The following is a 288,358-nucleotide window of genomic DNA, read 5'->3' on the forward strand; positions in this document are numbered from 1 at the left end:
GGAAGCCGCCTGGTAGAATTTTGCACACAGCATAACTTAATCATAGCTAACACTTGGTTCAAGAATCATGAAAGAAGGTTGTATACATGGAAGAATCATGGAGATACTAGAAGGTATCAGATAGATTATATAATGGTAAGACAGAGATTTAGGAACCAAGTTTTAAATTGTAAGACATTTCCAGGAGCAGATGTGGACTCTGACCACAATCTATTGGTTACGAACTGTAGATTAAAACTGAAGAAATTGAAAAAAGGTGGGAATTTAAGGAGATGGGACCTGGATAAACTAAAAGAACCAGAGGTTGTACAGAATTTGAGGGAGAACATAAGGGAACAATTGACAGGAATGGGGAAAAGAAATACACTAGAAGAAGAATGGGTAGCTTTGAGGGATGAAATAGTGAAGGCTGCAGAGGGACAAGTAGGTCAAAAGACGAGAGCTAATAGAAATCCTTGAGTAACATAAGATATATTGAATTTTATTGATGAAATGAGAAAATATAAGAACACAGTAAATGAAGTGGGCAAAAAGGAATACAAACGTCTCAAAAATGAGATCGACAGTAAGTGCAAACTGGCTAAGCAGGGATGGCTAGAGGACAAATGTAAGATTGTAGAAGCTTATCTCACTAGGGGTAAGATAGATATTGCCTACAGGAAAATTAAAGAGACCTTTGGAGAAAAGAGAGCCACTTGTATGAATATCAAGAGCTCAGATGCAAACCCAGTTCTAAGCACAGAAGGGAAAGCAGAAAGGTGGAAGGAGTATATAGAGGATCTATAGAAGGGCGATGTACTTGAGGACAATATAATGGAAAAGGAAGAGGATGTAGATGAAGATAAATGGGAGATATGATACTGTGTGAAGAGTTTGACAGAGCACTGAAAGACCTGAGTTGAAACAAGGCCCTGGGAGTAGACAACATTCCATTAGAACTACTGACAGCCTTGGTAGAGTCAGTCCTGACAAAACTCTACCATCTGGTGAGCAAGATGTATGAGACAGGTGAAATACCCTCAGACTTCAAGAAGAATGTAATAAATTCCAATCCCAAAGAAAGCAGGTGTTGACAGATGTGAAAATTACCGAACAATCAGTTTAATAAGTCACAGCTACAAAATACTAATGCGAATTCTTTACAAACAAATGGAAAAACTGGTAGAAGCCGACTTCAGGGAAGATCAGTTTGGATTCTGTAGAAATGTTGGAACACGTGAGGCAATACTGACCCTAAGACTTATCTTAGAAGAAAGATTAAGGAAAGGAAAACATACGTTTCTAGCATTTGTAGACTTAAAGAAAGCTTCTGACAATGTTGACTGGAATACTCTCTTTCAAATTCTGAAGGTGGCAGGAGTAAAATACAGGGAGCGAAAGCCTATTTACAATTTGTACAGAAACCAAATGGCAGTTATAAGTGTCGAAGGACATGAAAGGAAAGCAGTGGTTGGGAAGGGAGTGAGACAGGGTTGTAGCCTCTCCCTGATGTTATTCAATCTGTATATTGAGCAAGCAGTAAAGGAAACAAAAGAAAAGTTCGGAGTAGGTATTAAAATCCATGGAGAAGAAATAAAAACTTTGAGGTTCGCCAATGACATTGCAATTCTGTCAGAGAAAGCAAAGGACTTGGAAGTGCAGTTGAACGGAATGGACAGTGTTTTGAAAGGAGGGTATAAGATGAACATCAACAAAAGCAAAACGAGGATAATGGAATGTAGTCGAATTAAGTCAGGTGATGCTGAGGGAATAAGATTAGGAAATGAGACACTTAAAGTAGTAAAGGAGTTTTGCTATTTGGGGAACAAAATAACTGATGATGGTCGAAGTAGAGAGGATATAAAATTTTTTAACATCAAGTATAGATTTAAATGTCAGGAAGTCGTTTCTGAAAGTATTTGTATGGAGTGTAACTATGTATGGAAGTGAAACATGGACGATAAATAGTTTGGACAAGAAGAGACTAGAAGCTTTCGAAATGTGGTGCTACAGAAGAATACTGAAGATTAGATGGGTAGATCATATAACTAATGAGGAGGTATTGAATAGAATTGGGGAGAAGAGGAGTTTGTGGAACAACTTGACCAGAAGAAGGGATCGGTTGGTAGGACATGTTCTTAGGCATCAAGGGATCACCAATTTAGTATTGGAGGATGGCGTGGAGGGTAAAAATCGTAGAGGGAGACTAAGAGATGACTACACTAAGCAGATTCAGCAGGATGTAGGCTGCTGTAGGTACTGGGAGATGAAGTAGCTTGCACAGGATAGAGTAGCATGGAGAGCTCCATCAAACCAGTCTCAGAACTGAAGACCTCAACAACAACAACAACAGTGTAGCATAGCAATACACACTGCTAAGATTGTGCAAGTGGCCAGTGGCAAGTATGTGGGACTGTTGGAGCAATTTCCAGCCTTGAATCAGCCTAGCTCCTCTCTGCTTAGCCATTGCAAAGATAGAGTTAAATCATTGCTAAAGGAATGTTTTATTCGTTAATCCAGTAGAACATGGTTGACTTCTTTGCACCTTGTGCCAAAGAAGAGTGGCATATGGCGTCCATGTTGAGAATATTGTGCTCTTGGTGCTCGAACAATGGCAAACTGATACCCAGTGGTTCTGTCATGGGATTATAATTATGCTGTATGTGGTGCAATCTTATTTTGTATTCTCGATTGTCCTAAGTCATTTCCTCAGATCCCAGATGTGGAGGGAGATACACTGAAGACAACCATTTGGGTAATTTGAGAACCTTTTCACGATATTTGTCCTTCAGAATGCTGCACAGTCATGGCAAAGGTTCATAGGTCTGGTACTCCAAGATCTTCCTTTTTGTTTCGCACACTTGAATGCCACTCTTGTCTTTTTGTCGCTGTAGAGCACCACAAACAGCACTTAATTGCAGTCTTCAAGCGATTAGTACAATATGGCATGTTTCTGAACAGTACTAACTGCGATTTTGGTCAGTCACAAGTTAACTTCTTAGCGCAACAGATTTTACTATGGGCTCACTAAATTAAGTGAAAAAATGGAAGCCATTTCTCAAATTACTCATTCAGATACTGCTAGAGAATTCAATTGCTTCCTTGGCTTTCTTAATTTCAACTGTTGACACCTGTCACACTCAGTTGAATTACAAATATCATTGACCGAGGCCCTTGCTGCTCCTATAATCAAGGGCACGTCAAGGATTCAGTGGAAGGGTCCCATGAGCTTTGATTTCTAAGTGGCAAAAGAAGAGCATACGGATGCAACAGTTCTCACTCATCCTGAACTAGATACATCCATTGCACCAGTTGTAGACAGGAGCCAAATACAAGGGCAAGTCAATTATTATCCGCAATTTAGTTATATTGTTGTTTATTTTGGGAGTAATGGCGTTTTACGTTGATCAGGCATGCTTTGTTTATTTGTTGTTATATCTTTGCAATTTTCAAGCTGCTAGGTTAGTTTCGTTATCGCTGCCGTGCTGTTAATCATGGCTGCACCGCTATCTATTTGTACCAAAGAAGGGCATCGTTCATTGAACCGTTTTTTGTGGTCGGAAAGCGTACCAAGGGCCGAAGACTTTCGGTGCAGTATGGGAGCAGTGTTTTGACGCAACAGAGTGTTTGCGAATGGATTGAAAAATTCCGAAATGGTCGCACAAGTGATACGCACGATGAAAGAGCCAGACGACCGTTTACTGCCGCAAATGAAGAAAACATTGAGCGTTCACATGAAATGTTTCTCTTAGACAGACGATTAACTATTGACGAAGTGGTACATCGTCTGCAATTTAGTCACGGTTCTGCCTACGAAATCATTCACAACAGACCTGGGTTATGTATAGTTTGTGCACGATGTGTCCTAAGACAACTCACACACACAAAAAAAAGCGCTTGGACATCTGCAAAAAAGCGCTTGGACATCTGCAAAAAAACATTTGGATGGCCATGGAAACGAAAGGGACAACTTCTTAGATAGGATCATTACTGGTGACGAAACATGGATCCATCACTACGAGCCGGAGAGTAAACGGCGGAGTATGGAATAGAAACATCCAAATTCACTGTGCAAGTAAAAGTTCGAGACCAAACCGTCCACAGGAAAACATGCTTACGGTTTTTTGGGACGCACAAGGTTCAGTACTGGAATATTATGGGGAAAGGGGCACAACAATAAACAGTGTACATTACAGTGAGATGCTTACTGCCAGGCTAAAGCCTGCTATTCGAAGCAAACGCCGAAGATTCTTGACAACGCCCGTCCGCATACTGCTGCCCGTACTGCTGAAACGCTCCATAAACTCAAATTTGAAGTACTGTATCATCCTCCATATAGTCCCAATGTTGCCCATTCTAACACTTGTTTGGTCCACTCAAACAGACATTAAGTGGGCGTCGATTTGCCTCGGACGAAGCAGTGGAAGAAGCGGTGCATTCCTGGCTGCAGCTCAAGCGAGGTCCTTCTTTTATGAGGGCATCAGGAAGCTTGTAGAACGATGGACCAAGTGCATTGAAACGCAAGGAGACTATGTCAAAAAATTATGTTCTTTTAAGTTTCCTATTTGATTACAATAAAATTTTATAACTACTTTGCGGATAATAATTGACTTATCCTCATAGCTATGAGTGCAGGAATACAACAATTCCACAATGGCGTATCGCAGTCACTGACTTTTTCCTCTCATAAGTTGTCACCATCCAAGAAAAAGTGGGGTATATATTGTAGAGAAGTTCTCTTTATCGATGAGGCTATCAAACACTTTCGCCCACAACTGGAACTAGAAAATTTATTATTTTGACATACCATTAATAACTCGTTTATGTGTTCCAGCTAAACAATAACAACTGCTCGATTCGCCAACTTAACCAACTGGTATTCATCACTCAGAAAAAATTCGTCATTCAAAAACATATCTGAGAATGATATTGTACATGTACTAAGTGTCAAGTTTCCCTCTACATGTACACATCAGTGGGGGACTTCCTTGAACAACTTCGCATATTGCACTCATACATATCGGTGTTGCAGGCCTGTTACCTCTGAGAAATAGACAATATTATATTCTAACTATGATTGATATTTTACTTGCTGGCCGGATAAGCTATCCCTCAATTTGGTTGTCCATTACACTTCATATATATGTGTTTAGAGAACTTAACATTTATTATCATCTGAGAAATATAAATTACGTCACAAGGTGAAAGAAATTGCATTCAACTGTCCAGAAAAAGAAAATTAAGAAATTGAGTGCAGAAGGTGTCTTATACATTACCTTCTTCACACTAAATGGGCTAAGTTCAATGGAGATACCATACCGTAATGGTTGACAAAAATATCGAAATATAAATACCATAAAATGTTTAACAATAGAAACAAAAGTAATAAGTTGAAGCATCATTAAACAAATCAGTAAAAAACTGCTGATGATGATTTGTATAAATGGTACTATAACAAGCAAGTTTTCCTTTTCTCAGCAGACAGTCGTGAAATATTTTCCAATACTGTAGGTTGTATATGAATGAAATCGCCAACTGTTTTGCCTTTCTTTAAGATGTTTACACTTTTCCACAGTTCATTGTCACTGAATGTTCTTTTGATGTACATATTCAAGATGATGTGATTTTAATCGATACAGCAAAACTAATGCGTAGCTATATTGTGTTGATGACTTAATCAGCAGCAGTCTGGAAAGTTCTTTTCCTCCATTGTGTATATGTTGAACAGTAAAGGGGGGTGTCCTGAAGCCATCACTTCTTGTAAATCATCGGTTATATAATGCTTAAGAAATGTATTGCACTTTTTTATTAAGACAAAATTTCTATCACAAGATAGGAAACTGGTGTGAAACCAGATACTTATTTTATATGCAACCAAACTGGCCACAAGACACTACTAACATGTACATATATGTAAGTTCACGGTTTTTCTTTTGTCCACAGCAGGTATCACACCAAATCATAAGTTTCCTTTTGTTACCAGTTACATTGCGGTATTTTAGAGCAATTTCGAACATAGAATACACATGATGCTATGTTGTTAGCTCCGCAAGACCCTTCACCCTCATGACAGAATATTAATTACTGCCTCACTGTTGTCCTGTGCATGAACACAGAAGATGTGAAAGCTGGCATTAATAGAACATACCGAGTGTTTAAGAGTTGGAACAAACAATACTTGTTGGAAGTCGCTTGCTAATGTAGAATTGTTAATTCCACAACACAGCAAACATTGTTGCAAACTATTTCATCCATGCATTAAACCGATGTAATTCAGTGCTGATTGCCAAGCACATTTAGAATGAAAAAGGCCATGGAGCTAGCACCCCCAGCACCTTCTGTTTGTCACTGTTATGATACGTTACTTTCGGCGTGATGAAGCACGTTAGAATGAATAAAATAAATTAAAAAAAGGTATTTAGCATATTTCGAATGTTAGGTCTTCATATATCGATGAACAGTCATAGGGGACTATATAGCGAACTTTTTGACATACACAATCAATCTTAACGTTTACAGTTGTCGAATTATGACACCATCTATCTTTTTCTTAAATGAAACCATATACTTTATCCTGTGGCATTGGAAACAGCCTTCGAAAAGGACTTTAAATGAGATAAAATGCACTAACCTTGATCAAACAGTAAAAAGATAAGAACGCCACAAACCGCTGTCCAACTGTCAGATGATGAGGTCCCACAAACATCTGATCTACCGTACCAAATGTAAACAGAAACGTAGCTCAGGTGCTTTTGATGTCTATCAGTCCGCGCTTTTCGATTGTAACGATCGGACTACTTGTATAAAACAATGAAATGAACTGCTGAAAATGCGAATATGGTTTTCGTTTATGGTGAATATCTCATGACTGTTAGACCAGCAGTGCAGGGGAATGAAAAAAGTTTGGTGTCCTGATTATGGCGACCACTACGATCTGTCTTTGCATGAATTATAAAAAATTAAAGAAACTGGAAGTGTGATGAATAAAATATGAAAAAATCAACTGATGAGAGAAATGCAACTAACATTTTGACAGCAGTAACACATGATTCACATATCACAACAAGGCAGCTTAAATGTGCAAGTAGGATCAGCCAAAGGTGTGTACCAGAGATGATACATTCCATCCTTACCACATATCACTCTGACAACAGCTTCATGGCAATGGCTTTCAAAATAGGTTGCAGTTCCTATTTGGTGTTAACGAATACTGTGAAGTGATGCAGAAGATGCGAAGATTTTGTTTACTGATGAAGCATCACTTACAAACAACCAGCAAATCAGTCATCATAGTACACACTACTAGTCAGCTGAAAATACACGTTGGCTGAGAGAAGTGGATAAACAATGACCTTGATCTCTCAACATGTGGTGTGAGCATCACTTAGCCCTGCTTCATTTATAGGACTCTAAAACCACAAGTACCTACAGCTCCAAACAGATTGGAAAATACCCCACTAGACTCAAAGTAATCCATATGGTACCAATATCATTAATATTCACTAGACTTAATAGCTCTGAGCTTTTATCTGATACAAAAATCAGACAATAGGTCAGAACTCAAATCAGTACTAGGACCAGACTGCAGAAGCAGCTTCAAAAGAAGGCATCAGAAACAGAAATTAAGTCAGACAGTCATTGAAATGCAATCACTTTAAGTGCTCTATACATGCACCAACCTACTGACAGCACTTTTGGCCAGCTGACTGACTAGCTTTTCATGTTGGGTGCTTGGTCGGGTATCATCGTCTGATAGTTAGCCAACCCTTCCCCTCCCCCCACTTCAACCTACCACCTACTACGATGTCAGCCTACAAATTTCGCTGTATACAGTGCTGTAGTGCCAACTGCCTGACGTCAGACGTTGGTCAGCTGCAGCACTGACTACTGTACGATCTGGATCGTACACGAACAATAATTTAAGATGGTGCTTGAACGTATGATCAATCCTTCAGATAACATGTCTATTGTTTGATCTTTGAAACGCTTACTATTGTTAAGATTTTATCTTTTTTATAATTTTCATTTTATGGTTTATTTAATTTTTGACAGTTTATTTCACAAATACGATTTTGAACAGCCTACATGCCTGTCTTTCTAGCTTTGGGATTATCCAGATTCATTACGCTACAGCTGTATAAATTAACTAAGGTTATTCCCCAAGATGAGTCCCCTAGGGAATTTACTATATTGACTGCTTTGTAGCCTGCGCATTCTTCATACATAAGTGGAAACGATTGCAGATAACTTGTTGGCTCAGGTGAGGACAGTGAGCGACTTATAAGGTGTTAAGTGTGGCAAAATTACGTCAATGGAAACAGAAGAGAGTGATAGTGGTCCTAGCACTCCCAAGAAACTTAAAGCAGGCGTGTTTAAATGTAAGAAGTGAAAACAAAAATATAGAAAAGTGTGGGAAACTAATTCCTAATTTAAAGGTTGGTTGTGTGCTGATGAAGGAATTCTGAAAGGGCTAGATGTAGAATCTGTAACATGACTTTTGCATCTGAATACTGATTTGTTCTAAAAGTGAAAATCATGCCATAAAAGTGAAGGTGGTGTCACCTAAAAGCTAGACAATTTTGAGTACATTTGTGAAATCAGCTACAACTGATGCATCTTTAGATAATTAGACTCACATTGCTGAAATTAAATTGGCAAGATTCATGGATGTTGTAGATCGCCTGAATGGTGTAGTTAAGAGTTAGTTTTCTGATTTTAAAATCGATGACGCTATACAGTTGCATCGCTCTAAATGTAGCCAGATTGTAAAGAATGTGACAGGAGAGAGCTATAAGAATGAACATGCAGAACAACTGAGTCATAAAAAAATCACTGTTCTTACTGATGAGTCAACAGACATAGGGTCTGTTCAAACGCCATGTGTTGTGGATAGATACTTTGATAAAGACACAAATAAAACTGAAAGTAAATTTTGAAATCTTTGTGAAATTTTTAGACAGGCTGAGTAAGATAACGCAAACTTAGGTGCAACAAGTAAAATCCTTTACTCTAACCTAATACTTTCACTTTCTGAGTACAATGTTTCTTAAAACAATATTATAGAATTTGCTTCTGATGGTTGTAATTCTGTGAGGGGGTTAAGAAACTCTGTTGCTACTCAGTTAACTGAAAAATGTCCTGGACTAATTATTCCCAACTCTATATGTCATTTGCTTCACATATGTGCCAGTGGAGCTTGTAAATGTCTTCCCAGACGTTATGAAGACCTAGGTAGGAACATTCATAACCATTTTACAGCTAAGACTAAGAGACAGGCACAACAGCATGAATTTAAAAACCTTTTAGATATAAAAATTCATAAATTGTTGCACCCATCACAGACAAGGTGGTTATCTTTGTGGGCAGTTGCAGCTAGAATTTTAGAACACGGACTGCTTTGCACCTCTATTTTCATTCTAAATAGCTAGAAGAGTGGTTCGTTGCCACAGAAGAAATTCGCTGATACCTCAATGACAATTTTAAAAATTATTTATTTATTTTTGTCCTATATTTTACTTTCCAGAAAGGTAAAGTTGTAATTATTGACTTACATGAAAAGCTGGTAGAAAGGTACAAGGAAACGTTACTTTTCTACATGGACTAGCAGTGTGTCATAACCAATAAACTGACTGACATTGATCCCACAGGTCAAAGTTTCTTTCTGGCAACCAGTTGTAACTAGGAGTTGAAGTTCTGAAGGTAATTCAGAAATCAGAAATGTGTAATGAATAGGATTTACATGAAAGACTTTTACCACAGATGTAGGGATCTCATGCCGATAGGATGTTCATAACTGAAAAAGACATACAGCTTTACTGATCATTTATTGCTATTTCTTGCACTGTTGACACCAAAAATGGCCCTTTTAAACAACGAAAGAGAAAAACTCCCTCTCTTATATCTCTAAAGTCTAAATTGCTAAGAACAGCCTCTCTAGATGATGATAAGCATCTACAATAAATCGATGATGACGAAGAAAACTTCCTATCTTAAAAATAGACGAAAACACTAAGAACTGTTCAGAAGTGGGGGTATTTTGGGGAACATATTCAGTATAAAAACTTTATTTGGCAAGAGAGAATTCCCAGCGCAACCAGAGTTTGTGCTCTCATGTTTATCCCTTACATATTCAAATGCTGACTGTGAAAGAGTTTTTAGTAAGAAGAACCTTATAAAAGTGGAAAGTAGGAATAGGCTCACTACTTTCACAGTGAATGGATGTTTGCTTGCAGCCAATGTGTGAGGAACAGCAGCTCACGCAAAAATTTTGTTCCTACTGAAAATATGCTCAGTAGCATGAAGAAAACACAGTTATATTTGTGGCCATTCATATCTAGTTCTTCTGTTCCCGACCCTCCAGAGGAGGAAGAGGAAGAAGAAGAAAAAGAAGAAGAAGAAGAAGAAGAAGATGATGATGATGATGATGATGCTGATGATGATGCATTTCATTTTTAAGTCTTCTTCCAAGATAAGCAAATAAAAAAGTTATTTTTATATAATTTTGTGAACCATACTTAATTTTTATAAATTGTTTCCCGATAAAAAATAAAGATCAATAGCATTAAAATGAAGAGAAATTAATGTGAAATAATCAGACGAAACTATTTGTATGCAGTACCCAACTGTGGCTGGCCACAAGTTCTTCACAGTGCACTGCAACAATCATAACAGTGCTCTAATTCCGTTAATCTTGATGATAAGCATGTAAGTTAGAAAAGTTTAGAAAATGATTGAAACTATGCTTAAAGTTTGTTGGAATTCACTTAGTGTTTTTATTATGATATACTGAATGATTATAGGGTAGGTAATTTGCGCTCCATTTTAAGCAGAAGCGGGTTTTATGCGCATCTAATTTTTTCTCACGTCACATCTCCTGAACTATTTGCTGTACAGTGATATATCGCAAGCACACTCAGAGATATAAGTAGACACTATATGCAAAATGTGAAGTGAATGGCATTAGTAGTAAAGAAGTGATAAAAGTCAGGCCTGATGTTGAAGTTTTACTGCAAACTAATGTAAGCAGAAATTAGTTTTTGACATGTCTAAGTGCCTATCAAGTAATACCCTCTTGAACTATGTGGTGTACAGTGATATAATTTTGCAGGTGCATTCAGTGACTATAACAATAATAAAATAAAATAAATAATAATCAAAAAAATAATTAATTAATTAAGAGGAAATGTAGTAAATGAAAAGTAAAATTAATTTAAATATTGCAATCGCACACACAGATCACTTTCTTAATCTTTTTTACCGCTTTTGCTGTTTGAAGTGAAGGTCGGTGGACTCTTGGCATGCTGAAAAACGTTTAATTTGCTTTCCTATGATCTCGGGGATATGATTAGCTGTCTCCTCGCCTCTCGAGAAAATTCAGAACAGTTTAATTTAATTTCGTGGGTATCGCGTTGACAACATAAGAAAAAATGTAGTAAAGCAAAATCTGTAATATATTATAAACTGGGGATAGATGATCGTTACTATGAAATGAAAGCAGAAATACCAAATTAAACAATTATTATTTCACAAAGTAAGGTTTTTTATACAGATATCTGATGTCTTGAGCTCTAATCTCACAGTTTTGGACATAATAAAGAATGGTGCCGTCTTTCAGCGAAACACGTAGAAATTATAATAATCTTAGTTTGGCTGTGGAACAAAAGAAAAATGTATTCATAGTAAAATCATGTTGGTAATCACAATTGGCGATAGTAATGGCACAATTAAACAAATTCCTAACAGGAATACAATTTCAGTTCATTTGTACAAAAATGGAAGAAAATAGGAGTCCGATAGCATAAGATGCTGGCGGAAAGGCACTCTACTAAAGAGAGAGAGAGAAAAGATGGGCGTGCATTCTTAAATAGGATAAAATACAGATGATAATGCTACACCACTCTCATTATCCTGCGCATATATATTCGCTGACTTGCAGTGCAGTTAATTGGCACAAAGATTAAATTATATTTTTAACTTTTGACATTTCAATAGGAAATGAAAATAGTATGTTATTACGTCACAGACAGGGCACGATATTACATGACATATGTAGAAACTGTCTGCAAAGTGTGTTACGAATAACATTAGCAGTAAAGAAGTAAAAACATTGAACTTCATGGCAGATGCTGAAGTCTGACCATATGAACAGGCTGGGGGTTGTCAGCGACAAAAAGTTTGAAGTTATATATGTAGTTTGTTGGAAGTCGCTAAGTGTTTTCATTTTCCAATAATGGATGAAGAAAGTTAGAATATTTGTTCGCCATCAGCTTCAAGACAAATATTTATTTTCTAATTGTAATACTTACTTCATTAAACGCAACTTATTCTTAATCAGAAGATTATGATGCATGTTACATTTTTAAATTCGGCCAGTAATTATGCGAGATATTGAAAATGAACATTTTCTTGCCCCTGGAAACTGTCACACAAGCCACTTGCAACAAAAAGTACGGGGGCACACGCAGAAAGAGATTTTGTATTGTCGATTGTAGATATGTCCCATCCTCTTACGAGATGTACGATAATTTCGATACAATTTGCGATCCTGTAATACTAAAAGGTTGGCAACACTGGTCAGCTGTCTGTACACAATACGTATACTAGCAGGAAACATACAAGCATAGTAGGTGTGTACTTTCCTACAGTAGAAACATTTTAGTCCAATCTGATTACAATGAATATCCTACAATAGTGTCGTAGATGTTTGAACATATGACTTTTTCTAGAGATTGTGCGCTAACTTCACTATTGTATGGGATTTTAGGCGAGCGGTTCAATGCCCTCACGGGACACACATCAAACATTTTTACACCGCAGATGTGGTATTTTGGTGCTTTTTCAGTCCTAGATTAGAGACATACAAATGCAAGAGATGGCTCAGATACCACAAGGAGGATGAAGAGGTTACCAATAACATAAGAATTTTTTGTTTGCGTAATTTATTTCACTCATTTATATCATTTACAGTATTTTTCAATTTGCATTGGTTGACAGTTCGTGGCATTGCTTCTTGAAGTGGCACTTATCCTTTATTGTTGAAGTATTTTGTTTCTATCCTCATTTCGTTCCTTGTCGTGGTCTGTGCAAGGGTAACATTGGGCTGTAACTGACGCTGGTCACCTGGCATAAATGTGGAATACATGACATCCTCTCTGTCGAAACATCAGTCTGTTATATATGTTTTGCTTTTCTTAAGTAAATAACTATGGAACACACAGCATGTGAGAAGAATGTTACCCAGAGCTTCCAAATTCACTACCACTGTCTGATGTAGTACACTAAATCTTGAAGTAAGTATGCCAAAGGCGTTTTCCACCACTCTCCTCACTCGCGAAAGTGTGTAATTGAAAATTCGTTTCTCCTTGGTAATGTTTTTTCTGGGTAAACTGTTTCATTGAGTGTCTGCTTAGTGCAAATGCACTGTCCCCAACAAATACATGTGGAACATTTTTGTCACTGTGTGGAAACTGAAACGAAGTTGATAGGTTCAAAGATATAGTTGCCATTTTCCTATACAAAGTGGTTGTGAGTAATAGAGCACCATCAGAATCACAACGATTAGTCCTAGCATGGACATACACTAATTCGTATTCAGCATTAACATCTGCAAGTAAAATTATGCTTAAATATTTTTTATGACTGTAATATAAGGATCCACTCCAAAGTGGTTTCATAATAGCTACATGTTTGCCGTATATGGCACCCACACATTGACTAAAATTCCATTTATCTGCAAAACTTGCAGCAATAACTTCCTAATCAGCTGCAAATGATGGTGTACAAAAAAAGTTTACTTATATTAAAGCCTTTTGTATAAGATGTAGTTCTTTTTACTGCTTTATATTATTTGTTTTACTAAATATGGTTTCATTGTGTGTCTGATTAGCGCCAATTCACTGTCCTCTATAAATGGTTCTATATTTATTAATTATACTATCTTATTTTTATACTATTTTAATGATGTGCAGCACTCAAATATGGAACGACAGGATTTTAGTATACATTTAACTAAATGGAATGAGGGGGGAGTGAGCATAAGGAGAGACAAGAATTATTAACTTTAACTAAATAGTTGCTTACGTGAGAACCTGACCAATGGGATGGTATATCCATATCGTCCAGTTAGTAGTTGAGGGAGATGCAGACTTAACAAGATAACTATCCAATTCTGATATCCCTCTTTTGTTGTCCCAATCCCATCCGCACTCCTTTCTGTCACAACCTTTCCTCTTCCATCAACTCTGAACCTTCTCCCTGGCCCTTCTCCTCCACCACCCCCCAGTCCTGTTCAAATATGTGTTGAAGAGAGTGAAAATGGGGAAGGGTAGTGTCAGCGAATTTCTCATTTCCACAGGTGAAGTTCCTTCTTTTTATTTCGTGTAACTGTAAATTAAGGTGTGCAAAATAAATATGTTATTTCTTCCAATTTTCTATCTAAGTTTTTCATAAAATTTGATTGAATATCATTTTATTCTATTGTTTTGCTTACCTTGATGTAGTTCCTCAAGCATCTGTAAATCACTTTGTAGTTTTCAAGAATCAATTTCGATAATAGTTGTGGAGATACAATAGCACTAAATTTCAGATCCTCATAATTTCTGGCAGTGGCTAGAATCGTAATGTGTCTAAAAGCCATTCCTCATAGCTTACAGCGCCTCTCATGAAAATATTCTCTTTTGTTAAGCATGGTTTCGTTATATTCAGTGGCTCCAAAAAGCATGCTGCATCGATTCTAAGACGACTGCGAAATCATTCTTTCCCATCTCTTTCAGTAAAAGAGCATCGGTGAATTTCGTCCTTTGCATAAGCCACTTCTTTGCCCACAGCTTTTCTTCGTGTTGTAACCTCCTAAACAGTCAAGGAAATTTCCAGTTTTTGCTTCTGCGTAAGAACAGGCGGTATTTCATTGAACCTAACCTCAGTGATGATCCTGTGAACAGTTACCACCTCGCAAACCATGGAGGTAAGAATAAGGGGAGATGGCGCTACGTATCCCAGCCGTACTACGTTTTGAAGCCATGGGGGCGTGGCTCGCTGCCATGACACTCTGACCAAAACATTGCCAGTGTGCTATAGCGCTGCGTGTATTACAGTCGCTAATTGCACCATATACGCATGTAAGGTCATCAGATTGGTTGTTTCGAAGTTTTTGTTTAAAATAAGATCTCATAAAGGCAAAATTCCGCGTTTCTTTTGATTAAAAATAGTTTTTAATGTAATATTACGAATAGCTAGCCTTCAATGTAAATGATACAATTTTGTTAATTCAGTAATAAACGCGTATCACAAACTAAATAATAGAAACTGAAAACTAAGTTAGCTATACCCTCCCTCCAAAGCCCCATAAATACATCTTGTTTGTAATACATACTGGGACATTTCAGTTACGTTACACTACTGGGAAACACTGTTCATTGCCACCAATATATACTGAAATACGGTACATAGAATGGCAAATCTACACAGTGTCCTGTTTAGGCATATACTCTACACCAGTTAATGTAGTGTTAGCTTTTAATTTGGTACATGATGAAGACAAAGTGAGTTACTCAACACTTCGATTATCGACGATATGTACGTATTATACTGAAACGTGAACTTGGAAACTAAGAATTTAATTCTTTGAATTAACATACCTTTTGCAAATGTTTTGGGTGTGTAGGGAAAACTGATGGTACAGCATTTTCTCGGAGCCTTACTGTTGAAAGGGAAGTTCGGTCTATGTCCTCTTCTCGGAAATGCTGAGAACATATAGTGCTCCATTTAGGTGCACGCCAATTCTTCCTCCTCACGGCATTCTCCCACAGAGCTTTCTGACTTTCATTTTTAGGAAATCTAAAATCATACAGGAGAAAAACACGCTATAGTGCAAGTACCTCCATGTCGCAAACGACGGTAAGAACCATGGAGGTAAGAATAGAGGGAGACGCCGTGACGTCACAGCTGTGAAGCTATGTGAAGCCAAGGGTAGCCATCTCAATCCGACCAAAACATTGCTGCTGTAAGCTTGTGTGCATAGGCTTGTCGCTCGCTTTTGGAAGGATTTTGCGCTATTTTGGTGACTTGTGTGGAGTTCGGATGTACGAATCGTTCTGATTGTGATGCGAAGTCGAAGGGAATAACATTTCATGTGTAAGTTGTCTCGTTAAGTGTGATTTTACAACTTCATTGTGAATGAACGTGTGCTACATCGGTACTTGTACTATAGCGTGTTTTTCTCCTGTATGATTTTAGATTTCCTAAAAATGAAAGTCGGAAAGCTCTGTGGGAGAATGCCATGAAGAGGAAGAATTGGCGTGCGTCTAAATGGAGCACTAAATGTTCTCAGCATTTCCGAGAAGAGGACATAGACCGAACTTCCCTTTCAACAGTAAGGCTCCGAGAAAATGCTGTACCGTCAGTTTTTCCTACACAACCAAAACATTTGCAAAAGGTATGTTAATTCAAAGAATTAAATTCTTAGTTTTCAAGTTCACGTTTCATTATAATACGTACGTATCGTCGATAATCGAAGTGTTGAGTAACTCACTTTGTCTTCATCATGTACCAAATTAAAAGCTAACACTTCATTAACTGGCGTAGAGTATAGGCCTAAACAGGACACTGTGTAGATTTGCCATTCTATGTACCGTATTTCAGTAAATATTGGTGGTAATGAACGGTGTTTCCCAGTAGTGTAACATAACTGAAATGTCCCAGTACATATTACAAACAAGATGTATTTATGAGGCTTTGGAGGGAGGGTATAGCTAACTTAGTTTTCAGTTTCAATTATTTAGTTTGTGATACGCGTTTATTACTGAATTAACAAAATTGTATCGTTTACATTGAAGGCTAGCTATTCGTAATATTACATTAAAAATTATTTTTAATCAAAAGAAACGCGGAATTTCGCCTTTACGAGATTTTATTTTAAACAAAAACTTTGAAACAACCAATCTGATGACGTTACATGCGTCTGCAATTAACGACTGTAATACACGCAGCTCTGTAGCACACTGGCAATGTTTTGGTCAGAGTGTCATGGCAGCGAGCCACGCCCCCATGGCTTCAAATCGTAATACGGCTGGGATACGTAGCGCCATCTCCCCTTATTCTTACCTCCATGGTAAGAACAGGGAGGCGCTGCAAGCGCCAAGTGAACTCAGTGAACTCCATACTATAGAGATCACTGAGTGAAGTTCATTGGGGCATGTGTAGACTGCACATAAATTGGTCGTTCGTTCGTTTGGTTGGTTGGTACGTGTGTAGGACACTTTAGACAGCTTACACTACTAGATCTAAATGCTTCGTGAAATATTGGATACAGAGTGTATTTTTTGACATATACGTCGTTTCTCTTACAGCTGATGTATAATTCAACTATACCTGCACCAGCGAAACAATGCATCTGACAGTTCGCGCGGGGATTGGCTATCCTGCAATAGCGATGTTGCAACAGCAGCCTCTATACATATTTATTTTTTATTTATTTAGTCCTTCAAATCCTATATGTATAGAATATATACAAGGATATTGGACATGGTTAGGTATTTACAAGATAAAATAGAGTTTGTGTTGCAATCCTAAGGACTAGATATTGAAGTAATTTAGCACAGATTCATAAATACAACAAATATTACAGGCAACATACAAAGTAGAATATTAATAATGCATCTTTATTTTTGTTGTTTGGCTTTTATACATTCTGTCAGACTGTAAAAAGCAATGATCAATTAAATATGCATTTACTTCAGCCTTAAAACTACAGAGTTTACCTATTGATTTAATATGTTTAGGTAGATTATTGAAAATCTTTATCCCAATATGTAGTGTGCCTTTTTGGCACAATGATGTTCTCACCTGTTTCACATGAAGGTCAGATTTTTGACTTGTATTGTGTGCATGTATATCTTCATAGCAGGCGATACGGATTTCCGTTCCATCTCGTAAATGTAAGCTATTCACCAATAACAGTGCATATAAAAATTCGTTTTTGAGTTGTTAGTACAATGACGACAAATAAATAACTGCATAGTACTACAGATATAAGTAAAAGAAAGCACACGTTTTCGACAACAGAGTAAAGAAATACAGGAAATAAGTATTTGATGATGGCCGATATATTGATAACAACACGGTACATAATAAATAATATCAGATACAGTAACTTCTTGCTTTAGGTTTTATTATGACAGTGACGTAACACGACTTTTATTTTAGTGACGTAATAAATAAACGATGTTCGTAATTATTCATTCGCCAATTTACGGCGACAACGGCGCAATTCCATCCAGTTCCCCGCTGTCACTTGTCGGAATCAGCGTCAAAACAATCTTCATAGTCATCACTAAGACAAAACCATAGCATTGTGCATTACAATGCACAATGCTCCTGAAGCACACAACAAATTGTGTGTGGTCCACGTCTTCTGGTAATCAACTGTCTTTTTCAACTGAAAAACTGATGGTGCATCAGGAACAAAACCACTTGTTCCTCTTCCTGTCGACTGGTGACCATTGTCGCTCGAGGGTGTTACCTGTTCGCTATTTACTTACAGCTTCCGAGGCATTAACCCACGTTTTGTCTAGCCATGTTATGGAATGAATGTCCTCGCCTACAATTTTGTGCAAGACTATGCTTCGAAACATTACAATATGCACCTCTTTTCACTGGACTCGGGTCTAGCGCTTTGTATCTGAAACCAAAACTTTTCAGAACAACTTTTAGTGACTTTTCCCATACGAGAAAAAGTTCACTCCCTTTCAACGACGCTAGCAACGGTAGTATACTGTTTTCTACTGCAGTAAGCATAAATATGATTGCTAGTTGCATCAGCCTGGAAAGAACGTAAGTCAGTAACAGCGTGAGACTGCTTTTTCTTCTTTCCAGGAGTCGCTAAAAATACACTATCTGATCTGGACGCCTTGTAATCATTATGGCACACCTCTACATCTATCACCTTTAGCAGTGACACTCCCTTACTATTGTTCTTGTACCAAGTCCAAGTGTTTTTGATATGCGTTCCTCTGCTTTATTGGCTGTACATGAATACTTGGGTATTCTTTTTTCTGCTCGTAAAACTCACGATTTGTCTGTATTAATTTTAGTGCCTGGCTGTTTAGCGGCACACTACGACGCAAAGGACTGTCACTGGGTGAACGAACTCTTCTCTGTGGCATTTTCCATGTATCAGAACTTTCCTAAAGTACGGAAGAATCTAGTCACACAGTAGAAACCATTGTTCTCGTACTCACAAAAGAAAGCCGGTAATGCGGGAGCTTTGAAGTCACTAGCGGAAGCGAATACCGCGTTGGGATTAGTTCGTGCCGCACGTATGACAAGTGCAAAGTTTCGGTGGCCTCGATATTTGTTACGAGTTGAATCTAAATTCTTTCTGTATATTTCATATTTATTGTGTGTCGATTTCAGTTTTTATAACATATTATATTCCATTAATGACTGCCTATAAATAGAGGATACACATTGTTTCAATAGCTTTTGATTAAACTTTTAGGAACAGTAAGAGCACATTGTTGAAATCAAGTATGCAGAAATATGATATATAATACCTGTGAAATAATTAGTGCTAAATTTGCAGTGGATCTGTATTTAAATTATGAAAACGAAAACTAAATTCACAAACCTTACAATAATTCAGTAGTTATTTATGAGCAGTCACGAACAGTTACGCTTTCAAACTTTAAGATTGAAATTCAGTCACATAAAAATACTGCGAAAAGCCTGTAGTGAGGTGTGACATGACATTCGTAAGAAAAGACATGCCCCGCTTCCAAGCTTCCGTGACGACGAAAGATGTTAATGACGCTTAGTTATAAGTAAGTAAGTGTATGGTCATCCCACTGTGGGAAATATTGTTACGATGTGTGCAGATGGGAGACTTTTCAACCCAGCACGTCTACAAGGCAGGCTGGTGAGTGAGCGTATCCTTATGCTGCGTGGCGTCACTTGTTCCTTGGTGTCATAGTTTGAAGGTGTTTAGAAGCCAGGGATCAAAAGAAAAATGAGGGAAAAAAAAGGGGTTATGGCTACGATGGACGCCGCGACAAATGACTGTCGAACTAGCTCATGGAGAGAATACTTCATGTCTAGATGTTGTCCAAGCGACATCAGTTTTGAAAAGATCTGTGAACCTGGAATGTACAAGAGATTGTACGATAAAGAGTCAATATAGAAGGTTTGAAGTTCAGTCGTTCGCTTAGTTCAAGTAGCTTGGAAGACAATTACGTTCTATTTCAGCATTCAGTCACTCACAAGGAGATGAATTCCAATTGTAACATGGTTACATGGGACTGACTAGCAGGGCGACCTCGGCAAACATCAAGAAGGGCAACATTACTAAATAAATGTACAAACATCAAACACAAAAAGGGTTACAGGTCACACACAAGAGATATAACACTGATACCATTATGGTGGCTGTGCCAGGACTAGGATTAACCGTGCTAGAGAAGGGGAGAACAATATGTTACACAAATTTTGTCAAAATAACTTGCAAAAATACACCGATGTGAAGGACTACCGATATCAACAACAAAGAATAAAGAAGAACAGATGTACGTGGTGTATAAGAAGAAAGGTGACATCAAATATTATCTACAAAAATATTTTAAGAAGACTGACTGAAAAAAAGAAGTTCAAGATTTATACTTTGTTGACCATACCAACTTGGTCAATGACAGTAGATAATTACCATATTCAAGTCAAATTAGACACAAAAATACAAGAACATCTCATTAGACTAAAATGATTTCCTGCCGTTGGAAGCTACAATTGTCTCAGCAGTCCACGAAGCCACTATAGCAGCCAACAAGCATCACAACAGCAACTCATCTCCACACACTGTCCACAGCACAACGCTTCAATACGTCACATTGGCTCCGCATATGCTGTTTACCAGCATTGCAGCACAGCAGGCTGCTTCTATCATCAAGTGAGCTTTACCAGCACTGAGATACCAAATAAAAAGAATTATACACGCCAATGTAAAATTAGAGCTGCATGGGAATATAAATGTATAGTGACCATGAAGAGTCGAAATTTTAAGGAGCAACATCTTCATTTCTATGAATAAGATGCTTCACATATTGCTGAGTGTATTTGATGCAGCATACCCGATAGAAGGTGTGTGTTCGAGAGTAAAAGGTACGCAGATCTGCGGAAGGGAGGGCTACGCCTACGTCAGGTGAATCCATAGAAAGAATAACCTCAACCATAATAGAGGAGGTTGATTTGTAAAGGGACACTAGCATCTTAAATTGAAAGATAATTAAGAAGTGTCTGCCTATAGAAGAGGATATAGAAGCAATTATTTGTTCCTATTCACGAAGGGCTCTCCGAACTAGTGCATTGTGAGGAGACTTATGTCGAAGGAGGACAGCAGCGTTTCCATGGATGCTTGACTTCATAAATGTCTGGGATTTGCAATTAGCAATCATGGATTGAATTGATGTTTCAGCATGTAGATACCTGGGTGAATAAGATGTAACTATCCAATATGTAAGCATTTAATCAGTTAGAGTGAAGCAGCAATAGCTACCTGTTTTGCATAAAAGGGGACACAGTGTATGCTCATAAATATAAGTTGACAAGGCGAAAATAAGCTTGTACAATATATCACAAGTAAATCCTCCAGTTAGCACGATGGCATTATATATGATGTAGATATTATCTAAAAGTGAAATGAAAGTAATCCACAAATCTTGTATGGGAGTAAATTAATGTCATAAGAACAGGTTTCATACAGAATTTTGACACCTACAATGGAGCTGTACAGATGATTGAATAAACCAGCAGAAGACATAAAATTGCTAGTACATTAAGAATGTGATGACTTAACAAGAAAGACAGTCACTTGCCAGAGTGAAATATCATGCATATAAGCAGACGTAAAGATAAAGTAAACGGTAATATTAAGATATAATGGCTGAAGTGAAGAGCAGAGATCTTGTTGATTCTTGACAGGGAAGTTTGTGTATGCGGAAATGGTTACAATTGTGTACACAAAGAAGTGTTACCTGATATTGTGATAAATATGAAACTATGCACTCAAAGACAGTACACATGATAATTACAAAAAGGGTGTTATGTAGATCAGACTCTGATTAATAAAAACAGAAGTGAAAGTTCAAATGGCCTGAGCCCTACAGGACTTAACATTGGAGGTCATCAGTCCCCTAGGACTTAGGACTACTTAAACCTAACTAACATAAGGACATCACACATATCCATGTTCGAGGCCAGATTTGAACCTGTGACAGTAAGACGCTCGGTTCCGAACTGAAGTGCCTAGAACCGCTCTGCCACCACAGCCGGCAGAAGTGAAAGTTATGGAGAGTGGGAGTGAAAGAGTAGATCTAGGCCGTCATCTACTTTCTTAGTTATGTAATAAAAGGCTGGTTAGGTCCCAAGTGATACTAAATGTTAATGATGATCTGATAATTAAATGCACCATGTTCCAAACTGTTGTAATTAGTCATTACACCAGACCAGTTTACATGACACATTTCATCTCAGCAGGAAGGTATGACATGTGATGTTACGTTTTTTATTAAATGACATGCCCCCACTTCCAAGCTTCTGTGATGATGAAAGATGTTCATGACATTTAGTAGTATCAGGACACCACTCTGTGGGAAATATTGTTACAATGTGTGCAGATGAGAGGATGTCTTGAATCTGTCACATCTATGAGGTGGGATGGTGAGTAAACATCTCCACCTGCTGTGGAGGGCGGCTTGATCCTTGGCATCATGGTTTGAAGGTGTTTAGAAGACAAAGAGAAAAAGAAAAGAAAGTTTGTGGCTACAGTGGACGCTATGACAAATGACTGTAGGTATGGTTTATGTGGGGAACACTTCTTGTCTTGATATTATCCACGCAACATCAGTTTTAAAAAAGAACTGTCAACCCAATTTGTACCTGAGATTGTATACTGATTGATTATGTTTCACGAGGGTTGACTGAAAAGTAATGCCTCCACCTTTGTAACTCTTCAACAGTTGGTAGCATTGGCATGTGGCGGGCACTGGCTTGATTCGTAGCCTCTTCTCTGCAGCTCCAGTTGGCGGGAAGACTTAGCATTGAACAGTTGCTTGGTTACAGTGTAAAGTAAGGAACCCTGCACAGTCAGTCAGTCAGTCAATGTGATTTAAGCAATGTGCAGTCATTGAATTCTTGACAGTAGATGGTGTCACCCCAAAGGAGATTAATCAGAGAATGAAAGCAGTTTATGGTGATTGTGTGAATGTGAATATTGTGAGTTTTTGGGTGAGTAAGTTTAAAGATGTTGAGGCGGGAACATCTGACCTGCTTGACAGACAAAGAGTTGGACGTCCTGTGACAGCAACAACCAAGTTTCACAAGCAAAATGTTGACAGATTGATTCAGGACGATCATCGTATCACTCAGAGGGAAATTGCAAGCACAATCGGCACTTCACAAGAACGTGTGGGTTTCATCATTGCTTTGCTTGGCTATCGGAAAATCTGTGCACAATGGGTACCCCGTATGCTGACTCGTGAAAGTGCACAGACTTCAAATTTGCCAGGAACTCCCCTCACGTTACAAGAATGAAGGTGACGCCTTTCTCCACTCAGTCGTGACAGGAGACGAAATGTGGGAACACCATTAAGACCCAGAGACAAAATGTCAGTCTATGGAATATCAACACAAAGACACACCCCAGAAAAAGAAATTCAAGACACAGCCCTCAGCTGGAAAATTCATGGCCACAGTGTTCTGGGATGCAGATGGTGTTATCCATGTTGATTTCCTTGATCATGGAACAATAAATTCAGAGTGTTATATCACAACACTGCGAACTCTGAAATGACAGCTAACAAGGGACTGAAAGGAAAAGGGACATGTTTCCCTGCAGCATGACAATGCCAAATCACACACTTCACATGCCACCACAGCAGAACTTAAGAGACTAAACTCACCATCATAGGGCATCCTCCATACAATCCAGATTTAGCACCATATAACTGATAATGAAAGAGCATCAGCAGGGAAATCATTATGGTCCTGGTGAATATGTTGAGAGAACTGTGAGACTGTGGTTGTGAAAACAGAGTGTCGACTTCTTCTGTGACGGCTTCAGAAAACTTATTCGTCATTGGCAGAAATGTATCCAATTGGCTGGTGATTATGTGGAAATGTGATTATTGTTAATTAAAGGTCACCTTCTAAGGATTATTTCTGTGTTTGATTTATTAAAATATTCCCATCCAAACCAAATTAACGAAGGTGGAGGCATTACTTTTCATTCAACCCCCATATAAGATAAAGTCTCAATAAAGCAATGATGTTTTGTAAGACAAAGTGTCAATATTGAAAGTTTTATAGTTCAGTTGTCCATGTCCATGTAGCTTGCAAGACAATTACTGTTCTCTTTCAGTGCCTGCCTACACCCAAGGAGACGAGGTCCTGTGAAGAGTGCTGCAACATAAATAAAAGTGACCAACAGATATTTACTAAAAAGGGTTACACACTGCATGCACGGAACAACATTGATACCATACTGAAATCTATCCATGTTCCATTCCAGTAGCACACTGTAAATCAATGCTTTAATTGTAACTCGACAATTTTTTAAGTGGATGTAAGGGGTGTTTCAGTCATCGTTTTGCATCATTAGTTATGTACAAAGTTCTCACAATCCAAATAACTCCCCAACTAAGCTAAGTGTCATATGCTGTTTACGGTGTTTCTAAATTTGTTACTATGCAAATAAATTAAACCAATTTGTTGGCAGTTCTATTAATACAACTAAATAGTGCTAAGGTTCGAAATTAATAGTCTGGAAAACGCGTTAAGTAGTGGGCATGTTTTATCCTTATAATGGCATTACAATAGACTGTAAATCTATGCAGAATGGAAGAGACTTAATTAGCACAGGATTGCAATCGCATAAAGATCTCACTTTCTCTGAAGGGCTCTCCTCGGGCGCCAGGCTGGCAGCTCGTGCTATTTTTCTAACGCGCATACAAAAGTGACTGATCCTTAGTGTCGCAGATGGTTAAACATCTGCATGAAAGTAGCGTAGCACATCTGTTACATTTGTCAAGGAAGTGATGGCTTAGTGAAAAGATATGTTTTTCTAGCAAAGAAAGCCTGAGCTGTCCGTAGGTACTGTGATCATGAACTTGTCTGGACAGAGCCTCTCTCTTGTCATACTAAGCTGGTGTTACATAAGTTCTACCAACAACCAGCTTTTTATAGAAAAGTCTTTCCAGTGGGAAATAGTAGCCCGAGTAGTCGGTACATCCACCTTGTCCATCATTTACCTTCTGAGGAATGAGTCCTCAGCAAGAAATTACACTCTCCCTTCTCTATGTAACGCTGGTGCACTTCAGCTGCCTACTGTCTAAGATTCAGTACATTTTACAGGAAAATAGCTGAATCTATATATTGAGCTTCCTTTCCAGTATATCAAAACAATACATCTACAGAGAGACTACGCAAAAATAAGAAACATTGTATATAGTTAGCACCTGCCACCAATAGATAATACAGAAATGTTTCATGCTTGGTTCCATTAACTAAGAAATATGGTTTTGAAATACACAGTAATACAGGACATGGCATGATTCTTTCTCAGCCTCAGCACAGAGGCTATGGATGGTGCTTGTCCTGACTGCCCCACCCTGTCTCGATAAATTGCATCGAGTCTCTTCAGGACAGTGACTCAGCAAACTTTTACACTGATCACTACAAACAACTGAACAAAAGCTCTATAAAATTGGAGTACACATTTTCTGTCTACTTCCTAAGTCTTGTAGGAAACACATTTTAAAACAGGAAATGACAGTGACTTTGCCTAATTATGTGAACAAAACAGTCTAGACATTTTTTTATTTTACTGTGATATCTAGTTTCAGCCTTATTACCCCATTTAGATCCTAACAAAATCACAGGAAGATCCTTTCTACCGCCAGCATCAGCTCATGAGCGTCATTGTAACAATACTTACCAGTTGACGCTTACTGTAGCAATGGCCGTTCAGCTTTCAGTTTCTATCTGGAGATGGCCTAATTCAACTGAAACTACAATATGAATGGTTAAATAGAACATACATAAAGTTTAACTTTATTTAGGCAAAAATCAAACAATGAAAAATCCAGGACGGAATGTAACAATACCAGAGAAGGAAAGTTGCTACTCACCATATAGTGGAGATGCTGAGTCGCAATAGGCACAACAAAAAGATTCACACAAATACAGCTTTCGGCCATTAAGGCCTTTGTCGGCAACACACACACACACACACACACACACACACACACACACACACACACACACACACACACGTCTGCATTTCAGAGAGCTGAAACTACACTGAGAGCAGCAGCACCAGTACATGATGGGAGTGGCGATTGGGTGGGGGTAAGGAGGAGGCTGGGGCGGGGAGGGGGAGGGATAGTATGGTGGGAGTGGCGGGCAGTGAAGTGTTGCAGTTTAGACGGGAGGGCAGGAGAGAAGGTGCAGAGGGGGTAAGTAGCGGAAAGGAGAGAAATAAAAAGAAATTAAAAGATTGGGTGTGGTGGTGAAATGACGGCTGTGTAGTGCTGGAATGGGAACTGGGAGGGGGGCTGGATGGGTGAGGACAGTGACTAATGAAGGTTGAGGCCAGTAGGGTTACGGGAACATAGTATGTATTGCAGGGAAAGTTCCCACCTGTGCAATTCAGAAAAGCTGGTGTTGGCAGGAAGGATCCATATGGCACAGGCTGTGAAGCAGTCATTGAGATGAGGGATATCATGTTTGGCAACATGTTCAGCAACAGGGTGGTCCACTTGTTTTTGGCCACAGTTTGTCGGTGGCCGTTCATGCGGACAGACAGCTTATTGGTTGTCATACCTACATAGAATGCAGCACAGTGGTTGCAGCTCAGCTTGTAAATCACATGACTGGTTTCACAGGTAGCCCTGCCTTTGATGGGATAAGTGATGTTAGTGACTGGACTGGAGTAGGTGGTGGTAGGAGGATGTATGGGACAGGTCTTGCATCTAGGTCTATTACAGGGGTATGAGCCGTGAGGTAAGGGATTGGGAGCAGGGGTTGTGTAAGGATGGACGAGTATATTGTGTAGGTTCAGTGGACGGCGGAATACCACGATAGGAGGGGTGGGAAGGATAGAGGGCAGGACATTTCTCATTTCAGGGCACGACGAAAGGTAATCGAAATGCTGGCAGAGAATGTAATTCAGTTACTCCAGTCCCGGATGGTACTGAGTTATGAGGGGAATGCTCCTTTGTGGCCAGACTGTGGAACTTCGGGAGGTGGTGGGAGACTGAAAAGATAGGGCACGGGAGATTTGTTTTTGTACAAGGATGGGAGGATAATTACGATCAGTGAAGGCTTCAGTGAGACCCTCGGTATATTTTGAGAGGGACTGCTCGTCACTGCAGATGCGACAATCACAGATGGCTAAGCTGTACGGAAGGGACTTGGTATGGAATGGGTGGCAGCTGTCGAAGTGGAGGTATTACTGGTGGTTAGTAGGTTTGATATGGACGGAGGTACTGATGTAGCCATCTCTGAGGTGAAGGTCAACATCTAGGAAGGTGGCTTGTTCGGTTGAGTAGGACCAGGTGAAGCAAATGGGGGAGAAGTTGTTGAGGTTCTGGAGGAATGTGAATAAGGTGTCCTCACCTTCAATCCAGATAGCAAAGGTGTTGTCAATGAATCTGAACCAGGTGAGGGGTTTAGAATTCTGGGTTTTTAGGAAGGATTCCTCTAGATGGCCCATGAATAGGTTAGTGTAGGATGGTGCCATGCGGGTGTCCATAGCCATACTGCAGATTTGTTTGTAGGTAATGCCTTCAAAGGAGAAGTAATTGTGGGTGAGTAGCCCTTTCTTTGGGTCAATTTATGCAAATAAATGTCTTGTTCTATTCACTTCTGATGGTAATGGTAATACTTTGTACAGGTTAAATGCATCATTCTCTACTGGCTGGACATTTAACACATAACTTAAGATGTTTCCAGTAATGAAAACATCCAGGTCAATACTTCTGATTAATTGGTATCCTCTGTCTATCGTAAGGTCGACAGGGAACTGCTTATCTTTGATGTCATCTTTTATTAGTTCCATATACTTTACAATCTAAAATGGATTGATCGGCTGCGGCTCCACAATACCTTTCTGAGCTTTGACAGTTGCTGATATTAACATATTGTATTCCCATTCTAGCTCATTGAAAATGCTCTTCAGTTGTATCATCTGTTCGTTAACAGTGATCAAAATTATGGTTCTCTGTAACATTTATCAGTACTGTCTTCGATTGTACTATGTGCCAGCTTTATTTCTTCATTCCATGTGTGATAATTGCTTCATTTTTTTATGAGACTTATCATTTGACTAAAACTAGTCAAGGTTGCTTTAACTATTGTCATTTGGTCTTTCAAAAGTCAGAGCAGCTATTTCTCTTCCATTCTGACATCTACCTTTGCCTCGAAGTACCTGGGTCATCTTTGTCTAGTGTTCTGAACAGAATCATACTGCTGTCGCCCTTGAAGTTTAAGATTCCTCGTTTCTTTATACGGGATTCATGCCATGCCAATTGCTCAATCAGACCCTGTGCTTTTTCTGTTTTTACTATGTGCCAATTTAAATCAAGTTCCACGCTGTTGCACTCGTATTCAACAGCACCAACATGTCTTTACAATATTTGATAGCTCGGCTCTGAGTACCTCAGTGCACTCAGATTTCTCTCTCTGTTCCATTACATTAAAATAACTCACAATTTTCCATGTTAAAGTGTAAATTTTCCCTCGACACTTATTGGCATAATAATGTACATGTGATGGCTGGAACTACGTTACTTGCATGTATGGTTCTTGTCTGTTGTGCTCAACCACATTGAGCAGTAAAGTAACACTGATGAAGCAGTATGATGCCAACACCTGAAATTAGAAAAATTCCTTCAGTCTGTTTGCATGAGCTGCAAGATATTTATTTAGTTTCAGACAGATTACAACATGAATCCCCTTTGTTTATACCACCGTGTACAGACATTGCCACTGTGTATCTAACTTGGGTGATCTACTTCATCGTATGCTCTCATCAAACAACAGAAACTTATCCCCACAATGGAATTCCTTTGGATTCTTGGTCCTATCATAGTAGATCTTATTTTTTATCATACAGTGTGCACTCTATGTTCTTGCAGATCAGTGCATTTCTTGCATGTGCTATTTTAGAACTGCCAAACAAAAATCATACCTCACTCCAGCCTGATCTTTCTGTGGTATCCCTGGAACGTTACATGTTCTTCCAAAGAACAATTCATGTGGCACATTACCTGTCACATGATATAGTGTTGTATTATACACTACTGGCCATTAAAATTGCTACACCATGAAGATGACGTACTACAGACATGAAATTTAACCGACAGGAAGAAGATGCTGCGATATGCTAATGATTAGCTTTTCAGAGCAGTCACACAAGGTTGGCCCCGGTGGTGACACCTACAACGTGCTGACATGAGGAAAGTTTCCAACCGATTTCTCATACACAAGCAGCAGTTGACTGGTGTTGCCAGGTGAAATATTGTTGTGATGCCTCGTGTAAGGAGGAGAAATGCTTACCACCACGTTTCCGACTTTTATAAAGGTCGGATTGTAGCCTATTGCTATTGCGGTTTATCGTACTGCGACATTGCTGCTCGCGTTGTATGAGATCCAATGACTGTTAGCAGAATACGGAACAGGAATGCTGTGCTGGATCCCAACGGCCTCGTATCACTAGCAGTCGAGATAACAGGCACCTTATCCGGAAGGGGTAATGGATCGTGCAGCCACGCCTCGATCCCCGAGTCAACAGATGGCGACATTTGCAAGACAACAGCCATCTGCATGAACAGTTTGACAACGTTTGCAGCAGCATGGACTATCAGCTCGGAGACCACGGCTGCGGTTACCCTTGACGCTGCATCACAGACAGGAGTGCCTGCGATGGTGTACTCAATGATGAACCTGGGTGCACAAATGGCAAAACGTCATCTTTTCGGATGAATTCAGGTTCTGTTTACAGCATCATGATGGTCGCATCCGTGTTTGGCGACATCATGGTGAACGCCCTGCGGCGGCGCAGTTCTTTCCGTCCCTTTACGACAGACCTGCACCTACCCGTGAACATTGTCTCAGCAGATCATCAGTAGGAAAAGCCGAGGGAACCTACTGTACTTCGACGTGAACCAGGCTGCAATTTAAGTCACTAATCTACGTTTCGGGAGAAAGTTTTCACATAAATGAAAGGTTGGGAATTTTGTCCTCAATTAATATATTCTGAAACTTAGGTGAACAAGTGTCACTGCCAAGCCCGTGCTAGTATTAACACAAGCCACTCATATTCACTTTCACTCACGTTAGCAAGTTTATGGTGTTGCATTTCCCAAAAATGTAATAGCTACAAAAATACTGATTGTTTTTGATTGATAATGCTCGCCAAATATTAAGTCTGTCGGTGCCAAATGCGGTCACAGTTTTTAGCCACCGACCTGCTCAATACGCCACGCGCAATATATGTCTTTTCTTGTCACAAAATTTACTTAAAAATTCCAAAATTTCTACACACACATCGGAATAATTATGCCGTCACTTCCCAACACTTTTGATGTATGAAACACTGCTAGATCGGGCAACTTATCGTTTCCATCGGAACTACTATTACACATGTCCGAACTGTTTCATGGATAGGCTTCCACTCCTCTCTCGAATACTCGTAAACTCAACAGCCAATAACAAAACAACATTCTCCCGCATCAGTCCGCACTTTTCCTCAATAACCAATCGCAAAATAGTAAACCTAACAACTGCACTTTTTACTGACGCAATTATCTAATATACTAAAGTTTTGCTTATGCATAAAGTTATTTACTATTGTTATTTATACCTGAATTAACTTTCCCTTTACCATAAACTTACTTTACAAATCTATTCTAAAAAAATCCCCTTTGTCCACATTCATACTTCTTCGAAATGTTCCCACACTAATTCCCACAACATAACTTGTTAAACAATTATCTTCATATTAACCTTAAACCACACTCACGCATCATTCATGCTGCTAAAACACATTTATAACATTTTACATACACAAAAAGACAACAACACTTTATGAAAATACTAGAATAGTTTATGAAAAACATTCTATTACTTTAGTGCACTCTAGTGGGCACAATCGAAACTAAAATCACAGTCCCCCTATCCTATATTGTCCTCTATCGGCTGATACATAAACTACGTGCGTGCCCAGTCTCGTGTCACCATCTATCACTATCCAGCTCTGAGACAGATCTCCCACATAACCGCCTCCCAGGCAGGATCGTTATACGGCGCTACGCCTCAGCACATTGGAAGCGTGTATTCGTCATTGCCATACTGGCGTATCACCCGACGTGATGGTATGGGGTGCCATTGGTTACATGTCTCGGTCACCTCTTGTCCACATTGACGGCACTTTGAACAGTGGACGTTACATTTCAGATGTGTTACGACCCGTGGCTCTACCCTTCATTCGATCCCTGCGAAACCCTACATTTCAGCAGGATAATGCACTACCGCATATTACAGGTCCTGTACGGGCCTTTCTGGATACAGAAAATGTTCGACTGCTGCCCTGGCCAGCACATTCTCCAGATCTCTCACCAACTGAAAACGTCTGGTCAATGGTGGTCGAGCAACTGGCTCGTCACAATATGCCAGTCACTACTCTTGATGAACTGTGGTATCGTATTGAAGCTGCATGGGCAGCCGCACCTGTACACGCCATCCCAGCTCTGTGTGACGCAATGCCCAGGCATATCAAGGCCGTTATTACGGCCAGAGGTGGTTGTTCTGGATACTGATTTCTCAGGATCTATGCACCCAAATTGCATGAAAATGGAATAACAAGTCAGTTCTAGTGTAATATATTTGTCCAATGAATACCCGTTTATCATCTGCATTTCTTCTTGGTGTAGCAATTTTAATGGCCGGTAGTGTATATGAAAACTGAATGGAACCCAACTGTACCAATTTGTCTGTGCTCTATTTACATAGTATCGCAACATTTCATCTCCGTTAAAGTTCCATGTGACCTCTCTAACACACTGTTTGTTTGAGTGTGGTAACTTCTTGTCTGTACCTTCTTGATACGCAGTAGCTTACATACTCTCTTCATATTCTCACTCATGAAATTACTTACCATGTCTGACAGTATTCCATACCTCAGTACAATGTTCTCAATTAACAGCATCACAACTGTATCGGCATCTTGCCTTTCAATGAGTTCAGCTGCCATAAACTTCGTCAGTGCATCCTGTAACTTAAGGACGTGTGTGTTCCCTTTGTCCATCTGGTTTAATGGATCTACATATCAGTGTCACTCTTTCATAAACATCGTTAGGCATCTTTGTGATCTCTAGAGGTATCTCTGTGTGTTTCTCAGTGTGCGTATTCTTTTGAAAACTTCTGCTTTTTCCAATATATTCTTCTATTTTTCTTCACACCTTTCCATACTCAGTACTACTATATTCGCTCATAGTTTCTTCCTATACCCTGGTGTCCTCTAGTGGGAGAGTTGTGAAACTGTTTTAATATTGTGGCTTTTTCAGTCGCTTTCATTTTTTCCATCTTTCCCGACTCAGCTGTCTTGTTTCTAGATATACTTTTCTGTATACTTGATGCAGTTTTTCTGATTCCTTATACTGTTCTTGTCAGCCATGCAGGCTGCCTGCTCGCGTGCACCAACAGCCCCACTGTCGACGACTGATGGTTGATCCCTTACACGTGCCACAGCTTCCGTTTACGCCATGTCTCGACCTAAGTTGCTGTCACCTTCAGGTCGCACATCATCCATCATGATCTTGCCCCCCCCCCCCCTCTCTCTCTCTCTCTCTGCCCCTCTCCAGAGTGGGTTGGAGACTTGTACAGTATTACTACCCTTGTTAGAGGTTTATCTTCCAAACAAATACAGTAAAAAATATTTAACTGCCCAATAAATGGCCACCATTGCCCTCTCAATCGTACTATACCCTCTCTCTTCCTTGTTCAGCGTCCTCAAGGTGTATGCGACAGGTAAGTTGCTTCTGATTTTTCTGCAACATAAAACTGCTCAAATACTTGACTGGCTAGTGCTCGTGGTAATTATGAAGGACTTTACAAAGTCTGGCTACTGCAGTACAGGTGGACTGATCAACTTCTCTTTCAAATGCTGAAAAGCATTATCTTGCTCGGCACCCCAGGTGTAGGCACTTATTTCTTTAATAATTCAGGTAGTTGCTTTGCAATTTTGCAGAAGTTACTTATAAAATGTCAATAGTACCCCACAAGGCCTAAAGATGCCTTTAATTAGTTTGAGGTTTTGGGCTGTGGATACTCTTATCACCTTGACCTTCTGTGGATCTGGCCTCATGCCCTAGGCTGGTAAAACATGGCCCAAATAGCACGCGCCCTTTCGCAACAATCACACTTGTCCACTTCTAGCTTTAAACTGTGGAGTCTAATTTTACCACGTCATCCAAATTGATGAACAATTTGTCACCATGTAGCCCTGTCAAGTGGAGTTCATTAACATCTGAAATGTAAATAGCAGCTGTTTTAAGACCCACGGGTATTTGTTTGCATCTGTAATGCCCATATGGTATACTGAAAGCCGTCCTTTTTTTATCCTGTGCATCTAATAAGACTTGACAATAATCCTTTGCTAAGTCGAGAAGTACTTTGTCTTTCCTAGACCATCAAGATTTCTGTCTATTCTTGGCAATGGATACACTGAATTTAGGGAGATCTCATCAAGTCGCCTACAGTCCATGACTATTCGCCAATTTTGCTTACCACCAGCATCCATCTTTTTTTAAAATTAAAATCTAGGGAAAATTCCCACCTATTTTACTTGGTACTATAATGTCAGCCTCTAACAGCTTTTCAATTTATAGCTGAAGCACCTCATTTTGAGCTTGCGGTATTCATTAAGGTTGTGAACATATTTCCCTAGCTTTTGGTAGCAGTTTAATGTAGTGCACGATGTTTTGCGTATAAGATAATGTCTCCCAGCAAATGGAAAATGTCGCTGTACATGGTGCATAACTCTATAATTGCTGTCTTCTATTCCGCATTCAGATGACTTGTGCAGATATTCTCCTTCAGTACAGTTATTCTTGATTCCAGCTGTGGCTTATTTTTACCAACACAGTTCACGCTGAACAATTTCCATAACGATGTCCGCTCCAGAGCTGCTTCTGCTACAACCCGTGGGCAGTCTACTGACCCACTCTCATCTGTGGTGTTCAGCACACTTGTTAGGCATTCTCCAGATTCTAGTTTTACTAACGCCTCAGGAAAATTCATGCCCTTGGTGATTTCCTGTTTCAGGATGATAGCCCCTCTCATTCCATTCACTTCTATTTTTATTCAGCATACCAGTTCCTCCCGGGGTCCATTTGTTAACACTGAAACAATTTGTCTGTGCTTCTCTCCAGCATTACCTGTTGCCTGGCTCTGTTGTGTTCTGACAGTTAATGAATTTCTGTCACTATTTGCTCTCACCTTTCCACGTTTCTCACTCTGTGCTTAAGCGTCTCTCACAAGAACCTATTTTCTTTCAATGCATTATGCAGAGCTGTTACTGTCTTCATTTCCTTAAATGCCTTTCACTACGCATCTGAGGTTTCTCTGAAAGAGCTGTCTCTTTCTTGTACCTGCACAACCATAACAGTAAGTTTCCAACTTCTAATACCAATCTGCACACTTGCTCCATCTTCACTTCGATACGTTCCCTTTGGATCCAAAGGCTTCTGGTGGCATAATTGATTATGACTCCATGTGCTTTGAAACAATCTCAGCCCACCAAATGGAAGTTCCGCATCTTCCCCAATTATGTGGAAAAGATGCCTCACTTGCATTCTGTTTCTCGTTCATAATTCAGAGGTTACAGCTCCCCCCATCTTTGCAACCATATTAGTGATTTTCTGAATCCTAATACATTTGGCTGGATTATACTTTGTGATGTTTTTCAAGTTACTTCTCCGAAGTGGGATTGTCTGTGCACTGCTATCCACGAGAAATCTCAGGCAATTCATAATGCCATCCTGAGACTCCACTTGCATAAACTCATTTTTACTTTTGCAGTGCTTTCCAGGTAAGGTATAAGGTTACTGCTTTATTACACCATTACTTAGTTTTCCTGGCTTTCACTTCTTCTGTGTGCATGGCAAATGCTTTGTGGGCAGTCCTTCGCAAAATGACTGTTTGGTTTGCATTTAAAACACGTTACAGACTTGAGATGCACATATGGGCCTCTATGAGTTGGTAAGTTACATTATGAGCACCTCACTACTCATGATTGGTCAGTTTCCCTGCCTTTCCTTGACACAACTGGCCACACCTTTCTTTTTCTTTTACCTGCACGATACTCTCACACCATATGGCCTGGCTTCCCACACATGAAACATATGGTGGCTTTCTTCTCAGTCCGCGGCACCAGATCACCATCTCAGGTGATTATTTTTTCTCGGGCCGAGGCTAATGCACACTCCTCTGTCAGAGCTATCTCTATGGCCTCTGCTAACATTAGCTGATCCCCTTGTGCACATTAGCTGATCCCCTTGTGCACACGCTATTGTCTTTATCCTGTCATTGTAAATCCCTCTGATAAACTGCTTGGCTTGATTTCCAAATGAGAGCAAGGCTACCTTCTAGCTCCAATTTTCACGTGGTACCTCTGACTGCTTCTCTGGAATGGTGTTGTATGGTATCCAACCTCAAGCCCCCCTGAGCTATACTTCCCCCATGTTCTTGCCGACTCGCAAACATCAGACATGCATGTTCTTTTACTAGCATAGTTTTCGACTAATATGGCATGAACATCCTGCCATGTGATGCTTAGATCTGACTAAAGTTTTGTTACATGCTGAGCCCACTACTTTAAACAGATTTTAAAAAAGGGTATCATGCTGTTCTGGGTCTATAAGTTCAAATGCAAGATCACAATTGTTAAGGAACTCATTTAGTGTGTTCTTAGTACCACCAAACAGTTGCAGTATTAATCTTAGCACATCTGACAAACTAATGAATAGCCAAATTTGTGACTCAGACACACCAGAGCCTCCGCTGGAAACATTCTCTCTGTCTCGCGACATACCTGCTGGTCTTTTAACTCACTGTTGGGATTCTCAATGCTGTTACTGCTTCTGTGTACCATCTGCTGTGAAGCGTTGCTCTTGTGGCAGAGTCCTTCGTCACCGATGTCTGCCTTCCACTGCCCCATGACACCACCTGCGACCTGGGACATCTGTCTGTTCTGTGGCTGCCCTCACGACGTGTGTTACCCGTGCAGCTGTCTGTTGTTGCTAATGCCAGTGCACCGCCTCTGTAACCCTGCATTGCTACTGGGGAACCTTGTGCCATCTGCAGCCTGCACCACTACTGCAACTGTCGCCGCCACTGCACCACCTCTGCACACCTTCTGACGACCCCATGCTGCCCACTGTCGCTGCCGGCTGTTCTAGCACCATCATCCATATCCTCACACTGCCATTGGCCATCCCTGGCTACTCTTTGGGATGTCTTTCTTGCCTACGGTGAAGTTTGTCTGCAACTACTGAGGCTGCACTGTCCCTGGCCACCTTCTGGGGTGTTCTTGTCTCCAGGCAATGTCTGTTGCTGGGCTAGTCCTGGCCTCCTCTTCTCTCTTAAGGCACCTTCTTCTTTGTCTCCTCCTCTTCGAGCACCTTCTTCTTCTCCTCCTCCTCAAAAGAGAGAGAGGAAACCTTTTTCTTTTCTGTCCTGGCTCCTGGTTCTGCTGGTAGCCTGTGTATGAGTTACTCAATTAATGCAGAAGGGTTCTCAAAGCAATTCTGTCATTTTATGTGATTTTGGGCTGAGAAGGTTTGTTATTCCAAAGATAGGTGACCTATTCCTGTAACTAGAGGTGTGGTAACTGCACACTAATCAACGACCAAACCCCCTTCTGACACAAGAAAAAAGGTCTGTCACATCCAGGAAGCAGTCTAGACGCTCAGTGACAATGGAGACTAGAGAAGGTCCGCCCAGTCAGTGAACATGGAGATGGCTAACTGGAAGTTTGAAAGAGTTATAGAACTGTCAGGAAATAATTGAAGAAAGACAAGACTTGAACAACTGCAATCTTTGATTGCTCATTTGAGCAAGAACTGGATAATGACTTGAATGAGAGTACACCACTCCTGATGGCAACATCCCACAGAGGGAGGTATGCAGCTAAGCATCAGTGTGAGTAGAGCCAGAGCAAATACTACAAGTCCAGGCTCAAGGCCTGACTTACACAGACATCCCTCCTGAACTGTTGTCTGTGCTGAACTCTCCTTCAGACAACGATGCCTCAACCTTTATACTGTGCGGTAGGCCATACCACCCCTTCCACATTGGTGCTTCCAGTCTCCGCCTTGCACAGCTGCACGTCGTGGCTCTCCACATGAGCTCATGTGATACCTCTTGAGTCTAACATCTCTGGCACTGCCCTTCCTGTGACATCTGCTTTGTATTCCAACTACTTTCCAGGAAACTTATTAGTTCTGACTGTTGTTCTGTTGCCTTTCAGGCCTGAATTTCGTAAATATGTTACAGAATTTAAAAGACAAATAAGAACTTTAATATCCCTGTGATACAAGGCAAAAGTAACAGCTTTATATTCAGCCAGTACAGACATGAGATAATGAAACTTCCACTACAAACAGTGCTATCAAATTTACAATAGTATTGCACAAAAGGTAAAAATAATAACATCTTTCTCACATTTTGTAAACCCTACGGGCATTCTTCTGAATCACTGCTTCTCTTCAGCAGCAGAACTTTTAGAACATTTGAAATATGACACACTCGAAACAATACAGTGCAGTTACCACAAGTAGTGGAAGCTCTTTTATGGTTAAAACAAAAAATTCATCTATTTGCTGAAACAATACCATTTTCGCACTTCATGTACGCGTTTGTATGTGTGTGTGTTTTTACTGTATCCCACAAACTGGAAAGATTATTTGGATGCATGGATGAATGTAGTGTCAGGCAACCTACAATAAGCTAATTTCTTTCTGAACTCACATTGGAAGTGATGAAGCAGTAGTTTGTATAAACTTCATGTTACTCTCACAGCTCGTGAAGGCAGTATTATGGTAGCTACCTGGACATGTTTGATCCTGTTCGTGCTGTTGTCGGGTGTTCACTCACATGCATTTGTTTTCATAACACAATATTTTGACAGCGAATCTTGCTGTCATCTTCAGGTGATATCTAGTGAATGAGTGTCTTTGCTACATCCTACCTCCTTTATACTTTTATCGCCTCCCACCCCTCCCTCCACTGCCGGCCACACGCGGCAACGCATGGAGTGATGATGGGGGCAGGGGGACGTCACCAGAATTCGGATTCCTCAGTACACCTGTGGTCTGTTTCAGGCACGGAAGTCGTTTTCAGCTGACACTGGTTTTAGTTGGCTCAGTGGTGGGTCCCAAGCTTTGCTGAGAGCAACCCCAGTTTCTCTGTTGATCAGCCTGTCAGCACCTCATATTTCAAATGCCTCCTCCTCAACGCAGAGTCCAAAATGACAATGTTTGTCTTATTACTTCTGTTTCTTCGTACTTTATCGAGCCCCTGTAGCCACGCAGCTTCCTGCAACCTCCGATTTTGTTGGTTGCTCGAGTTTGGTGTGTCTTCTGTGTTCCTTGCATCTTTCTTCGATTGCCCAAACAGTCCCCCCCCCCCCCCCCCCCCAACCGATATTTGCCTTAACGCATTTATATGGAATACGGTGAACACCTGGTTTATGGAGCCCCATGTCATCCTTTGCCATACGTAATAGGGCACGCATTTTAGGAGACGGACGGAAAATGCATGTTACATCCAGCCAGAATTCTGCCAGTTTTGTTCGATATTTTGCCAGTGTATGGTAGATGTGCCATTGTCTTTGCCTCAATGTCATTTCCTGTCTGCTGGGCTTGTATTTTTGGCCTGAAAGCATGTTGGAGATGTCTCTTTTATCTGCACTTCTTAAAAATGTGCTTAAAGTTGTTAAGCTCCCTTGGTAGGCTTTCTTCATTTGATATTGTGTGGTTCCTGTGTACCAGTGTATGTAGCACACCGTCACGCTGTGGAGGATGATGGCAGCTGGCACTGTGAAGATCTGTATCAGTGTTTGTGGCTTTCGTGTATGCACTGTGTCCTGTAGTGCTGTTCATTCTGCACTTGACTAAGACGTCCGAAAAGGGAAGTTCGCGATTCTCTTCCATGTCCATGGTGAATTAGGTACTGGGGTGCCGAGAGCTCAGACGTTGGAGGAACTCCTGAAGTCTTTCACTCCCATGTGGCCACACCACAAACAAGTCATCAACATGTGTGAACAAGCATTTAGGTTCAATGCAGCTGTTTCCAAAGGCTTCCCTTCGAAGTTCGACATTAATAAGTTTGCCATAACTGATGACAGATCACACCACATGGCTACGCCATCCACTTGTTCGTAATAGTCGCCACTGAAGATAAAGAATGTTGACATGAGGACAAATTCAAAGAGGTTTATCAATTTCGAGTTGAATTTCTCTCTGACCAACCTAAGGGAATCAGTATGCGGCACTCTGGTGAAGAGGGATACCACATCCAAGCTCACCGCTATCTTCACTTACAGTGAAAATGTGCTTAATTCATTAGACAAAAAATTGCAGGCAACTGGTATATTTTGTGATCTGTCAAAGGCATTTGATTGTGTAAATCACAATATCCTTTTAAGTAAACTAGAATATTATAGTGTAACAGGAAATACTGCAAAATGGTTCAAATCTTATATCTCTGGCAGGAAACAAATGGTGTTATTAGGAAAGAGACATGTATCAAGCTATCAGGTATCATCCAACTGGGAACTAATTACATGTGGGGTCCCACAAGGTTCCATTTTGGGGCCCTTACTTTTCCTTGTGTATATCAATGACCTTTCATCAGTAACATTACCAGATGCCAAGTTTGTTTTGTTTGCCGATGATACAAACATTGCAATAAATAGCAAATCAAGTGTAGTCTTAGAAAGATCAGCCAATAAAATATTTGTGGACATTAATCACTGGTTCCTAGCCAATTCTTTGTCACTAAACTTTGAAAAAAACACACTACATGCAGTTCAGAACTTGTAAGGGGTGTCCCAAGAGTATATGTCTAACATACGATGACAAGAAGATAGAAGAAGTGGACAGTGTTAAATTCTTGGGATTACAGCTTGATAATAAATTCAATTGGGAGGAGCACACCACAGAACTGCTGAAGCGTCTTAACAAATCTCTGTTTGCAATGCGAATTTTGTCAGGCATAGGGGATATAAAAATGAAAAAGCTGGCATACTACGCTTACTTTCATTCCATAATGTCATATGGGATTATTTTTTAGGGTAATTCATCAAGCCAAGCTAAAGTTTTCCGGGCACAAAAACGTGCAGTAAGAATTATATGTGGTGTGAACTCAAGAACATCCTGCAGAAGCCTGTTTAGGGAACTAGGGATACTAACTACAGCTTCCCAATATATTTATTCCTTAATGAAATTTGTCATTAAAAATATATCACTTTTTCAAATGAACAGCTCAATTCATGGAATCAATACTAGAAATAAGAATAATCTTCACAAGGATTTAAAGTCACTTAGTCTTGTACAAAAAGGTGTGCATTATTCAGGAACACATTTTCAATAACTTGCCAGCAGCCATAAAAAGCTTAACAACCAATGAAATTCAGTTTAAGAGAAGCCTAAAGGATTTATTGGTGGCCAACTCCTACTCCATTGATGAATTTCTTAGTAAAACCAACTGATTTGTATATAAGTGCAACATAACTTCTGCACAATTTCAGTGCAGTAATGTGTTCACTGAAAATTTGTGTGTGTGTGTGTGTGTGTGTGTGTGTGTGTGTGTGTGTGTGTGTGGTTGTGTGTAAGTATAATCTAACTTCTGCACCATTTCAGTGCAGTAATGTGTTCATTGTAAATAAGTATTTCAGTAGTTGTATTACATGTTTATTACCTTATAAATAAATAAAAAACTTTTTTATTTTAAATTCAGTGCATTAGTATTTGTAAAATGACCCTTAGTGTTCATTAAAAAATGACGATCATTCCACTTGGGACCTGTGGAATGGTACATTAGCTTATTTGTTTTAGTTGTAAATATTTGTCATGTATTGTTGTTTTTCTGACATGTTCCACATTCTGGAGGACCTCCTGACTACGGATCAATTGGAATGAAAGTAAATCTAATCTAATCTAATCTAATCTAATCTAAAACCGCAACGTCGTGGACATGGAGACATAGTTCTTGCCCCTAGTGAATGAAATGCTTAGGTGTATGGACTTAATACTGCCGTTAGAGGCTTGGCCAGCTGGTACTTTGGTGTACCTATGTTGCTTACATAGGACCCAGGGGAACATCCCATTCATGAACCTTGGGTAAGCCATGAGCCATGACGGCAAGGTGGTTGTTGTTGTGGTCTTCAGTCCTGACACTGGTTTGATGCAGCTCTCCATGCTACTCTATCCTGTGCAAGCCTCTTCATCTCCCAGTACCTACTGCAACCTACATCCTTCTGAATCTGCTTAGTGTATTCATCTCTTGGTCTCCCTCTATGATTTTTACCCTCCATGCTGCCCTCCAATACTAAATAGGTGACCCCATGATGCCTCAGAACATGTCCTACTAACCGGTCCTTCTTTTTGTCAAGTTGTGCCACATACTCCTCTTCTCCCCAATTCTATTCAATATTTCATCATTAGTTATGTGATCTACCCATCTAATCTTCAGCATTCTTCTGTAGCACCACATTTCAAAAGCTTCTATTCTCTTCTTGTCCAAACTATTTATCATCCATGTTTCACTTCCATACATGGCTACGCTCCATACAAATACTTTCAGTAACGACTTCCTGACACTTAAATCTATACTCGATGTTAACAAATTTCTCTTCTTCAAAATGCTTTCCTTCCCATTGCCAGTCTACATTTTATATCCTCTCTACTTCGACCATCATCAGTTATTTTGCTCCCCAAATAGCAAAACTCCTTTACCATGTTAAGTGTCACATTTCCTAATCTAATTCCCTCAGCATCACCCGACTTTATTCGACTACATTCCATTATTCTTGTTTTGCTTTTGTTGATGTTCATCTTATATCCTCCTTTCAAAATATCTTGTTACAAAAATGAATGCCCCCGGCTGGACACCTGCCTGAAGTACAAACAGTTGATTCACAAGGAAAGCATAAAATTACACGCAAGTTTCCTCTACATGGAGGAGATGTATCAGACACTGAAGAAGCAGGATAAACTTCATGACAGGAAAGAGCGTCTACTCAGTTCTCTCACCTTCCTGATAAGGTGCCATGATCACAGCATACTATCAACATTCGTGAGGATTGCATATAAAAACTGCAGCCACCCATCGGTTACAAGAAGGCACTTGTGAGGGAAAGGATCTAGTTCATATGTTGGCAACTGGATACAACATCAAAGGAATTCCTCACACTCCACTTAGAGATGGCTTGTTTACTGTACACCTGATTCTTAGGAGTGGGTCAATGTCGTTTTGTAATGTCTCTTGCAGCGGTCTCTCCGCGATATTTTCAGAAATTTTATAAATTATATAACTCAGTACATATCTCGAAATATCTCTTCTTATCTTACCGATTATCAATGCAAAGTAGTTTCAAGCCCAATTATTCCTTGGAGCGTCCATATACTCCATGGAATAGCTTCTCTGCTATCTATGTTTTCTCTTATAAAAAGAATGAAGGACTTCTTGCCGATTAGTCGTGAAAGAAGGATGTATATGTATGTATTGTTGGGCTAGTCGCCATCTTGATGAGATTCTGTATGAGAAGGAATTTAATACACGAACTAAACTAAAGTAAGTGTGTTCGCGTATTATTTAACTGATTATTATTGACAGTGTCTGCTTACTATGCTGTGTTGCACGGGATCAGTGGGGAACGTTTGATTTACACTGGACGAACCTGCCGTTTTGTATGCTCAAGATATCCAGTTACTTCAAATAAATAGGCTAACACGGTCTTACCAGCAGATCTCCGGTCTTCCCCATGTGATCACCGAAAGTTAATAATTATTACAAATGTTTCCAGGAGATCGACTGACAATTTTTGTCGAACCGAGACTTCGAAATTGCTTCACTGCCTTATGGAATTTAAGTTAAGCTCAATTTAATCAGGATAGAACAGTATTGAACTGTGTGAATGTGATAAGCCTGCTTTGTCAATGAAAATTCCCTTAATATACGCATGTTTTTACTATCCTGATCAGTGAAGCTAAATCAGGCCAGTGTGAGAGAGGTTTATAAATTTTAGATCCCACACAAAATATATTAAAGTTTCTTGGCCTCATGTGAACTGATCTCAACACAGTGTTACTAACAAACAAGTCTCCAAGTCTGAACATCTGGCAGCCAGATAACAACAACCACAATAAGAAGAACAATGACTAACTGTAATCCACCTCACAGGGGAAAAGAGACTGACAATGTGTCAAAATCAGTTCTGGAAAAGGGACTCAACTTTGCAACACTGACTGCTATACCTGTTACAGATTTCATCTGTCGTACAAAACAAGTGGTTCCCTAGCGACGATGAGGAAAAGGTACATCGGTAAACATGCTGTGCACTCACTAGAGCCGTCCCACTGAAAACGAACATCATGAAAGTGGAAAGAGCTGCCATTCATTCAAGAACTATGGAACAGTCCTGAAATAGTCATTCCACTGGAGGACAAAGGAAATGCCGCTGTAGTACTACTACTGTCAGAGCACAATCGCAAAATGTATGAACTACTTGAGGATCCAGCAAAGAGAAAACTGAAGGGAGGCCAGCCCAACTGAGTGAAGAAAAACACTATTGAACTTCTGCACCAGTCCCTGCTGAAGGGAATCATCAAGAAGCTTCAACCACAACCTGCTGCACCACCAAGGCTGTATGGCTTACCAAAAGTTGGCGAGCGAGATGTTCCTCAATGTCCTATTGTAAGTAACATGGCATACCTGGCCAAACATCTAACAGCAGTATTATGCCCATACACTGGCAAATGTCAGAACCTTAGAATGAGCTATGACTTGGTATCCCTCTTCACCAGGGCGGCACTTGCTGATTCCCTCAGGTTGATCAGGGAAAAATTCAACCCGACAATGGCCAATATCTTCAAATTTGTCCTCGTATCAACATTCTCTCTGTTTAATGGTGACTATTCTGAACAAACGGATGGTGTCGCCATGCAGTGCCGTCTGTCATCAGACTTAGAAGAGAAATTTCTGGAAAGAGCTGCACTGAAGCCAATACGTTATTTCAAATACATCAATAGCATGTTTGTGGTGTGGCCACATGGGAATGAAAGACTTCAAAAGTTCCTCCAGCGTCTGTACCCCAGTATCAAAATCACCATGGAGATGGAAGAGAATGGCAAACTCCCCTTTTTGGACGTGTTAGTCAAGTGCAGAATGAATGGCACTATAGGACACAGTGTGTACAGGAAAGCCATCCACACTGATTTGTATCTTCACACTGCCAGCTGCCATCATCCTTCACAGTGTGAAGATGTGCTACATACAGCGGTACACTGGACCCGAATACTATCAGACAAAGAAAGTTGACCAAGGTAGCTTAACCAACTTCAGCACGTTTTCAAGAACAGATATGATAAAGAGACAAATCCAATTTGCTTTCAGGCAGATAGTACAAGCACAGCAGACAGAAAATGACAAGGAGGAAACAAAATCTGCAGAATCCTGGCTTGACGCAACATTAAAAGCATTTTTCGTCCACCTCTGAAAACATGAGCCCTATTAGATACGGTGAGAGATGACTTGGGGCTCCATAAACCAGGTGTTTACTATATTCCATGCAAATGCAGTAAGGCGCACAATGAGGAGACTGGGTCGCTTGTTCCGATACAGCTCACAGTGCAATACCAAATGGGGTGTAGATTATAATACAGTTTTATGACCAAAATTCAAGGACACTTACCTGAAGTGGGACATACATAACTCTGAATTAATTAATGCTAAAATCTGTCTACCAATTTGCTGTTTTCAGCTACTATCATTTTTCCTCATAGGCACTGTCCTCTGTTATACAACTCTGTCAACAAAGAATAAGAGCCAGTAAACACCTGAATCGACACCCCTGGGATAACAAGGCCGCCAGCAGTGTTTGTGACATCACACTAAGCGGCCCATTGCCAACGCAGCAGTCCACAGACAACTCCGTATAGACGCGCCTGATGCTAACGATCTTCTGTCCATCATACAGAAATGAGCGAACAAATCGATAATTCAAACCAAAGACCAAATTATATATATTCTAGTGAACAGCATAAAGGTTCGTAACAAAATACCGATTGCATATATGGGCAGGAATAAGTTTAATCGATTGAGGAACTTTGTCACTATTTTATAATTGTCAGAACACTATTTAGCTTTAAAACTCGCATACAGATGATGACAAATGCTAACTGACAGCAGGACTTAACATTTTCAAGCCATTACACTGCAAGTAAATTATCTTGAACACTGTCATACGTAGCAAAACCCTCAAAACTTTCGTTTACAATAAGGTAATAAGAGTTTGCTTTATCTCATAAAACAACTGACTATTGTGAATTTACTCATATGTTCATGGTGACAGCTCTTTTCAAGAATTTTTACAAGTGTATTCCCAGTAATAAAGAATGGAAACAAAGGATAGACATCAAATATTCTCCTTTTAACATACACATCACTAACACAAGATTCTGTCTTGCAATATGATACTAAGGGACTACTCTTTCCTTTAAGAAAAGCCTGACAATTTGAATTTCACTCTGCTATTGAAGATACACTTCTACAAATAATGTTAAAAATGTTATGAAATGTAAGATTAGTAGGAAACGAAAAACAACCAAGTGCATTACATGTAAGAATGTGAGCAAAAGGTTGAGGCTATCTTTACTTACCATTTTCAATCTTTCTACAGGTTACTTCCTTTGTCACATAGAAATTGCCAACTACAAGTCTCATCATTGCTGTCTGGTACTAACAAAGTGCTTTTCTATTTAGAAAACTTGACAATTTGATGTTCATTCTGGTACTGAAGATAAACACTTTTCAAAGGAGTTCTAGAAGTAGGCATATATCACATATAGTAAGAAATGTTGAACAACCAAGTGCCACCTGATGTGTTACTAAACTATTAAGTCTTTCTTTGCCTGACATAGCAATGTACTGAAGTAGCAAAACATTGGACGTCAGAATACGACATCTGTGCACTCTAAACAATGGAGTTTTCTTAGCAACCAGTGACAACAGAAACCAGCAATGTATCTTAAAACTGGTACGTCTGTTTCAATATTTTTTAAATCATCATCACTGACATATATCACAAAATGAACCACTATCAACATACACATTGCTGGATTCTCATCACCACCATTCATCTGTACAATTTTCAGTTTCCAATGTGGGTGCACATTTAGTTCTAAGATACTCATAAGTCTTAAATTCTTTTCTGATTTTAACAACTACCTACACGATATATATGATACTGACTTCCACAAAATCGCCAGTAAAGTTCAAATCAAGCTACCAGTATCTAGTGAGTCAGTTTGAAATTTACCTTGCAGGATATATGACATATTTAGTTCTCCACAGCAGTAATAATTTATCTTCACTAAGCCATATGTGGTAACCCTAAGTGCTGTATATATCTCTAGGGGCAATTTATCATTCTGCAATTTTAAACTTCTACATTTGTCCAACCAAGTAATGAACTTACCCAGGAAATTGTACCACATGTCACTTACTTTGTTAGTCCGAAGTTTCTGAATTTTTTTACTATGGGTTCAGATGCAGGCTAATGACAGGTAGCAATCAATTCATGCTAAGCAATAAAATAAGATGTTAAGGATGTGCCAAAAAGACTCAGTTTTGTTTCTTACAATTTTCAGGAAACTGTAGAGCACTTACATTTGGTTTAACACTTGACAGAGCGTAACATCATTCATTTAAAGGGTAAAGGCAGTTTACTTATCTGGAGGTTAGTGACAGGGAGCGAGCAATGTATTTTAAGCAATATTACAAAAATGTTGTGGAATTGTGGCCATTAAGAAGTAGATTTTTGATTCTTAGTACTTTGAAGACACTGCACAGCACTTGCATTTGATTTTACACAAAACACATTACCAATGAGTAAAACATTTTGTGTTGGGGACTTCAGGAGTTCAGTAGGAAGCAGCAATAATATACAGATTAAAAATATTAAATTAAAAAAAAGGGTATTTCAAATTGTGGCATAGTGTTAGAAGTTTCCTCTTCTTAGAACTTTGGAGAGACTGCACAGAAGTTTCATCATTTTTCTTTTTACGAAAATTATTTAGTACTATATTTACAGTGGTCCATATAATTTTCTTACACATTTCTGATACAGTGTGCTGAGGACAAGAACACAACAGATCAGCAGCCATAATTATTTTCCAAATTAGTTCAGCTGCTACTGCTCTTTGATTCAGCAGCTTCAGGAATGATGATGTTGCCAACAACTTTTGTAGAGTCAAGTAACTGCACATAACTACTGTCACAGGAAATTCATGTGGGAATTTCAAACTTCCTCTGTCCAATTGTCTAATTAAATTAAACTCTTTTCAGTTGTCATTGACCTATCCAGTATAAAAAAATCTGTGCAGTCACTGCACTGAAGTTTCCTAATCAATGAGTGGCAACAGAAACCAGCAATGTAAGTTAAAACTGGGAGTTCAGATTCAACATTTTTTAAATCATCTTCACTGATATTGACATTAAAGGTATATTCACTATCATTCACACTGCTCTCAGCACTTTCATCACAACTATGCATCTCTACAATTCTCAGCTTCTCTTGTGGGTGAACATTGAGTTCTAAAACAGTCACGAGTCTTAACTTCTTTTCAATTTCTAACAATTGCCTAAGTGAGATATGATACTGACATCCTGATAACTGTCTATATAGACCAAACCTTGCTTCCAGAGAATCAGTCTGGAACTTACCTGGCAGAATATATGACATGTTTAGTTCCTTGCAACAGTTTTCAGTTACTTGCATTAAGCCATATGTTGTGAGTCGAAGTGCTGTGTGTGTTTCCACAGACAATTTACCATTCCCTGACTCTAAACTTCTCCATTTATCTAACCAAGTAAGAAATTTATCAAGAAAACTGTAACATATGTCTCCTGCTTTATTGGTCAGAGGCTTCTGCATTTCTTCATTATGCTGAAGTCCCTTCAGAGGTGCTTTAACATTGACAATCCCCCACTAAGTCCTAATAAAATTTATAAATTTAGCAGTGCCTTCCCAGTTTTCTACATTATGAACTGGCTCCAACTCAACCTTGCTACTTTCTACATAATCACTGAATATTTGAGTCACCAGCTTAACATTTTGCCTTTCTAAAGATGAAGGCCACAGGGCTTTCACAGACAACCCATAACAATATTTTAACAGTTTTTGGCTTTCTAAGTCATGTACTTCTCTAACTGCAGCAAAAGATGCATACCTAACAATATCAGAATTATCAAAATCTAGATAACAAAATGTTTGCCTGTGGTTCTTCAGATTTATCCAGTTGTTCTTTATGCACTTAAAAATATGGACAGTGTCACGCAGAAAAATCATTGGTCTTTAAACATCTGTAGGAGGTGGGTATACAAAACTGGCTTGTGGTGGATTTGCGAAGTATGTAACACATTTTCTGTTAATGGCATTATCATCTGTAACAAATGAAACAACCTGAAAGCTAACTGCTTCTATACCTACCACTAAAGTCCTTACTACATTAAACAAGCTCTCTTCATTCAGTTTTTTCACAGGCAATACATGTACAACAGTTTTGAAAGGAGAAAGAATACTCTGATTCATGAATACGTGCGCACTGGTTGCTATTTCAGCAGTATCCAAAGTCATTCCAGTAATATTCCCCCCTTTATAATCTACATATGGTTTGATGTTTATCTCATCTAGCATACAGGTAACAAACAGTTCATGTGGTTCCAAACATGAAACTTCATCTTTCAAATGACTTAAAAAATTTGGATTACTTGGGTTCACGTTTATATTACAACTAAGCTTCCTTAACGTGTTTGGATGTGGTAGAATGACAAAATCAGATGATAGCAAAAACTTTTAAGCCTGTAGAGAAATTGTAAACAACACAGAACAAAGAATCAAAACCTCTGGATCAAATTCATGGTGGAACAACCTTCCTCTTACCTTCTTTCACTGGTAATGCTTCAAGAAGGGAGTGAATAACTGACATGTGTAAATCACTTTCCCTGCCACTAATATAGTCTGTACACACCTTAATCACATTTTCTACTTCAGTTACACTGCAAACTTTCTCTGGAAGTGTGCTAGCAACAATCTCAACACCATTTACATACAATTTTACACTGAGGTTTCTACAGACTGTTAAATACACAATATCATGTGGAGTTTTCTCAAAGTTAAGGTAGAGGAACAATATACAGTCTTCTTTCACACCTTTACTCCACTGTTGATTTAATGTAACAGTCTCCCTTTTTTCCAAAAAATTCACTATAATCTTGAAAACTGTCATTTTCCCTTTGTGCAGAAGCTGTTTCTGTACTTTCAATATAGCTTTACTTAGAGCATCTGCTTCTAGCCTTTGTCTTCTTTGACTTGGGGGCTCTCGTTGAACATCTTGTCTTGAGCTTAAAATACTGGGACAGTTTGGCAGGAAACATGGCACTGCATTTTCTTTCAGTCTTGGTTTTTCTAGAGGCAATGTCAAAGTTCTCCCTGTTTTCCAGTCAACTGCTGTGCTTTGAAGAATCAAGTCACTCTGACTGAAGTCTTCTTGACAAATCTGGGCAGGAAATGAAAAGAAAATTGTTCCATAATAATTTTGAAATTAATTGTACTTAAGATATAAAGATTTCACATTAGTAAAAGTATGCTGCACATCTTTGACACAATGTGAGATAAGTACTTAACACTAACTTAAAATGTTTTGTTTAGTAATGTAAAAATGCTACTCATCAAACGAAAAAACTTTAGGGCCAGGGCATTTGATAGCCTGACTTGCATTTGTAACTGCTAGCCTAAATCAAATATACTGCATACATTGTTATCTATAGTTTTACGTTAACTTACACACTTTACAGTTAATACATACTGAAACATTCTAAATTGGAACAATAAAAATCGTTTAAACAATACTTTCCACGAAAGTAAACAGTGGAGTCTTTGTAGTTGTAATTTATTCTTATGAAATTAGCTTTTTTTTGTTAATAATGTAATTTGTTACTACTTACCACTGAATGTTCAGAGGGAGTGAAGTTCTGCTGTCGAATAGCATGCATCCCCTTCTTCCTCAGTTCAGCATCCTTTGGAAATCTGAACGCAGATATCTTTTTCCCAGTCCAGTAGTTGCCAGTACAGCCCGGTACACAGCACTTATTCACCATAGTGTAACGGACAAGTACTTTGGGGTGGTGAAAGAGATGTATCAAAATAACAACAGTATCAGCAACTTACAGCTCGACACTCGAAAGCAATCCACTCTCAGCAATATACTATCGCCATATTGGGCCGCTTGTCGTGACGTCACGGTGACGTAGCAACCCCTGTTGGTTGGCCTTGTTTTCTTGGAGGTGTCGCCTGAATCATCTGAGGCTAGCCACTATCTTACAGCTTTGATGACAGCATCAGAGTGTGGAAAATGTTGGTCATATAGTCCTTATTTCATGTGTCCAATGAGATGGAAGTCCGATAGTTCTAAATCAGGAATGTAGAGGAACAAACCAGCGAAATCTGGCAATGAGTTCCATGGTCACACAACCATGGTGGGGCATGGCGTTATTGTGCTGCAAGTGGCAGTTTGTCTTCTTTGGCCTGACTGATTATGCTGAATACCCAAAATTTCCAATGTCACCTTGTAGAATTTTTAATTGATTATTGCTTTAGACTCAAAGGCATCCAAAAGAGCCCTGTCTATTCCTGAAGACTGCACACGTCCCTTTGCCTGCACATGGAATCTCAAACTACTACTCTGTTACAGAATTCATGTTACCACTCCATGGACTGACCCTTGGATTCCGGAGCATAGCGGTGACACCACATTTCATCTCCAGTATTGGTGGAGGTGCAGGTGGGGGTGGTGATCAGAAAATTGTGACATTCAGCCTTGAAATGGTCCAGATGGGTGCAACAGATTTCCATTTGATGATTTTTTTAGTCTTCTATCAGCATCCATGGAACTCATCTCTCAAACAATTTGCGTAACAACATTCAGCTATGTGAACGAGTAGCTGTTCATAATCTGCCAACCATCATGAATGAGATAAGATGCTATTGGTTCAAATGGCTCTGAGCACTATGGGACTTAACTTCTAAGGTCATCAGTCCCCTAGAACTTAGAACTACTTAAACCTAACTAACCTAAGGACATCACACACATTCATGCCCGAGGCAGGATTCGAACATGCGACCGTAGCAGTCGTGCGGTTCCAGACTGTAGCGCCTAGAACCGCTCGGCCACACCGGCCGGCTAAGATGCTATTCATTAGGAGGGATGGCTTATGAACAACATCAACCAGTAGGTGTCTTGTCGTGCACAGCTGTTTCACCACTACCGAGATGCAGTAACTGCACCCCACACTACTCACTCCTACTATATTGCCTCCACACACCTTTAACAAGTGTCGATGGATTTAAGTTGGCACAGTTCGTTGAAGAATAAAAAATTAAATATAAGTTTGCTTATACTGTTTTCCAGTACCATATCTTACATTAGACGTGGCGTATTTGTGTCCTTCACAAATGTCAAAATCTTTTTGTTGTGATTTTCAGTCTAGTCTTCTCTGTGCAAGCCTCTTCATCTTTGCATAACTGCTATTACCTACATACATTTCAACCAGCTTACAGTGGTCAAGCCTGGATCATTCTCTACCATTTTTAACAACCTCATTTTCCTCCATTACCAATGCTCCAGTAACTTGATGCTTTAGGATTTGTCCTACCAACCAGTCCCTTCTTTTAGTCAAATTGTGCCAAGAATTCTGTTTTTCCCTAATTTGATTCAGTACCTCTTCAATAATTATTCACTCTACCAACCTAATCTTGAGCAGTCTGTAGCTCCCATTTTCAAATGTATCTATTCTCTTTTTGTCTCAACTGTTTACCAATCATGTCACAGTTCCGTACAAGGCTACACCCCAGACAAATACCTTTAGGAAAGGAAGACGTTTATATTCAATGTCATCAAATTTCTCTCTCTTTTTTTTTTTAGAAATAATTTTCTTGCTATTATCCATCTGCATTTTACAACCTTTCTACTTCAACCATCATCAGTTACTTTGCTGCTCAGCATAAAAACTCTTCTACTACTTTTGGCACCTCATTTCCTCATATAATTCCCTCACAATTGCCCAATTTAATTTTTACCACATTCAATTACTCTTGTTGATGTTCATCCTATAGCTTCTCTTCAAGACACTATCCACTGTGTCCACCCATTCTTCCAAGTCCTTGGTGCCTTTGACCAAATTAAAATGTCATCGGCAAATCTAAAAGGTTTTATTTCTTCTCTTTAACTTCAATTTTCTTTCCAAATTTCTCCATGGCATCTTTTAACAGTTGTTCAATGTACATATTGAATGATATCAGGGCTAGGTTATGATCCTATCTTCTCCTTTCTCAGCTTACCTTTCAGGTCTTATGGCTCTTAACTTGTACGCGACCCATGATCACTTGCTCAACATTATTACTTGTTTACTAGCACAGGTCATGAGTGAGTTTTGATATCAAGGTTGAAGCCCTGAGCATACAGTGTCAGTGAAGTTAGCTTAGCAGCAGTTGTGGAGTATTCTTGTCCATCTGGCAACAACAGTAATACAAGCAGTCTACAATCTGTAAAATGAAAGCTACACCATACTCACCACTGACACCGCCACTTCTTTCTGGCACTAGATAGTAAAAAACTTCCACAATGAAGCAGGCATAATAAATACCCTAAACAATGTATTAAGTCCGATACACTGGACATTTAAGACATACAGAAAATGTCAGTTAACATGGTTTATGTTGAAAATAGTGACCACAGGGAAATCTGCAGACTTTCAACCAGTTTGCCACCTGACAGAAAGCTGTTTTACATAGAAATAAAGAATCAGATGCTGATCTGACACCCACTGAAGATGCCTTGCAACTAAGGTGAAAAACATCTCAGTGCACAAGATAAATAAAAACGCTTAATGTGCAGCGTGCAAATTTTTGTTCTGAACTACTGTAATTTAAGACATAAACTACTTATTGGTACTTTACCTGAATATGTTTCATTTCAACATGTTAACTTATACACTTTTACTACCAAATCCAATTTTACATTGAAATTCAGATATGTGTGAAAAATTAGTTCTTTCTTCACCTACCAAAAACTTCAATGAAAAAATATATCTCATCAGTTGTGTTGTGAACATTGTTCTTAATAGATTCCATTATCAATATTCTTGGATACGAAATTATAACTTTGCCACAGTGGTCTGTATTTGCACTTGGGAGTTTTGCAGATATAGTAATAAGCATATGATGATGATCAAGAGTTTAATCCAAAGATACTAATTCTTTACACATCAGACAAAGAATTGTGCAACAAAGAGAACACTGAGTGTGTTTACATCTCAAATGTTGGTTGGACAAAGCTTACAGTTGCCCCTAAATTTGAAGCATCAAACTTCAAGTCAATTGGACGAATTAAATATACATTACATCTTGTGATAAACATTCTGTGTACTGTGTATGGATATTCTGCATAAGAAAAAGAGAATACTCTTTTATGCAAAGAAAAATTTAATAAAAAGAAACATAGAAAAGTTCAGTCCATTCTTGCAAAAAAAAAAAAAAAAACAAATGATCTATCGTCAGTGCAAATAATGGAAAAAAAGATAAATTCTTACAAAATTATTTACAGCTGTTCAAACAAAATGCAGTCTCTTTAAGTATAAATAACGAAAAAAACTAATAAAAAAGACATACAGATTTTGGTAACTGATGTTATAAAAAGCTTTCCTAGTATTAAATAACTTCCATTTCTTCAGAATGATGTAGTACTTATTCAAGAATTTTACTGTGATTGTTCACAACACAAAAATTGTGAGAATAAAGACACTAAGAATTTGACATTGCTAAAAGACAATTCCAAAACATTCATATCACATTTCACCCTTTAGTGGAAGCTATAAGACTGTTCTTTGGCGTATAAGCAGTAGCATTCGGATCTAAATTAGAGACGTTGCAAGTGACACACGAGCTCTGAGTCTCTATTACACACAGTTTTGATGTTCCAGGGCAACTAGGCTGCTCTGGTCCAAATGAATCAGTGGGCATTATTGCTAAAACCTGTGCAATCTTGCATTTCAGCTGTTCGATTTCTTTTTCTTGAGCTCGAATGACATCTGGAAAAAATAAATAAATAAAAATAAAAAAATGACGGTATTATATGAGGCTTCATGATTAAGATACCAATTCTGTAAGCCTGACCACAAACTGCAAGTACATGTGCGCGCCCACACACACACACTCACACACACACACACACACACACACACACACACACACACACACACACACACACACACACACAGAGAGAGAGAGAGAGAGAGAGAGAGAGAGAGAGAGAGAGAGAGAGAGAGAGAGAGATTTATTGTTCTTATGACAGACAGAAAATCAATACAACCACTGACATACCTAGTAAGTTTATCTCACTGCAATGAATTTTCATACTTTCACCACCCTAATAAACGTGCATGGTGTCGGTAGCCGTGATAATTTTACTTCAGTTTAGTTTTGTAATGGGTATATGCAGTATTAATCATTATTCCCAGGTACTTCTAGAAAGCTTATCGACATCATTATATGTTTATTCTCTCAATGAACTGACCTTTGTTAGCATTTGTCTGATCTACCCATATGGTGAAAAAAGCATCACATGTCCTGTCTTTGTTCAAAAAAATTTCCAGTGAGATATAATTTATCAGACTGCTCCAGAACAATCGTGGATTGATTGCGATCTTAATTGGCTTCCTGACCCACACCGTTCCAGAGGTACTTTTGGATGCTTGGATTTCAGATGCCTGTTCTGGTTTGATGAGGAGCCAGAAGAACAGGAAGTTGCCTGCTGGCACCATCAACCTTCCGTCCCTAATTATACACATTTGATCGAATATCTAAAACTACCTGACAGAAGACTGATAGTGCATTACAACTATAAGGACAAACAAGATGAAAAGTGGGATGAAAAAAGTTCAGAACATAACAACATTCTTCTGTTTCATAAACAGAACTCCATCAAGTGATCAGATGAGAGGAAACGCAGATGCCAAACAAAAATGCGAAGAACTGTAAGTAATCACTTATTTAAAAAAAGAGACATAACTATACATATTGAAACAGAACTCTATCATTCTAGATACTACTGATGACGTCTTAAAGTGAAAAAGATGAAACACATCTGGGAGAAATAAAATACAGTGCAGCAAGAAAAGGCTTTTTCTTTTTTTTTTTACAAAACAAATATTTCTGTCCTTGCTGCGGAGGATGACCATGCAAACAGATTTGTTAAGTATGCTTGTCAGAATAGCTTCATCAAGCTGGAGATCTGTTCTTCCACAGTTTGACAGTTCGTGAAGCCTGCAAGAAATTTCACCCTAGACTAATATCACTGCATTCTGCTGAAATGGCGAATTTGAAGGCATGTTTGTTCTGTTGATTGATAGTTATTCTTGCAACACATGTTACTATCAGCTGGACGTATTTCCTGTTTGTAATCTTCAGCACAACTGCTTATCATGAAACATACAAGCAGTCTTCTTTTGGTGGCAACAATAAGAATTTGACATAAAAAAAAAACCGAGTCAACTAGACCCCAGAATGGTTGGCCACAGAGAGAGTTCCTGTCATCTTGGCAACTGCCATTCATGGAGGATTTTCATCTGTGACATCCTCATCTCCATATATGGTTGCCTCACATAGTTTTCCTGAATTCAGCAGCTAGGTGACCAGCTACTATCTCTGTTTGGCAATACGGAACAGCTGTATGAGTTCAGGAGTACGGCAATGAGGTTTGCCGCACAGATCGACTAGAATGGTATGCAGCTGATTGGCATGAAATGACTTTTGATGATGGTTATGACCTGTGGCATAGCAAATGTTGAACATACATCATCTCTCTTGCAGTACTGCACATTTCCAGGGCATGCACAAAACAGTGGAAACATATCAGTGTGAAGTTCTGCAACTGACTTTCCTGCCACAAGGCATTATACTTGGCAGAGGAGTTAGTTGTACATGTGTTAGTCAGATACTGGGTTACCGTTTGATGACTGTGGCCAAAATCCAAGTCGCCCCAGTCCATCCTTCTTAGCACATTCAAGTGGTGGCAGAGATTGGTGATAAAGATCAACACACTTCTTCTTCATCATTCTCTATTACTTCCTGACACAGGTGCTCACAATTCATGGCTCCTATCTCTTGTTTACTTGGTCAGGTTGCCGTAACCTCCTCTGCTGAAAGTACAACTTCGAATTTCTTCTGCAGAGGCAACAAGTTGTGGCTCAAATTCTAAAAACACTCACTTTGTTGCAGGTGCGAAGTGATGGACCCGTGCGTAGTTGTCCATAATGTTGTGGCCTAGGAAATCATTGTCTTCTATGGAGTAATGCTCAAGCAAGATCAGAGATTTCATAAACCTTGTGCCTTTGTGAGCAGGTGACAGACAGAACGCAGCATGAGCACAATTTACGATTCTGTAGACAAGCTCTGCCAATGGAATGAGTACTGCCTGTTGAGATGCAATTCGCAGCGCAATACCCATGATAACGTCACTCTGTGATTGCTGGGAATTAGTTCCTCCATCACCTAGACACTTATCTGTGGTCCATGTCATTCCTTCATAATCAGTATCACACTAATCTGTGCACCTTGGTCAAATGGTAGGAACCATTTCAGTACAGCTGGATGAAGCACTGCATTTGGTAAATACATCACTAGAATTTTGATGTGAATCTGTGTGCTGCTAAAAAGACTCCTACTGTCCTATATACTACAACTCTAAAGTAATTTCCAGTTGTCATACTATTTCGCTTGCAAAATGTGATGCATGTGTTATCTGAACTGCAGTAGAACTGTGTCTACATGCAACTCTGTCTCTTCTGACAATGCTCTTGTTGTGCAATGGTCTTAATGTAGGACAATGTGTGTAACTTACTTTCTGAATACCTTACGCATTATGACAATCATGGGATGCAATATAAGGTGAAACTAACATGTGACCATATAGTAATTGAAATATCATACTTTAAATCACTGGAACAATTCTAGAAGCATGCATCTAAGGACCAAGTAACTTACAAGGTAATCAGACTGACCGATTCTTGAGTATTATTCAGATGAGGTCTACACACAGTTCTCAGATGAACTCCTGATACACACATTGTTATTTTCTCTTCCATTACATCTGTTGCATTATCTCAGCAAAGATTTCTAAACAATTCCCTATTGTTTAAAAGCAGAGCTCAGGAAGGAATAATCTAAGACTTCTTGTGCTCAATACAGGACACAAGCATTGTTTCTAGTAGCAACAATTACTTCTACTGATAATTACTTAATTTTTCATTTTTATTTATGTTTCACACTTAAATCACAAAAGAAACCTGAAACTATGGCAGTATCAACTCTGCCTCCTTATAGAAACATACTGCATTTCTATAAATGCAAAGTATATCTGACATTTATATTTCATTCCCTCGAAATAGTTACTCTCGGTGTGAACTATGTTTCATCTCAAAGTACAAAAATATTTTAAGAACACAGTCAAATGCTTTTAACAACCAACAATATTATGTGGTATTCCCAAAATAGAACTTATCAAGAAAGCCTAATGGGATGAGAAGACACATACAGTAAAGTAGCAAAATGTTTTCACATTCTATACAAACCACTCTTTACTTACTTTCTCGAATTTCCAGCTGTCGTTTCGCTTCTCCTAATGCTGAAAAGAGATCTAACTTTATTCGGGTTTCTGCACTCAGGCTGTTTTCCAGATGCGCATTTTTATCTTGCATTGCAGAAAGGGCAGACATAAGTATTTCCGACTCATTGTGTGTCTCTTTGTACTGCCGCAATGTCTGCAACAAAAGAATAGTAAACCAACATATTACTCACAAGGAATCAATAAGAGTGAAAATCAGTTTGTATACCACTTTCTCTGCTGTGCAATAAGACCCTTGCTGTTCGTGTTATACATTAGTGACTTGACAGATTATAATAATAACAGTAACATCAAACATTTTCAGATGATGCATTTATCTATAATCAAGTGCTATCTGAAAAAAGCTGTACACATATTTAGCCATATTTTGACAGAATTTCAAAGTGGTGCAACAATTAGCAACTTGTTTCAAATATTCAGGAATGTAAAATTGTGCAAATCACAGCAGCACTATCAGCAGTACTGAACATATACACAGAAAAGAAGCACTTATGCTCACAGGTTGTTTGATTTGTTGGTGAGTGTCACAGAGATGCTGAAAAACCTGAACCTGAAGAGAGATGCAAAGCCTACTTATAAAGTTTCAAGAAGACTTGCTATCGAACACTTCAACTTTAGTTCTACGGTAATCTCTTTACATGTACTTTTCAGGACATGACAAACACAAATTATAATTGAAATGGCTAACAGTTTACAAAGAGAGACAATCAATCACACTCAAAGTGAAGTTCTGATGTGCTCATACCCAGTATTTTCGTGTATATTTTACACACAATAGCATTATCAGCAGGTACTGAACACATAGGACAGGGTAACCAAAAGAAACCAAACTGTTTATTTACATTTTAAGCACAACCTCCAATACCCTCCAAATTACTGTCCACTTGCACTAATACACTTGTCTGATCTTTTATTCCATTTTCAAAAAAATGTTTAAATTCATTTTTTGTGAATTTTTGGTCAAGAATGTCATGCAGATGGCGGTGTGTGTCAGAAAAGGTATTATCATGATGGAAAAGCCTGTCATCCAACTGCCACAAACCAGGCCACTTCCACTGCACAATCTTTTCAAAACTTCCAAGCAGAAAGCCTGTCCACTCCTGTAGAATACGCTCTGAATGGATGACTCCTCTCACATCAGAGGGGGGAGGGGGGGGGCATGTGTCAGTATTGTTTTAATGTTTGATTTCACCAGATGAGTTTCCTTGGGGAGAGGAAAACTTTAAGTCTTCTACTGGCTTGATTTTCACTTTGATTCAGGATCAAAAGTACAACACAAAGTTTTATCACCTGTGATAATTTTTGACAAAAAGCTTGGATCATTTCAGGGCTCTCCTTTCCAAGCACAGCATGCTTCCATGCGACCTTGTTTTTGTTCAGCAGTCAGCAGTCGTGGCATGAATTAGGGAGTCACCTTTTTTGTTTCCAAATCTTCTGTCGCAAATTGCTGCATTTAACTCCAGGTCACTATCGACAGCTCCACAATTTCTTCAATGGCATGTTGTCGAACTTTGTTGGAGATTGCATGAATGTTTTCATTTTCAAGCATTCAGGCCATAGAAGGGCAACCAGAATGACGTCTGCTATCAACTGACATTTCACCATTTTTGAAATGGGAAAATTACTCAAACACTTCAGCTTTCCCCATAGCATTGTACTTTTATTCTGTTTTCAACATTTCAAGGGTTTCTGTCCTACCTTTTTCTGAGCAAAAAGCATAATTTCATCACTCCAACTGTCCATTATTGCAAAAACAACTAACACACTAAGTAGTTATCACTATAAGTTCTGCCTAAACTGGTCCTGAATTCCTTCAGCTATGGCATTTGGCTTAATAACTCTGGAATGTACACTTTAAGTGCTACTAGTGGCAAAATGCAATACTACAAAAGCTCTGACCATAAAAAATTAGTTTGGTGCTTTTGGGTGCCTCTTGTACACAGAAAAGAAGCTTTAATGGCCACAGGTTGTTTGATTTGTCAATGAGTGTCACAGAGATGCTGAAAACCAGAAATGGCAGCTGCTTGAAGATGGACACAAAGCCTCCTCACAAAGCTTCAAGAAGACTTGCAGCCCAGCACTTCACCTTTAGTTCTACACTAATTTCACTACACATACTTTTCAGGACATGGCAAACACAAATTACAATTGAAATGACTAACAGTTTACAAAGAGAGACTATGAAGTGAAGTTCCGATAGGACTGTATCCACTACTTTCACGTATATTTTACTATTCGGCATTTCAGCCACAAGGTCAGTGTTGGTCTGCTCTTATAATAATCAAATTTCTGCACAGGAGTTTCATTTCATGTAATTATTTATGTCTTCTATCATACTTGTGTGATTAATTTCAAGAGAACTGTGAGTTGTGAGTTCTGCAGTAAGCTTCAAAATTATTTTAACTTTGATATCCAAACATATGTTTTCATTAAAATATCGAAAGTTTAACTACCTTATCCCAACATGTGTGACTAATAATTGTTCTCTGGCTGTCGAATTTGAACAAAACAACTATCTTGCATTGTATAACTGAGCACTGTGAGTGTTAGTTTTTACACTCAACAGTTTTTTCAAAATATTCCCAGTGTTTCACTGAACATAGGTGCTTAATGAAGTATTTTCTTGAATAATTAGCATTATATACTTTATCTTTTGTGGTAAAGGCAAATATTCAGACATCCTTAGAAGAACAATCTGGCCCAGAAAAACAACTACGTAAAGCTGCCTGGTGTGTTCCAGTCAATGTAATTTTGACAAACTGCCTATTGGCTTCTGTCTCGGGTTCTTCGGCCGACGTTCATCTAATGATTTTTCTGACGTTTCGCCAGCACGAGTGGCTGGCATTCTCGAAGCTTCACCCTCCATTGCCGGTGGTGAACTGGAGCCGAGGTCACGGCCGCAGACTATATGTACCTGGCGCACCAACGTCCGAGGGCTTCTCCGCGGTCATTTCCGGTGCGGTTCTCCTCTTGCTACCTGCGACGGTAGTTCGCTGCAGTACGGAAAGCCAGGATCCGTTTACCTTAAGGCTTTCCTCTTTCTTGTTCAAACTGTTCGCGTGTTTTTGTATTTCCACAGCTTCTCTGAACATGCGCATGTGATAGTGCTTCTCTACAGCCAGAACTTCCGCATCAGCGAATTTTATTACGTGGTCGGTCTCATTCAGTGCGTGCTCTGCCACTGCCGATTTCTCCACCTGCCCCAACCTGCAATGTTCCTTATGCTCTTTGATCCTGGTGTTAATGGATCGTCCAGTCATTTCGACATAAACTTTTCCGCATGTGCATGGTGTACGGTATATTCCCGACATTGCAAGTGGGTTTGAAAATCATCTTTACGTTATGTTTGCGCAATATACGGCCGATTCTGTCCGTCACTCTGGGAAAGGCCGTACCCGACATTTCTTTTTCTGGTTCCTTAATTCGCCAAGTGTTTGGCTCTGTTACACTTCTAATATAATTTGTGGAGTACCCATTGCTCCTCAGGACAGTTTCCAGGTGTTGCATTTCTCGTTTGAGGTGTTGCGGCTCACATATTCGTCCTGCTCTCGTTACGAGCGTACTGATCATGTCTCTTTTCTGGCTCGGGTGGTGGTTTGACAGGTTGTGCAGGTATCGGTCCGTGTGTGTCGGTTTTCGATACACGCTGTGTCCCAGGTTTTTGCCGCCCTTTGTGACCGGCACATCTAGAAATGGCAGTTTCTTGTCCTTTTCTACTTCCATGGTAAATGTTATGTTGGCATGGAAGCTGTTCAAGTGTCTTAGGAAGTCACCGAGCTGTTCTTCACCATGGCTCCACACCACGAAAGTATCATCGACGTACCTGTACTACACCTTAGGTTTGCAAGTCGCCGAGTCCAGTGCCTGTGCTTCGAATTGTTCCATGAAGAAGTTGGCCACCACTGGACTGAGAGGACTATCCATGGCGATGCCTTCCAGCTGTTTGTAGAAATCGCCATTCCACGTGAAATAGATCGTGGTGAGACATGCATGGAAGAGCTTTCTGATGTCTTGCGGGAAAATGGAACCGATGTGCTCCAGAGCGTCACTGAGTGGCACTTTCATAAATAACGAAACAACATCAAAGCTGACCAGGATGTCGTTTGGTGCAAGTTTCAGTTTCTGCAGTTTCTCAATGAAATGTCCTGAGTCCTTAATGTATGTGTTGGTCTTCCCCATGTGTGGCTGGAGCAGAGAGGCCAAGTGTTTTGCCAGTTTATATGTCGGTGAGCCAGGAGCACTAACGATCGGTCTCAGTGGAACATTGTTCTTATGGATCTTGGGTAATCCATACAGCCGAGGTGGTAGGGTTTCTGCGTTATGCACGTTTCTCTGTATGTCCACCGGCAGAGAAGACGCCTTGATTAATCGATTCGTATTCCGAGTGATACGCTGCGTCGGATCTGCGCTTAGTTTTCGGTACGTTGTCGGATCTAACAGGTCTCGGATCTTTTGCTCATAATCTTCGGTCTTCATTACGACGGTCGCGTTCCCCTTATCGGCAGGCAGTACCAATATACTCCTGTCGGTGTTGAGATTCTTAATGGCTTGTACCTCATCTTTCTTCAGGTTGCAAGCTGGTGGTTTTGCTCGGAGCAGTATCCTGGCTGTTTCAGTGCGTATTTCCTCTGCCCTTTCACAAGGAAGGGTCCGAATGGCTGCTTCGGTGTTGGCAATGATGTCCTTCATAGGTATCATCCCGAGAACTATACCTATGGAGGACATCATTGCCAACACCGAAGCAGCCATTCGGACCCTTCCTTGTGAAAGGGCAGAGGAAATACGCACTGAAACAGCCAGGATACTGCTCCGAGCAAAACCACCAGCTTGCAACCTGAAGAAAGATGAGGTACAAGCCATTAAGAATCTCAACGCCGACAGGAGTATATTGGTACTGCCTGCCGATAAGGGGAACGCGACCGTCGTAATGAAGACCGAAGATTATGAGCAAAAGATCCGAGACCTGTTAGATCCGACAACGTACCGAAAACTAAGCGCAGATCCGACGCAGCGTATCACTCGGAATACGAATCGATTAATCAAGGCGTCTTCTCTGCCGGTGGACATACAGAGAAACCTGCATAACACAAAAACCCTACCACCTCGGCTGTATGGATTACCCAAGATCCATAAGAACAATGTTCCACTGAGACCGATCGTTAGTGCTCCTGGCTCACCGACATATTAACTGGCAAAACACTTGGCCTCTCTGCTCCAGCCACACATGGGGAAGACCAACACATACATTAAGGACTCAGGACATTTCATTGAGAAGCTGCAGAAACTGAAACTTGCACCAAACGACATCCTGGTCAGATTTGATGTTGTTTCGTTATTTATGAAAGTGCCACTCAGTGACGCTCTGGAGCACATCGGTTCCATTTTCCCGCAAGACATCAGAAAGCTCTTCCGTGCATGTCTCACCACGATCTATTTCACGTGGAATGGCGATTTCTACAAACAGCTGGAAGGCGTCGCCATGGATAGTCCTCTCAGTCCAGTGGTGGCCAACTTCTTCATGGAACAATTCGAAGCACAGGCACTGGACTCGGCGACTTGCAAACCTAAGGTGTAGTACAGGTACGTCGATGATACTTTCGTGGTGTGGAGCCATGGTGAAGAACAGCTCCGTGACTTCCTAAGACACTTGAACAGCCTCCATGCCAACATAACATTTACCATGGAAGTAGAAAAGGACAAGAAACTGCCATTTCTAGATGTGCTGGTCACAAGGGGCGGCAAAAACCTGGGACACAGCGTGTATCGAAAACCGACACACACGGACCGATACCTGCACAAACTGTCAAACCACCACCCAAGCCAGAAAAGAGGCATGATCAGTACGCTCATAACGAGAGCAGGACGAATATGTGGGCCGCAACACCTCAAACGAGAAATGCAACACCTGGAAACTGTCCTGAGGAGCAATAGGTACTCCACAAATTATATTAGAAGTGTAACAGAGCCAAACACTCGGCGAATTAAGGAACCAGAAAAAGAAATGTCGGGTACGGCCTTTCTGCCATACATTCCAAGAGTGACAAACAGAATCGGCCGTATATTGCGCAAACATGGCGTAAAGACGATTTTCAAACCGACAAGGAAGATCAAAGAGTGTCTTAGATCGGCGAAGGAGAAAAGAGACCCACTTGCAATGTCAGGAACATACCATATACCATGCACATGCGGAAAAGTTTATGTCTGAATGACTGGACGATCCATTAACACCAGGATCATAGAGCATAAGCGACATTGCAGGTTGGGGCACGTGGAGAAATCGGCCGTGGCAGAGCACGCACTGAATGAGACCGACCACGTAATAAAATTCACCGATACGAAGTTCTGGCTGTAGAGAAGCACTATCACACGCGCATGTTCAGAGAAGCTGTGGAAATACAAAAACACGCGAACAGTTTGAACAAGAAAGAGGAAAGCCTTAAGGTAAACGGATCCTGGCTTCCTGCACTGCAGCGAACAACCGTCGCAGGTAGCAAGAGGAGAACCGCACCGGAAATGACCGCAGAGAAGCCCTTGGACGTTGGCGCGCCAGGTACATATAGTCTGCAGCCGCGAGCTCAGCTCCAGTTCACCACCGGCAATGGAGGGTGAAACTTTGACAAGCTTTGACAATGCCAGCCACTCGTGCTGGTGAAACGTCAGAAAAATCATTAGATGAACGTCGGCCGAAGAACCCAAGACAGAAGCCAATAGGCAGTTTGTCAACAAGTGGCCACGAAAGCCTTAACAATTTTGCAAAGTAATTGTCTGTCAAAAAGCTGGTCAGGGTTACAGAAATTTATTTTCAGTGAAGTGAATGACGCAACACTGTATGGTCTAGAGGTTAAAATATGTTCTCCCACACAACTAGGCAGGGGAACATTCTGCAACAGTGTCAGAAATGTGTTTTGAATGTCACCTCTTTCTGGCATATTGTTTCCCACACATATTCACAAACTGTCCTTCATCCATATCTCCTCTTTCTCTTGCATGCACGCGCGTCACACAAAAGAGAGAGAGAGAGAGAGAGAGAGAGAGAGAGAGAGAGAGAGAGAGAGAGAGAGAGAGAGAGAGAGACTCATTCTCAGTCAAGATTTTAATTTTGAAACCACTATCTCTTCTTATCTTTTCCTTTGTTTCGCTGGAAGTTTGATGCTCCATAACAATTTTGTTCCAAAAAATCAAACTAAAAGTGAATACTTTTCTGTGATTGACCTGCTTCCTTATTACAAGATGGTTATAATTAACTTTCACTACTTGAAAAAGCTCACATGAACAGTGGAAGAAAAATAATGACTAAACCACTGAAAGCAACACGTTTCAATTTCCGCAAGAGAAGACAATATTTGTTGATTGTGTGCCATAGTTATGTTCCAGGTTATGAACATCGCCCAGTGTGATGACCATCTGCATCCATAACAGCCTGGAACCACACTAAAGATTGCTCACCTGCAGCCTGAAACATTTCAGGTGGGATGCTGGCTACCTACCTTGCTATGCTCACCCTCAACCTTCAACATCTGTTGGTGTCCTGTGGATTAACCCTGACCATCAGGCAAAACCACAGCCAAAATTCACAAGGGCTCAAATCAGGTATCTTGGTGGCCACACAATCTGGAGGTATCAGCCAATGATTCAGTTTTCTCCAAATGCATTAATGAGTGAGCAAGTGCCCTCAGGAGCAATGCTTCAATATTCCTGAAGAGCAGCAGCACTATTACTGTTGTTTCGGTAAAACAGCTCTATGAGTAAAGCCTTGTTCACCTTGTCTAGACTCATGTTTACTGCAACTGTAATGCATATTGATTCTTGTGATTGAACCCTATGTCAGCATACCAGCACCAGCACCTAACAGCAAATCGGACACTAACGCTACTAACAACGCAAATCCTGCAGCGCACAGTGTGAACATCATTGCTATAAAGTTGGGTGCAGTAAGTAGTTTTCCATATACACTGGCTCAAGTAATGAAAGTTTTATTATAACCACTATGTACGCCAAATAATTAAGCATATTTTTGGACATCTACAGATAACTTCTCTTAAAAAGCCAATTTCAGTAACTATAAAGTTAAATACACTCCACTGAAAAGGAAGAATAGCAGTAGAAATGCTAAACACCTAAGAAGAATAATGTCTCCCAGTTTTCCTAAAACATGTCACTAGCGGCACAGTACACAAGGCAATTATGAGAATCTCTTCCGAGGCAGTAGGAAATGACGGAGTGAGCATTGGCATGATTTAGAACATCGTAGACACTATTATTCCAGTTATCACAGACATCTTCAACCTGTCTCTTGTCATCAGTACATATCCTACTGAGTGAAAGCATAGTTTAATTCAACCTATACCCAAGACTGACAACCCTAAGTCACCAGGTGACTACAGGCCGATCAGCATACTACCTGCAATATCTAAAGCCCTAGAATACATCGTCCATGAACAGCTGACGGATTACCTCAAAACTCATAACATCTATGACAAATATCAGTCAGGCTTTCGAAAGCACCATAGTACAGCAACTGCATTAATCAAAGTAACTGATGACATTAAACATGCTATGGACAGACGTGAAGCTACCCTCCTAACACTGCTTGACTTTAGCAAGGCTTTTGATACAGTTGACTTTGATATACTACTAATTAAAATGAAACAGCTGAATTTCTCAAACAGCGCAATACACTGGTTCGACAGCTACCTCAAAAACAGAAGTCAACAAGTCATTTGTGGGTCGGAAAAGTCATCATGGAAAAACGTGCGCTCTGGAGTTCCCCAAGGCTCCGTCCTTGGTCCATTACTCTTCTCACTGTACATTAATGATATTTCTTGAGTGATTCACTCCTGCAACTACCATCTATATGCCGACGACATCCAACTGTGCATAAGTGCAAGCCCCAAGAACATTGCTGACGCAGTAGCGAGTATGAACGCAGATCTTTGCTCTGTTTCTCGATGGGTACAGAACCCAGGTCTGAAACTAAACCCCAAGAAATCCCAGGTCATACTTATATCTCATCCAAAGTTAATCAGCCGGTACTTTCGCGAAACAGTCCCTCAAATACTCCTCAATGGTACTCAACTACCATACCAAAAAACAGTAAAAGACCTAGGAATAATCTTGGATGAACACCTAAACTGGGAAGAACAAACAGTCACAGCTTGCCGGAAATCGCTCTCCTCCCTACATGCAATTCAAAAATTTAGAAAAATATTTCCAACCCATGTTAAACAAAAATTAGTCCAAACACTAGTCTTGCCTAATCTTTACTACTGTGATGTAGTTCAACACGGCACAAATAGTGAAAATTCGAGATGCCTCGAGCTAGTGATGAATGCTTGCTTAGATACGTGTGCAATATACGTTTGTATGATCATATCAGTCCTTCATACTCCCAGCTAGGTTGGATACGCCCACATAAGGCACGCGATCTCCACACGATGTGCTTACTTCATCGATTTCTTAGCCACTGGTGCCCCCAATACTTATCTTCCCACATTAAACACCTATCATCATTCCACAACCGCAACACCAGATCGGATACGTCTAGCATCTTGGCTGTACCTTTACATAACACAAAATCTTTCTCCGTGTTATTCTCCATCTCAGCCATCTGACTATGGAACGCGCTCCCCTGTGATCTGCGTCTTATCCAGAACCAATCAACGTTCCAGAGAGAACTCAAAACTTACATATTAGGGACGGTATAGCCACCATTGTTATGCCCCTCTCATCTCTTTCTTTCTCCTCTTCATCATAGCTTCGAATTTTACCATTCTAATTCTCTTCCTCTAACCTATCTACCTCTTCTACATCTCTTTCACCCCATTCTATCGTCTTATGCCTCTGCTCGTTGAGAATAACTCACAAGCTGCAAGAACATAACGAGAAAATTCCCAACTAGCAATAGGACTGACATTCATAAAAGAAAAATATGTTTACTTTCATATACATAGTCATTACTACTATTATTATTATTCTTGATTGTTATAATTATTTTTTTTATTGTTATAATTATCATTGTACTACTGTTAGAATCTCTATTTTCTTTCTTTAACATTAATACTGTATAACACGTTATATGTCCTTAATGTTCTGTAGAAACTGAAATTTGTTCAATCTGAGTATGCCTGGTTAGGTGTAAGAGAGGGTAAAATAAATGCATAAATAAATAAATAAATTTCATATACAACTAGAATCACTGACAGCGTGTAGTCTAAGCCACATTGTGCAAATCCTTCTGTTTACTCTCTGTATGGCCCCTGCTGATAACTATCACTTGTACGGCATTGCTGAGATGTGCAGGTGATCTCTCTCGTAAACCATTTACTTTTACACAGTTACAAATAATTACCAATTGCATTCTGCATCACCAGTTTCATAGTCATTTTATGTTCACCAGTTCATTGATCAACATAAATTGTTTTACAGTGCTATGGTGCTCACAGCTGTGCTTTTCTGTGCTATATTGGAGCACAATTAACAAGTATTCATGAACATATATGCAAGAACAAAATTTATAACAACTTCGTAAAAGTTAAGCATACCAGTCGCTCTAGCTGGGCACGCTTAAAATTTTTCAGACTGGAGAAAATTAATTCAGAGCCAGCAGCACAAATCAGTGTCTCAGTTAATCAAAGTTGGAGCGGCCGGAGATAGAGGTCATGTGCGCATGAACTGTGCTTGCTTGCATGAATGTGTATGTGTTTTCCTTTCTGAATACAGCTTTGGGCGAAAGCTCAAATGTGTAACAGTCTTTTTGTTGTGCCTTTCTGCAACTCAACGTGTCATGTTTACAGTGAGTAGCAATCTATCCTTTTCATAACTTTGTTAATACAAGCTTGATTGCATTTGTGTAACCCATTTAAGAGTGCTTCAAGACAAAGATGACAGAGAGAACTGCAGTTTATACAAGAATTGTACCTGAACAATAATCTTTCAAAGTCGATTACAACAAAAAATGATTCTTTCAATTTGGATATGATCTTGCAGAACCCACAAAACAACTCTGATGTCATGGCTTGTGGTATTAATCAGTGCGTACAATAGCGTAAGTTCAGCAGAGATGTCGCAAGTTCAGCAAAGATGTACAGGGCTCTGGAACAATTTGCAATTTCAAGCTCATGACTAAAATGGTTATAACATGTATAATTATATTTCTGATGATGTTGTTGTATGCACTTTTAATAATACCCTGAAATGACTTCCGTACACTATTTTCTTCACACATGGATCCCCTCTCTTCCTCACTCCTGAACAAAATCTCACTACACTAATGTCACCATGTATCAAATCTCCAACTCTTAACTTCAGTACTACAATGTCTCTAAGAATATGTCACACAATGATACCATCTTTAATTATGACTGTTATACAGAGGATATTCATTTAAGGTGTTACATGTTATTAATAAACAGGCATTTATATTATTAATTTAAATTAAAGCTACAATGATTTTTTATTAGTTTTTCAGCCTTGAGTAACACAAATGGTATCGTAAACAGTTCCAGTTTTTATAGCAAGCCATCATCAGATGATGTGATTAAACAGAAAGAAGGGGCAGTAAAAGACTAGGAAACTAAATTACAAAATAAAACTAATGTCTCTGCACAACTACTATCAGCAACTTAGAAGAACGCGCATGACGGGAATGCAGCAGGGAGTCTGGTGTGCTATAAACAACAATACTCACAATTTTATAATAATTTTTCATTAATATAATTACATTAACATTGTAACTGTATCTGGCTTGAAAAGGTTTGAGCAACATAATGTATTTACTTCTCTCACTACTTCAATTCTTCCGAAATAAAATGGATCAAATTCTTTATCTGTGTGTACGTGGTATCAGCAATTGCTACATCAATAATTTATTAACACTAGTACTCACGTGTAACTATTTAAATGCTTTTTTGTCATTTTTGATTTACAGTTACAACATCATCTGTTTCTCACTTACAATGTGGACATAATGTCTGCATGTGTTTCACTAGAATTTTCCTCTTTCAGACTGATGCTGTGCATGAAAATTATATGAAACAGTAATGCCATGAACAGGGAACAATGAAACAAAATGACAATGACAATGAAGTCATATAGAACAGTAAAATTTTTCAATCAGTAACAGACCACAGGCAGCTGTGGGGCAGAAGAGAGTGGGGGGAAGACTGCTTGCCTACTCCCCACCTCACGCCTAACAGACATTCTTCTCAGCTGCCTACTGCAGAAGAACATTACTACATTGTTAAAGTAGAACTGAACAGGCCAACAGAGGCACTCAGAACATATCCATGCTTTGGTTGTAGAATTTTAGACTATATTACAGGGTGTATACAGGGACAAGGAAAAAAAAATCCCGGATTATTCCCGGATTTCTCCCGGATATCCCGTTTAAAAAATATGCTTTTTCCCGAGCGACCTACTGTCACTTAGCACAGAAAAAGTTCCCTCGGAACTGTAAAACTTATCAATCCTTTGAATGGTTAACGTTTTATATAATCGCGTAGAACTTCCCTGAAAAAAAAAAAAAAAAAAAAAAAAAAAAAAAAAAAAAAAAAAAAAAAAAAAAGCCGGAGCAGAGAAGTTTTGGAAAGACCTTTGATTTGCAGCAGCATATACGCTGCATATTTTCGTATTACGAAAGTATAAATTCGAATTGCACCAAACACAGCTTGTTAGTTTCCGGAGCGTTGCAACCGAGGTTGTGATGTCCTTTCGTAACCGAGTCATATCTCAAGCCACGAGATCTCGCCAGCCGATGACAGCAGCTATTCAGAGCATAGGACACGTGTTATAGTCAGCCACTAGCAAGATTACTGGTTACATAGCGCGAACACACAAGAGGAAAAGTTAACGGTTTACATTAATGTACACAGTACCGTATATCTACAAGAAAAGCTAAGCATTCCCGTGTAATATTGGTCTTTTTTTGGTGTGATATACTTTAAGATACATCACACAAATGTGCCAGTAAATTTAAAATTGTGACATAAATGCCTCGGCTCGAAATTCTTGAAGTGGCTGGTCCTCAAACTGTTCAGTTTCGAACGCTCTGTGACTTAGATATCCATCCCACTTTCACACACTTAACATAATTCATCTTGCGTAAAAAGAAATTTACTTTGAAAGTAACGCTTTTCTAACCACCGTTCGCAATACTGTTAGTTATAGGTTCGATTTACCAGTTGCCAGAGAGCGCCAAAAACGAATTATTGTGCGTGTGCAACTGCAGTGGTGTAGGAAGCCCGCATGTTCGTGTGTATAAAGCACTAAGAGAGCTTACACTACACCATAAAAGAAACAGGGCATCAGAGGATACTCCAAAAGGCATCAAAATTTCGTGAATCATACTAAAATGCATAATTCGGCTTGAAGTGCACATTGGTTTTTTCCAGATTCACAATGAAGTAGGTCCCATCTGATATTAAGCTTTTCAGTGTGGTTTTTGGGATGTAAATTTTCTTGGAGTACCAGTACTCTACGATCTCATGTTTGGTTCTTTATTATGGCATAATGCCATACATGGCAGAAGATGATAACGTGCACTTGAAATTCACCGAACAGTTGGAAGTACCCAAAACTGTTAAATGAAACACTTCGTTTCAAATAAAATGATTGCCTCTGCGGAATTTCTTTAGCAAACTTGCAAAAATAACTTCATTCTTCTGCAAGGCGATTAATGCTTGACTGCTACTAACTTGGAAAGAAAATAAAATCAGAAACTGAAATTAATAATATATTTTTGCCCTCTGTAATTATGTGAATGCATTTTAATTCACTTGATAGCTCCCGGCCACAGAAATCCGTTTTGTTTTCATTTGACGTGGGAGCTGTACACGAAGAGAAGCAGCGGAATCACTTAACGTAAACACGGGTCACGTGGAGACTAACCCCCTCCCGACTACAACTCAGACAACTCTGTGCAAGCGCGAATCTGGCAGCTAGTGCGCGCGAGAAAAATTTTTCTCGTTTGCATCAGGCTGCTTGCTGCTACTACCGATGCAGCTAACAGCCAAATTTCAAGAAGCGGGAAGCGAGAGAAGGTACTGCTTATACGCGAGTCAAATGCGCATGCGCAACAGACCGCTGGCAACTGGTCAAACGAACCTAATGTGAACAGTTGTGACGTCATGCTCATAGCAAGCAGTTTATTGTTACGAAGAATTACAGTCTGCGCCCTACGGCCTTTAACATATTTTTGCTATCTGTAGACGCTTGTGCGTGCACGGTGTTTTGTTGTCGTAAAATGCACATTTCCTTTGCCACTACAGTTTTATTTATTTCCCTCTCGTTTATATTTTATTGCTGCAGTATCATTCTCCAGTAGCAGGATACAATAACATTCTTTGCTAGAGAATCAATTCTGCAGTCAAAATTACAAAAATGTAACTGAAAGCTAAAACAATGAAAAATTCCCGGAATTCCGAAAAATTCCCGGGTTTTTCCCGGTTTTCTCCCGGATGAAAAAATTCCCGGGTTTTTCCCGGAATTCACGGTTGTCCCGGGTCGTATACACCCTGTATTACCTATGTAATATTATGTAACTGGTTAATTTTTTGCAAATGTATGATCACCTGACAAAAGCCTGAATACCCACCTTTTGCAGTCCAGGTGTACAGAGAGAGTGTCGATGAGGTTTTGGAAGTAGTGACAGGGATGTGGAGCCATGTTGACTCCAGTGCCATGGCCAACTACATTAGGTTTCTCAATTGAGGATCTGATCCCAAATGTTCACAGGTTCTTGATTGGGTTGAAATCCGGGGAGTTTAGTGGCCTGGGGAATGCAGTGAACTTATTATGAAGCTCTTTGAACCATGCATGCACACTGAAAACTGTGTGAAATGCAAACTGCATGTCGGGGTGGACATGGTCCTCAAGGCTAGATGCATACTTGTGTTGATGACTGCGCCTTCCAGAATTACGAGATCACCCAGGGAAGCATGGACCCTTTTGACGATTGTTGCAGGGCCGTACACACGCCAACAGCCATCTGATGGAGCATAAAACACGATTCATCTGAGAAGATCATCTCTCGCTACTCAGTGGACATTCAGTTTCAGTACAGGCATACAAATTCCAGCCTTTTTAGTCAATGAACAGCAGTCAGCACGAACCAGGAGCCTGCTGTGGAGGCCCATAAACACCAATGTTTGCTGAATGGTCATCGAGGAGACAGTTAATAGCTGCTTTTTAATTTGGGTGGTCATTTTCTCAACAGTTGCATGAGGATTTGCCTGTACACACTGCTGCCTCAGTGCCAATTTTGGATAGCACCATTTTTCCATGCATGGTATATTTTAATTACAGCAGCATGCAAACAGTTTACAGACTTTGCTATTTCAGAAATGCTTTCACCTTCAGCGCAAAAGCCAATGATCATACCCTTCTCCATGTCAAATGAATCTGCATTACGACAACGGCTGCACTATTTTATACATTCCCCTGACATGCTTTATATACCCTCCGCTGCTATTGCTGCCACCTGCTGTCTGTGAGCGGTTACTGCACATTTACATCAGACTTAGGCAGTGGTCACATTAATGTGACTGGGAAAAAATTATTCACAATATAAAATTGGGTATGAGATATACCCTTAACGAAAAATTACTGGCATAACTAAACAAACACAATTTAAAAAGCATTTATAAGATTGTCACTGTGTTGCTGTATGGCAGCATGCCTGTTCTGTGTAATGCTGTGACGGTCATTTTGAAATTAATGCCTTCAAATTTTGTGCATTGAATTTTAAGTGGCCGAACCGGATTATGTTGATGCAGTGTAATTTTTGGATATATGCGCTCTTTTCCTGTTGATTAATTATGTGGTCCCACGTTAAGTCGCTGATTCCATTTTTATGCTCAATATTTCAATGACCAATTCAATCTTCTTCAGGCACTGCCAGCAGGTGGTGGTGTGTGTACTTACTACCGGAACTCCAATGAGGCTGTAAAGTGGTGTTGGTGTTATGCCAATAGTTAAAACTAAGTTCAACTTCTCGTGCCCACTATGCTGTTTGATGTTCATTTCTTTTTCAGAGCGCACACTTCTACTTTCTGAAACACATATTCTCTCTCTGTTTTCCAGTTGTAGTAGATGAGCTGGCTAGCAATGTGTTAGTGAATGGAGTGTTGGACCCTAAGACTTGGTTAAACTGAAACCTCCACCAAAGTTTGTAGATTTTCCTGCATCTTCATTTCGGTAGACTCCTTAATTACACTGTCACAGAAACCTAATTACACTGTCACAGAAACCAGGCATTTGCGCCATGATACTCATCTTCTCAAAATTCATTTCATGGTTATATTCAAAAGGCAGTGCTTAGTGACAGCCGACTGTTTTAGTCCCCTGTGTCACTAATGTTCCTTGCACCACTCCTTGACTGTTCTCACAGTTTGTACCACATGCCATGTCACATTCATATAGAATGCTGGACTTAAACTATTTTTAAGATTACAAAAAAGGCTAACAGCAGCAAAATACAATTGTTTCACTGCACTTTTTAGGAATTTTCACATGTCAACTTATTTCCTGTTTGATATAAAATATTAGAAAATCGCCAATGGTGTGGTGTGGGGTAGTCCATTACCACCTGTTGTGGCCATCTTATACTCGTCACTTTTCGAACTACACACATTAAGCTTAGGGAAATGATACAGCAGACATGAGTAATGTGAGGCAGTGGTTCATGTGTTTCAATGGAGGTGAAACAGATGTTCATAACAAGCTGAATATTTGCTATAATGCCTCAGAGAAGTTCCACAACCTTCGCTATTGCGAAGAGTGTGTGAACACTAATCAATGGAAATTTTTCAGGACCTGCTGGACCAATGTGAGGCCGAAGATGTCAATTTTCTGATCACATACATAACCACCACCACCACTGGCGTTGAAAAGTGGTATTATCATTACGAGGTGGAATCCAAGTCCACAGAGTAGTGATGTAAACCTTGTAACAATGAAGTAGTTCATTGAGCTCTTCCTCCTCCTTTTTCTTTCTAAAGGAGACTTCTGCCGCTTGTTGTGCCTGTCTGCAAATTCTGTGGGTCATCTTTATGGTGAGTAGCCATTTATCCTTTTCATAATATTGTTGAAGTAGTTCAAGACATAGCCATACAGGCCAATTTATGTGCAGTCTCCTGGAATAAGCAAAATAAGGTTCTTTTGGATTTTTGGAGATTAAAGCAACTGGAAATTCTGAAAGCTACAAGACTAGAGGCGCACAGAAATCCTTCTCATCTGATGTGCACTTACGCGTGAGCAGGTAACTGTGATGGGCATCGATGCAGGGGCTGGTCTGCCATCTGCTTCCCCTATCCTCTACACTCTTCCCTACCATTTCTGCACTTTCTTCTTCTGTAACAAATCTGTTTCCTAGCCTGCATTACCAAATAAGTGAGCAGTATTTAATGGGACAGCTGAAAAGACGTCCTGGTTTTGAAGAGTATTACATAAGATCCATTTCCGAATTTACAATGAGGTTAATGCCTGGGACACAATTTCCACATAACGACAAACACTAATAGTTACATAAATTTCCATCACTGATGATTGCTTTTAATTGTGCCCTGACAAAACTCTACCGTCTGGTGAGCAAGATGTAAGGGACAGGCGAAATACCCTCAAACTTCAAGAAGACTATAATAATTCCAATTCCAAAGGAATAAGGTGTTGACAGGTGTGAAAATTACCGAACTATCAATTTAATAAGTCACGGCTGCAAAATACTAACACGAATTTTTTGCACATGAATGGAAAAACTGGTAGAAGCCGACCTCAGGGAAGATCAGTTTGGATTCCGTAGAAATGTTGGAACACGTGAGGCAATAATGACCCTACGACTTATCTTAGAAGGTAGGTTAAGGAAAGGCAAACCTACGTTTCTAGCATTTGTAGACTTCGAGAAAGCTTTTGACAATGTTGACTAGAATACTCTCTTTCAAATTCTGAAGGTGGCAGGGGTAAATACAGGGAGCAAGTAACTATTTACAATTTGACAGAAACCAGACAGCAGTTATAAGAGTTGAGGGGCATGAAAGGGAAGCAGTAGTTGGGAAGGGAGTGAGACAGGGTTGTAGCCTATCCCCGATGTTATTCAATCTGTATATTGAGCAAGCAGTAAAGGAAACAAAAGAAAAATTTGGAGTAGGAATTAAAATCCATAAAGGAGAGATAAAAACTTTGAGGTTCGCCGATGACATTGTAATTCTGTCAGGGACAGCAAGGGACCTGGAAGAGCAGTTGAACGGAATGGACAGTGTCTTGAAAGGAGGATATAAGATGAACATCAACAAAAGCAAAACAAGGATAATGGAATGTAGACAAATTAAGTCGGGTGATGGTGAGGGTATTAGATTAGGAAATGAGACACTTAAAGTAGTAAAGGAGTTTTGCTATTTGGGGAGCAAAATAACTGATGATGATGGTCAAAGTAGAGAGGATATAAAATGTAGACTGGCAATGGCAAGGAAAGCGTTTCTGAAGAAGAGAAATTTGTTAACATCGAGTATAGATTTAAGTGTCAGGAAGTCGTTTCTGAAAGTATTTGTATGGAGTGCAGCCATGTATGGAAGTGAAACATGGACGGTAAATAGTTTGGGCAAGAAGAGAATAGAAGCTTTTGAAATGTGGTGCTACAGAAGAATGCTGAAGATTAGATGGGTAGATCACATAACTAATGAGGAAGTATTGAATAGGATTGGGGAGAAGAGAAGTTTGTGGCACAACTTGACCAGAAGAAGGGATCGGTTGGTAGGACATGTTCTGAGGCATCAAGGGATCATCAATTTAGTACTGGAGGGAAGTGCAGAGGGGGAAAAAATTTTAGAGGGAGACCACGGCATGAATACACTAAACAGATTCAGAGGGTGTAGGTGGCAGTAGTTACTCGGAGATGAAGAAGCTTCACCAGGATAGAGTAGCATGGAGAGCTGCATCAAACCAGTCTCTGGACTGCAGACCACAACAACAACAACAACAACAACAACAACAACAATAATGCAGTAAATGCTGTTCAATGATTATTCTATGCACCGCAGGTTCTTTCTTAGAAATCCAACACATCCCATTTGCTATACTTTCATAGTAGGTGCTCCATCTGTTGTCACTGGCACCAAACATTCCCAGAGTAAATCAATTGAATCAACAGCTTCTTCAGGGGCTTTTAAGATATCCACATCAGTGGGAGGTCTCTCTGAGATGATATGTCAAAAATCATCAGCTGCTTGCAAATCAGCATAAACACAAAAAATCACTAACTGTGCAGTACCTGAAATGTCCGTGGATTCGTAAAATGCAATGAAGCCGTTAACTTTAATATTAAATGCCAGTAAAAGTACCAGTCATCGTAATTATTCAGCAGTGTACAGTCCACTGAGAACGACTGATTGCTTGAAACTGATTTGCATTCAAGGGGCACAGAAGATTTGCAGCATCACTGATGTACTCTTTTATGAACTCATTGTCAGCAAACAGTTTTCCTGTTCTTGTTATCTTAGGTGGATATAAATTGCAAGTACCATTGAGCTGTCATTGCTGTTGCCCTGACAGGGAAACAGTTCTGCATAAAATCCATCACTTACATGAGACAGGTGCTGAAAGAAAACTGTAGACCTCTTGTGACAAAAGCAGCTTACATCAGATTCATATGGAGTAATCTCACCTCTGTTTTTAAGTTCAGCTGTAATGATGCTTGTGAAATTGATTGCAATAGTTTGCTATACAAAACTTCATCTGACCTATCAATATATGTCCAAATATTAACAGTGGAGAATCCAGGGAGAAATGTAACAATATTATGAAAAAGATAGTTGCTACTCTCCATATAGCAGAGAAGCTGAGTTGCAGATATGCATAACAAAAAGACTGTCAGAAAATGAGCTTTTGGCCAACAAGGCCTTCATCGGAAATAGAACGTGCACACGCACTCCTGCACGCAACCAGTCTCAGACTGCTGAGGCCACACTATGAGCAGCAGCACATGATGGGAGATGCAAGCAGGTGGCAAGGTGGAGGCTGAGGCATGGAAGGGGGGGGGGGGGGGGCGGGGCGGGAGATAGCACGGTAAGGGTGGGGGATGGTGGAGTTCAGATTGTGGGAGCATACGGGGATGAGATGGAGAGAGGGTAGGACAACTAGGTGCAGTCGGTAGGTTAGACAGAGAGCAGTTGAGGGTTAGCAGAAAGGGAGAGAGGTATAAATATTGTGGGTGCATTGGTGGAATAGAGGTCTGTGTGGTGCTGGAATGAGAACAGGGAAGGGGTTAGAGGGTAAGGACAAAGAACCAAGGTTGACACCAGAAGGGTAATGGGAAAGTAGGAACCAACAACCTTCCTTGATACTGGCCTCCACCTCAAAGATGGATACATAAGCACCTCCGTCCATATCAAACCTACCAAGCACCAGTAATACCTCCACTTTGACAGCAGTCACTCATTCCATTCCAAGAAGACCCTTTCATAGAGCCTAGCCAACTGTGGCATCTGTAGTGATGAGCAGTCCCTCTTGAAATACACCAAGGTTGTCAATGAGGCCTTCACAGATTGTGATAACCCTTCCAACCTTGTCCAAAAACACATCTCCCATGTCTTATCTCTCCTGTCACCAACCATCTTCCGAAGTCTCACCGTCTGGCCACAGAGGAACATTCCCCTTATGACTCAGTACCACCGAGGACTGGAACAGCTGAATCATATTCTCCAGCAGTGTTTTGATTACCTATCGTTTGTGCCCTGAAATAAGGAATGTCCTACCCATTATCCTTCCTACTCCTCCTACAGTGGTATTCTGCCACCCACCGAACCTACACACTGTCCTCATCCATCTCTACACAACTCTTGCTCCCAAACCCATGCCTCATGGCTCATTTCCCTATAAAAGACATAGATAAGATACCTGTCTCATGCACCCTCCCACCACCACCTACTCCTGTCTGGTCACAAGCATCACCTATCCCTTTAAAGGCAGGGCTACCTGTGAAACCAGCCATCTGCTGCAACCACTATGCTGTATTCGATGTGGGCATGACGACCAACAAGCTGTCTATCTGCATGAACGGTCACCAACAAACTGTGGCCAAGGAACAGCTGGACCACACCATTGCTGAGCATACCACCCAACACAACATTCTTCAATTCAATTAGTTTCACAGCATGTGCCATCTGGATCCTTCACACCAACACCAGCTTTTCTGAAATGTGCGGGTGTAAACGCTCCCAGCAATATATCCTATGTTCCCCTCCTGATCTCGACCTTCATCAGTCTTTATCCTTACCTTCTAGTCCCTTCCCTGTTCCCATTCGAGCAATACACAGTTCTCTATTCTACCAACGCACCTGCAATCTTTTTAGTTCTCTTCTTTTCCACTAACCTTCTCTCGCTCTCTGTCTAACCCTCTGATTGCACCTAGCTGCCCTGCCCTCTCTCCACCCACAATGAGGCTGGAAAAGAATACAAACTTCTGTTGACACCATGATGCTGCTGGGTCACACAGCAGTTTAACAACCGTGGAATTCACTGCCTAATATGGCTGGGCTGTCCTACGACATCCGCCATACACTCCTCATTTAACACCTTCATACTTTCATCTATTTGGGAACATGAAATAAGGACTACGTGGTCAACTTATTTCAGACTCAAAACGTGGTCAACTTATTTCAGACTCAAATACTGTCATCAGATGCTTAAGACAGTGGCTAGCCTCAGTTGGTTCAGGCATTTATGGGTGCAGCATGCAGGTGCCTGTTCATCATTTGCAAAACTGCATAATGAATGGTGGTGGCTTAAGACAGAAAATTATAGAATGTAGCTGAAATCTTGCTCTATTTAACTGTGTTATAGTGTTATCTGTATCTCTTGTAGTTTCCATTAAAATAAATGGGGAGCATTAGTTTTGGAGTGATCCTCACACAATATTGAGAGCTTCCTTAACCTCTTTTTATCTTAATTTTATTATTAATAAACAAATGGGTAGGATTCATGACATAGGTAACCATGGAAAGAGTAATCTATGTACTGAGTATGGATTTTACAAGTGCCTGAAACACTCAAAAGAAACATCTCTCTGTCAGTCTGTAAGACATAACTTTTCTACCATTATCGAATAGAAACAGAAGATATGCAGCTGAAATTAAACTTAACCAAAGTTATTTACTTACAAAAGTAAAGAGTTACTTTTACAGTAATAAATCTAGTTAACTCAGAGACATTGAAAACACAGAATTTATGAGATGAAATGAAAAGATATGGACCTAACACCCTCACCTTGCTCAAAGAGTCAATATTATGAGATGAAATGAAAAGATATGGACCTAACACCCTCACCTTGCTCAAAGAGTCAACATTGGCTTCTTAAGCAAGCAAGGAGAGTTAATCCATTAAGACATAAAAAGCACACGCAGTGTCTGCCAGTGAGTCAAGAGGTGTCCAGTTAGCAAAACAGTATGAAAAAGTGCAATAACAAGCTTCGCTGTATTTAATCAGTTACATTCAGTATTACCCAATGAACCTCAGGTAATATGAGTACCTCAAGAAACCATGATATACACGGAGAAATGGCAATTTTATTCCTCTTTTTGTCAGGGACCTTAATCACCATCTCCATCAATAAACAACATTCTGGATAAAAAATTTTCTATGCAGCGGAACGTGTTCTCATATGAAACTTCCTAGCACATCAAAGCTATGTGCTGGATCGGGACTCGAAACCGGAACCTTTGCCTTTTGAGGGCAAATGCTCTACTGAGCTACCCAAACTCTTGAGTTGTGCTTGAGCAGCTCAATTGCTGGAGAACTTTCCCACCAAAGGCAAATGTCCCTAGTTCGAGCCCCAGTTTGGCATACAGTTTTCATCTGCCAGGCAGTTTCAATAAACAAATATTAATTGCAGAGCAACGAATGCTATTGGACCTCGGTACCATCTATCTCAAACTGAGATGAGGTCCTCTGAAATAGCTTGATCAGAAATATGGTAAATATTGTCTTAAAAATATTTCACAACTTTTTCAATGTAGTTTTGGTGATCTACAACAAACAGCTGGCTGAACAGCTTCGGTGTGTCTCATGTCACTTGAAGCCAATAGATGAGTGATGTGTCTTCCATCATACTGCTCTACAGTCCCAAGTGTGTTACAAAATGTTCTTAATTTGAGATCAAGGTAACTTAATCCTATGTGGTGTACATGCTGTTCCATTTTGTGTGAGAATTTTTTAAAAGTGCATTTATGTCTACCCTTCTTTTGTCCACTCAATAAAAAAAGAAGAAGAGGCAAACTGAAAGGGAAAAACAACAACAACCTTTTCACAACAATTCCATATTTACAAACCACACTCTTCTATACAGCATTCAAGGGCAATTTCACTTTATGAAAGAAACCATCAGTTCCAGTTTTTAACTACTCCCAGCCAAGATCTTTGGACAGTTTAAGGTTTATTAGGTACCTAATTCAATATGAAAAGTACCTGCATTTCCCTTTCTGCAGCAAGGAACCGCTCATCTTTCAGCTTCAGCTCCCGCCTCAATTGTTTCCCTTCAGCCTCGAGGTCTCTTCTCCTTGCACGACAGCTTTCTGTGCATTCATTTCTAGAACAAAGTTAAGACAACATTGAAATTTCAACGAAATTTTTTATGTAACACTTATGTTCACAGAGGAACAACTTTTTTAAAACACACTCCCTTAAATCTAACAATACAGCTAAAGCTATTATGTTGTGTACCATCAGCCACCACTAACTACCACTCAAGCACAAATTTACTGTAATGCTCAAGACCCTAACAATTTTCTAATGACAACATGACCCATTATGCAAATATTAAACCCCAATTTCTTTTTCCTACCTTATGGAAGGCAGGATTTTCATAGTGTGAACATTATTATTATTATTATTGACTTTTTTTTCTCAGACTTAAGTCTGGTTAAAAATGGAACGTGACGCGGACCTCGGTCAAGCGTGACTTCCTTGTAACTGTATGGTATATGTTATATTGCATTTAGGAACTTTCGGGTAATTGAACATGTATCAATAATTACAGATTTTTGTAGTTGTATATATATGTTTGGATGTAGCTGTATTGCATTGATGTACTGGTGAATATTGTGAGGTATGACTCCTGTAGTTGATAGTATAATTGGGATAATGTCGACTTTATCCTGATGCCACATGTCCTTGACTTCCTCAGCCAGTTGGATGTATTTTTCAATTTTTTCTCCTGTTTTCTTCTGTATATTTGTTGTGTTGGGTATGGATATATCAATTAGTTGTGTTAATTTCTTCTTTTTATTGGTGAGTATGATGTCAGGTTTGTTATGTGGTGTTGTTTTATCTGTTATAATCGTTCTGTTCCAGTATAATTTGTATTCATCATTCTCCAGTACATTTTGTGGTGTGTACTTGTATGTGGGAACATGTTTTATTAGTTTATGTTTTATGGCAAGTTGTTGATGTATTATTTTTGCTACATTGTCATGTCTTCTGGGGTATTCTGTATTTGCTAGTATTGTACATCCGCTTGTGATGTGAACTATTGTTTCTATTTGTTGTTTGCAAAGTCTGCATTTATCTGTTGTGGTATTGGGATCTTTAATAATATGCTTGCTGTAATATCTGGTGTTTATTGTTTGATCCTGTATTGCGATCATGAATCCTTCCGTCTCACTGTATATATTGCCGTTTATTATTATTATTATTATTATTATGTGTGTGTGTATGTGTGTTGTGTGTTTTTGTCTTCTAATTCTGACGAAGGCCTTACTTGCCGAATGCTATATTTGTGACAGTTTTTTTTTTTTGTGCCTACCTGCTATATCGTGAGTGACAACTTCCCTTTTCACAATATTGCTACTTTGTTATTATTATTACTGTTATTGTTATTTGTAGGTGGCTAAATACTAATGGCTGAAAGCAAAGATGTTTTACTAAGATCTGTGTAAAAACTCCAAAATATGAAAATTTTGGACAGCAAAGAAAAGGTAATGGCTGTGACTGAAATAAAAATGTTGACTATTTATATTTAGCTGGCCATATTTCACAGTCTACAAACCAAACATAGAGACAAATTTCACAAATTATAATAAATGGAATACTGAAAAGATATGTTTCTAAACAAATGAGGAAAGAAATCAGATTTCAAATTGTGATACCAAAACCTCCATGAATATTTAACTCTTCCCCAAAATTATAAAACCAAAATAAACAGGGCACAAATGAGATTCTTATACTCCTTGAGTGATGTAATAATGAGTGCCAGAGTGAGGAGTGAATACATAAGAAAACAGTAACATGTGGAAGGAATGATGGGTGAAATGGTGAGAGCATTCCCAAAGGGTGACCCTCAGAAACAGTGGATCAGCAGCCTGTCCTTCCACTCCCAAAGCGCCAACAAAATAATGAATTCAATAAAGTAATTATTTTTCGAAACTACTGTATGTATTATAACCATAAATACTGAAATCACTAAAAAGCCAAAGAACAACTGCTAAATAATTTCCTTCACAGTAACAAATCTGATATCTTGTGTAATTACGAAACACACAGAGATGCTGCCAAAGATGTCCAAAAATTACCAGATTGATGACAGAGGCTGAAACATCACATAAAGTTTCAGAACGTTGATGGTAGCTGGAAGATCACATATGCAATAAAGGAGTGTAATCTTTATAAAGTCACACCTGAAAGAATGCAGTGTCTATCACAAATAAAATTAAAAAAAAAATAAATAAATAAATAAAAAAAAAAAAAGGACATTATCTCTGCCGAGTTCAGTAGCATTATAGTCACGCCCATTTATAAATCGCCACATGGAAAGATCGGCTCCACACCTGTAAATCTATTGTGAAGGACAACTTTAAATACCACATAACTGTATGCGGCAACACTGTTGATGACATAAATGGAGACTGTTGACATGGTGTGAAACATAAAACACATCAACCATGCACAATAGCAAGCTCCCTCCTTTATGCGAGATAAGAAGGTAAAAGAGAGGTTATGATTCAAATGTACTCTTTGCAAGTGAAAGCACAGGGAACTAGAGATACTAACTATTGCTTCCCAATGTATTTGAAATTTTTCATTAAAAATAATTCTCTTCTTAAAACAACAGAAAGCTCATAATCGAGAATCACCATTTATGAAAAAGACACATTGCTTATCACATTAAGGACGACATATTGAGTTGCAGACAGGCACAACGAAAATACGATTACACACTAAGCTTTTGACCAAAGCCTTCTCCAAAAAACGGAAAACACACACACACACACACACACACACACACACACACAATCACAACACAACCGAAACTTGTTGAATGGGAACAAACATATGGAGGGGGGAGGGGGAAGGATAGCAGGGTACAGGTGAGAGAAGAGGAACCAGTACCACCTGATGGAGCATGCAGGAACTAGCAGTAGCAGGACAAGGCTGCCTGGTGCAGTGTTGGGCGACTGTGGCAAATGGAAGGGGAGGGGGTGAAAAAGGAGAGTGGAAAGAAGAGGACCAGAGAAAGGAAAGAAACCGGAGATTGCACTGGCAGAGAGCAGTGGACAATTAGAATGAGAGGCAGTGAACTGAGAGGAGGTAATAGGACAGAGGGGACGGAAACAGTTGGGGGGAATGTGTTGGGGCAGTGGGTTACTGTAGCTTGAGGCCGGGATGGTTTCAGAAGCAGAGAATGTTTTTTAAGGATAACTCCCATCTGTGCAGTTCATAAAAGCTAGTGGTGAGGGGAGGACCCAGATGATTTGAGTTGATATGCACCCACTGAAATCAAGCATGTTATTTTCATGCTGCACTTTGCCTCTGTTGGTCCAACTTGCTATTGGCGACAGTTTGTTGGCGGCCGTTCATCATGGTGGACAGCTGGTTGGTCGTCATACCAATATAAAAAGCTGAGCAACGATTACAGCAGAGCTGGTATATGATATGGCTGTTTCTTCCATAGGTGGCCTGGCCTCTGAAGGGGTAGGATAAGCCTGAGACAGGAATGGAATAGTTGGTGCAGTGTGGGTGCATTGGGCAGGTCTTGAGCTTGGTCTTCCACAAGGATAAGATTCCTGTTGCAAGGTGCTGGAATAGGTAGTTGCATTGGAATGGACTAGGATGCTGTGGAGGAGGTTGAATAGGCAACAGAACACCACTTTAGGAGGGATGGGAAGGATCCTAAGTAGAAGTCCCTCATTTCAAGGCATTATGATAGACAGTCAAAGCAAAGACAAAGGATGTCGATTAGTTGTTATGAGTTCCACCAACTTTTGTTGCTTATATCATACTAGAATAGCATTCCTGAGGCAGAGCTACAATTACAGCACGTTTTTCAATTCCAATCTCCTGCTTCCACCCCGTTAGGAGGTAATATGACATGAACCTGATGAGGTATACAAACACATTGCTAGAGACACACAGTTTACTGTAAACTAATGCAAACTGACTGATACACAGCTGAAGGAATGACGCCTATTTGAATGGAACTGTCTAAGGCAAAGGCACGTCATTGATGTCGTGGACACTCCTCTATGAGAACAATCAATCAAATACACAACAGAGGCATTAAGTATTTACAGGCTACACTTCTTTTATGATCAAAATAGGGATATGATAGGATATTCAGAAAAAACTTCCTGTTTTAACCATAAATCTACAATTGTGATGGGCAACTGAAAACTTTTGACCTACGAAAGGAACCATCTCAAAACCGAAGTCACTGAGAAACATGTTTCTCATCCAAGAAACAGAAAGACAAAAAGACGTTTAAATCTCTCCTGAGAAGATAACATGCTGGAAAATTGTGAAACTCCTAATCTCCTAGAGATTACATTGGCCCACACCTCGTTGTTTAAGCAGCAATGTCTGGATACCAAGCTGAATGTGGCTGCCAGAAATTATGGTACCCACAAACTGAAAAAAAAGTTGTAGAGCACAAACAGAAACAGTGATGACTTCTGCACTGCCTTTGTGCCCTGTATGGTATGGATCTCCTTATACCAGAGCAGTAGCTACGGCTACCATCAGTCACATTGTTACACACTGTATATGACACACTCCTCTGTGGAGGTTGTCTTCTCTCATTGTCTCACTGGGATCGCACTTGCTGACATTCGACAAAAAGTAGCACCCTTGAAAGCGAAGACCAAAGCAACAGAATTGGACACTCATCTTCTATTTAATTACAGCTAGCACTTCTACAATTGAAGGTGATGATATTGTTTTGTTTTATAACAGTAAGGTATTTACTGCCTGCAGCTGAGGAGAATGTGTGTGGCAGGAATGTGGTTGTGAACTGTGAATGAGGTAAAGTGGTATAGACAGGAGACTGTGCTATCCAAAAAGAAAGAGAGAGAGAGAGAGAGAGAGAGAGAGAGAGAGAGAGAGGGGGGGGGGGGGGGAATTCAATTATACAACTATGAGAGAACTGTTTCTGTGTCTGAGTTGAAGAGGTTCAAGCAACATAAATCGTCTCAAATCTCTTTCTGTGTACACTGTATTTTTTTTAAAATGCATGTTTTGTTTTACACAGTTAGAATGTCATAATAATAGCATTTTGTCATCTGTTTTCTGCCTTTTAATGTGGATTTGATGTGTGCACTCAAGTTTCACTTGAATTTTCTCGTTTGGCAATTACGGAGCGGTGAGGGGAGGAGGAGAAGGGATGGGGAGGGAGGGAGGGGTGGGGGGGGGCTGTGAACCGAACCTCTGAACAGTGACAAACAACAAGGCTGAAAATCAAGTCTCTGGTAAGTCAAAAAAAGGCTGAAAATCAAGTCTACTGGTAAGCCAATGTTGCTTGGATGGCTAGTAATGCAGTTCAGGGCTGGGGCGGAAGGAAGTGAGGAAAAGGACTACAGTTCAAGGGTGGGGCAGAAGGAAGTGAGAAGAAAGGTCTGTTTCCCCACCTCACCCCTCGCTGGCTTTCTTCTCAACTGCCTACTCTGGCATTATACAAAAATAGCTCGAGACTAGTGTCTTATAAAAGTGGCAGAATCAACTACAATTAAATTATAAAAATGACCTACTGACCTACACACACACACATAACAGATAGTTGTGGCTAGCTGATCGCTGGATTGAAAAGGATGAGCCAGCCATTCTGTAACACCATGAAATTTCCAGCCTAAAAGCTTTGGCTGGAGTCCAGACACTAAACATAATTTTAGAATCTTTATTACACTCGCCTCATCATTTGCTACAATAGAGGGTAGGTTGCAACCTAAGTTTCCTTCTGCCTCCTCATCACAATATAAAATGCACTCTGTTAAACAGTGGCATATAGTGATGCGTATGCCACAGGCATCACAGACTGGGCATTCCTCTTGCCAGAGTAAAAAGCCATGTATTAAGGAACAGTGTTTTATTCAGAGATAGGTCAGGGTTACTATATCCCATTGGAGTGAACTGTACAGGGCACATCATGGCTGGGTATTTGTCTTTACCACCGATAGCTTCTTGTCACTCATGGCCAACGACTCTTCCTCCCACAGCTGGTTGGCTCTGTAACACAACAGTGGCATGACAGCCAGCAGGTGACTGCCAAAGGAGTCCCCTTGCTATTTTAAAACTGTGATACTTATTTAAAATTTCATAAAACAATTCTGGTGTTCTTTACGAGTCAAGGCGAAAATTGCTCCAACCCATACAGCCTCACTTACTGTCAATTATTAAAAAATCTTCCTCTGCAGGTGAGCAACAGTATGGTACACAGGTGTCCATAGCATGGATATTAGTTTATTGACCTGTCACACAATGAGCAGTCAGTGCCAGATGTCAAATGGTGGTTTGACAGGGTACAGGACTGGTTTTAAAGGACCCAATGGCCAGCCTAATTTCTTCATGGCGTGTCACATCCAAAATTTTAAATAAACCTTGCAGACCTATACGCTGTGCACCCATAATTAGCCAATTTCACACAAAGACCCTGTAAAACTGTTCAGTCTGCTCGCCATAACAAATGGCTCATACATTTTAAAATATTTAGTGATTTCAGGGATCATGCTTTTAGGTTCCTGTAGTGTGGCAACCAGTTAAGCTTAAAATCAAACGTGAGGTCCCAAAAGCTCACTGTTTCCTTAAAACATTCCAGTCAGTGCCTATAGAAGTTATGGGTGCGTTGTGATTTCCTTCACACTCAGCGCTCATGAATCTGCATTTGCAGCTTTCCTGATTGTTATTTCAAGACGCCTCTGAACAGCGGTGGCTTGCAGTAAACTGTTCACTCTTTTAGTACTTCGGAGTTGTGCTACATGGATGTTCCTGCTTCCAAAAAGTGCAACGCGACTTGAAAAACATATTACAAGTGTGATCTGTTCCTCCACATTTGTTGTTGCAGTGTGCTTCTGTACCTTCTTGACTGCAAAACTCTGTCATAAAATGGGGGACATTTTGACTGATAAAGAAATATTGGGTCTGCTTGAAGAATCTGGTTCCAAGAGTGATGCTGGCAGTTTTGAAACCAATGACAATATTTCTGAAATGCATGGTAATCTGCTTTTCTCTTTCATCTTACAAGCAGGAACCATAGAAAGAAGTCGAAAAAGTTTACGACCTGTGGAGGACTAAAGTAGTCACGGTGGCCCGGGTGGAATGTATTAAAATTATTAACAATAGGCTCTCCCTCATCCTCAATTTTTCGAAGCTGGTTACTCACAGACTTTTTGGTTGACGACAACAAATTAAAACCTTTCTTCTCTGCCAATTTCTCCAACCTTTTAATAGTCAGCTGCAACTGACAGGCTGTTGTTGATAGGCTGGAGGAGGAAAAAAAGACAGGAGTTGGCCACAAAGAACACTGTACAGGACTATTACTAGTCAACATTGAGCTATTAACATTTACAGCAAAGACAGTCACACTAAAAACACAATCTTGAGGGACAACATTCTCTTGTTCAAAGTTGTTAGAGAGGTCATCACTGAGTTGATATTTAAAGTAGCATAGGGAGAGGAATGATTGTATAAAGATGGGAAGATGTTGTCTAAAGCTTGATTTATGACATTGTTTGGGGATATTACATGAGGTGCTACCCAAAAGTTTGCAGAATACATCAATACATAAAATTACACTTCATCTGGGTCTTATTAATCACCATCAGCTTCAAATAAATCACTTTGGGTTGTACACATCACTCCCAACTGTTTTTCCATGAAGTGAAAGCTCCTTGGAATGCATTTTTTATGAGTCTATTTAGTACCAAGATTCTGTCTGAATCTTGGCTGTGTGAAATCTTTGGCTTTTTAACTTGAGTTTCATACTGGGGAAGGGGGGGGGAGGGGGGGGGGGGACTCATTCGATGCCAGATTGGGTGAATATCACAGATGTGGAACAATTGTCATTTTGTTTTTTGTCAGAAACTCCTTGGTGATCAATGTAGGGTGTGACCTTGAACTGTCATGATGGAGGAACCAATAGCCTGTGCACAAGTTTCATAGGACAAAATCTGCTGACACATCCCACAAGACAGCCCCATGACGTTTCCATATGTCCAGGATGGTCCGCCTATGATCTCCCAGCTCCATATTCTAAACAGTAACAACATTTTCAGGAGTAATGCCAGTTGACTGAAGTAATTAATGGGGATCATCAAATGAAGTTCTGTCATTTTGAAACCATTTAAAACAGTCTTGAGTCTGACTGTGACCTAAGGTGTCTTTCTCAAATGCTTGCTTCAACATCAAGTGTTTATGTAGTGGTTTTTCAAAGTCTGAAACAAAAATTTGCGCGCACATGTTGTTCTCAGACACCCACTATCATCAATTTCGCATGACATGCTCGTCCTATTAGCTAGACTTCACCAGCTACACATACATTCCAGGAACTTTTGGGTAGCACCACATAACTCCAAGTAGTATTGTAAGCCTTCCCATTGTCAGAAAATATACCTATTAAGTGGTTACTAAAACTGAAAGACGGTTGTATAGCCACTTCCAAAGGGGGAAAGTTGTCAAAGGTGGAGCAATGTCTGCTGAACCCACAATGAAAGCAACCATGGAGCTACTTGGATTCTAAGATCCAGACAAGGCAACAGTTTACCATTTGCTGCAAGGTCTTCCTCACACAGCTGCCAAGGGGTAATACTACGATAACCAATGTGGCATGTTCAATCCTTCCGAGGTTATAAAACTGCAATCACATAGCTTCTCTCCGGGACTCTGGAAAAGTGTCCTGATGCCCAAATGAAGTTAAAAAGGCTAGGAGGATTTCTTTTCTCTGGCCTCTGACATGCCTTAATATGCTGTACTGGACTCTGTCATGACCAGTTGGTGTGTCATTAGCACATACAATGTAGAATCCCGCATCTACATGGAAATGGGGCAGATGTATTCTTCACCATTGGTAGAACTTAAGTCCTAACTGCCCATCTCTCAGCAGTCACTCTGCAGCACTAAAATTCTGCGTCCCACCTAGCAGTGGCAATAACACTCCAAAAATGTTCCTATCATTTTCTAGCAAATTGTTCTGGAGACATTCATCCCACATTAGAGGACCTACTGGGTATCTTTCACCTCTCCTGTAAATTCTCTTCGTGGTCTTTCATACAACTGTACCTTTAATCCACAGTTTTTGTTCAGGAACAGTTGCCATGATTTCTTCTCGCTCTCTAATAATTCAGTGACATTTTGCCCTCATTACCTGAAAGGCAATAGGCCTTACACAGAGCCACCCTACAGACCGATTGTGGAGCGGCAACCAGTCCACCAGGGGGCAAGCTGCATTTTTACTTGGCCTGAGGACTGTGGAAAGGATGCACAGTGGGCACTGCGGGTAAAATGAGCCACCTATTCCTCGATACTATCATGATGTTCAAACACAGCAGTTTCTAAACAGCCATTGTTGTGGTTTTTTTTTTTTTTTTTTCCCAGGCATCCCAATGGCATGTGAATCCAGATCAAAAAGCGATCATTTTGGTGCAAATCATCAACCATGTTTCACTGAGTGTGTGTGCACGAAATGGAGATTATGCAGATAGACTGATAGCAGTGAATAACATTGTTGCAGTGCTGCAAAGTATGCTCTCACTGACTAACCTTGGCGCAAGTGGTTGCTAAGACCCAAAGCATATTGTGAGTATTAAAAATCTCCACATAGGAGGAAGTGTTGGAGGAGTTTGGTAACAAATTCAGTGAAGGCCTCTTAATCTAGAAGTAAGGCAGGCCGAAGGAACATATTGTTTACGCCACTTGTCCAACACATATGAGTGGTGACAATAGGAGGTTTTCAGTGATTCTAAAACTTACTCATGGAGCAGGTGGTTGCACAGCCACCAAGCATATTGTGTGAATTAATCTCCAGACACGAGGAAGGATTGTGGGAGCTGTATAATGACTTCAGTGAGAGCCTCATTGTCTAGAACCTCATGTGGGGGCCAGGTAAATTGAGCAAACTGTCAATTGCACGGCAATTTGTAGGCTGGTGGTGAGGCGAAAAGACAAGGAGTGATATGCCCTGCTTACAAAAATAGTCTTTCTCCACAAAGATTGTCCTTACTCTAGAGGATGTAGCTACATAGCTCAGGGGAATCAGGTGGTTTAAAATGTGTCTCCTGGAGTCGTATAGACATTGGTCCTCCCTATGCTGTAACAGTCTTAAAGGCCTCCTCCACCTCCGAGTATGAGATATATTGTATAACATTTATCTCTTGAATTCTCTTCTCATATTGGAATATTGGACCTTATTTGCTCCAAGCTCGGTGGTTTTGGCAGCATTTTATATACACATGTGGAGCAGTGTTTTGAGTACCTGATGTACGAGCAGCTCAACTGCATCTTCCACAGCTGTCTTTGCAAACCACAGTGGTGTGACTAATCATTAACATTCGAAGCAGCACATGAGATTAGATACGAGTGGAAAGTCGTAAAAAGACATGTCATTTTCTTGAGCTCACCATGCACTCTTTTTGTCAATCAAATCTTTAATGACATCTTCGCATTCCCATGCTGTTGCAGTTCTCTGGCATCTACATCCATGATATTCCAATAGGTTACACTCCCTCACAACATTAACTGTCAAGGGAATGGTCTAATTTGACAGGTCAAAACCTATCCTGATTTTCTCTCTCTTTTTTTTCCCAGAGTGAAAACACTGAATGAAATTCACTGTCAAAATTTTAGCTTGCATTTTTTAAATGGTGAAATTACTACTCATTTTTGCCATATGAAGAACCTCTTGTAACAGTGGTTTGTACAGCCCTTCCTGCACAACACATGAATTAGTGATTAAGCAGAAGCAGCCATGACAAGAGAGTGTAGAACAAAAATCCAGGCTGCAGAAGTGCAAATTTTAAGCACCTGTACCAAACCGACCATGTCACATATAATTAATTTTTTGAATAACTTGGTTGCCATTAATTATTAAATCTGACCTTCAATCTTTCTGCTTCAATGTTCAGAATAACTGTATTTCGTCATCATTGCAGACTTCTTTACTTCTGCATCTTCTTCTGGCTCACAACTGAAATGTTTTCTTAGTTCTAGTGCTCTACTAAATGATCTAGAGTACTTCTCCAGAAACACTCATATAATGACTTTTGTTTACAATTAGGAAACACTTTGTAACACTCTGTGCTGATATCTCTGTACAGCATGACTCTGTACTCTGTATGGCATGACACAAATGACAGATCTCGCAAACTCTTATGGTATGCGTTGTTCTATGGCAGGGGGGGGTTATCTTTAAACTGGGACAAGACAGCACACAATAAACCGCCCAAATGAGCAAGTACTACAAAGCGTTATACAGCCGCTACTGCCATCCTGCCTTGCAGAAACACTGTGTTCGTCTGCACCAGATTTCACCCACAAACTAGATGAAAATTCCAAACAGTAGACTAGTCTAAACATACTATTTAAACTAAGAATATTTTCATTGTGACGATCCTTAATCATCGATGCTTCAGTGATATGTTACACCGCACAGTGTTCGATGTCACGTTACAGATGATTTCCATCAGTCGGGAAATTTTTAATTTAATTTATTGAAACGGAATATTTCTCACAAATACACCATTTTATTATTATATTATTATAATTATTTATTTCTTTTTTGCGTGCCTATGGCAACTGAATGCTTCTGCTTTTTGGTGAATGGTCTCCTTTACTTTTAAAGTACTTGCATTCTACAGGAACTGGTAACTCAGTTCTTATGATAATTTTTGAATGTTGCATGTTTTACCAACATTGAAATGGTTATTGAGAGTATTTTGATTCCATCTTTGCAACTATAAGAAGATGAGTGTTTTTGTCAGTGAATATATTTCGTTTTATTGAAATAAAACACTATCAGTGGTTGTATTTCATGTCTGATTTCTTACTCACGTCAGGAGATGCCATCTGCTTGCACTCTTTTGGGTTATTTCTCCATTTGGCACAGTTGACTGGCCTAATCCTACATTGCTGTGCATAACGACGCAGTTTTTTTTTTTTACATTAAACACCAGCAGCACTATCACAATTTTTATTTGTACAAATAGGTATACAACGTGGGATTAGGCCACAATCAACAGCACCAAAAGAAAAAACAACCCAAAACATGCAATGTTTCCTGATGTGAGTAAGACACCAGGCATGAAAAAGGACCAGTGATGATTTTTATTCCAACAAAATGAAACATGTTTGTTGACAAAAATATGCATTTTCTTGTAGTTGTAACAACAATCTTGTATTCGATGTATCAAAATCTGGGAACATGGGATAGAATAATTTTCAGCATTGTATTTGAAGCATCTTACCACTCACAGAAAGTACTTCATTGCTTTTGTTCGACTTTTGGCCAGGACATAACACCATATCTGTCTTTGAGAACAGTAACTTAAAAAACTGTTGATTTAATGCAGATTCTATCCAGAACAACAAATGTGATTCAACCTCTGAATAAAGAACTTTTTTGATAATGGAAAGCATTTTTCAGTAAGTTGGACAATATCATGTCTTACAGCTCTTTGTCGTTTCAGATTTATCATTTTTGCTTTATCAGTTTGCGCTGCCATGTTTTACGAATTTGGTCAAGTATGCCGGGTATGCTGCACAAAATGCAGAACAGCAGCCAGGACAATTTCTTACTCCATCCCAATTCTGTCTAAATGAATGTAATAATTGTTGTGAAGTGCCTAAATGTATTACTTTTCTCTGGTCTGATACGGCTGGTGTAAGTAAAATTGTTTTCTTCATTCAGTAGCTACTTTGCATTTTTATGAAGACTACAGGAAAGAAACAAGCAACAGTTTCATCAAATTCTCTATTTGTATGGCCATATTGTCATAGTTGCTGTACAACTATAGAGGGTATTTTAATTCTATCTTTACAACTACAACTACAAATTTCTCTATAGTATTGCCTACTACAGGTATCTCCTCTACACCTTTACTTGTAGAAAATTTCGTAATTTTACACATGCCTCTTCTGTATGAATCCTTGAGTCTGCTTAACCAGGTCACAGAAGTCTAGAAATCCGCAATGTCCATCTCATGTTTGATTCTGAGGGGCCAATTGAGAGATCACCATAGGTGCACACACTCTCACTGGCAGTTCTGAACTTTTCTAATAGTTTTTCTTTTGTATTTATGTGAGTTTCATTTTGGCCCATATTTTTTACTATGTGTAATTGTTTGTTCCATTTATACAATTCACCTTCAGATGTGTGAAACGAAACTGGTTTTACACACTGCAGTATGTTTTCTAAGGGTTTTGGAAGCGTTCTTGTTCCAGACACCTATTGGCACAACTGTCATTGTTGGAACCACAATCCACAGAATCACTGGAGTTATTTCTTATTATTTCTTCAAGTATTTCGATAGATTGTAACAAAATGTCGTCGACATTAGAATGAATATCAATGAATTGCACTAGTAAATAACAAATAAAGTAGCTCTTCCAGAGAAGTAGATGATTTTGATTCCATAATAAATCCTTTTTATTTCGTCTCTAACAATGTTATGAAAAGAATAGCTGCTACCCACCATATGCTGAGTTGCAGACTGACAAAATAAGCTTTTAGGCAACAAGGCCTTTTTCATACCGTATTTAATCTAAGCCGCACTTTTTTCCGGTTTTCCCAAAAAACCACCTGCGGCTTAGAATCGAGTGCAAAGCAAGCGGAAGTTCTGCCGTCGAATATATGTAGCGCTACACAGACATGCTTTGTAGGCACAAAGATAAATACGGGCGCCAAAACCTCTGCATCAAAAAAAAAAAAGAGAGGGGGTGGAAGACGAACTTTTTTTCTACGCCTCGAGTTTCGACCACTGCATTCTCATACGAAGTAAATATAAATTCCGTATTGTTCATCTTCGAATGTAGCAGAATTACAATGTACTACGAAAATCCGACTGGCAAAACTGTTTGGGATGCTTGTCAATATGGCCAACTCTACGTTCTGAATTTTTTCCTACCTGTGAGAAGTGATGGTTGCTAATAAGAACCTGATGAAAAGTGAATCACATACAGCATTCTCTTCACCATAAAAATAATACGAATATAAACATTTTGCCATGTATTCTTTCGTGTTTGCTGCTATGTCATTTAAATCCTGTCTGCCTAATAAACTACGAAACTAGAGTGAGACAACAGCAAACGCGGAAGAATATACGTATCGTGTCATGTTTATATTCGTATTATTCTTATGCCTAATAGTGATACAGTCAGAAATGAAGCACGGCAAGTGACTAGATTTTTAAATCTAAGATGACTTTAATTTCTGTGCAGAATCTAATGTACTAAAGAGGCGCCTGCAAAGATTTTCAAACGGAGAAAAATTTTCGCTAAACTATCATTCAGAACATCTTCTACCATACGCAGTCTATTATTTGGCTCTTGTTTATCATTATCAAAGAAAGCAGCAGAATAAGTAACAACACATATCAGTCTCTTGGCACTGTTTCGCTAATGAGACGATTCATCTCTCTTTTTTTTTTAATTGTAAGCAGCGGCAGCGCGCACTGAAGCAAGCCATGCCGTGATCGGCGACAGGTCTTAAACACTCATCATCAGAATGCGACAAACAATGGATGACACAGTACAATAAGGCATTTTCAGGTAGAGTGACGTAAACACCTATATCAAAGAGAACGGCACTTATCAGATCAAAGCAAAATAAGCAATTGACTCAAACCAGACGAAGCACGTGAAAAAGAAAGGGTACCCGTATAAATACGGACGGAGTGTCTGATGCATAGCAATGGCTACCTGGTAAGGCTTAACTGCTAAGCTTACGACTCGAACCAAACTACTGTAGGTGTATCGTCATTCATTCGACCTAAATTGTGTCTCATATTGCAATGGACCAACTTTGTTTTGATTTGGAGGTGCGGCGTAAAACTTTTCTCTCCCCTTGAATTTCGAGTCTCAAATTTCAGGTGCAGCTTAGATTCGGGAATTTTTTTTCCTTTATTTCGAGTCTCGTTTTTCACGTGCGGCTTAGATTCGAGTAAATACGGTAGATATGACAGACACAGGCGCGCGCGCGTGTGTGTGTGTGTGTGTGTGTGTGTGTGTGTGTGTGTGTGTGTGTGTGACAGAGAAAGAAAGAGAGAGAGAGAGAGAGAGAGAGAGAAATCTATTTTTGACAAAGGCCTTCTGGATTTTCCATTATTTTATTTTATTTCATCTCTGTAAGATTGAGAACATTGATTAGATTCCACATTAGTGTGAAACACTGTAACCTGCACAAAGACTGATGTTATCAGGAAGAATGTATGAAGATGACTCAAAGAATATTGTTTCAAAAATTGGAAAGTCCAGGATGGAATAACAGCAATATAAAAATGACAGATTGCTACTCACCACATAGAGAAGGCATTGAGTCACAGATAGGCACAATGAAAAAGAATACTAAAAATATTTTAAGGTTTCAAACAAAATCCTTCCTCAGAAGGATTCACACAACTCACATACCTGTGGCTACCATCGACAGGCACTAAGGCTCGACTTTGACTGTACCTGGCGTGAGCAGTAATCTACTGGTGTGGGTGGTGGGTGCGAGGAGGCAGCATGCAGCAGGGAGAGGGAGGGCAGCAGAGTAGGGGTAAGAGAAGATCATGATAATGCCTGTGGGAGTGTGCAGGGATGTGGTAGAGACAGGATAGGCCTGCTAGGTGCAACATCGGAGCTGCGTGGTGGCCGGGGAGGGGAAGGGTTCACGGAGAGGGGAAAAGGGAGGGAAGAGAAGTAGAGAAGAGGAAAGGACTTTTAGGTGCGTTGACAGGATAGAATGTGTGTGTTTACTGTAGTGGGAACAGGGAAGGGGGTAGGCAAATGGAGGACACGGACAAGTGAAGGTTGAGGCCAAAGGGGGTTAAAGGAAAGGAGGATATGTAGTAGGGAGAGTTCTTACTTACTAAATTCAGAAAACTGATTTCGGTGGTAAGAATCCAGATGACACAGGCTGTGTAACAGTCATTAAAAGTGAAACACGTTGTGTTTCATTACATGTTCAGCAACTAGGTGGTCAGTGATCTCTTGGCAACAGTTTAATGGAGGCTACCAACGCCCATGTAGAGTGATGCACAGTGGTTCCAGCTAAGTTTATAGATCACATGTCTTCAATCACACATTTTAACAGGGTAGGAGATACCAGTGACAGGGCTGGAGTAGGTGATGAAATGGGAGGATGTATAGGACAGGTCTTGCAACTAGGTCTATTGACAGATATGAGACATGAGGTAAGGTGTTGGTAGCAAGTATGAACTACTGACAAAATTTCTACATGCACAAAAGACCATCAAGAAACTGTAGCCATGGGACAGCTAGACTACCCAGTTACTGAACATGTCACCCAACACAATGTGCTTCACTTTAATGACTGCTTCGCAACCTGTGCCATCTGGATTCCTCCCTCCAATACTAGCTGTACTGAACTGTACACATGCGACATATCCTTTGCTCCTGCAACCCCATGCCCTCAAATTTTGCCATTACCTGTCTCCCACCTACCTATACCCTTCTCTTCTCCCACTCCAGCATTATACATCTTCTGTCCCACCAATGCATCTTCAAGTCCTTTCAAGTTTCTATCTCTCTCCTCTCCATCTCGCCGCCCCCCCCCCCCTCCCTTGCCACTCTCTCAAGCACGGCCTCCTGCTGACCCTGCCCACTCTGATCCTTCTATCACCCCACCCTGCCATCCCTCCCCTTCCCCACCACATGCCACCTACTTACCCCAACCTTCTATCCTAGCAGATTGCTGTTCAAGTCACACACAGCCGAAGTCACCTGCCTTAGAGCACGACAGTAGTCGTGTGAGTGAGTTGTTGTTTGTGTGTGTGTGTGTGTGTGTGTGTGTGTGTGTGTGTGTATGAGAGGTCTACTTCCGAGGAAAGACTTTGTCCAAAAGCTTAAATATTTCTAGTACTCTTTTCTGATATGCCTGTCTGCAACTCAATGGAATGTGAACAGCAATCTATCATTTTCAAATTGTTGTGAATATTATTTCAGTTTTATCTCCAATGTCAACACTTTCTGATACTGCAAAAGCTACTGCTAATGATTAAGAATATTAAATGAGTTGTACATTTCAGCAAGTAGTAATTAAGAATAACTGTCAGGAAATCCACAAACATAAACTGAAATTCACGATCATACTGTGTCGTGTTAAACAAGACACAAGGAAACAAAACTACTTCTATGAGCCCATACACAACACCGTGAAATACAAACATAAAGCATCATATGCAGGGGGGGGGGGGGGGGGGGGGGGACCAAACAGAACTGTCTCTCTTCAGGCTTCAGAGAGGTAAACAATAAAATATTTTCAGAAAAAATCCCTCAAAACTTTGTTGATACAAAGCTGTTACTACAGTGTGAATGATTTCATGTGCACTACAGTTCAAGACAAACAATTACTGCATCAAAAAGAGAGATAACTACATATAAAAGTACACAAATCATAAATGATGTAAGCAAAATTATAATTTAATGTAAAAATAGGTCCAGAAAATTATTGTACAAAATCATAATCTGCTAAATGCTTAGTAAAGAATTTCTACTTGCCAGCTCGTGTAACTAGTTTATCTCATCCATACAATTCATTTTGTCTATGGATCAAAAACGACAAACAAATAAATATATATGTTTACCAATGTACTGTCTACCAAGGCTACATGCTTGCCCTGTTGCACACGTGCAGTTTGCCACAGCTCTGGTAGTGGTATGAATTTCTCCAGCCCCCATGTGGACTAAAAATTTTGCAATTTTCAACACAAGAGACACACACACACACACACACACACACACACACACACGCAGTGTGTGTTAGCAGCTCAAATTCTGACAGCATACTTTTGCATATTCTTCCCGCATACAACTTTTGGGGAAGGTTTCAATTCATCAGATTTGACCATTCCATAGTCAGTGTGCAGTTCACTGTTTATGGCAAATCTCTAAGTGATTTGTCATTTGAAACATTGATTACATGTGAACCCTTGTCTCACTCAGGAGTACACTGCTACACAGCCTCTTAATAAGATTTAGGCTGTCCTGCTAGTCCCTCTTATGCTTTATGTATCAAATTTACCTACCTATACAAAAAGGTTTTCCTCAAATTCGTCATTCAAAAACTACAGGGTTATCTTACACTCACAAAGCCAACTACTTCTGTTGAAGTCAGCTTTTCCTGTCATGTAATACATTAACATTTATACTATATAATTTATATATTTAGACTATATAATTAATATTTACAATATGAGGATTTGGCAAATTAGGTCAGGGACATATTTAATTTGAAGAGTTCAGACTGGTCACATGAGGGAACAGTGGCAGCAACTTGGCTGAGCACTAGGACAAATATGGGGAGGGGAGTGGTGAGTGGGTAGTAAGTTTCCTCATGCTCCCAACCATGGGACCATATACCATGCACCTTGGCTATTTATGAACATCTACCACATTTAAACTGTGATTTGCCTGAATCTATTTGTAGTTGGAAGTGAACTGACTTTCAAATTGGACAAATACTCAACATTAGTCTATATTTCTGCAGGAGACAAATTAATGCTAACAAAAGCATGTTCATACAGAAAACTTGAAATGCAGCAAGAAAATGAAACATGAGCTCCAACAATCATGCTGAAGCTGATACTGCTGTACAGCACTGCTAATTTTCATGGTTGGCTACAGCGTCAATATGAGTCAAGGCGATTTAGCTGTAGGAAGCGAAGAGAACAACATACTGTCGTCATTCAATTTGCTTAATGTCAGTGCTGCAAGAACTGTAAATTGTAGTCAATGATAATGGATGCAGATACAGTGGTGACTCTGCAGAAAAGCATAGTCCTACCAGTTTGCAGTACACAACTGGACCATGCAGACAAAACTATGCTAATTTTAAGTTAATGGTGATTTATGAAGCAGATCACAAAAACTGTGCAACAGGAAGAAAATTTGGCGTCACGGAAGTGTAGCCTACTTTAGATAAGGAATAAATTAACGGAAGCTAGCTGTACGACACAAACTTTCGCAGGACCGAAGAAGAGGAAATTTCACGAATTGGAGCTGTTGGTTGTTCAGTACTTGCAGGCAATGAAAACTTTACCATTACTCGAGAAATTGTTCAATGAAGACACTGGAATGAACAGGAATTTTTCAACTGCATGCATCAGAGAATTCCAAGCAAGTACTGGCTGGTGTGGGAGGATTACAGTGAGGGTTGGACTTACATTACAACACACAACAATGCTAGCTCAATGACTTCTGTGGCATTTTATGAAAATGCTACTTGTGTACAAGCATTGTACAATGAATCTAACATAACAGCACAATTAATTTCTAGATCATATGGGCAATGTCAATCAGGCATTTTCTGAGGTCGAATAGGCAAAAGGCCTAATCCTCGAAGACAGCATTGCCATCAATAATAATGATGATGATCAAATAGCTAGGATCAAAAGCAGTATATTATTGCAGAGAACTCTAAATAATAGTTGAGATTAAATAAATCTTACTAACTACACAAAGGCCCATAATATTAACTACAACAAAAAATATTAATGGTATTATCCTCAAGTATATGACTACAGATGAGGACGTTAACTACATTCTGATATGTATCCATGTATGGATACTTATCTGCAGCGTGATACCTTGCACTGGAACTGGAATACCATAAAACATATAGTCATATTTTTAAAGAGGGTATTTCACCAAGGTCTCATATTCCCTTTGTCTGATAGTAATCTCATTTCCTTTGTCACTGATTAACACCAGATAATTTTATAATCTTAAAATTTGTGTGTTAAGCATATAGTACAATAAAAGCTGTGACTCACTTGTTAGATACTGCTGCCATAGCAACAGCCCGTGCTGCCACTGCCTCCTCAGCCTTCTTTGCTTTTCTTTCTGCTGTCAGCTGCGCTTCAAACGAGCCCCGTAATCGCCTTTCCTCTTGTAATCGACGTTCTAGTTGAGAAATTGTCTGCTTGTCAGACTGTCTAGCAGTGACTAAACCATGAAGCCTGCAAACTTTGTTCCATGAGTGTACATTTATTACATATTTAAAGCTAGTGAAAATGTTATGCAAAAGTCTATTAACTAAAATAACAGGCTGCAGCAAGAGAAACTACCCATTTCTAAAAGCTACTTCTTCTGCTCAACCTTCTGTGCATTGCTGCCTCTTTTCCATGTCATATTATTCTGCATATGTTGAGGTTTAACAAAGTAAATTAGGAGTCAGTTAAAGGGCCCAATTCCCTTTGTTAAAATACAGTAAGTTGCGAATTTATCCTATACATCCCGTAGGATATTCGTTTTTATGAGAAAGAGCCTTTTAGTTAACTGAAACTGTGTGTTATTTTCAGCAACTACTGCCGTAACAGTAATACCATTGTTTGCTGATTTCTGATACAGCTTTAATCACTTCCATTATTTTTTACCACGAGACCTGATATTACAGAGCTGAGAAAACAATTCTGGATAATGGTGCACAGTTTTCTACTTGGTTGTTTCAGGAATTATGCTGGGGAATGGAGTACAGCAGCACCTTACAGTACCAATCAGACCTTACCAGTGAATGAAGAAAGCCCAGTGGAGATCTTGCATGGCCAATAACCCTGCACCATCTGCATGTGTTGTTGTTGTTGTTGTTGTTGTTGTGGTCTTCAGTCCTGAGACTGGTTTGCTGCAGCTCTCCATGCTACTCTATCCTGTGCAAGCCTCTTCATCTCCCAGTATCTACTGCAACCTACATCCTTCTGAATCTGCTTAGTGTATTCGTCTCTTGGTCTCCCCCTACGATTTTTACCCTCCACACTGCCCTCCAATACTAAATTGGTGATCCCTTGATGCCTCAGAACATGTCCTACCAACCGATCCCTTCTTCTAGTCAAGCTGTGCCACAAACTTCTCTTCTCCCCAATCCTATACAACACTTCCTCATTAGTTATGTGATCTACCCATCTAATCTTCAGCATTCTTCTGTAGCACCACATTTCGAAAGATTCTATTCTCTTCTTGTCCAAAATATTTATCGTCCATGTTTCACTTCCATACAAGGCTACACTCAATATGAATACTTTCAGAAAAGACTTCCTGACACTTAAATCTATACTCGATGTTAACAAATTTCTCTTCTTGAGAAATGCTTTCCTTGCCATTGCCAGTCTACATTTTATATCCTCTCTACTTCGACCATCATCAGTTATTTTGCTCCCCAAATAGCAAAACTCCTTTACTACTTTAAGTGTCTCATTTCCTAATCTAATTCCCTCAGCATCACCCGACTTAATTCGACTACATTCCATTATCCTCGTTTCATGTTGTAGAAGTGCAGTATGCAAGATAGTATCAAGCAGCCAATTCATGCCACATGTAAAGCAATTTGGGCTCAAATGTTTGAAAAATACATGGTTCGGAGCAAGTAAAAGTAACAAATAAGAAACAGGCCTCCTTCCTCTCTAGTGGGTGTGACTACCAAGATACCATATCCACTGTTTTGTGAAAAATCAACTATTGGTGAGAATTCTCCTGAACAATTTTTGAAAGAATATAACAGACCAACATCTACACTTTCCCAATGAATTAACTTTATGGAATTACATATTTCATCTTCAGATGTGTGTACACCCACATGTAAGAAGTGTTGAATAATTTCATTCACGCAAACTATTCACGGTTCATGGTGCGGGTTCCTGTTATGTCCTAGCTCATGAACCACGGGCAACGTATGAGTGGCCAAGTAAGAGGTCCTGACAGTCGGGATACCAGTTACTTTGGAATAAGACTGGGCATCTCGGACATATTCTGAGTCGTGGTCACCTTTGTGCTCAGACGGCAAAGACTACCAAATCCACCTGTTAGTCCCTCAACCATTATGGGTAAAACTTAATGGGATCCGGGGCAAGCAACGCTAGCAACCTCCTTCCCTGGTACTGTAAATATGATGATGGCAACAATCAGAGCAAAATGCCTCGGACCTTTGGAGGTGACGGAGTCCCACCTCTAACTGAAAAACCAGGGACTCGTAAGACACGACTTGGCAAACAAATGGTAACGAGATGGGGAGCTATTAATATCAATGGGGGCTACTCTGGGAAGAAGGTAGAGCTGGCAGAGGCTGCAAGTAAGATGGGGTTGGACGTTTTAGCTGTTAGTGACATTCGGGTAAGGGGTGAGAAAGAAGAGGAAGTGGGATAATACAAGGTCTACTTGTCAGGAGTCAAAGCAGGAATAGCACAATGGGGTGTAGGGCTTTACATCAGGACAGAAATGGAACCCAGCGTAGTTGCAATAAGGTATGTAAATGAACGACTGATGTGGATAGATTTGACAGTGTCCAGCAAGAAAATTAGGATTGTGTCAGTATATTCGCACTGTGACGGGACAGACCAAGATAAGATGGATAGTTTTTTGATGCACTCAGTGATGTAGTTGTTAGAGTAAAGGACAAGGACAGTGTTCTGCTCATGGGTGATTTTAATGCCAGGATTGGAAATTGAACAGAAGGGTACGAAAAGCTTATGGGTAAATTTGGAGAGGATATGGAGGCCAACAGAAACAGGAAACAACTCTGATTTCTGTGCCAGTATGGACTTAGTAATCACAAACTCCTTTTTTAAACATAAGAACATTCACCGGTATACTAGGGAAAGGCGGGGAACCAGATCTGTCATTGACTATATATAGTAACAGATCAGGAATTCAGGAAGGCTCTGAGAGACATATGTGTATTCAGGGGATTCTTTGATGACACTGATCATCATTTAATCTGCAGTGAAATTGGTATTGTGAGGCCGAAAGTGCAGGAAGTCAGGTCCATATGTAGGAGGATAAGAGTGGAGAAACTTCAGGATAAGGAAATCAGGCACAAGTACATAAGTGATCTCAGAAAGGTACCAGTTAGTTGAATGTAGTCAATTGCAGTCACTGGAAAAGGAATGGACAAGGTACAGACACACAGTACTAGAAGTGGCAAAAGAATGTCTTGGAACAGTAGTGTGTAAAGGTAGGATGAAGCAAACAGTTTGGTGGAATGACACAGTCAAGGCAGCCTGTAAAAGGAAAAAGAAGGCGTATCAAAAATGGCTACGTACTAGAACTCAGGTAGACAGAGAAAGTTATGTTCAAGAAAAAAACAAAGCCAAATAGATAATTGCAGCATCCAAGAAGAAGTCTTGGGACGACTTTGGAAACAGGTTGGAGATTTTGGGTCAAGCTGCTGGAAAACCATTCTGGCATGTAATTAGCAGTCTCCAAAAGGAAGGTAAGAAGGAAATAACAAGTATTTTGGACAGGTCAGGAAATCTGCTGGTGAATCCTGTTGATGCCTTGGGCAGATGGAGGGAATATTTTGAAGAGTTGCTCAATGTAGGTGAAAATACGATCAGTAATGTTTCGGATTTCGATGTACAATGGGATAGGAATGATGATGGAAATAGGATCACATTTGAGGAAGTGGAGAAAATGGCCAATAGATAGCAGTGCAATAAAGCGGCTGGGGTGGATGAAATTAAGTCTGAACTCATCAAATACAGTGGAATGTCAGGTCTTAAGTGGCTACACAGGATAACTGAAATGGCGTGGGAGTCGGGACAGGTTCCATCAGACTGGACGAAAGCAGTAATCACACCAATCTTTAAACATGGAAACAGAAAAGTTTCTAACAACTACAGAGGTATCTCTTTAATCAGCGTTGTGGGTAAAATCTTCTCAGGTATTGTTGAAAGGAAAGTGCGAGTATTAGTTGAGAACAAATTGGATGAAAATCAGTGTGGGTTTAGGCCTCTTAGAGGTTGTCAGGACCAGATCTTTAGCTTACGGCAAATAATGGAGAAGTGTTACAAGTGGAACAGGGAATTGTATCTATGCTTTGTAGATCTAGAAAAGGCATATGACCGGGTTCCTAGGAGGAAGTTATTGTCTGTTCTACGAGATTATGGAATAGGAGGCAAATTTTTGCAAGCAATTGAAGGTCTTTACATAGATAGTCAGGCAGCAGTTAAAGTTGACGGTAAGTTGAGTTCATGGTTCAGAGCAGTTTCGGGGGTAAGACATGGCTGCAACCTATCTCCACTGTTGTTCATATTATTTATGGATCATATGTTGAAAACAATAGACTGGCTGGGTGAGATTAAGATATGTGAACACAAAATAAGCAGTCTCGCATATGCGGATGACTTAGTTGTGATGGCAGATTCAATTGAAATTTTGCAAAGTAATATTTCAGAGGTAGATCAGAAATGTAAGGACTATGGTATGAAGATTAGCATCTCCAAAATGAAAGTAATGTCAATGGGAAAGAGAGATAAACGGATTGAGTGCCAAATAGGAGGAACAAAGTTAGAACAGGTGGACAGTTTCAAGTACTTAGGATGCATATTCTCACAGTATGGCAACATAGTGAAAGAACTGGAAGCGAGGTGCAGCAAAGCTAATGCAGTGAGCACTTAGCTACGATCTACTCTCTTCTGCAAGAAGGAAGTCAGTACCAAGACTAAGTTATCTGTGCCCCGCTCAAATCTTTCGACCAACTTTGTTGTATGGGAGCAAAACCTGGGTGGATTCAGGTTACCTTATCAATAAGGTTGAGGTTACGGATATGAAAGTAGCTAGGATGATTACAGGTGCTGGTAGATGGGAACAATGGTAGGAGGGTGTCTACAACGAGGAAATCAAAGAAAAACTGGGAATGAACCCTATAGATGTAGCAGTCAGGGCGAAAAGGGTTAGATGGTGGGGTCATGTTACATGCATGGGAGAAGCAAGGTTACCCAAGAGACTCATGGGTTCAGCACTAGAGGGTAGGAGGAGAAGGGGTAGACCAAGGAGAAGGTACCTGGATTTGGTTAAGAATGATTTTGAAGTAGTAGGCTTAACATCAGAATAGGCACCAATGTTAGCACTGAATAGGGGAGCATGGAGGAATTTTATAAGGGGGACTATGCTCCAGACTGAACACTGAAAGGCATAATCAGTCTTAAATGATGATGATGACGCAAACTATTTGTGGCTGCGGACCCTTTCTTCTCGTCAGTCATACAAATGGAGAGGCTGATATCCTGAAAACTAATTTATTCTAGTAGTCTACACGAAGGAATATATTTTCTATGTCAGCCAACATGAATCTTAAGATAATATGGCACAGGTACTGAGATAACTGCTATAGGCATTAACGATGTGGCGTGTTACTGGTTGCTTCTACACCCCTGCACTTTATTGTTACTACAAAACAGCTGGTAGACAACATGGAAAGAACATCTACTGGTAACCTTAATCCAATTCAGAGTTTATCCTTCTTTCCACTGACAAGGGTTCAGTACTGTAATCAACAGCAATGACTATTTCTCTCTGTACATTTTTCAACACTTCTGCTTATGAATCTCTCACTACTATGACCCCATTCCAAAAAACCTAAGCAGCCTCAAGCAGTTTGTCAAAGCACTAAGTCCATACCCGAATCTGTCACTCTAACCCCCTCTCACCTCACACCAGTAATGTCACCCACCACCTTGTACACCAATCTTTTACATGCTTCCAAAAGACCATAAATCCTGCTCCACTGATCTTTTTATAGGTCACCCCACAGTACCTGATTACAAAGCTCTCACATAAGACTCTCTTTCCCAGTTTACTTTCTTCTCCACTGGGGAGATACCAGGACGAAGGACAAGAAGAAATGTAATGTGAAAGAAAGGGTAATGTGAAGACAAGATTTAGAGGGGCCATTACAACCACAACCAAGTTTGCAGTAAACATAATGAACACCTACTGTACTGTTCAAGCTAGTGATTTATGAATCCTACATCATCCATTGAAAAATGAAATAAATATGCAGAATATTTAAAATATAATTTTACATTTACAATAAAATTGTTGTTAAAACTTAAAATTTCACACTACATCATTTGTTCATCACTGGAAAATTGTAAAAACTAAGTTTCAAAACCTATGATACAAGGTAACACACTTACTTTGACTGAAGGTTATCATTATCCTGCTGAAGCTGAGAAAGCTCGTTTTTAACACTCTGCTCGCCAGATACAAGTGTGCTTATCTGGCTACGCAGTTCCTGTTCTACTTGTCTGCTCAGCTGCAGATCAACTTTGAACCTTCTTACATCAGCTTCTAACCTGTAAAATATGAAATAACTTTGTGCAGGTTGAATTATTTATGTCCAGCAACTGTTCTATGTGACAAAATTTGAAACAAAGTTGTACACTTAGCAGCACAGAAACTGGCTGTTGCCGGCCGGTGTGGCCGAGCGGTTCTAGGCGCTTCAGTCTGGAACCGCGCGACCGCTACGGTCATAGGTTCGAATCCTGCCTCGGGCATGGATGTGTGTAATGTCCTTAGGTTAGTTAGGCTTAAGTAGTTCTAAGTTCTAGGGGACTGATGACCTCAGAAGTTGTCCCATAGTGCTCAGAGCCAAACTGGCTGTTGACAATCATAAACAGAGATCAAATCCTATACACCACTGACTTAAATGAAATCCAACATGTCAGCTTTTTCATTCATATTGTGAATATGCAAAAGAGGATATACTACTTCAAAAGTTACACACAATTGATTCAATCTGTATCCTAAACCTATTCCAAAAAGATAGAAACTCTTTTCTTCAAATTTAATACACTGTTGTTTCTCACAACACAGAAATGAGGGAAATGACAAGAAGTGATATGAAATGTTTCTTCAGAGTAACTGTCATGAGAATGTTACTGTCTATGCAGTATTTCTATGTAACAGCTGTGTGAACAGAATGCAAAAAAAGGAAGCTAAGCCTGCATGGAGAAAACAAAAAAGAAACATAGATGTTACAGACCATGCTTTTTTAAAAAGAAAAAGAAAAAAAACCAGTAAGGAGCAACAAATAATTGTTGCAGACAGAAAGAGTTTTGGATTATAAGTGAAATATGTATTAAATATTTATTCTATGTCCAACAAGCAATGAAGACCTAAGAGGTAGTACCGTTGTTTCGAGTGACGATTTTGTACCATCGAAGAATTTCCCCAAGATTTCCAGGCTTTTCCTACTGGAAATCTTACTTTACTACTTTTAGTATTATACATGTGATGCATACATGCGACGGTATCGATCTCTGGCGTCAGCATGCCTTTACGCAAAGAAAAATTGTTCTGTGGTCAGAGATGTTAGGCATGGATAGCAGTTTTAAGCATGTGCAAGTGCGAGAAGTGCTATGGTGTCATCTGCATGATGGATCGCTGTTTAGTTGGTGGATAGAAAGGAGTGCATCACTTCGGAACTAGTGCCTTGCAATCCTACTGATTTTGGGAGCGTTGGCATCCCGTTTTGAATTTGAACTGGGCCATTCACCTTTGCTCGAACAGTATTCCTCTGGGATACTTCACACTGGATGTTGTGCTGAAGAGTGAGTTGAGCTTATTGTTGACTGCAGTGTCACGAAATTGTACCCTCGTAATGTTCTGCAAATTTCTATGTATATGTGGGTAATCGTATGCATTTCTGTTGTAGACCTTCGGGGGTTTGTAAATCGTGTTGAACTGTGTGCGTAACATTCAAGAGAAGGGATGTTATCTTCAGCACACTTCGTGATTGTGGGTACATGTTCTCATGTTCCACGGGCCAAAATCTGCATGTAAGAGAGTCCCATCAAGGTTTAACTGTATTGTTTCAAATTGCCTCATGTTCAAGAGGCAGGGTGAATGTAAGGTTGGGTAAGACAGAGCGATAAGTTGTCTTTTACAGACAATGTTTTTAGCCTGGGACTGTAGTAAAGTGAACCATACCCTGATGTACCTGACGCTGAAGAAAGATCGATTTGTGTGTGGTCACATTAGTGCATGTTACGCTTCAGTGAATTGTAATAAATTTTGTTAATGGTTCTTCTGTAACTGCTCCAATGCTGATTTTCTCACGGCTGGATTGGGTGAACTGGCGTTAAGTCATTCACATGTCAGCATTTCTATGGCCAGTTACAGTGCACTAACATTAAAGAGTTTCTGAACTTGAGCTTACTTGGTTTAGAAAGAATACCAAGGATGATTTTAAATTTAAGTTATTTGTTTTAATGTTTAAAGAAAAAGGAAACTTGGGAAATACAGAACTTCTTTGATTACTCTAAATACCTTGTTCCTAATGTTAAATAGAAAGGAAATTTTGGGTAATTTAGAATTTCAGTAACTACCTTTAAATATTTTGAAAGATTTTGTGTTAAAAACTGCATGATACTAATGTTTCAAGGATTATTGCTTTCAATGTTTTAAGAAAAAATATGAATTTTCTGTATACCTTACAGAGGACACATTGAGTACAGAAAAGCACGACAAAAAAAACTGTTACACACATAGCTTTCAGCCAAAGCTTCCTTCAGAGGAGAGAAAAAAAAAAGCTAAGCAAGCACACACTCACAAAAACAAGCACATCTTACACATAAATGACCACTCTCTCTGGCTGCAGCAGCCAGAGGGACAGTCATGTACACATGACGTGTGCTTGCTTGGTGTGTGTGTGTGTGTGTGTGTGTGTGTGTGTGTGTGTGTGTGTGTGTGTTTTTCTTCTGTGAAGAAGGCTTTGGCCAAAAGCTACTTGTGTAACAGTCTTTTCATTCTGTTGTCTGCAACTCAACATGTCATCTTTAAAGCAATTAGCATTTCTCCTTTCTAATATTGTCATCAATTACTTATTTGTTGTTCAGAAAGTCGTGTTCAATCATTCAGTAGTTGGTAACACAGTTACACAAGTGATGTAATCCTCTGAACTACAAACTAAGTACACTAGATTAGAAACATCTGTGTCCACGACCAGATTCCAAATGGCCCATTGTGGTGCTTTAAACAAAGCAGCCTGAAGACAATGGATTTTAAACTAGAACTGCCATTCACAGCAGTAAATAACATATTCTGAATACAATATGAACTTTTTCCCCAACAGCAAAAGAAACTAAGGTAAAACTGATGATAAATTTACCAGTGAATAACTCTGCTCAATATGCAGTAGAAGAAAATAAAAATCAATACTGACACTGACAGCAAACCAACCCTCCCCTTTTCTTTTTACAAATGCAGATGAAGTGCCATATGCAATTTGCAAAGAAAATACATGTTACACCTGAAATAATGGAGTAAGCTCTTGGAAAAATGCAGCAACTATGGAAAACACTAGATACATCTGTCAAGACAACATAGTGGCTGCTCCTAATTCTGCTGTAGGATTTTGGTAGTCTGGTTGATAAAACTAGTGACATCACAACAAAGAGCAGAATATCCTACAACTTCAATTTTCTGTGTATACTGATGGAGATGTTAGTGGTTAAACCAAAACAGTGAACACAAAACAACAGTTTATTTACAGTTTTATCAATAATTCTGCAAGTTATAAGCTCTGGCCACCTTTAGAATTTTCATCATTATCACTGCACATCACCATTCCACACCGTGGTGTCCCATCGTGAGGAATCCTAATGTATATAAAAAACCTTTGCAGAAACACGCTTCAAACCATTGTTACTGTAAAGTAATATCAATAGACCTTGATAGCAATGACATGGCACATAATGTTTCAAACCAGACATTTTTCATAGTAGTGCTGTTGTTTATGGCAAATGATCCAAAGGTATTTAGACAATAACTGGATAGGACTGTAAGTCATAGCTTACTGAGGAACTTGTCGGATTGAAGATAATTCATGCAACATCCACTAGTTAGAAATGGGATCATTTGGGGAACCAACAGAAACAGTTTCACAGTCGCAACATTGAAATACTAAATGACTTTAAGTAAACAACTTTAAACAAATATTATACTGAGCATACTATGATCGAATACTTAGGTATTCATCAAGAATGTGGGTAATGTATAAAAGGCAGTTCAGCAGGATACAAGCTTGTGAAATGAAACATCTAAGAAGCACGTTAGGACTGTAATAGTGAAAGAAAGACCTATGCAAGAGACCACAGTAAAGGAAGACTAAGAAGGTATGGACACATTAAAGGACTAGAAGAAGAAGAAGAAGAAGAAGAAGAAGAAGAAAATAAATACTAAAGAAGAACCGGTGCCTAAAAATTCAGTGCTGATCTACAAAATAATTGTGTACAAATATGGATCTGAGTACATAAATTATCTTTTAAAAAAGAAAACCACATTTGCTGTGTGTGAATGCTAAATTCAAGTTGCGTGATATATTCTCAAGTGTGAGTTACACACAGTTGCATTGACAATTATGTAATGGGAAATGCAGCTGGAGCCCAGGAGGCCACAGATAATAACAGAGGTTCCTGAGGCTGACAAGTGCACCACACATGGCTGTAATCAAGTAATAAATGTAAACAATTCAATGTACTACTTCACCTTTCCTTATATGACTATGACTCCCAGTTTATGAAGCAAACTCTGAGAGTGATTTGTAACAATATGACTTAGCATATTTCTTTTTGTCAACAAACAGTTAAACTCCCTTCAGATTATATCAGAATTCCCTAAGAAGATTTATCCAACTTCTCCCGTAAGTTCAATTTCCCTGAGATTTCCTGATTTTACAGGTTTTCCAGATAATTCACCACCTTGTTGTTTGTATTCTTCAAATGTTAACAGTTGTGATATAACATGTGAATATTCTCTGTATTTACTTGAAGGACCAAGTAAAACCATAAAATTAGGGTATATAACACGATAAATACGACAAATACCATCCTATGACACCAATACTTCTCTGCCTTTTGGAAGGCGGCCGAGGTTGTTTTATCAGGAAGCCAGGGAAACACCACTCCATCCCACAGAATTACTGGCCCATCAGTCTCTGAAGTTGCTCAATAAGACAGGTGAGAAGGTGATTCTAAACCAACTGCATCAATGATGACACCCTGAGACTGGAGAAATTTGGCTTCAGTTATTGCCATTCTACAATGCAACAACTCCTCCGCATAGTATACAAGACAACAGACTGCCACAATTCCGCAAAGCAACAATGGCCGTGTTCCCAGACATTGAAAAAGCCTTTGATTGTCTCTGGCAAAATGGCCTCATCACACAACATGGCATTCGAGCCAGAGTACACAAAGGCAGCATCCAGGGGGCCCTGCTGTTTAAGCTCTACATTAATGATGTTCCAGTAACACATAACATGATCTACATTGTGAACAAATTATTCTGTACACACATCCAATGTGTTTCCATGAGAAAGTCAGACCTCTGGCTGGTTGGATCTTACATTCACAGAAGAGAACCACATACAAAACCAATTAAGCACATGCGAGGCTTAAACAACTGTGCACTATGCTTAACAGATAAAGCACATTGAATACGAGGGTGCTGAGATCCGTGTATGTGACACTTACGAAACCACTGGTGACATAAACAGCTCTAGTCGGGAAGTATAGCTGTTCAAACATTTTTCCTTAGGGAAAATTAACCATCTTTGGTATGCCTAAACAAGCACACAAACAAAGCAATTCTGGAGAACCCCTAAACTACGTGCGAAATAAGTTATTTCAGAAAATTTTCGGATGTAGCATTAAGTATGTTCATACAGAAGCCATAGAGATTTATAAACATCACATAATTTTAACAGAAAATAAGGCTTAAAATTAGATAAGATATGGCGGTCGACTTTGTACCAACAATGTGACAATTGATTACCTTTGATAGAGAGTAATGACGTTAGTCAGAGATAGCTTTACTGTCGACAGCATGTGACGAGTGCTGGTGCCCTCTATACAAACAGGACCTCCACGGCCAAATAGCCAGTCGTTGACTCACCTTGGAAGATGTTGCTCGCAGTTGGCAACGAAATATCAGGAGGAAGAATTTCTATTGTTTGACCACGGCCTCTTAGCCTGGCACTTTTCATTAATGAAGCTGCTGGCTGTCAAAGCCTACACGTTATGGTCTATTAATCACTGGCAGCAAGGCACAGGAAAGAACACAAGATGCACCCAGTGTGTATGCCTGGGGGTCTTATTTAACATGCTGAAGCGGTTTTTCCGGCAGCCACTGGCCAGTGAATGGCTGAATGACAGTAGGTTGAGAAGACCGCCCTTGGGCATTGAGTTTCAACGAAGCTCACAATTTGCAGGTTTTTTGTATTCAAACTTTCATTGCTTCTTACATTGTTCTTTTAAAGAAAAACTAAGTTTTGTTGAAGACTTACCTTGCATAATACTCGTCTTTACATGATACACTGCCTTCTGCATTTTCACGATTAACATCACGGTTAACTTTATTTTTTCTTTCACGCTGAGCATTTTCACGGGATTGATTACTGCTCCATCTACTTGAAGAATTAGTCTTCAAGGACTGAACAGATATTTTTGCACTTTTGTCTTTTTCAACCTCATTTACATCAAAATCATTCACCGACCTGGAAATAAATGAACACTTAAGTTACAACAATAGACCTATTTTCTAGAAAAAAGTGTTTTTTTGCCACTATCAATGTTCAAATTCATAAAATACACATTGCATACATAAGCAGTTCTGAAAAATATTAACTCATGCAACCAGTAATTCTATACTGTTATAATCGAAGGAAAGAAGTACCGTTGCCACACATTTCATTTGTCAATGGTTCAAGCGAGTCAGGAAATATTTAAAACAAAGGTCCTGCAAACTCTCATCCTGTAGATCAATTGAAATATCAATATAATAGAACGGGTCCAGCAGAATAAAGTGCTAATTCTCAATTTTGTTAGTCTCAGGCCAGTCACTTTATCTGCTCCATTTTTGAAAGCATCATCTGCTGGTAACATAGAGTTTCATATGTATTGCTAAAAAGCGCTTCCTACTGCATAAACTGTTTTAACTTGTCTTGAACTTTAGCCAATGATATGACATGCAATACCTTGAAATATGCTCTCTTGTGTTAGCACTTTCTTCTGATGACCCCTTCAATTTTTTTTTTATGTAGTACACTTTTAGGTTGATGCAGTTAGTCCGATGTTTTTGTAGTTGGTTGATTCCAGTCCTGAGGAGCGAGTATATAAGATCTGCAAAATAACCACTGCAGATGGCAAACTTTTTTACTGGACGGTAATGTTTTCCAGTTACAAAGTTCTTTGTACTGTGTGTGGTAACTAGTGGAAATAAAATGTCGCAAAATACTGTGCAGAGTGATAGCTGTGTCCAACTACTGTTATTTTCCAACAGTTTTCTACCGCAAAAGTATCTTTGTGGTTGATAAAACATCCATACTTTTTATTTTTGCTCTTCAATAATGGCCACTTACTGCTAAACAATAATTCACAGATATTTTAAATCCATGGATGGCAAGAAGAAACATGAGGAATGGAATACTGCTACTATGCAGTTTCTGTGGAGGACATGGAAGCTCGCAACCAAAGCGTGTATCAAGAGCAATAACCAGTTCTTCTCTATCTTCAAACCTGGTATAGCATTCAGTATCATGCTGGAGGTCTTACGTGACATTTTTCAAATGCAATACACAGCAATATTGGGCCAACTGAGGAACTCCGTTCATGCCCTGCATTCCAGCGCCCAGTCACAAAAATTAGTGCCCTAATAGCGCGGAAAAATGCAAGGGGCAACATCAGAAAGTACTTACAAAGATGCAGATAAACAAAATAAAAGAGTTAAGATCTTTTCGGACAAGTCCGTCAGTAATAAAACTAAGGACACGAGCAGCTAGAAGTTCCTGTAAGGTAGACGGCAGACACAGGACAACACGAGAGTGAATAAAATGGGGACAGGACAATAAAACATGGCACACTGTCAATTGATGACCATAGGGGCACTGCGGGGCAGGTCACCGGACAACAGGTAGCGGTGGCTAAATCGGCAATGCCCAATCCGCAACCTGGCCAAAATTACCTCCTCTCGCCGAGAAGGGCGTGAGGAGGTCGTCCAAGCCATCGGGATCAGTTTGATGGCCCTAAGCTTATTTTCATGGAGAGAGGACCAAGCCTCATGCCACAATGATGAAACGCACCCACAAAGAACCCCACTAACATCAGTTGATGGGACACAAAAGGAAACTGTCCGAGGCAGGAGGACAGCAGCCTTGGCTGCAGCATCAGCAACTTCGTTCCCAGGCACACCAACATGGCCAGGAATCCACAAAAAAGGACACAAGCGCCAGTATCAGCTAGCGACTGAAGGGACCGTTGAATTCGTTGCACGAGAGGGTGGTCCGCATATGGGCCACGGATCCTCTGAATGGCGCTCAGAGAATCAGAGCACATGGCATAGGGAGAATGAAGATGACGGCGGATATACTGAACAGCCTGATAGAGAGCAAAAAGCTCAGCTGTAAAGCTTGAATACTGGTCAAGGAGCCGATATTGAAAGGTATCATCTCCAATGACAAAGGCACATCTGACTCCAGCAGTAGTCTTGGAGCCATGTGTGTAAATAAAGATGTTATTAGTGAGCCTCGAATGAAGTTCGACAAACCCCGAGCAGTAGATCGAATCCGCGGTCCTCTCCTTTGGGAACGAGCTGAGTTCAAAGTGAACACGAACCTGAGCCTGGAGCCAATGTGGTGTCGGGCTCTCACCCACTCGAAAAGTCGTAGGGAGGGTAAAATCAAGTTGCTGAAGCAGGCAACGAAAGCGAACTCCAGGAGGTAACAGGGCAGAGACATACAGCCCGTATTGACGGTCGAGAGAGTCATCAAAGAAGGAGAAATATGATGGGTGGTCGGGCATTGACATCAGGTGGCAGGAGTATTGACAAAGCAACATATCGCGCCAGTAGTTTAGCGGTAATTTGGCAGCTTCAGCTTACAGACTCTCAACAGGGCTGATGTAGAATGCTCCAGTCACCAGACGTAACCCCCGATGGTGGAAAGAGTTTAGATGGCGTAAGATAGACGGCCGGGCAGAAGAGTAGACAAAGCTCCCGTGATCAAGCTATGATCGGACCAATATAAGCGAAGCAGGACCATTCGATCTGCTCCCCATGACGTACCGCTGAGAACACGGAGGACATTTAGGGAACGGGTACAACGAGCAGCCAAGTAAGACACATGTGGAGACCAGAAAAGTTTCCTGTCAAATGTAAGACCTAAAAATTTTGTTGTCTCCACGAATGGGAGAGCAATGGGACTGAGATGTAAGGACGGTGGAAGAAACTGTCTGTAATGCCAGAAGTTCATACAGACCATTTTCTCTCCAGAATAACGGAAGCCGTTAGCGACACTCCAGGAATATAGACGGTCTAGACAATGCTATGCACAGAGCATAACTTAAGCATAGCTAACACTTGGTTCAAGAATTCTTGAGATACTAGAGATACTAGAATCCTCGAGATACTAGAATGTATCAGATAGATTATATAATGGTAAGACAAGAGATTTAGGAACCAGGTTTTAAATTGTAAGGCATTTCCAGGGGCAGATGTGGACTCTGACCACAATCTATTGCTTATGAACTGTAGATTAAAACAGAAGAAACTGCAAAAAGGTGGGAATTTAAGGAGATGGGACCTGGATAAACTGACTAAACAAGAGGTTGTATAGTGTTTCAAGGAGAGCATAAGGGAACAATTGACAGGAATGGGGGAAAGAACTACAGTAGAAGAAGAATGGGTAGCTCTGAGGGGTGAAGTAGTGAAGGCAGCAGAGGATCAAGTAGGTAAAAAGACAAGGGCTAGTAGAAATCCTTGGGTAACAGAAGAAATATTGAATTTAATTGATGAAAGGAGAAAATATAAAAATGCAGTAAATGAAGCAGGCAAAAAAGAATACAAACGCCTCAAAAATGAGATCAACAGGAAGTGCAAAATGGCTAAGCAGGGATGGCTAGAGGGCAAATGTAAAGATGTAGAGGCTTATCTCACTAGGGGTAAGATAGATAGTGCCTACAGGAAAATTAAAGAGACCTTTGGAGGAAAGAGAGCCACTTGTATGAATATCAAGAGCTCAGATGGAAACCCAGTTCTAAGCAAAGAAGGGTAAGCAGAAAGGTGGAAGGAGTATATAGATGGTCTATACGAGGGCGATGTACTTCAGGTCAATATTATGGAAATGGAAGAGGATGTAGATGAAGATGAAATGGTAGATACGATACTGCATGAAGAGTTTGACAGAGCACTGAAAGACCTGAGTCGACACAAGGCCCCGGGAGTAGACAACATTCCATTAGAACTACTGACAGCCTTGGGAGAGCCAGTCCTGACAAAACTCTACCATCTGGTGAGCAAGATGTATGAGACAGGCGGAATACCCTCAGACTTCAAGAAGAATATAATAATTCCAATCCCAAAGAAAGCAGATGTTGACAGATGTGAAAATTACCGATCTATCAGTTTAATAAGTCATGGCTGCAAAATACTAACGCGAATTCTTTACAGACGAATGGAAAAACTGTTAGAAGCCGAACTCGGGGAAGATCAGTTTGGATTCCGTAGAAATGTTGGAACACGTGAGGCGATACTGACCCTACGACTTATATTAGAAAATAGATTAACGAGAGGCAAACCTACGTTTCTAGCATTTGTAGACTTAGACAAATCTTTTGACAATGTTGACTGGAATACTCTCTTTCAAATTCTAAAGGTGGCAGGGGTAAAATACAGAGAGCGAAAGGCTATTTACAATTTGTACAGAAAGCAGATGGCAGTTATGAGAGTCGAGGGGCATGAAAAGGAAGCAGTGGTTGGGAAGGGAATGAGACAGGATTGTAGCCTATCCCCGATGTTATTCAATCTGTATATTGAGCAAGCAGTAAAGGGAACAAAAGAAAAATTTGGAGTAGGAATTAAAATCTATGGAGAAGAAATAAAAACTTTGAGGTTCGCCGATGACATTGCAATCCTGTCAGAGACAGCAAGTGACCTGGAACAGCAGCTGAATGGAATGGACAGTGTCTTGAAAGGAGGATATAAGATGAACGTCAACAAAAGCAAAACAAGGATAATGGAATGTAGTCGAATTAAATCAGGCGATGCTGGGGGAATTAGATTAGGAAATGAGACGCTTAAAAGTAGTATATGAGTTTTGCTATTTGGGGAGCAAAATAACTGATGATGGTCGAAGTAGAGAGGATATAAAATGTAGACTGGCAATGGCAAGGAAAGCGTTTCTGAAGAAGAGAAATTTGTTAACATCGAGTATAAATGTAAGTGTCAGGAAGTCGTTTCTGAAAGTTTTTGTATGGAGTGTAGCCATGTATGGAAGTGAATCGTGGATGATGAATAGTTTAGACAAGAAGAGAATAGAAGCTTTCAAAATGTGGTGCTACAGAAGAATGCTCAAGATTAGATGGGTAGATCACGTAACTACTGAGGAGGTATTGAATAGAATTGGAGAGAAGCAAAATTTGTGGCACAACTTGACTAGAAGAAGGGAGTGGTTAGTAGGGCATATTCTGAGCCATCAGTATTGGAGGGCAGTGTGGAGGGTAAAAATCACAGAGGGAGACCAAGAGATGAATACACTGAACAAATTCAGAAGGATGTAGGTTGCACTAGGTACTGGGAGATGAAGAAGCTTGCACAGGATAGAGTAGCTTGGAGAGCTCCATCAAACCAGTCTCTGAACTGAAGATCACAACAACAACAATTGTGAGTTGCAACACTGAGCCCCTTCTAGAAACGCCAAATACTTTACAGTTGCTTGTAATTCAGTTGTCACCACCACCACCACCACCACCACCACCACCACCACCTTCTTCTTCTTCTTCTTCTTCTAAAATGGCAATACCTTGATGTCTCAGAATGTGTCCAATCAACCAATTCCTTCTTCTAGTCAGGTTCTGCCACAAATCAATCTTCAATTCCGTTCCACATCACCCATTAGTTATGTGATCTACCCGTCTAATATTCAGCATTCTTCTGTAGCACCACTTTTCAAAAGCTTCTATTATCTTCCTGCTAAACTGTTTTTGTTCATGTTTCACTTCCAAACATGGCATACAAATACATTCAGAAAAAATGATGGTGAAGGTGATGATGATGATAATGGTATTTTGTTTGTGGGGCACTCCACTGCTTGGTTACACTAGTCAACAGCCATTTCGCATCTGGGATGTGATACATCAATTAGTAAGTATTTTGGTGTATAGAATCCAAATATACCTTTCAAAATGTTCTAGCATGTACCATTTTTGAGTTTTTAAAGTTTTTTGGGGGGTATTTTGCTTTTTGCTGTTCTTCTGTTTAGATGTTTAATTGTTTGTTTTTGATTTGCAGAGGATCTACAAATTGTCAATAAATGGTTGGTGTGGTAATCTAGTGGTGCAGAAGAGATCCTCAGTGAGTGTTCCCTGTGAAAGATAGTACGAACTTTGTGTGTTTAAAACTTACACTAAGAAAAATGGCAACTAGTAGATGTTGTTGCTGTCTAAACAACCCTGACAACTTTTGTTATGTGTGGGAAATTCACTCCAAAATCCCAAAGAAAACCAATCACTGATTTGGTTAAGAAGGCATATAAATTGTATTTTGGTTGTCCTGTTGGTGACCAAGATAAAAGTTTTGCAGCTCACACTGTCCGCATAACCTGTACTACAATCTTAACCAAGTCGATGAAAGGAAAATGTTGAGCCATGCCATCTGCTGTTCAGATGGTGTGGTGTGAGCCTTATGACCACTATTCAGACTGTTACTTCTGTCTTACCAATATTTCAGGACATTCAAGCAAAACTAGACATAAAATAAAGTATCTAAATGTACCTTCAGTCCATATGCCTGTGCCCCATGATGAGGGGTTGCCTGTTCCTGTCTGTAACTTGAAAGCCATGGAACCAGACACCATGTCAAGTGAATCAGAAAGTACTGAACATATAGAAGAGTACTGCTCTTAATATCATTACACTTCGCCTCAGCTCTTTAATCAAAAGGAACTGAATGATTTGGTTCGTGATCTAAAACTTCTAAATCAGCAAGCTGAACTCTTGGGGGTCAAGACTGCAACAACAGACCCTTCTAGCTAAAGGGACAAAAAATTCCTGTTTCAGATGAAGATGTGCTTCCTTTGTTCAATATTTCGATATGCAGAATTCAATGTGTGTATGTAGATATGTCAATGGTTTGATAATGCAGCTAGGTGTACAACATAATCCACAGGAGTGGCGACAATTTATTGACACCAGTAAAACCAGCTTGGAAGCAGTACTACTGCATAATGGCAATGCATTTTCATCAGTACCTTTGGCTTACGCAGTAGACATGAAAGAAACTTATGAAACCATGGCTTTGCTGCTAGGGGCAATCAAATATAAGGATCACGAATGGCAGTTTTGCTGTGATTTAAAAGTTGTTGCACTCCTTACAGAGCTTTGGTTGAGCCCGATAAAATCATTTTGCCCCCCCTTCCTATCAAGTTGGATCTTATCAAGAACTTGGTAAAAGCTCTGGATAAAGAAGGTGTGGCCTTCAATCATTTAAAAGAAAAGTTTCCCAAATTAAATGAAGCAAATACCGCTGTTTTTTGTGCCTTTGGGACAGCCGTGACACCAAGAACCACTATACAGTCAAGGAATGGCCTATAAGGAAGTCGTATGGTTCCTGGAAATGTAAATGTGAACAATACCCCATTGGTTGAGCCCAATAAAATCATTTTGCCTCCCCTTCATATCAATTTGGGCCTTATCAAGAACTTGGTAAAAGCTCTGGATAAAGAAGGTGTGGACTTCAATCATTTAAAAGAAAAGTTTCCCAAATTAAATGAAGCAAAGCTGAAAGCGGGTATATTTGTTGGACCACAAATAAAAAAATTGCTGAAAGATCCAACCTTTGATACCAAACTCATAGATATCCAATTAGCTGTTTGGTCTCCTTTTAAAGCAATTGTGAGGGCTTTTTGGGTAACGGAAAAGACAAAAACTAAGTTACCACAGTGAACGATCTTTTGGACAGTATGAGAACATGGGGTGTAGAATGTCGCTTACAATTCACTTTTTACATTCTCACCTTGATTTCTTCCCAGAAAATTTGGGAGCCGTAAGTGACGAGCATGGTGAATGCTTTCACCAAGACACTCTTACCATGGAACACTGTTATCAAGGCCATTGGAATCCTTTGATTATGGGTGACTACTGCTGGTGTCTTGTTATGAAGAGTGATCGAACAGCAAACGAAAGAGCTCCGTCATCGCATTTTTCAAAAACCAAAATAATACGATTAAAGGAGAAAATATCTTCTGAACTAATTCGGAGCTTTTATTGGCATCATGCCCATATATACATAAAAAATAGCATTGATTTCGAACGTTCTGAATGTATATTTTTTTTACTTGATTGTGTCAGCTTTTCCTATTACTCTTTTTTATTCTGTTGTGTATCTAGGAAATGTGACGTGATAGCAAAAACTGATTTTACCAGTGTATTCAGCACCCTAAAATTAGGTAAATCCACCCATTTACAAACCAGATGCAGAAAAATATCTAAATTTGTTGACTAGTGTTATCAGCACCCATACAAATTTCCAATCCTTTGTGCCCAGGTTCGCCACTTTAAGGAAAGACTTCCTGAAACTTAAATCTATGGTTCGCCACTTTAAGGAAAGACTTCCTGAAACTTAAATCTATACTCTATGTTAACAAACTTCTTTTTCAAAAATGCTTTTCTGCCACGCCAGGCTACATTTTACATCCTTCTTCTTCAGCTATCATCAGTTATTTTGCTACCCAAATATCAAAACACATCTCTTAATTTACGTGCCTCATTTCCTAACCTAATTCCCTCAGCATCACCTTATTTCATTTGACTACATTCTATTATCCTTGTTTTGCTTTTGTTGATGTTCATCTTATATCCTCCTTTCAATAAATTGTCCATTCTGTTCAACTGCTCTTCTGAGTCCTTTGCTGTCTCTAAGAAAATTATAAAGTAATTAGCATACCTCAAAGTTTTTATTTCTTCTCCCTGACCTTTCTGCTTGCTCAATGTAGAGATCGAGTAACATTGGCGATAAGCTTCAACTCTGTCTCATTCCCTTTGAACTGTTGCTTCCCTTTCATGCTCTCTGACCATTGTAACTGCCATCCGGTTTATGCACAAGTTGTAAATAGCCTTTCACCCCCTGTATTTTATCCCTGCTATCTTCAGAATTTAAAAGAGAGTATTCTAATCAACACTGTCGAAAGGTTTCACCAACTCTACCAATACTATAAACATACATTTGCTTCTCCTTAACATCTCTTCTAAGAGAAGTCATAGCCTCAATATTGCCTCGTGTGTTCCTTCATTTCTCTGGAACCCGAACTGATCTTCCTCGAGGTCAGCTTCTACCAGTTTTTTCATTCTTCTGTAAAGAATTCGTGTTAGTATTTTGCAATCACGACTTATTAAACTCATAGTTCAGTAATATTCACACCTGTCACCAGCTGCTTTCTTTGGAATTGGAATTATTACGGTATTCTTGAAGTTTGAAGGTATTTTGCCTTTCTCATACCTCTTGCACACCAGATGGAAGTTTTTTTGTCATGGCTGGCTCTCCCAAGGTCTGACGGAATGTTGTCTACTGGAAGGATCTTATTTCAAATAAGGTTTTTCAGCGCTCTGTCAAATTCTTCTCGCATTTTCGCATCTTCCATCTCATCTTCATCTACATCCTCTCCCATTTCTACTACATTGCTCTACATCTCCATTGTATGGACCCTCTATATACTCCTTCCACCTCTTGGCTTTCCCTTCTTTGCTTAGGACTGGTTTCGCATCTGAGTCCTTGATATTCATACAGCTGCTTCTCTTTTCTCCAACAGTCTCTTGAATTTTCTTGTAGGCAGTATCCATCTGCCCCCAGTGATAGATATGTGTTTCTGAATCCTTACATCTGTCCTCCAGCCATTTCTGCTCAACCATTTTGCACTTCCTGTCAATATCATTTTTTAGAAGTTCGTATATCCTTTTGCCTGCTTCTTACTGCATTTTTATATTTTCCCCTTTTATCAATTAAATTCAGTATCTTCTGTGCTATCCAAGGATTTCTACTAGGCCTTATCTTTTTATCTATTTGATCCTCTGCTGCTTTCGCTATTTCATTTCTCGAAGCTACCCATTTGTCATCTACTGTATTCCTTTCCCCCTTCTTGTCAATCGTTGCCTAATGCTCCCTCTGATACTCTCAGCAATCTCTTGTTCTTTCAGTTTATCCTGATCCCATCATCTTAATTTCCTGCCTTTCTGCAATTTCTTCAGTTTTAAGCTACAGTTCATAGCCAATAAACCATGGCCATAGTCCACATCTGCCCCTGGAAATCTCTTACAATTTAAAATGATTGCAAAATCCCTGTTTACATACATTACATAATCATTCTGAACCTTCCGGTGTCTTCAGGTCTTTTTCACATGTACAACCTTCTTACACAATTCTTAAACCTTGTGTAAACAATGATTAAATTATGTTCTGTGCAAACCTCAACCAGGTTCCCCCAGGCCATATTCACCTACTGTTTTTCCTTCTATTGCTTTTCTTATTGAATTCCAATTCCCCACCGCTATTACATTTTTATCTCCTTTAACTACCTGATGAATAATTTCCTTTATCTCAATTTAACAAAATAGGATTTGGAAATATACCTTTTAAATATAAAATTGGAGCCTCCAGACTTCCGAGTTGCTCCAGGGCTTCGATCAAGTGATTTAACCCTGCAATCAAATGAAAATTCATGTTTACCAGTATATCTGACACAAAAGTGTAACTGCATAAGTTAGAATAAAAGGTCAATTATGAAACACCACACAACAAAACATGCATAGCCTCCATACCAAAGCACTTAAATTTAAACATGCTTTTCTCTATCACCATAGCAAAGCAGTTGGCTTCAAAATTGGTACAAGTCACAAAAAAGAAAGTTATTACATGTATACATTCAGTTGAACAGTTGTTATGATTCTGTTAGTATAAGCTGCAGCAGTCATGCAAATTTCCATGCTATATATATCTTCACCTGTTATGGACAACAGAAATTAGACAAAAGGGACTACCTAATGTTTTCAGCTGTTTATAAAAGCACTGAAGCTACTTAACTGATCAACTAATTCAATCTGAAAACCAACACATATAAAAGAGGCATTTAGTTGGATCCATAGTTACATACCCTACTCTTTCTATGTAGTCCAGATCTGTTGGGATACCTCCATGACCGCATGAGTACTTATGACCTTTTTCTGCTGTAAGTTTGCTATCTTGTTCCATAGACTTATCTCTCTCCCCTTTGTCTAAAGACTTTCTGTGGTTATTTTTTGCAGAAGATGTGTGAGAGTGTGATGTACCATTGTGAACAATTCCATTAGACATTGCAGAATCATTCTGTGATGTATGACCTACAGAAGGATTGAAAAGAAATGTAGACCTTAAATAACCAGACTATAGACTGATATAAAAAGCATGACAGCTTCCCATGAAAATGATGAGAGGTGAATAAATGCACACATTATTTGGCCTGACACAGTACAATGCATATTCAGAAATACTGTTTATCCACAGACCCATTAAAAAGTAATACTACAGTTACACAGATATATTAACACTGAAATAGCTTCTCTAAGTGTTAAAACCCATTAGCTATATCCCAACGTAGGATGCTGTTACGGAACAGAATATGAAAGTATCCAGCTGAAATGACATAGCCACAATAACACAGAAATTTTAACACAGCATCTGACATAGAAGTAAGCCAACAGTACAATTTAAATTTATAATATTTAAATAACTATTACACTCATGAACAGTTTGTGGTCAAAATAGCAGCAAACCACCCTGAGAACCATTTGATTAAAACATGAAATTAAAGCCCAAATAATAGGCCATCAATCACCATAACATCTTGGATGTAGATGCTACAAAATTACATCACATCACACACAAACGTATGAATAGAAAGCATTCCAGAGACTTCTCAGTGAAATAGGGAAGTTTGTGTAAAGTGTGTAATTAGTCTGGTGGTGGTACAGTTTCGTTGTTTACACCCACTTCCTTAACTTCTAAGCAAAGGTTTCTATTATTATGTACTCATTAGCCTGCCTTCTGTGTGTTGATTAAGTGAATCAAAGTACAAACTTATTTTCAAACAAATAACCTCATATCACATTAAAAAGTATATTCCCTTTGGTGTGTGTGTGTGTGTGTGTGTGTGTGTGTGTGTGTGTGTGTGTGTGTGTGTGTGCGCGCAGGCTGGTGGACTGAGTACACCTAAATGGATAATTACTTGTTTTTCTCACAGGGATTAATTCACTTTTGTTTGTGTAATTCATTCGTCTTTGAATATGCAGTGTCAAAGCTATAGCCAGTGTATAACATTCCAAAGCATCTGGGTAAGCAGTGTGTGCCATAATGCACAACTACTTGCTACATGCACGAAAATGCACAACGGGTACCAATGGCCTTCCTTTTGCTGAACACCATACACTGCACCTCCAATGCCTTGCTGTTACAGCTTGAGAGATTTTTGCATTCCCAGTTTTATTCTCATGCAACACTTCTATTATTTTTCATTTTATATTCATCTGGCTAAAAGGTATTTTAGGATGTTTCACTTCTCTATAACATTTCCTTACACATTACATAAAGGAAAGGAAACACAAAATAGTAAACAGTATTTATACTAGCTTTCAAGCTCTTGCTCTTTCTATACTAGAAGTACACACGTTCACTCACACACAACCACACAGAGACCTAAAGTCATCTAACCATGGTACTATGGTGTTTGTAATAATATTATGAAAATATTTCATAATATTGTTACATTCTGTCCTGGATTTTCCATTGTACTACAGTGTTTGGGTGTCTATGTGGTTGTGTGTCAAGATGTGTACTTCTACTAAAGCAATAGTGAGAGCAATAGCAAGATCTTGACAGCTAGCATAACTCCTGTTTACTGTTGTGTGTTTCTATGCGGCACAAATCAGTCAGCTATAGTTAAGTGGTTGACTTGACTTTACTTTACTTTACATATTATTCCACCCAGGAATTTCCCTTGGTGTTATACATTTCCTAATGGTAACAAACCACTGCTATCAGCAGTTAAAGATAAATTTCAATTTATGCTGTCTTAGTCATGAATTTTGCTACAACCATTATACTGGCATACTGCTTCACTGGAACATACAAACTCATTGCATCTCTAATAAACAAGATTTGAAACTTCAATAAGTTCTACAATTCAGTTTTCTTCCCCAGTGATGTTCAAGTGGCAATAGTGTGGATTTTATTTCCACCATCTGTAAATAAGAAAACAACCTACTGGTTTTTAATTCATTCACAGGCAGAAACAGTAAAAGAATAGCAGTGACAAATACTTAAATCTTCCAATTTGACTGTTACATATGGCAAGCTCTACAATGATGACCACCCCCCCCCCCCCCTTTTTTTTTTGGTGTCCACTTGAGGTGAATTACATAGTGGCACACAGTTTCCTCCTTCACTGACAATAAAGTAACACATCGAGAGACTTCTGAGGATAGAAACCTTTGTTTATATGAAGATTGATGTCAAAAATCTACTGTGTGCAAGTATTGTTTCTAGCTGATACTGGAGAGGTAAGTGTAATTACATCCAAAACAACAGGTGTAAGCACAACAAAAATTCTCAAATGTAATAAAATGGGTAACAGTACACAAAACCCCATATGTCACATGAGTCTGAATAACAAAATGCGAATCCCCTGAAAGATTTGTAGATGAGCAATAATGTAAAACATATCAACAAAAAAACCAGTTCTTCAAAATATAACTGGACACACAAAAAATCAATTCACCAAGTGGTGGCAGGAGAGCACACACATAAATGGTATTACTTACACAAGCTTTTGGAGCCAGTAGCTCCTTCTGGCTGAAGGGTTGAAGGGGAAGGGAGAGCAGTGAATGAAAAGGACTAGTGGGGTTTAGGAAAAGGGGTAGAATCTGGAAAATTCATCCAGAATTCCAGCTCAGAGGAGACTTACCGGATGCAAAGCAAGGACTGTTTCGTTCTCATCCTGTTCAGTAATTCCCCCCTGACCTGGGGTTCTGGGTACGTAATAAGTTTTTTGTGTGTGTTCTCTCGCCGTTGCTTGGCGAGTAGACTTTTTATACATCCAATAATTTAAAACAGTTTTAGTAGTAAGAAATAATCACTATAATATATACTTGCACACATTAGCAGAGAAAAAAAAAATGAAACAGATAAAAAAAAATACCGGTCTTTTGAAGCCAGGGAAAGACAACACAAACAAGCAAATGTTGGGGGGGGGGGGGGGGGGGGGAGACAGAGAAAAAGCCAAAATACGAGTATATTAACTGTTTTAATGGTAAAGCGGTATCTCTGGTCTCTGTGATGTTTATTTTCTGTACAGCATCTGGTGAACTGAATGTCTTTAACAGTACATCTGATTCAGTTTTTGCTGAGCAGATATCAAAACAAGACTGAAGAAGTATAGTGCCAGAATTAATAATATAACCTAGCTCAAAACTGAAATGAGCGTCTGATAAATATCTGAGACAGAAATCAGTCACCATTTGATGGCTGATGAGCACTTATGTTAAGACCCATTGACTTTTAACCACCACTATTTAACAACAAAAATAATCAAGTTTTGACTATAGAATCCACACAAAATGGTTTTACTCACGCAAGCTTTCGGAGTCAGTGGCTGCTCCTCCTAGCAGAAGTGTTGAAGGGGAAATAAGAAGGGTGAAGATAAAAGGAGCTTAAGAGGTTTAGGAAAAGAGGTAGCATTTGGATTACTAGAGCCCCAGGTGAGGGGGGCCTTACCACAGGGGATAAGAAGGAAAGACAGACTGTTGGGGGCTACACCAGACAAGATTTGAAAATCTGAGAGCTTAAAGGTGGAAGACAGCGTAATGCGCAAGACAGAGTTTACTGCTAAAAAATGGTGCACGAGTTAATAAGAGTGAAAAGTTGATTGTATTGTTTGTAACAGAGGTAGCAGGGGGACGGTAAAAAATAGGCAGGTCAGAAAATGAAAGATGTAGAAAACTGAAACAGTGTGAAGAAAGGAGTTGTTACTGTGAAGAAATGCCAATACAGAAGAAATTATCAGAAATTAAGGCCAGGTGGTTAGCATGAACCAATGAAATGTTATAATGCTAGTTCCCACCTGTGGAGTTGTATAGTTGGGTGTCTGTGGGAAGAATCCATGTGGTGTGTGTGGTGAAACAGGAATTGAGGTCATGACTGTAATTTGTAGAGCATGGTCTGCAACAGGATATTGTGTGTTGTCAGTATACATCCTCTACCTGTGCCCATTTACCCTAACTGATAACTTGGTGATACTCAAGGCAATGTAAAACATTGACAGCAATTATCAGAACCCCTGCTAAGGGGAGACTTACAGGATGGGATGAGAACTCTGGGTCACTCTAACCCTTTTCTCTTCACTCTTCTTCCTTCCCCTTCACCCCTTTTCCTGGTAAAAGGAGCCACTGGCTCTGAAAGATTGCGTAAGTAAAACCTTCTTTTATACGTGTTTTCTCCTGCTGCTGCTTGGTGAGTGGATTTTTTATCCATCCAATTACATTATGTTATAAAAAACAATGTGTGACAGTAGAAATCATGTTGGCATTATCATCATACTACTTTCTGGTGAAAAAGGAACAACTGGTTTCAGCAGCTGGATAAAAAATTTTCATTATCCACTGTACATAAGTATTTGGCACTAGTGAGAAAAGTCGATGTGTGCACTCAAGACATTTTTCACTGCCATACATCACAAACATTAAGTGGATAATCAAGTGCTTATCAATTATTTCTTTCACTAGTTCAAAATATTCATAAAACTATAGTTTTTTTCAGAAACTACACCAAAACTCCTCAACACATACTCAACTACAATCACACTTCAGTCCTTAAAAATGCACTTTTGTCTCCACAATAAATATTTTGTACATTATAATGGGAGGAAATAATACTGTCACACCAGTGTTCTCACAGTGGTAAAAACTAATAAAAGTTTTACAAGCTTCCAGCTCTGTCAAGTGCATAAATGACTACAAAATTTTGAATGAGTGCTCCTTGACCACTGTCAAGTGGTGAGGTTGCTGCTGCTTTCATCCTTGTGTAGCAATGCTACTTGCCAGTGATGACACTGGTGTCCAGTCCAATGAAACATAATTTAATGTTTTCATTGTGTGCCTGCCATGCACTCTTTAGAATGTGTAAGTAAGTAGGTGTAAAATGAAACAGAGATGAAGTCACAGGTGATAGCGTTCAATAGCAGCAGCAACCAACTGGCAGTCAGCAACAACTTGATGGCCCTGAGCACTTATCTGAGAGCTCAATGATATTTAACAATTTGGCACACCAGAAGCTCTAGCAAATTTTATAAGAAACAAGTGCGAACGTAGAAGCCATGTTGGCATTAACATCTTTATGCAACAAGCACATGTCACTTAAATGAGGAATATCCTCCCTCAAATGCTTCCAACTTTCCTAAAGTGGTATTCTGGGGCCCATGCCACTCCTGCTGCAAATCACTAGCCATATATGTCATATTATTGTTAAAGATTCATGGCCAAAACATACAACATGAATTCACTCTACTTATCCTATCCTACATCTGCATTTACATACAAATATATAGTCCACAAGCCACTGAAAAGAGTTAACTGACATGTATTTCACATCAATATTGGCAACCTTCTACCCTCCTCTCATCATACATTGAGTGTGAGAAGAATTATGCCTCCATGCCTTAGTACAAGCAATATTTGTTTTTATTTTCTAGATGCCCAAAAGGTAAAGCTGTCCTTGACCCAAATATTGGCTTGACCACCACAGTGCTTAACAGGTGTGACGTCGTTGGACCCAGTATGCCCTTGACATTGTCCGACCTTTGAAGTTATGTACCCAGCAAATTATAAGGGAGACCTACAAACTGACATGTAATTCGCATTTTCCAAATTAAAAAAAAATTATTGCCAGAGGTGAAAGCAGCAATAGGAAGATGAGGGTTTAACATCCAAGATTAAGGTTTAACATCCAAGATTAGGATTTAACATCCTACCAACAATAAGGCCATCGGAACTAAGCTTGTGAAGGGGGAACAGTGGGGAAGGAATCTGGCCATGTGTTTTCAAAGGAACCAGATTGGCATTTGTCTTGAGTGATCTTGAGAAAGCAAGGGAAACATTACTCTGGGTTGCTGGACCATGATTTGAACTGCCATCTTCTGAATATGAGTCCAGTGCCTTAATCAGTGCACCAAATCGCTCAGCAAAGGAAGCAACAAATGACAGGAAAAAATGTAGCACCAACTGACGATTGAACCACAGATCCACTAACACACATCAAGACCCCTATTTGATATGTACAATGGTAGCAACATAATTTCTGTGCACTCTTCCCTGCGTACAAGTGTTCTACATTTACGTAACACAAGAACAATGTGGCTTTTCGTGCAGAGATTCCATTTTAAGTTCCATGAGCATCCCAGTTATATTTTTGTATAATTTATAACGAAATTATTATAATCCTGCATTTGTTCAATGTCTGCTACCATGTCTACTTCATAAGGAATCAAACACTAGAGCAGTACTCTAGAATGAGTTGCACCAGTGTCTTATCAGTTTACTTTACAAACGCACTGCACTTTATCTGGACCCTGCCGCCGCGCAGTTACACCCGTCCTCTACATGCGGCGCGCTGTCTGCCAGCCAGTGGCCGCTAGACTTGGACTCAGTTATGATTTGACTGTTAAAGTGTACACACGTCTTACTCTGTTTACCTGATCTGTGACTTTCATGTATTGCGTCTTCCTTGAAATATATTTGTTCAACTTGGAGTTATTACAATTGGCGATGAGTATGGGACTTTTCTTTTCCATCGTTGATCCACATGTTTCCATGGCTACTTTAGAGCAACTATTGCAAGGTCTCATAGAACAGCAAACGCTTCTCACAAATGCAATTCGTGATTTCGTCGCGGCATCAAATGCGGGGCGCCTCTCATCGTTGTCTCTACCTACTTTTTCTCCTTACAAAGAGACGGTGGAAGACTGGTATGATTACGAAAAACGTCTTCGACAGCACTTCTTGGCATTTCGTGTCGCGGACGAACAAACGTGTAAGTCTCTGTTCCTTTCATGGATTTCACCTCAAATGTATCGGTTGTTGTCGCAATTGGCTCCTTTGAAAGATCCTGCATCTTTGTCCTTTGCTGAAATGTGCTCACTTCTGTCTGTCTATTTTCAAAAGCAAACGCATGTGGTAGCCTCTCGTGTTGCCTTTTATTGTCGTCAAAAACAACCGAATCAATCCTATCACGCTTGGGCTGCTGAACTCCATGCCCTCAGTAGAAAGTGTCAATTTGTTACTGAAGTTCACAAAGAATCCTACGCCAATTCCATGGTACAGGATGCTATTATCCGATCGACCCCCGACAGAGATGTTAGGCAATGTGCCCTTCAGTTGGCAAATCCGACTCTAGATGAAGTCCTATCCACCGCTCAGTCTTTTGAAATCTCTCGCGCCGCTGGAGTGCAAATAGAGGCATGGGGCGACGTTGGGGAAATACAACCTCTGTGCGATGTTGACGAAGCGTGTGGCGTGTCCCCGCCGGCCGACGTGGCTGCAGTATGCTCCCAAGCGCAGCCTCGGCCTAACCGTAAACAAACCTCTAAGAAACTGCAGCAAAACCCATGGCAACTTCCTTCATGTCCGCAGTGTTTTACGAAACATTCACGAGAAGATTGTCCACAATGTTGGACCGTGTGTCACAAATGCAAAAAAAAAAGGGTCATGTGTCATCCGTTTGCAAATCCGACTGCATACATGATGTTCATGAACATGACGCTGATTCTGATTCTGTGTTGTCTGTCAATTGTACTTCTTCCCTTTCAGGGAGGTTATTCCTCACTGTCCAAATACTTGGTCGAGATGTTCGCATGCAGGTGGATACTGATTCTGCTGCCACTATCATCAATTCTCAGATGTATCTTCAGTTGGGTTCTCCAATCCTGTCACCTGTCACTGGGCAATTACGGACTTACAATAAACAGAAGATTTCTCTCTTGGGACAATTTGATGCTGAGGTATCTTACAAATCTGTTGTTCGCACTGTTCCCATATTTGTGGTCGACCGTAGTAACGCGGAGAATCTTTTTGGTTTCAATGCCTTTCACGTTTTTGGGTTCTCCATAGATGACTCTGTCAATATTGTCTCTGATGCTATTCCTTATGCTCATTTGGATTCCTTGTCGACGACATTTTCGTCCCTTTTTTTCTCCTGGGTTAGGCCGTGCAAATGACTTTGAAGCTCACACCACACTCGAACCCACTACTCGGCCCAAATTTTTTCAGGCTCGGCCAATTCCTGTGGCCCTTTGTGATCAGGTCAAACGGGAGCTGGATTGTCTCACTGCTTCAGGGGTCTTGCTTCCTGTCACTTCCAGCGAGTGGTCCTCTCCTGTCATTGTCGTTGCTAAGCCAAATGGTGATATTCATCTCTGTGGCGATTTCAAAGCCACTGTAAATGCTCAATGCCTTATCGACACTTACCCTATGCCTCGACCTGAAGAATTGTTCACTAAACTTGCTGGAGGCCAGTATTTTTCTAAACTTGACCTGTCAGAAGCTTATCATCAACTTTCTCTCAACGCTGCTTATCCCACAGTTTCTGGTCCTTAACACGCCTTTCGGCCTCTATCAATACCAACAATTGCCATTTGGGGTTGCCAGCACCCCTGCTCTCTTTCAGCGATTCTTGGAACAATTATTGCTCACTGTTCCTGGGTGTATAAATTACCAGGACAACATTGTTGTCACTGGCTCCACCACTGACGAACATCTTCAAAATCTCCACACACTTTTTCTTGTCTTACAGACTGCCGGTCTTAAGTGTAATCTTCAGAAATCAAAATTTTTTCAGGCATCTATCACGTACTTGGGGTTTCAACTCTCTCAGGACGGTATTCGTCCGCTTCAGCAAACTGTCGCTGCAATCAATGCCCTTCCTCTCCCTACATCTGACTGCAGGCGTTCTTGGGGAAAATAGCATACTATCACAAGTTTTTACCGTCTGCTGCTTCGGTGGCTCAGCCGTTGCATCGCCTGTTGCATAAAAACGTGCCTTTTCACTGGTCTGCGTCATGCGATGCGGCTTTCCCGAAATTGAAGGCTATGCTGAAACAGGCCCCATGCCTGGCTACTTATTGACCTGGTCAACATCTTGTTCTTGCCACGGACACCTCTCAATTCGGGGTCAGTGCAGTCCTTGCGCACCGTTTTTTTTTTTTTGACGGTTCTGAACAATCAATTTCTTATGCCTCCAAACCGCTCACGGATGCCCAACAAAAGTATTCTCAAATTGAAAAAGAAGCTCTGGCCATTAATTATGCTCTTCATAAGTTTGGTGTTTTTCTCTATGGATCCAAATTTCATCTTGTTACGGATCACAAACAACTTGTTTCCTTGTTTCATCCATCAACGTCACTTCCCGACAAGGCTGCACACCGTCTCCAGCGTTGGGCTCTTTACTTGTCTCGTTTCAATTATGAGATTCATTTCCGGCCGACGGCTCAATATGCAAATGCTGATGCACTGTCTCGCCTTCCCATGGGTCCTGATCTGGCATTCGATAGGGACGAACTTTTGTGTTTCCACCCGGATGTTGCCGAGGAGCGGGTTGTGGACGGGTTCCCCATCACCGGGGGACCAGCTGGCGGCTGCTACGGGTTCTGACTCTACCCTCTCCTGGGTTTTACGCTGTATTCAGAAGGGTTGGCCAGATCGTCCGTCTGCTAAGACTTCTGATCCATTGCGGAACTACTACGCTTTGCGTTACCGCCTCATGGCTAGGGATGGTGTTATCCTCCTTTCTACCGAAAATGCTTTGCCACGTGTTGTGGTACCTGTGTCTTTGCGTGCTTCGGTCTTGCGCCTCCTTCACCAAGGGCACTGGGGTGTCTCTCGCACAAAATCTCTGGCGCACTGTCACGTGTACTGGCCCGGCATCGACTCTGAAATCGCACACATGGTAGCTGTTTGCGGCCCTTGTGCGTCACAGGCCGCCGCCCTGAAGTCATCTTCGTCCCCGTAGCCTTCGCCTGAGAAGCCCTGGGAGCATATTCATGCTGACTTCGCGGGACCTTTTTTACGTACTTATTGGCTGTTCATTATTGACGCCTACTCTAACTTTCCTTTCATTGTCCATTGCACATCGCCTACCACCGTGGCAACCACCAATGCTCTAGCTCGCATTTTCTCTTTGGAAGGCCTTCCCTCTAATCTTGTTACTGATAATGGTCCGCAATTTGCCTCTTCTGATTTTGCGGATTTTTGTGCCCGTCACGACGTCATGCATGTCACAGCCCTTCCGTTCCATCCACAGTCAAATGGTGAGGCTGACGACTGGTCCGCATATTTAAGGCTCAGATGAGGAAACTCCTGACTTCTTCTCCTGATGATGTGCTTCTCCAATTTCTGGCTTCTTACCGTTTCACCCCCATGGGCGACCACAGCCCGGCTCTGCTCTTACATGGCCAACAGCCCCGCATGCTACTTCATCTTCTGCGGCCTTCCACCTCACGGCCGCAGGTGCCTTCGCTTGGCCGGTTCACTGCCGACGACCTTGTATGGGTACGGGGATATGGCAGGTGGCCAAAATGGAGTCCTGGCCGCATCATACAACACCGTGGCCAACGCCTGTATGAAATCCAGACGGACACGGGTGTTGCAGTGCGTCATTCGGACCAGCTTCGGTCTCGTGTGCCGGCAACGCCTGTTCCGGATGGCGCTACACCACCTTCAGCTCTACCTGACGCTCGGGATAATGGAATCTCTCATCACTCACAACGCAGTCCTCTCACCATCATATCGGTGCCAGCACAAGAACTGATGCCACCAGGAGATGTGCCCATGCAGGAACCAGATGACCATTATCTGTCTGAGCAACTCTACTCACCGCCTCCTCCTACAGCCGCGGACACATCGCCCATGTCTCCTGTTATAACAACCGGACTTGCCGCAACAGGCAGATTGGTGCACGGGGCCCCAGCAGATTCGACCCCCATGTCTCCTGTCATCTCGACCCGTTATCATCGGGGACAATTCCGTCCCTATGGGAAGCCTCCTCCTCGAGACTTTACGGCCAGTCAAACACCACCTATGGACGTTAGCAATCTACAGGCCACATCCATCAAGACCTGTGCAAAAAATTCAAAAGGGGGGTGGGGGGGTGGGGGGGGAGTGTTGTGACTCGCCGATCTTTCAAAGTGGCGCCGTGCAGTTACGCGCGTCCTCTACATGCGGCGCTGTCTGCCAGCCATGTAGCAGCAGCACCACCTAAGCGGCGAGCCAGCCAGCGGCCACTAGACTTGGACTCAGTTATGATTTGACTGTTGAAGTGTACACACGTCTTACTCTGTTTACTTGATCTATGACTTTCATGTATTGCGTCTTCCTTGAAATATATTTGTTCAACTTGAAGTTATTACACAAATCTAATTCATTATCTTTGCTACTATTGATTTTATACATTCATCTCATTTCATATTGCTTTTTTGGTATTACCTTCACATATTTAACTGATATGATCAACACAAGAAGTTTACCACTAATCACTTGTCACTTGCACACACAGTCCTATCAGATACAGAACTACTTGTCAAAGTGGCCATACCAGATACCAACTCCACTGCAACAACTATACAACTTTTTGTTTGGGTATGACCACAAACCTGCTGTCAATGTGCATGAATGGTGACTGCTAAAGTGTGGCCAAGGACAAATTGGATCACCCATTAGCAGCATATAGGGCTTGTTCACTACCTGTATCATCTCAATTTCCCTCTTCCCTTCAGCCCCCAACACCACCATCTTTGGATTGAATAATTTGAAACTCACACTCTCCAGCATAGCCTTGGATTATGGAATCCCCCTTAAGGACAAATTGGATCACCCAGTAGCAGCATATAGGGCTGCTTCACTACCTGTATCGTTTCGATTTCCCTCTTCGCTTCAGCCCCCACCACCACCATCTTTAGACTGAATAATTTGCAACTTACTCTCTCCAGCATAGCCTTGGATTATGCAACCCCCCTTGACTTGCTGCTAGATCACAGCCTACAGCCACCCCAGACCCTCCACAGCTTTGCCCCTTCCCTCACTCTAGCTTCTTCATAGTTCATCTCATTCACTTCATCCACAATCTTCCACACCAATCGGATGGCAGTACATGACTATGGAGCTGTGTTCCCCCTGGATTTCCTGAAGAATAAGAGGTTATAACCTGAAGTAGTCCTTGTGTGTCCATCAATTGCCACTTCATTTCTCCAGCACACAATGACAGGTTCTCACAGTAATGCCATCTTCCACCCCCAAATTTCTGGTACATTGAAAACTAGGACAGAGCAGAGAGAGACCTCACAATCTTGCTTGTTTTGTTTCCTTCATTTGGGCTCCACATCTCTTACAACTTGTGCATTTTTCACTATGCAGGATTCTTTTCAAAAGCTAAACACTATTACCATTGTTAGAATATTTATTTTTTCTCTTAAAATATTTAGTGCCGCACAACATTAGCAACGATTATAACAGCAGCAAATCTTATCACTTTGTTGCAGTATTAATTTCATCTAGTCTGTGAATAAAACTTACTTACCAACAAAGACACAGTTCAAAGATTGGACAGCAGCTAATGCTGACATCTACTGAAGCATATTTTGATAGTTTCATAAAATTTATAACAACATGCAATTTCATAACATTTGCACACTAACATGAATGAGATATTTTGCCAGTATTTCAAAAGAATGACAGACATAATTCAGTTCCAATATCAATGTTGACTTAAAATCACAAGAACAGGTTGTAAGGAAAACAAAGCACAATCCCCCAAGCAAACATGCGACATACGCATCACTTATCATTAATGCCAAGTCAAGCAATGTTGATACACTTCAAATCCCTAACAGCAGGCATTCCTTTAGTTTCTTGGTGGACATGTCAGTGTAACTCAGAAATACAGGGCTATTACAAATGATTGAAGCGATTTCATAAATTCACAGTAGCTCCATTCATTGACATATGGTCACGACACACTACAGATACGTAGAAAAACTCATAAAGTTTTGTTCGGCTGAAGCCGCACTTCAGGTTTCTGCCGTCAGAGCGCTCGAGAGCGCAGTGAGACAAAATGGCGACAGGAGCCGAGAAAGCGTATGTCGTGCTTGAAATGCACTCACATCAGTCAGTCATAACAGTGCAACGACACTTCAGGACGAAGTTCAACAAAGATCCACCAACTGCAAACTCCATTCGGCGATGGTATGCGCAGTTTAAAGCTTCTGGATGCCTCTGTAAGGCGAAATCAACGGGTCGGCCTACAGTGAGCGAAGAAACGGTTGAACGCATGCGGGCAAGTTTCACACGTAGCCCGCGGAAAATTGGCTCACGCCACAACTGGAGACCGACAGCGCCAACTTCATCTTTCAACAGGATGGTGCTCCAACGCACTTCCATCATGATGTTCGGCATTTCTTAAACAGGAGATTGGAAAACCGATGGATTGGTCGTGGTGGAGATCATGATCAGCGATTCATGTCATGGCCTCCACGCTCTCCCGACTTAACCCCATGCGATTTCTTTCTGTGGGGTTATGTGAAAGATTCAGTGTTTAAACCTCCTCTACCAAGAAATGTGCCAGAACTGCGAAGTCGCATCAACGATGCTTTCGAACTCATTGATGGGGACATGCTGCGTCGACTGTGGCAGGAACTTGATTATCGGCTTGATGTCTGCCGAATCATAAAGGGGCACATATCGAACATTTGTGAATGCCTAAAAAAACTTTTTGAGTTTTTCTATGTAAGTGCAAACCATTTTGAAAATATCTCAAATAATAAAGTTATTGTAGAGCTGTGAAATCGCTTCAATCATTTGTAATAACCCTGTATATAGTTTCTTTTTACTACCTATAAAATAAAGAAATATGTTTTGTAACACTTGCACTTATCAGAACTCTTTCTGCTACACTGGAGTTGGATGTAGTTATAGCTTTTAAATTAATTCGCACATTCATGCGCCAAATATTCCATTATAAGTAAACTTATAACTACATACTTTACTACGATCAGTATCAACAATCAGATCGCTATTACTCGTTGTACCTCAGATACTACATTGTGTTCATGTATCAACGAGAGTAAAAGAAACAGTATCAGGCAGGCTCTGTCTTAGAGCAATCATCTGAGGTTTCATTCTGCAATAATTCTCTACAACTTAAACTTGAAAAACACATTGTCAGAATACGAACATGCTGGTTGTTATAGGTGCTCCAGGAGATAAGCACTAACCCATCAAGGGATTAACAAAATCAACAAAAAAGTAAACAAAAATTTAAAATAATCTCCAGTCTACTGAAGAAAATGAATAACTGTGATATATTTTTCTTCCTACTACTGTGGTACCAACTTTTTTGTTCTGCAGAGCACTACGGAAATTTCTTTGTTCTAAAACTGTGTGCTCTTTGCTTTTGGTTTATGCATTATCTATGTGTTTCTTATTGTTTTTTCCACGTTGTAACATAAAGTGCGCCATTCTTAAAAGTATAACGAAGCGTAAAGTTTATTTCTGTAGTACACAATATTGGGCTGTTTACACCTTGAGACCAACATATGAGGTTTATGAGGTGTAACTCCAAAATAAATCTCCACAGGATCAGATTCAGGAACACACTGTGAAAAGACCTTAATGTGGGTTGTTACAGGAATTCCACAGAATACACGTTATTCCACCACAGACTAGTCAAAATAAGAAATAGCAAATAAAAATTAGAAATAAAGTAAACCTGCAACACAACATACTATAAAGAGAGCAGAGGTGACCGATTTTGGTTGTGCGAGTTGTTTAGGTTACGCATGTAGTAGCACAGAAGCCAGCTGGCACTGCACTGATGGCATGCACATGGCGCGTGGTGGGTCCACTTGGTGAGGCTAGGAGCACACAAAATGTCAAACTCCACTCACTGTCAGGACATGAGGTCTTCACTGCAATGCAGCGCTCACAAAGAATTATGTAGCATCGAATATGTTTGGGTACATGCAGCACAAACCATAGTAACTTATAGTAAAGCACATTGCACATTCTTAAAGAGGAGAAAGAAGCAATTCAGCAGATATATAGATTTTCAGCACATAATAAATAACAATTGTAATTTTATACCGACAAGATAGATCAACTCACCAGTTTGTAGAACTCGTCAATACACATTCATTGAGTGTATACATGTTTGACTGCAGATGTAATTATCCAGCAAGAAGCAATTTATTTTGATACTTAGCTTAATTAGTAAACTAAAACAGTTTTACTGTATGTGTTGGCAAACAACCACATACATGTCACCTACAACGTTTAAATAATAACTGCATGTTTATTTGTCAATTTTAATTAATTAATCAATAATTTGTGTAGTTTTGTCCACAATTTAAGTATAGTTAGAGATGCATGAATTCCAACTGTAGCAGTGAAAAGAATTCCCTCTAAGAATGAGTTGTCATAAATGTGTATACGATGATTATTCAAGGCACAGTGAGCAAAAGCTGAAATTGACCACTACCATTAAAATAAGTGTTTATTCAACTACGATTTGTGGGCAAATTATGTAACACGAATATGTGGTTTTTTTTTTCATGTCTATTTTTAAGACTGAATTATTGGATAAACATGTTGCAAATGAGGCCGGTGACGGCATAGATTTGTTAAGGGAACTAAATGCTTGGGATTTCCATGACAGGGTGGATTGAACTGATAAAAAGGCGACATCCAACTTGCTCATTCACATATGTTATGGCTGTGAAGAGAGAGCTAAAAATCCATTTATGAACAAGTCTGCTGGTCCATTCCACAAGAGTAGTTGTTATCCTCAGAGCCAGCATTAGTGACATCACAAGCATATGTGTATTCCACAGTCTCATGAAACATGCTTTAAGAGAAATTTATTGAGAAGCTCTCAAGTGTCTTGAGACACGCACACTCTCTTTCCATACCTAGCTGGAATCTTCACACAACTTACTGCTCTAGCACTGGTGTTACAGTGGTCTTGTTGAACACAACATGTCTGACATTTACATGATTAAGGATGGCATATCACTGGCAACAGAGAACGACAACAGCCAATAGCAATGTGTTGTATGCGCCATCTAAAAATTAATTAACTGTTAGCATTCTGAACTGAAGTAATGCCATTATTCTTGAAATTTTGTAATGCTATCAGATGCCTAAGCATACATTTATTTATTTATTCATTTACTGACATTACTCCATTAATTTATCTTTCTCACCTCTCATATTTTCAATACATTCTACTGCAGCACTCTGGCTGACTTTTAATTTACTACTTCTCCCACATGACAATGCATTATTGTTGCATGTTTGTCATTATCACCAATAACCACTAAACCTCTCTAGAACTCCAAATACTTATTCCTGTTTACAAGTACTACTGGCTTTCCAAAGTTGGTGCAAGACATCACCTATATGCTGCACTCAAAATAAACAATTAATTACCCTATGTAAATAAAGGGACACCTTCGGGAATCTCTTACAAGGGGCCTTACAACGTGGCCCTCTTTCATTTCCTTCATACTTTAGAATTTGAAGGTCAATGCCCAGACATCGATTTCCTGAAGCAGTTTGATGCAATTATACATTTCAGAAAAATCTTTCAGGATTAGAAGTACAAAATACTTGAAGTTTGTGCTCATAATCTAATCTTGCTAGTCGCATAGTTTTTAAATGTCCATCTTCATTAACAAATGAAAGTGTTAGTTGGCTCACAATTATTTTAATAAACATAAATCTTTTTATTTTTAATTAGGTACTGGTCATATGAAAGTACATTGAAAGAAAAGAAAAATAATTAATTAATTAACTAAAAAGAAATTAAACTTTGATACAGATGTGTTAAATTTCTTATTGTTGAATGAAAAAGAGTTATACACAATAATACTGTACAATTTTTAAAAACAAAAACAAATTTGATTTTCTATTTGATGTTTCATATTTTAGTGTCAATTTTTAATTTTTTGTGAAGACACCCAGTTTCATGCAATAGTATTTAAAAACAAAAAGTTGTTATTTTTATTAAAACATTTGGATCCATATTTGTTAATTTACATCAACATTAGTTAATAAAGTCTTAATAAATACGAAATTCAAAATAAGCAAGGAAAGTGCGCTACTATGAGATTCAAAGGTCCCCCCCCCCCCCCCCCCCCCCCCCCCAAAGGTTTTCCGAGAAGTGCATTGTACTACTTCAGGAAATTGTCGTCCGACCAGTGACCAGTTTGTTCAGAATATATAGTATGTTGCATAACTGGAAGTGATCTTGTGAAACTATGCTTCCTCTGTTTGCCAGAGGCAGTATACCGGTATATATCAGTGCCCAGGATGATGCCATGTTCTCTGACTTAAGACTTGTTTGATACAGTTTTGTTTCACCTAGGATTAAATAAAGGTCTTTAGAATACTGGACCATCCTTGCAGTTAGAATTCAGCACCTTCAGCTAGACACCAAGGGAGTGTTACAGACTGACGATTTCACGTATGCATACACTGCACAATACCAAAAAGCAAGTCTATGATGAACATTAAAAATTAATTAAGTTCTCAGAAAGAGTGTAATGATCACTTGAACCATTAATGCTATTTTAAGCAATGCAATGAAGAGTGTCACATCACCACTACCTTCACTGAAACTCAAGAATTATAACTTGCCACATAAAATGACAAGAGAATTTGTTTATTTCATGTCCGAAAGAGTTTTGTGCAAAATGCTGGTACATTCTGTTCCTGTACAATTCTTTATAGTAACTGAGTAACAGAGTCCTAACATATAATTAAAGCATTTCCAGCTGCATGTTACATAACATTTTTCAGGGTGGAATGTAACAAAACCAGAGAAGGAAAGTTGATACTCACCACATAGTGGAGATGCTGAGTCGCGATAGGCACAACAAAAAGATTCACACAATTAAACCTTTCGGCCATTAAGGCCTTTGTCAGCAGCACACACACACACACACACACACACACACACACACACACACGAAAATGCAACTTGCACACACGTCTGCAGTCTCAGCATGTGTGTGCAAGTTGCGTTTACGTGTGTGTGTGTGTGTGTGTGTGTGTGTGTGTGTGTGTGTGTACTGCTGACAAAGGCCTTAATGGCCGAAAGATTTAATTGTGTGAATCTTTTTGTTGTGCTAATCGCGAGTCAGCATCTCCGCTATATGGTGAGTAGCAAATTTCCTTCTCTGGTATTACAACACATTTTTCTTTATATGTGTGTGAGGAACATTTTCTGAAAGTTTGACTTTACTTCTTTGCTACACGTGGTACAGTAACAATCCATGAGACAGTGTCAGAAACTCTTGAAGCAGGTTGCAGATCATGCTGTTGTAAACTGGAAGTTGTAAAACACACATTAAATTTTGGAGAATCCCTCTCATGTTGTACAACTTCATGTGGTTATTCCATACCCATACTCTCACATTATGATGGTTCATCTTTTCATTTAAATGGAATGTTGCTAAGTCACTAAACACTAAGCGTGGAAGAAAACTGCCATCTTCAAGTTGCCAAGAACGAAATTGCAGTACTCTGCTTGTTGTTGTTTGTCGACTTCACGAAGAGCTTGCAGTAGCTGAATTTTGTATGGTTTCATGGGTAAACATCAATGCAACACACACCAGATGGACATCGGGGGCATGTTGAGCTGCACGCCGAATGGATTTCTGCAGACTCATTGTGAAACTATGGTGGACGCGTTCAACGTCTGTATCAGACACTTGGGGAAGGCCTGGCGATGTGCCTTTGCACAAACAACCTGTTTCTCTGAATTGTCCAAGCCACTGTCTCATGCTGTGTTGTAGGAGGATCCACACTACACCTAGTAGGAAAGTCATGCTGAACGGTTATTACTGACCTGCACTGTGTGAAATGTAGAACAAAAAATGCTTTCTGTTGTTCCAACATCATTTTTATGAGAAATGAAGTGGGTGCACACTGCTGCTACCTAGTGGGAACCATGTAAAACTCTAGAGTTCGCTCTTTCCAGTGGTACACTGTTCACGCACATATCTCAAAGAACATAATAGTTATGATTTTTTGAGATCGGATGATTCATTTTGATAAACCCTGTATTACTACTTCCAATATACAGTGTGAGCCCCTGATGATGTTACAAACTTCCAGAGAGATGGTGTAATGGAATTACTCGAGACACCCCCTTTTTTTGTCAAGTACTGAAGAACCCGGTACATTATAATTCACAATAGGATCCAAAAAGATCAAAATTGCAAATTCTATATTTTCTAAAATTTTAAACTATGGAAAATCTATGATGGAATAATAATAATAATAATAATAATCATAATAATAACAATAATAATAATAACAATAATAATATTATAAAAAGGAGGGACTGCTACTCACCGTATAGAGGATATAATGGGTCACAGACAGGCATTTAAAAAAAAGAGACTGCTCCCCAGGTGAATTTTTGGCCAACAGGTCTCATTTTAAAATAGAGCTGGAAGGCTCGTGGAGTTTCTGAATAATAAACAAGCAGCAGTTTTGAATGTTAGGCTCGATAAGGTTCACTTTCTGTGCAGCGACCATGGAATATAAAATTATAAAGAATGTAGCAACCAATTGTGGAAACACAATTTATTTATACTGTTGCAAATTGATTTCGACTGATATCAGTCATCATCGGTGCTAAATCAAATACAAGCGACAGGGCATAAACAACAACTGCTTTAACAAATGAAAAAAAGCAGTTGTTTATACTAGAGATGGGCAAAACTGTTCTTTTCAGAGATCGGATCAGAACTGTTCACTCCCTGAAATGAATTAGCTCTTTTTCATGACTCACCACTCATTTACAATAGAAAATAAATGGAAGGCACATTGCCCTTTAAACTTGGTTTATTCCAGTACTATACCTGTATTTTGATCTTATTTGATCCTATTTTGAAGTAACACAGATAATGAGTAAGAATTTTGTATTGTTTATTAAAATTTCCACGATATGACAAAGTTTTTGATTACTGATTTATTTTGCACTATCGTGGTTTTTTGGGTGATCAGAAAATGTTGTAACTTGAGATTTACATTAACAATATATTTGGCTATAATGTATTAAAATTTCATTAACCTCATACAAATACATCGCAAGCCATATATTTTTAAAGTGAACGTTTCCTTCCGAAGACGCCTAAAATCGCAAAATCCGTACCAGAATAAGAAAAAAATATATAAATTGGACTGTAAAACGAAAGTGCTGCATATAGCCTTACGCAGAATAAAACAAGGAAAATATTGGTGTATCACATTTTGCGATACATTTATCGGTTCGCTCGTAATTAAAGCGTAAATTCGAGTGTCCATAATAAAAATCCTATAGTAAGAGGAGTCGTCAGGAACCTAATCTGATCAGTTTAAACAAATAAAAATAAAATAAAAACAAATGATGTATACATAACATAATAATGTAATATACATAGCGGTATTACTACGAAGAACAATATCCAGTAGAGACGAACTGCGATGCAGAAGCACTGAGTCGAGCAGGTCGAGCCGCGAGCTGTATTACTGCGTGAGCTAAGACCGCAGAGACCAGAGTGACACCTGAGTTGCTTTGCTCAACGCTCTGGCTAGAGTCGGGAACGGTGGGGTGAGCGTTGAGCGGGCGAGTTCCAAGGGTGGGGTGAGCGGTGAACGGCCACCACTCACCCGCTCCGAGACAAATCGTCCGTTCCCTTGCGAGCAGGTTGTTGGAAGTAGTTCCTATGTTATCCGCTAGGTGGCTCTCTGTCCTGTTGCTCGCATCAACTGCCCAGAGGGCAGGACGTGCGACTGAAACGATTGCCGACAGAGTGCGATGCGAAGTTAAGCTGCGCCAGACACTGCACGCGGCAGACGACGCACAGAGACGGCACGGCATATGTGAAACACAAAATCCAATGGGGCACTGCACAATGCAGGCAGCCAAGGTAGAAGCAGGGCAGAGGCCGGCTGCCGTGGGTAACGTTTGGAGCTACCGTTCTTTTTTTCTGAATCACTGATTGTTCATTCCTTTGAAAGATTCAACTCTATGAATCAGTTCAAGAGCGGATCCCCCATCTCTAGTTTATACCCTGTCTCTTGTATTTGTTTTAGCACCGATGATGACATATCAGTTGAAATTGATTTGCAACAAGATAAATAAATTATGTTTCCGCGACTGGTTGCTACATTCTTTATAATTTTAAGGAGCAGTTTGATTTTCAAACTGCCACTTGTATTGTCACTGAACTGCAGTGTGAAAAGGCCTTTATTGGCTTGTGACCAGGCAATGCATTCTCCTCTGCTGTTATGAAGGTACGCTTTGGCATCTTTTCCCAGAAGAGACCCGTCTTGTCACAATAAAAAACCTGTTGTGGCAGATAATCCTCAGAATCTACAAGCATCCCTAAAATGCTGATGAAGTTTTCTGCTGCCTTTGTGTTGGAGCTGGCTGCTTCACTGTGCCTCACAACACCGTGGATGCTGGTTCTTCTCTTAAACTTCTCGAAAGACCCACAGCTTCCCTTAAACACTTCTTCAGCCACTAATAATCCTACAGTCTTCTTAATGAGGTTGGCAAAAATCATTCTCGCCATCTCACAAATGATGTTCTTATTAATAGTTTTGCTTTGCAATTGCTTTTCATTTATCCATATAAGGAGCAACATTTCAACATTGTCCAGAATACAAAACTGTTGTTTCGATACTCTTGTCACTCCCTCTGAAGTATGTGTCTCGTTTATCTTGTCCTTGTTCTTGAGGATAGTGCAAATAGTTGATGTAGATTGTATGTGCGTGCTAAATCAGCAATGCCCACACCACGTTCGCATTTTGAATGATTTTACATTTCATTTTTAAGGTCTTTTTTTTCTCTTATGGTTGTCTTCTTGCAGCTTTACCTTTGGGGGCATTTTTATGAAGGTTATTAAAATTTTGAAAAAAAAAAATAAATAAATAAAACTGCGCTAAGATGGTAACAGAAGCCCAGGCTGCAGTACATCCTGATGACAGTTTGTATGCAGCTGCCAACAATGAAAGGTGTTTACATTGTTGAACGTTTCCCCCACCACATGCGAACAGCTGGTCACATCAGACTAAATTATTGTCACTTGTAATGCAAACATCGCTTGTTACGTGAATCATTTTTTACAATTTGTTTTGATCATTATGCAAATTCCAGAATGAGATTTTCACTCTGCAGCGGAGTGTGCGCTGATATGAAACTTCCTGGCAGATTAAAACTGTGTGCCCGACCGAGACTCGAACTCGGGACGTTTGCCTTTCGCGGGCAAGTGCTCTACCATCTGAGCTACCGAAGCACGACTCACGCCCGGTACTCACAGCTTTACTTCTGCCAGTACCTCGTCTCCTACCTTCCAAACTTTACAGAAGCTCTCCTGCGAAACTTGCAGAACTAGCACTGCTGAAAGAAAGGATATTGCGGAGACATGGCTTAGCCACAGCCTGGGGGATGTTTCCAGAATGAGATTTTCACTCTGCAGCGGAGTGTGCGCTGATATGAAACTTCCTGGCTGCAAGTTTCGCAGGAGAGCTTCTGTAAAGTTTGGAAGGTAGGAGACGAGGTACTGGCAGAAGTAAAGCTGTGAGTACCGGGCGTGAGTCGTGCTTCGGTAGCTCAGTTGGTAGAGCACTTGCCCGCGAAACGCAAAGGTCCCGAGTTCGAGTCTCGGTCGGGCACACAGTTTTAATCTGCCAGGAAGTTTCATATCAGCGCACACTCCGCTGCAGAGTGAAAATCTCATTCTGGAAACATCCCCCAGGCTGTGGCTAAGCCATGTCTCCGCAATATCCTTTCTTTCAGGAGTGCTAGTTCTGCAAGTTTCGCAGGAGAGCTTCTGTAAAGTTTGGAAGGTAGGAGACGAGGTACTGGCAGAAGTAAAGCTGTGAGTACCGGGCGTGAGTCGTGCTTCGGTAGCTCAGTTGGTAGAGCACTTGCCCGCGAAAGGCAAACGTCCCGAGTTCGAGTCTCGGTCGGGCACACAGTTTTAATCTGCCAGGAAGTTTCATTATGCAAATTGCGCATTATGGGAGGTGCTCCTTAAGCGAGGTCCCACTGTATTAGTTTTCTGTAGTAAATCAACATATTTTAAAAATCTATCAGTAACCTCTAGGGAGAAAAAAAACATCTTTTATCTACCTCAACAAGTTACAAAAATGCCCTTTTTTCAACAGTCCCAATCCACATTAAAATGTATTATATGCGATAAAAAGTATCCATCCAGACCCCCCCCCCCCCAAAAAAAAAACATACGTTTTTTGTGCTGCCATCTGGTGCCAGGTACTTCATATCAGTGACCTCAGTACTCATTAAATGTCGCGAGAGAGCAGAATGGGGCGCTCTGTGGAACTCACGGACTTCGAATGTGTTCAGGTGGTTAGGTGTCACTTGTGTCATACATCTGTAAGTGAGACTTGCACATTCCTAAACATCCCTAGGTCCACTTTTTCCGATGTGATAATGTAGTGCAAACATGAAGGGACACACACAGCACAAAAGCCGGCCTTGTCTGTTGACTGACAGATTGCCAAGAGGGTCGTGATGTGCACTACGCAGACATCTATCCAGACTATCACAAAGGAATCCCAAAATGCATCAGGATCCACTGCAAGTACTCTGACAGTTAGGCAGGAGGTGAGAAAACTTGGATTTTGTGGTCCAGCAGCTACTCATAAGCCACATATCACACCGGTAAATGCCAAACGATGCCTCACTTGGTGTAAGGAGCGTAAACACTGGACAACTGAACAGTGGAAAAACTGTTGTGTGGAGTGACAAATCACGGTACACAATGTGGCGATCCGCTGACAGGGTGCCAACGTGTATAGTGTCAACAGTAAAATTCGGAGGCGGTGATGTTATGGTGTGGTCATGTTTTTCATGGAGGGGGCTTGCACCCCTTGTTTTGCATGGCACTATCACAGCACAGGCCTACATTGATGTTTTAAGCACCTCCTCAATTCCTACTGTTGAAGAGCAATTCGGGGATGGGTATTGCATCTTTCAAGACGATTGAGCACCTGTTCGTAATGCACAGCCTGTGGTGGAGTGGTTACACGACAATAACGTCCCTGTAATGGACTGGCCTGCACAGAGTCCTGACCTGAATCCTATAGAACACCTTTGGGATGTTTTGGAATGCTGACTTCGTGCCAGGCCTCACAAACCAACATCGATACCTCTCCTCAGTGCAGCACTCCGTGATGAATGAGCTGGCATTCCCCAAGAAACTTTCCAGCACCTGATTTAATGTATGCCTGCAAGAGTGGAAGCTGTCATCAAGGCTTAAGGGTGGGCCAACACCATATTGAATTCCAACATTACCAATGGAGGGCAGCACGAACTTGTAAGTCATTTTCAGCCAGGTGTCTGGATACAAATTATTATGTTCTACTAAATCAAGCAAAAACTATTTTAAATTACCTGTATCAGTTTTCATTTTATGGCAGTCACAATAAACGAAAATTATCTTTTTGTATGAAAATGACAAAATAAGAGGATGGATGCTGGAATAGCGTTACATTCGAAACATGTATCTTGATCAGGACGGAAAAGTAGGATTTGATGTCCCGTCAACAATGTTGCCATTAGAGACTGGCACAAGCCTGGTTTAGGGAAGAACCGGGAAGGAATCAGCAATGCCCTTTTGATGAAACCATCCTGGCATTTATCTTAGGCAATTTACAGAAATAACATGAAATCTAAATCTGAGTGGCTGGAGGTGGTGCTGGACAAGCGATTAAATAAACTTTAAAAACATTCCAAGCATATTGCTTCCCTTTCCAGTTCCCTTTCCAGCCACCACATACACTGATCAGCCAAAACACTATGACCATCGACCTACTATCAATATAAACATATCCAGGCGATAGCAGTGTCTCCTGGCAAGGGATGCCTGCCAGTCACACACACTCGTGGTGCATGTAGTCAGTAAGCATACTGTCCATGTGTAGAATGAGGATGGCACACAACCTATCAGTGTTTGAATGAGGACAGATTGTGATGGCCCAGAGGCTCAGCATGAGCATTTTGGAAACTGGTCGACTAGTTGAGCGTTCAAGGAGTGCTGTGGCGAGTGTCTTCATCAAGTGGGAAAACCAAGGTGCAACCACTTACAGAAGCTGTAAGGTTGGGCAGCCCCCTCTCATTATAGATGTTGGAAGTTGTATGCTGGGCGGACTGGTAAAACAGGACTGGCAGCAGACTGTGACAGAACCAACATCAAACTTTAATGCTGGGCTGAGTGCAATTGGGTCTGAACACTTCATGTACTGATCACTTCAAACGAAGGGCCTCCACAGCCGATGACCCACGCTGTGTGCCAATGTTGCCATGACATCAGCAACTACGACTGAAGTGGGCATGTGACTATCGGCAATGAACGTTGGTGCAGTGGCAGAGCACTGCATTGCATGATGAATTCCTATAGCTATTTCATGATGCTGATGGGAGGGCACAAATCCGTGTCTTTCACGGAGCACCTCCTTGACTGACACCTGAACTGCAGGACAGAGGCAAGCTGGCGGTGGCTACATTATGCTCTGGGGAACATTCATGTGAGCATCTGCAGGTCCAGTAGACCTCATGCAAGGCACCATGATGGCCAAGTAATATCATACACTGGTTTAAGACCACATACACCCCTTCAGGACGATTTTGTTTCCCGACGGCAGTGGCATTTTTCAACAAGATAATGCACCATGTCACAGGTGAGGATTGTGATGGAGTGGTACGAGGAACACAGTGACGATTTCCAACTGATGTGCTGGCCAGATCTGAACCCAATCAAACACATCTTGGATGTGACTGAATTCCCTCCCAGGAATTTATGAGAATTAGGTGACTTGCATGTGCAATGTGGTGCCAACTCCCTCCAACCTGCCAAGGCCTCATTGCTTCCCTGCCACAATGCACTGCTGGTGTTATCCGTGCCAGAGGTGGACACACCAGCTATGGTTATAAAGTTCTGGCTGATCAGTGTAGATACCATGGAGAAAAAAGACCATTCTCATGAAACAAGCATCAGAAAACTCTTTGTTCACTAATTACTGCAGGTTACAATTTATAGTCATTTTATTTTGGATAAAGGCCTATTGGCGACTAGTATCCCAGCTAGTGAACTGTTGATTTCAACACAGTTCATTTAAAACAGTACTTCATTCGACAAGTCCAATTCACATGTTGTTATTGTACAGTTATCACTGACGTAGTAGCTTTACAATAAAGGCACAGCCGACAAAGTAAGTTTTATAAAAGTATTGGAACATCAGCAAATTTCACCACAGGAAGATAGGAACATGTGTGACATCACACTCATCATCATTCGTGCAGTATATAAAATAGTTATGTGATGGTGCACAGTTTGAAAAGTTTAAAACTTCGAAGTTATGCAGTAACTGCTTCACTCAATAACAAAAATCTCTTAAAGAAATATTCCCACTGAAGAAACTTTAGGTAGTGTCCTAAAAAAAGTTTGAAATTTGGAAAAAAGTTTGAAATTTGGAAAAAAGTTTGAAATTTGGAAAAAAGTTTGAAATTTGGAAAAATTGAGTATGCCGAAGCAATGGAAATGATTGAGCTTAACAGGGTCTCTCTCTCTCTCTCTCTCTCTCTCTCTCTCTCTCTCTCTCTCTCTCTCTCTCTCTCTCCCCTCTCCCTCCCCCCTCTTTCAACTACTTAATACTAAATCAAAAAAACATGTCACCAGAAAGATGAACTTGATATGGTCTAGCCTTTCTACATTCTTTCAGACATTTTTATTAACAAAGTAGAGAATAAATCTTTTGATACCCATAAAGACCTTTGTACAATAACTCCCCTTACCACAGGTATGTTATTGACATTTTGATTATCTGGGTAATTATGACGAAGTTAAAGAATTAGCATAAGCTTTTAATCACATGCACAAAAAAATCCAATTTACCACAGAATTTGAAAACGAGAGTTCATTAAATTTCCTAGATCTGCAAATTTCAAGGCTGATTACAGACATTTATCGTAAGCCACCTGCAACAGGTCTAATTATTGCGGCTGATTCCGGTCACCCAGCTGCAACTAAACATGCATTCTTTTCTTCAATGTTCTATTGGGCAGTGAAGTTGGGAGTAGAAAAGCACACATTTCTACATCATATTTTTGCCTCTCGTGCAATAAAATTGCAAATGCCTTCAGGAGGACTGAAGAGCACGTTGTATTCCATACAAAGAAAAAACTTCAATTATTTCTACACCATGGTTTGGACGAAAAAATAGATAAATTCTGTCATGCAGGTTTCTATAGAATCAGATATGTGTATTATGACAATACTTACACAGACCAATCAGAGAAGGATTTTAAAACAAGATTCAGGGAGTACAATTATGCAAGTAATAGCAGTGCGTTAAGCTGTTATTTGAGGGACAATGGCCATCAGTTACAATCTACTGAGAGTAGTTTAACTATTCTACAATTTGAACCCTAAGGCAGGGGGTTTGGATATTTTAGAAGGCATTGAAAGTTATGCTCATCATCATCATATTAACCCAGATAGTGCACTCAATGAACAAGTTACAACTAAAAGACAATAGTTTTTCCAAGATTCTTGGTGAGCTGCTAGCTCAATTTCTCTTTTGCAACTCTCACTAGTACAAAAGTAATATCTTCAGTTTTGTTTGCAACATACACAGAGTCAAATAAAATGAGTTACCTGATAATTAAGATTTTACATTTACGTTTAATCTTTTTTATTTTACTTTTTTTACCTTTTATTACTTGCCTCAAATATGTTTTAACATGCCTATATGTTGGCATGAAATATATACTATTTTAAATTTGTATAAATTTCTGTTCTTATTGTAAAACAAATTTTATTAAAAAGTAATGGTTCACTGTCCTGTATTTGAGGGCTGCAGCACGGCCTCTAACATGCCACACATCGTGAGTAAGTTTACATATTGAATAATGAGGGCTGTTACATTCAATCATCTGCTAGTTGTCTATAGGTCATATCAGTATTTCTTCTTTATGCGAATATAATAACTTTGTGGCCTTAAATGTAGAAACAGGGGCATTCCATACCAAGTGGTCTGATTTCGAATAAGGTCCCGCACGACCGTCATGGATTTTGCTGAAATTTTGTGTTCCCAGTGAACAATGGTCAAGTTTTACTCTAGACGCTAATACTTGCAGAGATGTAGTCATTTGTTTGAACCCATAGCACAGCTATCAATAGTGCACTCTTGAGTTTTTGGCAAATTTGGGACATAACACTCCAGCAATATTTTCTTGAAAGAAACAAAAGTAGGCCATATTGTAAAACTTTGTGTGTTCTTTTAAGTAAAATAATAATAAAAAAAAATTTGCTTATGGATCATTTGAAACAAAGTCGGCCACAGAAAATGGGACACTAAAATAAAAAAAAGTTATCTTTAGCTTCTTGTATTACCGGAATTAATTATGGGATACACCTGAAACTTCGCACTTAATTACTTGCCAATTAGAATATAAAATTTCATTCTCCTATTGCACTCCAATAGTTTAAAAATTGAGGGCAAACTTCACAATTTTTCCAAAAATGCCAATTTTTGGCATACTTTCACAAAGAAAAATCTTCTGCAAACTCTTTTGGACTGTTTTTATTATAAAGGTCTTGTTCTAAACCACCTAAAAACTATATTTGGTTCTGCAACTTAAGCATATAAGGCTTTTAACAGCAGAATTAAACTACCACATCAATAGTATTACAGAATAAAAAGACATACTAGCAATTCTACATACCATGAGTCCATTCCAAAAAACGTCAGTAAGACTGCTGTGAACTTCACCAAAATTTACGTTATGTGACTGCTACATGTATGAAGTGTGTTGCCCCTATTATGCAACAATTTTACATCATGATTTCCACTGCCTTGGTAATGCACAGTTAAACTGTGAAGTTTATAACCAGTTTGATTCCGCAGTTATAGAAGAAAAATGGACTTAAATATGTCATGATAATTTGTGACAAAAGACATCCCTTTTTTGAAGTTTTTCGAGTTGTTCAGGCTTTGTCACACTTCCTAGTCATCAAGAGTTTTGATACTACCTTCCCCAGAGAGTACTAAACAATTGCAGAACATAACAATATATGTCCGACTTAAGTAGAATATAAAATATTTTTATTTACCTTTCAGTATTTTTCATACAATTGGCTTCGTCAAAGTTTACAATGGAGTACAGTTAATCACAATAAACACTTACATATACAGAATTATTTAGCTTATTTTAGAATTGAAAACCATTTCTTTATCATTTATTAAAAGCATATTATAATGAGTATTTCCTAGGAATTCTTCAATTGTATAGAATTCACTGCATTTTAACTAATTTTGCAATACGCTCTTGAATTTATTAAATGGGGCTGTACGAGCTGAGTATGGTAACTTATTGAAAAATTTTATGCCCAAATGTTTATAGTTATTATGGACAACAGAAAGGAAAATCCAACAAGCGACTACTTCTGGTATTGTGTGGGTGTACATCACATCTCGTGCTGAATTTGTCTAGATTTTCTTTAGCATAGATTAAACAATTATATATGTACATGCTAGGTACTGTCACTACACTGAGATATTTAAAGTGGTTTCTGCAGGAATCTCTGGGTGCTAATCCTAGTATACATCTGATGGCCTTCTTTTGCCATCTGAAAATACATTTAGCACCTGAGGAATTACCCCAGAGCAAAATTCTATACTCCAGATGGGAATGGAAGAAAGCAAAATATGAGTGGAGTAACAGCTGTTTGCTCACACTGTTTTTCAATGTACAGTAAAAAAAGTACACGGGCTAGTTTGCTGCACAGGTGACAGTGTGTTCTTCCCAGGAGAGTTTTGGTCTGTGTGCAGTCCAAGTAGTTTCATTGCTTTATTTTTACTTTTTGTAGCTTTTAGGTTAAAAATTATTTCGGTTTTTGTACTGTTTATGCACAGTTGATTGGCCTGACACCAGTGACTAGCCATTTGCATTATTTCTCTGTTGTTATCCAGCACAGTTTGTAAATTGTTACCTGAGGTTATTAGTGTAATATCATCAGTATACAGTATATTCTTACATGGTATATAATTCAAGAAATTGTTAATATAGACAATGAACAGGAAAGGCCGAAGAACCGAGCCTTGGGGTATTCCTCTTTTTAGAGGGAGTATTGCTGATCTCTGTTTATTTGCAAATACAAGCTGTAACCTGAACCTTCCTGGCAGATTTTTTCCTTTTTTTTTTTGTTTTTTTTTTTTGTTTTTTTTTTTTTGTTTTAGGGCGCACAACTTCAATGGTCATTAGCGCCCTGACTACTCTAATAATGCACCGCGAGGCACAAGTTGACAACAACTACAAAAAAAGGGAAAACACGGCAAAAGACAGACTGACAGGCATAGGATTAAAAACAACATCATCAAATGTCCTTAGCGAGGTTTGTCAAATTGATAAAACGAAGAACACGAGCAACTGCTCGTGGGTCATCCGCTAAAATGGCATCGAAAGTACTTGGCAGGTTAAGATCGAGGCGCAGTGTGTTAAAATATGGACAGGACATTAAAATGTGTCTAACCGTCAACAAGTGCCCACATGGGCAGAACGGCGCCGGCGCAGCCGTCAGCAGATGGCGATGGCTGAACCGGCAGTGTCCAATTCTTAACCGGGCTAAAAAGACCTCCTCCCGCCGAGAAGGGCGTGAGGAGGACGTCCAAGCCACGGGAAGAGGTTTTAAGGCCCGAAGCTTGTTGTCGGTAAGTGCAGCCCAATCGGCATGCCACAGCGATAAGATGCGCCGACAAATGACCCTGCTAAAATCGGACGAAGGGACACAACAAGAAGCTGTCCGAGGCTGGAGGACCGCAGCCTTGGTCGCGGCATATGCAGCTTCGTTCCCAGGGATACCGACATGACCAGGAACCCACATAAAGCTAACCGGAGAACCGATGTCCACCAGCTGCTGAAGAGAGCGTTGGATCCGGTGTACGAAAGGGTGAACCGGGTACGGATCACTGAGGCTCTGAATGGCGCTCAGGGAATCTGAGCAGATGACATAAGCAGAATGTCGGTGGCGGCAGATGTAAAGAACAGCCTGGTAGAGGGCAAAGAGCTCAGCTGTGAAGACCGAACAATGGCCATGGAGCCGGTATTTGAAACTTTGTGCCCCGACAATAAAGGAACACCCGACCCCGTCATTGGTCTTAGAGCCATCTGTATAAATGAAAGTCATGTTGATGAACTTCAAACGAAGTTCCAAAAAACGGGAGTGGTAGACCGAACCGGAGGTGACCTCTTTTGGGAGCGAGCTGAGGTCAAGGTGAACGCGGACCTGAGCCTGGAGCCAAGGTGGCGTGCGGCTCTCGCCCACTCGAAAGGTTGCAGGGAGTGAAAAATTAAGGTGTTGAAGGAGGCGACGAAAGCGAACTCCAGGGGGTAGCAGGGCAGAGACATACAACCCGTACTGATGGTCAAGAGAGTCGTCAAAAAAGGAACGATAAGACGGATGGTCGGGCATTGACAGTAGCCAACAGGCATACCGACAAAGCAGTATATCGCGCCGGTAAGTGAGTGGCAATTCGCCAGCGTCAGCATGAAGACTCTCTACGGGACTGGTATAAAATGCTCCGATCGCAAGTCGTAAACCCCGATGTTGTATGGAGCTGAGGCGGCGTAAGATGGATGGCCGTGCAGAGGAGTATATGAAGCTCCCATAATCCAGCTTGGAGCGGACGATCAACCGATATAGACGAAGTAGGACGGTTCGATCCGCTCCCCACGACATACCACTGAGAACACGGAGGACATTTAAAGAACGGGTACAACGGGCGGCCAAATATGACACATGTGGAGACCAGCTAAGTTTCCTGTCAAAGGTAAGGCCTAAAAATTTGGTTGTCTCCACGAGTGGGAGAGCAACGGGACCGAGTCGTAAGGACGGTGGGAGAAACTCTTTGTAGCGCCAGAAGTTAATACAGACCGTCTTCTCGGCAGAAAAACGGAAGCCATTGGCGACACTCCAGGAGTAAAGACGGTCAAGAGAACGCTGAAGACAGCGCTCCAGGACACATGTACACTGCGCGCTGCAATAGATGGTAAAATCGTCCACAAAAAGGGAGCCTGATACATCAGCTGGGAGGCAATCCATTATTGGATTGATCGCGATGGCGAAGAGAGCGACGCTCAAAACTGAGCCCTGTCGCACCCCATTCTCCTGGCGAAAGGTGTCGGACAGGACAGAACCCACACGTACCCTGAACTGGCGATCCATTAAAAAGGAACGAATAAAAAGAGGGAGGCGACCGCGAAGGCCCCATGTATGCATGGTGCGGAGAATGCCCGCCCTCCAACAGGTGTCGTAAGCCTTCTCCAAATCAAAGAACACAGCCACGGTCGGGCGCTTCCGCAAGAAGTTATTCATAATAAAGGTCGACAAGGTAACCAGATGGTCAACAGCAGAGCGGCGCCTACGAAATCCACATTGTACATTGGTAAGTAGGCGTCGAGACTCGAGCAGCCAAACCAATCGAGAGTTAACCATTCGCTCCATCACTTTACAGACGCAGCTGGTAAGCGAGATAGGTCGATAACTGGAAGGCAAGTGCTTGTCCTTCCCCGGCTTAGGAATCGGGACAACAATAGACTCGCGCCAGCATGCGGGAACATGTCCCTCAATCCAGATGCGATTGTATGTACGAAGAAGAAAACCTTTACCCGCAGGAGAAAGGTTCTTCAGCATCTGAATATGAATAGAATCTGGCCCTGGAGCGGAGGACCGTGATCGGCCAAGTGCGTTTTCGAGTTCCCGCATGGTGAATGGGGCATTATAACTTTCACAATTCGAGGAGCGGAAGTTAGGTGGCCTAGCCTCCTCTGCCTGTTTGCGGGGGAGGAAGGCAGGGTGGTAATGAGCGGAGCTCGAAACCTCTGCGAAAAAGCGGCCGAAGGCATTGGAGACAGCCTCAGGGGCCACAAGGACGTCATTCGCGACCTTCAAGCCAGAAACTGGTGAGTGGACCTTAGTGCCAGATAGCCAGCGCAGGCTACCCCAGAGAACAGAAGAAGGAGTAAAACTGTTGAAGGTGCTTGTGAAAGCAGCCCAGCTGGCTTTCTTGCTGTCTTTGATAATACGACGACACTGAGCACGTAATCGTTTATAATTGATACAATTCGCCACTGTAGGGTGGCGTTTAAATGTGCGTAAAGCACGTCGACGAGCACGTAAAGCGTCTCTACATGCTGCGGTCCACCAGGGGACCGGTACGCGACGTGGAGAATGAGGGTGAGGGATGGAATATTCAGCAGCAGCGAGAATGACTTCCGTGAGGTGTGCGACCTGACGATCGCAGCTTGTGAAGGTTTGATCCTGAAAGGTCGCCCTGGAAGAGAAAAGCCCCCAGTCTGCCTTGGAGATGGTCCAATTAGAGAAGCACGGAGAGGGGGTATGCTGCAGGAGATGGATAACACACGGGAAGTGGTCGCTCGAATATGTATCAGAAAGTGCATACCACTCAAACCGGCGTGCAAGTTGGGGAGTACATAGAGAGAGGTGTAAATGGGAATAGGTGTGAGATGTGTCCGAAAGAAAAGTAGGGGCGCCAGTATTGAGGCAGACAAGATTGAGCTGGTTGAAAAGGTCTGCTAACAAGGAGCCCCTCGGGCAGGATGCTGGAGAGCCCCAAAGGGGATGGTGGGCATTGAAGTCTCCAGTTAACAAAAATGGTGCAGGTAGCTGAGCAATAAGTTGCATCATGTCTGCCCTGGTAACGGCAGATGACGATGGAGTGTAAACAGTACAAAAGGAAAACGTAAAAGTGGGGAGAGTAATGCGGATGGCAACTGCCTGCAGGCCGGTGTGCAACATGATGGGATCGTAGTAAATATCATCCCGGACCAGCAACATAACCCCTCCATGAGCTGGGATACCTACCACAGGGGGTAGGTCAAAACGCACAGAGGTGTAGTGTGCCAAGGCAATTTGATCGCATGGGCGTAGCTTCGTTTCCTGGAGGGCTACGACGAGCGGACGGTGCAAGCGGAGCAGCAACTTCAAGTCCTCTCGGTTGGAGCGAATGCTGCGAATATTCCAGTGAATAAGTGCCATCGTAAGAAAAGGAAGATGAGAGAAGGGGTCACCTCGAAGGCCGCTTAGGGCCTGGCTTCGAGCGAGCACTGCCGCCGCTATCAGTAGGCGGACAGTCATCGTCCATTGGGTCTATAGGGTCATCGGCCATCTCGGGAGGATGGCCGGGAGGGGGAGCTTCCTCCGCCGGTGAACGGCCAGATGTACGGCTACCAGCGGTGCGGCCAGGCGAAACGGATGACGGCCTGGGGCGGCAACCGCTGGGTGGCGCAGGAGAAGAAATGCGCCGTGGCGGAGAAGGAGAACTGTGCTTCCTATGCGCCTTTTTGGAAGGACGTTTGGTGGAAGTACCGGTCAAAGGCTGGGAGGTCGAGGTACGGAGGAAGTCTGCACGGGATGGTTCCTTCTTGAAGGCCCGTGCATCTGACTTCGGGGTCTTCGTCTTAGCAGAAGCTGAGGAAGGGGCTGGTGTCTGTGGGGTGATGGGAGGAAGAGGAGACGTCGACCGCGCGATCTTAGCACTGGCCGAACGGACGACCGTGGTGCTGAAGGTCAGATCGCATGTCTGGGTTGCTACCTCCCGGGTAGTCCGAGGAGAGGCGAGGACAGTACTGTATTTCCCCGCTGGGAGCAGCGTGGGCTTCCTACTAGCCAATAGCTTGCGAGCAGCCGAGGTGGACACTTTCTCTTTGACCCGAATTTCTTGGATACAGCGTTCTTCCTTATAGACAGGACAGTCGCGGGAGGATGCGGCATGGTCACCCTGACAGTTCACACAACGAGGAGACGGAGGTGGACACCCTCATGGGCATCCCTGCCACAAGTGACACATTTAGCCGCATTGGAACAAGACTGTCGAGTGTGATTGAAACGCTGACACTGGTAGCAGCGCGTAGGTGTCGGGACATAGGGGCGAACAGAAATAACCTCGTAGCCAGCCTTGATGCGCGATGGCAGCTTAACACTATCGAAGGTCAAGAAAAGTGTCCGAGTCGGTACAAGGTCATTGTTGACCTTTTTCATGACCCTATGGAGGCTGTCACGCCCTGCTCAGCGAGGAAAGATTTAAGCTCCTCGTCAGTCAAGCCGTCGAGGGAGCTAGTATAGACTACACCACGAGACGAATTCAAAGTTCGGTGGGCCTCCACCCGAACAGGGAACGTGTACAGGAGGGTGGCCCGAAGCAGTTTTTGTGCCTGAAAGGCACTCTCCGTTTCTAGTAATAAGGTGCCGTTACGCAACCTGGTACAAGATTTGACAGATCCGGCTATGGCATCTACACCCTTCTGAATAACGAAAGGGTTGACAGAGGAAAAATCCTTTCCGTCCTCAGATCGAGAAACTACGAGGAACTGTGGGGCAGGCAGTAGTACTTTTGTCACTGTTGGCTGGTCACGTTTCCGTTTTTGGGTCGAAGTCGAGAGAGATGGAGTAGAATCCATTGCGGAGGAATCCCCCATGATTGCCAGCGTCTCCGATGGCGCGCTCCTTCCTTGTGGGGACCCTCTCAGAGGGCACTCCCGCCTTAGGTGAATGTTTACACCTCAGGTCACACCTCCCGAGAAACAGACGGAGGGACCAATCGGCATGGTCAGAAGGTATCAGCTCAGGCAATCACCCCTCCCCGGGCCTGGCCTTTACCAGGGGGTACGCGCGTGCCTTACATGTCTACCCAGGGCGGGGACTTACGCGTTACCCCGTCACCGGCTACGCGTGCGAACGCGTGGGTCGGCCTTCAGGCACGCACAGGGAGGAAGGAAGAAGAGGAAAAAGAAGAGAGAGAGGGAGAAAGAGGACAGACTGTCTCAAACGCCAAGGCGGAGACCAGAGAAGGCAAGGAGAAGAAGGCAATGAGAAAGCAAGGAGAAGAAGGCAATGAGAAGAAGGCAATGAGAAGGCAAGGAGAAGAAGGCAATGAGAAGGCAAGGAGAAAAAGGCAATGAGAAGGCAAGGAGAAAAAGGCAATGAGAAGGCAAGGAGAAGTCAAGGGAAAGAGTAAGGAAGACAGTGAGGTGGAGAAGAGCAAAGAAAGGAACCAACAAAAGGAAGGAAGAAACGAGAAGTGAAAAACCAAAAAGACCACGATTCTAGGTCGTGGAACTGTCCGTCTCCGGACGCAGGCGCTAACTACCCCCGTGAGGGGGATGGACTCCTTTTAGTCGCCTCTTACGACAGGCAGGAATACCTCGGGCCTATTCTAATCCCCGGACCCGCAGGGGGTTCCTGGCAGATTAATACTGCGTGCCGGACCGAGACTCGAACTCGGGACCTTTGCCTCACCCAGGAAAGTGCTCTACCATCTGAGTTACCCAAGCACGACTCACGCCCCGTCCTCACAGCTTTACTTCTGCCAGTACCTCGTCTCCTACCTTCCAAACTTTAAAGAAGCTCTCCTACGAACCTTGCAGAACTAGCACTCCTGAAAGAAAGGATATTGCGAAGACATGGATAGGCCACAGCCTGGGGAATGTTTCCAGAATGAGAATTTCACTCTGCAGCGGAGTGTGGGCTGATGTGAAACTTTCTGGCAGATTAAAACTGTGTGCCGGACCAAGACTCGAACTCGGGACCTTTGCCTCGGTCTGGCACACAGTTTTAATCTACCAGGAAGTTTCATATCAGCACACACTCCACTGCAGAGTGAAAGTCTCATTCTGGAAAGCTGTAACCTATTGCTTAAATAAGATTTGAATAAAGTGAGTGGTATATCTTCAATTCCATAGTATTCTAACTTTTTAATGATTATGTCATAAGACAAAAAAGTGTTCCAGATTTATGCAGCCTCTTTTCATATGCTTCATATACATTGTTCACCAAAGCTTCAATTGCTTTTACAGTTGATAGGTGAGACCTGAATCCGAACTGACATTCATTTAATAGTTTTGTTGCTTTCAAAATACCTGTATAGCTCCCTATGCATGCAATTTTCTATTATTTTGGATATGATTGGTGCTACTGATATGTGTCTGTAGTTGTTTGGGAGGCTTTTATCACTTTTTTTATACTTAGGTAGTGTAACTGTGAGCTTAAGACATTTTGGAGAAATTCCTTCATCTAGTACCCTGTTTGACAGTGAGAGAAGTGGCAGTTTCATTTCCTTTGCTATACGCTTTATGATGAAATTACTGAGTCCATAATAGTCTTCTGTTTTGGAATTACTTACTTTGTTTATCGATTTGAAAATGTCATTTAAGGTGATAGGGGTCCAAGTAAATTTCTCACTAGTCTGTTTTGTATGGATGTGCATCTATGGTAGAATTATAGAGTGGCACTATTTACAAAATAATCATTGAGTGTGTCACAGTCTATAAGGGTTGTTGTTTTCTTTATGGATGTCATTAATTTCCTGTTTTATGACATTCCAGGCTGCTTTACATTTATTTTTGGAATTCAAAATGTATTGATCATTTGCATTGCACTTATCCCCTTTTATTTCTGATTTGTAAAGTTTTCTCATATTTATGTGATATGCCTTGTCTTTATCACTTTTAATAGACTTATCCCTCAGAATTAGAAGTAGTATCCTAGGTTTGTTAAGTTTTGGAGTGTACCACTTGTTAGTAGGACATTGCTTATGTGTATTATTAGGAATGTGTCTTTTGGTTACAGTGGGGCACGTCTTTTCTACAATGTGCTTAATTTCTGTGAGGAAAATAGTAAAGCATTTATCAGTTGCCTTATTATTATTATTATTATTATTATTATTATTATTAATTTTATGAGACCAATCAATTTTCTGTCACTCATTAATCATGTTGTTTACACTGGATTCTCCTAGAAGTCTGTGTGTCACTTGTCTTTCTTTAGTGTTGAATTTTGAATTTTCTATTCGAAGCCATAGTCCTGCATCATCTAATATTCCTAATTCTATTACGTCACAGTCAAGAGTATCTTTATATACATTACTAATTATGTTATCAAGACACGCATTTTGTCTGGCGGGCTTTTCATTAAGACAATAATAGTTCAAAGAATTAATCATATAGATAACATTTTTCTTCTTTGCCCTTATATCTTTGTTAATATCACCTACAATTATAATTTTATGTTGTTTATATTTGAACAACTGCAAAATTAGTGTGTTAATTTTTTCTATAAATATTATTTCATCAGATCTTGGAGTTCGATACACTGACATAATTATAATTTTTTGTGTGTGTATTACCATACCAGCTACTTCAAATATGCCTTCAAGGCACATTTTGCTAAGATCTACTACTGAATAATCTAAATCTAATTTGCTTTTAACGTAGATTGAGACTCCACCATGTGAAATGCTTCTTCTGCAACAGCTGGTAACTAGCAAATATCCCGGAGGAACACACAAGTCTATTTCAGACTCTTTCATCCAGTGTTCATTGATACACAGTATACTGCAGTTAATTTTATCAGGCCAGTAATGCAGATCATTGATTTTACCACAAAGTGATTGTATATTTATATGTACAAGGAGAACATTGTTATCTGCACAGAAATGTATTTTGATGTCACAAGGTCTTACATGGTCATTTATTTTCACCGATTGATCTAAAACAACACAGTTATCTGAACTGATTACTTTGCTGCAGTTTTCCCTTAATGTGGTTTCTACCCTTCCTTCCCTTGTAACGCTGTATTGCCTAAAAAAGGAGGTTCATAAGCGTCCCCAGAAATAGTGTCCTTTAAAACTAAGTTCTTGAATTTCATTTATAATTTTGCTTATCTCGTGCCAGAGAAATTTTTTACCCTGGTAATTCAGATGCTCACCGTGTTCAGTGTGCAGATTTTTCACCAGTCTGTTAATATCTACTACATTGCATTTTGCATATGTGAAGCATAATTGTTTTATTCTAGTGTTGGTTTTGCAGATTTCTTTATTCACACACGCATTATACATAAGATCATGTCTATGAGGTATCGTCACAACAGTGTTTTTCATCATATTTACGTTTTTAAAAAATCCCTCAAACCTGTTACGGACTTTCCGGCTTCGTTATGAGCTACGTCGTTGGCACCTGTCACACAAACAACGATGTCACTGTTCTTCAGTGTATTCTCATGTTCTGAGACACCTGCAATAATGTTTTTGGTCGTCGCGCCAGGTTTCACTATGCCAGTTGCACAAAACTCCGTATTCACTTCCTGTAAAATAGTAACTAGCTTTCTCCAATGATTGTCTGCTAGAAAAAGCATATTGCATTTTTTTGCCTGCTGCCTACGATTGTCAGTGATTTCGATTTTACCGTTTGCCATATTTTAATACCACAGGAATATGGTCCCATTTTCAATGCAACTTCACCTAGTTATATTTTAGGGCCTTATATGTTTGCATTGCACAACCAAACATAGTTTCTGAGATTATTTAGGACCTGGTCTTTCCAAGAAAAACAGCTTAACAGAATTTGCAGAAGATGCTTTTGCAAAAGTGGACCAAAACAGCATTTTTTACATTTTTTTGGAAAAACTGTCAAATTACCCTCAATTTGTACACTACTGGAAAGCAGTATGAGAATGAACGTGCACGTTTCAGATTTTTCCGCGATTATTCCAGATATATATCAAACTGAAGTTCACTTTTTACCCGGAGCAGATATTGTTTTGGACGACTTGCTTCAAATTATCCATATGCATATAGCTCAGAAGACTTATTTTGTATTATTTTGATTAACATAGTGCAAGGTGCTGTACAAGATGACCTAGTTTTGTATCTTTCAAGAAAATATTACTGGAGATATTATGTCTCAAATTTGCCAAAACTCATGGATGTATTGTCGATAGCTGTGCTTTAGGGTCAAACAAATTACTGCCAATATATGTATCAGGATCTACTGAATTAATGGTTGTGAAACTTTACTAATGTTCACTAGGAGCATGTGCGATTGTTCATACAAAATTTCATCAAAATCTGTTATGGTCATGCAGGAACCTCCAGACCACATGGCATGGAATGACCTGATACTTTTTTGTCACAACACTGTAATTATATTGTATGCAGTACATATTCTGTGAAAAAAAATTTGAATTTTGATTTTCAAACCTTTATTCCTGTATTAATACGTTTCTGTAAACATTCACACTGGTAATATAAAAATGTGTTAATAATTTAGCAGGTAATCTGCTGATGGACCACGCCCTAAACGGGTTATGAATATAAAGGAGTTCCATTAACTTCTCATGACTACTTTTTGTGACCCACCACCTTCTTTAGGATCACACTAAACTAAACAAATAAATAAATAAAAAGCAACCACAGTAGGGCTGACTGCAGTGGAAGTCATCAGATAATTACAAATATTTCAACTGTTTGGAGGTTCTTCACCAAACGAATCTTGTGAACAGCAACCTCTCCCAAGCGCTTTTCAACTTCTGAGCCATCTCCCTGTCATCTTAAACAGTTATTGCTGGTAAAGTGTTCCACGCATCCAATCAGTTAGAATTAATTGCAGCTATTCCTTCCATATCTAGAATTTTTTTTAACAACGATGTATGAAAGTTTTATGTGCCTCCACAGCACAATAAAATTTGTCATTTATAATGGAAAACATTGGTACCTTTTTGTCTCATCATGAGCCCCATTTTTTAGTTGTATCCTTCGTTGTACAATTTTTTTTTTTTTTTTTTTTTTTTTTTTTACAGCAGCAGGAGTATACAGAAAACTCAACATTTTTCCCTTTAAGTATAATGCACTTCTATATGTTAAGAAACAAAAATCTGTGCAATGCATAAATACGGTGTTTTGAGTGGGCTTTCTACAGGGTGTATACATAGACAATGAAAATAAATTCCCGGATTTTTCCCAGATTTCCTGGTTCAAAATACATTTCCTCCCGAGTGAAAATACGCTTTTTCCGTGTTAAGTGGCAGTATACTTTTCCTCGGCACTGTAAAACTTATCACTCCTTAGAATGTTTATGGTTTTCTACATCGACGTAGAATTTCCCGGCACTTTAGAAAACGAAACTCAGAGGTGAAAAAAAAAAAAAAAATGTTTTGGAAAGATCTTTGATGTGCAGCAACATGTACGCTGCATTTTTTTGTGTTACGAAGATATAAATTCGAATTCCACCAAACAGCGCATGTTACTTTCCAGAGCATTGAAATCAAGATTGTTTCGCGCTTTTGTAAGCCAGTCATAGCTCCTGTCACGTGATCTCGCCAGCTGATGACAGCACAGGACACGTGATGTAGTGAACCAATAGCAAGATCAGTCTTAAGTAGCGCGAACACACAAATAAGAAAAGTGAATGGTTTAATGGTTCTTGGTGTTTCTACAAGAAAAACAAAGCTTTCACATATAATGTTGATCTTTTTGCGTGTGTTACACTTTAAGATACATCATCACACAAATGTGCCAGTAAAATTTTTAATAACGACGTAAATGTCAGATCTTCTGGGCTCAGAATTCTTCTAGATGGTTGTCCTCAAAGAGCTGATTTTTAAATGAGAGTCAAACACTCTGTGATTTAAGAAATTCATAGAAATTCATCGTACATTCTCGCACATGTTTCAGCAGTTGCCAGAGAGTGCCAGATAACAGGCGTCACTGCGCTTAAGTAGCTACGATGACGCAGGAAGCCCGTATGTTCATACGTGTAAAACATTAAAAGATCTTGCACTATGTCACGAAAGAAACAAGACATCAGAGGATACTTCAAGAGCATCGGAATTTCGTGAACCATAGTACAATGCATAATCCGGCTTATTTAGTGCACATTCGTATGTCCAGATTCGGATGTAAATTTTCTTGAGTACCAGTACCGTATTATCTCATGTTTGGTTCTTTATTATGGCATAATTCCATACGAGCTAGAAGATGTAAAATGTGCACTTGAAATGCAGCGAACAGTTGAAACTAGCCAACAGTGTGAAATTAACACTTCGTTTCAAATAAATTGGCAGCCACTGCAGATAAGATTAAGACAAGCCAAATTTCTTCAGCAAACCAACAAAAATATCTTCATTGTTCTGCAAGGCGATTGATCCTTCACTGCCAGGAAGTGAGAAATAAAATTAAATCTGAAACTAATAACATATTTTAGCCTTCCGTAATTATGTGAATGTTTTTTAATTCACGATAGCTCCCAGCCACAGAAATCCATTTTGTTTTCATTTGATGTGAGCAATAAACAGAGAGGGAACAGCACAATCACTAAATGTAAACACAGGTCACGTGGAGACTACCCACCTCCCCACTATAACTCAGACTGCTCTGTGCGTCAGCCCCAGATCTACGATATTTCCGAACCGGGGCAATATTAGGCAGTGGCCTCCAATCACACATCTGTTAGCCAGAAGCGGGAGAAGGTACTGCTCATACGCGACTCAACTGCGCGTGCACAAGAGCCTGCCCGCAACTGCTCAAACGAATCTATTTACAACAGCTGTCACGTCACGCTCACCGGAGGCAATTTGTTGTTAGGAAGCATTGCATATTCTTCCTAAAGCCTTTGACACACTTTTCTGTTGGCAGACGCTTGTATGAGCACTGTGTTTTGTTGTTGTATATGGCTCATTTCCTTTGCGCCTTAAGGTTTATTTTTCTTTTTTTTTTTCTTTCTCGTTCATGTTTTGTTGCTGCAGTATTATTCTATTATTCTGCAGAAGCGGGATACAGTAATATCCTTTGTTAGAGTATTGGTTCTTACCAGCAAAAATCACAAAAATTTAACTGATAACTAAAACAATGAGAAATTCCTGAGTTTTTCCTGGTTTTCTCCCGGACGAAAAAATTCCTGGGTTTTCCCGGAATTCCCGGTTTGTATACACTCTGTTCTACATCGTAATAATTTTATCAGAGGCGTCAGAAAGTGTATTTTTTTAAATTTATTTGGCTATTTTTTTCAGGTTATGGGAGCTCATATGAACCAAGCTATTCATTCCTAGAACAAGTCATTTCATGTGATTTCGTCAAGTCATTATGTAATTAGCATTACATCCATTAAAAATATTTGTTTACTATTTTCTTTTCCAATTTAGCAATACAAAAACTAAACAAGTATGGTAATATATAAAAATAAATAACTACAGAGAAAGGCTCAAAACCTGCATAAACAAAGTAGCGTACCTCAAAGAAGAATCAGATTTAAAATATTGGTTCATCAATTTTACATCTCAATTCTGTCAGAAACACACTGAAAAAGCTACCAGCAGAATAGTGCACACCTTTCAATACAATGGTTAAAAAGGCGTTATCCATCTGCAAATTGTTTTCCTGTTCAAAGTTAATTTGGCAAATGCTACATTTGCATTTTTTTAATTAGTTCACATGATTAACTGCTAATCTCATGATGGAGTACATTTACAGAGATGGCGGAGTTAAAATTACAAGACAGTAGCAGAGTTGTCTCAAATATGGCAATGTAAGAAAAAATAATGATGTCATTATTCACATAGTGAAGAAAGCAGTACGACCTTTCTGCACAGTATCCTGAATGTGATACTTCACTGTAGCTTTTCATCTACTTTTCAATCCCATAATTTAAAAAGTTTCGATTTCTCTCATTATTTTAACAGCCTGCAATCATAAAATTTAACTTTTTGTAAAAGTTATGAATGATAAACTGTACATACTTTGTTTCAACACAGTCAGGCAATGATTTGCTCCTTGTAAGTCATGAACTGATGTCACTAAAGTCTGATTAAAAGTAAATTTTAGTTCACATGTCACTTTAATTTTTTTACAATTGTCAAAACCTTTTACCCAGACTGACAGAGATTCAGATTCATTTATTTTACGATTCCTAGTCCTCAGAACCAATGGCATCGACGACAAGTAATATGATTCACCCATATCTCTATTGTAGACATCTGCGATGTGAACTGTACGATATGTAATGACGTCACAGCTGTTAAAATTTTCAAGCCCTGCAACTTTATCGACTTTAGGTCCACGGATGAGGGCTACGGTTACCCAGCCATTACCATGCTGCAAGGTATCACTGTTGCTAAGGGTGAAGTTAAGAACTTCACCACAGAACACTGATGGACCATGAAGGATGACTTGTGCACCTACATCATTCTTGGTATTAATAGAAATATTGTCTATTGCTTTATAAACTGTAAGGCGGGAACGCCTTCTCCTCCTATAATATCGTGGCATCTTCTATGTGAGCGATCCAATGCTGTTGCTCGAGCAGATGAACGAAGACTGATGCCTTCTTACCAGATTCATTACTTATATAGACAAAACTCTTGCATCCTTGAGCCCCTGCTTCTCAATGTACATCTACATCGCTCTGTGTTTACAAACAGACGCCTGGACGCGCATGCTGCTAGAAAGACTACAGCACGCGTACAGGATAACACATCTCTGGACTTAGAAAATTTCTGATCCACAGCGTCAGCTGAGAACCTGTAGATGACACATTTTGTAGCCCTGAATTTAAACTCATTTCCTAACCTAACCTTAACCTCATGATGTGCAATGTACCTGAGAAAAGGGTACTCAATAACATGTGACAGAACTATTAACCATACTTGCTTTGGAAACTGGAAATTTGTGGCAAGTTCCTATAGGACCAAATAGCTGAGGTCATTGGTCCCTAGGCTTACACACTACTTAATCTAACTTAAACTAACTTACGCTAAGGACAACACACACACCCATGCCCAAAGGAGGACTCGAACCTCTGACAGGAGAAGACATGCAAACAATGGTAAGGCACCTCAGACCGCGCGGGTACCCCACGCTGCATACTTGCTTTGTTCATTGAGATCAAAGCTAAGCTCTACGAGCAAGTTCAAGACAAAAAATTTCAGTTTCAGAATTAAAATGAAACTGTAATTTCTCATTGTCATTTGTTACCTGAAATTATCCTCACACTGGCTACCCAAGCTAACGTTTTCGCAACCAATGAGCAGTTCTGCTCAGCACTTGGTTACAGGTTATAGGCAACAGAGGCATGGTTCTTAGAAATAAAAGTATTTCTTTTTACACATCTCCACTGATCGGTAGCTGCAGGTAACTGTGTTGTTCGAAAGATGGTAGATACCGCTCATTTCAGAGTCACTGGAACTTTCGAAATTGGATGAGCAACAGGAAACAATAATAAGTTCCGCAACACTTCAGGAAGACCTCCATTATTCCACACTTTGTCAATCACTCATTTCAGTATGCATCACAACTGCCCTCCATAGTCCATTTCAGTGATATTTTCTAGGTCCTGAATTGTTAGTTTCTCAACTTCACTTACAGCAAACTTTTTATTTTCATGAGCAACATATTGTTTCACTTGTACTCAAATAAGTTCAACTGCATTACTGTGGCAGTGATCAGGTGGCATTCTTATTGCTCTATGTCCATACTGAAGAGCTACCTTGTCAATAACGTATATCGTCAATTGTGGCTTATGGAGTGGCAAGCGTTTTAAGACTTCTACGTTTTTTCAGTGTATCATCCACAGTAACTTTGTGTTGTCGTAACCAATAAATAATGTTTTCCTTTGAACTGGACAGGGTTAGTGCCTTATTCTTTATAAATGAACAGTATGGAGCATTGTTGAGAATAATTAATGATGGAGTTTCTGAACTTGGTAGCAATATAGTTTCAAACCAATTTAAAAACGTTTCACTATTGATTTCTTTATGGTACTCTACCATTTCTCTAATTTGAAAAACAACTGATAGCTGGTCATAATGCCCTGGTAGGTACCAGGACACGAAAGAATAATTCTACCAAATTTTCCAGCAGGGAGCGCCATACCTTCTCCTTTGTTGTCAGTCCAACCTCTCTTAACAGTATGACCAACATTCACAAATGTTTTTTCAGTCCAAACAATGTCCTCAAAATTAACATTTTTTAACTTAACATAAAAATCTGCATTGCTACATGGCTATGTCTGTTGGTTCCACCAACATTTTATGGCATGAAATATTTTTGTCTTTAAAACTGAGGCTCTGCAGAATCATTTGCAACAATGATATGCTGCCTTTAAAAAGTCCAACCTCATGCAATGTTTTACGAAGCTTGTCTCATGGAGGCCGATTTTCAAGATGACGGTAACTGTGTATGTGACACCTGATCGTGTCTTGTGCGAAAGGATCCAGACTTGTTATGCATTTCTGAAAACTTCTCTTCTTGCCCACAAGAGGGTCGCACTGTTGTGGCAGTTTGGCAATGGCAAACAATTTGGGCATGGCAATGGGCACTCTGATTGGAGGAAATCAGGTCCAGTGCATGTAGTGTCAACCAACAAGTAATTTTAATCAGACAGTAACCACCTTACTTGGTAAATATTTAGACTACACTACATGCCTTTCACAATTACATTCGTCATGCGCAAATTTCTCAAGATTAATTTGGTAGACCATTATCCTGTTGGAAAAAGTAATCTCTATTCAGGTAGAATTTGTGAATATCTGGTACAAAGCTATCCTGCAATATGAATAACCTGTTACTGTACTGAAGAAGAGGAATACCTCCAAATTTCTCAAAGATGAAATGCACACAATACTGTTATTCATAATACATTTAACTGCTTATTCAAACCAGCACACAGTTTTTCATCTGCACAGTAGACATAGTTGTGGTATCCAATCATTCTGTTCTATACAAAAATAGCCTCGATGGACCAAAACTTAGATTCTTGACAAGGATTGCACATATTCAGTTACCACTCACAAAATTGGGCACAACTAGGCAGATCACCTTCAATCAGAACATGATTTAACAATAAAACGTAAAACCTCTAACTCACCTTAAAACTTGATAAATTCTCGATATACTGGTACAGTATAGATGAGCTAACCATAAGACAAACTTCTAAAAGGAATATATAATCCTGTAACCATGATAATTGGTATATTTCTGTTCTCTTCCTGCTGCACAACCCTTTCTTCACTTCACACAATTTTACACTCTACTTGCCAAATGTTTTATTTGTTACATGTGATAATGATACATAATCAACTCAGAGCCCCCGTTTTCAATGCACATCAATTATGATTTCATTTCATGTAACACTGTAAAATTCATTTGTTTTATTTGAATCAAATATCAGTTACCCACGATTGTTTATAATTACAATAATTCTACTACTAGTAGGTAAAACAACTTCATAATGGTTGCACACCTGCATACACAGTGTCCAGTAAGTATTAGGTCTTATTTTTTAGCCACTGAAGGAATACAGTGTGGTGGAATCATCAGTTAACGGTAAAGATGTCGCTTTAGCAGTGAGATCCAACTCAGCTGCCTCCCACCATTTGAACTGTGTTGATCAGATTACTAAGCAGAGGTCCCTAGTGGAGGAATGGACTTTTTGCAACCAGCTGTATGGTGGTGTAGTTTGGGATCACAGGTCTCACGCCCTGAAGCCATTCACCCTGGTGGGCCCTCCTTTACAAGTAATTGACAAGAAAGAATCTTGTCTGTTACTCTAGTTATGTGATGTTTAAAGCTTTCCCGGTGTACTGACTGTTCCATAAAAACACAGGAGAACTGCCGGATATCAGTAACGTCCTGCCACGATATTTCAGGACAGAGTCTTCTGGCCATCTTCAGGTGAGTGCCACTGTAGTAGTACTGGCAAGTACGCACTGAGCTCCGCTATTTAAAGCCATACTGAGGTGACATTGCGCATGCGCTGCTCAGCATGCACGTTCATAACGGCTCAGTGCGCTGCGCCTCACGCTCCCATGGTGAAAGCCTGGCATATCGGTATCAGGTCGATTTCCATCTTTATGCAGACAACTACGTCGACTACAAAGTTTCTCTATAACAGGATTCCAAGCAGAGTTTAGCTGATAACCATTATCTCGAGTGATGAGAGTCTTGTTGTCAGACAATCTTATTTCCACAGATTCATTGATAATCGAGCTCCAAAAGTTTGATGAATGGGCCAAAATTTTTGTGTCATCGTAATTCATGTTCGGCGACCACAGACTAGTCCAGGAATTACGACGACACAAAAATTTTGGCCCATACATCAAACTTTTGGAGCTCGATTATCAACGAATCTGTGAAAATAAGATTGTCTGACAACGAGACTCTCATCAATCGAGATAACGGTTATCAGCTAAACTCTGCTTGGAATCCTGTTACAGAAAAACTTCGTAGTCGACTTAGTTATCTGCATAAAGATGGAAATCGACCTGATACTGATACGCCAGGCTTTCACCGTGGAGGGCGCGAGGCGCAGCGCACGGAGCCGTTATGAACGCGCATGCTGAGCAGCGCATGCGCAATGTCACCTCAGTACGGCTGTAAATAGCGGAGCTCAGTGCGTACTCGCCAGTACTACTACAGTGGCACTCACCTGAAGATGCCCAGCAGACTCTGCACCGAAATATCGTGGCAGGATGTTACTGATATCCGGCAGTTCTCCTGTGTTTTTATGGAACTCTCATTATGTTTTACAGTTTCCTTTCGACTGGCACCTTAGTGTGATATTTAGTGTACAAGGCTGGTATGTTGAAGGTACAGGATTCACATCCTGTCAGAGCATTTTTAGATTTTTATTTTTAAATTTTTATCAAAATGACTTAAATCATTATTTTTTCTTCAATTATTTGGTTCATATGTAATTTTTTTTAAGTTTCCAATCCTTTGTCATGTCATTTTAACCATGGTATCAACCTTTTTATTTGTTCCCATTTTGTCTTCCCATCATTCTTTTTTCGTTTGGAATCTTTGTCCAGATGGTTTTAATTATTTCTACATAGTAACCTGAATTTAAATCCTTCCATTTTCATTGCCTTATATTTTCATCCATGTTAATGGTGTCACTCTTTCTATTCCTCGTTTTGCATGCATTTCATTGTATTTGTCATCCCTTCTTTTGTTTCAAACTTAATCTGTATTATTATAATCAAAATAAATATTCCAAAATTACCCTTGGCAGTAAGTTATTTTTTATCAGAGGGAGTATGAGCGAATTATAGCCAATGTTTGACTGCTCCAATGTGCTCAGAATATTGGCTAACTTGCATTTACCAATCACAAACCAGTTTGTTTTTTTGTTTCTAGTTTTGTATTTTCTTCTTGCTTTTTTTATGCATGTGGTCATGACAAAAGAGTGGACGAATATTATGAAGAAATGAAGAGTGTTTTCATGAATGCCTTTCACTATGCATAGTCTATTTATGAGGAGAGAGATCAATTTTCTGAAAAACCTCCTGATTTTATAAATGCAAATGCCACAGCAATGGGCGAACAAATCAGAGGGAATGATTCAACTCACGATGGATATTGTTATTGTTCACAATAAGGAACTCATTTTAAACAGCAAGACTGATGAAGAGGGATTGTATAATGAGGTAGGCCTGTTAATTTTCGGATTTTTTCATCCGATATTAACATGAAAAAATTGTTCTTTGTGGTGTAATCTCAATGATGAAGAAATTGAAATATGTTATAACCCATCCAATATTCTAGCACCTCCATCAACATACATTCCAGTAAAATACAAAGCAAAAACAGTTGCATTCACTGAAACCCATCCCAATTACTCACTGAAAAGTATCCAACAAAGTGGCTTCTCTCGTTTACACAGAAAAGAACACTTGAAGAAATTGAAATAAGATGGCAAACAAAGAGGTGCTAAATTCAAAAAGCTGTGTCTGATATCCAAACATCCAAAAAGTTAAGGATGCTAGAATGTACAACACACAAGTAACAATACGTACACTCGAATACTTGACAAAGACGTCGCCCTACCATATTTATCAGAAAAATTTTCATTCTTTGCAAGTGGGAAGTGGGTGAAGAATTTTGAAATATAAGACAGAATAAGACAGAGAAAAGTGACTAAATTCGTCAGTGTAAATGATGTTGCAACACTTGAAGAAACTGTGGAAGCAGCAGAACAATTCAGAAAACAAATAGCATTGATAATGAGCAGTTACAGTCCAAAACTTGTTATTAATACTAATCAAATGAGTCACAATTACAAATCAACATATCATTGATCACTGTCGTTATGGGGATCAAGTACAGTTCTGGTACAAAAGAGAAATTTTGCAAACTTGTACATTCATATATAGTCACCAAGCAGCATAGTACACACACATAAAGGAATGTTGTGTGTATCTGTGGTTTTTTTTTCTGCCACCGCTTGGTGAATAGATTATTTACATATACATTAAATTATTTTGTCAAAAATTGATTGTTTTCATTGTTATATTCATATGTAGTGCTATATGTTTTGATATTCTTCAGTGAATTGCTACCACACTTGTTCTTATGCATGCAGAAAGTCTGAAATAAATTCTGACCAAGAGTTGCTAAAGAAATTGAGCTTGGAGACAAATGCAGAAATGTGGTCACCACCTACTCGACATCAGTAAAATTAATGAAAGAAATGTATAGACAATATTTGAAATCTGTCGAGAAACCTTACGTCAAATAAAATGATTTTTTTCTTAGTCGTTGGTTCATGAAGTGGTTTGATGGACAAAAAATTACATGAGAAAATATTTGTGAATAATACTGGAAAAGCTATGTGCACTGTGAGAATTATTCCTCCAAAGTGTTCTCCACTGTGTCTGCTATGTGCCGTATATTTTTATCATCTGGTGAAAAATATGGTTAAAAAAACTTTCAAGTGCACCCGAGTTACTTCAAGTTCAATATGAAATTGATAAAAGTGAAGATGTAATTAAAATACATTCAATCATTTACTGAATTCTGTGTGCACCAGTGTTTAGAAACACAGTAAGATAAGCCAGGTAATGATTGAAGTTACGTAATGAAATGATGGTATTTCATAATATCAATTAAGTGTGCTTCTTGCCGAATCTGATGAAAAAACAATGTGAATGCAGAAAGGTAGCTTTTATATTTTGTCGATAGTGTGACAACAATTTATGTTTCAAATGGTTAGATGACGACTGCCAACACAAAGAAAGCACATCTCCCAATGAAAAATAAATTATTCTGACTACTGCATAATCAATATGAAGATTAATAATTATTTTGTTTTTGTTGTCCAACTCATTGATCAGCATTTTTAAACAATTACATGTTACAAAATATACACAGAAACAATTAAAACAAGATGGACACATATTCTAAATAAAAAGAGAATGACAGGAAGACAAAACGGGAACAAATAAAGTTAATACAATGGTTAAAATGATGTGGGAAAGGATTAGAAATTTTAAAGAAAATTACATTTGAACCAAATAATTGAAGAAAAATGATGGGTTACGTAATTTTGATAAACATTTAAAAATAAATACCTACAATGCTCTGACAAGATTTGAACCCTACATCTTCAGCATACCAATCTTATATGCTAACCATTCAACTATGCTGCCAGTCAAAAGAAAAGTGTCAAATATCACACTCTACAGTAGCAACTGAAATTCTTTTTCATGAATTACTTATAAACGAGGACCCACCAGGGAGAATATCTTCCGGGTGTGAGACTTGTTATCCCAACCTACAACACCACATAGGTGGTCGCAAAAAGCCAGTCAGTCAATATCTATCTCTCTCTCTCTCTCTCTCTCTCTCTCTCTCTCTCTCTCCTTTCTATCTCTATGCACAAACATTGTACATCCTACAGTGTCCTTATAACTTCAAATGTGCGAAGACCAATCCAAACATCCAAAGTTGTTAATCTTCTTCAGATAGACACAGAACATTACTCAAGGACAGCCCATGTAAGCACTGCCAAGTTATAACTAGCGCACAAAACTGTTTGTTCCTCACTTGCTACAGCTCCACTGAAGATATCTCTGGGAAAATTATATTGAGTTAACTTGCTATTACACATCCAAAGAAAATAATTCTCCTTTACCTTTGTTCTTCTCAAGACAAGTTGTGTGGCAAGTCTGGTGATGTTTCTGCTGTTGAAGGAGGTGCTGTTGTGGTAGTAAATGCTGGTGTGTCTCATGCTGCTCCAATGGGAGAGCTTGTCGAAGCAACTGCATGTAGAATTCGTTTTCTTTTGCTACTTCCTTCTGCTTCCTCTGAAAAATATATGCAGTAAATTAAAACACTTGTAAACGCTCCTCAAGCCAAGCTTATATGCCAAGATCGCAAACTCAATTTCAGCATGAGAAAAGGGATTTTTCAAAGGCATAAATGCTCCATTATCACACAGTAAATGTAAACACTAATATGATGAAAAACTATAGTCCAGCAAGTAATAGTCAGCAGTAGATCATATAAACAATCTATATGGATAACTAAGCCAACCATAAAGCAAAATCATGAACAAAACAGGACAGTTTTTCTACAAGGATGGACTGCTGAGTCTAGTAAATTTCTACAAAACAGTAGGAAGCTTTGAGACTTACTATTTGCAAATCTTCTAAAAATTTGGTTCTAATATCACATATGTGTTCTATACTGCTTGTTGAGTTGTCTTTAGTGATTTGCATCACATGTTTATTATAAAGACACATTTGTGCACTGATGAGACAACTGTACTAGACCACATGAGCAAACTGAACTGAGAAGTCTGTGGGAATACTATACCAATACTCTAAACCATACATACCTATTATTATTGGATAAGTGATTTTAAATGTGGTATAGATATTTCAAGGATTGCAGCGCGTTCCTAATTGAGGTTTTTCTGAAGAAAAAACTGATGAAATTGAAAGTGTTGTGAGATATCTGAGACACGAGCTGGCACACAATATCCTCAACATCTTTCTGCAAGTAATGGTGCTAAATTTTTAATGTGACTAGGTTAATTTCAATACATCAAAGCACCTTGAAACATAGCTGATGTCATAACAGTGACTTAATGAAAGTGAAAATGCACTGGAAAAAGGAAAAAATATTTTTCTGATGTGAGAAAACGTTGGTCGCTGTTAACTGGAACCATTAGGATATCGTCATGATACTATATATGAGAAAGTGTAAAACACTGTCTCTTAATATGCAGCAGTATTGTGCCATTTGTGTAGTGGGTTAAAGCAAAAGGAAGAAATAGCACTCGTGATGTAGTAGAGTCAGCAGAAGACGATCCCCGTCAGCTGGCAGTACTACTGCCAGCTCTCAACTGAAACGCAAACACCTTCACCCAAAAAGAATAGTCATCTTACGACGCTACAGCAACACTTGCCACAGAGATGTATACAAAATCACGTATGTGATCAGTCGATGTAGATACGCGAAACAGTCTGGCCGAGCCCATTGCAACTGTTAGGGATCTTCTATCACAGGTCCCACTGTAAGTCAATGTCTGCTCATTCACTGACTGTGGTGACACAAAAGCAACCTTTCAAATAGTTCCCTACCAACATATTCCTCACGTCTGGGCCTGACATGAACATCCTCTGTTCTCTGAGCTCAAAACTCTGCTAGCAAGGAAGAAATCTTCTAACAGAGACATTATTGGAGGCATAAATAAGTTGAAAATAATTGTTTTTAATTTCTCTGGGAAAAAAAGGTGGAATCTCAAGACCAAATGAGCTGATCTCAGATCAGATTAGTCCAAGGCATTTTTCATTCCATCCTCGTATATTGCACCTATTTCATACATGCTTTTGTGTTTGAGATGTCTGAGACAATATGACTAGGAAAGACTATTCAGATTATCCTGGTTAAATTAACAAATGAAAGTATTTTGAGAAGATTACAATAGTAGACACAAAAAGTGCATTAACTACAGTCAAATATTTATAAATTTCTATTACTTTTGTAAATAAATAACTGACAAATAAAAAAGGCATTGCTGTAACAAAAAAGAGAAAATGTGCTACTGATCAGATACACAAAACAAAAATGATTCCTAAATAGTGACTCAACATCTGTGCCTAACCCACATCTCGAAGCAAATGAGATGGTTACCTCTGAAATCAAACCTAGTCTTTCTCTCCAACCCTGCTCCCAATCCTGCACCACTGCGGCCATTTTCATGTGGATGAGCCAGGCACAAAGCATTTCCTGTATACCCTCCCACCACCTCCAATTACTTACTTCTATCAACAGATCGCTCCTTCACAACATGGTATCTGAAGTGACCTGCCATTCCTTTCCAACATTCCCCAACATAACTCTCTCTCCTTCCTAAGAAAGAAACTAAATTTCCTGAGCATGAGGTATAGTTTTTTCCCCCCTACTTTTATGTGTGTCTACAGCAGCACTTGAAAATTTTGCCTCTTTAAGGTTTGGTTACAGCCATTCTGACTCCAAGTAATTGAATGGTATTTTGCATCATATACTCCAAAAAGAGTCAAACACCACAATAAATCTCCTTACATATACCTCAATAATTCAGTAGGGCAATAACATTACAGAAATTTGGGCTTATGTCAAGGCTTATTATGTAATGCACCATTCATGAATAGAAAATCTGATGAGATGGGGGGGGGGGGGGGGGGAGGCAGGAGATAATTCAGGTACATAATGCATTCTGTACTCAGGAGGGAGGGGGGGGGGGGGGGGCAGGAGATAATTCGGGTACATAATGCACTCTGTACTCTCCATCATACCCCATGAGGTGGTTTGCAGAACACAAACGTTGATAAAGGCATCTTGAATGTTATTGTCACAAGTCACTGCTGTCATCAACACAAAAAGGATGTTGTATTCTGCTACAGAGATTTAGGAATTTCCACACTGTGTTGGAATTTGTTGGGTACTCAGCTGCAGTCTTTATTGCACAAGGAATTTATTTTATTTTTTGTCTATTAAGGAGTTCCCAAAATTAATTTATTTGCATCCTGGTTTTCAAATGCAAATAGATAGGTGCTTGGTACAAGAAGAAGATATTTCTTACACAATACTAGGCAGGTGTATGTACATCATCACCTTGTGAGTATCTTCTTCAGGAAAACAAACTTTAAACACATTTTTACATACTTAATATGCACCTTATGGTAAATATATAAATACCTGCCGCATTCGGTATCCAACGTAGCTCTTAAATCCAAATCCAAGAGTCACGACTGGGTAGCCAATGCTAAAAAATTTTAAAAAATTATGAATGTAGGTTTTCATACATATTGAGTGACACATGAGATGTCATTGTATTTGTTTTATAAACTGTGTGTGTATTCTGGCCAAGCACATTCATGTGAAAGTAACCACAACAGTACACAAATACCCTTAATGTCCAAAATTTTCCACATGTTCACAATTTTACCTCTTAGATCCTTCAAGTGTCATTTTTATATTGGTGATAGCTTTACAACACAACTAACAGAAATCATTCACACTAATGTAAGCTTCAGTAAATCACTAACTGTTACATAACACATCCTCTTCCTAGCTTGCACTATCTCCACTCTAAGTGAGCTTGATTTAAGTAGTAAGATTGAATGTACAATAAACTGGCAAGTTCACAATCCAAATGTTACAGTTGAAATTTTCAATATAGACTTCTCATATCTATCTAGTGTTTAGAATCCAATTTTATATTCTGGTGCAATAGTTTATAACAGATTGCACATATGCATCAGTCAGGATATTGGAAATCCCCCGATATTCAAAAACAAAGTAAAACAGACCCTATTAGCCACTCTTACATTTTATGAGAATATCTGCAAATTCTGATGAACATTAATGTTCATATTACACAAGCTTTTAGCCAGTATGTAGATAGCTAATGTCTTCTGTGCAGAGTCGCATAAATGCTTAAGAGAAAGTACGCACATCAAAAAAAGTTTTGCATTACCTCGGTTCCAAGAGTTCCGGAACCTGTACAGAAAATTGGAATAGAGATCAACATAAACATCATTTCTGCCCTTTTTATTGCTCATGAAAACCACACATTGCATGTTGTACCACCATACAGTGAGACCTTCAGAGGTGATGGTCCAGATTGCTGCACACACCAGTACCTTTAATACTCAGTACAACGTCCTCTTGCATTGATGCATACCTATATTCGTCGTGGCATACTATCCATAAGTTCATCAAGGCACTGTTGGTCCAGATTGTCCCACTTCTCAAAGGCGATTTGGCACAGATCCCTCAGAGTGGTTGGTGGGTCACGGTGTCTATAAACAGTCCTTTTCAATCTATCCCAGGCATGTTTGATAGAGTTAATGTCTGGAGAACTTGCTGGCAACTCTAGTCAGGAAATGTTGTTATCCTGAAGGAAGTCATTCATAAGATGAGCACATGGGGGTATGAATTGTCGTCCATAAAGACGAGTGCCTCGCCAATATGCTGCCGATATGGTTGCACTATCGGTCTGAGAATGGCATTCACGTATCATACAGCTATTACAGTGCCTTCCATGACCGCCAGTGGCGTATGTCAGCCCCGCATAATGCCATCCCAAAACATCAGGGATCCTCCACCTTGCTGCACTCGCTGGACCGTGTGTCTAAGACATTCAGCTTGACCGGGTTGCCTCCAAACATCTGCAATGATTGCCTTGTTGAAGGCATACACAACACTCATCAGTGAAGAGAACATGATGCCGATCCTGAGCGGTCCATTCGAGATGTAGTTGGACCCATCTGTACCATGCTGCATGGTATCGTGGTGGCAAAGATGGACCTTGCCATGGACATCGGGAGTGAAGTTGGGCATCATGCAGCCTATAGCACACAGTTTGTGTTGTAACACGACATCCTGTGGCTATATGAAAATCATTATTCAACATGGTGGCATTGCTCTCTGGATTACTCCGAGTCATAATCCGTAGGTAGTGGTCATCCACTGCAGTAGTAGGCCTTGGGCAGCCTGAGCGAGGAAAGTCATCGACAGTTCCTGTCTATTTGTATCTCTTCCATGTCTGAACAACACCGTTTTGGTTCACTCCGAGATGCCTGGACACTTCCCTTGTCAAGAGCCCTTCTTGGCACAAAGTAACAACGTGGACACAATCGAATCACGGTATTGACCATCTAGGCATGGTTGAACTACAGACAACATGAGTTGTATGCCTCCTTCTTGGTGAAATGACAAACTGATCAGCTGTCAGACCCCCTCCATCTAATAGTTGCTGCTCATGCATTGTTGTTTACATCTCTGGGCAGCTTTAGTTACATCTCTAAACAATCAAAAGGACTGTGTAAGTGATACAATATCCACAGTCAACGTCTATCTTCATGAGTTCTGGGAACCGGGGTAATGCCAAACTTTTTTTGATGTGTGTATTACATAAAACAGGATAAGATTACACTCAGAAGAGGAACTGTGGCTTCTTGCAAGTAGCTGTTTTTGTGTATATATATATATATATATATATATATATATATATATATATATATATATATAATAGAGGGAAACATTCCACGTGGGAAAAATATATTTAAAAAGAAAGATGATGAGACTTACCCAACAAAAGCGCTGGCAGGTCGATAGACACACAAATAAACACAAACATACACACAAAACTCTAGCTTTCGCAACCAACGGTTGCCTCGTCAGGAAAGAGGGAAGGAGAAGGAAAGACAAAAGGATTGGGTTTTAAGGGAGAGGGTAAGGAGTCATTCCAATCCCGGGAGCGGAAAGACTTACCTTAGGGGGAAAAAAGGACAGGTTTACACTCGCACACACACACATATCCATCCACACATACACAGACACAAGCAGACATTTGTAAAGCCTTTACAAATGTCTGCTTGTGTCTGTGTATGTGTGGATGGATATGTGTGTGTGTGCGAGTGTAAACCTGTCCTTTTTTCCCCCTAAGGTAAGTCTTTCCGCTCCCGGGATTGGAATGACTCCTTACCCTCTCCCTTAAAACCCAATCCTTTTGTCTTTCCTTCTCCTTCCCTCTTTCCTGACGAGGCAACCGTTGGTTGCGAAAGCTAGAGTTTTGTGTGTATGTTTGTGTTTATTTGTGTGTCTATCGACCTGCCAGCGCTTTTGTTGGGTAAGTCTCATCATCTTTCTTTTTAAATATATATATATATATATATATATATATATATATATTTAAAGATGATGAGACTTACCAAACAAAAGCGCTGGCAGGTCGATAGACACACAAACAAACACAAACATACACACAAAATCTAGCTTTCGCAACCAATGGTTGCCTCGTCAGGAAAGAGGGAAGGAGAGGGAAAGACAAAAGGATTCCCACGTGGAACGTTTCCCTCTATTATATATATATATATATATATATATATATATATATATATATATATATATATATATATATATATATATATATGGTTATAATAGAAGGAAACAATCCACGAAGGAAACATATATCTAAAAACAAAGATGATGTGACTTACCAAATGAAAGTGCTGGCAGGTCGACAGTCACACAAACAAACACAAACATACACACAAAATTCAAGCTTTCGCAACAAACTGTTGCCTCATCAGGAAAGAGGGAAGGAGAGGGAAAGACGAAAGGATGTGGGTTTTAAGGGAGAGGGTAAGGAGTCATTCCAGTCCCGGGAGCGGAAAGACTTACCTTAGGGGGAAAAAAGGACGGGTACACACTCGCACACACACACATATCCATCCACACATATACAGACACAAGCAGACATATTTAAAGACAAAGAGTTTGGGCAGAGATGTCAGTCGAGGCAGAAGTGCAGAGGCAAAGATGTTGTTGAATGACAGGTGAGGTATGAGTGGCGGCAACTTGAAATTAGCGGAGATTGAGGCCTGGTGGATAACGGGAAGAGAGGATATATTGAAGAGCAAGTTCCCATCTCCGGAGTTCGGATAGGTTGGTGTTAGTAGGAAGTATCCAGATAACCCGGACGGTGTAACACTGCGCCAAGATGTGCTGGTCGTGCACCAAGGCATGTTTAGCCACAGGGTGATCCTCATTACCAACAAACACTGTCTGCCTGTGTCCATTCATGCGAATGGACAGTTTGTTGCTGGTCATTCCCACATAGAATGCATCACAGTGTAGGCAGGTCAGTTGGTAGATCACGTGGGTGCTTTCACACGTGGCTCTGCCTTTGATTGTGTACACCTTCCGGGTTACAGGACTGGAGTAGGTGGTGGTGGGAGGGTGCATGGGACAGGTTTTACACCGGGGGCGGTTACAAGGGTAGGAGCCAGAGGGTAGGGAAGGTGGTTTGGGGATTTCATAGGGATGAACTAAGAGGTTACGAAGGTTAGGTGGACGGCGGAAAGACACTCTTGGTGGAGTGGGGAGGATTTCATGAAGGATGGATCTCATTTCAGGGCAGGATTTGAGGAAGTCGTATCCCTGCTGGAGAGCCACATTCAGAATCTGATCCAGTCCCGGAAAGTATCCTGTCACAAGTGGGGCACTTTTGTGGTTCTTCTGTGGGAGGTTCTGGGTTTGAGAGGATGAGGAAGTGGCTCTGGTTATCTGCTTCTGTACCAGGTCGGGAGGGTAGTTGCGGGATGCGAAAGCTGTTGTCAGGTTGTTGGTGTAATGCTTCAGGGATTCCGGACTGGAGCAGATTCGTTTGCCACGAAGACCTAGGCTGTAGGGAAGGGACCGTTTGATGTGGAATGGGTGGCAGCTGTCGTAATGGAGGTACTGTTGCTTGTTGGTGGGTTTGATGTGGACAGACGTGTGAAGCTGGCCATTGGACAGGTGAAGGTCAACATCAAGGAAAGTGACATGGGATTTGGAGTAGGACCAGGTGAATCTGATGGAACCAAAGGAGTTGAGGTTGGAGAGGAAATTCTGGAGTTCTTCTTCACTGTGAGTCCAGATCATGAAGATGTCATCAATAAATCTGTACCAAACTTTGGGTTGGCAGGCCTGGGTAACCAAGAAGGCTACCTCTAAGCGACCCATGAATAGGTTGGCGTACGAGGGGGCCATCCTGGTACCCATGGCTCTTCCCTTTAATTGTTGGTATGTCTGGTTTTCAAAAGTGAAGAAGTTGTGGGTCAGGATGAAGCTGGCTAAGGTAATGAGGAAAGAGGTTTTAGGTAGGGTGGCAGGTGATCGGCATGAAAGGAAGTGCTCCATCGCAGCGAGGCCCTGGACGTGCGGGATATTTGTGTATAAGGAAGTGGCATCAATGGTTACAAGGATGGTTTCTGGGGGTAACGGATTGGGTAAGGATTCCAGGCGTTCGAGAAAGTGGTTGGTGTCTTTGATGAAGGATGGGAGACTGCATGTAATGGGTTGAAGGTGTTGATCCACGTAGGCAGAGCTTCAAGGAATCCTCAGAACCTTAGGCCCCCTACAAAACCTTTCACCTGACTCCATCAACCTCCTGACCCCAATGACATCCCGCACCCCTACCTTCTACCCTCTTCCTAAAATTCACAAACCCAATCATCCCGGCCGCCCCATTGTAGCTGGTTACCAAGCCCCCACAGAACGTACCTCTGCCTATGTGGATCAACACCTTCAACCCATTACATGCAGTCTCCCATCCTTCATCAAAGACACCAACCACTTTCTCGAACGCCTGGAATCCTTACCCAATCCGTTACCCCCAGAAACCATCCTTGTAACCATTGATGCCACTTCCTTATACACAAATATCCCGCACGTCCAGGGCCTCGCTGCGATGGAGCACTTCCTTTCATGCCGATCACCTGCCACCCTACCTAAAACCTCTTTCCTCATTACCTTAGCCAGCTTCATCCTGACCCACAACTTCTTCACTTTTGAAAACCAGACATACCAACAATTAAAGGGAAGAGCCATGGGTACCAGGATGGCCCCCTCGTACGCCAACCTATTCATGGGTCGCTTAGAGGAAGCCTTCTTGGTTACCCAGGCCTGCCAACCCAAAGTTTGGTACAGATTTATTGATGACATTTTCATGATCTGGACTCACAGTGAAGAAGAACTCCAGAATTTCCTCTCCAACCTCAACTCCTTTGGTTCCATCAGATTCACCTGGTCCTACTCTAAATCCCATGCCACTTTCCTTGACGTTGACCTCCACCTGTCCAATGGCCAGCTTCACACGTCCGTCCACATCAAACCCACCAACAAGCAACAGTACCTCCATTATGACAGCTGCCACCCATTCCACATCAAACGGTCCCTTCCCTACAGCCTAGGTCTTCGTGGCAAACGAATCTGCTCCAGTCCGGAATCCTTGAATCATTACACCAACAACCTGAAAACAGCTTTTGCATCCCGTAACTACCCTCCCGACCTGGTACAGAAGCAAATAACCAGAGCCACTTCCTCATCTCCTCAAACCCGGAACCTTCCACAGAAGAACCCCAAAAGTGCCCCACTTGTGACAGGATACTTTCCGGGACTGGATCAGATTCTGAATGTGACTCTCCAGCAGGGATACGACTTCCTCAAATCCTGCCCTGAAATGAGATCCATCCTTCATGAAATCCTCCCCACTCCACCAAGAGTGTCTTTCCGCCGTCCACCTAACCTTCGTAACCTCTTAGTTCATCCCTATGAAATCCCCAAACCACCTTCCCTACCCTCTGGCTCCTACCCCTGTAACCGCCCCCGGTGTAAAACCTGTCCCATGCACCCTCCCACCACCACCTATTCCAGTCCTGTAACCCGGAAGGTGTACACGATCAAAGGCAGAGCCACGTGTGAAAGCACCCACGTGATTTACCAACTGACCTGCCTACACTGTGAAGCGTTCTATGTGGGAATGACCAGCAACAAACTGTCCATTCGCATGAATGGACACAGGCAGACAGTGTTTGTTGGTAATGAGGATCACCCTGTGGCTAAACATGCCTTGGTGCACGGCCAGCACATCTTGGCACAGTGTTACACCGTCCGGGTTATCTGGATACTTCCCACTAACACCAACCTGTCTGAACTCCGGAGATGGGAACTTGCCCTTCAGCATATCCTCTCTTCTCGCTATCCGCCAGGCCTCAATCTCCGCTAATTTCTAATTTCAATCTGCCGCCGCTCATACCTCACCTGTCTTTCAACATCATCTTTGCCTCTGTACTTCCGTCCCGACTGACATCTCTGCCCAAACTCTTTGCCTTTACAAATGTCTGCTTGTGTCTGTGTATATGCGGATGGATGTGTGTGTGTGTGTGTGTGTGTGTGTGTGTGTGTGTGTGTGTGTGTGTGCGCGACTGTATACCTGTCCTTTTTTCCCCCTAAGGTAAGTCTTTCCGCTCCCGGGATTGGAATGACTTCTTACCCTCTCCCTTAAAACCCATATCCTTTTGTCTTTCCTTCTCCTTCCCTCTTTCCTGACGAGGCAACCGTTGGTTGCGAAAGCTAGATTTTTGTGTGTATGTTTGTGTTTGTTTGTGTGTCTATCGACCTGCCAGCGCTTTTGTTTGGTAAGTCTCATCATCTTTATATATATATATATATATATATATATATATATATATATATATATATATATATATATATATATATATATATATATACACACACACACACATAATATATCTGTAAGCAATTCTAAGAATTATCAGTTTCAGTGTATCACCACTAGTGGTAATTTATTGTTAGCATCCTTTACTGAAGTAGCCTGCAGTGGTTGCTTCATGTATAATACATAACTCTCGTTCTTGATGATATTTGCACAACATAATGATTTAGTTAAGAGTGTTACTGTATTTTATAAGTAAACAAGTCACTCAAATATTAATACATTGCAAATATCAATGTTATTTCACCAACACAGTACTGGATATTCAAGCTTATTTATTCAGACGTCGAATTAAAGCCATTGGCACGGCTACAAAATAATCTGGTGTTTAAACCCCTCCAGGATATATATTGTTGCTTACTTTCCATAACAACCCCATTACATTCACACTGGATTTATAACCTGTGTGTTGTGTGTGAGCAGCGAGCCACTATGCAGTACAGTGAATGTGGAAACATTTCTGACAGTTTAACACTGTTGCCAAAAATAGCAGCAGAATTCTTCACTTTCTATCTGAGATTAAACCTTTCTTTACTGATCATAACAAACCAACATGGTTTACTGTTTTCAACATTACACACAGAAGTGGAAAGTTGATAACCTGTCAGTATAGCTTGAAGCATAAAATGTGATTATGTAACATTTCATGCCCAACTCAGTATTACACAAAGGTAAAAAATGTAAGTTCAACTATTAGCATTAATTCTACTTTCCTGCAATTACAATTAACAGTGAATAAGTTGAAGGAAAAACTCCTACATCCAATGTTTGTACAGGAAATCTGTTGACCTACATTAAACAATTTGCCTTTTTCATCGAGTTGCCAGTGGCTTTCCACAACTACATTCTAACCACTACACAATGCAAATGTAGGAGTTCTTCATGTATATAACTGCCTCCTGAATTTGGAAATCATACTCAAAACATCATATCATCCACAGTTTTGGCACTAATTGTATACATTGCCAATACTGTAGTCACATACTGAAGTATGTACATATATATGGCACATGAATCAAATTGCAGTAGAACACAAGTTTAAAAACAACAACATATTGAAACACACACACTGTGAACAGATGCACACAGAGAATGTGGTACGATACATGCATTAACCTCATTCATTCCCTGATTTCTTAGTTGTCATGGCGTATTCCCTACTTTTCCTCTTACGGGGCATTTCCACGTGCTCACAGTGAAGCATCCGCTGTAGCTGCCCATCATCCGAACATCCCATATCCCCTGATAATGGTTGTTCCATGTTCTTGGTATCTTGATGGAATCTTTTACTCTTTTCCTCTGTCATAGCACCTAGTTTCGGAGAAAAAAGTCAATATGTGAATTTAAAAAATGTAACTTCAACCTCTTTCAGCATTTTTAATTTTGTCAGCATGTTCTCAGATGAAATATGGGAACTTCGTATATGCTGATTGTTGTCCTAGAAGCATACCCAACACTTTCAAATCCACTACACACCATCCTATTGTGATCCCCACAATGAATGATAGTAAGAAGCACCTTCACATTATCGTATGTTTCCTTCAGGTGTACAGAACGGCTGACAGGTACAATGTTACCATTGTGCAGCAGAACTGCCTTCAGGCTTCTTTTAAACGAGTCAATAAACTGTCTCCAGTCATCTGGTGCATATGGAACGTTGAAATGGCCAGTCACAACTTGCACATTACTGCAGTACATTAACAAGTCACTTTGAGCCAGATATTGAGTGAATATCAAGTCCCTTTTTCTATAAAATTTAATGGACACACAAGCTGTTAACAATTGTGTTTCATGCAGTCTTGCCCCCTGAGAGCTGTGCTTTGTCCTCAATAGTCTTCTTGTTGAAACCATTAAGCAGGAGTGGAAGTAGCAGCCATCAGTATACAGTAATTCTGTTGCTCTTGCCAGACCATGGAGATGCCAAAACATAGTGATTTCTTCTTTCTTGCTGCCCACCGTCGTAAATCATCTACACACCACACACACAAGAAGTGGATCCCATGTCTTACTGATGTTGTCCACTTTTACTCTGAAATAGGCCTGGCAAACCTTTCTCACGAAAGCAATAATGTTTCTTTGGGCGTTTTTCTGTAACAAAAAGTGTTAGGAGAGTTTACACAGCCTCGGGTGAACATTGTACACTAACACAAACTTACTTCCACAAACACAACTCAGTGACAGACAGGCAGTGCCATTTACAATGAGACAGTTTCACTGTGTGCCATTAGTGGAGCACTGCTTCAGAGCTTCATATCATGTTTTTGTGTATATTATTATTGTCAATATATGTAATCTGGGCAAAAACTGTGGGTGATATGATGTTTTGAGTACATTTTCAAATTCAGGAGGTTGAAATACATAAAGAATATCCACATTAAAAAAAGTTTTTGTGACTTAGCAATTTTAATGATGCTCTGCTGAAAATGATGTTGTTGTGGTCTTCAGTCCTGAGACTGGTTTGATGCAGCTCTCCATGCTACTCTATCCTGTGCAAGCTGCTTCATCTCCCAGTACAAGTGTTTTGTAAGCCACCTCCTTTGTTGATGGACTACATTTTCTAAGGACTCTCCCAATGAATCTCAAACTGGTACCCGCCTTACCAACAATTAATTTTATATGATCATTCCACTTCAAATCGTTTCGCACGCATACTCCCAGATATTTTACAGAAGTAACTGCTACTAGTGTTTGTTCCGCTATCATATAATAATACAATAAAGGATCCTTCTTTCTATGTATTCGCAATACATTACATTTGTCTATGTTAAGGGTCAGTTGCCACTCCCTGCACCAAGTGCCTATCCGCTGCAGATCTTCCTGCATTTCACTGCAATTTTCTAATGCTGCAACTTCTCTGTATACTACAGCATCATCCGCGAAAATCCGCATGGAACTTCTGACACTATCTACTAGGTCATTTATATATATATTGTGAAAAGCAATGGTCCCATAACACTCCCCTGTGGCACGCCAGAGGTTACCTTAACGTCTGTAGATGTCTCTCCGTTGATAACAACATGCTGTGTTCTGTTTGCTAAAAACTCTTCAATCCAGCCACATAGCTAGTCTGATATTCCGTAGGCTCTTACTTTGTTTATCAGGCGACAGTGCGGAACTGTATCGAATGGTTTCTGGAAGTCAAGGAAAATGGCATCTACCTGGGAGCCTGTATCTAATATTTTCTGGGTCTCATGAACAACTAAAGCGAGCTGGGTCTCACACGATCGCTGTTTCCGGAATCCACATTGATTCCTATAGAGTAGATTCTGGGTTTCCAAAAACAACATGATACGCGAGCAAAAAACATGTTATAATATTCTACAACAGATCAACGTCAGAGATATAGGACTATAGTTTTGCGCATCTGCTCGACGACCCTTCTTGAAGACTGGGACTACCTGTGCTCTTTTCCAATCATTTGGAACCTTACGTTCCTCTAGAGACTTGAGGTACACGGCTGTTAGAAGGGAGGCAAGTTCTTTCGCATACTCTGTGTAGAATCGAACTGGTATCTCGTCAGGTCCAGTGGACTTTCCTCTGTTGAGTGATTTCAGTTGATTTTCTATTCCTTGGACACTTATTTCGGTGTCAGCCATTTTTTTGTTTGTGCGAGGATTTAGAGAAGGAACTGCAGTGCGGTCTTCCTCTGTGAAACACCTTTGGAAAAAGGAGTTTAGTATTTCAGCTTTACACGTGTCATCCTCTGTTTCAATGCCATCATCATCCCGGAGTGTCTGGATATGCTGTTTCGAGCCACTTACTGATTTAACATAAGACCAGAACTTCCTAGGATTTTCTGTCGAGTCGGTACATAGAATTTTACTTTCGAATTCACTGAACGCTTCACCCATAGCCCTCCTTACGCTAACCTTGACATCGTTTAGCTTCTGTTTGTCTGAGAGGTTTTGGCTGCGTGTAAACTTGGAGTGAAGCTCTCTTTGCTTTCGCAGTAGTTTCCTAACTTTGTTGTTGAACCACGGTGGGTTTCTCCCATCCCTCACAGTTTTACTTGGCACGTACCTGTCTAAAACGCATTTTACAATTGCCTTAAACTTTTTCCATAAACACTCAACATTGTCAGTGTTGGAACAGACATTTTCGTTTTGATCTGTTAGGTAGTCTGAAATCTGCCTTCTATTCCTCTTGCTAAACAGGTAAACTTTCCTCCCTTTTTTTATATTCCTATTAACTTACATATTCAGGGATGCTGCAACGGCCTTATGATCACTGATTCCCTGTTCTGCACTTACAGAGTCGAAAAGTTCGGGTCTGTTTGTTACCAGTAGGTCCAAGATGTTATCTCCACGAGTCGGTTCTCTGTTTAATTGCTCGAGGTAATTTTCGGATAGTGCACTCAGTATAATGTCACTCAATGCTCTGTCCCTACCACCCGTCCTAAACATCTGAGTGTCCCAGTCTATATCTGGTAAATTGAAATCTCCACCTAAGACTATAATATGCTGAGAAAATTTATGTGAAATGTATTCCAAATTTTCTCTCAGTTGTTCTGCCACTAATGCTGCTGAGTCGGGAGGTGGGTAAAAGGAGCCAATTATTAACCTAACTCGGTTGTTGAGTGTAACCTCCACCCATAATAATTCACAGGAACTATCCACTTCTACTTCACTACAGGATAAACTAATACTAACAGCGACAAACATGCCACCACCGGCTGCATGCACTCTATCCTTTCTAAACACCGTCTGTGCCTTTGTAAAAATTTCGGCTGAATTTATCTCTGGCTTCAGCCAGCTTTCTGTACCTATAACAATTTCAGCTTCGGTGCTTTCTATCAGCACTTGAAGTTCCGGTACTTTACCAATGCAGCTTCGACAGTTTACAATTACAATACCGATTGCTGCTTGGTCCCCACATGTCCTAACTTTGCCCCGCACCCTTTGAGTCTGTTGCCCTTTCTGTACTTGCCCAAGGCCATCTAACCTAAAAAACCGCCCAGTCCACACTACACAACCCCTGCTACCCCTGTAGCCGATTGTTGCATGTAGTCACACACAGGAGAATTTATTTTGACAATCTTAACTTGAAATTAAACACCAATTTAGTTCCTTTTTTCCCCAAAATAAATGACCATAGATATATGTTAACACACAAGAGTATATATTACCAATGGGCTGCAAATGGCCTGCACAAATCCAAGTGAAATGGAAGATGTTTGATATCTCGAAGTCGCACTGCTGCTTCAACATAGACAAACAGGAACCACAGAATGACAGTAGGCAAACAAATGCCCCTCTCTGAAAAGAAAAATTTAAGGTGTGTAAATCTACTTCTTTTTTCTTAATAATTTAATAGATTTCAGAATGGCTGAATCAGAAGACTTCAAACACACACACACACACACACACACACACACACACACACACACTTCATATGTATATTCAAAGACAAATCATTGCACCTAGTGATACTGTTAAATTTTTTAGTGCAGAGCAGCCATTAAAACAGTTAAAAATATCCAATTCATCTCTCCTTCGTTGAATACTTTTACTATTGCGCTACACTTATAACGTGAATAAAATAACTTTGACTGATAGATTATAGTGGTAAAGGGCAGTACTGTCGAATGTGGCCAGCCAGTCTTGACAAGGCTCCTGCACGTGCTTACAAAACAGGCACTCGATAAAGAACTTAGAATTGTCAGGTGACTGGATCTTACCATCTGACTTCCTGAAACATCTATCACAAAGTTATTTTAATCAGACTACACACGTCCCATGTCAAGGCAAATTCTAATGTAGGCACGAAACAACAATGTTTAAGATTATACACATAGGAGAAACAATATTCCAAGTTGCAATGAGCATGTACCATACAACATTATCGTGTAAACAGCACAGGAGCATTCCGAGTTATTAAAATTTAAATTTCACAGTACTGTTAAAACTATTCAAATAAAACATTTCAATATACAATACAAGCACATTGATACAATATGAAGACAGGCGAGGCAAAGAAATCTGTTACAAGCACAAATAACAATGACTGACCGCAAATGTTGACAGTTGCCATTAATAGGACATTGCAACATTAAATACCAACCACCAATTGTCCTACAATAAATTCAACTCGTAACATAAAATTTTCAGAAGTTAACTTCTAACCCTAACAATGTTATTTTATTTATTCGTAAGGCTCACAAGCAGTTTAAATTTAGAGGTATATGACATTAGTAATACTATACACAACAGCAGTAAGAAAATGGTGGAAAAAATGGCTGGTCCACTTCTCCTCCAACATCCTAGATAGTGGATCACTGTCCAACGAGCTAGAGAGAACAAAAATAGTGGCAATTTTGAAACAAGGTAAACAAGGTGACCACCCTGAATGTTTCACACCAATTTCCCTTTTGAACTGTACTTATAAACTCTTTGAGAGGCTCATCTATAATAGAATTAGCGGCTTCATTCTGGAACACATCCCAGCTGAGCAAGCGGGTTTCAGGCCACAGAGAAATTGCTGCGACAAGGTACCGGCCCTAACAACTTAGAGGCTGGTTTCCAAGAAAACATCAAGACATCTGTCACGTTCGTAGACCAAACCACGGCATATGCCACAGTCTGGAGAGAAGGGATGATACACAAATTACTGAAAACAATCCGATGGCGGAAAACTGTAACTCTCGTCAATACCATGTTAAACCCTAACAACAAACTAATATCTAATCAGAGATTGTTTCTGCATATTTCAGTTAATGATTCTTCCAGAAGCTAGCAAGTTCGCTTTCTTTTTTGTGTGTGCTTGTCAACGACTTAACACTTCTGCTTTTCCCTGAGTGGTTTCTTTTACTCTTAAAATATTCGGTTAATAATTTATTACAAAGACAAAAAATTATGATCACACTATCTGGGAATACAGTACAGTGGGACTAGCTTTATTTATGGAGAAACCAGGAAAGGTATCACTGTCACCAAACCATGCACAAGGTATTTAATTGACATCTATAACATAACATCTTTTGGATCCATGAAACTTCACCTATGGGTTTATTACAGTGAGTATCCAGCAACGCCTCATACAGTGCTTCGTGGAGAAATTTAACACACTGTCAAGGAGCTATGTGACTGAATATCCTTTGATGTTACTTCTGTCCTTTGCTGTATATTCCCAAGCTGTGACGGACATTCTGCTAGGTGGCAATCTATCAAGGTGGCCCTTAGACTTCCCTTACACTCACCAACCAATTTCAATACTTTTTTTAACATGTTTTGCAGAGCCTTAACATTTTACAATCTTTCACAAAGTGGATTTCTACTGCTACCATCAAAATTTCTTCCCTCCACCTAAGTAGCCATCACTTGCTCCAATACATGAAAAGAAGTAGATTTATGTTTTTTTAGGACATACGAGATTTGTTGCATGGCCTCAGTTATTCTGAAATAGTTTAATCATTCGAGCAAATGAAGTTCTCTTGGAGCGATCACAGTGGTAACTCACAAGTTAAGTGACAACAGCGTGGCATTTTAAATCAGAGCATATATCATCATTTGAAGTCACAATAATTGTAATATTGAATAGTTAGCTGATGTTTAATAGAAAAAGATAGACTTACAACATTTTAATCCTGCAAAACTTGGTGAACTCCTATACACGATTACTGTTTGGTCCTCGATAAAGGATGATTTTTGTTATTAAGTAATTGTATGCTGACTTTAATACAATAAACACAGCACTGTGTATTAATTTAGATAATAGGACGATCATTTACAAAGACTTGTCAGAAGCTTACCTGTGTGCCACACATATTGTACCCATACGTAAGTACTGGCGGCAAAAAAGAGCCAGTGAACTGGGATGAAGAAGAAGCAGAGCATATCTGACGTCACAGCAACACAAATAAAAAATATACAAAATGCCTGCAACAAAGAAAGTGGTTACAATTGAACTTTGGTAACTGGCAAAAGATAATTTTCACACTGATATAGTAATTGCAATGCTACCAAATGCTTTAAAAGTACATGACATAAAAAACTGCTCTTGAAATGAAAAACTGTATTTGTGTTAACCCTTAGCCATCATGACATTTTACACCTGCAAAACTCAGCACTCCACATTAGCTGGGGTTGACCATACATGCCTGCATGTTTCATGTTTTTAATGAAAGGAAATAACCATTTTGCCTTTTTTTTACATAACAAATTCAATTCCCCTTCTTTATTTGTTGTTTCCAATTTTTCCAGTGCTCTACCTTCTCCCTATGCCACCTGTTTTATCTTGACAGCCCTCTAAATTTATTACTTTATTCTTAAAATACAGTGAAACTTCGATTTTACATTTTTCACATTTCTACACCACAAATTCATAGCCCCTGTGAAAAACCTGTAACACCAATGCTAAAAATTCCTAGTAAAGTTTACCTCAATTTTAAGTTCTTACTCGACTTCTTGCTTGACTTCAGCCCATTTTCTTCCTATTGACATTTGATGTGACTGAACAAGTTACACGTGGCTCTTAAGACAGATGGTTTGTACCATGGGTGGTGGCAGAATTAATGGAATATTTTAGGCCCTTGTCGAGAGAGGAGAAGTGAGAGGGGAAATGCTGATGTAATCCACAATCGGTGTTGCCAACATAATTTGCAACATTTAGGTTCACTGTGCAATTATGATACGGTACACCTACTGCTAGACTGCAGCTGTAGTGGAGAAAGCAGACAGCCGACGCAAAGTGTCCCAGACTGAGCCAATACGTTGGTTGGTTGGTTGGTTTAAAGGCGGGAGAAGGGACCAAACTATGAGGTCATTGGTCCCTTGTTCCTTCTAAAACAATGCCACAAGTGTGAGAATAAAACAGATGAAACATATAACACAAAATGGAAAGAAAGGAAGAGCCACAAGAATGAATGGAAGGCAACAAACACTAACAGGAACAAAAGAGAACAAGAAAACAACAGAGGGACACTAGAAACAGAAGAGAGTAAAACATGAAAGCAGATTACAGTGGCTGGCAAACCACAAGAATAAAAAGGGAAAGCCAGCCACTCTGCAACACATTAAAACCTCCACCCTAAAACTAAAAGCCCTAGGGTGGATGACACAGAGGGACAAAGGACATGTGCTAAAACCTACATAGAAGTATAAAACCCACTCTCACGGATAAAACGTAAAAATAAAGCTGCTGTGGAGGCATTGTCGCCCAACACCGAAGTCAGGGTGCTGGGAAAGTTAAAAGTCTACCGCAGAGTGGCTAAAAGTGGGCATTCCAGCAAGAGGTGGAAGACTGTCATTTGGGAGCCACAGGTGGGTCCTCGCGGCGGAGTAGGTAACCATGCAGTAGCCACGTATGGCCAAAGTGGAGCCGGCAGAGGACAACTGATTACCTGCGAGAGGCCTGCATGGAAGACTTCCACACATCCATAGTCTCCTTAATGACACGCAGTTTGTTGTGTGTGCTGTTATGCTATTCCGTTTCCCAAAGCTGGAAAACCCTGCGGTGTAAGACAGAACGCAGGTCAGAAAACCCTGCGGTGTAAGACAGAACGCAGGTCAGCTTCTGAGATGCCTATCTCCAGAAGCAGTTTCCGCGTCACCTGTTTGGCCAGTCTGTCGGCAAGTTTGTTGCCAGTGATTCCGACATGTCCTGGGGTCCAAACAAACAGCATGGAACTGCGGGACTGTTCCAGGGCATAGATGGACTCCTGAATGGATGCTACCAGAGTGTGGCGAGGGTAGCACTGGTCGATAGCTTGTAGGCTGCTCAATGAGTAAGTACACAGGAGAAATGACTCGCCAGGGCATGAGTGGATGTACTCAAGAGCATGACATATGGCCACCAGCTCTACAGTGAAAACACTGCAGCCAACTGGCAAGGAGTGCTGCTCAATATGTCTTCCATGAACATATGCGAAGCCTACATGACCATCAGCCACTGAGCCGTTGGTGTAAACCACTTCAGAGCCCCGGAACACTTCAAGAATCGATAGGAAGTGACAGCGGAGAGTGGCGGGGTTAACAGAGTCCTCAGGGCCATGCAAAAGGTCCGGACGAAGCTGCGGCCGAGGCGTACACCATGGAGGCGTACATGAATGGACCACAAGTAGAGGTGGTAAAGGGAAAGATTCCAGTTCGGAGAGAAGGGAACGCAGGTGAACAGCAATTGTTAGCCCCGATGAGGGCCGCTGATGCGGGAGATGGACTGCCGCAGGCGGGAAAAGGAGATGGTAATTCGTATGCTCAGGGGAACTATGAATGTGTGCTGCGTAACTGGCGAGCAGTTGCGCACGTCTAATCTGCAGTGGAGGGACACCAGCCTCCACCAGTACGCTGGTCACCGGACTCATCCTAAAAGCTCCTGTTGCTAATCGAACCCCAGTGGTGCACAGGGTCGAGTAAATTCAATGCTGAAGGCACTGCCAAACCATAAACGACACTCCCATATTCAATTCGGGATTGGACAAGGGCTCTGTAGAACTGCAGCAGCGTAGAGCAATCTGCACCTCAATTGGTGTTGCTCAGGCAATGGAGGGCATTGAGATGCTGCCAATACTTCTGCTTAAGCTGATGAAGATGAGGGAGCCAATTCAACTGAGCATCGAAAACCTGTCCTAGGAATTGATATGTCTCCACTACAGGGAGTAGATCGTCATTAAGGTAAAGCGCATGTTCCGGATAACGGTACGACGCTGACAGAAGTGAATGACACACGACTTTGTGGCTGAAAATTGGAAGCCGTGCGCTAGAGCCCATGACTGCGTCTTGTGGATGGCTCCCTGGAGGCGCCACTCAGCAACAACAGTACTGGAGCAGCAGTACGAATTACAGAAGTAATCTGCATACAGAGAAGGTGAAACGGAGGGCCCGACAGCTGCTGCTAGACCGTTAATGGCCACTAAATTTGTGAAACACTCAATACAGAGCCCTGTGGGACTCCACTCTCCTGGATATGGACGGAACTATGGAAGTCACCAACTTGGACATGTAAAGTATGGAGCGACAGAAAGTTTTGGCTAAAAATCAGGAGCTGTCCCGGGAGACTGCACTCATACAAGGATATGATGTCTCCAAGTCGTGTCGTAGGCTTCACGTAAGTCAAAAAAGATGGCAATCAGGTGTTGCCGTCAGGAAAAGGCTGTTCAGATGTCAGACACTATGGACACAAGATTATCAGTGGTAGAGCAACCCTGGCGGAAGCTGCCCTGACATGGAACCAGCAAGCCACGTGACTCGAGGACCCAAACCAACCGCCGACATACCATACATTCCAGAAGCTTACACAGAATGTTGGTGAGGCTGATGGGCCGATAGCTATCCACATCAAGCGGGTTTTTACTGGGTTTGAGCACCGGAATGCTGGTGCTTTCTCGCCACTGCAATGGAAAGACGCCATCACAGCAGATCCGGTTGAAGATGACGAGAAGATGTCACTTTTAGTCAGACGAGACATGGTTAATCATCTGGCTGTGGGTGCGATGAGGCTGAGGAGCTGTGTCAGGGCAATGTGCAAGGGCACTGAGGAGCTCCCACTCTGTAAATGTGGTGTTATAGGGTTCACTGCAGCATGTAGTGAATGAGAGGGTGTTCCCTTCCTGCCGCCGTTTGAGTGTGCGAAAGGCTGGGGGGCTAGTTCTCCGAAGCAGGGGCTCGAGCAAAGTGCTCAGCAATCGCGTTTGCGTCGTTACATAACTCACCATTTATGGTAACACTGGGGACAGCTGTTGGGGTCTGGCATTTGATCTTTGCCCAGACTTGGGAAGGTAACGTGTGGCACCCAATGGTGGATACATATCTCTCCCAACACTCCTTCTTTCGTTGTTTGATAAGGTAGCGAACACAGGCACGGAGTCGTTTAAAGGCTATGAGGTGCTCCAGGGAAGGGTGCCACTTATGCCGCTGTAAAGCTCTGCGACACTCCTTAAATTGCTTTAGCGACTTCCAGCGACCACCAAGGGACTGCCTTACGCCTCGGGCACCCTAAGGAGCGAGGGATCGCGTTTTCTGCCACAGGAACAATTGTGCTAGTCACCTGCTCAATCATCACATCGATGTTACCGTGTGGGGGAGATTCAGCAGTGACAGCAGAGGTGAAAGTTCCCCAGTCCCCCTTATTCAAAGCCCACCTGGGCAGGCGTCTGTGCGTCTGACGCTAGGGCAGTGACAGGAATATGGGGAAGTGGTCACTACCAAACAGGTTGTTATGTGCTCTCCTGTGCATAGATGAGAGACGTCCTGGGCTGCAAATTGATAAATCAATGGCCGAGAAACCACCATGAGCCACACTGAAATGTGTGGCGGCCCCAGCATTTAAGAGGCAGAGGTCAAATTGCGACAGTAAAGTTTCGACATCTCTGCCTCGGCCTGTAAGAATGGTACCACCCCACAAGGAGTTATGGGCATTAAAATCTCCCAGAAGTAGGAAAGGTTTAGGGAGTTGATCAATCAGTGCAGCCAATACATTCAGGGGTACTGCACCATCTGAAGGAAGATATACATTGCAGACAGTTATTTCCTGCGTCATCCTTATTCTGACAGCCACAGCTTCAAGAGGGGTTTGAAGGGGCACATGTTCACTACAGACGTAACATAGGACATAAACACAAACTCCACCTGACACTCGATTACAGTTGCTACAGTTCCTGTAATATCCCTTATAGCCACAGAGGGAGGGGTCCGCATTGCTGGGAACCAGGTTTCCTGGAGGGCAATGCAGATAGCGGGTGTAAAGATTAACAGTTGCCGTAGTTCAGCCAGGCGATGGAAGAACTGCCACAATTCCACTGGAGAATGACATCGTGAGACTGGGAAGGCACGGAACATTCAATGAGGCAGTTTACGCCTCAGAGTCACCTGCTGCCATCGATTTATTGCCTGAGCAGTCTATATCCATTGTGTCTGAGGGTCTGGCGAGATCTAGGTCCTCAGCGGACGCCAAAATCTCCACCCCATCCTCAGCCGCAGAGCTTGTAGGTAACAGTGGTGACGGGTGCCACCGCAATTTCCTTGGTCTTAGGGGTTTTCTTTTTGGATTTCTCTTGCTGCTCCCTGGGTTTCCCTGGCTAGGAGGACTTCACTGGCTCAGTCTCAGGGACTGAGGATTAGCATGAAGCCCTATGATCAGCTGCTTTTGGGCTCTTCAGCCACTGGCGGGTGTCGTCTTTCCCACCAGAAGAAACCTGGGAAGGGAGTGATCCAAGGGACCCCCTTCCTAGCAACAGAAGACGAAGAAGACTTATGCTTCTCCGGCTTAGAATGGTTGGGGGGGGGGGGGGGAGTGGGGGGGGTTGCTCCCGAAGTAGGTGGTGCAGGAGCAGTAAGAAGGGAAATGCCTCCCACCATCAAGGGGGCAGGTGTAGTCTTCTGGCTCTGAGAGGTGATTGGGGCTGGCGGAGCTGATGGTGCCAGAACTGTTGTAGTGGTGGGGTAAGACGATGTCATACGCACAGGCTGCAGGTGTTCAAATTTTATCTTAGCCTCAGTGTAGGTCAGTCAGTCCAAGTTCTTGTATTCCACGATTTTCCTTTCTTTCTGGAGAATCCTGCAGTCAGGTTGACTCAGATGGGAGCCAGAGCACATGGAGTATTGGGATGTGATGGGCGTCTGCAATCTTGGCATGTGACGCTGGAAGTACAGCGGGAAGACATATGGCCGAACTTCCAGTGCTTAAAGCACCGCATCGAGGGAGGGATATAGGGCTTTACATCACACCGGTAGACCATCACCTTGACCTTCTCGGGCAATGTATTACGCTCAAAAACCAAGATGAAGGCACCAGTGGCAACCTGATTATCCTTCAGACCCCGGTCGGCACGCTGGATGAAATGTACACCTCACCGCTCTAAATTGGCGCACAGCTCATCGTTGGACTGCAAAAGAAGGTCCTTGTGAAATATGATACCCTGGACCATATTTCAGCTCTTATGGGACGTAATGGTTACAGAAACATCCCCCAGCTTGTCACAAGTGAGTAACTCCCGTGACTGGGCAGAGGATGCCGTTTTGATCAAGACTCACCCAGATCTCATTTTGGACAAGCCCTCCACCTCCCCAAACTTGTCCTCTAAATGCTCAAAAAAAACTGAGGCTTCATTGTCATGAAAGATTCCCCATCAACTCTCAAACATACAAGGTACCGGAGCGAATAAGATCTGCTGCCATCCTTAGCCTGACATTCCTCCCATGGTGTGGCCAGGGAGGGGAACGATTTGGGGTTGTACTTCTGTGCATTGAATTGAGCTCGTGATCACTTAGAGACTGCTGGTGCTTCACCACCAGCAAGAGATGATGGACTACGCTTCATCCCGTGTCATCCGCCCTGATGCCACCCACTCTGACCAGGGGCCCTCCCCACGGGCGCCAACTAGCTGCAGCAAAGGCCACCTAGCAGGATGGCCACTGCTGGGAGTCCCGATGCCCCAGGGGGATGGGCATCTACCCCTCGACATACGTGGGGAGTTAACGGCGAAGGCATCAGCAGAGCGATCCCTGTGTGGTCTTGGGGCTATAACCAACAGGGTACATGGTGGCCCCACCACAACAGACTGGCTACTGTGCTGGGTATCAGGTGCAAAGAAGTCCATGGTCATCGTCGACGCAGAAAACGACACTGCACAGTGCATGGTAGAAAATGCACCCAGGAAGGTGTCATCGTCCAAGAGATGGAGAATGAGCAGGACTGCATTGCGACGACGAGAAAGTGGGCTAAAGATCTCAATACACGATGGACATGATGCACCTTGTAAGGTGCCCTTCCACAATTGGCTCGCTCTTCGGGGAAAATTTTGAAGAATGGAGGTCAAACCCTACAGGGGCCATCACATAAAGGCCGAAACATGTGAAACTCCTTCTAATCGGCTCATACGACATGCAGGAATTCCTCGGGCCTATTCTAACCCAATACGTGATGAAGAGGCCCAGTCATCACTTTTTGCTGTGCCACATATACCCGAGTCTCATCTTTTTCCATGTATTTCCGATGTACTATAGCATCGAACTAAGTTTTCTGCAATGCCAAGGAATTTGTGGAAATGCCTTGTTCCTTTTACTGCTATACAGTTTTCAAATCTGGTTTGAAACATTGTTGTCATGTGCAGAACCACTTCTTTCTTAATCAGAAAATAGGTAATGCCTTTAATATTATCCTTGCAAAAGACATGCATGTCCTATACTGTGAGAATTTGGTCTGTGGTTGGTCCTTGTAGGCTGGCTTTACTTACTTCACGTTCTGTTGTACCTCCTACTCCATCACATGCATTTTTACCATGGCAACATGCAAAAGTGTGCCATTCAGCCTCCAACCCTAAGTCTACTTTGTGGTTGCACAGATTTGAAAAATGCTTTTTGTTCTTATACTGACTACTGCTTCCATCTGTAAAGTATATCAGCTTCTCAACCTTGGGAAAATTTTCTTTTATGTAATTTATTACATACTTTTGAAACACATGTACAGCCAAAGTGTTGTGCTCCAGAATGCAAATTGAAGAACTGCAAACTTCATCTTTCTCATTTTTAAAGTATAGAATAAATGCACCATGAGAACTTTCTTGTAAAAATTCCTGAAGGAAATGGGGAAGATGGCCTCGGAAGCTCCACATGTGGAGTGTACGGAGTGCTCCAGCAAGTGTCGTAGGCTTTGTCAAAAAAAAAAAAACCAGCCGTTGTCTGGTATTTCCACAAAAACTGTTCCATGACATGGCTTGACAAAGTGACCAGATGGTCAACTGCACAATGGTGTACTCAAAATCCACAATGCGCAGTGGTTAGTAAACTGCGAGACTAGAGCCACCATACCAGCCAGGCATGACTCATACGTTTCATCACCTTGCAAACAAAGCTGGTGAGAGAAATGGGGTGGTAGCTAGAACCAGCCTTAGGTATGGGTATGACAGTGGCTTCACACCAGCATATGGGAAATGTGCCATCCACCCAGATGCGGTTGTATGTATGAAGGAGAAAGTTCTCGCCCGCAACACAAATGTGCTGCAACATCTGAATGTTAACATTGTCCACCAGCCCTGGGGCAGAAGATCAGGATGTAAGAGCATGATCTAGCTCTCGCATGGTAAGGGTGGCATTGTAGCATTCACGATTCTGAGAGGAGAAGGTCATCACCCAACCCTCCTGCACTCTTTTCCAATGGAGGAAGGCATGGTGATAACGGGTGGAGTTCAAAAACCCCGCAAAATAGTGCTCAAGGTATTGGCGATAGCAATGGCGTCCACAATGACATCATCTGCTACAGTCAGGCCAGAAACTGGGGCATGGACATTGGTCCCAGAGAGTCATCGGAGGTTGGCCCACCCATTGGAAGAGGGAGTAAAACTGTTAAAAGAACTAGTAGGTTGGTTGGTTGGTTGGTTGGTTTGTGGGATTGAAGGGACCAGACTACTAGGGCCATTGGTCCCTTATTCCACGAACCTGAAACACCCACAAAGAATAAGAACAAACAATGGTGATGACAAGAGACAACACAGGACAAGAAAGACACAGACCAGAAAAAATGAATTGAAATCACACCGAGTGTGACAGTGGTTGGCCGACCATAGAAACAAAAAAGGAAAAGCCAACCACCAAGAAACACACTAAAAACTGCAGTCTAAAATTGTAGGCCAAAGGCCAGACTCAACACAAAAAAAGGACAAACACTTAGATCAAGCAATAAAAACCCCCTGCATGAATAAAACTCAAAACTAAATCTGCCATTGCAACGTCATCTGATAAAAGTGCAGGAAGCGTATCAGGCAGTGCAAATGTCTGCCTGAGCGGAGTTAAAAGCGGGCAGTCCAACAAGATGTGGACCACCGTCAAAGCTGACCCGCAGCGACATAAAGGTGGGTCCTCGTGGTGCAATAAATAGCTGTGTGTTATCCAGGTGTGGCCAATGCGCAAATCGGGAGCGGACCCCAAAGACCCCAACCATGAACCGTAGAGAGGATGTGATGTCGCCATGTCATATCGTATGCCTTCCGCATGTCAAAAAAGACGGCGACCAGATGATGACAGTGGGCAAAGGCCACACAGATGGCAGACTCCAGGCACACCAGATTATCGGTGGCAGAGCAGTGCTTATGGAACCCACCCTGAGACGGAGCCAGAAGGCCCCAAGAATCAAGTAGCCAACTCAACCTCCAGCTCACCATGTGTTCGAGCAACTTGCAAAGAACATTGGTGAGGCTAATGGGGTGGTAACTGTCCACCTCCACTGGGTTCTTGCCAGGTTTCAACACTGGGCTTACGATGCTTTCCCGCCATTGCGACGGGTACTCACCCTCAACCCAGAAATGGTTGTAAAGGTCTAGGAGGCGTCGCTGGCAGTCCACCGAGAGGTGTTTGAGCATCTGCCCGGGAGCCGTTTTAGGACAAGCGGCTAGGGCACTCTGGAATTCCCACTCACTCAACAGAGCATTGTACGATTCAGGGTGCTGCATGTGAAATGAAAGGCTCCAACGATCCAACCGCTCTTCCAGGGGGCGGAAGGCCAGTGGGTAATTCGCAGAAGCAGAACTCTGAGCAAAATGCTCCGATAAGCGGTTTGCAATTGTGTCGAAGTCAGTACAGACTGCTCCATTCAGTGACGCTGATGGGGGTCCGATAGCCATAAAGTCGCCCAATCTTGGCCCAAACTTGCGATGGAGAAGTACGGAAGCCAATGGTGGAGACATACCTTTCCCAGCACTCCTGCTTGTGTTGGCAAATGAGGTGGCGGGCTCGCGCACTGAGCCGTTTAAAGGCGATGAGGTGTTCCAATGAGGCATGCCGCTTGTGACGCTGATGTGCCCGCCTGTGATCTTTAATCGCCTCAGCAATCTCAGACAACCACCAAGGCACAGTCCTCTACTGAAGGGACCCAGAAGAACAGAGAATGGCAGATTCTGCGGCAGTAACAATGCCAGTGGTGACCGAGTGAACCACCGCATCAATGGCATCATTGGAAAGTGGCTCAATAGTGGCAATGGAGGTGAACAAGTCCCAGTCAGCCTTATTCATAGCCCATCTGCATGAGCGCCCAGAAGAGCGACGCTGTGGCAGTGACAGAAAGATCGGAAAGTGGTCACTACCACACACGTCGTCATGCACACTCCATTGGACAGATGGTAATAGGCTAGGGCTGCAGATCGAAAGGTCAATGGCTCAGTATGTGCCATGTGCCACACTGAAATGTGTGATGGCACCGTTATTTAAAAGGGAAAGGTCGAGCTGTGCCAATACTTGCTCAACAATACTGCCTCGGCCTGTTGCCACTGATCCACCCCACACAGGGTTATGTGCATTGAAGTCGCCCAGTAACAAAAAAGGTGGCGGCAATTGGGCTATCGGCGCAGCCAGGACACACTGCAGGACATCACTATCCAGTGGAAGATAGAGACAGCAGACAGTAACAGCCAGAGGCGTCCACACCCGAACAGCTACAGCCTCTAAAGGTGTTTGTAGAGGGAGAGACTCGCTGTAAAGCGAGTGAAGGACATATATGCAGATGCCACCAGATACCCTCTCATAAGCTGCCCGGTTCTTATAATAACCCCGACAGCCACGGAGGGCAGGGGTTCGCATTGCCGGAAACCAAGTTTCCTGAAGAGCAATGCAGAGGAAAGGGTGAAGGCTGAGAAGTTGTTGGAGCTCAGCAATATGGTGGAAAAACCACTACAGTTCCACTAGAGCATGACACTGTCCCTGGCCAAGAAAGGCGTGAAGGGACCGAGGAGGCAGATTACACTGCTGGGTCACCTGCTGCCACCAATTGAGTACCAATGGGAGCGACATCCATCATGTCTGAGGTACTGGTGAGATCTAGGTCCTCAGCGGACGCCAGAATCTCCACCGCATCCTCAGACGCAGAGCTCGTAGGTAGCGGTGGAGTGCATGCCACCGCAGTTTCCTTGGTCTTAGGGGTCTTCGATTTTGATTTCTCATGCTGTTCCTTTAGTTGCCGTTGCTGGGAGGGCTTCTTTGATCCAGTCTCTGGGACTGAAGAGGACCACAAAGCCCTACGACCAACTACCTGGGGCTTCTTCAGCCCTTGTCTGTTTTGCCACTGGTAGGAACCTGGGAAGGAAGTGACGCAAGGGATCCCTTCCTAGCGAGAGAAGCTGAGGAAGACTTACGCTTCTCCAGCTTAGAAGTGGGGATTGGTGTCGCTGATGGTTGAGGGGGGGTGTGGAGGAGGGAGGGGTGTTTGCTGCTGCTCCCAAGGTAGATGGTGCGGGAGCAACAGGGAGGGAAGTGCTCCCCACCATCAAGGGGGCAGGTGTGGTCCTTCAGCTCTGAGAGCTGACTGTATGTGGTGCAATGGATGGAGCTCTAACAGGAGTGACAGTGGCTGCATAAGATGCATCATGTGCACGGGATGAAGCCATTCAAATTTCTGTTGAGTCTCACTGTAGGTCAGTCAGTCCAGGGTCTTGTACTCCATTATTTTCCGTTCCTTCTGTAGAATCTTACTGTCCAGCGAGCAAGGGGGATGGTGCTCTCCGCAGTTGACACAGATGGGAGGCGGGGCACATGGAGTATCGGGATGGGGTGGACGAATACAATTGCAACATATGAGGCTGGAAGCACAGCGGGAAGACATATGGTGGAACTTTTAGCACTTAAAGGACCGCATTGGGGGAGGGTTATAGGGCTTGACATCACACCGGCAGACCATCACTTTGACCTTCTCTGGTAATATATCACCCTCGAAGGCCAAGATGAAGGCACCGGTAGCAATATGATTATGCTTTGGCCCCAATGAATGCGCCAGACGAAATGAACACCTCAACGCTCTAAATTGGCATGTAGCTCGTCATCAGACAGCAAAAAAAGGTCCCTATGGAAAATAATACCCTGGACCGTATTTAAACTCTTATGGGGTGTGATGGTAACGGAAACATCACTCAACTTGTCACAAGCAAGTAACCTTCGTGACTGGGCAGAAGATGCCGTTTTTATCAATACTGACCCAGCACATTTTGGACAAGCCCTCCATCTCCCCAAACTTGTCCTCTAAATGCTCTACGAAGAATTGAGGCTTTATGGACATGAGAGACTCCCCATCAGCTCTCGTACAAACTAGGAACCGGGGCGAATAAGTGTCACTGCCATCCTGAGCCTTACACTCCTCCCACAGTGTGACCAGGAAGGGAAACGATTTGGGATCGTATTTCTGAGTGTTGAACTGAGCCCGACAACGCTTAGAGACTGCTGGCGGCTGGCCACCAGCCAGAGATTATGTACCATGCTTCATTGCGGGTCATCCGCCCTGATGCCACCCACTCCGACCAAGGGCCCTCCCCATGGGTGCCACCCAGCCTCAGCAAGGGCCACCTGGCAGGATGGCCATTGCCGGGAGTAGGCATCTACCCCTTGGCATACGTGAGGAGTTAACGGTGCAGGCATCAGCAGAGCGATCCTTGTGTTGTCAGGGGGCTACAACCCACAGGGTACATGGTGGACCCACCACAACGGACTGGCTACCATGCTGGATATTAGGTGGAAGGAAGAAGTGCAAAGAATGGAATGTTCTTCGGAGGGAAGGATAACATTTGTAAGGTATTCTACCTCATCATCACACCTGGGGAAGTGTTTGTTGAAGGTCACCAGGCAGTAGAAAAGCCTCGTCGGACTTAGAAAGCTGCCAATTGGATTTACACATAAATGGTGTAGGAGTCAGCAAATGGACAGCACCTGAGAAATGGTCACTTGAATACGTTTCAAAGAGAACAGACCACTAAAGAAGATGGGCAAGATGGGCAGTGCAAGAAGAGAGGTCCAAATGGGAATAGGTGTGCATGGAGTCTGAAAGGAACATGAATGCTCCAGAGTTAAGGAAGATGGGGTTGAGTTAACTGAAAAGATCAGCCAAGAGAGCACCTCTCTCACACAGGCTCTGGATGAGCCCCAAAGGGGATAGTGGGCATTAAAGTCACCGAGCAGCAAAAAGGAGAGAGGGAGTTGCCCAATAAGCTGGAGAAAGTCTGTCCTAGTGACAGCCAAGTGGTGGAAGGGTGTAGACGGTACAAAGAGAGAAGGTGAAGTGAGGAAGGAAAATGCGGACCACAACATCCTGTAGCTGGGTGCTCAGTGATATGGTTTGACTATGAACATCATCCCAAATGAGCAGAACGACCCCCCCCCCCCCCCCAATAAGGTGGAATGCTGTCCTCTAGGTTCCAGGTTAATGCAAATAGGAAAGATATGCGAGAGGTCAAGACAATTGTGAGGATGCAATTTTGTTTCCTGGAGGTAGAAACCAAATGGCTGCTCGACTCCAAAAGCAGCCACAATTCCTCCTTGTTGGATCTAACACTGTGAATGTTCCATTGGAGAAGAGTCATGATGGGGAAAGGGAGCGGAGAAAAAATTAAGGATTGTCACCTCAGCAGCTGCGAGGGTCAGTCTTCAAAGACACACTGCTACAAGGTGCAGAGGCTCGAGGATCCTGCTCGATGAGGTCTACAGAGGTGTCTGCATTCTCTCTCAGTCGGTCTGCAGACTCCAGGACAGAAATATGGTTGGCGGTGTGCACCGGCGAAACAGAGGTCAGCCAGCTTAGGGTATCATGCGATGACACCGTTGCAGAGGATCTCGAAGTTGGCAAAGAAGACAATTTGTCTTTGATATCTTGGAGCCTTTGTGGTTGGAAGATGAAGATTCAGATGGTTGCTGGCTGGAGGGACATAAAAAAGTCTTCACAGAAGTATTCCTTCTGTCCTTTCCGGCCTGCCAGTTGTGTAGCAGGTGACTTTGCTGCACAAGGCAAAAATATGGTGATTCGTTGCACAACTGGAGCAGAAGGAGATGGGATGCTACTGTGACACTGGGCAATTTTACAAGCAAGGTAATGAATTTGAGGTCATGAGTTTGCATGGCCGTGATCTTTGTGGAGCGAGGTGTAGCAAGAATGGTACTTTAAATGCCAGATGGTAAAACGCAGCATTGTCGACCAGCCAACAACCTGTGAGTGACAGGGTAACGCACTTTTTCCTTCACTCAGATCTCCTGGATGGACTACTCATCAAGATACACGTGACATTCTTGGGATTAGGATGCATGGTCGCCATTGCAATTTGTAGAGTGGGGAGAAAGAGGTGGACAATCAACCTCATGAGCAACCCTACCACAAGTAACACATTTGGCCGAGTTTCAACAGGACTTTCGAGTAGGGTTGTAATGTTGACACTGGTAGCAGCACATTGTGTTCAGTAAGCTCTGATCTTTGATGGAAGCACTACTCTATCAAACACAAGAGAGGGGGAGGGGGGGGGGGGGGAAGAGTGTATATAGGCACTAAGGAGGCATAAATCTTTTTCATCACCCAATGGACTGCAGTGACGCCCTGATCAGAGAGATAAGTTTGGATTTCTCCTTAAGTCAGACCACCGAGCAGCCCAACATAAAAATAACACCACACGAAGAATTCAGGGTTCGATGGGCCTAGACACAAATAGGATAGCCATGGAGGACCAAATCTGCAAGAAGTTTTTGTGCTTGATAATCACAATTAGTCTCCAAAAGCAAAGTGCTATTAAGTAAATAAGAGCAGGATGTCACAGGGCCTGCAATTGCATCAACACCTTTCCGAATATTAACGGATTAACCGTAGCGAAAGACTGACCATCTTCAGTACATGAAACCACAAGGAACCAAGGTGCAGCTGGGTGAGTCTTTGAATCTTTAGACTCATTTCTTTTATGTTTAGCAGACATAGATTGAGAAGGTGACAGGCTCACTGCGAGAAAATCTCTCACGATTGCCTGCATCTCCAATGGCATGCTCCTTCCAACTGGGGGCCCCCTCAGAGGTGGGGGGAGGGGGGGGGGGCTCACCCACCTTAGGTGATTCTTCACACCACTTCTGACGGAGGGATCAATTGGCAATTTGGGAAGGTCACAGCTCAGACAATCACTCCTACCTGGCCTAGCCTGTACCAGGGGATGCGTGCAAACCCTACCTGTCGACACAGGGCTGAGAATTACGCATTACCCAGTCACCTTGTTACGAGCCAGACACGTGGACTGGCCTTTCTGTGCACATGCAGGGAGAAGAAATAGGAAGGAACCTCGAACACCAAGGCAGAGGAGGGATAGGAGATGTAAAATGAAGAAAAAAGATTTAAAAAACGTCTGTTTTGATGTCAGACTACTGAAAATTCAGAACACACTCCCAGAAATATTGCAGACATGTTCCCCAAGGGAGGAGAAAAAGAATAGCAGGAGGATAGACACGCAACACAGAAGGGACAATGTGCTGCAAAGCCTGGAGCCCTGTAGTAGCCAAGCATGAATTCACCAAAGAGTGGTGAGTCTCCCGGGGGACCACAAGAGAGTTAAAAAATTAATCAAACTTTATTTTGGTGCATGAAACATACTATTGATTTGAACACTTGGTGGATTCGGCGAGTAAGAAGATTCATCAAAGTGTTCTTTTGGTAATTTGGATGCTTTAGGTTGTCATTTATTGATGTACAATTCCATTATAAGGCTGCTATATGTTGGAGAAAATGAACTTTCATTGAGTCAGTCTGATCGGAGACTCAGTAATGAATGCACAATTGGTCTTCATCACAATGCCTATTTGCTGATAATGTTAGAATCTCTGCAAATATCATATTGTGAACCTTTTTCAAAGAAGATTCATAACAACCAGAAAAATTTTAGACAGATCAATGAAACTCTGGCAAATCACCTTAAAAATTTCAGCAAATATCATACAATTGGGCAAAATTTGTGTTTAAACAGTCAATATGGAAATCAGTTAAACTGGCAGGTGTTGTAGCTGCAGCTTCAGCTTCATCTGATGTGCAGATGATGAGCTTGATAGCAATTTTAGTCTTCTTGCAGCTTACCCTCTTAAAATCCAGAGGGTCAGTGCATGTGATTTAAAGAGCTATCTCAAACACAAAGTTAAACATGCACAAAGTTCAGTAAGTACCCACGCTGCATCAGCTAGAAGCTTCTATCCTGGAGAGCATGTCCAGGTAAATGGGAGTGCATGAATTATTAGTGCAATCAAAATAATTGCAATCAGCTGCTGTCAGATTTGAAAGAAAATGATGCACACTTCTACCCCTTCATATTCTCACATTGGTAACAACATAAAAAAAAATCTCAAGCAGCATTTTGTGGATCTGACAGAATGGATAAAACAGAACGCTGAAAAGTGATGGGAGTTTCAAGTAGCACCAGAAAGCAGGCTGCAGTTATTTTTGATAGAGCAGAGACTCGAGTGTTTAACTTTTTGAGTATGATGAGTTCCGTAGGCTCTACCCTGGCTGAAGGATTGTGTCTTACAGAACATACGTATGTCCAGGATTTTCATCCAAACCCTGGAGCGATTTCAACCAAATTGGTCATACAAATAGCAAAATTCCCATGTTATCAGCTCCAACGAGACTAGAGATATAGGCAAAAATGTGTTTTCTGAGCCCCTGCTGTAGAAGCTGCCCTGCATGGCATTTGTTTTCCATGGTAATAGTATCGGCTGGCCTTATTAACTTGCTTTACAGGGCAGCCTACGTGCCAGGGGGACGGAACAGTTTTCCAGCTCCCAATGTGTAGGTTGCCCTGCCCATCACATGTGTTGTGTTGTGTTGGTGTAGTGCATCTTAACAACCTGCTATGCAACGCAGCCTACGCGTCAATCAAAAAACTGTTTTGAAGCCCCTGATGTGTAAGCTACTATGCACAATACGTCCATTCCATTGCGAGAGTAGTTTCAACCTGCTTTATTAGCCTGTTTTGCAGGTGCTACATGTGTGGATGGCCATAGCGGACAGAGGAGGAGACTGATGAGGGGACAGCAGGGCATGAGCGGATGGACAGGGGGAGAGGAGTCGGAGGGGATGGATAGGTGAAGGGAGGGGTGGATAGGGGGAGAGCACATCGAGAGGGGACCAACAGGGAAAGAGTAGGGCAGGAGGGGACAGAATGAGACATGTAAGGAGAGAAGGGGCAGGAGGAGATGGTTGGTTGGTTGATTGGGATTGGGGACCAATCAGTGAGGTCATCAGCCCTATGATCTAAGGTGGCAGAAGCAAAGGGAGGAACAACATTGTCCAGTCAAGGTGAAGGGAACCAACAAGAGGACGAGAGCCCCTGAAAAGCTACGCACATTGAAGCACCAGCACTGACACATACCAACCCCCACACCATTCCACGATCATTACACAATGGGGAATACATCGGAAAGAAGACACAAGAAAAGGGAAACAAAATTGCACAACAGACCATACAAAACATATGGGAAAAGGCAAAAGGCAGGAAGAACCTGGCTGGTGTACAGGCCAGGCCAAAGCCTCAGTAGCCAACGCCAATGCTACCTGAGGGACTCCAATACCGGAGGGATATTCAAGGACTTATAAACATGGAAGGGCAAACCTCTTCCACAAAGAAAATGTAGGACAGACGTAACTATGCAAGTGTGATCCATTAACACCTGTGACAATAAAGAAGACAGATCATATCTAGTTTGAATGTCCAAAAAATGAAGCAATCCAGCAAATTATGGATCACAAGAGGGGACAGGAGAGAACTGACTGTGGAGTAAAAAACCATCAACCTAGAATGGCCAATATGAAGATGGCAGAGGGTGGCAGATTCCCACCAGGAGAGACAGGGGGAAGAATGCCACATGGTGAGAGTCTTTGTTTGCATGAAATTTATTAGGCAAAGGGGTAGCCTCCCAACAGCCGACCCATGACTGAGGAAATCGGTGTCATCAGTGTCAAAAAACAATGGCATCCTGAACTCCTGTAAGTGTGTTCTGAACAAACAACAGAATGCCAAAGGAATGATGTACGCTTCCACATCCCAGAAGAGATCCATCCAAATCTGCAGCCAAGAAAACAACCAAAGAGGGATGATGAGGAGAGAACATTGGAATGAGGACAAGGAGGAGAGATGGAAATTGCAGTGGAGAGAAGCGAGGCGGAACCCAACCTGTAGACCCTCCTGATGGCAGGTAGCAATCGGGAGACATCACGAAGCCACAACATGAATAAAATGTGACAGGTAAGCAGGTGAAAAGCAGATACTGATGGCTTAGGAAACCAGGAGCTTGGACCACCGAACTGAAAGGAGAGAGATCCCAGCATCAACCAGAAGACTACTGACAGGGCTAATGCGAAAGGCAGCAGTGGCTAAACAGATACGTCTGTGTACTGGGTCCAAGAGGGGCAGCATGGTGGGATAGCAGGGTCAAACTTGACAACCATTGTGCAGACGAGACAGAACAAACACCCAGTAAAGCCAGATAAGGGTCAAACAATCCAAGTCCCAAGAGGTGTGGGCAAGGAAGCAAAAACACTGAGTTTACGAAAACAGACAGCCATCGGATATAGGACAAACAAGTACAATTGTTGTCAAAAAGAAGACCCAAGGAACGGAACTGGGTGACCACGGTCAGGAGTTGGGCATTGAGGCAGAGCTCCAGATCAGGGTGGACATAGTACAACGACATAAATGCAACGCCCTCGACTTATGCAGAGAGTCTGAAAACGTTACGAGTGTGTCCACATGGAGGTGCATCGGATGGCACCCTGGAGCTGTCGTTCCACAGAGGCCACCAAGTGGGAGCTAACCCAAATACAGAAATCATCCACAGACAGAGCACAGCTGACCAACAGTCCGTGGCAGCTACAAGTCCATTAATAGCAACGAGTAAAACAAGGGCACACAATACAGTGCCCCATGGAACTCCATTCTCCTGGGTCTGCAGAGAGCTAAAACAGTGTCAACCCAGACTCTGAATGGCTGGTGGGACAGGAAATGGTAAATAAAAATCGGGAGGGGGCCCTGAAGACCCCACTAATAGAATGTAAGGAAAATATGACGGCGCCAAGACATGTCATAGGTCTTATGAAGATTGAAGGAAACTCCTATGTGACGGCAGCAGTGAGTAAAGGCCTGTTGAACTACGGTTTCCAATCGAAAACTGTCCCTCCCGAAAAGCACACTGGTAAGGGGACAAAAGGTCACGAGATTCGCTGACCCATTGAGCGGGGAAAATTTCTTGGAGTCAAATATGATTAAACACCTGGAGGATATATGGTCGTTGTGGATGACTGAGGTGTTGAAGCAATTGGTTATGGATAGAATTAGGGCCAGGGGATGAATCATGGGAAGAAGAAAGGGTCAGTAGAAGTTCCCATTCCGTAAAAGATTCATTATAGGATTCCACCTGACAAGCGGTAAAACATAAGTAGAAAGCTTCAGCCTGCTGTTTCTGGAGGAGGGAGGCAAAAGGATAGGAGGCTGTCGCCAATGCCATTGCAAGATGGATCGTGAGGTGTTCTACGAGATCACATGGAACAATCATTAAGAAGGCACGTTCTTGGTCTGCAAGAAATTGGTCAATGAAAAGCCCTAGACTAGATGAAGAAACACTACACCACAAAGGGTGATGGGCATTAAAATCCCAAAGGAGGAGAAAGGGAGGATTGGGTTGTTGAAGGGGGCAGCTAGGGCAGCAGGTGTAGGTGGCCTGTCAGAGGGGAGATAGAGATTGCAAACCATGACCACTGAGAGCAAGTGGATCGGATGGCAACTACTTCCAATGTGGTACGAAGAGGGATCCTTGTACTAACAACATCTGTATGGACCAACATGCAAACTGCACTGGAAGCCATCAAAGGGCTAACCTGGTTCTGACAGAAAGCTTGGAACCCATGAACAGTAAGTGAGTGAACATCAGTAAAATGAGATTCCTGGGGAATGACATAAGTTGCCGAGTAAAAGAAAGTGGCGGACTGCAACTCCAAGAAGTGACAGTAGTATCCACTACAGTCTCGTCGAATACGCACAAAATGGGAAGTGAACAAGCTGGAGCCAATCACACTGGCTGGACACCATCTGTTACCAACGCGGACCAGGTGCCATCCATAAGTAAAAGGTCAGGCTAAGGTTTTGAGGGAGGTGAGGTCGCGTGTTTCCCTTTCTACTCTTTCATAGGATGCAGAGGGCAGGACACAGACGAAGAGCAGACTTCTGCAAGATCCGGAACTTAGAGGGAACGAGCGACCTCGGAGTAAACAGACTGCGGGTCCAGCAGCCGAGGGGTGGCAGCAGGCCTTCGGCCTGGAAGAGGCCATGAAGGGAAGGACGGGTGGGGGGAGGGGCCGAAGAAGGGGGACTTTTCTCCAGCCAGGGAGAGGGAGCTGCACACAGAGAAAATGGATGCAAACCATAGGGGGAAGGGGAGTAGGGAGAGGAGAGGGCGGTGGGACAGGGATAAGGAGGTGGGAAAGGGGGTAAAGAACAGAGGCATGCCACTCACATGTGCTAGAGTCAGTCATATTTGTAACAAGCCTCAGTCTAAGATAAATGATTCAGGGACTTTTACTCCTTTACCTCATTTTGCTTCCTATAAACTGGACAAACTGGCAAGCATGGAGAGTGACGGTTGAGACAATCAAAACAAATGGGTTGTGAAACACAAGGGGGCCCCTCACTGACGCATTCATCACATAGAACATCTGCTGTATACTAGGAAGACATGAGCCCCAAATGCAAGCACTGAAAACACTTCACAGGTGGTGGGACGTACGACTTCATGTTACACCAATAACACATAACATGACCTTCTCTGGGAGAGTATCAAACTGCAAATACCACAATAAGGGTGCCAATATCAGTGTGACTGTCCTTATGACTTCTCTGAACACACCCAACAAAATGAACACCCAGTCATTCCAGACTGACCTGGAGTTACAGTTTGAAGAATGAGGTCCCTATGAAAAATGCCTCCCTGAACCATATTCAAAGGCTGATGGAGAGTAATGGACACCGATATGTCACCAAGATGGTCACAAGCACAAAGAGCTGCAGACTGGGCAGCAGAAGTAGTTTTGATCAACAGTGAACCCAACCGCATCTTACTGAGAGACTCCACTTCGCCAAACTTTGTCTTCAATACATACCACAAAACATAATGGCTTGGTGGCAGTGAAAGTGTCCCTGTCAGTCTTAGTGCAGACCAGGTAGCAGGGAAAGTGTTTCACTCCAAGCTGGCGAGCGTTGCCAACACCCAGGTGTAGTCTGGAAATGGAAAGCCACTAGGTCACACAAAGCAGCATTAAATGATCCCTTACTAACCAAAAAGATGGCCATAGAAGAATGGCCAACTTTTTTGAGCTTGATACATCTGATACGCAAAGCATCCGCCCCTTGCCAGGAGTTACAATGCTCCACATTGACAAGCAACCACTCGTGGGCATACATGGAGAGGTGATAGCTCAGGCATCGGAAGTGTGATCCCTGTGTTGACAGGGGGCTCAGCCAGGTGGGTACATAACAACCCTACCATACGGACTGGCTACAAGTGCTGGTTACCTAGTGGGGCAGGATAGGGTGACTATGACAGGGAAGGATGGGAAGTGTGGGGAAGAAATCCACACCAAATATGTTATACTCCATTCATCATAAGAATAAACCTGACGTAAACATTACACTATGTATTCTTCCACGTTTGCTGGAACCTCATTGGATTTCGTTTCACGTGGAGCAGAAGCCAATCTGTCTTGAGTACAATCAAGTACGATAATGAGGATATGTTTTATGCTGTGTGTTAGGCGTACATCAACTCGGCAATAACACGGAACAGTCTTACCGGTGCATTTAACTTGGAAAGCACTGGCCAGCCACCTGGTCCAACTAAACTGCAATGATGTGAAGAGTTGTAGTAAAGATGAGCAGAGAACAATATAGTCTTAAATGTCATTTAATTTTTGACCTGGAGGGGAAACATGCTCTCGATCTTAGATAACATAATACTATAACTCAAAACACGAGTGATGAAAATTCCTGACTTTAAAAAAGGTGTATAGTGTATTTTAATATGACACTATGCCATCTTAGGCAATTTGTAACACAAAACACTTGATAATGGCACTTTGAAGCCGAAATCATGATTGTGTAAGTGTAAATGTAAGATTGTAAATTAACAACAGTCTAACGGCAGTATTGACTTTAAAGAAATATATTATGACTGTGGCCCCACATTATGAAAAAATTATTTAACAAACGTATTTTTTCTGCATGAACTATGTGTGGTGTAAAAGCACACTGCTGGGATTTCACTATGTAGTTAAACGTTGAAGCCACTTAAGGTATTACAGTCAGTTGTCTGGTAATCTCTGAACTCCTTCCACATTGGACTCCAAGGAAAGTGGTACATTTCAATATTACTACGCTGATAACGAGGCGATCAACAACAGAATCCCAATCCATGAAAAAGTTCACATGTCCTCCTCCTCCTTATGATGTGCTGTTCTGCATTTCACCTTTGTTCAGCAGTGACATGTCACAAAGCTTCGTGCATTATTTCCAGTATGTTTGGCAGCTTGAATGTCTTGTTATTTTGCGCGACAAATCCCTTAATTTGGCTCCAGATCAATTCTATTGGGCACACATAACAGTGTGCAGTGACAACTGTAAAAATGCAGTATTTGTACAGTGTGTTCGACACCATGTTTCTACGATGCTTACCACTCTGGCTCGTGCAGGACCACATCTGTCCTATAAAGCAGTGGACATATTCAAACAAAGGCTTTTTGATTTTTCATATTTCTCCAAAAAATTTAATTGTGTAATGTTTTCTTAACTTAAAAATCTGTAACAATTGTTTGCAATATATCGATAATGAAGAATGTGCACTTCAATGAAAGCCAGAATTCTGTTTGTGATATGTAATTAGAAACCGGAATACTTTCATTTTTCTTGAGAAAATTATGGTTAAGTATGAGTTAATTACCATATACTGTTAAATTTCAAATTTAAAAGATTTAGGTATTCAAATGGGGAAAAAAATTTGTTGATCACAACAACCACTGGCCCACTCAATTATCTGATCATGTTTCTCAACAAACACCAAAGATCATTTTTCCCTGTAATGTTGTGAAAAACACTAAGAACAACTTGTTTCTAGCCATTAATGGTTCCCATGCATGTGTTTCATTACAAATCAGGAAGCAGTGTCAACAATTTTCACAGTACATATGAACAGTGAGACAATTAGCGCACAAGTAGCGCTTACAGAGACTGTGACTGTACACAATTTTTTAAAATAAAAATGACATGGCTAAAGTATGATTAAGAAATACCATTGATGGCTGTTAATACATCAGAATGTCTTAAAGTTTCACTTACAGTAACACAGTAATAAAATATCTAAAACATAAGGTGGACCTACTTCCAAGAGTGGAACAACACCAGTGTACAAGAGCTACAGCTGCTAAGCAATCATTGTGTCTTTTTGTTGAAATCAGGTTTATTCTTATGATGAACGGAGTATCAGAAGGGAGTTCTTCCCCAAATGGCTCACACTATGGGAGAAAATTTAGGAGTGGAGGTCCAACCCCAAAGTGGGGTCAACAATGCCAAAATGGAAGAACGAAAAGGAAAAAGCGAGGGTGACAATAAACAGAAGGAAACAAGAAACTAGGTGATTAGCCAGATCGACATAAGCAAGTACACCAAAAAGGGGAATGAGAATGGACAAAGAGGGATGAACACGGGGTAGGAAATGCAGCCAGGGACGGAAGAGTGGGCAGCAACAGCTCGGGGCCCTGTGTGCACCACGCACAAACTCACGAAAGAACAAAGCTCCCCGAGTTGACTTTTGTAGTCATCATCACAAATCTACCACTGCCTCTACACCAACAATAAGTTGGCAATACAATTTTCCAAAACCAGCCTTTCCGAAAGTTGATGATGAATTTAAATTACTGTAGCTCTAATGCTTTAAATGCCAGTATTTTGGCTTGCAAACCAAATAAAGATATCCACACATGAGGCTTGGGAAAAACTGTTAAATTCTTAAAAGGCTTCACAATGAACTTAACAAACCAACACGTCACTTGGGAAACTTTACTGAGCAATTCACTAGCAATCAGCTGGCTTGGGAATATGGGAAAAGCCACAACCTATTGTGGGACTTTCCTAGCTATTTGGTGCAGCCCCTTGCTGATGGGGACGCCCTGCTTTTTACTAACTGGCAAAAACCAAAGAGCAACACAAGCTCTTAGTTACGCTGTAACTGATAACTAATTTAAAAAACCTAGGTTTTCTGATGCTCTAGACAGCTAGAGTGTGATATTAAGTACTAATTAAAAGCCAACTGTGATGGCTGACAGATCCATAGCACAGTCCAAGGCCTAGGTTAGGCTGACAGTCGCAGCTCAGTTGCGAGCTGCCAAAATTAACAAATGTGGAAACCAGATAAAGACTGTGGCAACAGTTTCATCTGTAGTACAGCCTAAAGTTTACATTTGTACCATATTTAACAAACTTCTAGTCACAAAAAATTAGAACTGCAAAATTCAGAAATCTTATATTACAACAATAAGAGAGAAGGAAAGTTGCTACTCACCATATAGCGGAGATGATGAGCCGCGATAGGCACAATAAAAAGATTCTGTGTGTGAATCTTTTTATCGTGCCTATCGCGGGTCAGCATCTCTGCTATATGGTGAGTAGCAGCTTTCCTTCTCTCTTATTGTTACATTCCATCCTGGATTTTCCATTGTTTGAAATCTTATATTAGATTCTGGACAAGTACTTCACAAGTATTTTGACCCATGTATAGTACATAAAATACAAAATGCAAGGGGATGCATAAGTGATACCCTGAAGCCTATTGATTTGTACGAAAAATTAATTGTAGACCTTCAAAGAGAAGAGCATTCATGAAAATTTGATATTTTGTAGCGAAAATGATGCTTTTCAAACAATAGTTAAAGCAAGTGCATATCAGGTGTGTCCCCCGAGATACAAGAGTTACGTTAAAAAACTTTTTTTGCATCAAATTTTCTTTTGAGCAACTTCACTTGGTCTACCTCAAAAACTATGAACCCAGAAGTGATAAAACTTACAGGTTTTATGAACAAGTTACTAGACAATAAGGTCACAAAAGTAGAAGTCTGTAAAATAAATCAATAAAGAGATCAAGATACTTTGGTAACAGTGCACTTAATGATATAAAAAGGAATATTCAATACTAGTTGTCGGCTACAACATTGTAAGCAATATGGTGACTACATGGTTGTATCAGGGTAATTTTTTGAAATGGGCTTAACTACAGATCAATCTGTCACAACAAGCATGTTTTTTGATTTCACATTCACTACCTTTGCCAACTCTCAACGAAACTGCCATATCCCAAATTAAACTAGGGCTCAGGCAACCTTACTGGTCATTCTGTCAGCACATCTTTGTTTCTCCAACCACTAAATTAGTACTAAAATAAGTAAGTAACCTTAAAAAATCATAACAACAAAATCGGTAAAAGTTATTCTGATGCTCTACATACCAAAAACCAAATGTAATCAAATTGTACCCTCTGTCAAAAGAAATCATTAGATTTGGCAATTCTCATATGCTACTGTATATTAAAACACAACTGGTTACAGCCAATATCCAGAGATGCCAGGTTTGGAAATAAGCTACTGGTAATAGGGGCAAGAGAAATGGGGAGGGACCCTCCTTCAGATTTTTTTTTTTTAACTGACACTAAAACTCATGATTTGTAGCCTAATTATAATGTTTGAGGGGAAAAGTTTAGACCTTTAACATTTGATAAGAAATACAACACAGGGTGCTGGAAATTTAAAAATTACATCTCAGGGTTACATTTTTCAAAATATAAAATACAAGTGTTATTTTAAAGCGAAATGTTAGCAGAGTGTGAAATAAGATCAATCGGTAATCAGAGTGAAACGAATTTTCAAAGAAGAAAAAATATGCTTCGTACAAGATAAAAATGTAATGATCTGCAAACACAGAGCAGAGCAATTAGTACGTCGCTAGTCGCTTGGGAGCTGTAATTGCAGTTGCTAATGATGCGTTCAAAAACTTGTGACGCAGGCCTAACTGTGAAGACACGAGATAGACATCTAATAAAAAAATAATCTGGCAGTTGTTTTTTTTTTGTGGTTTTAGGGCGCAAAACTCAAAACTTCTATGGTCATTAGCGCCCAGCCCGTGACTTAAGACAGTAAAAAACCGAAATTGAAAACCAGCAGCAATGGGAACAAAGTCATAAAATTGGAGAAACTAAAAATAAAAGGAATGCTTAAAAATCCACTACAGAAAGGGGGTGGTTGTCCCCAAAAAAAGCTTCAAATGACTGACGTCATTTCGCTGTCACTAATAAACTGGAGAACGCGGTCGGCTGAGCGCGTGTCATCTGCTAAAATCGACGATAGATCAGGCGATAGCTGTAGACGGGAGCGTGACGGATTAAAATAGGGGCATTCAATTAAAAGGTGTCTTACAGTCCACAGCTGAAAGCAGTGGGGACAGAGTGGGGGAGGATCGCCGCTTAAAAGATGTCGATGGCTAAAAAGACAGTGCCCTATCCGGAGTCTAGCTAAAATTACCTCCTCCCGACGACGCGTTTGGGAGGAAGAGGTCCAAGCGCAAGGAAGGGCTTTCACTTCCCGCAATTTATTACGGGGAAGTGCCGACCAATGCGCATGCCATAAATGAGCAACTTTGCGACATAAACCGCTCCGTAGATCGGTGAAGGGAAGCGACTGAATAGCTGGCCGAGGAAGAGAGACTGCAGCCTTGGCCGCCACATCGGCCGCCTCATTCCCACAGATACCAGCGTGTCCCGGGAGCCAGAGGAACGCCACCGAGACGCCCCCCAGGTGGAGCAAGCGCAGACAGTCCTGAATCCGGTGGACCAGAGGGTGCACAGGGTAAAGAGCTTGGAGACTGAGGAGAGAGCTGAGAGAATCTGAGCAGATAAAATACTGTATCCCTTGATGGCGGCGGATGTAGTGGACAGCCTGGAGAACAGCGTAAAGCTCCGCAGTATAAACCGAACACTGGTCGGGAAGCCGAAAGCGATTTGGGGTGTCGCCAACAATATAGGCACTCCCTACACCTAAAGATCTTTTCGAGCCATCGGTGTAAATAAATGTGGCGTCCGTCATTTGTGCACATAGAGCAGCAAATGCCCGACGATAAACAAGTGAAGGGGTACCATCCTTGGGAAATTGACAAAGGTCACGGAGCAGGCAGATCCGGGGACGGAGCCATGGCGGTGCTGTACCCCAAGTTGTCAAGAAGGTTTTAGGAAAGCGGAAGGAAAGAGAATGGAGCAGTTGACGGAAGCGGACTCCCGGGGGTAGTAGGGAGGAGGAGCGGCCTGCATACCCTACATCAAAGGAGGCGTCGAAAAAAAGGTCATGGGCTGGATTAGCAGGCATGGAAGACAGATGGCTAGCATAACGACTTAGGAGGACTGCTCGCCGATTGGACAGCGGAGGTTCAGCAGTCTCAGCATAAAGGCTTTCCACAGGGCTAGTGTAAAAAGCTCCAGACACTAAACGTAATCCACGGTGGTGGATAGAGTCGAGACGCCGAAGAATAGATGGCCGAGCAGAGGAGTAGACTATGCTTCCATAATCCAATTTCGAGCGTACTAAGGCACGATAGAGGCGGAGAAGGACCATTCGGTCCGCTCCCCAGGAGGTACCATTCAGGACACGGAGGGTGTTAAGCGATCGCAGACAGCGAGCCGAAAGATAGGAAACGTGGGAGGACCAGCACAGTTTTCTGTCAAACATAAGACCCAAGAATTTAGCGACGTCTGAAAACGGAAGGTTGACAGGACCTAGATGTAAGGAGGGCGGAAGAAACTCCTTACGTTGCCAAAAATTGACACAAACGGTCTTACTGGGTGAGAAACGGAAGCCGGTTTCGATGCTCCACGAGTGGAGGCGATCGAGACATCCTTGAAGACGTCGTTCAAGAAGGCTGGTCCGTTGAGAGCTGTAGTAGATCGCAAAATCGTCCACAAAAAGGGAGCCCGAGACATCAGGAAGGAGACAATCCATAATTGGATTTATGGCGATGGCAAACAGTACAACACTCAGCACGGAACCCTGGGGTACCCCGTTTTCTTGGGAGAAAGTACGGGAGAGAGTAGTGTTCACCCGCACCCTAAAAGTGCACTCTGCCATAAATTCGCGAAGAAAAAGGGGCAGCCGGCCTCGAAAGCCCCAAGAGAACAGTGTGCGGAGGATGCCTGTCCTCCAACAGGTATCGTATGCTCTCTCCAGATCGAAAAATATTGCTACCGTTTGGCGTTTCCGGAGAAAATTGTTCATGATATAAGTGGAGAGAGCAACAAGATGGTCAACTGCAGAACGATGCTTCCGAAATCCGCATTGGGCTGGTGTTAAAAGACTGCGGGATTCCAGCCACCAAGCTAAACGGTAATTCACCATACGCTCCAAAACCTTACAGACATTACTCGTGAGAGAAATGGGGCGATAGCTAGAGGGGAGATGTTTGTCCTTTCCAGGTTTCGGAACGGGAACGACAACAGCTTCCCGCCACCGTCTGGGAAAGGTACTGTCGGTCCAAATTCGATTATAAAGGCGAAGGAGGTAGCGCAGACTATGGGTTGATAAATGCAGCAACATTTGGACATGGATACCATCCGGTCCTGGGGCGGAGGAGCGAGAAGAAGAGAGGGCATGTTGGAGTTCCCGCATGGAGAAAACAGTATTGTAGCTTTCGTGATTTTGAGAGGAGAAAGCAAGAGGTCGCACTTCCGCTGCACGTTTCTTCGGGAGAAACGCTGGCGGGTAATTTGAAGAGCTCGAAATCTCAGCAAAGTGCTGACCCAACGAGTTAGAAATTGCGACGGGGTCCACTAAGGTATCATGCGCGACAGTGAGCCCAGAGACGGGGGAGAAACTAGGCGCGCCTGAGAACCGTCGAAGCCGACTCCAAACTTCCGAGGAGGGAGTGAAAGTGTTAAATGAGCTAATAAAGAATTTCCAGCTTGCCTTCTTGCTATCGCGGATAACGCGACGGCATCGCGCACGGAGCTGCTTATAGCGGATACAGTTGGCCAAAGTAGGATGGTGACGGAAAATGCGAAGAGCACGTCGCCGCTCACGTATTGCGTCACGGCATGCCTCGTTCCACCAAGGAACTGGGGGGCGCCGGGGCAATTCGGAGGTGCGTGGTATTGAACGTTCCGCAGCTGTTAACGTCGGTAATATGTGTGACCTCATCGTCGACGATGGGAAAGCGACGGTCATCGAATGTCGCTAGAGACGAAAAAAGTGTCCAATCGGCTTGGGCAAACTTCCAGCATCGCGGGCGCATATATGGCAGTTGAGGCTGCAGTCTGAGGACACATGGAAAGTGGTCACTCGAGTGTGTATCATCAAGGGCGAACCATTCGAAGCGCCGAGCTAGCGGAACAGCACCGACCGCAAGGTCCAAATGAGATAAAGTTGTCGTGGAGGCAGACAAAAATGTGGGGACCCCAGTGTTGAGGCAAACTAGATCTGCTTGGTGGAAGACGTCTAGCAATATGGAGCCACGTGGACAAGGATGTGGAGATCCCCAAAGCGGGTGGTGGGCATTGAAGTCCCCAACCAGCAAATAGGGGGGTGGAAGCTGACCAAGAAGATGAAGGAGATCAGCTCGTGCCATTGGTGTGGACGATGGAATGTATACAGTACAAAGAGAGAACGTGTATCCGGAAAGGGAAAGACGGACGGCGACAGCTTGGAAGGAAGTGTTTAAGGGGATTGGGTGATAATGGAGAGTATCATGGAGAAGAATCATGAGTCCTCCATGGGCTGGAGAGCCTCCAACAGAGGGGAGGTCATATCGGATGGACTGAAAATGAGGGAGAACAAAGCGGTCATGGGGACGCAGCTTTGTTTCCTGAAGACAGAAGATGACCGGCGAGTAGGATCGTAAGAGGATCGACAATTCATCCCTATTGGCTCGAATGCCGCGGAGATTCCAGTGGATAATGGACATGGGGTGAACAGAAAATGGAGGAATGTGACCAAAGTTGCTGTCAACTCAAAGACTGCTCGGAGCTAGCGACCGACAGCATGGAATGGCAGTCAGCCGAAGGCAGAAGATCCTGATCCATAGGTTGGTCAGGAGCAGCTCCTGCCACCAGCGATCGGCCGGTTGACCGGCCACCAGCAGTGCGCCTCGGCGACACAAAAGACGGCCGAGGGCGATTTCCGCCAGGTGGTGCTGTAGATGGGACACGCCTTGGCGGAGAAGGAGAGGAACTGGGTTTCTTTGTAGCCTTCTTGGAAGAATGATGTTTAGATGAAGGAGGAACCGATGGTTGTGAAGTTGCGGTACGTAAAAACTCTTCACAAGTACGCTCTTTTTTCGAAGACTTGGCGTCTGACTTTTGGGCTCGAGATTTAGCAGAACCCGACGAAGGGTGAGCCATAGAGTTGGCAGGCGAAAGTGGTGAGGTTGAACGAGCGATCTTTGCGCTGGCCGATCTGACAACCGTGGCACTAAAGGTGAGGTCGCAAGTCTGCGTGGCCGCCTCCTTCGTTGGCCGAGGAGAAGCAAGGACAGTGCTGTATTTTCCTGTCTGAGGCACGGTGGGCTTGCGACTGGCGAATAATTTTCGAGCAGCAAAGGTCGACACCTTTTCCTTCACTCTTATTTCCTGGATGAGCTTTTCGTCCTTAAAAACGGGGCAATCTCGAGAGGAAGCAGGGTGGTCACCCATACAGTTGATGCAGCGAGGGGATGGAGGTGGACAAGCACCCTCATGGGCATCCTTGCCACACGTAACACATTTGGGCGGATTGGAACAGGACTGGCTGGTGTGATTGAACCGCTGACATCGATAGCAACGCGTAGGGTTTGGGACGTAAGGGCGAACGGAAATTATCTCACAGCCTACTTTGATTTTCGATGGGAGTTGAACTTTGTCAAATGTCAAGAAGACAGTGCGGGTTGGAATGATGTTCGTGTCAACCCGTTTCATAACTCTATGAACTGCCGTTACGCCCTGGTCAGACAGATAGTGCTGAATTTCTTCATCAGACAATCCATCGAGGGAGCGTGTATAAACGACTCCATGCGAGGAATTTAAGGTACGGTGCGGTTCCACCCGGACAGGGAAGGTGTGGAGGAGAGAAGTACGCAGCAATTTTTGTGCCTGGAGGGCACTGTGTGTTTCTAACAACAGGGTGCCATTCCGTAATCTGGAACAAGACTTTACAGGACCTGCAATTGCGTCGACACCTTTCTGAATAATGAAAGGGTTGACCGTGGAGAAGTCGTGACCTTCGTCAGACCGAGAAACAACAAGGAACTGTGGCAACGATGGAAGAATCGTCTGTGGCTGAGACTCAGTATACTTACGTTTGTGAGCAGACATAGTGGAAGGTGAGGAAACCATTGCGGAAGAATCCCCCATGATTACCGGCGTCTCCGATGGCGCGCTCCTCCCTTGTGGGGGCCCTCTCTGAGGGCACTCCCGCCTTAGGTGATTGTTCACACCTCAGGTCACACCTCCCGACAAACGGACGGAGGGATCAATCGGCACTTTCGGAAGGTATCAGCTCGGGTAATCACCCCTCCCTGGGCCTGGCCGTTACCAGGGGGTACGTACTTGTCCTACCTGTCTACCCGGGGCGGGGAATTACGTGTTACCCCGTCACCGGCTACGTACAAAAGGCGTGGGTCGGCCTTCAGACACGCACAGGGAGGAAGAAAGATCAAGGGAAAGGAAAGAAGAGAGGTCTCAAACGCCGCAGCGGAGAAAAGGGAAAGAGAAGAGGTAAGGAAAAGAGAAGGACAAAGGAAGGAAGAAGACATAAAAGCAAGGAGGCGAAGAATGCAGTACATTTACGAGCATCCGTCTCCGGACGTAGGCACAAACCATACTCCCAGATGGGGAGAAAGGGAAGGAAAGAGCCAGAGGTGAGGGGAGGAGGGGCGAAGATAGGGATGGGGAAGGATGCGGAAAGGGAAGGTATGCAGCCCGGAAAGGAAGGAAGGCCACATTAGCTCGGGGTCCCGTGCTCGCTACACACGTATCCACAAAAGAGTTGTGGACCCCCTGGGGGGGAATCTGGCAGTGTTTTGTGACTTCACAGGAATGATTATATGAATCTTTACATTTGTTTACCTATGCCTGAAAGAGATTAACAAAGCATGAGAATTAATATATAAATCATTGTTGTTTTATTCTTGACAGTGATGTTAAATCATGAATATCAGTATGTGAAATCACAAGACAACTATAAGTTTAAGCACCCATATTAGTGAATTTAGCAAGGCATCCCTGTAGCAGGGAGGGGATTACAAGAGAGTCAGATTACACCCATCTGCTTTGACCCATGACGTCACCAACATAGTGGAAACAACCATTCTCAACATCTCCAATATGGTGCCTATGACGTCATCACATAAACACAACAACAAACTCGAAAATACATAAAAAAACAACAAACACATCTCCCTCCAAAAATATAATCAAACTAACGGGATCAGTACCAGAAATTGGGGGTTTTTGGGTGGGGACGAACTAAGTATAAACATAAAAAACCACACACCATGATCCCAAACCACACAAAATGATGACAGAAAAACAACACAAAATTCCCACATTCCGCTACACTCACAATATTCACCAGAATCAGTCACTTCCCTTCACCTACATAGCTCCACCGCAATTGTTGATACCGCAAAATAAAAACCAATAACACCCAAAAATTATAGTCAGACCGCAACTATTGATACCACAAAACCAACAACAAAAATAGGAATCTGACACTTCCCTTGACCTATATAGGTCAATTACAACTGACAATACCAAAACACACCTACGATGACATACAATGGAATTGAACACTTCCCTTGACCTATATAGGTCAACTACAACTGACGATATCAAAACACACAAGAGCTACAATGACACATTGGACTCTGACAATTCCCTTGACCTATACAGGTCAACAACAGCTCATGATACCAAAACCCATCTACAACTACAAAAATTGGAATGGGATACTTCCCTCAAGTCAAGATTTTAAACATGGCTGAAACAGCAACTGTTGAAATTCTTCAAGGTAAATGATAACAGCCAAACCGTTGCAGGATAAAGATTTATTAAAAATCTTGACCACGGTTTCAGTATACCTAAATATACCTTCATCAGAAGTAAAATACACTAAAATCACATCCTGCAGTGGAGATACATAAAACAATTGTTTTAACTACTGACAACGCCTTTGGCACAATTGTTTCATGTATCTCCACTGCAAGATTTGATTTTAGTGTATTTTACTTCTGATTTAGATATACCGAAACTGGGGTCAAGAATTTTGATAAATCCAGTAAGTCACATAAAACAATCACAAGTGACAATACCAAAACATCAAACACCTACACCTGCAATAAATAAGACCGTACCAACAACACATGAAAAACCCCAAAAAACATCACAACTCACAAACAAAAAACTCAAGAAAATGCCTACTTACCACGAAAAATTCGGGCCCTACACATTAGGTCAGCAACCCCAATCAAACACAGCCACAGCCTCAAACACAGCCACAGCCTCAAACACAGCCACAGCCTCAAACACAGCCACAGCCTCAAACACAGCCACAGCCTCAAACACAGCCACTGCCTCTAACACAGCCACAGCCTCTAACACAGCCACAGCCTCTAACACAGCCACAGCCTCTAACACAGCCACAGCCTCTAACACAGCCACAGCCTCTAACACAGCCACAGCCTCTAACACAGCTCCACCCCCCGCCCCCTCGCGCGAGTGCAACCGCTCGCACACACACAAATTAAAAGAAAAAAGAAAAACCAACCCACCCACAACCTATCAGCCCCCCGTCCCACAAACTTCACCCACCACACAAAACAAAGATATGCTAACAAATAAAACCCAGAAAATAAACGAAACTCAATCACACACTACAACACAAAAACAGGCTGGAACAAAAGAGATCCTCCACAAAATAAAACAATCCCCCCACCCAACCCACCTAAATCCATAATCATTACCAACAACCCACTCCGCCTTCCACATACAAAACCCTTGTCCTATACATTTTACTACCAGTCCTCCAAAAATAAAAAATAAATGCAATATTCCCCAGGGACGCTCTTCCACCAGCAATATTTTTCTGAGATTGCAGGTTAGAAGAGCACCTCTTCCCCCTCCCTGTGACTGATTTAACCACCCCCCCCCCCCAAAAAAATCCCTCTATTGTATTAGTACACGGCCCAGTTTCATAATTCTTGAACCCTAAACTAAGATTTACAACTAAATGATCATAACCCCTCTTCTTCCACCCCCTATACGAAGAAAAAGCATCTGACAGCACCGTACTACTCCCCTCTATATACTCTTCAATTAACCCCACCCCCCCACACACACACACACACCTGAAATAACAGAAAAAAAAAAAAAAAAAAAAAAAAAAAAAAAAAAAAAAAAAGGCCAGCCTAGATGTCTCGAACCAGGTGCCGTGTCTAATGGAGTTCCATAGTTTATCCCTTTGGTACTGCCATATGTAATAGTCCCTGGTCTGAGATGCTGGAACTCTCGCCAATCGCATATTCTCTTTATAGAGACTGCACTTGACTACTTCAGCCAGCAGTCCAAACATTTGCAAAATTTTTATGAGGGATCATGTCTTCCCCCATCTCAGCATGCAACCACAAACTGTTAAATTACCCTGTCATATCCATACCTAACAAAAGAAGCAAAAATAAATAAATAAATAAATAAATAAATTGAACACCTTACCGCACAACAAACAGCAAATGAGTAACACCAATCGACACCGAAATCACATAAACAAATTGTTCAAATGTGTCTAAGCACTATGGGACTTAACATCTGAGGTCATCAGTCCCCTAGACTTAGTACTACTTAAACCTAACTAACCTAAGGACACCACACACATCCATGCCTGAGGCAGGATTCGAACTTGCAACCGTAGCAGCAGTGCGTTTCCGGACTGAAGCACCCAGAACCGCTTGGCCACAGTGGCTGGCTTACATAAACAAAAGACAAATTAATTGACAACTCACTTAAACCAATTTCCGTTCTTCAATCACAGTCAATGCAAATTACTTCACATTACAACCAACAATACTCAAATGATCCCAATACACCACATAACACTCGGACCATGGCCACATCACCAGAGGACACCACCAACTGCACCAAGACAACATCTACAACACAACCAACTCATAAACTAAACTCCACGCTGTCGTAACATCACACACCACAACACCCTTTCATCACAGGTCAAAGCCGACGGGTGGGATCAGATGTCTCCATTAATCCTAGAGAAGTGTTTGTGTGTATATTATATAGTCTACATTACTTCTGAAACAATCACAAAAAGATGCAAAGAAAAACTTTGTGCTGACAAACTACTAAAATAAATCAAATAGTGAATTCCATAATTTTAGCATGGGTTTCCGTAATACTGCAATTTGATCCAAGAAATCATGATAAATACAGACAAACCGTAAAACGTAGCATGTCTGCAAACATCACCAAACAGCCAATAATGACACACAATGCAAAAGCCGCAGACACCATTAAGTGCACTTTAGCCATTTACTTCTACTTGGGAGAAATTTTGTTGCGTCAAATTTTACCGACAAATTTGAATAGCATTTGGAGAAAAAATAGTGAACCAAATGACAAAACCAGAATGTTAACAGTGTAATTATCTCGGCAAATTTTGCAGTTTTATGACAATTATCCAATAACTAAATCAAACAATATGGTTCCAGGGACCTCAAACAATTATGTTTACATATACATACAAACGACAAATGAAAATTCATACCGGAATGCAAATCCCGGTGGTCTGCTCTCTAAGCAGATACGCTAACCACTATGCTACTCTGGCACAGTAGCGGAGGCATTAATGGGAATCTGGACTGTGGAAAGAGGCGTGCTAGGGTAGTCCATGCATTTGTGCAAAGCTACTGTGTCAGGGTGGCATGGTGGTTAGTGCATTTGCATAGTGAGCAAGTAACTCAGGTTGGAATACAGGTCTTGGTACAAATTTTCATTTGTTACTTCAGTCTGCATATATGTAATTAGCACTTCAAACATGGCAAAAATTTGTAAAATGCCGCCACAATATTTGAGTATCCGTAAGATCCCCACAAAAAGTGCTACAATTTAAATCTGATTGTGTTGAGTAGGGAACAACTACAAAAATAGACCACCTGACAGAAAACCATCCATACTTGACTGGTAGGATATGGATTTGAGCCTCATGCCTCTCAAATGAGAATCCAGCACCCTAACCACAGTCATCTCACAACACGTCAGAATGCTTTCAGTAATTCCGTTAACAATTAGCCATATCACACAATGTATCAATTGGCTGCAAGCTGAAAGGACAGTCCTCACATAGCCAGGAATAATGCATTAAGGCAGAATGCCAGAGAATGTGTTACGTCAGCACATTTCCAATCACAATATTTGATGAAATCCATAACCCCTTCATCATGCACCCTTAAAAACTGTAGTATATTTCTTTCCTAACAGTAGACTGGTAGTTAACCTTAATTTTGGCAGCACCACACAATTTATCATAAGTGAAGGTACTGGAAATAGAATGTGGAGTACTGCAGCATGTCACAGTGACATTTAATAGTACTGACATTACATTATCGTAAATGAGATTAATATTTACAGGGGACATTATAAAATGTGGTTTAATGATGGGATTCCCACTTAATAATACTTAGTTTCTTTGCTATCCATTCCCTAATGGTCTTCAATTACACTACGGAACAAGGCACCACAATGTTAAGTCACTGGCCTAATATACCAGAGGACAGCATTTCTAACTCCCACCCACTCATAAAAGTGTTTGGTTTGAGATTTAGACTTACCATAATTCACAGCAAATATACTCCCCCAATCTGGGAACATACTCTGTCTAATGACCTTCCTTCTTCAGTATCCATTAATCACATGGAGTACTACATAAATATTATGAAAGACACTAGATACCAATATTTGTTCCTTATCAGACACTACAAAAGATTAAATTATTTACTTTATGTAGGCTATTATCAGGAAATCCTTCGTACGATAGGTATACTTGAAAAAAAAAAAAAATAGCTTCTCCACAATTAAAAAAACAGACATGATACAGGTAATGTCCGCTTGTAGTTGCAGGCATTAAAGAGGTATTTTTGTCAGTGAAATTACTATCCTTTGACATTGTATCCCGTCGCCAATCACAAGACAGTAAACTACAATGATTTGCCCATGAACATCTCGCTAAATATCCACCATATCTATTAAAGCAACTTCATACAAAACATGGAACTTACCAAGCCTTGGAACTTGAACGAGTCGTAAACACTTCGAAGAAGTAGCCAAAACGGCAAGAGGAATTCAAATCTGAACTCCAAAATAAAATCAGCGAGCAGCACTACACCCCATACCACGAGGAACTTTAAATATAGCAACGTACTGAAAAGAAACAGATATTACGAAAGGTTAACTCCGATATCACCACTATATTACAAATACTCTGTCACAAGTACTATAATCAATTTCCTACCACTATTTAACTATCAAAACTGAAAGAAACAATTATATGGTAAACTCGACGTAAGTGTTATTCATCTCACAAGGCATTTCTAATTATGAAAAACAGGATTAAACACATGTCATAAATTGGTAAATTGTGTATCCACACGGGAAACATTAACATCTGTATCCACGAAATAACCCTACAGAATTTAAACACTAAAGATCGTGTAAACGGCAATAGTATGCACAATAAACAAATCAGATTCGATTTTCACACACAACGAATGTTTAATAACCAGTAAAAAAGAAACGCATTGTTGAATTATTTTAGCTGCTTCGTTGATATGACAAATATACTACAGTGCTCTCACCTTCCATAAATACCCTCCGTTATTTTGTTTCGTTTGACAGGTCTACGAAGTTTGCCACATTCGGCATTTCTTCTCTTCATATTCCTTACAACTAACACAAGCTTTTCGAAATTTCACACACGCAGCTGTCAAATTGTGGATAATAACGTTCGTGACACTTGAAAATAAACATAGAAGCTTTTTGTTATCAAGTACATAACCATATGTACTGTGGACTCGAAATTATGTACAGCAACATATACACTGAACAGTCAAACTCAACATTTACTAATCTACGTGATGGCTACTGACAACAAACTCCTCCACAGGTTTTCGCGTACTGGATAAACAAATGAAATACTGGCGCGTCCAATGATTCGACCCAGCCGTTCAGTGAAACACTCTGGAAATCTCCCAAGTTAGAAGCTACAACCCGACACATTTGGTGCATATGTTTATATTATCATTTCGGCCTGTATAAAAATCGTATGTTCGGTCTGTTAAAGGGACAATCTTGTAGTAGATTTTACTGTGCTTCATCCTGTTTGTTATTTCAAGATTTATGGACTTTTTAAAATACAGGGTGATTCAAAAAGAATACCACAACTTTAAAAATGTGTATTTAATGAAAGAAACATAATATAACCTTCTGTTATACATCATTACAAAGAGTATTTAAAAAAGTTTTTTTCCACTCGAAAACAAGTTCAGAGATGTTCAATATGGCCCCCTCCAGACACTCGAGCAATATCAACCCGATACTCCAACTCGTTCCACACTCTCTGTAGCATATCAGGCGTAACAATTTGGATAGCTGCTGTTATTTCTCGTTTCAAATCATCAATGGTGGCTGGGAGAGGTGGCCGAAACACCATATCCTTAACATTCCCCCATAAGAAAAAATCGCAGGGGGTAAGATCAGGGCTTCTTGGAGGCCAGTGATGAAGTGCTCTGTCACGGGCTGCCTGGCGGCCGATCCATCGCCTCGGGTAGTTGACGTTCAGGTAGTTACTGACAGATAAGTGCCAATGTGGTGGCGCTCCATCTTGCTGAAATATGAATTGTTGTGCTTCTTGTTCGAGCTGAGGGAACAGCCAATTCTCTAACATCTCCAGATACTGTAGTCCAGTTACAGTAGCACCTTCAAAGAAAAAGGGACCAAAAACTTTATTGGCTGAAATGGCACAGAAAACGTTCACCTTAGGCGAGTCACGTTCATACTGAGTTGTTTCCCGCGGATTCTCGTCGATTCACTTCTGCCGTACTCAATAACACAAAAAGCTTTCTGTTGAGCGGTCGCCATCTTAGCATCAACTGACGCTGACGCCTAGGCAACAGCGCCTCAAGCGAACAAATGTACAACTAAATGAAACTTTATAGCTCCCTTAATTCGCCGACAGATAGTGCTTAGCTCTGCCTTTTGTCGTTGCAGAGTTTTAAATTCCTAAAGTTGTGGTATTCTTTTTGAATCACCCTGTACTTATCGTCACGTCGCGTCAAAACGTCCCACAATGCATTTCAGATGGCTGCATCTGCATTCGTTGTCAACAGCCCGTCACCTCACGTCACGTCACCGTCAAGGGAACAAAGTTTTAATTGTGTCGTCGCCTGCTTACATTGAAAATTAACCTCTTTTCGCCGAGCTCACGTATTCATTTATAGCTGTTTTCGTGCTTTTGTTTCTCTTCAACGTTATTTTATTATTTTACTTTCTTTCCGTGGCAAATTGCACATGTTCCATAACAGCTTGGCTATTTTTCCATTGAATTTTATTCCATAAGGAAGATCAGATATCGCCAAAAGTTAATTAGGTTTTTACAATCACAGAATAAAGTTGACATCTACACAGTATACAGTTAAGAACAGAAGTCAATGAAACACCTTTCACTAAATAAAATTTTTAAGTGAAATGTCACCTCAATAAAGGAGAAAATTTCAGTAGTTTATCACGTTGTTAGCTACAAAAGCAAAAGAAATATAATTGATAAGGTAAGTAGGCTCTATTTATACCCTTACTATACTATATAATATACTATATAATATATATACTATATATATATACTATATAATATATATATACACACATTCATCGAACATTATTAATAAGGGTATAAATAGAGCCTACTTACCTTATCCCTTATATTTCTTTTGCTTTCGTAGCTAACAACGTGATAAACTACTGAAATTTTCTCCTTTATTGAGGTGTGTGTATATATATATATATATATATATATATATATATATATATATATATATATATATACACACACACATTCTGTATCTTCAAATGCCGGCATCCACACTAGCAATCCTAAGCAATCCTATCCTGTCTCGTCACAGTACCGTCAAGGTTTCTCGGCAAGAAAGTTTTGATGGTTAATGTCATCCTTCCATTGTTGATCACATGACCCCCAAGCTCATTTCCCCCTGATACACGCCCCTGTGCAGATCGCCATATTTCGTTTCGGTTTCAGTGGTTAGCATCAGTTGTTTTTTGTTTGTTATTTGCTACAGAATTGTTTCGTTTCGTTAGTTCTATTGTTAAAATTTATAACAATGATGAAAGATTAATTGAAGCAGTGCGGCAGGGGTCTGAACTTTATGACGGGAGTGTGATAAATTACTTGCTCTCTACTACATTTATAAAGTAGGGTGAGATAAAATAACATCAGCCTTCAGTTAGATGTGCACTATAAACACATTTTCATCCCAGATTTACAAAAAAAGATGATGATTGCATATTATAAAGTATGGCAACTTATTCTTCACGTATACTGTCAGTATATTAATAATCACAGAAACAGGATTTATATGTGTCCAAGAACTGCAAAAGTGGATGCACAAATTGTGTTCAGTAATTCAGCAAGGGTATTTTTTTGTAGAACATTCATTGCTGCTTTAACGAATTGATCATTCTAAGACATAAATAAATCAGCAAGCTAGCCAGTAACACCTCTGAGAATTTTCAGTCAAATCAAACTCCATAATGTCTGTGTTGTCAGTTTGTTAGAGAGACTGAAAAGATCAACTATTTCACAAAGCAGACCACATTTCACAATTTTTCTAGATTATTTGCCTACTTATAATGCATCATCTACCATACAGCTGCATTTGATGCAGTACTACCATGTCTAGAAATGTAGCATTTGAATCAAACTGACTGTGGTGGTGTTCTGTTCACAATTTTATTAAATCGCATATTTCATTGCATGCAATTTGTAACTTGGATGGCACCAGTCTGTAGCCTCTCCTGTCTTTTCTGGATGTAATACTTATGTATTTGTATCTATAAAAAAATAACCATATGTCTGTTGCAGCTGCCCTGTCAGTCTATGTGAAGTTGTTCTTGAATGGGGACTGTTGCACATTTTTTCCCATACTTTATTCGGAAATCTAGAAAGATCTATCACTGATCAAAGAACAAATATCTGATTGTTTAACTAATTTCAAGACTGATCATTATATGGTTATACACATAAGTATCCAACCAATTTATTAAAATTTTGTGCACTAATATTTTCACTGAATGAGACTGCAGCAGTTTTTGAGTTTTCTATTATGCTCTTGAACTCATTTTCCATATCTATCAGCCTCTAAGAGTAGTGGGGCAAGGCCAGCACCAACCAACTTTCCATTGTTGCCAAATTTATTTAATATGGCGGATCCAAGATGACGGCCATAGATGTGAAATGTCACACTGGCATCATGGCGGGAAGTTAAAATTTGGTGGAAAAATAGGTCAACTGGGCTATCTCCACTAAACTAACTCCGCCCACCTCCCCTCCCCCTCCCCTCCCCTCTTGTCCCCCACCGGAAAGTTGGTGGGAAAAGTACTGAGTCTGTGCTGGGCTGATAGTAGCTCCATCCAGTGTGTTCACCTTGAGGGTCGGCGTCCAACTTACCTAGTTAACAACACCACAACTAGATGGAGCCGTTAGCCCTCCCCTCCTGTGACATAATCCAAGATGGCAGTTCAGGGAAAAAAGGTGGAAAATTCGCTCAGTCTGTGCTGAAGTTCCCAAGAGGATGGACATAATTGTTTACTGTGTACTATGTGTTCAATGGATGAGATGTTAGTGCTGGAGAAGGAGGAGTTTAACGGGCATATTAGCTGTAATCATGCCGTCCATGGCCACCTGCACAGTACTTGGAAAGCTATGATATTTGTTGAATGTGTGAACAAGAGAAATATGCTTCATCAAATAAGGAAGATGCAGCAGCATGGGGCTAAGTTATAGTTCCTAATTCATGCTGATAAATGTGTGTGGTGTAACTGTAGATAATTCTATAGAAGTCTAGTCAGTCTTCTGAAGCCCAAGACACTGGACATTCACCCACATGGGTGCGAGTGCTCACGGAACTGGCACGTGGTGGTTGCAGGGCAGTCATGTGCTAAGCATTTCCTATAGTGGTGGGAATACCCTCAGTCTTCCTCCTTCTCATCCTTCATGCATGGATGACCCTTGTTGTTGAACACTAACTGCTTCAGGGTTATTAAATCTGTTGTTTATCAATGTGTGGCATATTGTCACATACATGTCTAGTAGATGTTACAGGAACTAAATGTAACACTGCACAAAGAGAGAGAGCGTGTTGCAGGTGACACAAGAATATTTAAGCAATTTTTGATGTAATTACACGTTTTATTCTGAGAAATACCACCACCGACACCACACTTGAACATGGACTCTAAAAACGACCGTGGTACATTTGTGAAACCATTCCTGAGACACTTCACTTTTGTGGTAAATACCACATCCATCCCCTGTCCTTTAGCACTAACTGTTTCAGGAGTTATTAAATCCAATTGAATAAGTCTCTAAATACACTTTTAAAAAGATCGCTGAACAATAATTTGATTCAATTTTACGATGAATATCGCCACACTTGAATATAGACTCTAAAAAGATTGTGTCACACTAGTGAAACCTCCTAGCCTTCCTCCATGAGGAACTTCATGCGCTTTTTTGGGGAATACCACGTCCTTACCTTGTCTTTGAAAATGAGCTGATTCAGGTGTTGTTAAACCCAATTGAATACGTCTGTAAACAAGCTTTGAAAAGGATCGCTGCACTGTATTTTGCTTGAGATGTGTCATAAATAAATTGTTATGCTATCTGCTGGAACGGTTTTCACAAATTGAATATACACTTGCTCAGTAGGAAATATTAATTAAAACTAGAGATCGACATTGTTCTGGAATATTGTGTGCTTTAATAAATTAAGCTAAGTGTTGAACGTCTCAATATAATTGAAAAGCTGCTTTGAGTAATTTGTTTCAAAGACACTCACACGCAAGACACTGTGCTGTCTTTCCAGGTTCACGTGGAACAGAAGTACATTATGTAAAAAAAAAAAAAAAAAAAAAAAAAACTTAATGCAAATACACTCGATAATACATTGTGCAGCAATGTTGTTTATAAACTGAAACTAAAATGAATGAGCGCAAATACACCAGGTCGCAGCTCTTTACATCAAGCAAGTTAGATACACTAACACAGTTGTTTGCTACACGAGGTTCGGTCGTAACTCGGGACCCGCGAAATGGCGCGTCGCTTAGCCGCCACAGCTCGACACAGAGTGAACTGGCGACCTGGTGGCTGGGAGCAATCTGGCACAAAGAACGGATCAACGGAACAAGTTGATATTTCCACAATCCCACAAGCAAAAGCGAGCGAAATCCGTGACCGGCAGACCAGCACCAACTTGTCCTGCACGCTCAGACCAGCGTTCATCATCACGTGGGGTGGAGTGCTGCATTCCTGTTTGATCCTGAAAATACTGTTCAGGACTTTCCACCAAACGCCCCTCCTGATTGGTTCCTGCCAAATCAGTGTGTCTATATAAACTCTATCCCCTCCAACCCCAGTCTCACCAGTCTCATTCCGCCAGCGTCAGTCTGCCAGTATGGTTGTTCTTTTACTTGTATGTGCTTCAATTTGTTATTGAAAATGAAGGGTTCAGCGACATCAAGCACAATCAGCGTTAGCACCAAACGACATAGACTTGTAGAAGAAGAATAATATGAGCTGATACGTAATTAAATAATTTGTTTTAATAAATATGTGGTTATGGTGTTGAAATGGGGAAAAAATTAGAGAGTTAAAAAAAATTCTCGTCGATAATTCAGTCTCTTTTCCTTGTTTTACGGTGTAGCTCCAGGATTTCATCATGTATCGCAAGGACAGATGGGAGGAGAAGGAGGCTGGAGGCTGGACCAAAGCAACCTCTCCCTGTCGAGGTCCAGCCTCCTGTGGAAAGCCTGCAACTAGAACCACCACGTGAGTATAAAAAATTTCCTGGTAGTAGTAGTGTAATTTGCTTTTGTACCATTAGTTTAGTTTTTATTTTATAATTGTTCTTGCTATAGTTTACATGGTTAAAATGCAACTTGAGCTGGAGGCAATTCTGGAGGCTGAAAAAATACAACAGCCATAAGCTGTGGAACAGCCTCCAGCAGCGAATACACTATGTCAACAGTCACGTAAGTATAGTAAAAAAGAAACATCTATGTAGTAAAAGCACTCCGTCTTCAGGCCACAAGTGACCTACCGGGACCATCCGAACGCCGTGTCATCCTCAGCTGAGGATGCGGTTTGAAGGGACCTGTGGTCAGCACACTGCTCTCCCAGTCGTTACGATGGTATTCTTGACTGAAGCCGCTACTAAGGGGATGGTCACCCATCCAAGTGCCGGCCAAGGCTGACAGCGCTTAACTTAGGTGATCATACGGGAATTGGTGTATCCACTGCGGCAAGGCCATTGCCATCTATGTAGCAGCAGCTATGTAATTCAAAAAATATTACATTTCGTCTTGTTACAGCAACAATTCTAGAGAGGTTGGACCTCCTAGACAGGCAGCTGGAGGATATTCACCAACTGCAGCAGCAGTCTCTGGCACCCAATAAGACAGCAGATAAGTCCTGTAAGTGTAAAAAAGAATTCTAATTTTTGTTGTTTGTTTGTTTGTTTGTGTCTTTAATACAGAATGTCTAACAAATTGGTGTATATATATATTTCTGTCGTTCTAGACGAGATGGTTCAGTGTCAGCATATCGATTCTGATGAGTATGAGACCCTAGATAAAAAGCTGCAAGGCAGTGTGAGCTGGCCCTTTTAGAGGATGAGTTTCTTGAAGGGCTGGTAGAGGTACCTGGCAATTTTGATGAAATATTCACGCCATGGACGCAGAATGTAAAATTTAATCACTTATATTACTTACAGAGAATCAGTGTTCTTCTTTTTTCTTGCAGCAGCAGCAGCAGGCGATATCTAGAACATTGTACTTAATTGTGTTCATTATTCTTTCCCTCTTCTACAGCAGCTACATATCCGCATCTGCAGCACACTGTGATGCAGGTACCAGGGGTGGCAAAGCCTGTAACATCGAAGCGGGGTCCAGTGCAGAACGCTTCACCAGCAAGGGCGTCGCTAGTCGCCATGCGAGAGACTGCAGCAGCACGCAGCCGCCACAGCCATCCCAGCGCCGCATCTCTGGATTGAACAAGGAACTACCCCCCTCAGGCTAGCAGGTCAGGCCTACTGCAGCAGAAGCAGCAGCATCAGGAGCTGTCGCCATGGTCAGCTGATTCCACTGGCCTGACCAGGCAGTGCCACCTCATCCTACTTCACAGCCTCATCAGAATCATTGCCGGCAACAAAAGGTATGTCTCATCACATACCCTCTGCACATCGCCGACTCCATCATCAACAACGTGGACGTCATTGCTCTCAGTAGTAGTAATTATTAGTAATAGAGATGATCCTGTGGCTAGTGACAGTCTCATCTCCCACCCTTTTAGTGAAGGATAGCTGATCAGTGACACCATGCTGCAGTTAGAATACTCGGTGACTGCCGATGGCTTTGAGGAGCGAATCTCATTCAAGAGGATCGAGAAATCAGCAGCAACCCTGTTGAGTTTCCAGGAGTGTGCATTCCAGTCGTGGAAACTGATCTCAAAGTAGTACATGATCCGCAGTATCCCGGCATTAAATACAATGCAGTGTTTTGTGTCGAACTATCACACCCCTCCCCTCTCAAGCTGCCTCTGCCATCTTTGTAGGGAAAATGGCGTGATAACGCAGAGCATGTCAATCACTGAGTGGTTTCATGAATCCACCTTGAGTGCCATAATGGATTGGTTTTCCGAGATGGAAGTGAGAGGGTCAGCTAAAGCACTCAGCTGAATACTACATAATTATGGACATTCATATGCATGTCTATAATCTGGAAAATGGAGGGTTCACCTAGATCAGCCTCTCTAAGGATACAGCTAATAAGAGAGCATGCATTAATGTCGAAAATATGAAGGATCGGGCTTGTTCTCATTGTCAGTCCTGGCTTGTGAGAGAAATAACGATCATAGAAATCATCATGAGAGTTCCGGTACATACAATGTAGGTGATAATATCCGTGGGTGTTATAACTTTGATGGTATCGAGTTACCTGTCAAGATCGAGGATGTACTTAAATTTGAGGCACAGAATATCGGAATATCAGTTTATGTTTATGGCCTGGAGAAGAAAAGTAAACCAGATGAGCAGATCAAGCATATAATCGTTGGCCTCCTCCATTTCTCGAAATTTGCCAGTGAGTGTAAGATGCAAGTAAACAGGCTACTCTTCTCTTAAGGTGATAATTATCATTATATTTGGATCAAAGACATGTGCCGCCTTCTTATCTCCCAGATGAGCAAACATGAACATAAACAGCTTATTTGCTTAAGGTGCCTCAGTTATTTTTCCTCAGACAAGCTATTAGCAGAGCATCTAGTAGACTGCACTTCCAAGGACCTGGTAAATGTCATTATGCCTACTGAGGAAAACAAATTCTTAAAGTTTAAATATGCTCACGACCAGGAATGATGCCTGTTTGTAGTGTACACCGACTGTGAATGCCTCCTCACTCCTGTGACCTACTGTGAATGTGACCATACCACCTTTACGGAAAAACACATACTATATGCGGCAGCATACCAAATTGTATCATCCTATATTTCGAGTCTTAATCACTATAAACGTTGTGCCAGGTATAATTCTGAGAGGGCGAGAATGAGTGAGAGAGAAAGAGAGAGAGAGAGAGTCTGCAGTGTAGCAGTATGACCCTTTCATCATGGTGTAAGTAAAAAGTTTAAAAATTAAAAAGTGTAAGCAGAAAAAATTCCTATTTATTTATTCTTATACAACGTATATATATATACATATCATGTGTGTCTTGTAAATAGAAGAGTTTTTAAGTTTTTCACCTGCTGCAAGCCATCCAAGTCAGTTTTTAAGTGTGCGTAGCTATACAGCTCATAGTCCATCAGAAATATTGTAAAAACCTTTTGCTACTGGGGCTGTGGAAATTAGTTTCTAAGTGCACACAGTCCATAAGAATTACTGTAAAACTATGCTACTTGAACTGTGGAATTTAGTTGTGGTAGTAAAAAAAGTATCTCTACATTACTTTTTAGTGTAGATTTATATATCTGGAAAAACTTTTTAAATCCTCATCCAGTGCTACTACAATAAAAATTGTAAATATTCTCAACCAGGTTTCTGTTGTAGCATGTAAGTTAAAAGTATTTCTGCATTGGAATAATAGAGTCAAATTGTACCTCATGAACTATATTGTATCTCAAGAACTATATATTGTACAGCAAGAACTAGACTGTATCTCAAGAACTATATTGCATTTTAATGCACTGAATAAACGAAAAATTATTTTCCATACGTCTTTGTTGTTATTATTTACAAAACAACTGTCCCCTGCTGCATTGTGTGTACATTAGATTAGATTAGATTTACTTTCATTCCAATTGATCCGTAGTGAGGAGGTCCTCCAGGATGTGGAACATGTCAGAAAAACAACAATACATGACAAATATTTACAACTAAAACAAATAAGCTAATGTACCATTCGACAGGTCCCAAGTGGAATGATCGTCATTTTTTAATGAACACTAAGAGTCATTTTACAAATACTAATGCACTGAATTTAAATTAAAAAAGTTTTTTATTTATTTATAAGGTAATAAACACGTAATACAACTACTGTAATACTTATTTACAATGAACACATTACTGCACTGAAATGGTGCAGAAGTTAGATTATACTTAACACAATCACACACACACACACACACACACACACAGACACAGACACACAAATTTTCAGTGAACACATTACTGCAGTGAAATTGGGCAGAAGTTATGTTGCACTTATATACAAATCAGTTGGTTTTACTAAGAAATTCATCAATGGAGTAGAAGGAGTTGGCCACCAATAAATCCTTTAGGCTTCTCTTAAACTGAATTTCATTGGTTGTTAAGCTTTTTATGGCTGCTGGCAAGTTATTGAAATTTGTGCTCCTGAATAATACACACCTTTTTGTACAAGACTAAGTGACTTTAAATCCTTGTGAAGATTATTCTTATTTCTAGTATTGATTCCATGAATTGAGCTGTTGGTTTGAAAAAGTGATATATTTTTAATGACAAATTTCATTAAGGAATAAATATATTGGGAAGCTGTAGTTAGTATCCCTAGTTCCTTAAACAGGCTTCTGCAGGATGTTCTTGAGTTCACACCACACATAATTCTTACTGCACGTTTTTGTGCCCGGAAAACTTTAGCTTGGCTTGATGAATTACCCCAAAAAATAATCCCATATAACATTATGGAATGAAAGTAAGCATAGTATGCCAGCTTTTTCATTTTTATATCCCCTATGTCTGAAAAAATTCGCATTGCAAACAGAGATTTGTTAAGACGCTTCAACAGTTCTGCGGTGTGCTCCTCCCAGTTGAATTTATTATCAGGCTGTAATCCCAAGAATTTAACACTGTCCACTTCTTCTATCTTCTTGTCATCGTATGTTAGGCATATACTCTTGGGACACCCCTTACAAGTTCTGAACTGCATGTAGTGTGTTTTTTCAAAGTTTAGTGACAAAGAATTGGCTAGGAACCAGTGATTAATGTCCACAAATATTTTATTGGCTGATCTTTCTAAGACTACACTTGATTTGCTATTTATTGCAATGTTTGTATCATCGGCAAACAAAACAAAACTGGCATCTGGCAATGTTACTGATGAAAGGTCATTGATATACACAAGGAAAAGTAAGGGCCCCAAAATGGAACCTTGTGGGACCCCACATGTAATTAGTTCCCAGTTGGATGATACCTGATAGCTTGATACATGTCTCTTTCCTAATAACACCATTTGTTTCCTGCCAGAGATATAAGATTTGAACCATTTTGCAGTATTTCCTGTTACACTATAATATTCTAGTTTACTTAAAAGGATATTGTGATTTACACAGTCAAATGCCTTTGACAGATCACAAAATATACCAGTTGCCTGCAATTTTTTGTCTAATGAATTAAGCACATTTTCACTGTAAGTGAAGATAGCCTTCTCAATATCAGAACTTTTTAGAAATCCAAATTGTGACTTTGACAGTATGTTTTTTGAGATAAGATGGTTATAAAGACGACTGTACATTACTTTCTAAGTATGTATAAAGGATGTGCATGATACAAATGACATTAGTTTTTCTGAAGGTGAGTGCTATCAGTGAGGTGAAGTTTAAGATGATAGATAACAAAATATGTAGAATTATGCTTATCATCCAGCACAAATCAGCTTATGGGAGCAGGAGGCAGTTGGCCACGTCCACTTCCAAAGACATATGGCAAACATGTCTAAAATTATATCTCTTGTGCTTGAAGAAAACTGCAGACATGGTATCTGGATGAAACTGTATACTATCAAAGTGGGAACAGACTGGAGAGAAATCATACACGTACTATGAGGTAAAAATTCATTTATTTCTCATCCATATGTAAAAGTAATTTTACATTTTCATAAGCAGAGTAAGCAAGACTATTTTCACACATCTTCTTCTTGAGCCAATAGAGAGCAGGAGACCCATAGAATTGCAGGTCTTGAATAGCAGCAGACTTGAAGGTACGACACATCCATAAGACATTGTCTTTTCCTTCATGTATATGATGGTATCTATGTGGTTGAATAATCGAAGCGACATCGCCCTTTCTTTATAGGGTATGCCAGGATCATCCCAGTGAATCCCATGGCAGAAACGTGTTAATCACCTCGCACTCTTCTCTGTTTCAGCTCACTTCACATCCTTGAGAGACCTCAGTGATGCAATGTTGTTGAGAATGTCTCTATTGTTGAGGCGTATTCTGTGTATGCTACAAATGCAACATCTTTAAATATGATCTATCTATACCCATTATCATTGACACTTTGAGCTTCTGCAGTGATGTTCACACCTTGAAGAGCCATTGTGGAATGCTCTAGGTATGGTGCAGCACCTGTTCATTTACTCAGCTTGTTGCTCAACAGTCGCTGAGAGGGCAGTAGATAAGCACATTGTTATGTAGAACTATAACATACACTGCAGTGTGTTCTGGGAAATTTGCCGAAGATTCAAATTTAATTCATACATCTATAGCTCCAGATTTAATTATCTCGTTCTGTTTTGAGCAGTCTATTACGATGATCGGTGATAGCTCCTTCAATTTCCGTGGAGTGAGTAGACACCCTTCTCCGCCTTCCTCAGCACTTTCATAGTAAGAAGCACAAAACCTTGCATACATGTCATATGCTATACGTCCCACTGCTGGTGTAAATTGTCATATGGGTAGAATTCTGAATTCAGGTAGACTCCGTCATTAGTTAACTTGCAGTTGTCGAATACAGTGGAATCATTTGATATATTTCCTCTTCAATAAGTCTGAAACTCAAGTATGATGAGTCTAGGTGTCTCTATTTGAGAAGAGGTTATAATAGCCCATGTTTCTCTGTTTGCAGTCGGTAGCATTAGGTACTCGGAAACCTCCCTAGAGTGGAATGTTAGTGGTAGATATGTACCAGAATTCAAAACTTTTAAAAGCTTCAAACGCTCCTCGTCTGATACACTGATGTAAGACATTTTGTATATTACCTTGCTGTCTGTGATCACATTCTCCCCTTGAACTCCTTGAATGTATGAGTTATTATCCATCGCACTCTGTACCAGAATGAATTCCTGTTTAGCATTCATAATAATCTTCTTCGTGTTCTCAAAGTGGCCCATAAGGATTTTTAGACGTATGCATGAGGTAATCCGTTTGTACTCTGCATTCTTCTATCCACTAGATCGTCTACGAACCATCCTGCATTTTCTAAATCATTCAGATCTGTGGCTGATGCACAGATCTATGTTTTAAGGGTTGATGTTATGCTAAAATTGCGCGTATGGTGAATATGAGGCCCACTGAGTTCATAGCATATCCCTTAAACAGGATCGCTAAAGCATCAAGTGTAAGATAGGATCCCATTGTAGTGCTGCTGTAGGTTTTCTTTAATGATCCCTCCAAATGTATTAAAATCTAACATGGAAGAGTCAGTGCATCTTGCTGCTGAATGAAAATCCTTATTTCATCATTCTTGTTAAATGTGGTTAACCATAAGGTTTATGCAAGAAGTATTCCTGGTGTATAAGTCGCTCATCATACTCTACTGGAATTGTTGTACTGAGTGAGATGTTACTGCAAGGTTTCAGTCCAACTGATTTAAGAAACTCGTATTTCAATGTGTTATCATTTTGCGGTTCGGCTGCAAAGTGACATGTTGTGGATTGGGTGCACTGGTTTCATACCGTAAGCCCATCCTGCCTTAGGTGTAATCGTACAATGTTTTCCTCGCTGCAAAAGTCAACAATTTGATTATTCTGGTCCACAATACGCAATTCCAAATAGTTCAGTGTTGGAACTGTCACTGGAAAGTATTATCTTGTAAACTGTAAATATCTCTGCTGACCAGTTTGGCAAGTATGATTTCTCAAATGCTATGTTGTGTTTTGAGACATGTACCAAATCACCTCTGTTAAATTTCTATTTGCGTGAGTCCAACATTTTAATGCAATAGTATACCATATTCATGAGTCCTTTATTATGAACATCGATTGGTCTCATTTTTATTGTGCTATGTCTGATTCATTATATTGAGCAATTATTTCTGGGAGGATATTTGTCCATTTGTATGAACCATGAAGATTAAAATGCTTCCTCATTTGACCTTTTATTGTTCTGTTCCGACATTCCACGATTCTCGCCTTCAGGTGGCTGAATGTTGAGTAGTGATGTATTGTATACCGCTGCATCACTGTCTTCAAAGACCTATTGTAAAACTTTCCACCATGATCGATTTGGAGGTTGTCCAGGCATTAATTCATTCCTGTCTGCAACAAACGCTCAAACATATCCGCAACATTTCTCCACGTTTCTGTTTTAATAGATAATGCCCATTAAAATTTAGAGTATGTATCATAACCATTAAAATATAGATAAATACATTATTATCGCGTGAATATTCCCTCATATCAGCAAAATCAGCTTGCTGTAAGTCATCCAAACCTTTAATCATAACATACCTATGAAGGTATGTTTTGTGTGCTGATTTGTGCAGTTCTCAAACTACTGTCTTCATACTTATTCGATGATATTCCTCTCTCTAAGCTCGCAAAGTATTGAAAATATCTCTTTCGAATGAGCTGTGTTACCTGCAGCAGCTGATTCCATGAGTAGATGTAGTCAATCTATTAGCTCGTTGGGGTCATCATAAGATATATATATTGGAGGATTTGATTGTCCACTGCTTTATGCTCAATGTCAATAACATCACCGCTGCTGCTGTTGTTGTTTTCACCATTGGTTTTATAATGGTTTTATATCTCTTGTTGCTCAGCATTTTTGTGATTTTATGTACATTGCTCAAATGGAGTGTTTCAAGGTATGTTTCCCTATCATAACTGAATAATTTATGTTTTTTTCTGGGTTTTAGGAAAATAAGGTTCATTAAGCTAGGTGTTTTCTCAAACTGTCTCTCACCAGTCTGTATTGTATCATCAGTTACATTTAAAGGTTGCATAACCAGTACGTACAGTCTTCCCCTGCTGACGCCGAATATCCTATCTATCTGGCCAGGGGTGTGACAGATAATGAATTCATCAATGGCAACACCATCGTTCTTGTGTGGTTTTGGTATCTCAGAGAGCTGCCTGAGAGATTCAGTAACTGGCTTAAAGATCTCTCTTAGTGTTTGCTATCGATCCATATGTCCTAACCTTAGCAATCGCAATATCTCTCGAACTGCTTTCCGGAGCTGAATGACTTTCTGATACTTGCTGTCTCGATGTATACTAATCAGAGACTTTTCTGCAGCATGAAGGTTTATATATCCTATCTTCTTCCTCTTATTATGTGACTGCTCCCTTTTCTCAATAACAAGGAGCTCTACATCTATTTTTCGCTAAATAGCCTCACCCTTTTCAGTTAAGTCGGTTACTTTCTTACCAATTTCATTAATTAACTCATTTAACACCTTGATCCGTCTCGGAAGAGTCCGGTAATATGTATCTGGCTCCTTGCACATACCTCTAACTTATACGCATGAAAATCTGAATTATCGCATCCATGTACAAGTGAATGTTCTATTCAGGTTGAGAGCCAGACATCCGCACATATTGTCCATGGTGCAGTGTATACTGATGTCCTCATCTTTCTTACTGGGTTATTTAGTTTTCTGGTTTTATCAACAACGAGGAACCCATACTGTGAATGATTCCAGCAATAAGGACATATCTTTACAAAATAAGTTTCTACATGTGCTTGGTAAATGTGTTTTAAATTCAGATAGTCTTGTTTGAAGGCTATAATGAGGTTTGTATGATCCCTAACCACCTGCTTCGGGATTCTCGAATATGACGACCAAAACGGTACTATTTCCGAATTTGGTCTTGGTTTTCCACAGCAACATTATCAGATATGACCACAGTGTTTGGCTTTACTTTTTCAGGTGGGATGATTTCACTGCTTTCACTGAATGTCACGTATGTAACCTTTTACACCACACAATATAACACATGATACATGGACTGAAACAACTGTTTTAAAATATACAAACAAGTTCAAATCGGACTACATCCTTGTGTGTTAGCAGGATCATGAGAAGACAAGTCTTGCCACAACTGGATGAACTTACAATAATTGCTCATATATTATCAGGCAAGAGTATTCCATTCTTCATTTTCATAAGGTCTTCTTTTGCATCTTCACAGAACTAGTCACCGACAACAAAGTCCAAAAGTCCATGTGATGAGGATGTTTCACCCATCCTGTCATGATACTGACTACAACAGGTACTGACAAGTAGTGGCGCGCACACACACACACACACACACACACACACACACACACACACACACACACATATATATATATATATATATATATATATATATATATATATATATATATATATATATATATATACCCCCATGAAAAATAACTTCCTCTTCAATTTTGACAATGACTGATGAGTAGTTGTTTGAGGTAGCTGTCTGCTGCAGTATGATTATAGGTGAAGAATTGAAAGTAATTATATTAAAAAGTGTAATACTTGGTCTATAATGAGAGAAGTGTGAAATAAAACACAAACACAATTTGAAATTATATATATACACATTATTTATTTAAAAATCGTACATCAGATGTAGTATGTCAAAAAAATCGTCGGAATTTTTCTTTATCTTCATTGCACCTGTACAATATTTCCCAAATAAAACTTCTTGATATGCAACAAATTCCCTGCATATCTCCTTCAAATTGATGGGTACCTTGCAATACTCCAGTTTTTCACATGCACATTTAACTTGCTTCTCTTTTGGCTCTGCGTTCATGTGCATGCAAAGGTCTTGCTCCAAATCATCAACATGTACACTACGCACAAATAGAAAGTTTACAACTTCATTGTATGCAGATTCCATGCTTGGCAACCAATGACTCAGTCTCTCCAATGGAAGTTGTTGTGCTGTATCTACATTGTATAAGTTTATAACCGAGGTGTGCTGTAGATAAGCACCCTTTTCACCTGGCTTCATACATAGTGCATCATCATACACTTTTTTAATAGATAGTGTCACACCAGTAAGGAGAATGTCCTGGGAGGGGGGGGGCTGTATGAGTTGGATAATACTTTGTGGTCATCTGCTGATTGATGTAGCACTCTGCAGGACATATTTCATCCCAGTCGAACTCAGAAATAGGCACTTTAACACCATTCAATGCATTTTCAATTTCTATCCTCCCATCAAGCCCCAGTCATGTTGTGCTTCTATACCTCCATTTACACTCTTTGTTCCATTCATGTAGAACTGAAAAGCATAGCACATTTGATATCTTCTTAACCACAGCAGCTGCAGTCTGTCCCTACACTAGCACAGGGATTTTCGGCTGGGACAAGTTGTATCTCAGTGAGCAGTACTGTCCTCCATCTTTCTGTTGTTTAGGACCACCAACAACATTCGGTAGTCTGGGAACAGAATGTGCATCCTTATCACACAAATCGATGAGTGGGACAGATAATAGCAGCTCTGTGCCCTGCTCCAGCAAGTGGGCTATGTGTGGAACTGTCTTATCCACAGCTTCTGCACCCTGCCCCTGCGCTACCACAGGTATGTTCTGGTGGGACAGGTCATATGTCCGTGACCAGTAGTGACCTCCAGCTTGCTGTTGTTTAAGACCACCAGCAGCATTCAAGACGTTGGGGACAGGCAGAGCGTCCTCATCACCTAAATCAATGAGTGGGACAAACAATAACAGCTTCTTGTCCTGCTCCAGTATGTGGGCAATGTGCGCTACAGGATCCCATGTGGTAACTAAATCATGTAGCTGCTGCAGGTCCGGAAGTCAGTGCAGGTCTCAACAAGATGGCGGCTGAGGTTGCTGCTGGTCTGGATGTGGCAGAGGTCAACATGTTGGTGCTCATCGCTGCTGAGCTACTGCTGAACAACGAGGAGGAAGCATTACATATAGATTAAGACGCGAAAACAATGAATAATAATGTTAACTACAGACAAAAATGTGATATGGGATACTTACTTTTCCATTTCTGCCTGTTCTGCTGTGCTGTGCTGGGTCTCGACTACTGCTGCTCATGCTTCATGGTTCTTCTTCTGCTATTGGGTGACTGAGTGAGACTGAGGCTCTGAAGCTGCAGAGCCTGCCCTATATCTCTTCTGATGTCGTCACCAGCTACTGCCATCCTATTGGCTGAAGCCTATCATGACACCAGATTCAGCTTTCCTATTGGTTCCCGCCATTTTTTTCTGGACCGCCATGTTGCATTATGTCACAGGAGGGGAATGGGGGAAGGCTACAGTGCCCTTTGGTGTCGGTGTTATGAACTAGGCCAGCTGCTCTCCGAACATCAAGGTGAACATCTACAGTTCATTGTGGAATAGGACAAAGTTGATGTGGGGTGTTAGGCAGTTTCACAAAAGATAGGCAGTTGTAGCACAAGCATCTATCTGCGTGAGATCATGCATCTTCATACGATGCTTCTACATTGCTATTATTGGTCAAAAAGTATACAGCACAAGCTCATCCATTATTTTTTCTTTCCATTTGTTATGCAGGAGATTATAGGTATAGTACACAGCTGTGTGCTTGCATGTAGTACACTTATTAAATTCATCCCTGCTCATCACCAGCAGTTTCTCAATTGTAGACATGGATGCCTGTTCTGGAGTGGGTGAACGTCTTCCCTCTTGTGCTTCAGAAGACTGACTGGACTTTTATCGAATGATCTACAGTTACACTTCATGTATTTATCAGCATGAGTTGCGAAGTATAACTTTGCCCCATTCTGTTGCATCTTGATTATTTAATGAAGTGCATTCACCTTCTTCATACATTCACCAAATATCACAGCTTTCCAAGCATCGTGCTGGTGGCTATGGACACAGTCCTCAGCTGCATAATTACAACTAAAATACCCATTAAACTCCTCCTTCTCCAACACAGACATCTCTTCCACTGAACACAAAGTACATGGTAAACAATTACATCTGTCCTCTTGGGAAGCTCAGCACAGATTGAGCAAATTTCTTGCCAATTTTTTCCATGGGGAGGGCAAACAGTGTGCCCTTGTGGTGATGTTGTGAACTAGGTCAGTTGTACTCCGGATCTCAAGGTGAACACTCTGGATGGAGCTAATTACTAGTGCTCAATCAAGGACATCTCAAATTGTTTAAATAACAAAATATATTGCGACACATGCAAAATAAAGACTTACATCTAACCCATGCAGCAGCCCAGCCCAGACTGAGTCCTTTTCCCTCCAATTTCCAATTTCCAGATGGGTAGGAGAAGCTTGTATGCTTGTTGCCCTAACAGAACCTGTTTACGAAAATAGCGCAGAATAATCTCGAATGCAGTCTTCCTCATAGACCTAACATGGTATCCCGTCCATCACATGTTACCTTTCCTGCTTTCAATACACACAAATGCTCCCTCCGCTATGTAGAGGCACATATCACAGCACAAAGGATGTGAATGAATCGAACATCATGATTGGCTCTTATCGAATTTACCCGCCGAATTACTGATGCCGCTGGTATCGAAGCACCATCCGCCTTATATTTCTTTCTGGAGACGAGACTTTCAGCAGTTATTTTACACAGATCCCCGTATTGCACTGGCAATTAAATCTTACAAACTACCATACATGTCGTCAAATATGGAAAGATTCTTACTTGTTTACACTGCTCTCCCACCGAGGGCAGGAGCTTGAATATTAGAATGTGAAGCCGACCTGCGACCCATCAATATATCACTGCGTGCTCTATGTAATGTCAAATATGGAAAGACTTCTACTCAGTTACACTGCTCTCCCACCAAGGACAGGAGCTTGAATATTAGTGCGCAAAACCGATCTCCAACCCAGCAATATATCACCGCGTACCATGTTGATGTAGTAAACATACAATTCGTATCCTGCGCCAAACAGAATCATCCCTTTTACATCATTTACACATATACGGCGAAGACGGGCAGTACCGTATATATGTTCCTCGCAGCACTAGATATTTTCCTGTAGCTGACGATCACAGGTCCTTCACCACCAATGCACGATGAGAGCACTCTCAGAAGACCGAAGTCGCTCTCAGAACTGTTCTACAAATTCGCTATCGTTTCCCCTCGGCACAAACACGTTAATGTTTCTGCTCCAAACCTGCTTCCTTGCTTGCTCGCTTTTCTACACACATCTCCAGACTCGGGGATTACAAAAACACACGTATTTTCGCATGGTTCGCCAAAATATTATACGATTTTCTCGGTACTTCTCAGTATCAAGCACTAGGTAGCATCCTACCGATCGGTCACGCAACATAATTCCAACAATATAGGCTGGGAATTATTTCTATACAAACCCGCCCTCGGCACAAACACGTTAATGTTTCCGCTTCGACCTGCTTCCTTGTTTGCTCGCTTTTCTGCACGCATCTCGAGACTCGGGGCTTACAAGAACACACGTATTTTCGTATGGTTCGGTATAATATTATAAGATTTTCGCGGTACTTCTCGATATCAAGCATTAGGCAGCATCCTGCCGATCGCTCACGCAACATAATTCCGAAGATATAGCCTGGGAATTATTTCTATACAAAGCCAAAACTTTAGCTAGGTGGAGTGTACACTAGACCGCTGTGTAACTAGAAACAAACAGACGAAAAATGATATTTCCACCCGTGAATACAGATTCGAAATCATCCCTATAATTTACAAAGTCAATTAAGGTGTTTCTCATGTCTAGAGAACCACCAAACGTGTCTTCCATATGCGAGATGCAAACCCGCAATCGATCTTCTCTCAACTAAATAAAGGCGCGAAATGTGCACAAGCAGTCAACCGAACAATTTACATGGGAGGGAATAACGGTCCAGCTTATATGCACCTCCATACACAATCTTCTCAAATTTCCACTTCATCACGAAAGCCACCCAACACAAAGAAAGTATTAGTTCGCTATTCATTCGTCTACAGGAAGGCAATGTTAACTCAGATACATTCCTACATTGCAACAGGCTTCTTCATTCGGACGGCTGCTGCTGTTAACGGGAGACGTGAATCATTCCTGCACAGGTCACCGGCGCTGCAGACCGAGCACACGCAGGTACGAGGGCGGTTCAGAAAGTAACCTCCGATCAGTCACAGTGCGGGTTGTGGGGGGAGTAGCGACGCCATCTGTGCGTTCACGCACTCAACAGGTCAGTCGGCATCAATCCGTGGTCGAGTGAACGTCGTACCTGCGCTAGTTTAGTTTTTGTGGCAGTTTGAAATGTGTGCTGCAATAGAAAACCCCGCCAAATGTGAAGTGCGTGCTGTCATAAGGTTTTTTACAGCCAAAGGATATTCTGCAGCAGCTATTCATCATGAGCTTTGTGCCGTGTACGGACCAAGAGTTATGAGTGAAGGAGTTATCCGTGAATGGGTACGTTTATTTAAAAGTGGACGAGAAAACGTTCATGATGAAGAGAGGAGTGGTAGACCATCATTGGTGACTGACGAACTCGTTCAGACAGTTGATGCAAAAGTTCGTGAAAATCGACGTTTCTCAATGTCGGAGTTGTCTACTGGTTTTCCACAGATTTCTAAGACTCCCTTGTACGAGATAGTGACAGCAAGATTGGGTTACCGTAAGTTCTGTGCACGATGGGTGCCCAAAATTCTTACCGACCACCACAAAACTCAAAGAATGGCCTCTGCATTAGACTTTCTGTCACGTTATGAGGACGAAGCAGAACCATTGTTAAACAGAATCGTGACCGGTGACGAAACCTGGATTAAGTACGTGAACCCTGAGACAAAAGAACACTCAAAGATGTGGGCACATTCAAATTCGCCTACCAAACCAAGAAAAGCCTCGCAAGATTTTTCTGCCAGAAAACTGATGGCAACGGTGTTTTGGGATGCCAAAGGGGTGTTGTTGGTTGAATTCATGGAACGTGGTACGACCATTAATCAAGACGTGTACTGTGATACAATAAAAAAGTTACGACGGGCTATACAGAACAAACGCCGTGGTATGCTGACTTCCGGTATCGTTTTTTTGCGCGATAACGCCCGTCCTCACTCTGCTCGCAGAACAACGGCCCTTCTTGAGTCCTTCAAGTGGGACGTTATCAACCATCCACCTTACAGCCCAGACCTGGCGCCAAGTGATTATCAACTCTTCATGCATTTGAAGAAATGGCTCAGGTCACAGCGGTTTGATGACGACGAAGAGCTCAAAGATGCGGTCACAGGCTGGCTCCAGGCACAAGCGGGTGATTTTTATGCAGAAGGAATTTCAAAGCTTGTGAAGAGATACGATAAGTGCCTCAATCGCTATGGAGACTATGTAGAAAAATAGTGCAAAGATGTAGTTGTAAGATGTATATATTAAAATATTTTTATTTAACTTGGTGTATTTTTTTAAATCAACCGGAGGTTACTTTCTGAACGGCCCTCGTAGAATCAATCATCCTAAGAAATCGGTCACATATATATTTTATACCTGTACTTTAAAAAAATGTTACGATCACAGTCTCAATTGAAAGGCATTCGACAATGAGCGAAGTATCGAGAATACACCCTACTGAAGGCTGTGGCTCTGGAAATGGAAATATCTGTACCTTCCTTACGATTGGACATAGTCATTTCCTTTACACATGTCGGAACACAAACACATACATTATAAACCTGATGCTCAAATTCAAACATATCACACACACCCCACTACTACTGAATATATTACTTGACCAATAAATGATTCCACACGATGCAAAATAATACTGACCGAAAATCAATGATGGGTGGGCATGTCTCTTAGGTTTTTCTTGTGAGTGCTACCACTGTGTCGTAGAAAGAGATATATAATCGGCCAGATGTTTAAAAAAACCAGATAGCAACAACTACTGTATGTTACTGTCACAAGCGGTCTTGGTTCTACAGGTGCACACAAGTATCCGTGTTAAAAGCTATACCCGTTTTGCAAATCGAAGTATGACATTACCTCTGAATGAGGTGTTCTTTTTCTGGACAAATACAGTGACAGTGATCGTAGAAATGTGTATTATCAGACCAACAAGTAGCCCACGATGCAACCTCGTGATAAAATTACTGCATTTTGAAAGTGATTCGGCTAACGAATGTGGTATGTAAGCCGTATTTGCGACTCCCTCACACCGCCCAAGCTAGATAATTCTATAGTATTTGTAGCGCATTCTGTCTCGATACCATATCAGAGGTTCCGCAATATATCCACTGAGTTATAGGCGATGACTGATTGAGAAGGAATACAAACAGTAGTAGTACATGATGTGCTGATTGAGGTCGTAAGAAAATGTACACTAGCTTCTCAGATCTATTGTGTTACACTATCTGCTAGAAATGATATCTGGGATTTGGAAACAGGTCTTTCCATTCAAGCACATACTTGCGTTGGATCCTATTGACAATTCCTTTAATGATTACAACCACTACTCAATCATATTTCTGGCACTCTCATATCTCGCAACGAGTCACCTTCCTCGAACTTATCTGCTACAGTAAAATTACAACCTGGTTTTAGTCAGTCCCTACGCATCTTGCAACTGCCCCCATTTCCACAGCTTTCCACATGTGATCGTTCCAATTTAAGATGGAACTGATCAGAACGCGGAGAAAACCATATCCACCCCCTTCTGCAACCCATGTAGAAACAGAATGACCTGAGTTAGTGCAAAAGGACGGTGTTTTGATCAATCGGAGGAAATGCGCACAATGTGGTATGTATCCAAACTAGATACATATACTACAGTCCGAAGCAGATCTGCATCCATTCAAATCTATCAGCTCAACATCCTATCATCGTTATTCTCTACCCCCAAACAGGAAATAATTACGAAGTATAAAAGGTCCACTCCCCCCCATGAACCATGGACCTTGCTGTTGGTGGGGAGGCTTGTGTGCGGCAGCGATACAGATAGCCGTGCCGTAGGTACAACCACAACGGAGGGGTATCTGTTGAGAGGCCAGACAAACGTGTGGTTCCTGAAGAGGGGCAGCAGCCTTTTCAGTAGTTGCAGGGGCAACAGTCTGGATGGTTGACTGATTTGGCCTTGTAACAATAACCAAAACGGCCTTGCTGTGCTGGTACTACGAACGGCTGAAAGCAAGGGAAAACTACAGCTGTAATTTTTCCCGAGGGCATGCAGCTTTACTGTATGATTAAATGATGATGGCGTCCTCTTCGGTAAAATATTCCAGAGGTAAAATAGTCCCCCATTCGGATCTCCGGGCGGGGACTACTCAAGAGGATGTCGTTATCAGGAGAAAGAAAACAGGCGTTCTATGGATCGGAGCGTCCAATGTCAGATCCCTTAATCGGGCTGGTAGGTTAGAATATTTAAAAAGGGAAATGGATAGGTTAAAGTTAGATATATCGGGAATTAGTGAAGTTCAGTGGCAGGAGGAACAAGACTTCTGGTCAGGTGACTACAGGGTTATACACACAAAATCAAATAGGGGTAATGCAGGAGTAGGTTTAATAACGAATAGGAAAATAGGAATGCGGGTAAGCTACTACAAACAGCACAGCGAACGCATTGTTGTGGCCAAGATAGATACGAAGCACACACCTACTACAGTAGTGCAAGCTTATATGCCAACTAGCTCTGCAGATGACGAAGAAATTGAAGAAATGTATGATGAGATTAAAGAAATTATTCAGATAGTGAAGGGAGACGAAAATTTAATAGTTATGGGTGACTGGAATTCGAGTGTAGGAAAAGGGAGAGAAGGAAACGTAGTAGGTGAATATGGATTGGGGTTAAGAAATGAAAGATGAAGCCGCCTGGTAGAAGTTTGCACAAAGCACAACATAATCATAGCTAACACTTGGTTTAAGAATCATGAAAGAAGGTTGTATACATGGAAGAACCCTGGAGATACTAAAAGGTATCAGATAGATTATATAATGGTAAGACAGAGATTTAGGAACCAGGTTTTAAATTGTAAGACATTTCCAGGGGCAGATGTGGACTCTGACCACAGTCTATTGGTTATGACCTGTAGATTAAAACTGAAGAAACTGCAAAAAGGTGGGAATTTAAGGAGATGGGACCTGGATAAACTGAAAGAACCAGAGGTTGTACAGAGTTTCAGGGAGAGCATAAGGGAACAATTGAGAGGAATGGGGGAAAGAAATACAGTAGAAGAAGAATGGATAGCTTTGAGGGATGAAGTAGTGAAGGCAGCAGAGGATCAAGTAGGTAAAAAGACAAGGGCTAGTAGAAATCCTTGGGTAACAGAAGAAATATTGAATTTAATTGATAAAAGGAGAAAATATAAAAATGCAGTAAATGAAGCAGGCAAAAAGGAATACAAACGTCTCAAAAATGAGATCGACAGGAAGTGCAAAATGGCTAAGCAGGGATGGCTAGAGGTCAAATGTAAGGATGTAGAGGCTTATCTCACTAGGGGTAACATAGATAATGCCTACAGGAAAATTAAAGACACCTTTGGAGAGAAGAGAACCACTTGTATGAACATCAAGAGCTCAGATGGAAACCCAGTTCTAAGCAAAGAAGGGAAAGCAGAAAGGTGGAAGGAGTATATAGAGGGTCTATACAAGGGCGATGTACTTGAGGACAATATTATGGAAATGGGAGAGGATGTAGATGAAGATGAAATGGGAGATATGATACTGCGCGAAGAGTTTGACAGAGCACTGAAAGACCTGAGTCGGAACAAGGCCCCCAGAGTAGACAACATTCCATTGGAACTACTGACGGCCTTGGGAGAGCCAGTCCTGTCAAAACTCTACCATCTGGTGAGCAAGATGTATGAAACAGGTGAAATACCCTCAGACTTCAAGAAGAATATAATAATTCCAATCCCAAAGAAAGCAGGTGTTGACAGATGTGAAAATTACCGAACAATCAGTTTAATAAGCCACAGCTGCAAAATACTAACACGAATTCTTTACAGGCGAATGGAAAAACTAGTAGAAGCCGACCTCGGGGAAGATTAGTTTGGATTCCATAGAAACACTGGAACACGTGAGGCAATACTGACCTTACGACTTATCTTAGAAGAAAGATTAAGGAAAGGCAAACCTACGTTTCTAGCATTTGTAGACTTAGAGAAAGCTTTTGAGAATGTTGACTGGAATACTCTTTCAAATTCTAAAGGTGGCAGGGTTAAAATACAGGGAGCGAAAGGTTATTTACAATTTGTACAGAAACCAGATGGCAGTTATAAGAGTTGAGGGACATGAAAGGGAAGCAGTGGTTGGGAAGGGAGTAAGACAGGGTTGTAGCCTCTCCCCGATGTTATTCAATCTGTATATTGAGCAAGCAGTAAAGGAAACAAAAGAAAAATTTGGAGTAGGTATTAAAATCCATGGAGAAGAAATAAAAACTTTGAGGTTCGCCGATGACATTGTAATTCTGTCAGAGACAGCAAAGGACTTGGAAAGGCAGTTGAATGGAATGGACAGTGTCTTGAAAGGAGGATATAAGATGAACATCAACAAAAGCAAAACGAGGATAATGGAATGTAGTCGAATTAAGTCGGGTGATGCTGAGGGAATTAGATTAGGAAATGAGACACTCAAAGCAGTAAAGGAGTTTTGCTATTTGGGGAGCAAAATAACTGATGATGGTCGAAGTAGAGAGGATATAAAATGTAGACTGGCAATGGCAAGGAAAGCGTTTCTGAAGAAGAGAAATTTGTTAACATCGAGTATAGATTTAAGTGTCAGGATGTCATTTCTGAAAGTATTTGTATGGAGTGTAGCCTTGTATGGAAGTGAAACATGGACGATAAATAGTTTGGAAAAGAAGAGAATAGAAGCTTTCGAAATGTGGTGCTACAGAAGAATGCTGGGTAGATCACATAACTAATGAGGAAGTATTGAATAGGATTGGGGAGAAGAAAAGTTTGTGGCACAACTTGACCAGAAGAAGGGATCGGTTGGTAGGACATGTTCTGAGGCATCAAGGGATCACCAATTTAGTATTGGAGGACAGCGTGGAGGGTAAAAATCGTAGAGGGAGATAAAGAGATGAATACACTAAGCAGATTCAGAAGGATGTAGGTTGGTTGGTTGGTTGGTTGGTTTGGGGAAGGAGACCAGACAGCGTGGTCAGCAGTCTCATCGGATTAGGGAAGGATTGGGAAGGAAGTCGGCCGTGCCCTTTCAGAGAAACCATCCCGGCATTTGCCTGGAGTGATTTAGGGAAATCACGGAAAACCTAAATCAGGATGGCTGGACGCGGGATTGAACCGCCGTCCTCCCAAATGCGAGTCCAGCGTCTAACCACTGCGCCACCCCGCCCGGTAAGGATGTAGGTTGCAGTAGGTACTGGGAGATGAAGAAGCTTGCACAGGATAGAGTTGCATGGAGAGCTGCATCAAACCAGTCTAAGGACTGAAGACCACAACAACAACAACAACAACAACAACAAAAGGTCTACTAACTTCATTCGATGTAGATGTCACCTAGGCACTGATGCTGGAGCAATGACGCAAAGCTGCGGTGTGGTCCAGTGTGGAGAAAGAGATTTCGCAATGCTCCCCAGAATAGCGCAGCGTGCAGCCCTCCAAGCATTCCTAACGGTATACCCCGTCCCTTACCGAATTTACACCTCACATTGCTGCTGCTACTGCTGCCTGCGTGGCGCGATCGTATTAAATATACAGGCAGTGCAGAGGTCCCTTTAAAGTTTGATCACCTGATCTTGGCGCATGATCGTATCCCACAGACTATAGTAAGTCGCAACAGACGCTCCTTCTGGTCCTGTATAGTTGTTTGAAACAATGTTTTCTAACACACTTTTGTACAATACTAAACATTTCGTTTATCTGCCAAGACTTTGAGGCCTGTGCCAGGTTCTAAACTGACATTAAGAAGTTCTGATCCACGGCCTTTTGCAGGAAACTAGACGTTGCACTGTGTAAATCATGTTCTTATGGCGGATAGCATAACACGCCACACATTGGCTGATTTTAAATAGAAGGCAGTTACAACATAAGCAAACTGGAAGAGTTTTACAGCGATGGAGTAGGTCTCCAAACTACAGTCCGAAGGTGATTCACAAGCTCTACATTTAGACTCATCTCTCACACTGACAGAATAGCTTATGGCTCTGCAGTGCCTTTCGACTGATTCTTCATATTGAACTCATGTACGCGTTGTGTGTTTTGGTGCTATCCACCCCAGAAGGTGCTGTCCATCCACCAAAACTCTTTCCCCCAAATCAAACAAGCGATATCAGTCAATCATTATGTGGTAACCAACACCATGCCAGTGCATGGATGGGATTGAAAAGACACCATCGTTGTACTCTAATAATAAGCATCACAGTTGATAGTGTGGACAATTTTAGAAATTTTACAGTAACTTCAACACTGGCCAATGATGTGACAACATGTTTTTCCATCATAGCTAAACCACACCTTCTCCAATTAGCGAGTATCATTGCGAACATGGATAGTTGACTGTGCAGTACATCCATTCAGTGTTAATTCTCGAACACATAAATCATCAAAGTGTACCAGACAGTGCTCCACATATTTCTATCACCTCGGGCATAGTGTTTAATTTACAATCTATCTCTCCACACATGGGAGTCACAGAGCATTCTCGCTGTCTTAGGGTAAAATTAGAGAGTGAAAGATCCTCCTCACACTATCATTGCTCAACCTGCCCTGCAGTACCGTTAGCGAATTAATCTGCAACCGTCCAGAAGAAAACCGCTACACTCCACATCTCGTGAGTGAATGGAGCTTTCCGAGTCCTCACCCATCTCGAGATGCGCCTATGTCAAGGAGCTTAGCACTCCTTATCGATGTGTGGTAACAAAGTGCCACGATGCAGTAGCACAGAATTAAGAAGAACAAGATTTTTGTGTGCAATGGAGAGCCCCAGACGGATGGAGTTGGACGCATTTTTACGTAAATCAACCAAGCTATCAACTCTAAAGTATTTTTCTAGAGTCTAGGATCGGTACCTGGAAGGTACTGTTAAGGGAGAACATAAACGCACACACTCTTAAGGTTACAACCTTCTGCGCTTAAAACGGGCTATAATGTTAGATCACCTACGTGGAATGTACCGTTGTTAATATCCCACTGTGAGAAATACATTTCAAACGCATGACATACATCCTTCTTCCCGATTTCTCTACGATAAACTATGCTAGCAAACCATAAAACGAAAAAACTACTTACATAAAACATTTGCTCTGCATGATACTAGCACAATATAGCTTTTCGGAGACGTATAGTGTCCACTGTTCACGTCCGATCATGGTTCAGAAGTTATACGATGACTACATCAGGCCTACATAAAATGATCGTTAGTCGTGGGGGATACCTACAACAAGGAAACAGATAAAGGCATAGCAGCAGCGTCTGACATGTGAAAATTATAAGTCATTCCGTCACTAACTCTGCAAACAGCACATCCGTCGGGCAAATGTGTACTCAGGGATTGCAGCGCCTCACAAGCTCCTTATCGCTAACTTTATTATGACGCTGAAGTGTCGGTTTTACACCCAAGATGCGGCAGGGGGGATGGAGTACATCGCATAAATTAAAGTTCGCTTAAAGGAATGTGTCAAGTTTCATCACATATGAGATGGAAGTCCTCTGGTGACCGACAGCTTCACCATTAATGATCGCAAGTAGACAGTGCTTTAAACCACAACAGAACACTTGGCTGTATGCTAGTAGAATGCAAGCTATGTCACGCGACTGATGCATCCAGGCAGAACACCTGAAAAATTGACCTGCAGCAACTTCCACTTCTCTAGAATGCACCAGTCAACCATTAAATCGTACCTGTTACAGCTCCATCTCAATCGATCACCCCGTACACTCGCTGTTATCCTTTAATGCAGATGCAAGTAAGTTTAGATGTGAATGGTTCTCTGTCCTCCTGAAAAGCATCAAATACAGTTGTCAACTCGCATGTAACACTGGTACCTCAATAGACATACAGTATAAAGCTGCCTCGACGGAAAAAATTGACCACCTCCCTGATTCCCAACGTTTCGATGTCGATATTTTCTCGGATTCCTCTTGTTGCCGTGTACTTGTTCCCATGTACAAATTGTTTGGCTCGAACCATAAGATATGCAAGTATGTCCTCAATTTCCTGGCATTTCGGTGTATATTCTGTCAATTTATACCTATTCCTTCGTCAGTTTTTCGCAATTCTATCGATTTTATGTTAGATCTATCCATGTAATCATGACATAACCTCTCGTTCTGTGTTCTAAAATTGCCTGTAAATGTAGCATAGCTGCCAACACCTAGCCCAAATGTACTAATCGGGAGGCGTAATATAGAACTGTACTCGACTGTATCCAGTCACCTCCACATTCAGAGATCTTTTGCTCGGTTTTCTGTATGTCTGTGGATATGCATGTCGTGCGGAAGGCTCCCAGGACCCGCCATTGTGGCCGAGCGGTTCTAGGCGCTTCAGTTTGGAAGTGCACGACTGCTATGGTCGCAGGTTCGAATCCTGCCTCAGGCTTGGATGTGTGTGATGACCTTAGGTATAAGTAGTTCTAAGTTATAGGGGACTGATAGCCTCAGATGTTAAGTCCCATAGTGCTCAGAGCCATTTGAACCATCTTTAACACTACCTTGATGAACCCAAGACATTCTGTTGTAATCGATGCTTTTCTGTCATTTACTGAGAAATGTGACCTTTCTGAGAAGAAGTCTCAAATCCGGTTACAAATCTGAGACAATACTCGATAGGCACACAACTGCATATGAGGAATGATGTAAAAAGCCTTCTGGAAATCGAGAAATGATTAATCAATCTGAGATCCCAAGTCGACAGAACTCATTAGTTCGTGAAAATAAAGAGCTGTATGTGTTGCACAACAACAATACTTTCTGAATTCGTGATGGCAAAAGCTGTTTCAAATGCTTTTTGTGTAATTAACATTGATTTGTGTTTTGTTTCCCTTCCTTGTTTTGAAATGAATGAAAAGAGTAATACTGGATCAGAATTCGGGGAAGACCCTAACAAACAACAGAAAGGACCACTGATCCCTCTGATCATTATGTCAATCCTGCTGTTGCAGGAGCACAGAACACAGCTGTAGACTGCTAGCCATGCTAGAAGATGGTGGGTCCTGTTGCCCCATTCCACTTTTCCCCCTGCAGGCAGTCTAAGTTCTCATTTGTTTGAGCACACAACCAGTTGTCATATTATAGTGTCTGCACTGTACTTGCACTTGTTATGGTAACTGCTGTTGTCAAATATGCACAACAAATGGAACAAAACTGTAATTGAGTCTGTCATACCTCATAAGCGCTGCAAATATTCTGAAGGGGTTTTGTCGCCCGTTTTTTCTTGTTAAAGCACTTCTCTGAGCCTTTGATCTGTAAAAGCGGTGCAGCAGACATTTAATTCAGCTTTTAGAGCAAGGTACGTTTGATGATGTACTGAGTGACCAATAATATCTGACACCAAAGCTGTCGACCTTTGGTCGTAATTGCTGATCACTAGCATAAATCGTTTATGATCATCAGTAACCGGTTGGTGCATGAAAATAATTTTCATGAATGCAAACCAAATTTGTGGTTGGTCGAGCATACATGGTGGGTCCCGTAACTGGCATAGAAGACCCACTTTAGCCTATGGATCAGCAGTGCATTGCTCCTGGGTGTAATCATGATGCAGAAGAAATCACCCCAGTTAAGATTTTCACGTCTGGTGTAATATCACCTCGTGGTGTAGTGTAAAGACCAACTGCACAGAAGTGTGTAGTTGGCATCATTGTCAGCATTCGTTGAACTGCCATGGGGCTGTGCACTCTTGCAGTGTTCGGTTCTTATCACTGCACTGTGTCCACTTCTTGCATTTCAGGAAGTGGCAGCTCTCAAACCTGAATTTCATTGCGAATTTCTTTAATTCCATCACTGGTAGTGCGCAACTGATAGTTTAAGGGTGAGTGTATTGGGGGTATTGTTCTGGAAAATATTCAATCTTATCTTGAAATCTGAAAGCAGGTAGTGTCCATGAACAAAAAATTGCATCATGACACACCCAAGTGATCTGTTATAGAACCTCTCCTGTTTTTATCTGTGTCAATAATAAAGTTTTAACAACCTGATGTTACAATTGGCTGATGGTACCACAGTTTTTGCCAAAGCACAAACTGCTGCACAAGCTCTACTAGAAATTGATGTGCTCTTTGAAAGCATCCAAGTGTGGTTCATCAAAAATAGAACGAAAATAAATAATGCAAAAAATACACTATTTCAGATGCAACCTGAGCGACGTTTGATGCTAGGATAATAAGGAAGCTGTTAAGCTCTCCCATGTGGATTAAAGCGTATATTAACAGACCAGTTTATTTGGCAATGCGCTGTTTCTTAGCCACATTAATTATGGCCTGCAGTTGTGGGAACACTCTGAAAGTTGGAAAGAAGTGTTTTTCTTGTAAACATTTGTCTTCAAATATGATAAAAAGTATTGTAAATAACTTTCTTTATATTTAATATAATAAATAACGTAATTTCGATCCAGTCTACCCAGTCATCACATTTCTTTACAAAGTATTTTCACTCTGTATTTTATGTGTTTCTACCATATGCTGTTTTCTGCTTGAGTTGCCACCCAATGACATCACACTATGGAGAAGGGGATTTAATTCTTTATTTAAAGAAAGAGTGTCAGACATACCTACTGTGCAATTAAAATTTGTGGCAAATTTTGACATTTGGTTCATTGGAGAGCACATGACACTGTTGGCCAGGTAACACCAATGGTGAGCTACCTTTCCCTACCATGCTGCCAGCAGTTCGATTGGTAAAGCGCCCCTGTTGCCATGCCATGGCTAAAAACTACCATGTCGTGCCACACATTAGATGCACCTACGTACATAAGTTCTCATTGTAAAGTGATATAAGCTGGTGGTTAAGTGTTCTGCAGTAATCATGTATTGAACTAGTGTTTTGTGTTGGCTCCGCATTAATAAAAACAGTGCAGCACTTCTGAACAAGAGATTCGCATTAAAAGTGGTCATCCAAGAACACGTTCACCAGGTGTGAAGATAATGTTGTGCTGCATAATATTCCTCCGAATTCGACAATAGCACTGGACAATGCACCATACAACTCTGATGTGATGGATAAGGCTCCAACAATGCATGCAGGAAAGCGAATATTTTGCTCAGCGTACAAATAAATGTTCCGTTATATAAAGGTGAACATAACTTGTGTAAGAACTTTCATACAAGCCAAAAACTCTATGCTGCCAAGACAATGGACTGGATGACGGTAAAGGGCATAGGTTAATCAGGATTCCTCCATATCATGCTCATTTAAATCCGACTGAGAATACTAGGCCCAGATGAAAAGTAATGTGGCTAAGGAGACATATACTCATGATGGATTATGACAGGTTTTGAGTAATATGTAATTCTCTTGTGCCTTGTCTAAACACAGCAGATTTACAAATATACATCTCACTATCATTCTAATGCAGTTTAAATTGTGACATAATCCTAAAACAGTATGTTGTTAAACTAACAACTGTGGGTAAGACAGTTCAATAGTTACAAGAAAGCCCATTCTCAGTATTAAAATAAACTTCTTCACTTATATTGTTGCAACACCACCAGCACCAGATATTGATGGTCCTTAAATGTTCCATTATTTCATCTAAAAAATTATAGTTGCTTGGACATCGCATTAGATATGGAAGTTTCGCATAACACTCATATGGCAAAATGGTCTCCTCTTTGCGTGGTATTATCTACCAAAAACATGTTTCAGTATCACAGACCAGTTATGAGATATGAGGGGTTTATTAATATTTTATTCTGGCTTTTTCTCTGGTGCATGTGTTCATGACAGAGCCCTTTACATACATTCCATGTTCTCGAAATTGGAGACAGACAGAGATATCCTTCCAAGTTTAAAGAAAATTCCATATGTTATCTAAATTTCATACGCAGGTACATATGATCTAACATGCACCAAACGCAAATTCTGGTTACTCATATTTTTCACTATAAACTCTAAGAATTTCGCCCAGTAGTTTCCTATATATCGAAATATTAACTATGAGCATTAACGAAATGATAGGCAGCTCATCATGAAGTTGACGAATAAAGCTATAAGATGTGCAAGAATGAGAGTTTATTAAGAAATAGTTTCTTTAAAATCGTTAGAGAAAGATCGCTGATAGGCTGGCTTGTACAGCTACCCACCATTCGCTGTGTGCTGAACAGTCAAAAGTCGCAACTAATTTTAAACACTCCATATGATGAGTACTGTTGAGTTTGTTACCTCCTTTGTTATTTGATGTTGGTAGTGTTCAGCGGCGATTGCTCTTTGCTTCTCCCTTAGTTCTTCATGCTGCTCCAGTGTACGTTTTGCCGCTGAACTCATCAGGCCTGAATCCCATTAGGGGCAGCCATGTAGCAAAAGCCAGCGACAACTAGAGGTTGCCATGAAAACACCTTGGTTGGCACAGCATAACATGCTCAGCATCACAGCTTGTTGCTGTTGAACCGCAGTCGCTGTCATGCACTGCATCACATGTCCGCGCCGCCAGTCACAGAAAATACTGAGCATGATGCCAACTATAGAACCACAGATCACACAAAATATCCCCTTTGTGCTGGCGCGGATGCGGCAGCCACTGTGAAATACTTACCATCCTATTACAAGGGAACTATTTGGTGTGAAAATTTTATTTTTTCGCATGTTACAGCTTGATGCCTTCACTCGTTAAAGGGCTGTATCAGTTTTAAGTAAACCACTACATCGAAATTTTATTGAAATTGCAAAGCTAAAAACGCATTTCTTAGACTTTGCGTGTGGTTCATTTTAGCTCATATATTATTGCTTATCAAATTTCGCCAAGATATCGAAATCGTATTTAATTTTGAAAATAGAACGATAGCTATCGCCACTCTCAATAATGCAGGCAGATCACATGCGATGCAACAAGTTCCTTCCCCGTTTGTCGGCAATCGTGGTCTTAACAGTCGTCTTTTTTTAAAATGATAGCGCCCAAAGAGTCATGTATTTCATCGCATGATAAACACACATAACTTTTTTATCTGTTGAAATGTAGAATTAACTAGTTTTTTACAATGGGTCGATGTACTATTTTAAACAATATTTAAGAGCATGAGAAAAGAGCTGCACAGAGACATAGAACATGTCAATATTTATAGTATTCTGTATGCCCTTACAGAGCTTCACCCGAAGCCAATTTGCTGGTATATCCTAAGATGTAGCTGCCAAGTGCCTAAGAGTATTAATTGCTTTGCAGCGATCCACACGTCAACCTCCACGTGCTCCCACAAAGTGCAGTGTAGCTGTGTACAGGCCCCCTTGGGCAATTTTCAACTATTTTTGAAAAACTTGGATTCTTTGTTGTGCTATATGTCAGGTAGAGGGAAGGAAATTGTTTTTTATGAGGATTTCAAGGTAGATTTTCTGAAAGAGTGCAACAGAAAGCTTGACCTTGAAGTATTACTTGGTTCTTTCAATTTGACATAAGTTATTGATTTTTCTATTTGGGCACTACAGGAAAGCAGTACATTGATAGATAATGTTTCTATAGCCCAAGATAAATTTAATCAAATAAAAGTTATTTCTGTTAAGAAGGGTCTGTCAGATCATATGCTCAGCTAGTAATTGTATATGACATAGCTCCATAAAGTAATGCAAAACAGTCCTCCAAAACAGTACATTCGATTAACTATTTAACAGCTGCAAATTGTAGAGAAAGCTTGCACCAGTTAGAATGAGATTGTGTACAGGGGACCTGATACTTTAAATTTTACCTGCTTCATGATGCCTTTGTGAATATATTTGAAAAGTATCCCTAAGAAAACAGTGAAACATAATTGTCAGAAACCATCCAAAAAGCCATGGCTTACTATAAATATAAAAATACCTTGTAAACAGAAAAGAAAAAATGATACAGAAACAGTTAAACATAAAAACTAAAGCACTGTATTAAGAAAAGTTATTAAGAAGTCCAGAAGTATGTGGATTACATCTGAGATTAGCATCTCTGACAATAAAATTAAAACAATTTGTAATATTGTTAAAAGGGAAACAGGGCGACCAAGACCACATAAAGACTGCATTTCTATCAAACTTAGTGAAAAGTTTGTTAACAAAACGTCAGAAGCAGAAAATATTTTTAATAATCATTTTTAAGTGTTGTAGATAAAAAAGGATCCAGCTGTTTATTAGAAACTGCAAGGCTGTATATGGAGGAGGCAATACCTTTGGAATTCGGTACAACTGGAATTCAACCTATCTCTCCCACCGAAATTACGAAAATAATAAATTCACTCAAAAGTAGAAGCTCGCATCGAATTGATGGCATTGCCAACAGAGTACTAAAAGCTTGTTCCCAACAGATAAGTAGGATTCTCAGCTGCATATGTAGTGCCTCACTGAAACATGGCATTTTCCATATAGACAGAAATATGCTATTGTTAAACCACTGCATAAGAAAGGGGATAGATATGATGCTAACAGCTACCGCCCAGTCTCACTTCTGACAGCTCCATACAAAATTTTGAAAAAGTAATTTATTCTAGAGTAACTTCACATATTTGCAAAAATGAAATACTAACAAAATATCAATTTGATTTTCAGAAAGGCTTCTCAACGGAAAATGCTATATGAGGTGTGACAATAAAGTAATGAGACTGATTTTCTTTGCAAGATATGGTAACCCAACAGGCTTGCGTATGCACAATATCTTTGACCTTGGTCTATAAGCTGCTTCTAGTCCAAGTGGCACATCGATGAAATTGCTCAGTCGTGAGTTGTGCTGTAAAAAGTTAACACGTGTTTGTGTCTCTCGTCACGGAAATGGAGTCGCATAATATTGCACAATGGTATGCATTTCTTATTGCTTTAATGAGTGAAAACGCGACGACAACCTAAGGTAAGCTTCAGAAGGCTTTTGGAGAAGAGGTTATGTCAAGAGCTCAAGTTTTTCGTTGGCATAAAACGTTTAGTGAAGGCAGAACGAAAATTGAAGACCGCAGTGGACGACCATCAATTTCACAGACGGATGTCAACTTGGCCAGGGTGCATGAACTCGTATGATCTGATTGAAGATTATCCATGAAAATGATTGCAGAAGAACTGAACATCAATCGAAAAACGGTTCGTGTAATAATAACTGAAGATCTTGGTATGAGAAAGATTTGTGCAAAAATGGTCCCCAAAAAACTCACACCACAGCAGTGAGAAACACCGAGAACTGTGGCAGCCGATCTGTTAGAGCAGGGCTTAACAACTGGCCGGTTTTGAGCGCGTGTACTCGCGTCTGCTCAGGCACATGCTCGCGAGCAGGTGCAAGTGGGAGGAGTAGGGAGGGAGGGGAGGGTGGGGAAATGCGCGCGCACATTTGAATAGGGCCGCAGCGTGCCTATTGAATTCGCGCCGACTGTGTAACGTTTAAAGTACTACAATGAGCTCTAACACTCGCTTCGCTGGTTAAGAATCATGTCAAGTCGCCGTTGTGTAACCCCAACCAAGCTTTCGAAGTTCAACCCCCATTGGGAGGAATTGTATCTGTTTACAGAAAAAGAGGGTGTTGCGAAATGTTTAGTATGTCACAAAACGCTGAATTCTTTCACGAAATTTAAATTGCAGCGACATTATATGTCGTATCACGCGAAAGACTACGGAAGTGGATAATGTGATGGACCAGATCGTGCACAGGAAGTTATTAAACTTAAAAGGAAGCTATCCGAAGAAGATCTGGACGATGAAGAAAAATCAACTGAGGCAGCTCTCAGAGTGAGTTACAAAATTGCTTTGCTTTTAGCAAAATCCCTGCGCCCCTTCACTGATAGCGATTTAATAAAAGAATGAATGGTAGTTAAAGCGGAACATTTGTGTCCATCTCAAGTTGAACAGTTTCGGATTGTGCCATTATCTAACATGACCATTATGCGTCACATACAGGACATGGCAGACGACGTCCAGAGCCAGCTTGCATATATCTGTAAAGATTTTATGGCGTATTCTCTAGCTCTGGACGAAAGTGTTGATATAACTGGAACAGCGCAGCTTGGTATATTTATTAGAGGTGTTAATAGAGATCTTCAGGTGAGGGAGGAGCTCCTCAGTGTAGTAGCCATGAAGAACACTGCAACTGGAGGTGATATTTTAAGTAGTGTTGAAGAAAGCGTTGAAAATATAGGATTGTCATGGAATTCTTTAGTTTCAGTGTCTACAGACGGTGCACCAGCGATGACAGGGAAAAAATCAGATTTAGTTGCGCTGTTGAAGGAGAAAATGCAAAAACTGACTGTGCCGAATGAAATGAGGGGCGTTCACTGTGTAATCCATCAGGAAAACTTACGTGCAAAGAGTATCACGCTAAAAACTGTGATGAGTGTTGTTGTTCGTACAACCAATTATATAAGGAAGCATGGGCTACAACACAGGCAATTAAAAAGCTTTCTTGAGGATGTAGAAAGCCTGCCTTATTACAGCGAGGTCCGCTGGCTTAGTCGTGGCGAATTATTAAATCGATTTTTTTGCCTATTAGATGAGATAAATATGTTCATGGAAATAAATAACATGTGTGTTCCTGAATTGAAAGAGCCTTCATGGAAATGTGATCTCGCGTTCTTAGCAGATTTAACTAGCCATCTGAATGCTTACACATTTCCCTACAAGGTAAAGATCTGCTAATTACTCATTTCATAGATCGAATACGAGCTTTTAAAATGAAATTGACACTTTGGGTGAGTCAGCTGGAAACAGGAAATCTAGCTCATTTTCCTAAATTATCATCCATGCAAGATGTTCACAAAGACTGTGAACGTTATTCACATAGTTTGGTTGCCCTTAAGGGAGAATTTGATCAACCCTTTCAAGATCTGACAGCACTAGACAGTGATTTTTATCTGTTCTCCTCTCCATATTCAGCGAATATTGAAGGGATTCGTCCTGAGCTGCAACTAGAAATTATTGACCTGCAGTGTGACAGAGAATACAGAGACAACTTTCAGAACAAGAAAAACATTTTGGAATTCTACAGACACTTCCCTCAGGATATATTTCCTCGTTTACACAAACTGGCGGCTACAATAATATCAATGTTGGGTTCCACGTATGTCTGTGAACAACTGTTCTCTGCAATGAAATGTAACAAGACGCGCCTGAGAAACGCATTGTCTGATCGAAATTTAAACTGCACGCTGCGCCTACAATACACATACAATACAATACAATACAAATTTCGAACATAGACGCAATTGTAAAGGGCAAAAAGTACAAGATAACCGAGAATACCACACTTCAGTGATACCTTTTATTGTGTAACAGTTCACAAATTAATACGAATGTAGAGGCATACACTAAGCTAATAAAATTATGTGGCATGTGTACATTCTCCTTTATTTGTTTCATTTGTCGCAGTAATAATTGGTGAGTGATATCCCTGCAGGTGGCCGCGGATTTACATTGACTGGCGGCAGCTGTTGTGTGCCTCACGTGACTCTCCCCACTCTCTGCTCTGGTCCGGTAGTGGGGGTAGCGTACTCGCTCTGCTCCGTGCTCGCACCTTGCTGCTCACAGCTTGCCCCGCGAGCATGTATGTTGTGAAGCCCTGTGTTAGAGCAAACGCAAATCAATCCAGAATTGTTGATCCATGTTATCACTGGTGATGAAAGTTGGTTTTTTCAGTACGATCCAGAGACAAAACGCCAAAGTTCGCAATGGTGCTCAAAGCGGTCACCCAGACCAAAAACAGTACATGTGTCAAAGTCAAAAGTGAAATGAATGCTTGTATGTTTCTTTGATTTCAAGGGAATTCATAAAGAGTGGGTGCCTCCTGGACTAACAGTTAACCAATATTACCACAAAGGAATTTTAGAAAGACTTCATAAAAGAGTTCTTCGTGTCCATGCCAACATTGCTGATAATTGGATTCTGCATCACGACAATGTTCCATCCCATACTGCTCTGTCAGTGCAGTAATTTTTAACCTCAAAACAAATTTCAGTACTACCACAGCCACCTTATTCACCAGATACCGCTCTGTGCGACTTTTTTCTATTTCCAAGAGTCAAAAGTGCGGTCAAGGAACTCCATTTTCAAACAACAATGTCCAAAAAGCCAGGACGAGGGTCTTGGAGGACATTACAGAAGATGAGTTCCAGAAATGTTACCATCGATGGCAGAATCGCTGGAAAAAGTGTGTGCAATCAGAAGGGAACTACTTTGAAGGAGACAACACTAAACTTGACTAAAATGGTAAGCGACATTTTTTTTCCACATCAGTCTCATTACTTTATTGTCGCACCTTATATATGCTTTCACTAGTCAAATATTAAAGGCTTTAAATAACCCATCATCAACCAATGGGATATTTTGTGATGTCTCAAAGGCTTTTGACTGTGTGAATCATGAAAGTCTTCCAGATAAGTTTAAGTATTGTGGTATGAGCGGGACTGTGTACAAATGGTTTACTTCATATTTAACTGGAAGAATGCAGAAGGTTGAAATTAACAGTAGAGATACTCTGCAAAAATCAGCCGAGTCCTCTAACTGGGGAGGTATTAAGAATGGCGTCCCACAGGGTTCAGTCTTGCATCCCTTATTTTTCTTAGTGTATGTTAATGACTTACCACTCTACATTCGTGAAGATGCAATGCTAGTTCTTTTTGCTGATGATAAAAGTATAGCAATCACACACAACAAACAAGAATTAGTTGGGTAAAATGTAAATAATGTCTTTCAGAAAATTATTAAGTGGTTCTCTGCAAATCAACTCTCCTAAATTTTGAAAAAACACTATATACGCAATTCTGTACAGTAAATGGCATATCACCATTGATAAATATGGACTCTGAACAGAAGTATGTTCCTAAGGGTCAATATTCAAAATTTCTGGGTGGGTGCATTGATCAGAAATCGAACTGGAAGAAACACATTGATGAACAGCTGAAATGGTTAGGTTCAGCTATAGATGCTGTTAGAGTTATTGCAAACATTGGTGATAAACATATCAGTAAATTAGCCTACTATGACTATTTTCATTCATTGCCTTCATGTGGCATAATATTTCAGGGTAATTCATCATTAAGAGAAAAAGTGTTCATTGCACTAAAACATGTTATCAGAATAATAGCTGGAGCTCAACCAAGATCACCTTGCAGACATTTATTCAAGGAGCTTGGGATATTCACAGCACCTTCGCAATACCTATATTCACTTATGAAACTTGCTATTAATAAGCCATACCAATTCAAAAATAATAGCAAAGCGCAAAGCTAAAGCACTAGAAGAAACGACGATCTTCACTATTCTGGCTTACATCCGAGTTCGGCATAGATGGCGGTAAATTTTGCTGCAACAGAAATCTTTGGTGATTTGCCAAATAGCATTAAACGTCTGACAGATAGCCAATAAACATTTAAAAACCGTTATGGCCAGACAAGCCTGTCCTTTGGTTTGTGCAGGCAGAGGCAAGTTTCTGCTGCACAGGAGTAACAGCCGACGTAATTAAATTTGCCCTTATCATAAGTCAATTAGACGACAGTTTTGCAGCCAGAGTAAAAGACATTACTACCACCCCACCCAAGATGGACTCATATGTTAAGCTCAGCATGATACGATGAGTGGCTGCCTCCAAGGAATATCGCAATAGGCCAGTGATGACATATGAAGAGATCGGCGATAGGAAGCCATCACAGTACCTGCGTCATCTGTACAATAAAGTTGACAGGGGACAGTGTCACATAATTTGCTATACACATTATGGAGTAGCCACTAGCCACCACAGAGCAAGCTAGTCGTCACCTCGTAGACAGATAAGCTGCTGGACGTCGTTGAACAGGTAGTTGATCACATTCAAGATGCAACTGCACGTATGCAGGCCAATGCAGCTCTGGCACCAGATATGTTAGCAACAACCGTGTCAACGACAGCGCAAGCAGACCTTAACTCACTTGTGGCAAAAGCTGAAATGTTATCACACGACGGCTCCAGAAACAGCAGAAGACGATACCGACGCCGTTCAAGGAATAAGTATGCCAGCCACACCACAACTCGATCGAGTGATGCACAGATTTGTCGGTACCACCGCCGGTTCAGAGATCAGGTGAAGAAGTGAAATCAATGTGCTCTCACCCAAATGCAAGCGACAATCGGCAGAAGGCGCAACCGATTGCTAGACTTCTTCAAGAGAGTGTTTGTCACTGATAGAGGTCTTGGCGCGAAATTCTTAATAGATACTTTGTCAGATCTAAGGGTCCTGCCCCGAACGCCCATGCATCATTACCAGCCATCAAACCCCTTCCGTCTGACAGTCACTAACAACTCTTCAATCGCAACGTATGGCACTCAATGGTTTAGAGCTTAACCTAGACTGTGTCACATGTGCGTGGGGGATTTCATTGTCATGGACATCGCAGAGGCCATCATTGGAGCAGACCTCATGGTACACTACCAGCTACTACCGAACTTGGTGAATAGCTGTTTGGTGGACAGCATCACTGGTCTCACTGTCACCGGCTTTCACTGCAGTTTAGCAGTCTACAGCGCCAAGTTGATGGAGGTTGCCGGTGCTGAGTTCCCTGCATTGCTGAGTGACTACACGAATCTGACCAGACCACCCAGTGGTCCAAGTTGCATACAACATGATACAGTGCTTCATATCAAAACAACCGACAGACCCCCTGTAGTATGCAGGACTAGATGTTTGGCAGCAGTGGATGGTCAACGCTTGGCAGCCACTGGCTGATTACTCCCAAAGGAGTACATACGACCATGAGCTCCTGGCTGTGTACCATGCAGTCAGATATTTTCGTCCGCAAGCCGATGCGTGAGTCCTTATAATTTATACATATCACAAGCCCTTGAAATCTGGATTCAGGCAGAATAGTACCAACTGCTCACCTGGGAAATTTAATCATCTCGTATTTGTAGCCCAGTTAACGACAGATATTAGACACATATCTGGAATTAACAATGTCATTGGGAACTGTCTGACACAGGTCAGCAGTGTCCAGTATCTGTTTTTCGCATTTACACAAGCGCAACAGGAAGACAAAGAGCTCAGTATCTATGTGAGTAACACAGCATCAGCACTGAAGATGCAGTTTATGGACGTACCAGGAGAAGATACATGTCTGTTCTGTAATCTCTCCTGTGTTCCACTTCATCCTTTCCCGCCACCAGCATTCAGACGGCAAGCTTACAAAACATTGCATGAGTTGTGCCATCCTGGTGTGCGACTAACCTTCCATCTGGTGTCTCAGTACTAAATGTGGCCAGGCACGCAGAAAGACTCCCACGAGTGGTCAGATCCTGTCTCAAATGTCAATGATGCATGATTTCTCGATATGTACGTGCCACAACTGGCGATTTTCCAGGTACAATCACATGTTTCGCCCATGTGTGTTTTAATGTGAGTGGCCCACTTCCCCCATCACACAGACAGCGGTATTTGTTGACCATGAGTGCTTGTTATACCTGTTGGCCTGAAACAGTTGGTTGAAATGGCTCTGAGCACTATGGGACTTAACATCTATGGTCATCAGTCCCCTAGAACTTAGAACTACTTAAACCTAACTAACCTAAGGACAGCACACAACACCCAGTCATCACGAGGCAGAGAAAATCCCTGACCCCACCGGGAATCGAATCCGGGAACCCGGGCGTGGGAAGCGAGAACGCTACCACACGACCACGAGCTGCGGACGCCTGAAACAGTACCTGTGGGCAATATCACTACCGAGATATTAGCTTTTGCTTTCACATCGACATGGTTGGTGAGATTTTGGTGTCTACTGTATTTTACTATTGACTGAGGGTGCCACTTTGAGTCAGACCTGTTCATCCAGCTAGCCAAGTTTTATGAATACACCCAACACCACAAGCTACCACCCGGCCAGCAACAGGATGATCGAGCACTGGCACTGTTGTCTGAAGGCAGAGTTAAAGTGCCATAATGAGTCTTGGGTGTCAGCACTCCCCGTGGTATTATTCATCTTACAGACAACTTTCAAGTTGGACATCAACGTGTCACCAGCAGAATTTGTTTATGGCGAAACACTGAGCCTGCCTGATGATTTTTTCGACACAGAAACAATCAAGACGATCGTGCAGAACCAACCAAAATTTTTGAAGCATTTAAGACAGCATATGTTAGAAAGCTGGCCGCTCCAGGCTTCAGGACATTGTCCACTGCACTCTCTTATGCACCAAGACTTGAATACAGTAATCATGTAATGCTCTGTGCAGGGAGTGTTAAAGCTCCACTTCAAGCCCCATATTCTGGCCCACAAAAGATTCTTCAGAAACATGCACAAACAATAGGCATTCTTCTGAACTGCAAGACGACAACTGTCTCATTGAACCAAGTAAAGTCTTACAAGAGACGCCACTGAAGTGACCGAGTGTAGACGACGACAAACCTCCCATCAGGACTCCATGACGCGTCCACCGCCTCATACAGTGTAGCATCCGCCGAATATCGTGTTACCTCCTCCTGCATGGACGACCCACTTCACCAAGTTCACTTCCTGGTAAGGCTCCTTGACAGTGAAGCTCCTCTTCCTCTGGGGGGTGCCGAGCAAGGTGGCGCAGTGGTTAGCACACTAGACTCATATTCAGGAGGAAAACCGTTCAAAACTCGCGTCTGGCCATCCTGATTTAGGTTTTCCATGATTTCCCTAAATATCTTCAAGCAAATGCAGGGATGATTCCTTTGAAAGGGCACAGCTAACTTCCTTCCAAAACCTTCCCTAATCTGATGGGACCCATGACCTCGCTGTTTGCCCCCCCCCCCTCCCCAAATCAACCAACGAACCAACCAACCTCTAGGGGGGGGGGGGGAGTCTGATGTAGTGTCAGAAGTGTCAACCTTCATGTACTCGCACAAAGCGCAGTGTTGTGCAGTGTCGGTGCAGTGTCATGTGTGCATACGAAGTGAATTGCTATCAAATAGTTCTGTGTCTGGCCACCAGGAGCGCTGCATTGCATGTGTGATTCTTTTCTCCATGCACATGTTTATTCTTAGATTTAAATTTATTTTCTGTTGTACTGTATGTCTACTCTCTGACACCATGCTACAAAGTTTTCCTGCGTCCTTTCTGATTTAAAATTGTTATTCTGTAAGGAGGCTAAAGCTTCAATTGAGCTATTTTTGAGTTACATATGGAGTGTAGCCTTACGTGATGCAATTAATAAAATCTATTATTCATTTCCTGAGTTTATTGCTTTCACATATAGAACATGTCAAAAAAGAGTCAGGCAGCATTTCTCTTGCAAGAACTAACAACATTACTTTGCCTCCAGACAGTTTGCTTATTTGCAGCGTGTAGAATACTTCATAACACTAGCTTTCAAGTTATTCTTTCCAGGATCGCACAAAATAGTCTTCACAGCCAGGATGTGTAGCCTCTGATAAGTCAGTTTCTTTTACAGGAAGATTGTACATACCCGATCACATCCATGAGAAACACCTTGAAGTGAATAACCAAATACAATACCCTGTGCAGCGACTTCATTATCCCAAAGCTGTGGAGCACAATACATTGAGCATCCTAACTGAGTCCAGTCTTGCAATCAGTTAAGCAGAATCAGTCATAATAACTAGCTACAGCTTTACCACTTCAACTGTTACAATACAATGGTCGAGTTGATATTTGGTTGCCAAAGTGCCATGTTTATGTTTTGATGAACCTGCTTCCCCAAGCCAAACAGTAATTAAAAATAGTTTCACTTTAATGGACCCTTTAATAGCCCTGAGAATGACCACATGATATTTCCAGGCAGTGGAAAAGCCTCCCCTGCACCGGATATGTATGTTAGTATTAGTGGAACTTCATTTTGATATATTAGACATCGATGACTCCTGTACAGTGTAAGAACTGTCACCACATTCGACAGTCAAGGATAATATGTGACCAGTCATTGGTTGTTGTTTCATGAAGGACTTTATGTCTTACAGAAAACGCCACATTTTGTAAAGGGACCATCACAGTTATTCAACATTATCGTTTGCTGACAGTCATCATAAGAAAGACGCATTACAAGTTATAACTTGTTCCTAATGCAAGACTGCTTGCAGTTGGTAATAGAGATATATAAACATCTACATCACAAGTGATATGTTCTAGAAGCTATATTAAATAAATATTCTGGCAATAAATACGCAACTGACTTAGCTAATTAACGGTATAGCTAGTTGTTGTTGAGTTGCATTAAGAAGAAATACAATTTGTCTCACTATTTGTTTGCTGCAGTCTTCAGGCTGAAGTCTGAGTTGATACAGTGCTCCACACTAGTCTATCCTGTGTAAGCTTCTGCATCTCAACACAACTGCTGTATCCTACATCCATTCGAATCTGCTTACCATTGTTAAATCCTGGTCTTCCTCAACAATTTTACCTCCATTATCAAAATAACGATTCCTTTATGTCCCACAATATTTCCTGTCAACCAATCCCTCCGTTTAGAAAAGTTGTCCCATAATTTCCATTTTCTCGTCAGTTTAATTCAGCACCTCCTCATTAGTTATACGACCTACATATCTAATCTTCAGCATTCTTCTTCAGCATCATCTTCTGAAAACATCCATTGTCTTCTTGACAGAAGTGTTTATCGTCTGCATTTCACTTATACACAAAGCTACACTCCACACAAATAGTTTCATAAAATACTTCCCAACATTTAAATTTATATGTGATGTCAACAAATTTTTCTTTTTCAGAAACGCTTTTCTTGCTCTTTCCAATTTTCATCTTATATTCTCTCCACTTCTGCCTTCTCAGTTACTGTTTCCCTTTCAAATTCTTGAACCTTACAACTGCAGTCTGGTTTCTGTTTAAGTTGTATATAATCTTGTGTCCCTGTTTTCTATCTGTGATACCTACAGCTCTTCAAAGAATGTATTTCAATCAAGATTGTCATAAACTTTCTCTAAATCTATATATGTTATGAACACAGGTTTCTCTTTCTTCAGTATATCTACTAAGATAAGTGGTAGGATCAGGGATCTAACATGACATTCATGTTAGTCTGTATAGCCCCTCCCCTCGTTCACCACAATATTCTTCTTCCACCTTCCATCATGCTCTTCTCCATTTAGTTCTGGCTTACCAACTGAGCTCCAGCTAGTACAGTTGTTTCTCTTTGCCCCAAAGATATGTTTTAATTAAATTTTCCTATATGTGGTATCTACCTTTTGCATGTGGAAAGTCGTAAAGCAAGAAAAGCTATGGGGAAAATACAAGGCTGTTGAAACAACCTTGAATTTTCCTACTAGACACATTTAATTTTCGACTTTGTACTTTCTGTCAACGTTATTTTTTACACATCTGTAATCATTATTGCCTACTTGATTTGCTGCTTTTTTATGTTTACTCCTGTTGTCAATAAAGTTCAAAATGTTGTATGTCATTTAGTGATTTCTACTGTACCATTTCCGCATTTTCATCCTCTGCTGCCTTCCTACATCTTCTCTAAAAGGTACCCATTCGTATTGTGATAGATTCCTTCCTCTGTTTCAGTTAGTCGTTGCTTAATGATACCTTGAGATTACTGACAAGGTCTGGGTGTTAAGTTATTCAGGTTCCACCTCCTTAATTTCCTACTTCAGGTATCTCTTTAGTTGTAATCATCAGTTCACAACCAATAAATTATCATGTCTGCATCTGCTCCTGGAAATGTCTTACAGTTTAAAATTTGGTTTCGAAAACTCTATTCTACATATGAAGGGTCAGAGGAAAGAACCAAGTAAGTCCATTTCTATGATACTCAGTGAAAAGCGATTTGAACTGTGATTACATCAATGTATAAGAACACACAATACTTTTTATTTTATAAATTGAACATCTTAAATGCATTGAATGTGAAACTAGCGTTATTGACATATGGAGTGTTCCCTGAATGAAGTTGCTGTGTCGTCGAACAAGACACAGCCATGGTAAAAGCACCACAGGCCCAAAGATGCGAACTGGTGCCAGTACCATAGAGATTCGCCACTTGCGCGAGGACAGCAGCCAGCTCGGAAGACAGAAGAGCAGCACTCGCTCACTTGGCTACATATCATCGCCCAGGGCTGACTTAGACAGGGAATGTTGTTTAGTGAACTCTTAGAAGTAAACAGACAGTTTTCGTAATTGCATTTTCTATGCACTTTGATGTTTACCTACGGTTATTTGCAGTTGAGGGCCTTCTCTTGTTACATTACAAGCAGTGCTGCAGATTTAGTTGTTCAGCTGGTTACAAAGAAAAGCAAACCTTTTTAACTCACTCGTGTGACTTTGTTACTGATTCGTTGGAGTGTTGTAGAACCTTTGTTCTCCTATCCTGTTACCGGATCGTGAGGCACAGCTGTGTAACAGTGGCAGGGAGACATTGTCTTAGTGGTGTACTGCACCAGAAGCTGTTTCACGAATTCATAAACTCGACCTACTGTAACAACAGTGGCAACTTGACCTCCACAGCAGTAGTAACGAGGCCTTTACAAAACTGACGACAAGGGTTTACAAAAGAAGTTATTTCCAAATCCACTGAAACCTTCCTGTGTAAGGGGAAGGAAACGGTTAATCCAAACGAAAAAAGATGCAATAATGCCATAATAATCACGATTAAATAAATTTATGGTTTTGATCATACAGCAACAGTACTCGTATCAGGTATACTTAGCCATGGGGCAGCTGGCTAAAGTACAGCACCATGATGGAAAAAATTAATCAGCCTTTGCAGGTTTTTATATTTTACCCTTGAACTGTAAACAAAGAATGCAGTTGTTCGCATTACAGCAAAGAGTAGAAAATTGCAAAGCTATAGTGCACTAAACAAGCAAAATAATTTTGAAGTTAAACATACTGTTATTAGCAGACATGAGCAGTTTAAACGGCCTATCCACTGGTTGACATTGGCATGGTATCCTTGTAGTGCCAGTTTGCATTCCTCTGTGATAAGTCGTTCGATAATCCAGAATAATGTAGTGGATGCATTTAGACGATATTGTTGCACGCAGATGCTACTATCTTAACAGGCTCAGATTTGAAAGGACATCTGCATTATACTTTGAGTCCAGTGGTGTTCTCCATTCTTAATTAACACTGGTCACAGTCAGAGGAGATTGCTTACATCTGTATGCTTCGATTATTTCCTTGAAATGTTCAAGTGTTTCCATCAGTGTCTCTACATTCCATAATCCAACATTTTTATCGCATTCTAGTTATGAATGGCTATGGACAAGCAATGTAACTTTTATCTTCTTAATGCCACTAATTTAGCTGAGAGTTACATAATGAATAAATATTCAGGACTATTACAAGAATCATTTGAAGCAAAAGGGTCTAGTACATACGGGCTTTAAAATGCTTACCTTAAAAGCTATGGGGACTTCATTCGCCATCTTGTGAAACTAAACTCTTCTATCACAAGCTTTTGATTTCCGTGTTTTGAGCTGTGATGGTCTGAACCAGAAACAGTCTGTGCTCTTGAACGAACTAAAGCACAATGAAATCATATGTACTTGCCTGCAGTTGCTGAAGGCCCTGGATGGCTGTGGGTGAAATAATTGAGAGTTTTCTAGGTTGGAAGACTCTCCATCCAGACCAGATTACGCAAACTGTAAGAGACTCAAAAGTATAAGTGTAAGGTCCAAAAGAATGCCCCCTACATGCGAGAGTATTAAAATACTGGTAGTTAACTGCAGAAGCATTCGCAACGAAGTGCCAGACTTTGATGCACACCTGAAAAGCAGTAAAGCTCACATAATATTAGGTACAGGAAGCTGGTAGAAACCTGAAAGTGGTAGAAGTGAGAATTTAGGGAAAAACTGAAGTGTATAGCGAAAGGACACACTAATGGAAAACGGTGGTAGTCCATTTGTTGCAATAGACAAGAAACTCAAATCCACTAGACAGAAACTGAAGGTGCATGCGAGATTGTTCAGATAATACTTACTGTAAGGGGTGGGCATAAAATGGAAAATGTATCCTTCTATCACCCACCGTATTCGATTCTTGCTGTCACCGAAAACTTTAGAGAAGAGTTCATTTTACCTGTACTTAAGTTCCCCTATCATAGTGTAATCATTGGTGGAAACTTTAATCATGCAACAATCAACTGAAGAAATTACAGTTTTGTTAGTGTTAGGCATGACAAGACACCCTGTGAAATGGTGCTAAATGCGTTCTCTGAAAACTACCTAGAACGAATAGTTCAGAACCTTGCTCATGATGTATCTATATTAGATCTAAAAAATTATAACAAATAGACCTGACTTCCTTGGTGATGTCCACATCGAAACTGGTATCAGTGATCATGAGATGGTTGTGGCGACAATAATTAACGAAGTATAAAGAACATCTAAAACAAGTAGAAAGTTACATTTGTTCGGTAAATTAGATAAAAAAAGCAGTAGTGCCGTATCTCATTGAGGAACCTGGAAGTTTCAGCATGGGCAGGAGCATGCAGAGTAACTGAGGCTTAAGTTTAAGAGAATAGTTGATCATGTGCTGAACAGATATGTATCCAGTAGAACAGTTCATAATAGGAGGGACTTTACATGGCATACAATCACTGTAAAGAAACTTCTAAAGAAACAGAGACTACTGCATAACAGGTGTAAAACAAAGTGTAGAGCCATAGATAGAGAGAGATGCTCAATGAAACACGTCTGGCTGTCAAGAGAGCAATGCATAAAGCCTTCAATGACTACTATAATAGAAAATTATCAAATGATCTTTCACAAAACCCAAAAAAGTTCTGGTCATATGTAAAGGCTGTTAACTGCACCAAAGTTAATGTCTACTCACTTGACACTGGACTCGCATTCGGGAGGACGACGGTTCAATCCCGCGTCCAGCCATCCTGACTTAGGTTTTCCGTGATTTCCCTAAATCGCTCCAGGCAAATGCCGGGATGGTTCCTTTCAAAGGGCACGGCCGACTTCCCTCCCCGTCCTTCCCTACTCCGATGATACCGATGACCTCGCTGTCTGGTCTCCTTCCCCAAACCAACCAACCAATCAATCTACTCACTTGCGAATGAGACAGGAACTGCAATTGAGGGTAGCAAGGCAAAAGCTGAAATACTTAATTCCATTGTCAAATTTTCCTTTACAAAGGAAAACCAAGGTGAATTGCCCCAATTTAATCCTTATGCCATTAAAGATATGAGTGAAATAAATGACAGTGATTTTGACGGACAGCTGAAATTGTTAAAACTGGGGATCCCATGGAATCTCTATTATATTGTATACCAAATTTGTGGCAGAGTTAGCTCCTCTGTTAACTAGTCTCTGTTGTCGATCTCTCAGACAAAAAACCATGCCCAGAAGTTGGAAGAAAGCACAGGTCACCCCTGTTTACAAGAAGGGTAACGGAAATGATCCTCAAAATTACCGACCAATATCCTTGACATCGACTTGTGGTAGAATGTTATAACGTATTCTGAGCTCAAACATAATGAGGTATCTCGACCAGAATGATCTCCTCCATGCCAACCAGCTTGGATTCCGGAAACGTCGATCGCAGAGAACCCAACTCACAATTTTTTCATGTGAAATACTAAAAGTTTTGCACCAAGGCAGTCAGGTATATGAAGAATCAGGTATGTGCAGTATTTCTTGATTTCCGAAAATTTTTGACTGAGTAGCACATCTATGCTTATTCTCAAAAATACGATCATATGGCGTATCAGGCGATATTTTTGACTGAATTGAGAATATTTTGGTAGGAAGGACGAAGAACGTTGTCTTGGATGTTGAGTGGCAACTTGCTTCAAATGTTTAGAAAAATAAAATTTTGCACTTCACAAAATGCAAAAACGTAGTTTCTTATCACTATAATATCAACGAGTCACTGCTGGAATCGGCTAACTCGTACAAGTACCTGGGTCTAACACTTTGTAGGGATGTGAAATGGAATGGTCACATAGGCTCAGTTGGGCTGATAGACTTTGATTTCTTGTTGTAATATTGGGAGAATAGAATCAGTTTGCACAGGAGGTTACATACAAATCACTTGTGTGACCGATACTGGCATGTTCCACACCCACGAGAATCATCTCATTTTTATGACTATGGAACGAAAACTGAATCTAATGTATTATTGCTCATGTGTCGGACTGAGTACCACATCTGCATATACTGTCAGGTCTACGCTCTTTCTTGCACGTGACATGTCACTCCATCAGAACGTCTAAGCCATGTAAGGTGGAATCACATTCTGAGCAAAATCCAAGCTCTGCTACGATAGAACTAACAGGGGATACTGAACACATGCAGAGAAGAGCAGCACGAATGGTCACAGGCATGTTTGACCCATGGAAATGTGTCATAGAGATGCTGAAAAAACTGAGCTGGCGGACTCTTGAAGATAGACGTATACTCTTCCGAGAAAGACTTCGTACAGGATTTCGAGAACCAGCTTCAGATGATTATTCAAAGAATATACTACAACACCCTACTTATCGCTCACATAGGAATCGTGAGGACAATGTTAGATTAATTACAGCACAGAAGCATTCAAACAGTCATTCTTCCGACGCTTAGTACGTGGATGGAACGGGAAGAAACCCTAATAACTGGTACACTCTTTCATGCACTTCACAGTGGGTTGCAGTATAGACGTAGTAAGTTTTTGACTTTTTTTACTGTTCTAGCAGCTGCAATGACAGTGGGCTAGTAAGACGTTCCCACTTTCCAGTTGCAAAATTATGCCAGTTCGCTGGCACGTATGGGGTTTCGGGTTTGCATACGCATGTTTTCATTGCCCGTGGTACTCAAACTCGAAATGAGTGATGTCTTTTGAGTGAAACTATTGTATGCATTGCACGTTTGTAAACAAAAAAACAACTAAACATACACAAGTGACAAGTGTGTGTTACGGTAGTTGATGGAACGCATAATCTATAAGAAGAATGGATTTCGTAGCAGAGCCCGGATTTTGCTCAGAATGTGGTTCCATTTTACCTGATTTAGGAAGTTCTGGTGGAGTAACGTGTTACACGTGCAAAAAAGAGTATGGACCTGAAGGTAACAATTTACATACTCCGTATAGCAGAACTTTGTTAAGCTTAGCTTTTCGATGTCATACGTTGAAACAACTAATTATGGCGCGTTATAAAGGTGACCCTTGTGTGTTAAGAACACGGAGATAACAGATTACATAGAAATTCAAAAGTATACATTAAAAATACGTTACAAATGGGAAAACTCAATTCTGTATTATGAAGTTTAGAGCATGGACAGAAAATATAACAATTTAAACAGGCATATATTTATATAAGAAGAATGCATAGACCATGGACCGGAAAAAATAACTATTTCAACAGACTAACGTTGTATATATATAAGAAGATGAGCTTTGGGGAGACATCAGAATTTTGTGTCAAGAAATGCAGTAACAGAGTAAAAGCAGTGATTTAATGAAATTTGTTTTAATTTTGTTCTTATTTCCTTCAGAATTTTAATTGTCTTGATCTCTGAAATTGACTTGTGTAGGATATTTTTGGGCTGTTATATACATTCATCATCAAGTAAAAAGCAGTTTTCAACACTTTTTTGCCCGGATCATATAATTCACTGAAGATATACATACTTGGGATTTTTGATTTGATATTCTCGATAAAATGCTGTGTACATAGTATAAAATAACATGAGTAATTTGTAATATATGGCTTTGGTATAACTAAAGTGAAATAATTGAACAATGCAAATACGTCTTGAAATCTGTGGTTTTATTGAAACTTCCTGGCAGATTAAAACTGTGTGCCAGACTGAGACTTAAACATGGGACCCTTGCTTTTTGCAGGCATGTGCTCTATCAATTGAGCTACCCAAGCACTCGTAACCTGATCTCACAGCTTTAGTACCGCCTGTATCTTTCTTCTACTTTTTGACTGATGATGTGTGAATACAACACTAGAATTATCAATATTATATACAGGAACTGGTTTTACTTAGAAATTAATCAATAGAGTAGGAGTTGGATGTCAGTAAATTCTTCAGGCTTCTCTTAAACTGAAGTTTATTAGTAGCAGAACTTTTATGACTGACATACTGGCAAGATATTGAAAATATGGGAAATACAGAAGCGTCCGATTCCACCCGTCTGACCCATGACGTCACAAATATGGCGGAAATGACCATACGCTACGACTCCAGTATGGCGCCTATGACACAATTACGTAAACATGACCACAAACACGAAAATACATTGAAAAACCGAAACACACACACACAAACAAATACGTTTTACAAAAAACCTAATGAAACTAACGGGACAAGCTTGGGAAATTGGGGGTTTTTGGGTGGGGACAAAGTAAAAGTAAACAAATTTAGACACCCCCCCCCCCCCACACACACACACACACACACACACACACACACACACACACACACACACACACACACACACACACACCACCATACCGAACCATACAAAACGACGAAAAATACTGACAACACAAAGCTCCCCAAAGTCCACTAAACACAATATCCTCTGGAATTGGACACTTCCCTTGAGGTATATAGTTCAACAGCAGCTCCCGATCCCACCAATTGGAATCGAACACTTCCCTTGACCTATGTAGCTCAACATCAGTTCCCGATCCCACAAATAACACTTCAACAGCTGCTCCCAATCCCACAAACTGGAATCAAACACTTCCCTTGACCTATATAGGTCAACAGAAACTACCGATACCAAATCATAAAACCCAAAATTACAACCACGTCCACAATCATCACTACCTCAAAAAACAACAAACCAACAAAATTGGAATCGAACACTTCCCTTGACCTGTTATCCTTACGACATGTACACAATAGCTGTCCCTGGTATGAGACACCGGAAATTTAGTAAGCCTCATTTTTTTCATGACACACTGAATACGTCACGACTTCATCTAACAATCCGAATAGTTGAAGAAATTTTATTAGAGACAACACACTGTCCCCTATCATCGCCAACAACCGAAAACTGTCGACCTTGTCAGTCATATCCATACCTACCAAAGACATAAAAAACAGCAATTTACCAAAATTCACACACAACAAACAGAAAAAAACTACAATAACATCGGCATAACAAAACCAAAATCGTTAACTCACTGAAAAATATTCCGCTGAAAGCACAGTCGCTACCGATACCACACATGTGCAATGCTACCAAGCAAATGAACCCCATATGCCATGTAACATGCTACCCATAAACACACCACCAGAGAGAACCACCGACCGCAATAATACGCCACCTGTAAACACGCCATACACTCCAACTAAACCAAAAACATCACCTGACACAGAACACATAAACACACCATCAGAGAGCACCACCGATCCCATCAAAATGACACTTCCAAACACACCACTCTCACAAACTAAATTCCACGCCGTCGTGACGTCACACACCACAACAGCCTTACATCACGGGTCAAAGCTGACGGGTGGGATTGGATGCTTCAGACGACCCAAAATGTGTGTTCCTGAATAACAGTAAACTTTGTTTACAAACTTTTTGTAGATTATTCTCATTTCTAGTACTGATTTCTTTAACTGAACTATTTGGTTGAAACTTACATATTAAACTTATGACAAATTTCACTAAGGAATAGTTACAGAGGGAAGCAGTAAGTGTGTCATAGCAACAGATTTCTTGTTTTAATCAAGTTGTGTCATAAATTTCCGTTCTCCACAATTTGATGTAGCACCTATTCATTAATTATCCAGTTCATGTATTATTTTTAGCACCATTCTTTTCTTATCTGAGCTATTTATTTTTCATGTTTCATTTTCACACACGGTTACATTCCAGACAGATACCTTCAGAAAATATTTCCTAATTCTCAAGCTTATTCTTCATTTGTATGGCCATATTGTACATAGTTGCTTCATAAATACCGATGGAGTTTCAATCAATTTGTGTACTTCCTTGTTGTTGCACAGACTAATTTAAAATACCTTCAGTATTTAAATTTATGTTTAACATTAACAAATTTATCTCCTACACAAATGCTTTTTTTTTGCAAGTTCTGAGGTTATTGATATTCACCTAATAGCATCTTTTTCAGGACACTATCCATCCCATCCAGCTGATCTAAATTCTTTGCTACCACTGACACAATTATAATTTATCATACCTTAATTTTTTTTATCTCACCACAGCTTTAATTCCTTTTCAAAGTTCCTCCTTTATTTCGTTTACTGCTTGCTAAACGTACAGATTAAATAATATGAGAGGTAGGCCACAACCGTGTTTCTTTCCCTTTTCAACTA

At 40.9% G+C, this 288,358-nt stretch overlaps 3 protein-coding genes across 3 annotated transcripts in view; 1 reads left to right on the plus strand and 2 right to left on the minus strand.

The window, feature by feature from the left end:
• Positions 1-49,220: 49,220 nt before the first annotated feature.
• Positions 49,221-50,614, minus strand: LOC126088198 (uncharacterized). The gene is made up of 2 exons (XM_049906324.1): positions 50,311-50,614; positions 49,221-49,862 (listed from the first exon to the last, which is right to left on the minus strand). The coding sequence occupies exons 1-2, from the start codon at positions 50,461-50,463 to the stop codon at positions 49,221-49,223; spliced, it is 795 nt and encodes a 264-aa protein (XP_049762281.1). The 5' UTR covers positions 50,464-50,614.
• Positions 50,615-53,584: 2,970 nt separating this feature from the next.
• LOC126190621 (macoilin) lies at positions 53,585-232,564 on the minus strand. The gene is made up of 14 exons (XM_049931034.1): positions 232,228-232,564; positions 231,652-231,793; positions 194,326-194,452; positions 191,704-191,833; positions 179,210-179,276; positions 176,157-176,328; positions 124,405-124,630; positions 123,884-123,952; positions 113,557-113,766; positions 107,405-107,563; positions 101,270-101,455; positions 81,492-81,612; positions 58,005-58,179; positions 53,585-54,450 (listed from the first exon to the last, which is right to left on the minus strand). The coding sequence occupies exons 1-14, from the start codon at positions 232,305-232,307 to the stop codon at positions 54,215-54,217; spliced, it is 2,100 nt and encodes a 699-aa protein (XP_049786991.1). The 5' UTR covers positions 232,308-232,564; the 3' UTR covers positions 53,585-54,214.
• Positions 232,565-284,792: 52,228 nt separating this feature from the next.
• The window catches only part of LOC126190623 (DNA-directed RNA polymerase I subunit RPA12), an 18,900-nt gene continuing 15,334 nt past the window's right edge, over positions 284,793-288,358 (plus strand). The window contains exon 1 of the mRNA XM_049931037.1: positions 284,793-285,115. Within this exon, the coding sequence (XP_049786994.1) occupies positions 285,001-285,115 (115 nt within the window). The 5' untranslated portion in view covers positions 284,793-285,000. The remainder of the gene's footprint in view (positions 285,116-288,358) is intronic.

Source organism: Schistocerca cancellata, chromosome 6 (genome assembly GCF_023864275.1).
Source record: "Schistocerca cancellata isolate TAMUIC-IGC-003103 chromosome 6, iqSchCanc2.1, whole genome shotgun sequence".
Classification (NCBI taxonomy): Eukaryota; Metazoa; Arthropoda; class Insecta; order Orthoptera; family Acrididae; genus Schistocerca; species Schistocerca cancellata.

Coding starts and splice junctions, on each gene's coding strand:
- LOC126088198 (XM_049906324.1), bottom strand. CDS start 50,463: ATGGTGAATAAGTGCTGTGTACCGGGCTGTACTGGCAACTACTGGACT. Junction 49,863..50,310: donor CTCCCTCTGAACATTCAGTG/GTAAGTAGTAAC, acceptor TTTCCTGCCCAG/ATTTGTCAAGAAGACTTCAG.
- LOC126190621 (XM_049931034.1), bottom strand. CDS start 232,307: ATGAAGAGAAGAAATGCCGAATGTGGCAAACTTCGTAGACCTGTCAAA. Junction 176,329..179,209: donor TTGGATACCGAATGCGGCAG/GTATTTATATAT, acceptor TATATTTTTCAG/AGGAAGCAGAAGGAAGTAGC. Junction 124,631..176,156: donor TTGTCTTGAGAAGAACAAAG/GTAAAGGAGAAT, acceptor ATCCTTCTGTAG/GTCATACATCACAGAATGAT.